This window comes from Peromyscus leucopus, chromosome 7 (genome assembly GCF_004664715.2).
Source record: "Peromyscus leucopus breed LL Stock chromosome 7, UCI_PerLeu_2.1, whole genome shotgun sequence".
Lineage (NCBI taxonomy): Eukaryota > Metazoa > Chordata > Mammalia > Rodentia > Cricetidae > Peromyscus > Peromyscus leucopus.
Window position 1 is genome coordinate 106,195,214 of NC_051069.1, and position 246,896 is coordinate 106,442,109.

A 246,896-nucleotide genomic window follows, 5' to 3' on the forward strand; every position below is an offset into this window, starting at 1 on the left:
ATTTAAAATGGATTAAAGGGTTAAATGCAAGAGACATCACCTTTAAAACGCTTGGAAGAAAACACAGAAGTAAATCTTTATAGCTTTGGTGTCTTCGTTATTTTTTTATTGTTGTGAAGAGATACTAGGACTAAGGCAACTTACAAAAGAAAGCATTTAATTGGGGGCTTGCTTACAGTTTCAGAGGGTGAGTCTGTGACCACCATGGCAGGAAACATGGCAGCCGGCAGGCTGATACGACACTGGAGCATTACGTCTGACGAGGAAGCATGAGGAAGAAAGAACAAACTTGGAATGGCTTAGGTTTCTGAAACCTCAAACTCCTCGCTCCAGTGACATACCACATACAGCAAGGCCACACCCCCTAATCCTTCCTAAACAGTCCTACAAATTAGAGACCAACTAATCAAACATATGAGCTATCAGGTCCATTCTCATTCAAACCACCCACTGATTTTAGTTGGTAGTGTTATATGTAACATTAAAAACATAAACAAATAAAAAGAATAAACAGAATGCTATCAAGGTTAATGACTTCTGTGGCTTTAAAGGACACCACCAATAAAGAGAAGATAGCTCATAAGATTAGAGAAGATATTTTCAAAATATGTATATAATAATCGAATAATAAGAAGACAAGTCAATCAAATGTGTACAACATTTGAATAGACATTTCTTTAAGGAAATACAGGAATGGGCAATAAGCACATGAAGAGATGGTTAATAACATTAGTCATCAGAGACATTAAAACCAAAATTACAATGAGATACCACTTTATGTTCAATAGGACAGCTAGAAAGAAAGACCTACCCAAAGGTTGACAAGAGTGTGGTGAGAGATGGAAAACTAGCTGGCTGTGAATTGTGAAGGTGTGCAACAACTGTTGAATAGTTTGAAAATCCCTCAACTTCATGAACAAAGTTACTTAGCAAGCAGTTCTACTCAAGAAAAATAAAGGCATTCATCTTCATAAGAATTTATACACAATGTTTCTAGCTCCATTATTCACAACAAAGTAGAAACAATCCAAACATCCATCAACAAATGAGAAAAGTGTGATATGCTAGTGCTTTCCTTTATTCATAACTTTGCTTTCTGAAGTTTCACAGTAACTAGTCTGAAACTACTACATGGAAAATTTTAGAAGTAACTTATAAATTGGTATAACTTTTATTACATAAGGTTGCTTTGATTTTTCTATCTTATTTATGTTCTTACTCATGTTCTTTTGTGGCAAATTTATAAATTAAACTTTATCATAGGTATGCAGGTATAGAAAAAAACATAGCTATCCTGAGTACTATACTATCTATAACTTGAGTCTTTCACTAGGGTCTCAGAATATATTGCCAATTAATAAGGGATGGGGGAGACTACTATATATCCATATAACAGAATACTCTCCAGCCACTAAAAATGATAAAGTACAAATACTATGTGAATGAATTTCAAACCATTATACTAAGTGAAAAGTGAAAAGCCAGACAAAACTGTTATAATGCTATATGCCACCTTTTATCTGAAATGTTCAGAGATGGAAAATCCAGAGACAAACAGTTGATGAGTGACTGCTGGGAAATGGCAAAAGCAGAAGATGGACAGACTATTAATGTCAATGGGGCTTTAGGGATGAAAATCAGTCTAAAATTACATAGCATTTTATTGATTACACAACTGTAAATATATGAAAAACCACTGCATTTACGCTTGTAAATATTAACTGATATGGCATATAAAGTATAAATTAACAAACATATAACTACAAAATTCACATCATGGAAAAGTTGAAAGGAGCTAGAATACAATATATTCGTAATTATTAATATTGCCCAATTTGGTGATATTAATGCCAGGACAAAAGTAGATGTGAATTCAAAAAGCATAATTTAAGGAGAAAGTTTATTACTCAATGTTGAAAGATAATCTCAATTTTAAAAATCTTAGCTTCAAAAAAACACAAAGTAAAACCATAAGTAGGAATTAAGTTGTTCTAAAAATAGAAAATAGGTGTGGTGACACATGTCCTTAGTCTCAGCACTGGCAAGCAGAGGCAGCTGGGTCTTTGCAACTTCCAGGCCAGCCAGAGCTACATAGAGGATCTCTTTCTCAACAACAACAAAACCAAAATTAAATAATTAATTAAAAACACATAAAAGTATATTTTGAGACTTCCTGAGACTTAGAGACCAGTCCCCAGCTCCCATCCTGCCCCGGACTTCCTATCTGGACAAGAGGTGAGTGCCTGGGCTCAGCCTAGATCGGATCCCTGGGCACCAGCCACTCCGGGGAAGACCTGCCCAACTTGGCCCCAGGTTCTGACCATTGGGCAGGATCCCTTCCACCCTCACCAGGAAGGCTCCCCTTCTCAAAGACCCCCAGCAGACACTGCAATCTCCACGCCCTGCCTCCACACCCACCTGCCCGAGACCCCAGCCACTTCCTGAAACTTAGAGACCAGCCCCCAACTGGACAAGAGCTCCCATCCTGCCCGGAGCTCCCATCTGGACAAGAGAGAGAGACTTCCTGAATCTGTCAGCTCTGTCTGGACCAAGTGCACTGATAAGACCAAGAACGAAACCACAAGGAGATGGGCAGACTTCAAGGCAAAAGTACATACAACAAAATGAAGAGCAATACAGCATCACCAGAACCTAGCCCTCCTCCAACATCTAGACCTGAACATCAAAAAATGGAAGAAGCAGAAGAAAAAAAGTCTTATGAATAACATCATGAAGAAGGTAGAGGCTTATATAGAAGGAATCACAAATGAAATTGAGGAAAAGACAAACAAAAAAATGGGAAGAACGCTATAAAAAAAACTAGAGGAAAGGACAAATAAAGCAGAAGAAAACAATAAAGCCCTGTAAGAAAACAATAAAGCCCTGATAGAAAATCATGAAAAAGCAATGAAACAGATGAAGGAAACAGTCCAAGACCTGAAAAGGGAAATAGAAAAAATGAAGAAGACACAAACAGAGGGAATGCTGGAAATAGAAAATCTGAGTAAACGACCGGGTACTTCAGATGCAAGTATAACCAACAGAATGCAAGAGATGGAAGAGAGGATCTATGGCGTTGAAGATATGGTAGAAGAAATAGATTCATCAGTCAAAGAAAACACTAAAGCCAACAAAGTCATGATCCAAAATGTCCAAGAAATTTGGGACACCATGAAAAGACCAAACCTACGAATAATAGGGATAGAGGAAGGAAAAGAATACCAACTCAAAGGCACAGAAAATATATTCAACAAGATCATAGAAGAAAACTTTCCCAACTTAAAGGAAATGCCTATGAAGAAACAAGAAGCCTATAGAACACCAAACAGACTAGACCCCCCAAAAAAGTCCCCTTGCCACATAATAATTAAACAACTAAATGTACAGAATAAAGAAAGAATATTAAGAGCAGCAAAGGAAAAAGGCCAAGTGACATAAAAACAAACTCATCAGAATAACACCTGATTTCTCAATGGAGACTTTGAAAGCCAGAACATAGACAAATGTAATGCAGACCATGGATGCCAGCCTAAACTAATATACCCAGCAAAACTTTCAATCATCATAGACGGAGTGAACAAGACATTCCAAGACAAAGCCAGATTTAAACAATACTTTTCCACAAACCCAGCCCTACAGAAAGCACTAGAAGGAAAAATTCAACCTAAGGAAGTCAGATACACCCTCGAAAGGACAGGCAATAGATAAAGCCACAGCAGTGAACCCCAAAGAAGAGAAGTACACACACACTACCACCAAAAATTAACAGGAATGAATAATCATTGGTCATTAATATCCCTTAATATCAATGGACTTAATTTACCTATAAAAAGACACAGGCTTACAGAATGGATATGAAAGCAGGACCCATGTTTTTGGTGCATACAAAAAACACACCTCAAATTCAAAGATAGACACTACCTAAGAATAAAAGGCTGGGAAAAGACTTTCCAATCAAATGGTCTTAAGAAACAAGCGGGGGTAGCTATCCTATTATCCAGCAAAATAGACTTCAAACTAAAATCAATCAAAAGAGATAAAAAAAAAAAGGGCAATACATACTCATCACAGGAAAGATCCACTAAGATGAAGTTTCAATTCTGAACATTTATGCCCCAAACACAAGGGCACCGACATATGTAAAAGAAACATTACTAAAGCTTGAACCACATATAAAACCCCACACATTAATAGTGGGAGACTTCAACACCCCACTTTCACCACAGATCTCCCAAATTGAAACTTAACAGAAAAATAAAGGACTTAACTGATGTTATGACTCAAATGGACTTAATCAATATCTACAGAACATTCCATCCTAACAAAAAAGAATATACCTTCTTCTCAGCACCCCATGGCATCTTCTCTAAAATTGACCACATACTTGGCCACAAAGCAAATCTCAACAGATACAAAACAATTGGAATAACATCCTGCGTTCTATCAGACTATCATGGTTTAAAGTTAGATTTCAACAACAACAAAAACTACAGAAAACCTACAATCTCATGGAAACTGAATAATGCTCAACTGAATCACCAATAGGTTAAGGAAGAAATAAAGAAATTAAAGACTTCCTAAAGATCAACAAAAATGAAGACACCACATACCCAAACTTATGGGACACTATGAAAGCAGTGCTAAGAGGGAAATTCATAGCACTAAATGTCCACATAAAGAAGATGGGGAAATCTCATACTAGTAACTTAACAGCACACCTGAAAGCTCTAGAACAAGAAGAAGCAAAGTCTCCCAGGAAGAATAGACGCTAGGAAATTATCAAAGTGAGAGCTGAAATCAATAAAATATAAACAAAGAGAACAATACAAAAATTAATGAAACAAAGAGTTGGTTCTTTGAGAAAATCAACAAGATAGACAAGCCCTTATCAAAACTAACCAAAAGACAGAGAGAGAGAGCATCCAAATTAACAAAATTAGAAATGAAAAGGGGGACATAACAGACATTGAGGAAATCCAGAGAATTATCAGGTCATACTTCAAAAACCTCTACTCCACAAAACTGGAAAATCTAAAAGAAATGGATAATTTTCTGGATAGGTACCACATACCTAAGTTAAATCAAGACCAGATAAACTATTTAAATATAATAAACTATTTAAATAGTCCAATAACCCCTAAGGAAATAGAAACAGTCATTACAAGTCTCCAAACCAAAACAAGCCAAGGACCAGATGGTTTCAGCACAGAATTCTACCAGATCTTCAAAGAAGAGTTAATACCAATACTCTTTAAATTGTTCCACACAATAGAAACAGAAGGAACATTACCAAACTCCTTCTATGAGGCTACAATTACCCTGATTCCTAAACCAAACAAGGATACAACAAAGAAGGAGAACTACAGACTAATCTCCCTCATGAACATTGATGTGATGCAAAAATACTCAATAAAATAGTGGCAAACAGACTCCAAGAACATATCAAAAAAAATTATCCACCATGATCAAGTAGGCTTCATCCCAGGAATGCAAGGGTGGTTCAACATACGAAAGTCCATCAATGTAATACACCATATAAACAAACACAAAGAAAAAAACCACATGATCATCTTACTAGATGCAGAAAAAGCATTTGACAAAATCCAACACTCCTTCATGATAAAGGTCTTGGAGTGATCAGGAATACAGGGAACATGCCTAAACATAATAAAGGCAATTTACAGCAAGCCAACAGCCAATATCAAATTAAATGGAGAGAATCTCAAAGCGATTCCACTAAAATCAGGAACGAGGCAAGGCTGTCCACTCTCCCCATACTTATTCAATATAGTACTTGAAATTCTAGCCAGAGCAATAAGACAACATAAGGAGATTAAGGGGATACATATTGGAAAGGAAGAAGCCAAGCTTTCACTATTTGCAGATGACATGATAGTATACTTGAATGATCCTAAAGATTCAACCAAGGAACTGATACAGCTTATAAACACCTTCAGCAACATAGCAGGATACAAGATCAACTCAAAAACATCAGTAGCCCTCCTATATACAATTGACAAAGAGGCTGAGAAGGAAATCAGAGATACATCACCCTTTATAATAGCCACAAATGATATAAAATACCTTGGGATTAATACTAACCAAGCAAGCGAAGGACCTATATGACAAGAACTTTAAGTCCCTGAAAAAAGAAATTGAAGAAGATGTCAGAAAATGGAAAGATCTCCCATGCTCATGGATAGGCAGGATTAACATAGTAAAAAATGGCAACCTTACCAAAAGCAATCTACAGATTCAATGCAATCCCCATCAAAATACCAACACAATTCTTCACAGACCTGGAAAGAATAATACTCAACTTCATATGGAAAAACAAAAAACCCAGGATAGCCAAAAGAATCCTGTACAATAAAACAACCTCTGGAGGCATCACGATCCCTGACTTCAAGCTCTACTATAGAGCTACAGTAATAAAAACAGTTTGGTACTGGTATAAAATCCGATATGTGGACCAATGGAATCGAATTGAAGACCCTGACATTAATCTGCACACCTATGAACACCTAATCTTTGACAAAGAAGCCAAAAGGATACAATGGAAAAAAGAAAGCATCTTCAACAAATGGTGCTGGCATAACTGGATATCAATGTATAGAAGGCTGCAAATAGATCCATACCTGTCACCATGCACAAAACTTAGTTCCAAGTGGATCAAAGACCTCAACATAAATCCAGCTACTCTGAACCTGCTAGAAGAGAAAGTAGGAAGCAGTCTTGAATGCATTGGCATAGGAGATCACTTCCTAAATATAAAACCAGTAGCACAGACACTGAGAGAAACAATCAATCAATGGGACCTCTTGAAACTGAGAAGCTTTTGTAGAGCAAAGGATACAGTTAACAATGCAAAGTGACAGCCTACAGAATGGGAAAAGGTCTTCACCAACCCCATATCTGACAGAGGACTGATATCCAGAATATATAAAGAACTCAAGAAATTAAACATCAAAATGCCCAACAGTCCAATTAAGAAATGGGCTATAGAACTAAACAGATAATTATCAACAGAGGAAACTCAAGTGGCTGAAAGACATTTAAGGAATTGCTCAACATACCTAATTATCAGGGAAATGCAAATCAACACAACTCTGAGATACCACCTTATGCCTGTCAGAATGGCTAAGATCAAAAACACTGAAGACACCTTATGTTGGAGAGGATGTGGAGCTAGGAGAACTCTCCTCCACTGCTGGTGGGAATGCAAGCTTGTACAACCACTTTGAAAATCAATATGGCACTTTCTTAGAAAATTGGGAATCAATCTCCCCCAAGATCCAGCTATACCACTCTTGGGCATATACACAAGGAATGCTCAATCATAACACAAGGGCACTTGCTCAGCTATGTTCATAGCAGCATTGTTTGTAATAGCCAGAACCTAGAAACAACCTAGATGCCCTTCAACTGAAGAATGGATAAATAAAATGTGGTACATATACACAATGGAATACTACTCAGCAGAGAAAAACAATGACATTATGAAGTTTACAGGCAAATGGATGGATCTAGAAAAAAATCATCCTGAGTGAGGTAACCCAGCCTCAGAAAGACAAGCATGGTATGTACTCACTCATAGGAGGATACTAGATGTAAAACAAAGATGACTAGACTGCTACTCACAACTCCAGGGAGGCTACCTAGAAAACAGGACCCTAAAAAAGACACAGGGATCGCCCAATGACAGAGAAATGGATGAGAGCTACATGAACAACATGGACGTGAGTGGGGGTAATGAAGGGCAAGGGTCAAGGGAAAGAGAGCTTAGGGGAGTGGGAGATCCCAGCTGGATCAGGAACAGAGGGAGAACAAGGAATAAAAGACCATGATGGATAAAGAGCACATGAGAATAGGAAGAAGCAGAGTGCTGGAGAGGTCCACAGAAATCCACAAAGATACCCCCACAATAGACTACTGGTAACGAGAATAGGAAGAAGCAGAGTGCTGGAGAGGCCCACAGAAATCCACAAAGATACCCCCACAATAGACTACTGGCAATGGTTGAGAGACGGCCCGAGCTGACCTACTCTGGTGATAGGATGGCCAAACACCCTAATTGTTGTGCTAGAAACCCCATCCAATGACTGAGGGAACTGGATGCAGAGATCCACAGCCAGGCCCCAGGTGGAACTCCAGGAGCCCAATTGGCAAGAAAGAGGAGGGTTTGTATGAGTAAGAATTGTTGAGACCAAGGTTGGATAGAGCACAGGGACAAATAGCCAAACAAATGGAGACACATGAACTATGACCCAATGGCTGAGGAGCCCCCAACTGGATCAGGCCCTCTGGATAAGTGAGACAGTTGATTGGCTTGATCTGTTTGGGATGCATCCAGGCAGTAGGACTGGGTCCTGTACTCAGTGCATGAGTTGGCTGTTTGAAACCTGGTGTTTATACAGGGACACTTGGCTCAGCCTGGGAGGAGAAGACTGGACATACCTGGACTGAATCTACCAGGTTGAACTCAATCCTCAGGGGAGTCTTTGCCTTGGAGGAGATGGGAATGGGGGATGGGCTGGGGAAAGGCGGGTGGGCGCGGGAGGGGAGGAACAAGGGAATCCGTGGCTGATATGTAAAATTAAATTAAATTAAATTATAAAATACAAAAAACACATAATGGGAAAAAATGACAAAGAAACTGAAGAAATCAAAACAAATAATTTTAATCAAGTTCAAACATGTTGAACCTGACATTGTAAGGAATATATACTGTTTGCAAATCAAAAACATCTACAAATTTGACTACAAACTAAGTCAAAAGGAAATGTGCAAAAAAAAAAAAATAGAAATCTAGATTTTACACATGTATTTCACTGAGTAAAATCAATATATGAAATCAAATCCTGCATGGCAACTAATAAAATATTCAACTGATAAGTAGAGGAGGGGCCATTCTCTCGTGAACCTTTCTATAACAAGCTGTCTGTCATCTATGTCATTGAATCATATAGTCTAATGATTTGCACACCAGGCTTTTCTTCTTATTAGATAATACAGACTTCCTGCCATGCCTTGCAAGCTTATAGATAAGAAATAAATTAGTAAATAAAGGTTAGAAGAAAAGTAGCATAAACATGAGCATCAGTACAAGAGATACCATTTTTTTAGCTGTTGGTATAGCTCAGTGGTAGCATATATGTTTAGTATGTGCAAGGCACTAGGTTAAATGCCCAGCAACTTTCCTAGTTCAACTTGGCCAGATGTGGTGGTGCATGCCTTTAATCCCTACACTAGAGAGGTATCGGGGTCTACACAATGAGTTCCAAGCCAGCCAGGGCTACACAGTGAGACTCTGTCTCCCCAAATAATAATAATAAGTTAAGTATTTTTGATCTGGCCACTTAATGTACTTCATGAAATTGACCTTAAACTGCTGTGCAGAACTTCAAAGTGGTTCTCTCTTGAAATGTTTGTTGGCGTCTTTGCTTCTTGGCTTTTCTCTTTGATCTGTCAGTATGAGCAGCGTCTTAGACCATATTGTCTATTCCATTCACTGTTTCACCAACTTTGATTTTACTGATTTTAAATCAACTATAAGAAATCAATTTTAAAATCATATTCTAATTGTTTGGCATCTAGAGGTACCATTTACATTGAGCATATAAAAGCATTAACCATAACAAGCGAAGATTTAATTAAAATAAGTCTGAAAGTACTATTAGGCAACTCAAATGAGTTAGTAATCACTCAAGGCAACTTGACAGAGGCACTGGGGAGTTCACAGGACAGTGCTAAAGGGCAAGGGGTCTCCTCACAGTAATATCCAAACATTCACTCCAATACTCTGCTACCTAAGTCATTGATCTGCATCTTCAAAGACACCATAGAAGTGTTATTTAATGTGACTACTATCAGCTTAAATTATCTATATTTGAGTATGAAATAAAGAGGTTACTGTAAGAGTAAATAAGACTACTGTAACAAAATGAAACTGCTCTATAGGCATCAATAGGAAGAAATCCCATTAACCAGCTACCACGGAGTAGGAAGTTTTGTGTTAGAGATAGTAAATTGCTTTCCCACTTTAGTAAGTGCTCCACAGCACTGTCTTACTTCCTCTTCTTGTTGCTCTAACTGAGTATCTGACAAAGCAATTTAAAGGAGGAAGGGCTTGTTTTCTCTCATGATTTGAGGGGTAGAGTCCTTCACAACATTCACAGCAGGCTGGTCATGATGGCAAGTGGCTCCATGTCAGCAAGATTATGGAGCTGGGACTCCTGATCTCCTCATATTTCCGGCAGAACAGAAAGCAGAAACTTAAAAGCCCTTCCTTCCCCCATTGAACCACTTCCTCCAGCAAAGCTGTACAACCTAAGGTTCCTCAATCTCTTGACATTGTGTCACCAGCTGGGGACCAAGTGTTCAAACATATGAGCCTAAGGGAGACATAACACATTCAGACTCTAAACTGAACTACTCAGTACTTGCCAAGCTGCCCCATGTCCCCAGTCTGCCTAGAATCTCAATCTCAGTGTGAGCACTGGCCCCTACTATTACTTCTGGTGAGCCTCTTGGCCACTCCGATATCTAGTTAACATCTGACAGAGTCATCCACTCAAATTTTACTTTGAAATGGTAACACTGCATGTGGGGGAAGATTAAATCAAATCACATGTCAGCAATTATTTACCAAATGAACTTTCCAGTTACTCAAATATTATTTAACACTAGGCAAGGCTCTGAATTTTATTGCCTTTGTTTATAGAATAGAACTGAAGGAACTTAGCATTGCAGTGTGGTGGGTCTGAGGGCAGCAGTATAGTTTCCCAAGGCTATTGCCACCAAAGTTGGTAAAGCAACATAAGTCTGGTAGTTTGGTCTGTAGGATACAAGTTCCTCTCCTCTGAGGACACTCATCATTACATTTAGATATTACCTAATCCCATATCATACAATCTCAAGAGCCTTTCTGTAATTACTCCAAATTAGGTCCCATTCTGTTGCTCTGGGTAGATGTATCTTTGGAGGCCTCTATTCAAGACACTAGAAATAAACACTGAAATATTTATGTATCCTATCTCTTCTATTTCTGTCTCCACTGTTGGACTGCTAGTCCTCTTGTACAGACTAGTGACATTCGGAGTAAAGGACACAATGACACTGAGATAGCAACACCTGAGAGCTTGTTACAAGTATAAATCTCATACCCGTTTAGGCCTATTAAATCAGAAACCTTGTTTAAATAAACCTTAAGGACTCCAAAAAAAAAAAAACCTCACCCACTAAAATGTAATAGTAAGTGCTAATGACTTTAAATAAGCTGAGGTATTAATTCTTTTCTTGCTGTATATAAAAAACAAGTAAATATATGCATACAAAGAATATGAGCTAAATACTAAAAAAGAAAAAAAAACCTGAATATATGTCCACAGATACACAATTAAATTTATTAACTGGTAGAATTGCCTTTAATTCTAAATTGAAGAAAATCCTTATGAATTGTGCTTACATTAACTTTATATACCCTAACTCAACACTGTTCATTTCCCTAAGCCATTTGACATCTAAATGAAAATTCATTTGTGGTGGTATTGTGTTCCCCAAAATATTGTGTACCTTAATAAACTTATCTGGGATCAGAGAACAGAAAAGCCACTAGTTAGGCAGTGATAGCACATGCCTTTAATCCTAGCATTCCAGAAGCAGAAGTCCATCTGGGATCTCTGTGAGTTCAAGGCCACATTGGAAACAGCCAGGCATGGTGATTCACACCTTTAATCCCAGGAAGCAAGCCTTTAATCCTAGGGAGTGATGGTAGAAAGCAGAAAGGTATATAAGGCATGAGGACCAGAAACTAGAAGCATTTGGCTGGTTCAGCATTTGGCTGGTTAAGCATTTGGCTGGTTAAGCATTTGACTGTTTAAGCTTTCAGGCTTTGAAGCAGCACAGTTCAGCTGGGATTCATTCTGGATGAGGACTCAGGCTTCCAGTCTGAGGAAACAGGATCAGCTGAGAAGTTGACAAGGTGAAATAGCTGTGGCTTGTTCTGTCTCTCTGACCTTCCAGTATTCATCCCAATAACTGGCCTTGGGTTTGATTTTATTAGTAAGAACCTTTAATATTCATGCTACATTTGTTAGCTGCCTTAAGTCTGAAGGTGTAAAGCATACATCTAATGTTTTGTTCTTATAAGAGGCATAAGTATGTATTATAACCTTCTCTTGAGAGTAACTGTCAGTCAGTAATCACTAAAGAGCTAGCTACCTTGACAGACCTCCCAAAGGTGCATCTGCAAGCTTGAATAATGTAGACAAACTCTTTTTCCAAAGATATCCTATAGAAGTTTTCAAAGCCAGCATGCCCATTTCCCTTTGGAAAAGATGCCAGGGAGGTCTGCATGGAAGAAGGATGAAAACCAGCTTCCTGAAGCAGGCCTAATGAGGGTCACAGCTGAACCTGAGTATTTGCAGGGCACAGCTAATACATTCCAGTCTACACAGACTACCCTCAGCATTTCCTTGAGAGGGAAGAGGACTGAAATCTCATTTTCTGTCCCTATTTTGGATGCTACACTCTTAAAGTATAGGATTCTATTGTTTCTTACATATACATTACTCAATTATCATATGCTAGCCAGGTTAATTTTCAGTAGAGTTTGGAATTCCCATGACCTCTGGAGAGCATCAGAACCCAGTGCTTGGCAGTGTGACACATCAATACCTTGCTGCCTCCTGCTCTCTGCAGCTGCAGTTAAGATCTGTAGGTTTCCTTGGTTGGGGGTCTTTCCAGAAGGAACACTAGAATGCATATCCAAGCAGTGAACAGAGGCACAGAAGGGAATCTTCTCTAAAAATAGAAGCTGGCTACCGGTCCCACCTTGAACAGAAGCCATGAAGGATTTTCTATTAGCACCTCCAACTGTGGCTAAGGATGAGACTGGCATAAAACTTTTATGATTCAGTGTTTCACTCAGAGATATTAAAGTCTGTATTTAAATTTTCTAAAAGGTCTGTTCAGGCACTGAACACTAAAATTCAGGATGACTTTTCATTCGAATTTCACTCACATCTATAAAACACTTAGGAATGCTAAGGGTTAATCCCAACAAGGCACCCGGGAGGAAAGAAAGCCATGGAAGCTGGATTTGTGGCACAGCTGCTCAGCTGACAATGGAGCCAAAGATCAGACTGTCTGACCTCTGGCTGGAGGTTCTGTGCAAATCCAAGTCAGCTGCAAATACTTCCTGTTTCTGTGCAGTTTTCTCTAAAACCACTGGCCATTTCAGCAAGGAATGCTGGGAGAGGGGGATGATGTTGGCAGAGGACACTTTCTAGTGAAACTTCCTGAAATCTACACATTAAACTGAATTGTTAAAACCTGATATATAGAAAACATTTAACAGTTATAGTAGAGTATTATATTTCATTATGAACAAAGAAATGAATGTTCAAAATATCATTATGTGTTTCACCATTTTTCCTACTATTAACCTGAACAGTAAGAATATTCAGTAATTCCTCAACCTGTGGAGAGATCCCTGTCAAGTATTCTAAGCCTAAACTCCACCTTAATATAGAAGAATTTTGTGGGGGAGAAAGGAATAGACAGAATCTCTCCAATTACACAATAAAAAGACACAGTCTTAATCATTTTATGAGGATCAAATACTTACACGAAACTCTCTGATAATCCAGATGGGATACTCTGCACATGGGTTTATGAGAGGGCATGATTCCCTGTGGTTTGGTGACTGTGTTCTCCAGTGTACACTGGTGCAGGGATTTCTGCTGTGTACATTATAGGAGAAAATTATTTTTGAAACATTTGAGGACCTTAAATATATAATTAAAAAGATAAATGGTACCTCAAAGTTATTAGACTTATACAGAAGCCAAATGTTTATAAACCAGAATATATTATAAACATGAATTCTGTAGTAAGTCAGTTCTATTAATTTTCACTGACATTGAACAGTAGTTGCTAAATTGAGCACAGAAAGATCATTTAATATCTAGGGACATAGCTACAATCTATGAAATATAAACTCATTACTCAAATTTCTGTTTTATGTTTTGCTAATAACCATTATTGATTTTGGTTTTGATGGGATGATGCTGAGGAAGGAGGTGGTAAATAGAAGTATCCCCAATAGACAAATTAAAAAATATTTTCTACCTATAGCTAGTTCAAGTCATGAATACAAAATTCACAAGTTTACAGGGTAAATTTTATTAATTTACTCAAATTTTAAGTGAAGCAATAAGTAAATCTTTAAGTGAGTATTATACAGAGAAGATCAAAAGTAAAAAGAAAGTTATTCTTATTATGAAGGTGATTTTCAAAAAGAAAACCTTTTTATTAGTAATAAGGACTAAAACAGTTTTTACAGACAGAACCTGGTGTAGTCCTAGTTGGGCTCAAACTCACCATGTAGCCAAGGATAACCTTGAACTTCTGACCCTCCTGCCCTGCCTCCCAAGGCTGGGATTACAGGTATGTCCACCTTGCCCAGTTTAGGCAGTGCTAGGAATTGAATCCAAGGCTTCATGCATGCTAGGCAAGAACTCTACCACCTGAGCTTCATCCTCAGTGCCAAGGCTGAAAACAGTTCTTAAGAGAGAAAATTACTGGTAGTTGAACATTTATTTCTTTTGTTCATAGGCCAGATACACAGAACTAAACCCTGGACTTTCTCAGCTGAAGTGCTGCACCACAACAAACTTTAGTTTACGGCAATGATTGAGGTGCATCTTCACCTCCACCTCCTATAGCAGCTTGCATATGTGCGACCTGGACCACAAATGGCAGCACAGCAGCCCAGGAGAGAAACGGCCCCTTACAGCCAGCTGCTGCCACAAACCCTTTTCACCTGTGCACTTGAAGAATGGCATGGCTCTTAGGCTCACTAACCGCCACCTGTCTCCAGAGAAGAAAAACAGGAAGTGTCACCATTCTGCTCTCCCACTGGTCAACTCCTCTCAGTTCCACTCACCCACTCTTATCATCCAAAGAGAATTAGAAGAAAGACAGAACCATGCACTGAAAGTCAAATGTAAGCAAAGGTTAAATATGTATAAAAGAATCCAAGAAGATATTTTTAAAATTTTAAAATGGCAAATATCATCATTGAAACCAGGTGTGGGTATTTTGAGGCAGAGAATTTTTGCCTGCCACACTGGGCCTAAACGGCTTTGGAATCTGAGAATAATTAGCATGTCGCCTAATCTTAATACTTTACTACTAATTATTATCCTATAGAATTCCTGTAGAGAAGCCATACATCTTGCAACACTTAACCAGGTTTGATTATTGAGGCACTAAAAGGGTCCTGTCCAATAAGCACTCCTCTAGAAAGCTGTTTAACACTGACTGCCAGTGCTGTGGACAAGGACTGAGATCAGTATGAGCCTATTAAAGCTTCACTGATGGCTTAGAGTGACAAAAACACAATTTTCTAATAATACATATTTGTTTTTATATGTGTTTAGAAAAAATAAGTGCACATCTGATGGGTGATGTTGTTCTGTATGCTGTGAATATGTGTTGCTCTGATTGCTTGATAAATAAAGCTGTTTGGCAAATGGTAAGGCAGAGTAAGGTTAGGTGAGACATTCTAACTAGAGAGAGAGAAAGGAGAAAGACAGAGAAGACGCTGTTAGTCACAACCAGAAGAAGCAAGATGTAAAGGTACCAGTAAGCCATGAGTCATGTGGCAAAGTATAGATTTATAAAAATGAATTAATTTAAGATGTAAGAGCCAGCTAGTGAAAATCCTGAGCCATTAGGCCATATAGTTCGTAATTAATATAAGCCTCTGTGTGTTTATTTGGGCCCAAGTGCCTGTGGAATTGTGGGGCTAGGGGAGCCAGGTAGGACCAGAGAAAACTTCCAGCTACATTTGGCATACCAAAGCAGGGCTCTCAAATTTCAGTAAGGCCTAAATGAGTTTAAAAAGGGCTTCTAAACACACAATAACAGAGCCAAATTCAGCTTTCTACTTCATGCCTCACATGGGCCGAGATATAGAGATGCCCGTATGGTGTGTGGATTTGAGCTTACAGTACGGCAGGTTTACAGCATATGCATGAGCTTGAGTGCTGTGCAGTGTACTGCGTGGTGGATTTAGCCTTTGCTAGTACAGATGAAAAAAAGAGTTTTGGGCTACACACTGCTTTAATGGAGGCATAGACCCACTGCTTCCAAGAGTTGATGGTACACATGGCCCAGAGATGGAAGTGAATTACCTCCACCATGTTGAAAAGCTAAAATGGGTGGAGTCAGCAGCCAAGGCTACTGCTTTTTGTCCTGGCCACGCAGTTTAGCAGTTTAAAGTCTCTCCTGGCCAGAGAAGGATTACAGATTGAGAATAAGACAGATTCAGATGGGATAAACCCTAAACAGTTTACAGTGTATGTAAAAATGTACGTAGGCTTGGAAGAGACAGGAAAAGGAATATAGACAGTTACATAAAGAAATAGAAAGTTTAAAAAAATGAAGTCTTTAAAGAGAAAGTAAAAGTAATATAAAAAATAAGCCACATAAAGATAGATATCACACAGAGAGTCTGGATTATGTTGTCTTTAGGATTTTTAACTGCAGAGAGACATTTGAATATAAAAGCTGCTGGGTTAAATCAATATATATTTTAAAGATATCTTGATTTCAAAATCTATGTCTAAGGATATGTTGCTTTAGGAAATGAGGTTCTGCTTTTGTTTCCACAAAAGATGAGAACCTATGAATTGCTTCCAGGCTAATATGATTTGATCAAGGAAGACCCCCTGAGAGGCTCAGATGATCCAACATCCAAACAGCTTCAAGGAAACTGCCTCAAAAAATACATCACTGACTATTCCAGTCAGAACTTGACCATAATTCTTAATTTTCTCAGGATCTCCATAAGAATACAGCCCCCTTTTCAGCAGGAAGTCACCTAGATAACTACGTCCACATTCCCAAAAAATAGATTATGGATGTTTGTCTTCGTTTAGGTTGTTGGTTACAAATTATTATTGGTCATAGTCAATATCTTTAAAAAAAATGGGGGGGATATGATATGGAAATATAGGATATAGATATGATAGGATTAAAGGGTAGATTATTGAACCTACTTTTAAAGAGCAACTTGTTTAAAATGTTTTACATTGGTATAGATTTTAGTTTATTGATACAAATTTAAAGTTAATTTTGTTATACTGTATGCATATTTCTACTCTTGTTTAAGGTATTATGTTTGTGCAGCTCATTTAAATTGTAATGGATAATTAAGAAATACAGATTAATAATTAGTTTTCTATAATAGTCAAATTTATAGTCATGTGAAATTTTCTAGGTATACATAGATATATTTCAATTAGGTAGATAATCTTCAAACACTTCAAAGACCTACAGAATATGTCATTTAAAATGTTTTAAAAACTTAGACTTTTCTCAACAATGAGACATGTCTGCTCCTGGCAGCACTGATTTACTTCAGACAGAAAGATGGGTGCTGAAGACATTCCATATGGAGTTTATCTTCCTCTTGGCAAAAATAGCCATTTGGGCAAGAAACTGTTCTTGCCTGAACTGCTTGACAAAATGTTGTATTGACTGGAACTGCAGGACCCAAAGGAAGGTGACCACTGAACTTTGCAAGGCAAAATGGTCCTTCCAGTTCCTGCTTCACAGACACTGTCAGACATTCTACAGAACATAGGAAGAAGCAATTTAGAGACTCTAGGCCTGTAGGCTGAAGAATGGATGACCCAACATTGCAGAAAAACCTTGGGTGACTGTCTAGGCAGCCAGTTGTCTCTGTCATTCTAGATTTTTGGAAGTTGCTTACAATGTATTTCCTGTTTACTTAGGTAATATTATATCCTTCTAGGGGCTTTGATGCAGTTGAAGACTAGATAGTTATAATTATGGTTTTCCTTTGTTATGATAAGAGATAAGGTAGATATGAAACCTTAGACTCACAAGTATAGGATAGATAGGATATCTTCTTTAATTTTGCCAAACACAAATAGACTAAATAGTATAACTATAACTCTTGCTTGATAACTGTTTTGTTATATGTAATTTTACTATGATGAAGTTAAAAACCTTCCTTTTGAATAGAAAGAAAAGGGGAAATGATATCATTTTGTATACTGTGAATATGTATTGCTATGATTGGTTGATAAATAAAGCTGTTTGGCCAATGGTGAGGAAGAATAAGGTTAGGTAAGACATTCTAACTAGAGAGAGAGAGAGGAGAAAGACAGAGAAGAGGAGATGCTGTTAGCCACAGCCAGAAGAAGCAACATGTAAATTGCTGGTAAGCCACATGCCATGTAGCAAAGTATAGATTTATAAAAATAGGTTAATTTAAGATGTAAGAGCCAGCTAGTGAAAATTCTGAGCCATTAGGCCATATAGTTCATATTAATATAAGCCTCTGTGTGTTTATTTGGGTCTCAGTGGCTGCAGACCAAGCAGGAACAGAAAAACTTTCAGCTACACACATCAAACACGCACACTTATGCTTTAAAATTCTCCTTGAGAAACCTTCCTGAGTAAAGGATCAGTCTCCATTTTGACTGGGATTATGACAGTGTCCATCTGAAAGGTTCCCCACAAATTCATGTCTTCGAGATTCAGCTCCTGCTTGTGGTACCATTTTGAAGGCAGTGAAGCTTTTAGGAAGTAGAGCCCAGCTGGAGTGGGACTTTGAGGGTAGAAACTGCTTGGGGTTCTATCTGCCCCCTCAGCTTCCTGTTAGTCACCAATGGACAAGCCTCCCTGGACAGAGCAGCTTACTCTGCATCTCTCCTGAAACAATGAACCAATAGTAAACCTTCTCTTCTTTAAGTTGTTCCTGATACAAATAACTAACACAGTAGTTAGGTAGATGCACGTTCATCTGTTTGTTTTATTGTTGTGGTTGGTTGTTTTCTTATTCTTTTGGCCCTTTGCTCTTTGGGGACGGACACACACACACACACACAGGCTTATTCTTTTTTATAAATGTCTGGCCTTAGCTTGGCTTATTTCTAGCCAGCTTTTCTTAAATTATCCTGTCTATCTTTGCCTCTGGGTTTTTCCCTTTTCTTACTTCTGTGATCTTACTTTCACTCTTTTTTTTTATATTTTGAAAGTCTCTGTATTTTGTGGTTGTTAATTTATTTTCAGGTTATTTATCAGAGAAATGAATTGCTCTCTTTCATGTTTATTCTTTTTTCCCCTTTTATTTTATTTTACAATACCATTCAGTTCTACATATCAGCCATGGATTCCCTTGTTTCCCCCCCTCCTACCCCCCTCTACTTCCCCCCAACCCACCTCTCATTCCCACCTCCTCCAGGGCAAAGCCTCCCCCGAGGACTGAGATCGACCTGGTAGACTCAGTCCAGGCAGGTCCAGTTACCTCCTCGCAGATTAAACCAAGCGTCCCTGCATAAGTCCCAGGTTTCAAACAGCCAACTCATGCAATGAGCACAGGACCTGGTACCACTGCCTAGATGCCTCCCAAACAGATCAAGCCAATCAACTGTCTCAAATTGGCATACTTTCACTCTTACTCCATGGCTGGCTGGGTGGCTGGCACCTTCTTTTCCCACTTCTATTTACTCTTTCTGCCTGCCAGCCCTGCCTATTTCTCTCTCCTGCATCACTATTGGCCATTCAGCTTTTTTTAGACCAATCAGATGTTTTAGACAGGCAAAGTAACACAACTTCATAAGAGTTAAACAAATGCAACATATAAGAATACAACATCTTTGCATCATTAAAGCAAATCTTCCACAGCATAAACAAATGTAACACATCTTAAAATAATATTCCACAACATTTCCCCCTTTTGTATAAATAAAAATGAAAGGTTTTAACTTTAACATAGTTTATGTTACATAACAGTATATAACATGTTTATATACAATAAAAACAATTATCAAGAATTAAATTTGCAATAATCAGTCCATTTATATTTAGCAAATTCAGAAAAAAAGACTCCACTATCTATCCCATCTTACTGAGTCCAAAGTTTTATATCTAATTTACTTTCTATCATAATCAAGGAAAACTGCAACTATAATAATCTAGTCTTCAACTCCATCCAAGACCCTAGAAGGATATAATATTACCTGAGTATAGTGGGTAGCTGTTCTCACCATGCTCTGAAGCACCTCCCCTAGTGAGGTAGCAGGTAACTGTTACACCTGCCTATGACCCTGAAGTGTCATGCCCCTGGGGTGTGACTGTGGGGCCCCTTAAGACCTGGGATGCATGTATACAGCTTTCTCTTCACTACCTTGTGGTTTTGGATGCTGGGACAGACTAGGGAAGATCTCACCAGAGAACAGCATTGGACAGTGCCTCACCCTTCCAGGGTCCTGTGACAAATTACTTTATTCTTTCTTGTGAGTTAACCCTCAAATAAATTCCTTTCCTCATTAAGCAGGCGCCATGGATTGCTAGAGATGGAATCACAATACCTGAGTAAACAGGAAGTGCTTTACAAGCAACTTTCAAAATTCTAGAAATGACAGAGACATATGGCTGCCTAGATAAATACCCAAAGCTCCTCTGCAATATTGGGGCATCCATCTTTAGCCTACACGCCTAGAGTATCTGCCAGACTTTTCAGAGAAGCAGGAAATTTTAAGGACTGTCTTATCTTGTACTAGCAAAGTTCATCTGTTGCTTTCCTCTGTGTCCTGTAAAATGTCTGGCAGACTCTTCTATGAAGCAGAAATCTTGAAGGACTGTTCTACCTTATTTTGGCAAAGTTCAGCAGTCACTTTCCTATTGATTCTGTATGTCCAATCTGCACAGCACACAGTCAAGCAGTCAAGGTAAAGGCAATTTCTTGCCCAAATGGCTAATCTTGCCATTTGGTGAAAGGAAATGCCTATGGAGTTTCTTCCATGCCCATCATTCTTTATGAAGTATATTGATGCTGCCAGGAGCAGATGTCTCTCATTGTCATGAAAAACATTATGTTATTAAACAGCTTAAAGCCATATTCTGTAGATCTTTGAAGCATTTGAAAATCATCTATTGAAAACCAATCATCCCCTGAGGCACCAGTGACTACTGGAGCCATAAGCCCACCCTGCACAGATTGGGAAAAAGTAAAGGCCCATCTCTGGACTGGGCAGACCAGGTCTCTAGCCCCTAGGCCCCAGGGGCACATTCTGTGCCCCTCCTCCCATCCACTGGAGCACCAGGGGCAAGGTAGCTGCCTCTTCCCCTGGCCCCTCTCCAAGACAACCATCCCCTGAGACACCAGTGACCACCAGAGCCCATAAGCCCAAACAGTACTGATTGGGAACAGCCAACCATCCCCTGGGGTACCAGTGACCACCAGAGCCATGAGTCCACACTGTACCAATTAAGAGCAGTGACCACCAGAGCCATAAGCCCATCATGCACCCATTGGGAATATCTGCTCCCTGAGACAGAGCCCACCAGTGCCAATTGGACTAAGATCTGCTCCCTGAGACACAGAGTCCATCAGCACCAATTGGACCAAGAGCCCTGATTAGACCAAGAGCTCCCATGGGACCAAGAGTATCAATCAGACAAAGAGAGGTTCCCTCAGACACAGACACTGCTTGCACTGAGTGGAGAATGAGATGGGTAGATGCCAGTGCAAAAATACAGTCAACAACATAAATACCAATATGGCACCATCAAAACTTTGTGGTTCTACATCAGCAAGACCTGAACATCCCAATGCAGAAGAAGCAGAAGAAAACAACCTTAAAAATGATAGAGGCCTTTAAAGAGGAAATGAAAAATTCCCTTAAAGAAATCAAGGAAAAGACAAACAAAAAACTGGAAGAAATCAATAAATCCCTTAAAGAAAGCAAAGAAAACCAAGAAAAAGCAATCAAACAGGTGAAGGAAACAGTTCAAGACTTGAAAACTAAAATAGAGGCAATAAAGACGGCACAAATTGAGAGAATGCTGGAAATGGAACTACAGAACTACAAATGCAAGCATAACCATGCAAGAAATGAAAGAAAGAATCTCTGGGTTTGAAGATACAGTCAAGGAAATAGATTCATCAGTCAAAGAAAACACTAAAACCAACAAAGTCATAACATAAAACATCTAGGAAATTTGGGACACAATGAAAAAAACAAACCTAAAAAAAATAGGGATAGAAGAAGGAGAAGAATACCAACTCAAAGGTACAGAAAATATGTTCAACAAAATAATATAAGAAAACTTTCCCAACCTAAAGAAGGAAATGCCTGTGAAGAAACAAGAAGCTTACAGAACACAAAATAGACTAGATCCAAAGTTCCCTCTCCACATAATAATCAAACCACTAAACATACAGAATAAGTAAAAATATTAAGAGTGGCAAAGGAAAAAAGCCAAGTAATATATAAAGGCAGACCCATCAGAATAACACCTGACTTCTCAATGGAGACTCTGAAATCCAGAAGGTCCTGGACAGGCATTATGCAGACACTAACAGACCATGGATGTCAACCCAGAATATTATACCCAGCAAAACTCTCAATCACCATAGATGGAGTAAACAAAATATTCCATGATAAAGCCAGATTTAAACAATACCTATACACAAATGCAGCTCTACAGAAAGCACTAGAAGGAAAAATCCACCCATGAAAACACAGGCAATATATAATCCCACACTAACAAATACCAAAGAAGGGAAACACACAATACTACCACCAAAAAATAACAGGAATTAACAATCACTGGTCATTAATATCCATTAATATCAATAGTCTCAATTTGCCTATAAAAAGACACAGGCTAACAGAATTGGTATGAAAACAAGATCCAACCTTCTGCTGCATACAAGAAACACACCTCATCTTCAAATACAGACACTACCTCAGAGTGAAAGGCTGGGAAAAGACTTTCCAGTCAAATGGACTTAAGAAGCAAGCTGGTGTAGCTATCCTAATATCTAATAAAATGATCTTCAAACTAAAATCAATCAAAAGAACTTGGGAAAAACATTACATATTTATGACAGGTAAAATTCACCAAGATGAAGTCTCAATTCTGAACATTTATGCCCCGAATACAAAGGCACCTACATTTGTATAAGAAACATTACTAAAGCTTAAATCCCACATCAAATCCCACACAATAGTAGTGGGAGATTTCAACATCTCACTCTCACCAATGGACAGGTCTGCCAGGCAGCAACTTAACAGAGAAATAAGGGAACTAACAGACATGACTCAAACAGACTTAATAGATATTTACAGACATTCCACCCTAACACAAAAGAATACACCTTCTTCTCAGCACCCCATGGAACCTTCTCCAAAACTGACCACAGGCTCAGTCACAAGGCAAATGTCAACAGATACAAAAAAAAATTGGAATAACCTGTATATTATCAGACCACCATGTCTTAAAGTTAGATTTCAACAACAACAAAAATTATAAAAAGTCTACAATCTCATAGAAATTGAATAATGTCTAACTGGGTCACCAATGGGTCAAGGAAGAAATAAAAAAAGAAATTAAAGATTTCCTAGAATTCAATGAAAATGAAAGTACAAAATACTCAAACTATGGAACACCATGAAAGTAGTGCTAAGAGGAAAATTCATAACACTAAATGCCCACATAAAGAAAATAGAGAGATCTCACACTAGTGACTTAATAGCACACCGGAAAGCTCTAGAACAAAAAGGAGCAAAATCACCCAGGAGGATAGATACCAGGAAATAATCGAATTGAGGGCTGAAATCAATAAAATAGAAACAAAGAGAACAATACAAAGAATCAATGAAACAAAGAGTTGATTCTTTGAAAAAATCAAGAAGATAGACAAGCCCTTATCCAAATTAACCAAAGAGCAGAGAGAGAGAGAGAGAGAGAGAGAGAGAGAGAGAGAGAGAGAATCCAAATCAACAAAATACGAAATGAAAAGGGAGATATAACAACAGACAATGAGGAAATTCAGAGAATCATCAGGACATACTTCAAAAACCTGTACTGCACAAAATTGGAAATTCTGAAAGAAATGGACAATTTTCTGTATAGGTACCCCATATCAAAGTTAAATCAAGACCAGATAAACTATATAAACAGACCAATAACCCCTAAGGAAGAAATAGTCATTAAAAGTTTCCCAACCAAAAAAAGCCGAGGACTAGATGGTTTCAGCATAGAATTCTACCAGATTCTCAAAGAAGAGCTAATTCCAATACTCTTTAAATTGTTCCACACAATAGAAACAGAAGGAACATCACCAAACTCTTTTTATGAGGCTACAGTTATCCTGATACTGAAGGCACAAAGATGCAACAAACAAAGAAAATTACAGACCAATCTCCCTCATGAACATTGATGCAAAAATATTCAACAAAATATTGGCAAACCGAATCCAAGAACACAACAAAAAAAATTATCCACCATGACCAAGTAAGCTTCATCCAGGGATGCAAGGATGGTTCAACATACAACAATCTGTCAATGTAATACACTATATAAACTGAAAGGAAAAAACGACATGATCATCTCATTAGATGCTGAAAAGCCTTTGACAAAATCCAACACCCCTTTATGATAAAGGTCTTAGAGAGACCAGGAATATGAGGAACATACCTAAACATAATAATGGAAAATTACAGCAAGCCGACAGCCAACATCAAATTAAATGGAGAGAAACTAAAAGTGATTCCACTAAAATAAGGAACAAGACAAGGCTGTCCATTCTCCCCATATTTATTCAATATAGTATTTGAAGTACTATATAGTACTTCTAGCTAGAGCAATAAGACAACATAAGGAGATCAAAGGGATATAAATTGGAAAGGAAGAAGTCAAACTTTCACTATTTGCAGATGACATGATAGTATACATAAGTGACCCCAAAAATTCTACCAGGGAACTCCTATAGCTGATAAACTCCTTCAGTAATGTGGTAGGATACATGATTAACTCAAAAAAATCAGTAGCCCTCCTATATACAAATGATAAATGGGCTGAGAAAGAAATTAGAGAAACATCACCCTTTATAATAGCCACAAATGATATAAAATACCTTGGGGTAACTATAACTAAGCAAGTGAAGGACCTGTATAATAAGAACTTTAAATCTCTGAAAAAAGAATTGAAGAAGATATCAGAAAATGGAAGATTTCCCATGTTCATGGATAGGTAGGATTAACAGTAAAAATGGCAATCTTACCAAAAAGCATTCTACAGATTCAATGCAATCCCCATCAAAAATACCAACATAATTCTTCACAGACTTGGAAAGAACAATACTCATCTTCATATAGATAAACAAAAAACCCAGGATAGTTAAAACAATCCTTTACAATAAAGCAACCTCTGGAGGCATCATGATCCCTGATCTCAACCTCTACTATAGAGATATAGTAATAAAAACAGCTTGGGACTGGCATAAAAACCAACATACAGACCAATGGAATCAAATTGAGGACCCTGACATTAATCTGCACACCTATGAACACCTAATTTTTGACAAAGAAGCCAAAACTGTACAATGGAAAAAAGAAAGCATCTTCAACAAATGGTGCTGGCATAACTGGATGTCAACATATAGAAGATTTCAAATAGATCCCTGTCACTATGCACAAAACTCAAGTCCAAGTGGATCAAAGACCTCAACATAAGTCTAGTTACACTGAACTTGATAGAAGAGAAAGTAGGAAGTAGTCTTGAATGCATTGGCACAGGAGACCACTTCCTAAATATAACATCAGTAGCACAGTTACTGAGAGCAACAACTAATAAATGGGACCTCCTAAAGCTGAGAAGCTTTTGTATAGCAAAGAACATGGTCAATAAGACAAAACGACAGCCTACAGAATGGGAAAAGATCTTCACCAACCCCACATCTGACAGAGGGCTGATCTCTAAAATATATAAGGAATTCAAGAAACTAGACATCAAAATACCAAACAATCCAATTAAAAAATGGGCTACAGAGCTAAACAGAGAATTCTCAACAGAAGAATCTCAAATGGCCGAAAGACATTTAAGGAACTGCTCAACATCCTTAGTCATTAGGGAAATACAAATCAAAATGACTCTTAGATACCATCTTACACCTGTTAGAACGGCTATGATCAAAACCCCTGATGACATCTTATGTCAGAGAGGATGTGGAACAAGGGGAACACTCCTCCACTGTTGGTGGGAATGCAAACTTGTACAGCCACTCTGGAAATCAGTATGGTGGTTTTTTCAGAAAATTGAGAATAAGTCTTCCTCAAGACCCAGCTATAACACTCTTGAGCATATACCCAAGTTATGGTCACTCATACCACAAGGACTATATTCAACTATGTTCATAGCAGCATTATTTGTAATAGCCAGAACCTGGAAACAACCTAGATGCCCCTAAATCAAAGAATGGATAAAGAAAAGGTGGCACATATACACAATGGAGTACTACTCAGCAGTAAAAAATGATATCATGAAATTTGCAGGATGGAACTAGAAAATATCATCCTGAGTGAGGTAACCCAGACTCAGAAGGACAAACACAATATATACTCACCCATAAGTAGATACTAGATGTAACACAAAGGATAACCAAACTATAACCCACAACTCCAGAGAAGCTATCTAACAAGGAGGACCCTAAGAAAGATGCATAGATTAACCAGCAAAAGAGAAATAGATGACATCTACTTTAGCAAACTGGGAGTGAGGGGGGGGGTAATGGAGGGCAAGGAATGGGGGATGAGAACATAGAGGAGCAGGAGGTTTGAGGTGGAATAGGAACAGAGTTGGAAAGCAAGGAAAGAGATACCATGACAAATGAAGATATCATGGAAATAGGGAGAAACAGGGTGCTAGGGAAGTTCCCAGGAATCCACAAAATGACCCTACCTTAGCCTACAAACAATAGTCAAGAGGATGCCTGAACTGGCCTACTCCAGTAATCAGATTAGTGAATACCCTAACTGTCATCATAGAGTCCTCCATCCAGTGACTGATGGAGGAAGATGCAGAGATCCATGGCCAGGTGCCAAGCCAAGCTCCAGGAGTTCAATCAATGAGAGAGAGGAGGGAATCTCTGAGCAAGGGACATCAAGATCATGATGGGAAAATATACAAAGATGGCCAGCCAAACTTGTGGAAACACATGAACTGTGGACCAATAGCTGAGGAGCCCCCACGGTACTGGACTAGGCCCTCTGGATAAGTGAGACAGTTTTTAGCTTGAACTGTTTGCGGGGCATCCATCCCTGGTGCATGAGAGGGCTTTTTGGAGCCTAGTACCTATGGTGGGACATTTTGCTCAGCTTTGGTGCCGGGAGGAGGGGCTTGGACCTGCCTCAACTGAATGTACCAGGCTCTGCTGACTCCCCATGGGAGACCTTTCATTGGAGGAGGTGGGATTGGGGGGGGTGGATTGTGGGGGAAGGCTGGGAGGAGGGAGGAGAGGGGAGTATGTGGTTGGTATGTAAAATGAATAGAAAATTTCTTAATAAAAAAAAAACTGGAAAAAAAGAAAATCATCTACCTATCTAAAATATACCTATTTTACCTTGAAAATATATGACTACAAGTTTGATTATTATAGATTAACTACTAACCTCATTACTTAACTATACATTGCATTTTTAAATGAGCTGCATAAGCACAATACCCCAAACAAGAGTAGAAACATATACAGTGTAACAAAATTAACTTTAAATTTGTATCAACATTCTAAAATCTACACCAATGCAAAATATCTGAGATTAATATTGCTGGGCAGTGGTGGCGCACACCTTTAATCCCAGCACGTGGGAAGCAGAGGCAGGTGGATCTCTGTGAATTCAAGGCCAGCATGGGCTACAGAGTGAGTTTTAGGAAAGGCACCAAAGCTACACAGAGAAACCCTGTCTCTAAAAACTATAAAAATAAAAATTGTCTTTTTATCCTATATTCTTATATTCCTCTAAATTATAGCAAACATCCATAATCCCCCAAATAACCAACAGCCACCCACACCATTTACTGGGAATGTGAATGTCATTTTCTCTAGACTGCTTCCTGTTGTCTGTGGGTGAAGCATCTTTAAGGGTCCCTGGGATAATTTGAGATAATGGCCAAGTCCTGGGAAGACCAGTCATAATATTTGTTGATAGATATCACCTTCAAGATTCAGAAGGTCTCCCCTTATCAAACCTAATTCATCTCATTCCTGAAGAAATTCACAGTCTCTCATCTCCTGTGGGAACAAAAGCAAAACCCCTTCTCCAAAGCATTTTTGATTTCCCTTTGACAAATGCATTTTTTTGAATTATTTTTTAAAGTTAAGATAGCTTTAAAGTATCGAGGTTGATTCAATTTTGCAGTCCTGTCTACAATCCCGTGTCTGTCTGCAACTGTCTCTTGCCCATCAGCAATCAAAAAATTCAAATCAACACAATACTATACAGGATTCAGACTCCCTGTGTATCTCCCACCTTATGTGGCTTTTTTCTTTTATATTACCCTTACTCTCTCTCTTTAAAGACATTATTTTTTAAACTATTTCTTTCTTTCTATGACTGTCCATACTCTTCTTCTTATGTTTAGAGGTTTTCTCCATCTGGATCTCGTTTACTGCCTATCTTCTAGCCTTTTTTGACTACCCAAGCAAACTTTAGACTGCGAAGCTACACCTTGTGTATAAATTACAACTCAATAAAAATTAGAAAATAAATTAAAGATCAATCAAAGGTTAAAAAAATTCCCGAGTGACCATTTTTTGTGGACTGAGTTCCTTCACTAGCCTCCAAAGAACAGATCAAACCAGCAGGTGTGGCATCACTTGTGAGAGGAGCCATATAGCATGCTAAAGAAGCCCCCTCTGCTTAACCACACAAGGAAGACAACTTTTGGAGTCTGGGGCTGACCAGACTGGGAGACTAGTGGGATCATTCTGTCACACACAGATGACATGCTGACTGGCTCAAGGAGCATTAATGAAACACAATTAGATCTTCAAACTCAATTTGTTGAAAAATTATCCTTTAATAACTAAAAGAAAATTATAGTAAGCAATAATACAGAATAAAATAGTGACAGAAAATTATAGTAAGCAATAATACAGAATAAAATTAGCAAAGCTTAGGAAACAATGATCTATGGAAAAGTGTACACTGTGCACCAAGTATAAAAATCAAGAAACTGAGCAAGGTTTAAAGGCTGACTGTGCCTGCACGGGCTCACTGTTTGGTGCTGTCATCTGGAGATCTCCCTCTGGCTGAGACTGGATGCCAGCAGTGAGTACTGGTCATGATACTTGTCGCCGGGGGGGGGGGGGGTATGATTCACAGAAAGCTAAGTAAATGCAGTGAGTTGTAGTGTACAGATTCCACATTAACAACTATGAGCTTAGCAAGTCCCATGCAGGGCCAGGGATATAGTCATCAAGTATTCCACGTTGTCTTACTAACCAGGCTGATGCAGAGTGTCTGATTTTTAGGGAGAACTTCTGTAATAGGTTTGGAGAATTTTCTTCATTAGGAAATGCATAGACTAAATTATTTCATTATGTGTGTATCACAAGAGAATAGTCATTGGCTTTTTTTCTCTAATTATTCAAGTTAAATTCTTGGTATTAAGCATTAGGAAAAATACCCACATGCCTAATACCTGTGTGTAAACAAAAACAAAAGAAAGAAAAAACATTGGTAGAGGGGATAAAGTGAAAAGGAAATTCTTTCCAACCAGTAAAACTTAGGTGGTTTCAAGTTAATTAGGAGCATAAGACTATTCGTTGGAAACTAGAGAAAGCTGAATGAGACAACTTAGTTTCTACATGAATGGGTTTGGTACAGTAAACACACTTTCTCCATAATTAGCACATACGATTTTTCTACAATACCAATCACCATCTCAATAGGATTCCTCTTACTAATTCTAGGCAAAATAATTTTAAGGTTCATCTGAAAAGTCAAAAGGCAAGAATAATAAAAGTTTTTGAAAAACTGGGGTAATAAAGGGTCACTATTAGTTCACATATCTAAGAAAAGACAGAGAGAATAAAGCAGTTTGGAACTTGCTTAATGAATATAAAGAATAGATATGGAAATAGATATTTTAACATATCAAATGCCTGTGTTAAAAGGAAGACAGGTCATGAAAGTGAAGAATGAAAAAACTGCTTACAATTCAATCAGAGCTTCGGGATAGCTGATTAGGAAGTTGCAGATAGCATTTTGTATCCTGTGTTCACACAACATGTGAAAATAAATTCGTGTTCCCTTAGCAGCTAGCATCTATGAAGCATTACCCTCACTCAAACCACTGGATGGTGAAGTAACACAGTCAGAGAAACTGCTCTGCAATACTCTTATTGTCATGTAAGAAGAAACCGGGAGATTAGAGAATTAAGCAGCAAATATGGCTCACTCGGCCAGCAAGTGATAAGACTTGGAATTTGTAACTCATAGTTGAACTCTAGATGCCACTGCTATCCTTCCCACCATGCTATCCCCAATGCATTTTAATAGTGTAGTAATCAAAGTTGAGAGCACACGTGTCCACATACAAAGGTTCACTATTTACACTTCTAGGAAGGAAAAGCATGTGATACAATAGAGCAAGATCTGAGAAAAAGTGAATACTTTATTGCTAATATACAGATAGTTCATGTAAATTTGTATAAAAATACTAAGAAGTCAAAAGCAACTAACTTTGGAGAAATGCAAATTAGAACAACAAAATATGACAAACTGGCAAAGCCATCTTTGTTGTGCTATTTGTTGGTGACAGCTGTGGCATTTGCTGGTGAGAAAGAACAACATGGCATTTCCCCAGGACTCTCTAATTGTCCTAAAGGAAGTGGCCTGGACATGAGGCAGCAGAGGAAGCTGTACTGCTGTGTGCCTCCTCATTGTGGCTAGAGCAACAGAAGAAAAACAAAGTCAAGCACAAACTGTGGTTTGTGCAAGTGAAGTGACAATATTTCAAAGCAGGTCACAAAAGCCTGGAGATTCCAAGACAAGAAAATTTCCTGAACTGCTAACTGTTTTGATGAACAATTGAAAAACTAATAACACACTGATAAACTATTGATATAAATAATATAAATCACAGGGAGAGGGGAAGTGGGTAAAGATACAGATAAAGTTTTCTGAAGAAATATGATGTCTAATAAATATATGAAAAATAAGTAACAATAATTAAAATGGAAATGATAGTGACAAAGATGAAATTGAGGATATCTAAAGGGAGCCAGAGCTTGAGAAAGAAGTACTCGGGGCCAGTGAGATGGGTCAGTGGGTAAAGATGCTTGCTGCCAAGCCTGACTAATGACCTGCATTTGATCCAGTTGATTATGTAGTTGAAAATGTTACAGTATATTGAGGAAAGCAAACCTTTCAATAACTTCACGAATAATGTCTAGTCTATGTTAGTTTCTCCTTCCATAATAACACTTCTAAGCACTTTGTCTGTTGATGTAATATAAGAAGTTTCAGTACTATTTTATTAGTACACTATGTACATTTGAAGTTTGACAATCCACAAGTCAGTCCAAGTGTTAGGCACTTCATGCACAATCTGTTCCGTGCAATTCAGTGTGTCTAATGTTCCAGGCTCTTCCCAATAAACTTCCTTGTATTCTTTAAAACTAATATACCCCAAAGTACCTACAAAAATTCCTAATATCTCCAATTTTGCTTGAACAACTATTTCTTTTTTGCTTGTCTGTGATTTATGCTTTTATAAAGGGGAGTTTTGGAGAAAAATAAAAGTTTTAAAAGCTGTCAACAGACAAAAATGGCATCTTTCCTGGGTCTGGTTGTAAAGAGCAGATTAATGGAAAAGGACTGGGGTGAGCCTCTGGATACCTGGGGATGGAACCCAGTGAGATCTTGAAGCTGTCACAGACACCTGTGAGCCTCAGCTTATAAGGTTTTCCACCTGAAAGGGCCTTAGAAAGAGGCCCGCCTACCTATTTCAACAGGCTTGAGAAACAGGAGGAGGAGGAAATGATGTATTCATCATATGTGCTGAGCAAGCACTAGCATCATGGCCATGCAGGGGCTGACAGCTGCTCAGAGGAAGCATGTCCCTGGTAGCATGGGAAATACTCCCTGCCAGTCCTGTAAGGGGAGTCTGCAACATGGAAATAACGAGAGGTCCACCCCAGAGCCCAGCTTGCAACCCTCATTAGGAAAAGTGGATGGAGGAGTCAGAGCACTGGGTAAAGCAGGAATTGACTCATTTGGCCTTTCGAGACAGACATTACATTTTTCTCCTGGTTTACTTTTATCATTTGTTTTTTTTATTAATAATGTTTTAATTTTATAAGATTTATTATTAAAACCTGCAAATAAGTAAAAACATCACACACTAAAATGAACCAGTCCCAAGGCATCTGAACAGAAGCTGTAGAGCCTCACACTAAATTTATATTTTCAATATCAAATAAGTTTTATGTACTTATCCATGTTTTCAAGACATTTTACTAGTTAGTTGGATGAGATAATGTGTTTCATTTTTTCACTCATATTTATAATAAGCAGCATTTTCCTAAGTCTAATGTTGCCCTTCTGGGGATAACGCTAAATGTAAATTATACACAGAAATAGTTAACGTCTTTATAACCTTTGATTCTATATGTGCATTAGAAGACACTGAAATAACTAATTCTGTCCACACATGCAGTGGCAAGGCTGCACTGCCTTACACACTCTGCCAACCCACAGTGCGCACACAGGACCTGCCCTGCATTCACAGCTTTGTCTTCTGGGACACCAAACTCCTTCCTGCACAGAAGTAGCAGACTTGCTTTACATGCAAAGACAAGATCCCTCTTATAGGCCCAAAAGCAAAAGGATAAAAATTTTAAAATGTAACAGGATGAGGTATTACACCCCTATAATTCCAGCACTAAAGAATAAGAAGCAGGAGTTCCAGGCCAGTGAGTCTGGGGCCAGCCTGAGCTACCTACCAAGACCCTGCCTAAAAACAAAAAGCAAACCATGAACAATGATGAAAAAAATCAAAATCTGATCTTTCATAGACAAGTGATCTCTAGACTCATGCAGAATAACCCTACCAGAGTCCACCTGGCCATCTCTGATCTGCCCTTCCCTGAGCTCAGCCATGAACCCAGGCAATCATGTCACAGACTCTTCTTTTTGATTTCTTATGTCACTGATGCATTATGTGTCCAAGTGTATGTTTAAGCACCCTCTCATTTTCTACTTCAGGGATGTCCTTTAATTGGACACTGTCATCTGAGATTGCCAATATCTTAATCATATTTTGCACAGTAAACAGAGTGCAACACTATTCCACACATAATATTCAAAATAATGTATTTTTTAAATGTACTTGGCTTTAAAGCTTCCATCAAAATATTCTATCTGGAACTTTATTTAGTTGCTCAATGTTTTTCTCTACTTAAGTTTAAGTCATATTAAGTTATAGACTTTAATTGTTTAAACTTTCTAGAAGAAAATTAATTTTCTCATGTGTCACAATAACACAATATATATTGTTATGAGTGTATATATGAAATATGATTTAAAAAAAGTATTTGCTCCTTTGTCCATTTGTGTTTCTATTGCCCTAATTCCATAAAATTAACGGAAATCGTCACAAATATTGTTTATGGACAGCCTAAGAAAGCAAATGCATACTCAACTAAACTTTAGAATAAAAAAATCAGATTACATATGATTTTTCTTTTTAGTAATTTATCTTTCTTTGAAAAACAGAATTTGAAGTTAACTTTGAAACATGGTCTTACCCTTTTCTTGGACACCACAGCAGCTTTAGCACCTGCTTTGGCTCTATCTGTAAGATAATACAATATGTCTACTTTAAAAAAGAACTCATCCTTCTGTTCAAATAGGTACACAAGTACAAAACTAGAGTTTTCTACTTTATCACACATTAGTAACAGGACTGTTTCAGTGGCCCTTTGAACTAAATACTAATAAATTTACCTCCTCAGAGTTGAGTACAGCTCAGTAATCCAAAAGCCATAAAATCAAGAAGGAACTCTTATCTGATGAATGCCCTTTAAATTTTATTAGCTAGCATCCAATCTGCCTAATTTCTGGTTTCTGATCAGTCTGTGCATTCTACAGTACATAGACTCTAGAATTAAGTCCATGGTATCTCTACTTGCATACCTGTTATATGCTGGATACTGGATAAGAATATCATATAAACTGTATATAACATTGGAAGGCATGCAGTCCATCTTCCTTGTACAACTGAGGAAATCAATACCCCAGCACACTGCCTGTGGTTGCATTGGCAGAGTAGACCCATTTGATTACAAGCCCCTATTCTGCCCAGGGTGTCTGTTGCCTTCATTTAGGATCACTGAGGTACCAGAACTGTATCAGCTAAGATTCCACAAGAAAGCAGACATTGGTACCATTCCTCCGACTACCACTGAAACCAGAATATTTAGTAGCCAACTAGCTCATGGAAAATATTCCAGGATGTTATTTTGGTATATACAATATACATGGAGTCCTAATATTAGGACTACAGAATGTCTGTGCATATGTTGGTAAAAACCTGACAGAGAATCATTCTTCTCTGAATATGTGGCCACTGGGAGGTTTCCTATGACCCATGGATGCCTACACTCATGCACTTATGGGCAGCACTAATTGGACATAGTGGGCTATTAAAGGAAACATGTTAAAGGAGGGAGATGTTGGGACATACAGGAGTAGTTGGAGGGGGAAATAGGGGATGTATGTGTTATGTATCATTGTACACATGTATGAAGTTATCAAAGAATATTAAGAACTGGCAGAAAACAAACACCCAGGGAAGTATGTTGTATTTATACGTACCACTGGCTTCCACATGTGAAATGCCCTCTTTCCTGTATCCCCTAATGCTTATGATAACCCTCCTACAACAAACACCATTTTCCTTCATTTAAGAACACACAGACTATTTATTCACCATTACAGGCAACGCCTCCAACTAGGAGAAATCTCCACCTTTTCCTGATATTTTGCATATGTCTAAACATTATGCAAAATTGGGCTAGTCATCAAAGTTAATAATGAAGTTTATATGCAGTGGCTGTTTAATACCATCCATGACCTTCATAAAATTGTGACTCTAAGCTTCTTTAAGTGTGGCAGCTGAAAGTGCCTTCTTCCAAAGGTGAAAGACAGGCCAGCTTCTGGTCAGGCACATAAGGAACGTAAAAGTTGCTACATCTCATTATGTTAAAGGCTAACTGAAAATTCATAATTAGATAAATGAAAGAAGAGAGGTTCTTGGGGCATACTTTTGATCCCAAATCTGGGAGAAACAGATCAATGTAGAGAATTAGGATTTACCTGAGCAGAAACATGTAGACAGAATGTTACATGACAATCAGTCTAGGGATAAGAAAATCTGAACCCTAATTGGCACAGCCCTAGAGACTAAATGTGGACAAAGCTGTGAAACAAAACCCATCATGGACAGGGTAGGAGACCTGGAACTCTTCTGTGAGTTCTTCCTCCTAGAGAGCCACCAAGTTCTCCACAGAGTAAGAAAACTCACCCAGATATCTGGCAGATGTTCTTAACAAGATCTGCCCACAAAAGAAGCTATCTTACTACTGTCCAATGCATTTGAATTTTTTCAGAGCCTTACTCATTGTGGGGGGAGTAAAATACACAACTGTAGCCCCCTGTAGTTATCCTCTACCATGTAATGAATGAATAAGAAACATAGGGAGGAGTCTTGTCAAGTTCACAGCCTAGAACTGAGACCTAATACTAGGACTACAGAATGCTCCCTCAACCCCCACACCTCAGCACTGTCCAGCTGACTAAAGGCCAAGCCTAAAGTTCCTGTTATACAGTATACCACACTCACCTTTCAATAAAAGATTATAGGACATGCTAAAGGTAAAAAAACTAACAACTTTGAAGGGAGATTGAGAAATGGATAGATAGATCAGACAGATAGAACCTATATGGTCAATGTGGTAGAGTTATCAGATGATTAATGTGAAATAATTATGTTTATCAAGCTAAGAAATCTAATGTTAAAAGCTAAAAAAGAAAAAGCAGATGGTGATACATAGAAACATGAAACCTCTAAGTCAAAAAGAAATGCTAAAGGATGGAAGTCACTGCAACAAGATGAAGAATGTCTTTGTTGCTTGATCAGTAAAGAGGATGCAGCCTAGGGAATGAAGCTCTAGGCTTGAGACTATATTAAGAGACACTAACCAAAGTGAAGAAAGACAAGAAATAAAAAAGGAAGGGAGGGGTGGGAGGAAGGTTAGGTGGGCTGGGCATGGTGCTGCATTCCTATAACCCCTGAATTTGGAGGCTAAGGCTGGAAGACTGCCATATAAATAAATAACCAATGGCCAAAAGACCTGAAAAACACTTCTGCAAAGAAAACACAAAGGAACAAATTATGGACATGACAGTATTGAGCACCAGTGAAAAACAGGGCCCTCAAAAACCTCCTGAGATGACACCCACTTTAGAGAATGTCAATTGTACCACAGTGCTGAGAGTATGCAGAGCAACAGGGATTCTCAGTCACTGCTAACACAACATTGAAAACAGCATGTTTTCAACACAGTATCAGCAACCATACTTATTATTATTTATTAAAGGGGGTTGAAGTTTCATGGCCACCAAAAATGACATTTACCAGTAATTACTGAGACTTGAAGCAATCCTGGTGTTTCTAGGTAGATGAATGATGGAAATTGTAGTATGCACACAAGTAGAATATTACTCCACACTAAAAGGAATGAGCTACAGACTCATGCAAAGACGAAACAAGCGTATGTTACTATAGGAAGGAAGCCAATGTGGAAGGGTGATTTACTTATGATTCCAATCATGAGACATTCTGGGAAAGGCAAAATTGTGGAGACAGTGATAGGAAAGATGGCTGAGTGTTGGCAGGGAGAAGAGATGAATAGCTAGAACACCAGGATCTTTACAGCCATGAAATTATCATGTGCAGTAAGACAATGATGGACACATGAGATTACACCTGTCAAAACACAGAGTATAAACCTGGAGTGAACCCTCAGGTACACTATGAACTCTGGAGGTAACTAGGATGTGTCAAGGTAAGTTCACTAATTACAACAAATCACATAGTGTGGGGTGTAACTGGGAGAGAGAATGAATTCCGAGTGGACAGAAGGTATATGGAAACTGTACTTACACCCAATTTTTGTGAACCCAAGGTGCTCTAAACACAGAAGTCTGTTTTGTAAAAACATGAGTAATTCTGGGGGGAAAGTTAGAAATAGGTAAATCCACTCCAAATGTAGAGCACAGGGCTAAGCAGGTAGCAAACTGGTAGTGTTTGTAGTTGCTAGGTAGTGCCTAGCAAATGCGAGTCTTTTGGTATTTGATTTACTCACACACACACACACAGAGAGAGAGAGAGAGAGAGAGAGAGAGAGAGAGAGAGAGAGAGAGAGAGAGAGAGAGAGAGAGAGAGAGACGGGGGAGAGAAAGAGGAGACAATCATCACGTTTTTAAGCTTCAGTAAAAGAATTACTAAGTTGGAGTGTTAGTTAAATAAAACAAACAACAAAGGGGGCAATTAAATCAGAACCTTAAATTCACTGTCGGAGTCCTTTATATATATCATCTAATGACCATGCACATTTTAGATAAAGAAGCTGCATCAAAAACTATAGAGTGCCAATTGTTACAGATCAAAAGAACATGGACTATTTAAAGTAATTAGTTCTAGGTTGGAGTATAAACTGTCAGAGGAAAGTCTCCCAAGTGGCCTCTAAGCTACTTCCCCATAGTGAAATACCTACATGTTGGCTAACCTCTGAAAACTGTTTCTGGATACAATAAGAAGCTAAATATTATACCAAACTCCACACTGGTGCTAAGGAAAATCAGAGATTGAATCAACTATTTTTGAGTTGAGGCTGCAGGTTTAGAAAAGCAATCCTGTGTTGGCAAAGACATAACCCTTAGATATCTGTCTCTACCTCCTGCACTGGCTACTTCAAGAACAAAAACGAGTCCTAAGGTCATGGCTCTCAAAAGTCAGGCTGAATTACATCAAATTCTGCATATAAAAGTCATGAGACTTTTAGCAAGAGAGTTCATTTTTGCTACAGAACCAACCAGAGAATTATTGTTCCGAGGCTCTTGGGACAGGGGAAATGTCAAAGAGCAGGAGACAAGTACCCAGCATACTGATGACCAAGACAGTCCATCCCACCAAGAGAGCACGGTAGTGCTAGTGGAAGAGATGCAATCCTCCTTCCGTTAAGTGACTATGTTATTTAAGGATGAAATATTTTGAAGCCTGTGTGGTTGAACAAGAAAACTGACTGCACAGGGGTAGAGCTGTACTTTGACAACACAGCGAGTTGGACCTGCGCTGCTGGCAAATGGCATTTTCAGTGTAAGAAATGAGTCATGTCTGCAGAAGTCAGTGTCTCTTCTGGTCTGATAGTGAACTGGATCACTTTAAAACCTAAACTTAGGTGGTTTAGCTTCCCACACAAATTTACTGAGCATATACACGAAGTTTTTCCAATGGAGAAAAAGCTTCATGGTTACTGTAGGGTTCAGTTGAAGGTCTGATCTTCCTACAAAGGACCCTGCTTTCAAACTTAAGGTAATAGACACAAGGCTGTGGAGAGTATAAAATTACTGCAATCACTGGACAAAAAATATTTTAAAACATATTTGAGTTTATTATAATTATTTTATGGGACAATCATAATCTTAAGTTAAGTGTGCCATGCCAACTGAGCCCTCACATGAGTGAGTTTAAAGGCTATGCATATAAACCATAACATCTATGATTCAAGAACATTTCCTGAAAATGACCCGATGTATAGTAAAAATACCTGATGTATTTAATATAATGTATAATGAACACTAGATTAAGCTTGAAAGCATTAGAATTATGCTTGTAATATAATTTTTAAAGTAGTTTGAGGAGGCTATTGCCACTGCCCTTGGTTGCTCATCAGAAGTTGATGGTAAGAACCTATGGTAGAAAATGCCACATACTTTGGTCACAGACTGGTATTAGCCTAGAAGCCTCCCTCCTTAAGGCCAGATCTTCCTAGGCTATGAGGTGCTAGGCTGTGAGATAAAAGGTACCAACAGTCTTGCCCAGTTGTGAACCTGTGGGCTCCTCTGGCAAGTTATACCCTTTGGCATAATTGCAGCATGAATGTCTTAGGGCATAACAAACAGCTATCTAATTGGATTTAAGGACTGATCAACAGAAGGAAACTTACACCTGGTACCGTAAACCTGGCCCAAAACTTGCAGCTTGAGAGGTCACAGATCCTAGGGAGAACCTACTACTGCCGTCTTGCTAAACTGATACAGAATCTAACTGCCTTCTAAACACTTCCACCCATAGGTAGTCCAGCTCAGTCCTCCATCATCAGAGAAGCTCCTTTTTGCAATAGACTTAGGTTAACAGAAAGAACACAAATGATGTAAAGAGTAACTACTGTGGACTCCTTATCCCTAAATGAGACATCTATGTCACTGCTCCTCCCCCAAAGTTCTGAGAACATAATGGCCAAGGGGGCAGAGGCAGAAAGATTTTAAGAGGGCTGTTACAAAATAGTGTCTTCTGGATGTGACAGGCAGCTGTACTCATAAACAGCTGTGAACCTGCACAAGGTCAACCTAGCATGAAGTGGGTTGATCACAAGGCCCTACTCCTAGTTGAGAAGCTACAGGTAGCTGACAGATACCAGGGGAGATAAAGTTAGTTTTTGTCAGGAACAGAGACCCTAGTATGTTGCTAATGCTACAATGGATAGCCCTAAATCTCTGTGCATGTGGGCAACACTGACTGACTGAGTAGGTATATATCTATATATCTATATATCTATATAGATATATATCATGAAGTTGGGAGAGGAATGGGAAGGAGAGACCTGGAAGGAGTTTGATCAGATGAGTCAGGATGGATTTTCATAAAAGTAATATGCAATTATGTATGAGGAGAAAATAATTTTAATTAAAAAATGCTTGTGAGCCTATGACATGGTTCAGCCAGTAAAGACACTTGCCTTTTGACCTGAGTTGGATTGATCCTTAGGAACCAACTGATAAATAAGTTAACTGATTCTCTAAAGTTGTTCTCTGACTTCCACAAGCACACCATGGTGTGTCCATAATAGATAATGAAAAATAGAATAAAAATGATTTTTAAATTGTGAGTATATAACTCACCCCTGCTTTTAACTTATTTTAAAATCAAGCATTTTGAAAACACTGTATTGTCAAAAACAAAACAAAAAATACAAAACCGAGCATACCCATGAAAAATTATCATACTAGGAATACATTTTAAATCTATGGTTCCTAATTTTTGAATTATATGTTTTGAAATAATGGCCTATGAAGTCTAAGAGTAAATAAAATACCAGGATGCACTAATTATAGTGCCTGTGTTTAAACAGAGCTTAGTCATGGAGAATAATTTTGGAGGACAAGATATCACTGTTAATTCATTTGAAAATTCTTTTACAATGAACAGAAACAACATTTGTATTTGAAGAAAAGACATGAATTTTTAAATGTGCAAACATGTTTTAGAATACATACATCTACGAGTTCTGACTGGATGGTAAGAAAGAAACTGCACATACCCCGTTTTGATAGGCAGCACACCTCTAGTCTTTGCTCAGGAGAACGCCTGTAGAGCTGGTACGCCTCCTCAAGGGCACTCCTATACCACCTCTTCCTATGTGTACATTCTGCCGTCTATATAAATGAATAAATCCAGACAATGAATAATGTTTATTTTTAAATATTAATTTTGTTTTAGAATCTACACTTTATTTAATTATTTGTTGGAACTAAGCCTAATTTGAGCACTGTATAATATTATCACTTTGGCATTAGTATCTGACTATTATTTCATTGTTTTAAAACTTAGCAGTGTTATGAGAATCTTGCAAGTTAATAACCACTTTATTAAGATCATATGATGCATCTCACATGCTCCCAGGATAGCAGGCAGTCAACATGAACACATCTGACTGAACTAACACTAACCTCACTTTATGTAACAGAATGACACCAGAGTGATAGAAAATGACAAAGCCATCTTTGCAGTGTAAAAACACAAATTCTGCCAGGCGGTGGTGGTGCACACCTTTAATCCCAGCACTCGGGAGGCAGAGCCAGGCGGATCTCTGTGAGTTCGAGGCCAGCCTGGGCTACCAAGTGAGTTCCAGGAAAGGCGCAAAGCTACGCAGAGAAACCCTGTCTCGAAAAAGAAAAAAAAAAAAAAAAACCAAACATGAATTCTGATTGCATTTGGGCATTGTGGCAGACTTCTACACACACACACACACACACACACACACACACACACACACACATTTCTTAAGCTTTCTGTACCCCAGCCTCTCCATCTATAATATGTGAATATGAGCAGCTAACACCTGAGTTTTCATGAGTATTAAGTGAGACAATAGATGATGGTTTTTTAGAATAATAAAAACTCATTGTGTGCTGTTCTAATAAGACATATCACATCTTCTAGATGTTTAAAAAAACTGAACAAAAGAATCTGAGTTAAAAATATCAATCATCTAATACAGCAATTTTTCCAAAGTTTCTTAATTGCTAGGAAGGTTTTCATGTCTTTCAATGTTACAATTGATAAAATGCATGACATAATTTTCTTTGTGAAAATGCCATCAAGGGGAATATAAATATTCATTCAACAAATACATATTTACCACCTGTGCATAAGGGTCTTAGGCTTGTCTTTGATAAAAGGCATAATGCAGTATCTGCACAGAAATTTCAACCTCTACAACATTGCCTCTCAACTCATAGAATGAAACTGTATACAAAGCCCTTTTCAAATGTCATATTATTTTTGTAGTCCCCAAACTAATATCAACTATCTGCTCCAACTATGCCCAGCATTGTCATTTAATGATTTTTTACATTCTGACATGTATCATAGTTACATGTGGCCATGACTGTCATAAAGGTCCATGAAGACAGTGTATATTTAACTTTGTATCTTACACAGTACCTCTGACCTGACACCTCACTGAGTATTGTGAGCATTCAGAAAATATTTCTCAACTGTGGTTCTGGGCAATCGCTGGTCCAGAATTAAAGCAGTAAAAGAATATAATCAAATAAAAATATACTTTCATACACACAATATGTGAATTTCATTCATTTTCTAAGTTATTTCTCAGTTTAAAAAGATGAAAATGTAGGCAATTCAATTTGCTAACTGTAATCTGCACTGTTTACATTTACGTATTTTGTGTGTGTGTGAGCCACAGCCCATGTGTGGAAGTTGAAGGATGACTTAAAGGACCTTGTAGCTAGAGTTTTCCTGCCTTGCCCACAGTCAGGACAAATCTTTGTTACCCACCAGTCCCACAGCCGCTCAGACCCAACCAAGTAAACACAGAGACTTATATTGCATATAAACTGTATGGCCGTGGCAGGCTTCTTGCTAACTGCTCTTATAGCTTAAATTAATCCATTTCCATAAATCTATACCTTGCCACGTGGCTGGTGGCTTACCAGCATCTTCACATGCTGCTGGTCATGGCGGCGGCTGCAGTGTCTCTCCTCCTCAGCCTTCTGCTTCCCAGAATTCTCCTGTCTCCTTGTCCCACCTACTTCCTGCCTGGCCACTGGCCATTCAGTGTTTTATTTATTGGCCAATCAGAGCAACAGATTTGATATACAGACCATCCCACAGCATTTCCCCTTTAGTCGGTAGAGCATGAGACTCTTAATCTCAGGGTCGTGGGTTCGAGCCCCACGTTGGGCGCCAGATATAGATGTAACCAACCGTCTTATTAAATAAGAAACACAGAAACAATGCAAAAGAGAAAGCGGAGAGGTCAGAGCTCAGAGCTAAAATCTCACCCTTCCGCCTGCGGTGTCCCAGCTTCCCGAAAGAGAGCTCTATCTCCTGTCTGTTCGTCTATTTAAAGTATTTTGTTCTGCCTTCTTATTGGTTATAAACCCAAACACGTGACTGCCTCGTCACTGTCTGAATGTACAGCCCCCTAGGTCTTAAAGGCATATGTCTCCAATGCTGGCTATATCCCTGAACACACAGATATCTATGGGATTAAAGGCATGTGCCACCACCGCCACACTCTTGCTATGGCTCTAATAGCTCTGACCCCGGGCAACTTTATTTATTAACATACAATCAAAATCACATTTCAGTACAATTAGATTACCACCACAGGACCTGGTTCTCTCTTCCCACCATGTGAGTTCGGAGGCTCAAACTTGGGTCGTCAAGCTTGGAGACAAGCATCTTTATCCACTCAAACATGCTGCTGGCCTTCATACTATAAATTCTAAATTAAGAATATCTGGGTGGGCACGGTAATACACAACTTTTACTCCAGCACTTAGGAGTCAGAGGCAAGTGGATTTCTGTGTGTTCAAAATCAGCCTGTTGTACATAGGGAGCTCTAGGCCAGCCACGACTATGTAGAGAGACCTTGTCTAGAATATATATGCTAGTTTTTAATAGTTAAGATCTCTCTGAAACACTGAAGTTATGATGTTAAGAAGCTGTACAGTGAAGAAAATCTCCACATAAAACTGAACAGATGCTCTATTATTTATAAGGAAATAGCTCAGGACTATTAGTGACAATGAGCTACAGAGAGCTAAGGGAACTGGAAAACTGTGACGTTGTCAGGGGTTCTTTAAGAGCTTACAGTAGATACAGGACACCTTGTGGCTCAACAAATGAACACTTTTGAAGGCACTCAATAGCTGTGCCTCAACTTTAAGAGGAATTTTGAATTCCAGAATTAGGCTCAACTGTACACTGTATATTTTAACAAAGAAGCAACAGGTTCAGCTCTAGTGGTTTTGAATGCACCACTCTTCTTATTCTGTGAACTCTTTCTCTAAGTCAACCATGATTAATGCTTCTGCTATTCTTCTGCAAGTACAGTATGCACTTACAAGCACTTGAAAAGTATAGGCATTTATTTTACATTTATATTTATATATACATATACATATGTGTGTGTACATACACACACACACACACACCCTTCATTTTTCCAATTCTCCCTGTGCAATTTATTAATTGATTCAACATAATATAGCCACCTAGAATCTACTAGTGAGTAAACAAAACTCACCAATGATCTGTTGTATAAGAAGGAAAACACCACCACATGGGAGGAGGGAGTAAGGGCAATCACCCACACCAAGTGAGAGAAAAAGGACTGTAGCTAGAGTTTTCCTGCCTGGCCACAGTCAGGACAAATCTCTGTCACCCGCCAGTCCAACGCCGCTCAGACCCAACCAAGTAAACACAGAGACTTATATTGCTTACAAACTGTATGGCTGCGGCAGGCTTCTTGCTAACTGTTCTTATAGCTTAAATTAATCCATTTCCATAAATCTATACCTTGCCATGTGGCTCATGGCTTACCGGCATCTTCACATGCTGCTTGTCATGGTGGCGGCTGGCAGTGTCTCCCTTTCCCTTACTGTTCCCTTAATTCTCCTCTCTGTTAGTCCCACCTATACTTCCTGCCTGGCCACTGGCCAATCAGTGTTTTATTTATTGACCAATCAGAGCAAAAGATTTGACATACAGACCATCCCACAGCAAAGGACAGTCAAAGGAATGTACTGAAATTTGACTCTTAAGCAAAGACTTGAAGGAGGTTGGGGAGTTAGCCTTTAGCTATTCAAAGAAACAAGGTTTCTGGAGGAGATATCTTCTAAGGTAGAATATGGGTATATTCAAGATGCATCAGAGAACCCAGCATGGCTCAGAGACTACCTAAAATTACTCAAGGCCAGGTTAGGGAGGCCGTGAAGCCAGTACAGGTGTCTGATTAGTATGTACGGTGAAACAGGTGCCAAGGCAGAGCTCTCATGGAGGTGTTCCTTTATTTGAATGCCCTCCCCCACATTTTTCCTTTTTGAGACTTGGTCTTACTACATACCTCAGGCTGGCCAGAACTTGCCATCTCTCTGTATCACTCTGAGCACTGGAATTACATGTACCACCATACCTGGCTTCATTTCATGCCCCCAAACAATCATTCTTACTACTTTGATGAGGTCATGTTATGCAGAGCTAAGTGTAGCTACAGGACAGCTACTTAGCCAGCTACTGCAACAGTCCAGGCAGGAAACTACAGTCATGTGGACCAGGGAAGCCACTTTTGACTATGTGAACTCTATGATTCCATTAGCTGTTAAACTAACTTAGTAACATTAGTAACAAACTGCTTTGACTATTCAAGCTTTTATCATTTATACCTTGTGTATTTTATAGGCTTAATGTCATCACTCTTGATTCCACTTTCCTATAAATACTATAATTCATTTGTGTTGCCTTTTGAATTGAGATTCTGTTAACATTAACTTAAATTGACATCTCCTGAGTTAAACCTTCCACACCAAAAAGTAGACTCTGTATTTCTATTTTCTTGGGCTTATTTTCTACCTTTTTAGTAGGGTCTTGAAGTTTTACTTAGTAGGCTTGATGCATTGCTGATTTACTCTAGGGTATTTTATAGGATTTGGTGTTAGTAAAAATGAGTATCACAATTCTTATTTTCAAACTGGTCATCTTGAATAGCAATCATATTAGCTGAGATGTAACTGCATTTTCCCATTTTTAATATTTTTCTATTATTTATAAAAGCTTTGTTTATAACAGATTTTCCATTTCGGTGCCACTGTTTTGTCAGGCATATAACCATATAATGTTAACATGATTTTGGAGCTGGAGAGATGGCTCAGTGGTTCGGAGTACTCTATGCTCTTTCAGAGGACCCAAGTTCAATTCCCAGCATTCATACACTTACAACTGTTTATAACTCCAGTTTCTATACACATAAAACACAAATTTAAAAAACATTATTTTGCTTTTTGCTTTTCTGTCTATGCAATTTTGCTTCCCTTTTGGCTAATTACATGAACAACTAGAATATAACAATATTAAATATTATTATGTAGGAATTTAACATACTTTAAAAAAATCCCAACTTCCTACACAAATGACTAGTTTCTCCTCTAGTCAAAACAATCAATCATATAAGTTCACAAGCTTTTGAGGACAGGAACTTAATTGAATCACTCTGTAGAGGACTTCATAAATAGGATGTTTGTAACCATCCTTGCAAACCACTCTCCTAGACACTGTTTATAATCATTCACTTGGAATCTTCCAGGCAAAGGCTTCCAGATTGTCAAAAGAGGCTCAGTTTCTCACTAAATTGATTCATTCCACATCTTTGCTTACTAGTTAAAGTTTATCAAGAATGAATAAACAACATTTTGAATGTATTGCAGTGGTAATATTGTGATTCATTTTAATTCAAAAGACTAATATCACTAGTGTGGTGGTATATACCTTTGATTGCAGCACTCAGGAGGCAGAGACAGGTAGAACTCATGAGTTGCACACCAGCTTGATCTACATAAGTTCTAGGCCAGCTATGGCTACACAAAGCAACTATGTCAAATAAAATGTCCTCCAATTACCATAGCACTCACAAAATTAATCAAAGCAGTGTCCACTTGAGTGTTCGAGAAAATTCAAAATTTCTTTTCAAGTCTGCTCTTGAACTTCACATACAAGAAGTACAGCTCAAGCTACCAGTGGCTCCCCTGGACCTCAGACCTCTCATCTCCCTAAATTTCCTGGTCCTCTGGTATTAAAATGAAATAGAAAAGAAGCTAAAGAAAATGGTTTTTGTTGGTCTGCTAATATGCAATGTTATAGTTGGTACTTTATAGGCTTGAAGAAATTTTATTTTTCATGGTGTTTTATTTTTGAATAAATTTATTTTTGTGATTAATTAAAATAATTACATCATCTACACCTACCCTTTCCTCCCACCATACCTTCTCAAGTACCCCCCTTGCTCTCTTTCAAATTCATGAACTTTCTATCTTTAATTGGGGTGTGTGTGTGTGTGTGTGTGTGTGTGTGTGTGTGTGTGTGTGTGTAAGTATAGAAATACAACCTGTTTAGCACATACAATGTTACTTGTAGTATATTTTCAGGGCAGATCATTTGGCACTCGATAACCAGTGGGTGTGCTCTTCCCTGGGGAACACTATTTTTCCCACTCTCAGTGTTCCTTAGTTGTCTGCAGTTCTTTGTCTAGGTTTGAGATCTTGTGAAATTTTCCCTTCTATGTAAGCATGTCTATTTGTGTAGTCCTTGTTCAGGTCATACTCTCTGGACTCTGTGTCCAAAGTGCATTATGTCTTTGGCAACAGTGACTTACCTTGAAGGAACTTACTTATTTTTTAATTAATTTTTTTCATAAAATATATTTTGATCATGTTTTTCACTCCCCAACTATTCCTGGAATCTACCCACCTAACTTTATGTTCTCTCCCTCTCTCTCAAACACACACACACACACACACACACACACACACACACACACACACACACACTCAGACCAAACAAGCAAAAGACCAATGAGACAATATAAAAAATAAAAACAAACATGATGTTTGTTTTGTGTTGGCCAACTAGTCATGGGGATGGGGCCTACCCTGGAGTATGGTTGATATACCCAATGTCACTTCATTAGAGAAAAACTAATTTCCCATTTGACCACAGATAACAACTACAAGTAGCTTTTTGGTTAGGAGTGGAGATCCATGTCCAATTCCCCATCTCAGTGCTGAGATTCATCTGGTTTGAACCTAGTCTTAAGCATGCTGACACAGTGTTTGTGAGTTCAGATTGCATCATTCTTGTGGAGTCTGGAAGACATTGTTTCCTTGGATCATGGCCTCTGGCATTCAGAATCTTTCTGAGGCCCTCCTCTTCCACATAGTTTCCTGAGCGCTGGGTAGGAGGCAGGAGGGTTTGAAGAAAACATCCCATTTAGGACTATGTGTTCCAGAGTCTTTCACTCCCTGCACATTGTCCAGTTGTCCATCTCTGTGTTAATTTCATCTCCTATGAGGAGCTTCTCTGATGAGTATTGAGTGAGAACACTCATCTTTGTGTACAGCAATATGTCATTAGGAGTCATTTTATTGCTATGCTCCTTTAATAAAATAATAGTATTAGGTTTTCCCCTAGGCCCATGGCCACTTCAGCAGTGTCAGGTATGGGCTCCATCTCATGGATTAGGCCTTAAGTCCTATTTGTTTAAAGTGGTTGGTTACTCCCATAACATTTGTGCCACTGTTACACTAGTAACATCTTGCAGGTAGGTTACTATTGTAGGTTTTAGGGTTTGTAGCCTGGTGAAATGGATGATTATCTTTCTTCTCCGGTAGTGTGCACAGCATCTTCTAACACCATAAATTAGCTAGTCAGTAGAGATGAAGCTTCTAGTTAGGCACAGTTTGACTTCAGTATTTAGTAATGCAAGTAAGTATTATTTGAAAGAATTTTTTGTTGCCAGTGTTTTGTGATGTCTTAGTTTTTGTTTGTTTAGTTTTTGTTTGTTTGTTGTTGCTTTGGTTTTTGTTTTGTTTTATAAGTCTATCTTGTGACTAGTATGTTTGGTAGCACCTCCCTTGACAGGGTAGTGGCTTCTGTTTAGTAGTTGCTATAAACACATATCTCCTGCTATTTTCCCACATCTTTCTACTTGGATGGCATGGGAACTCTTTGTCATACTTCTGCATCATCATCCCTAAGCACATTTAGAGTACTGACAATTCTCAAGAACTTCATCTCTCTTCAGATGTGATGACCAGAAACCCTCCCTCTATAGATTTCTCAGGGAACAATGACCAACAGTAAGTAGACTGTTACTTAGGCTCTTGGGTACATGCATTACATATTCAAACAAAAAACTCTTGTATTTTGCATGAGGTAAGAAAAAGCAACCACTCTTCTTTTTCCCTATATGAGGAAAAGAGAGTAGAGAAACTTCCACAGCATTCTGATGGCTTCTCTTATGAAACATCTGCACATGGAATGTCAATTTTTTAAAGACTTATGTAAACTGAGCTAAGTTTTGGCAACTCTCTTTGTTCTGCATGATATCTCTCTCTCTCTCTCTCTCTCTCTCTCTCTCTCTCTCTCTCTGGGGGTTAGATGTATACATGGTGTGTGTGCATGTATGCTATGGGATGGTCTTTCTGTATGCTGCGAATATGTGTTATTACCACTGGTTAATAAAGAAGATGCTATGGCCTATGGCAAGACAGGTTATAGCCTGGCAGGGAATCCAAGCAGAGATAAAGAGAGAAGAAAGATGGAGTCAGAGGAGATGCTGGGGGCTGACCTGGGAAGCAAGATGTAATGCAACACGTTAAGTCACAAGACACTTGGCAATACATAGATTAATAGAAATTGGTTAATTTAAGATGTAAGAGCTAGCTAGTAAGAATCCAGAGCCATAGGCCAAATAGTAATTAAAATAAGCCTGGGTGTGATTATTTGAGACTGAACAGCTGTGGGACCAGGCAGGACAGAAACCTCCACCTACACACATATGTGGCAACACACATGCATGTCTGCAAGTAAAGAAGCCAGATAAGGATAGGTGTCTTGCTCTGTCACTCTCCACCTTATTCCATAGAGACAAAGTCTCTCACTGAACCTGGAGCTTGCTTACTTTGGGCTAGGTGGACTGGCCAACAAGCTCAGCAATCTTTCTGTCTTGGACCCCTATAGTGCTGGGATTACAGGTCCCAATCAGGCTTGATTTGTTCATAGATGCTGAAATCCAAACTCAAGCTATCATTCTTGTGCAGCAAATGCACTTAGTCACAGAACATCTCTCTGGTCAGTGTGTGTGTGTGTGTGTGTGTGTGTGTGTGTGTGTGTGTGTGTGCGCGCGCGCGCACACACGCGCGGCCAGAAGGGGATATTAGATCCTGTGGTGATATTGTGTCCCCCAGTATATCATGCACCCTAATAAACTTATATGGGGTCAGAGAACAGAATAACCACTAGACAGACATAGAGGCCAGAAAATGGTGGCACACACACCTTTAATCCTATCACTTGGGAGGCAAAGACCCATCTGGATCTCTGTGAGTTCAAGGCCATACTGAAAACAGCTAGGCATGGTGACACACACCTTTAATCCCAGGAAGTGATGGCAGGAAGCAGAAAAATATATAAGGTGTGAGGATCAGGAACTAGAGGCTTTTAGGCTTTTAAACTTTTAGCAGCAGTTCAGCTGAGATCCATTCAGGTGTGGACTCAGAAACTTTCAGTCTGAAGATTTGAGGAAATAAGATCAGCTGAAGAGTTGGTGAAGTGAGGTGGGCTGTGGCTTGTACTCTCTCTCTCTGATCTTTCAGAATTTACCCCAATACCTGGCACTGGGATTTTTATTAAAATGAGACTGTTTAGTAATTCGTCTTACAATATCCCCTAGAACTGGAGTTACAGACAATTGTGAACCACTATGTGGGTGCTGGGAACTGAACCTGTGTCCTTTTAAGAGCATCAAGTGCTCTAAAACACTGAGCCATCTCTCCAGCCCTCAAAGAAATGGCTTCTAACATGGTGTTTACAAAGGAAATGTTCAATAACATGGAGGGTTAAGTCTAGACATGGACTCTAGAAAATCCCATACCTTTCATTACTTTTGTATTATCCAGGCAGCTGCACTGTCCCAGTCACTGTAATTCAGGGTAGAGGAGGGAAGTGGCACTGGTCACCTTGGGCACAGTGGGTTATGCCTTGTAATTTCAGCTTTTGGAGAATGTAAGACAATAAGACTGCTAGTTGAAGACCAGCACAGACACCTTAGGAAGACTCTATCTCAAAATAAAATTTCAAAACTTAACACAGTAGTTGAGTATTTGCCTAGCAATTATAAGGCCCTGGGTTCAATCTCTAGTATGACAGAAATGAATTAGTAGATATACAAGTAATAAAAAGAAGTGGTCATGGAAATAGAAGGGAAACAATTGAAAACTAAGATGATCTTACCAATACAAAGAAGATGGTTCTGAAAAGTTGAATGTGCATGACAATTTCCAAAGTCAAGAAAAGCTTGAGACTGAACAGACAGATGAACAGGGACAGGCAATACACTATGTCAGAGAAAATTCATAGCTGTGTCCAAAATTTAAAAGTTGATAAGCCACTGTCCCATGTAATCTTCTTTCAATCAGGTGCTATTGGCCAACTGAAGGCTTTTTATCACATTTCTCCATTTCCCAAGGCTTTAGGAAGAAGCTAAATGTCCCTTCTTGGTGACATTTAATACACTGAATGTGATTTTTTGTTTTTGCTGTTGCTTTATGCTGATATGAAGGGGAAAACTGAAGGAAGAGATGACATGTGTTTATCTGCCCAGCATGGTGGGTGGAGTGAATCCTTTAGTCTGGTACAAATTCAAGTTTCTGTTGCCTTGTATCTTAAAGATCTTTTGTTCACCAAAGAATTAATCAAGCTGTGATAACCTGGAACTCAAAGAAGACAAATCTCACATCTTAGGTTTTGGCTGCAACAGCAGTGTTATATTACCTTATGTTGTGACATGTTGCACCCAACCTTCGATGGGAAATTTGATCTCAGTCATTTTGAGGCCATGTTATACATGAATTGGAAAGACATGCATAGCCTTGCAAAGCCACAGCAGGTCATTATCTTCCCCCACCATGGCAATATGAATTCAGAGCCCAAATGCTTTTCTGCCACACCTGGACACAAGGATCTTTCCACTGGTCAGGTACCTTTGTGACAGGGGATCAGCTCCCTGAGTCACTGTGCTATTCTCCAAGGTTCTGCCACTTGCCTAGGGCACAGGCAAGACAGTCTTCCATCTTCCTTCAAGTAGAGAACTATGTCCTCTGTCACTGCCCCAGTCTGTCTGTTCCTTTCACGGACACTGGACTCTGGTAACAGTTCACCCTGCCCACCAGTGAGGAACTCAGTGAGGAAAATGGGAAAGCCCAAAATTTGACCCAAGGAACAGAAAATCATCTGTATAGGAAGACAAAAAAACCTAGTTACTTTTAGGAATGAAGAAGAAAAAAATAGAATCCAAACAAGAACTATTACTGACAAATCAATCAGTGGTGCCAGCAGCTGCAGGGAAGAATGCTGTGCTTCTGGGATTTGGACAGTCTCACAAATAAGGCAGGGCTGTGTAGCATGAATCTTAAAAGTTCTTATTAATAAAAACAAACCCAGGGCCTGGTATTGGGGTGAATACTGGAAGGGCAGAAAAGCAGAACAAGCCACAGCTTCCTCACATCGACAATTCCTCAGCTGATCCTGTTTCCTCAGACTGGAAGCCTCTGAGTCTTCATCCAAAATGGATCTCAGCTGACCTGCTACTCAAAAGCCTAAAAGCTTAACCAGGCTCCAGTTCCTCATCCTCACGCCTTATATACCTTTCTGCTTCCTGCCATCACTTCCTGGGATTAATTACCATGCCTAGCTGTTTCCAGTGTGGCTTTGAACTCACAGAGATCCAGACTCTGGAATGCTAGGATTAAAGGCGTGTGCTATCACTGCCTAACCTCTATGTTTAATATTATGGCTATTCTGTTCTCTGACCCCCAGATAAGTTTATTAGGGTGTACAATATTTTGGCAAACACAATATCACCACAGGGCTGAGTCTTCCTCCCCCTCCTTGGTCCCCTACAACTTTGTATTCCCTTTCTATGGCTGTCCCCTAATTCTTCTCTATTGCACTTATACACAAGTAACACATATCCTTCCCTTATTTGCTTACTGTGTCGTGTCTGCTAACTTAAGTCTCACAAGGGCACTGAATTTGGGTTTTATTCAATACCATATCTTTAGGAGTCTTAAGTATGAGAGCTCAGTAAATACTGAGTATTGTAAAGATATATTTTGTTAAAGGTGGCATTGGTAAACCCTGCCCAGACGACCCTGAATGTAAAATAAAAAGCACAAACAAAACAACAACAAAATCTGGTTATATTTTGTCACCTACAAAAGTTAAAAAACAATGAAGCAGGATGATAGCATTACTTCTAGATGACACAGAACCTCATTTTCATGTGCACTGAAGACCTACAAAGCACTTTACTGATCACTGATTTACCTCAGGGTCTATGATCTTAGGAGCACTTATTTTAAATTTATGTTATTTCATTTTATGTGTAGGAGTGTTTTGCCTGCATGTGTGTCTGCACACTGTGTGTTGTTTGTGCACCCAGAGGTCAGAGGTCAGAACTCCTGGAACTGGAGTGATGTATGGAGTACCATGTGGGTGCTGAAAACTGAACCCAGCTCCTCTGTAAGAGGAACAAGTGCTGTTATCCAGTGAGTCATCTCTTCAGTCCCATTTTTTTTCTTGTAAAAGGTATTATTTTCAAAAGCTAATGAAAATAGAGTGCATAATTTTAAAACTAAAAAAATGTAATCAATTGCTTTTAATACAATATTTTGTGGGATGGTAGACTCTCGTTACAATTCATTAGATACAGTGAGAACCTCTATAATTTAAAACTATCAATTCAAATCTTATTAATATCAATATCAAAAACAACTGTAAATATAAGCATCTGAGACTTAGAAAATGTATCCTTCAGACAATAAATAGTAAGTACAGTACTAAAAAATCTGAAAAACTAAAATCATATTAGAAACTGCTTTATTTATCCTCCTAAATTCACCCAAACAACTTTGTTAATTTGTTCACTCATTCATTCATTCATTGAAGTGTTGGGATGGAATCCCAGGTATTGTGAATGCTAGACAAGTGTTCTACTACTGAGCTATATCCTAAAACCTTTGTTTTTGTTTTGTCTTTTGAAATAAGGTTTCATCAAGTTCCTGGGCTGGCCTCAAACTCACTCTGCAGTTCACACTCAGTTTAAGCTGCCTATCCTCCAGTCCTAGTAGCCAAGATTACAGGTATACTAACTCATCTGGCCTCGAACATGATTTTATATTATTTCCTATGTATTATAGCTTTAGAAACATACAGATAAAATCCCTAGATTTCACAATCTAAAGAAATACAAGTGGCTTTTTAGAAGGCACCCCTAATAAATATTTGACAGCATTATCACTATTATAAGATGCTGCTTGGCCTGAAAATGAAAGGCAATGCCGCTCCTCACATCCTCAAAGCTGCAGCATAGCTCACTGATGCTAACCATGTGAGGTACTTCTCCACTCCACCACAACTTCCATCCTTCCCTTCTGGTGGACTGTCCAGTCACAATTAAAGCAACCAGCACAAAGTTAATCACGAGAAGGCCCTATTTTCCTTAATAGATTTCTACCACAATGCTGAGGCCTCTGGACAACAACAGTATTCTTGGTCTTCTGATGTAAACCAGAACGCAGTCATATCATCTCATCTCATGTGCTCAGAAGCCACACTGCCAGTCTCCTTAGCTTTCTAGTGATGCCTCCTTCTGTAACCTGCCATCTTTGATGGAAGGTTATTTCATATAATCAAGGCTTCATTGCTTAGAAAGTGCATTTAAGTTATTGGCTAGTTGAAACAATCGTTGCTTGTAAAATCTAATTTACCTGTGTCTTGGTCTAAACATAAACACAAATTTTACTAATTCTGAGTAGGATTTAAAAATCAAACCAATTTATGTTCTTCACTTACATACCACTGCTAAGTGTGAATCGGTTGATAAAAACACCAAGCTGCATTTACTGTGATATTCTATATGAGACTGGGAGATAATGAGGATGCAGTGAGCACTAGAGGATAAACGGAAACAGAATAAGAAAATCTGAGAATACAGTGCGTTTTCATTGTGTGCCTTGAAATACTGAAAATCACACCACCAGGAGATCTATTTCACTTCTTTCCTAAGTGCTTCCTATAACATTAGAGGCAGGGCGGAGGAGACAAGGCCTGCGATAGCACAAGAGTGGGTACAGGATCCCAGCTCCTGGCTGGGCGCTTCCTACAACAGTAGAAGTGGAGGTGGAGGAGTAGGAAGGTAATTTAAATAAAGTTAACCAAACAGAGAGATCAGAAAAACCCTTGGGTACTAGATAAGCTTTTCACTAATGTAGACTTCAACATACATTTTACACAGTGTTTTGGATACCTTCGAATTTGTCACATCAAGATGAAAGTGACAACTGCTATATGCTATGGTTCTCTGTTCTTAAGAAACCACATCTGACACTACAGGTTGGTCTATCATCTGGAGTGACATGCTCCAGAAAACAACTTTTATACCAATGCGTGACTGCCACTAATTTAACAGACTTGAAAGCAGATTGACGTGAGAGACAAAGAGGCCCCAGCTACACAGTAGGGAGAAAATCAGATTCCTTCCAAGGGACAACTATGTTCAGAAGGGGAAGGCAGTCTTTCTTTTCAGTTTGCCTAAGCTGTCTGGCTTCTGTAGCCCCAGAGCCTCACAAGCCTGTCCACTATTCCACAAAGTTAATACAAGAAACATAACACACACTCATCAATCCTGTCTGCCTGCCTCCATTACACAAAGAGAAAAGCTACTTAACATGGAGATTATCTACTATAAACTGGTTCTTGAGGTTCACTGAGACAGGGGAGAGCCAACCTGGTGAAACCACAGATATGTGCATGAGTCCCTGGGAAGCAGGTTCAAGATATAAATTTTGGGAGCTTTAAATGGAACATGGTATACAGAAAGTTTGGAGAACAACTATGAGGAACTATGACAAGCAAACTGTAGTGTCAGAACTCCAGCACTTATATTAATAATGACAACTTAATGCTAATATGATATGGAAATTAAATAAATACCAGCTTTTAAAATCAGTGGCAAGCAGCCGCATGTTGATGGAGAGGAATGGTGTGCCAAGGGGAAGAATCAGCCTCTCATAACCCTGATTACCTTGGAAAAGGCACACTTCAAGTCCTTAATCAAGTTGACGAAACTAAAAACAACAGACCGAAGGCCTTTTTGGATTTTTTAGTTGGCAGAGAATACTTCATTATGAGTTCCATATGCTTAGGAAGATTAGCAGATAACACAACCCAGACTTCAAGCAGGCTGACAGATTCTGAAGACCTGCAGTTGGTAGTCATCATGCCTGGGCTGAGGCCTGCCTGTGCTGCCGTGCAGCTTCAAGTAAGATCTAGCTAGAGCTTCGGTGACCTTAACAGAGTCAGGATCACAAGAGAAGACAGTTTTAGCCTCTGCAGTCCCCAAAAAAATGAGACAAGAACTCTTCACACTGGAGACAAGTTGACTGAGTGTGTATTTCATTTATAAAGAAGTTCTATTATTTAAAGAGCCTGTTACTATTTTTTAATTTACTAACCTATCTAAAGCTTATGTAGTTTCACCAAGCACCATCCTAAACACTTCACAAATGACTCATTTAATGAGTCACTCATAAGCATGTGAGGGATGTATTATTACACTTCAGAGATAAGGAGGCTGAGTTTACAACTTGCCATGTCTGCATAGCTATTAAGACAGAGCTAGAATTAGGATGCAGGCAACCCAGCTCCAAGGTCTGTATGCACTACAGTGATGGAAGCTCCCTGTGAGCAGCTTGTTGCCTTAAAGACAGTGTTGTGGTGTTTTATGAGGAGCTCCTAACATGTGTTATGCAAGATTAGTGGTGCTAGAAATTATAAGATAAATGATAAGTGTCATATGGTACCTTCCAAATGACGCTTTCATATTCCTAGAGAAAATGTTTTAGGACTATTAATCAGTAGTTAAAAACTTAACCATTGGGCTGCACATTAAATATAGATAAAATGATAAATTTTATGTTATGTATGTATTAATACAATTTTAAAGGTAATCTTAAGGCAAGCCAACAAGTCAACTTTAGTGTGTACAGTTTTAAGTATGTTATACACTCAGATTTCAAGTTGTAATATTTTTATTTTATGAAATTAAATTAAGCCCATAGCAAGAAAGCAATTATAAACATTGCTATATGAACTGATAATAAAGTAGTAATAATATATTAATGAATGAAGCAGAAAGAAAATCAACACTGGGCCAGTAGGTAATGTTTTTTAAAAATTAGATTTTTATGAGTGTTTTGCCAGCATTTATCTATGTACCCCCTGTGTATATACTGCCCATGGGGGTTAGACTCTGGAACTGGAGTTATAGATGGTTGTGAGCCACCATGTGGGTGCTGGGAATCAAGCCTGGATCCTTTGGAAGAACAAGTGCTCTTAACTTTCTGAACTATCTCTTCACCCGCTTCCAGGAGGTGATGTTAAAGGCTAGTACCCAGCTAGCCTGCAGCTCTCTCCTGATGCTGTAGAGGCTGACTGGTTGGCCTGTGAGACTAGTCTGTTACATACTGGGTAGAAATGGGTGACATGGAAAGGCTGAAATGAATCCTGAGAACAAGTGTGTGCTCATTTGTTCTGAGTCTTTAAAGAATCAGGACTGGCCTGACATGACTAAAGTAGCAGGATTAATGGATAGCAAGGTCGCGGTCTAAAACAACAGTAACATACATGGCCGCTGTTTCCTAACCTACAGCAGCTTGGCTTTTTATGAACAATGTATTTCTGGACAAACACAAGCAATAGTTATCACAGACAAGTACTCAGATGGTGTTTAATTAATAATATTCAAAAGAGCAGTGAAGACAGTGAAAAGGACAGTTAACCATGCAATGCATGGACATGTTCTCTGAGCTAAATAAAGAAGCGGTAGTTCTGGCAATTATTTTCAAAATTCATCCAAAGGACCTTATTTAGGATTTAAGGATCATAGGTTTTGTTGAATTCACAGATAGATTCCAGTCCTTTGCTAGACTATATCTCAAAAATAAAACCCAGAGGGGAATTAAAGAAAAGAAAATGAAAAGAATATTAATATATCCAACTGTAACTTAGGGTTACATGAGTTTGGGGCTTCACCACTCCCTAATTGTAGATGAACAGTCTTATTAAATAAAAAACACCGAGCCAAATACAGAGTTAAAAGCCCAAGAAGTCAGAGCAGTATCTGAGAGCTGAGACTTAAAACCGCCTTCTTACCCTTCCTGCCACTGCTGTCCTTTCCCTCAGCAAGAGACCTACTTCCTGTGTGTCTGTCTTTTTATTGACTTTCTGTTCTGCTTTCTCATTGGTTGTAAACCCAACTACATGACCTCCTCATCACTGCCTGTCTATACAGACCTCCAGGTCTTCTATGGTAGGTACTGAGATTAAAGGCATGTGTCTCCATGCTGGCTGTATCCTTGAACACACAGAGATCTGTCTGTCATGTGATCTGGATTAAAGGTGTGCACCACCACCGCCTGGCTTCTGCTATGGCTTGCTGTTAGCTCTGACCCCCAGGCAACTTTGTTTATTAACATACAAATAAAATCACATTTTAGTACAAATAAAGTATCACCACACCTAATGAAAGAATGTCTCAATCAGTTAGTTTCACAACTCTTCCCTACTCTAAGAAACCCCCTGGAAGACTCGCTGAAAGGCAGCTTCACTTTACCCATATGGGGTTATAATTCTGAGGGCAATTTAGTGAGCCTTATTATATTGGGAGGGGTGGCTATCTGTTTCATACTTTATAAACTTTCTAAACAAAGTTGCTCACATTGCTTGGATTTGAACTTTTAATGCAGTACAAGTTCACAGCTATCTAAATTCATAGGAGATAAAGAGAATTTACTCATTCAGCAGACTCAGCACATATAAATAGGAGTGAATCAGCAAAACTGAATATATAGAGAAAAGGAAAGTAGCTTCTCTCAATCACAAAGAATGTGAGTGACAGTAGTTCTTGTCCCCTTACAAAATCCATCAAACAAGTCCCAATGTCGTTGAGGCATTGCTGATGGTGGCACCCTTCATTCATCATGGAATCAGACTATGAAGGTTCTGATTTACCTCCTGGTTTCAACAGTTCCTAGCACTCCTGTCTACACTACAGTAGGAATGTGCTGCAGCTATGTCCTCAAAGAAAATCATTAGCTCTATTTCTCTCCATTTCTAATAAAGGGTATTCTCCACCTAATTGTTCCTTCTGTCTCTTTAGAACTTCCTCCATACATACAGGTTCTATGGAAAGACTGTGCAACTTAACTTCACATTTAACTTGACATTAAAGGAACAGATAACATTTACTGAGGGTCTACTAGAGGACCAAGTTCTATGCTAAATGCTTTACATACTATCTCAGTTTATCCCCACCACTACTTTGTGAGTCAGTCTTTATTGTCTACTCAATTGTCCCAACATGCACCGAAGAGATTAATGAAGCACAATTCTAACTCTGAAGGCATTCCAGAAGGGAGTAACTAATGGAGAAGATCCACTCTGAACATGAATAACATTACCCCATAGGCTAGGAACTCAGATGGGGGGAGACGTCGGGGGGGAGTAAAAAGCAAAAGCATTCTCTCTGTGTTTCTCGTCCTCTGTGAGACTAGTCTGTTACATACTTCTGCCATCATGATGTTCTGCCTCATTATGGGCCCAGAATCAACAGAGAGAAAACTGTGGTCTGAAACCATGAAGCAAACTATTTAAATCAGAATTTTTGTCACAGTGATGAGATGTCTAACCCAGGACAGTCCTATCATAAATCTCTATTTCACTGATGAGGACCTGGGATCGGTAAGGTTTGACTGTTGAGTCAAGTGCTTTGGGCTTGATGGTTAGTGGTTAGCTTCACTGTTTACTCTAGTCCTCCAAAGAAGAACACTGAGCAGCAAGGGAAGAAGAATGAGTTGGCCAAGTACTCCCATCATTCAACATGTACACTGAAATGAAAACGTGAACATTTTCCCCATTGTAGGGCAAATGTGACCAAATATTCAGCAATAAAGCCAACCACTGCTTGAACATGTGTGAATTGATGGGATGCACAAAGAGAAGAATGGGAGTTTGATTCAGACATATCTACACTGTCATTTAGCACTTGGCTGGCCCTGTAGACACAGTCTGAACCTCAGCTCTATAGATCAAGTATGTCAAGCAGTGAGGCTGTCTATGGTTGTTGAAAGACTGCATGTACAAAATGGATGTACCGCTGGGCAGTAGTGGCATACACCTTTAATCCCAGCACTCAGGAGGCAGAGCCAGGCGGATCTCTGTGAGTTTGAGGCCAGCCTGGTCTACAGAGTGAGATCCAGGACAGGCCCAAAACTACACAGAGAAACCCTGTCTTGAAAAACAAAAAAACAAAAAAAACAAAAAAAAGAAAAAGAAAAAGAAAATGGATGTACCATTCCTTCTGTAGACATAGTCTCCCCCCACCTCTCTCTCCCTCCTTCCCTCCTACTCTCCCCCACTCCTCTTTCTCTCTCCTTATTGGAATTATCATAGCACATGTTGCCATCAGAACACTTGTGGGAGAGCAGGTCACAGAACAAGCTATATTTAGTGCTCCAATCATTTTGGTAGTTTCATTTATACAATTCTTACTTGATAAATTACTATGGAGTAACAAGCTATGTTTATAGACAGGGAAATTAGAAGCAAACGATGAGTCATTCATCCAAATTCTGAAGAGAATACAGGAATGGCCTTTGGGAAGCAGTACTATTACTGGTGAATCTCTTATAGTAACCCTGGGAACTTGACACTATAAATACCTTTATCTTTTGTGCACTGAGCTGTCCGTTATGTGTTGATAGGGAGCTTTAGTTTAATGTAGTCAGGCAGGATCCTGGCCAAGGAGATGGCAAAGCAACACCACTAACATAACCAGTCACTACCACAAAAAAAGAGAGCTGTGAGCTCAGTTCCCATACCCAAGGGATCTACATACTCTTCTGGCTTCTGTGGATGCTCACACTCACACATACCACAAATAAAAGTAATAAAAATAATATTTTAAAATTTTCAGGGGCTGAAGAGATGTCTCAGGGGTTACAAGCACTTGCTATTCTTGCAAAGGAACCTGAGTTTTGTTCCCAGAACCTCTACTGGGTGGCTTACAACTTCCTGTAACTTCAACTTCAGGGGATCTTATGCCCTCTTCTGGCCTTTAAGATACTGGAATCATTTTCATCTACCCACACATAGGTGTGCACACACATACATAATTAAATAGAATTGGTTTAATGATTTCCCTTTCAGGTTGTTTATAGTTAGTGTATAGAAATGTAACTGACATTTGGAAGTTGAATTTGTGTCCAATACTTTGCTTAATCCACTCTTTCTTTCTTTCTTTCTTTTTTCTTTTTTTTTTTTTTTTTTTTTTTTTGGTTTTTTCAAGACAGGGTTTCTCTGTGTAGCTTTGTGCCTTTCCTGGAACTCACTTTGTAGACCAGGCTGACCTCGAACTCACAGAGATCCGCCTGCCTCTGCCTCCCAAGTGCTGGGATTAAAGGCATATGCCACCACTGCATGGCGTCATTGTTATTTCTAGTGTGTGTGTGTGTGTGTGTGTGTGTGTGTGTGTGTGTGTGTGTGTGTGTCTCATGGAAAAACTGTATTAATTTCATACTCTCTTTGAACAGAGATGATTTCCCTGTTCCTTTCCAGTTTGGATGTTCATTCTTTCTTTCCTGTGGAAGATCAGGTTAACTAGAATGGGTAAGAGAGGACACCAGCCTCCTGCTCCTGCCTTTGCAGGAACAGCCTTCAGTCTCATCAGGGAGCATGATGCTTACCACATTGTTTTCATAAATGACTTAACTATGTGGAGGCAGTCTCCTTCTACTCCTAATTGTTGAGTGTTTTTATCACAAAGGGTGTGGAATCTTGCCTAATAGTTTTCTGCATCAGTTAAAATTATGTTTCTTCTTCATCCTGTTAATATTGTACACTGCCCTGATGACTGTCATATGTGGATACATCATTGCATTCTGGGATAAATCCTCCTTGGATATAATGACTAATTCTGGCAAATGTTCCCTATAAACACAGATAAGACAAACCTCAGCAAGTGGTAAACAACATCACACAGGATGAGGATGCAGACTGCCAGGCCATCCACCCTTGCTATTATCTTTTTAGCTGTTTTCTTTGTGAGTAACATGGAAAGTATATTTAAACCCTGAATTGTGGGAGCTGGAGAAATGGCTCAGAGGCTAAGAACACTTGAGGCTTTTCCAGAGAACCTGGGTTCAGTTCCCAATACCCAGATGGCAGCTCACAACCATCCTTAACTCTAGTTCCAGGGTTTCCAGGACCCTCTTCTGGCCTCCGTGGGCACAAGGTACCCAGACTGTGCACTTACATACATGTGGACAAAACACTCATAAATATAAAATACAAATAATTTAAAAATTCTGAGTCCTGAACACCAAATTTGAATTTACAACAGCCTATCTTTGGCAATACACAAAAGCTTCACTCCTTTAAAGGTTCACCCCAACCCTTTCAATTCTTGAAGGTATTAAAATTACTTTTTTATTTTAATCTACAGTGTAAACAAATTATTCTTTAAGTCAATTATTCTCTTATGCACATAAAAATGTGAATAAAAATGTTTCATTTGGTTACTGAACTTGTCTGCTCCAGTATTTCCTTTTATGAACAGAAGGCATTACTCACTGGTAGAATACTTTGCCAGCAAGCTTGAGGCTGAGGGTTCAATCAACCCCATCATGTACATCTGCATATGCACAAACACACATGTACACACAGAGAAAGAGAGACAGAGAGAGAGAAAGCTACCAAGAGAGATTTTTGTGTTTGCTTCTTGATTTTCTATCTCCTTATTGATATTACCATATACCTATCTATATGACATTTCATAGACTCAATACCTTCCTTTAGTTCTGTAAGCATCTTCAAGGCAGTTGCTTTATAGCCTATCTCTTGTGTCTGTCATCAGGTCTTTCTTGGAGTACTTTTTGTTGATTATTTCTCTTTAAATGGGCCATAGTTCCCTATTTCTTTACAGTCTTAAGAATTTTCATTGAAAACTGGACATCAAGCTCCTGGGCAATGGAGGCAATGATGGAGACAAGCTCTGATTCTGGCTTTAGCTCCAGCTCTGGCACAGACTCCCAGTCTGGGTCTGGTAACCTAGAGATCCGACACGATTTTTAGACTCTCCAGTGGTGTCTTGTCTGTGACCTGGCAACTGTTTTGGAGTGCTTCAAATGAGGAAGAGAGTTCAGGTGCCTGGGGTCGGGTCTGTAAAGCCACCACCTCTTCCCAAGGATCCTGCTCCATGGCTGGCCTGTCCCATGCAGTTGAAATAAGTTGACAACCATTAGCCTGGTTTGCAACTGCAGGTGGCACCGGAAACTAACTGGTTCCTGGACATGCCCAGTAGAAGGAGAGATCCTAGTCAGCAGCAGCTAAGCCAGTCAGCTTTACCTTCTATACAGACTCGTTGGTGGTGGCTGTGGCGATGGAACAGGCTTGAGAAACAGCAATGATAGTTCTATTGGCCTTCCAGTCCCATCTATCACAGCCTTAACCACCCCAGGTCCTGTTTGTCATTGCCAAATTCCTGACTAACCAGTAGATTAGAGCCTGTTCTTTGAGTTTCTTTTCTTCATCTACCTGCTGATTGTTCTGTTCATTCAGTACATCACCATCTAGAAGACTGTGTGGTGGTATCCATTCAATCATCCTGCATCTTGTACTTCACTGAATTTTCATCTCATTGATTATCACCTGGCAGCATTCATCACAGCAATGATTGTCAGGAGACTCGTACCGGCCCTCATTTCAGAGAAAGGATCCCTACCTGAGAAAGACCAGTCATTTTTAAAGACAGCATCTATGATTCACAACACAGCTCTGATACTTGCCTGCTCGGTGCCACTTAGTCTGTGTGGATGGGTGCTTTGCTGGACCCTGGTTAATCTCTTCTGAAGCCATTCAGTCCTCAATCTCCTCTTCCTTGGCTATCCATTTGGTGTTTATGTTCCTCTCTGCTGTTTCCACCAAGATAGTAGAACCCATCTCCTTCTCACAGACTATGTGGTTCAGCATCAGGCAGTAGAAAAAGGTGCTTCCAGTGTGGGCAGTTTGGCCACATCCAAAGATTTCCTCTCCTTATTGCTGGAGTCTCTAAAAGAACAGTTTAATAATGCTATGCCTATTCCCCACCCACAGCTGTCCCCTATCTCCTGATACATTCTACCTTACAATGAGGTAGAATGTTTGAAAGCAGATTTCAACCACAGAATCAAGGAAGTTCTCTTCAACTCCCTCTTCAGTGCCTACTACGCTGCATTTCTCCTGCTGTGTTTTGTGAAGGGTACCCAGTATTACCACATGCACTGGTCATGTGAGCATCTTCATTATGGTGTGGATCAGTGCTTTTGTCATACTCACCATGCAACTGCTACCATCCAAGTACTGTGATTTGCTACATAAATCATCTGCTCACCTGGGCAAGTGGCAGAAGTTAGAACATGGGTTCTACAGCAATGCTCCACAGTATATTTGGTCAGAAAACATAATATGGCCTCAAGGGGTGTTGGTGAGGCACAGAAGATGTTTATATAGAGTCACAGGACCTTACAACGTGGCATTGTTTTCAGGTGTATCCCATGCCTGCTTTTATTTCCTATTTCATTGTCCATTAAGGCTGTTCAACCTACTTATCCTCATTGAGGGCAGTGTTGGCTTCTACCAACTCTGTTCCTTGCTGCAGTCAGAGAGTGGAATCACACACTCTCCATGACACTCGTCCTTTTCTGCAACTACTGTGTTTTATTTAAGCTCCTCCAGGACAGAATAGTCTTAGGCAAAGCATGATCCTACCCACCCCCAACAGTTATGAACTCAAAACAAATTAAGTTGCCTCTAAACATGAGGGAGAACTCAGATAAAAATATTTTCATACAATCTATTTTCTTCTTGTGATTTTTATAATATTTAAAATATTTTATATTTTGTATACTATTATGCATGGATATTGCTCTGGATAAATAAAATGCTGATTGGCCAGCAGCCAGGCAGGAAGTACAGGCAGGACAAGCAGAAAAGAGAACTGTGGAAACAGGAAGGCTGAAAGGAGACGCTGCCAGCCACCATGACAAGCAACATGTGAAGGTGCTGATGAGCCACAAGCCATGTGGCAAGGTATAGATGAATAGAAATGGGTTAATTTAAGATATAAGAACAGATAGCAAGAAACCTGAGCCACATGGCCATACAGTTTTTAAGCAATATAAGTCTCTGTGTATTTACTTGGTTGGGTCTGAGTGGGTGAGAGACTGGCGGGTGAAAGAGATTTGTCCTGACTGTGGGCCAGGCAGGACAAGAGAAAACTCCAGCTACACTATTATGTTTTGAAAGTTGGGAAGGGCAAGGGACATTAAATGCATCCATAAACAAAGTGATGTTATCTTTCATGTGTTAGTATATTTGAATATTATACATAAAAGGTCACCCCTTCAGGAAAAGATTGACTTGTTTAAAAAAAAAAAAAACTAGACATCTAAGAACAACGATGCAGTAACTCTAGGAACCAGATCTTCTCTTTTCGTCAGAAGTTGGCTTCTGTCTGTCTGGTTTCAGTTGTGGTAGCTGTAGACTTACAATAGCTATCAAGGGAGGATATATTAACAAGAGAGATGCTTGTGTCCCTCCCTCTGCTATCAGACTGTGGAAACAATGGAACCATGCTGGAGGAAGTGATAAAAGATTGAAGCCCTGGTGTCAGCCAGAGGATGGACCTACGTTCCAGAAAGCAAGTTCACATGCTCTGGGTTCTGACAACTTAAATTAACACATACATATTTCCTGGCTTTTATTTTGTCTTTTATAAAACTATAACACTTACGTAAGAGGAGAAGAGAAACTAGAAATCTCTCTCCCTAGTTTGGCCAGACTATAAATTCATTTCCTTCACTAATTTGTCTGCTAATTTCTTTTAGGAAGCAGTGAGTACATGAATCTAAGCACCGTTATAACAGGCTTTCTCCCAAAAATTAGCCTTCCAGGCTGGAGAGACAACTCAGCAGTTAAAAGCACTGGCTGCTCTTCCAGAAGACTCTGGTTCAATTTCCAGCACCCACATGGTAGCTCACAACTGTCTGTAACTTCAATTCCAGGGGATCTGACACCTTCACACAGACATACATGTAGGCAAGACACCAATGCACATAAAATAAAAATAAATTATTTTTTTAAAGTTAGCTTTCCATTTAACTGCAGGCCTTCTCAGCCCAAGTGTGCCATTCAGCATACACAGTCATTTTCTAACTTCCCTGTATGTACAGTTGCTGTCTAGAATCTCAGCATTCTTATCTTTAATGTCAGGCCCCTAAAAAGAGAGGGGAAAGGTAGGTTCTCAAGGTGAGGAACAAAGTGTCTTGATCTCTTACCACATTGGGAGCCACTTCAGCTAAGGAGAAAAGAGATTGCAAATGGAAGGGGAGCAACCTCAATTGCCATCATCTTTGTTGTATGCAACCTTGTGATCATAGACAACGCTGAAGAGTAAACGTCCCCAGTGCTGAGGAACAGGGCCTTTTTGGTCAGCTGACCTTGAGATGTAGTCAAAAGATTTCCTGTGCCCACAAATCTTTCTCACCCTTCTTACAGGACCCCACAGTGTAGCTAGAGTTTTCCTGCCTGGCCCATAGTCAGGACAAATCTCTGTCACCCGCCAGTCCCACAGCCGCTCAGACCCGACCAAGTAAACACAGAGACTTATATTGCTTACAAACTGTATGGCCGTGGCAGGCTTCTTGCTAACTGTTCTTATATCTTAAATTAATCCATTTCTATAAATCTATACCTTGCCATGTGGCTCGTGGCTTACCGGCATCTTCACATGCAGCTTGTCATGGTGCCAGCTGGCAATGTCTCTGACTCAGCCTTCTACTTCCCAGAATTCTTCTCCTCTTTGTCCCGCCTATACTTCCTCCTGCCTGACTACTGGCCAATCAGTGTTTTATTTACTAACCAATCAGAGCAACATATTTGCTATACAGAACATCCCACAGCACCACAGAGACACTGTCACCCCCTAAACAGCAGGAAGTAATTCTAAGAAAACTATGCCCCCTCTCTCAAAGTTTAATTTTTCTCAGGGTTATGGATGGATGGTTATAGAGTTGGGATGGAGCAATAAAATTTAGACTCAGTATTCTCCTTTAGAAAAAAAAGGGGGAGGAATAGATAGGTATAGGATATTAAGGTAGATTATTGTATGGACTAGTAAACTGACTTAGCAAACTATCAGTCTTGGATAATTTACACTGATATGGACTCTTATATATTTGATACAAATGTAAATTATTCCTATATTCCTATTTAAGATTAATTTGTATATTGATATAAATACAAAACTATATTTATTGTATTGTACACATATTCTTACTCCTGTTTGAAATATTTTATATATTGATACAAATGTAATATTAATCATACTATATGTATGTTCTATCTGTGTTTAGGATATTTTGCATATTGATACATATTAAGGATATTGTTGTCATTGCATATTGCATTATACATTTCTACCTTTGTTTAAGATATTTTGTGTATTGTCACAATTTTAAGGTCATTGCCCTTATACAGTACATCTGCTTACAGACTGTTTACCTTGTTAATGTAAAGCCTTGGTCCTTAGGTTATTTAGGTAGAGAAGACTTACAGAGCTATTGTCACTCATGCTTGTCATTTCTCTAGTTATGTTAGTTAAGTTGTCCAGATTTAAAGAAACATAGGTCACATGGACAGGTAATCTTCAAAACTTCATAGACCTAGAGAATATGACATTTAAATGTTTTGATAACTTAGAATTCTGTTGACATGAAATATGATTGCTCCTGGCAGCATGGATCTGATCCTGAGAGAATGTTGGGCTTCTAGACATTTCTGTTTGGAGTTTGTTTCCTTCTTGTTCTAAATTGGCCTGCTGGACAAATAACTGCCCTTGCCTTTACTGCTTACAGATGAACATTGTCCTTTCAGGACAAGCAGGACACAAGGAAAAGCAACTACTGAATTCTGCCAAGACAAGGTCAGATGGTCTTTCAAAATTTCTGCTTCTGAAAATTGTCTGTCAGATATTCTAGGCCTGTAGCCAAATTGGATGCCCCTACAATGCTGAGAAACTTTAAGTGACTATCCAGGCTGCCAGCTCTCTCTGTCTATTCTCGCAAGAATTTCAGAAATTGCTTGCTTGCATTTTCTGTTTTTCCAGGCATTATTTTCCTTCTCAAGTCTTTGATGGAGTTGAAGACTAGATAGTTACAGTTACAATCTTCTTGTATCTAAGATAGAACATATTAGTACTAGAGTTAGAATCTTCAAGATAGGACAACAATTAAAGTAATCTCAGTAATTTGACATTTACCTATGTTCTGGACATTTCGGGACATTTAGCATTTCTTTCTTGTTTGATGTTATTCCTGTTGGTGGTAGTTCCATTTTTGTTTATAATATTACCCTTTGTTTTTCCTGGAAAATACTTGATAATCATTTTTATTGTATATAGTTTGCATTAAGTTTAGAACCTTCTTTACTAGACAAAAAGGGGAAACATAGTAGTATTTGCTATTCCCATGACCTTGGGATACAGCCCGAAGGAGGTGGTGCTTCCTTCCTTTGTACATGACCTCTCAAAAGGAGACGGAGAATGGTCACATGCCCCTTCTCCCTGCTCCTGCCTGTAAAGTGGATTTGTTCCTGGTCAGATCAGAGGACTACTCCAGCTGTCTACTCTGTTCTGTATTCGTGAGTGTATTTCCTCAATTTACCTTAATAAATTTCCCTAATACTTCTTAAAACAGATTCCCGTGGATTTATTGCTTTATTGAGGGCTGTGTAAGTTTCTCCAGGAACTGTGTAACAGCTGCCTGATGCAGGGATAGGTAGCTGCTACTTCACTAAAACCACAAGCTAACTAAAATTAACTCTATATAGACCAAGCTTTTCTTGGAAGTCACAAATCTTTACTATATGCCAGAGATCAAACTAGTTATACTGGACAGATCTACCATTGTGGTTACTGTCTAGATAAAAACAGAACCTTAATGTCTCCCAGTCCATCATCTCAGAATCTTTTTCCCGAACCCTTAAGAGAAGGAAGTGTTCTTTAACATGGGAGGAATGGATTGTAGATGTCTGTACAGCTACTAATGAAGAATATATGAATACACTGGTAGAAATTATAAGTCTACAGTCTAAACTAGGGATGGTGACATTTTCCAGTACTTTAGAGATGATATGGACACCAATTTACAATTTTGTTGCCCAAATTTCTCAGGGATTTAATGTTTTATGGTTGTCCTGGAGCTCCAATATCTTGAGATGCTAACTCTACGTTGCCTTTAGCTCTTTTTGGAGTATACCTCAAAGTATCAATAAGTGTAATAATTATTGGTAAGGAAAGCCTTCCACTTGTATGTAGAGGCAGTGCAGCAACTGAGTATTTCTGTGAGCTCAGCAATTAAATTAAGTCAGCAGACCCGTAAACAAACATGAATGAACTGAAAGGGAGAATTATTTTTCATTATATAAAACAAAAAGTTTCATTTTCTGATAAATGCATATAAGACTGCCTTTCAAGACAAATTTATTTCTACCTCATGTTATATAGGTACTACAAAAAATATAGTCCATAGTTAATGGAGATTCTAAAATATTTAATTATCTGTTGAACCAAGCTATGAAATAAGATTTTGCCAGCTATAGACAGAACAATCTATGGCTAGAATCCTTCACCTGGTGTCAGAAAAAAATCTGATCAAACACCTTGTATAATTTAGATCCCTCTTCCCCACGCCCTAGAAGGAATTTTAAGAAAGCCTGTATTGTCTATCATCCATTATTTCAGAATCAAGGTAGCACAATGTAGAGTTAGCACTTCATTATCTAGGAGCTGTTGGACAGAGTGGATCACCACACATTAAATCCCGGGGAGACTGTGGCAATAGCATTGTAAGTTGGGGTCAGTATCATCTATGTCTCCAAAATACTAGAAAATGTCACTTATTCCTTGTTTGAAGTTAATCATTTTCAACCAATTTCTCATATGCATTGTTTTGGGACCTTTTTTCTACTTTGCTTATCAGCCTTTCCTAAGTCGATCTTGCATTATTTCCTAAGCAACTGAAACAATAAGGCCTTTGTCATCCCTCAGTTTCCCCTTTCTAGTGAGCATAAATCTTTAGATAACCTAGAGTGGGAATCTGGGCCCAGTAGAAGAGTTTGGCATATAACAGCTGAATTTGAGGAACTTGATTTTGGAAATGAAAGAGACCCACAAAGGCATCCTCATTCTATCTCAAAGGTTCAGGTGAAGAAGAAGGTGGGGATAGGAGAGCTAAGGGCAGAAGTGGAGCCTGAATGACAGTCAAGGAAAGAGCCGAGAGCCTGTGGGTATCCAGCAAGTCATCCACACAGATCGCCAGCTGGGGACTTGGAAAGGAAGAAGGGAAGCAGCCACCCTTCCCAGCCTCACTTCCTCATCCTCAGTCCTTGCATTGTCAATTTGCATTTGCAGTTCTGAATTCCTGATCTTTGTACAAGGATTTCTGCTGAAGCCTTTAATAGGTTAAAAACAAAAACATACAGCTCTTGATTCCAGAAGATTTGGCTATCTTCTCTATCAGACTTTTCCCTAGCCCAAAGAATTGATAGTAAATTAATCCTTACAAAAATTCAACACTGAAGATAGTGTGTATTCCGATAACTTACAATACACTTTGACTTTTGTGCTTACAATTAAATATAGCATTTTAGAAATGCCTTAGTCTTACTGCCACACTGTTAAACACTAGCATCTGCAGCTATTTTTATGGGTAGCTAGGTGTCCCCACACTTTACAAGGAAGGAGAGGACAAGGAAGACACAGTCCTCACTTTTGTCTACGGTTACCAGCAGATCTGTCTAGAAGTACACCCAAAAGCAGAGAGCCGAGAAGGGGCTTCATAGTGAGGTGGTTGGTTAACTAACATGAAGTAGGTCCATGTGGTGGTCTGTCATAATTACAGATTTACACTCAGTTTCTTTCTGCTTTCCAACTGAATTGTACAAAAATGCTACATATGCCAAAGATAAAGTAAAACTCATTTAAAACAATCTCAAATTACCACAGATTTAATTTTACTGAGATTGATTACATGATTTATCTACATATATATTGAGGTATAGACCTGAATATATCCTTCTCACTACTGAAAAAATCAAAAGTGAGTTAAAGTTATCCATATTTATGACTCCTGCTTTTTATCAGGTTTTTAATGATAGCATGGTTTGTAGATAAAACACTTCAGTGTTGGGCTTAAGCCCAGATAGCTTAGCTGGCTTGTGTGCACTATGTCTACTCCTTGGGAATGGGTACCTCTCATCCCTAGCCTGAGAATCCAATCTATAAATTAATTGTAGTATGCAAATTAAAGTTTAAAAAGAGTACAAAGACACCAAAGGAGTTAATGTAATGGAATAATCAGTTTGAAATATGAAAAGCTTATTGTACTCCATAATTAATTTCCTGTGACTGATGCAGAAACTTCGTCTCAGAAGAATTTAAAAAATGACAATCTAAAAAAATCATTTAAAAAGTGCATTCCTTAGTTGATTTTACTACATTGCCATTGGAAAAGCTTTAAACTCTCATGGCTATTTTGTATCCACAATTGCTTTGAAAAATATCATATTTCAATTTAAAAGCATACTATGCATTGTTTTGTTTTTATAAGTCCAAATGTAACTACATTTTAAAATCTGAGATAAAAAATTTACAAGAAGTAAGAGAAACTGCAAAAAGAATAAAGTTTTTATGTCACTGTACCTACCTTTAATGTGAGACTGTAATGTCCAACAAATGTTGCACTTATCCATGCTGTTGAGTGGGGGTCACCCAGAAATTCTATGTGATACTTTTCAACATTTCCATCCTGGTCATAGGTCACATATTTCCCTTTGAAAGGATCAGGACAAAGTATTCCTGGCCAACTTTCAAAAAAAAAGTTAAAATAAGTTTCATTCCTTTAAAAAAAAAAAAAAAGTAACTCATTGACACATGTGTCACAATCAAATATTGAACTTATTTCTTTGAATTTTAACAACTTCTACAACATAAATTTATTCCTACTTACACCTTTCAAGGATAATAAACAAGTAATAAATTGCATCTTTGTAGCAATAAAATGTTTTGATACAGTCACAGATAAGATGAAAAAGAATTCTAAAAGAAATGATACCCAGAATCCATATGAAACATTTGAACACAACTGACAGGCAAAAAAAGGGAGAAAAGATACATTAAATTTTCTGTAGAATTGAATTAATGCTAGACACAAAAAATGATGAGCTACCAAAATACTAACCACTGACACAGCGTCTGCCAAAGTGAGAGAAAGCTATGTGGATGGATGATAGACGATAGATAGATAGATAGATAGATAGATAGATAGATAGATAGATAGATAAGATAGATAGATTGATAGATAAGATAGATAGATGATAGATAGATAGATAAGATAGATAGATAGATAGATAGATAGATAGATAGATGATAGATAGATAGATAAGATAGATGATAAATAGATAGATAGATGATAGATAGAGAGATTAGATAGATAGATAGATGATAGATAGACAGATAGATAGACAGACAGATTAGATATTATAGACAGATGAGAGATACATAGATAACAGATAGGTGATAGGTAGATAAGTGACGAACAGATAGATGATATGCCAGATAGACATAGATGATAGCTTATAGGTAAATGATAAATTTTAGATAATAAATGACAGAGTTATAAAGCAATGATAGCCTAAAGATAAATGATAGGCAATAGATTATAAATAGATGATAGATACATAGCTATAGGCAAATAGATAACAGATAGATTAACAGGTGACAGGCAGAAAAACAGCTCACTGCTCCAACAGTGTTAACACTGTAGAGGAAGAAAAGGCAGAACTTTAGCTCCAGCATTCTAAACTGTTCCTCCCCTCGATCTGCTCAGTTGACAAGTCAATACTTTGCTAAAAAAAATTCAGAACTCTAAGTAAAATTTTATTTTAAAAGATCTTTAAAGATACGTTTAGGAGCTAGAGAGATGTCTCAGTAGTTACAAGCACTGGCTGTTCTTCTAGAGGATCTGGGTTCAATTCTCAGTACCCACATGGCAGCTCACAGCCATCTGTTGGAACTCCAGTTCCAGAGGTTCCAATGTCCTCTCTCATGGCTTCTGCAGGCACCAGGCACACAAGTGGTACAGAGACAAAATACCCACACATAAAGTAAAATTTAAATGTAATGTTTATTGGGACAGAAATCTCTACAGAGCTCATTTTTCCCTTTGGACACTCAGTTCCCATGTCTATAGCTTTCTATTTTTCTACTTTCTATCTAATTTTGATTTCTTTTAATCATTGCTTTTTAACTATAGGGTGTGTGTGTGTGTGTGTGTGTGTGTGTGTGTGTGTGTGTGTGTGTGTGTAGGTACAAAAGCACTATGTACTCTTAATTGCTAAGCCATCTCTCCAGCCCCTGATTTTTCTTCTCTGCATCAGCAGCCAGAAGTTCAAGGCCAGGACAACACTGCTAAGCAAAGGCTGAAAACAATACCCCATCTGGAGTCCAAATGGGAAATTAGACAGCAAGTCCTGAAAACTGCTGATGTGAGAAAACCCACACCTGCTCTACTCACTTTATTTATTCAATTCCATATCAAAAGGAAGCTGAAACAATCATCTTAAAATTTCCTGACTATGAATATAAATGAAAACAAAGTTAGGCAGGGAGTGGTGGCACAGGCCTCTAATCCCAGCACTCACAAGGCAGAGGCAGGCGGATCTCTGTGAGGTTGAGGCTAGCCTGGTCTATGTCTACTTCTAAGCTAGCCTGGCTACATAGTGAGATCCTATCTCAAACAAACAAGCAAATTTAGCACTGACTAAGAAAACTGAAATTTTCAAGTACTGCATTTTCTCAGTATTTAACAGGAAGTAGATGTGTATCTCAGAAAGGCTACTTTTTGCCTTCAGATAAAGCATGCTAATTATTGCTGTGTGTCCTATTTATCCTGTGTATTAAATTGACATTTTCTTACACATTTTATATATTACCTTATATGAACTGACTATCTTAGAAAACTACACCTCTGAAATTCAAATGATTATTTTGTATTCAAGTGGTAAAATGTAAATTGTTAGCTTGAAATGCTATGTTAAGAATCCAATCCATATTTTATCCATAGCAAAAATTTGTTTCCCCCTCTGGTCTCAAATGATCCTCCTGACTCATTCTCCAGAGTGCTAGGATTACAGTTGTACCAGCATGCCCTATTCTAATTAAGTTTTAAATATTTTACCAACATTCCAACATCTGCCCTGCCACTCTGGCATTAAACCAAGAAAGAAAGACAGAAAATAAAGTGAGGATCCCGTGATAAAGAATCATGGTAGAAATCTGACAAAGGTTTACAGCTCAAGATCTAGATTGTGCACATCTAGCACTGTAACACTGAAAATTGTCCACTTGTCCAGCTCTGGGCCGTCAGCAGCTCTGTAAAGTGGGAGAGTTACTAGCAGTCAAGTGAAGAAACTCATGTTCTCACTCTGCCTTCTACCAAGTGGCCAGCTTTCTGAAAGCATCTAGTTCTTGCTATGGTTCCTAACGTGTTATAAAGTTCAAATAAATGTGTGATTTATACATTTTTGTTTTGAGAAATTAGAAGTCTGTCATCATCATAAGGCTGAGCTGTGTCATGACAAATTTAGATGTTAAAAACCTATTTTCCAGTATCTCAGAAGGTGACTGTATTCAGAGAAAGGGCCTTTAAAGAAATAACCAAGAAAGCTGGACATGGTGCAGTATATATGTACTCCTTGCACTCAGGAGGTAAGGGGGAGGAGGATCAGAGTCCAAGGTGAGTTGAACAACATGGGAGCCTGTCTCAAAACAACAAGAAGTAACTCAGTTAAAACTGAGCTCATTAGGACAGGCTCTATAGACAGACAACCTGAATCATGAAAAGAGATCAGGACAGAGACATGCGGAGGGAAGAGCATGTGAGGACATGGCAAGAAAGCAGCATTCGTAAGTCAAGGAGAAAGAAACTGTCCATGGGATACCTCCATCTCAGGACTTGGAGCCTGTGGAAAGCACATCTGCATTGTGTAAGCCAGCTAATGTGTGCTGTTTTGTTATGGCAACCAGAGAAGCTAATATGACTACGTATATGTAGAATAACTGGTGCAGCTGAAAAGAAGAATGATTTAGAAATATCTCCCTGTATTTAGCAAGAGGCTCTGTGTGTGCCTTTTAGAGGTTCCTAAGTATGTGGTGTACCAGAATGTGGGAGAAAACTGACTATGAGACCAATAGACAAGTACTACTCTCCTGAGAACTGTTTGCTTTTATTTAAAAAATAAATAAATAAGCACTTCTAGATCCTGCATCAGTTTCTCTTTAACATTCTTGAATCAACTCATTTGAACAACAGATATTCTGGATGCTGGCAAGATGGAGTCTCCAGCCTTAAGAACTGCCTATAAAGCCATAGGTTAACACAATCTACCCAGTGAGTACTCCGCTGTAAGCACCTCTGCAGGTAGCAGCTGTCTTTGTACTTCAGGGTCTAGAGTATTGCTTAATTAAGGTCAGATTTTTGACTGTTCCTTATTGGGTTAATTTTATCTTTACATTTTACTATTATAATTATTAAATATATTGTTATCATCATTCTATACATTTGTGCCACTGAATAAATAATGCAAGTAGATTTCAGTTTCTTAATTTGAAATTAAAATTTGTGCTCAGCTTAGCTTATAAAGAGGAACATAAATGATGCACAGTCAAATGTATTCTACTCTCTGAAGAAGGAGAGATGCAGCTGTTTTTCAGGCATGTCGATGACAGTAATCACAAATTAAAGATAATTTAGGGACTGGATTAAAACATTTTTGTATAAATTTTAAGTTCTTTGCCTTAGTTACTAATTCCTAGTGAAATTTTCTGTTTTTCAGATATATTGATTGATAAAGCAAATTCATTTCTTGAGTTACAGTTATTAAAACTTCAAATTTCCCATTTGGAAATTGCTTTCAAAATGCATTTTTTACTGTGCTTTCAAAATGTTTGCTTTAGAGATGGAGAACTATAAATCCCTTTGTGATAATTTCAGTAAATGCTCATATTACATGTCCCCTAAAATATTGGATCTTATGTAGCCAATTAATGTTCATGTTAACTATAATATGGGAGGGAATAATACTATTTACAATGTTGTCATTTTGAATCCCAGAAAAGCCCTCATTTAAAAAAAAAAAAGGCACAGAGGTCACAAATTTGTAAAGGCAGTAAGTGCATATGAGTTTGTTAGGGCTGTTACAATGAAATATCACAGGCTTGATGGAAGAAGCAAGAGAAATTTACTTTCTGCAGCTTTTATAGGCTAGTAATCCAAGACTGAATATGAACAGTTTGTTTCTTCTGGTCTCTTTCCAAGGCTGGCAGATGCCCCCTTTCTACTGTATTTTCAGTCTTTCTGTTTTCCATGTGCATGCCCACACCCTGTCTTACAAGAATACCAGATAAATAGAATTAAGGCATTCCCTAATGGGTCTCATTTGTAATTAATCACTTCTTTAAGGGTCCTATATCCAAATATGGTCACATTTTGATGTTTCAGAATTTATGGCAGCATTCAACATATGAATGTTTAGGGTTCATAATTCATCACAAAATAGTGACAAAGCAAGAACCTAAATCTACATATTGACTTGAAGGTCTATTACACACATGTGCATATCAGAAGAGGCCTGTCATAGCCTCTCTTTTAAGGTTGATTCCTTATGGTCTTCACAGAGAACAAGACAATAAGTTAATATACTTGAGTTTTGTAATGTAAAAGTTTACAAAAATAATAAACGATTCTGAAAGGGTTGTATTGTGGTGATACACACTCAGAATCCTGTACAATTTCTTCATAAACACAGGTAGAGTAAATACAGCAGCAGCAGCAGCACTATACTTGCCATATAGCAGCCATGATGAAGCTTAGTGATTGGCTACTGTATATGCACCAAAACAGGATCAGTAACTACAACTCCCTAGGAGACCTAGCAAGATTGGTGTTTGTGAGAGAAAAGAAGGGTGGGTGGGAAAAGCACAGAGCTCATCAGACAAATTGGAGAATGAGAACTTCAAAATGGTAGCAAGCTTCATGGGCGAGTCCAGCAGGCTGAACTGATAGCAACAGGCTAAACTGCAGCAGGGCAACAAGCAAGTCTGAACACGCTGGAGCACTGAGGATCCCTGGGAACATGAAACCTAAGAGGGATCATTTCCAAGAACACCCTTAACTCTGATAAAACCAACAGACAATGGACTGCTGGGAGAAAAGTCACGTCAAAGATGACAGGATCGATAAGAAGAGCAGAGGAACTTGTTTTGTTGCCAGATTAGTCTTCCCCTATGGGACTCCTAGGAGCACAGAACTGGGCTAATAGAGAAAAGGGACACTGATAGTTCCGACAGAGGTGCCAGAACAGCTGTAAAGCATGGCGAAACAAACCAGCGCACACAACAGTAGGAGCCAGTCCTTGGTGTCCCCTCTGCTCTCCAGCAGCCAGGCAGAGGACACCCACTGCTTCGCTTGTCACATCCTGGAGGACAGTAGCCAGGCACCACTGGAGAAGAGATCCCTTGTCTGGGAGTAGTAGGTAGTCACTGAAAACAAGGAGCAGTCACAAGTTAGGGACCCTAGGGACACTCTGCCATGAGTCTGGTGGGAGATGTCCACAAGAAGTACCCTAAGAAACCGAGAGGTTTAGGCAGCAAGGAGCTGCAACTGTGGAGAGCAGTGTTTGGGGGCCTCTCCCTCTGTGGTGAGGCACAGACACCTCTGTTAGCTGGGACTGCTTGGCCTCCAGGCCTGAGGCTTGCTGCTAAGTGGGACTGAGAGCTCTGAGCCCAGGTCAGTCAGACCACACAGCAAATCACTTACTTCCCCAGCCTCCTCCATTCCCATGGATCACAGAAGAAACTAATACTAAGTTAGTATGGTAAAAATAGTACGAGACAAAATACCAAAAGATGAAAGCTTGCCACAGAGGAATGGTTTTGAGAGAATAAGATTGTAATCAAGATTTCAAGTTGCCCTAACAGAATTAAAGAAAATAGTGTGAATACAATGTACACATGTGAACTAGAAAAACATTTAAAATGAATGATTAAGGATTTGAAAAACTTAAAATGAAAACCTTTTAAAACTTCAAAAATGAATGATAAATTAGAAGGAATAAGAAACAACTGATACCTTCAGAAAAATAAAATATGTAGAAAAAAATATTTATATTTTTAAAGGGCTAAAAAGATGAAAAAAGTTCAAGAAAAAGAAATACCAAAGGCAGAAAGGATTACCTAAGTTACAGAATCATGAAGTAAAAACCCAAACCCATATGATGGGACAGTGTAACTGCCTTTAAGTTGAGAAAGTTTAACTGAATTCTAAGTCTTGTATACTCAAAACACATAGTATATATTTGAAAAATTTTGACCCATAATACAAAACTCTGAAATATAATAAATCTACATAAATTTAATGAAAAATATTTTTAGCATCTATGGAATAATTAATATCCTCAAATGTTTGACATTTAGAAAAGCACTTATAAACAACCCATTTCAATGAAAAATTGGCAACTATTTTAAGATTAATAGAATACAATGTTTATCACGGTTCTTGGAAGAGATTTTGTAGCTTTAAGATGAAAAAATAAGAGATGAATTCAATTACCTAACGCTCACTTAAGGAAGCAGAGGAATGAACACAACTCAGATGACAAAGATGGTATCAGACTGGCAGCTAAGAACCACTGGGACAGCTCAGCAGGCAAAGGCACTTGCCAACAAGCTTGATGACATGAGCTCCATCCCCAGGCCCCACATGGTGGAGGAAGAACTGACTCTGGAGATTACACCTGTCAAAACACAGAGTGTAAACCTGGAGTGAACCCTCAGGTACACTATGAACTCTGGAGGTAACTAGGATGTGTCAAGGTAAGTTCACTAATTACAACAAATCACATAGTGTGGGGTGTAACTGGGAGAGAGACTGAATTCTGAGTGGACAGAAGGTATGTGGAAATTGTACTTACACCCAATTTTTGTGAACCCAAGGCGCTCTAAACACGGAAGTCTATTTTGTAAAAACATGAGTAATTCTGGGGGGAAAGTTAGAAATAGGCAAATGCAAAGCACAAGGCTGATCATATAGCTCAGCAGTAATGTTAGCCTAACAAGTGTGAGTCTCTTGGAATTTGATTTACTGGGACACGGACACACACACACACACACACACACACACACACACACACTCACTCACTCACTCACTCATGCATACAGACCCACAAAGACACATGAAAATAAGTAACGTAATAAAGAATTAAAGAAATCAGTAGTTAAGTAGTGGTTAATTTATAAGTAATAGATACTAACTAAATCCCTTACCTTGGCCAATTCTGTAATTTTACCAACACCAGGCTTCCAAGAGGAAGCTGTGAATAGACGATCTTATACCCGCTTTCCAGGAACTGAGACTCTGCAGGAAAATCCTCCTCAGAAACCGAGCAGCTGTTGTAGCTGGAGTCAGTGTTCATGAAGCAGTACCAGGGTTCATTGTGCTCCACCCTGGCTGCAGCCTCAGCAGACAGCATCCTCCATTTCAAGCAGCCTTCATTCTCACACTGGACCCACACTCTGTTCACAAACTCACTACTCTCCAGGGCCGGGTCCATTGAGCTGCTACTGACCACTCAGTTAGCTTGTTGGGTTTTTGTTTTTGTTTTTTTGTTTTTTCCTCAGAAGTTAAACAAATCTAGAAAATAAAAAAAATACATATTCAAGAGTAAGAGATAAATTTTAAATCATGAGAAAAAGTTATTTTCTATTTCCTGCCTACTCCTGTGTGTTTGGCACGTGTTCTGCTGACCCACAACAATAACACAGCAGACATGTAAATTATGCTAACAACAAGTGCTCTGAAATTAAAAACTGGACAAATCCACCGTAAGATGAGCGTCTAGTTCAGCACTGTCTGTTACTGACACTCACTATACACAAGGTATTGCTTTCCTTTTTGAGACAATCCTATGCTGTAGCCCAGGCTGGCCTCAAACTCTCCACACTTTTGCCCAAGCTTCCTGGGTACTAGGATGAGCAAAATACACACAGAGATACCAGGTGTCAGGTCCCAACTGCCTTATGCACACAGCTCACATTATACCCATTCTGCCAAGGAAACTGAAGCTAAGAAAAGCATGTTTAAGCCCCAGGCACAGTACTCTGTAGAGCTGAGGTTTAAATGCAGACATCTGGGCTCTTAATTCTGTGGTCTTGTCCTTAGATGCACTGCTCTAGAGTACACAACACCACAGACAGCATCATGCATCGTCCTGTTCTTTTTCTAAAAATCAGGAAAACCAAATACAGCAAATGTTTTACCTCATGAAAACTGTAATGATTTAAAAGTTAGATGAGCAACCTGTTCCTTAGGAAGTTCTGCCCCTTATCTCACTAACAAAGCACCTTCTCAGAGCTTTATTATGAGGCGTTTACATGTATGAAAAGAGTTGTATGTTAAAGCTCCCCAAATTCAGCATCTGTAACAATACGGAGGGATATACTAATAATGTAACTACAGATGAAACTAAGTATTGACAATGTATTTCCCAATAGCCTAATTTTAAAAAACAGAAAGAGATATGGGAGCTGGCAAAATGGATCAGTAGACAAAGGGACCTGCTGCCAAGACTGGTGAACTGAATCTGATCCCAGAACTCACATGGGGGAAAAAGAAAACTTTTTCCTCTGATCACCACGTGCATGCCCCAAAATGCATGTGAACACATACACACACACACACACACACACACACACATGCACACACACTAAGTAACTAAATAAATAAGTGCAAAAATATTTTGGTATACAAGAGTGATTAATCAGTACAACAGGACTATCCAAATACTAGCATCATTCAAACAGGTCTTTTAATTCACAAGTTAATCATACACTTATCTTATTTACTCCTCATGTTCGTTACCTGAGCCCCTACAAATTGCATTTGAAATAGTCAATATATGCATTAGCCATTGATTACTATGTTTTAAAATTTTAACACTTTTTTATTAACTGCATTTTCATTTTTAAATTTCCTATGTTTTAAACTTTCCATTGTATACGGTATAATGTTTGTTACATAAGATCATTTTCATACAAGTAGATACTTTATGTTGAGCATGCTCCCTCAGTAACATTCTACCATGGCCTTCCTTTTTCACCTACACTCTCTCCTGTTAGTCCCATTATCTCCCAACAGTCTAGTTTCACTTTTATATTTATGTCATACATACATTTATAATTTCCCCTATCTACAGAAAACCTAGGAACCATGATTGTAGCAGGAATCTTAAAAGTTCCTATTAATAAAATCAAACCCGAGGCCAGTTATTGGGGTGAATGCTGGTAGATCAGAGAGACAGAACAAGCCACAGCTATCTCACCTCGCTGGTTCCTCAGCTGATCTTGTCTCCTCAGACTGGAGGCCTCTGAATCCTCATCCGGAATGGGTCTCAGCTGAATTGATGCTTAAAAGCCTGAATGCTTAACCAGCCAAATGCTTCTAGTTTCTGGTCCTCACGCCTTATATATCTTTCTGCTTTCTACCACCACTCTCTGGGATTAAAGGCTGGCTTTCTGGGATTAAAGGCGTGAGTCACCATGCTTGGCTGTTTCTAATGTGGCCTTGAACTCTCAGAGATCCAGAGAGATTTCTGCCTCTGGAATGCTAGGATTAAAGGCGTGTGCTATCACTGCCTAACTAGTGGCTTTTCTGTTCTCTGACCCCAGATAAGTTTATTAAGGTACACAATATTTTGGGGAACACATTACCACCACACATGATTCTCAAAAACTTTTTTTATGAGACTGCTTTAATTCACTTAATATGATTATCTCCAGTTACATACACTTTCCTAAAATGATCTAACTTCACACTTCTTTATGGGTAAAAAAATTCCATTGTACAAATACACCAGATTTTTCTTCTCTATTCCCCTGTTGTCTCTATGTTGCCGGAAATCTAGGTTGGCTCCATCTGAACTATTGTAACCCACTGCTGCAATAAATATTACTGTGCGAATATCTCTGTGATACGTTGTATTGGAGTTCTTTGGGGAAATATCCAGGAATGGTATAATTAGGTCACATGGAAGACAACCTTCTCTTTTAGAACCTCTATACCAATTTCCATAATGGCTGTATTAGTTTACACTCCCACAGGCAGTGGAGGGTCCACTTTGGTCCACATCCTCACCAGAATTTGTTGTTTTCTTAATTACTGATATTCTGGCTGGGTTAAGATAGAATCTCAGTGCAATTTTAATTTGCATTTCTGTGATAGAGAAAGAGATTGAACTTTTTACATGTGTTTATTGAACAAATTTGTATCTCATTATTTGAGCACTACCTGTTCACTTAGCCATTTACTGACTTGTTTGAAATCATAGATTTTTAGCTATTTGTACATTCTAGATATTAATCACATCACATGTACAGTTAGCACAGATCTTGCCCCATTCTCTGGGCTATTGGTAAACTCTGTTTATTGTTTCTATAGCTCTTGATTACATGAGGCCCCATTTGTCAGGAAGTTATTGCCACTGCCTATGTCTTGAAATAATTCATTTTTTTCTTCTAATGGTTTCAGAGTTTCAGATCTTATGTTAAGATATTTCATTCATTTGAAATTGATTTTTTGTACAATCATCTAGTTTTATCTTTCTATATGTGAATATTTACTTTTCCCACACCATTTGCTGAAGATGCTGTCCATTCTCTAATGTATATTTTTTGGTATCATTATCAAAAAAAAATCACGTGACTGCAGATGTGTGGATTTATATATGGGTCTTTTATTTCACTGATTGACAAATCTGTTTTTTGTGTCTGTACTGGAGTGCTTTGATTGAAATGGCTCTGTAATATACCTTGAAATTGGTTACAGTGACACCTCCTGCATCAATCTTTTTTGCTCAGGATTCCTTGTAGTATCTGGGGTCCTTTGTGCTTCTGTGTGAATTAGTATTTTATTTTCTACTGCTGTGAAGAATAGCATTAAGATTTGGATGAGGATTATGTGGATTGCTCTTGGTAAGGGCACTTCCACAATACTAATTCCTCCAATCCCGGAGCATGTGATGTCTTTTCCATCTAGTCTCTGCTTCAGTTACTTTCCTCAGCGTTCTAGGTTTTCATTGTGGAGGTTTTTCAATTCCTTCTTTGGGTTTATTCAAAGAAAATGATTTTTCTTGAGGTAAAAGTAAATGGAGTAATGGGATTGTTTCTCCAATTTCTTTCTCATAATGTTGGTTATTGTCATACAAACTCTATACTCCCATCCTCCCTTCTCTATTTCACAGTTTTTCCTCTTTTATTTAGCATCTGATGTCAATTCAGCATGCTATCTCTGTCCCACCCAAGCCTATCCCATAACTTGACTATTGTGAGTAGTATTATAACAGACACATGTATGCAGGAATCTCTATAGAAACTTGGCGGTATTCCTTTGGATGCACATCCAAAATTGTATAATTGAATCTAGTGATACCTGTATCTTTAATTTGTAGAGGAATCTGCATGCTGATTTAGATGCTGTATTAGTTTACAGTGCCACAAAGAGGGTACAGTATTCCTTTTCACTCACATCTTACCAGCATGTGTTGACTGCTATTCTTGGTAATAGCCATTCTGATTGGATAAAATGGACTCTCAGTAGATTTTAATTTGTATTTACCTGAGGCAAATAAAATTCTTGTTATTCTTTCCCTAGTTCTTGTAGCCTTATTCAGAAAGTCCTATACCTAGATCTTAAACTGGTCTCCCTATTCTCTCCTTTGGTTTCAAAGTTCCAGATCTTACATTTAAATCACTGGTCAATTTTGAATTGATTTTTATGCAAGTGAGACATGGCAATCTATTTCTCTCTTTTACCCATGGATTTCCAGTTTTCCCAGCACCAATACTGAGTCTGTTTCTTTTCCAACCTAAGTTTTCAGCCTCTTAATAGAAGATTAGATGTAGATGAAGGTAGTTGCATAGGCTTGTTTCTGGTTCCTCTGTTTTACTGAGCCATAGGTTTGGTTTTACTGCCAGTATTATACTGTTTCTATTACTATTTCACTATATTAAAATTTGGTATCAGTAGTGTGATGCCTCAATGGTAGCTTTAGCTCTTCAGGGTCTTTTGTTTTTCTGTATTAATTTGTTCCTAGTTTTGTGAAGAATGTCATTGGAGTTTTAAAGTAGGTTACATTGAATCTGTAGATCACTTTTAATACGGCCATTTTCTCAAGACTAACTCTGCTAATCTATGAACATGGGATGCCTTTTTCATCTTCTACTATCTTCTTCAATTTTTTCCCTCAGATATTGACTGCTTACTTTGTTATTTATTGTGATTACTGTTAATGGGGTTGTTTTCTTTTTTCAGAAAAACAAATTTACATAGGAAAGTTCTTGATTTTGTGTGTTGACTTTGTGTCCTGCTACTCTGATGAAATGTATATTGGATCTACAAGTTTTCTTGTAGTGCTCTAGGGTCTTTTATGCATGAGATCAGGTTGAATGCAAATATAATTTGACTTCTTTTTGTATCCCTCATTTCTTTTCCTTGTGTTATTGCTATGGCTAAGATTTCAAATACTATATTAAGTGAGAATGGATACTCTTGTCTTATTCCTGATCTTAAGGGAAGTTTTCAGTTTATCTGCATTCAGTATAATGCTGGTTATATATTTCTTGTAAATGACTTTTCTTATATTTAGGTATAATCCTTTTATTCCTATTAATCATTTTTTCAGGGCTTTTCTTTTTTATCAGGAAGAGACATTAAATTTTGTTACAAGGCTTTTTTGCTACATCTATTGAAATAAAACATATGGTTTCTATTCTACTAATGTGCTCTACTGTGCACATGCTAAAGTTACTTTGGCTTGTAAAGATTTTGAGGATTTTTGTTTTTATATCTATCAAGAATAATTAATTATCTGCAGTTTTCTATTGTGTGGTATCTTTCATCTTTGTTGAATAAATATAAAGGTATTCTTTCATTTACTATTTTATGAAACACACTAACGAGCACTGGTGTTACTTGTTTATAGGTATGAAAGCATTCAACAGTGACTCAATCCAGGCTTTGGCTAGTTTTTGTTGGAACAATGTTACTGCTTCATTGTTACGTTTGTATCTATTTAAATTTTTATATATTCTTGGTTCAATTTTGGCTCAAGTTACATGTGTCTAGAATTGTATTCATTTCTTCTAGATTTCCATTTTTTATGTATAAATTCTTAAACTATCTCCTGATTATCATCTTGGTTTCAGAGGTATACACTATAATATGCTCTTCTTATCTCTAATTGTATTGGTTTGAATGTTCTCTTTCTTTTGGCTAGCTTGGCTGAGTACTTGAATATCATGCTTGTCTTTCCAAAGAAGCAATTCTTTACTTCAGTGAATCTTTTTATTCTTTGTTTAATCATCACTTTATATCTGCTCTGATTTTTATTGTTTCTCAGCTCTTCAGAACTATGGATAATTTAATATCTCTCATTTTTCTCCATATAGATACTCATCTCTATACACTTTCCTCTTATAGCTATTTTCTTTAACCCAAATCTGTATGTTTCATTTTCATTTGATTCTAAGAATTTTTATTTTTCCTATGGTTTCTTTGTTGTTGTTTGTTTTGTTTTTTTGTTTTTTTGAGACAGGGTTTCTCTGTATAGCTTTGTGCCTTTCCTGGAACTCACTTTGGAGACCAGGTTGGCCTCGAACTCACAGAGATCTGCCTGCCTCTGCCTCCCGAGTGCTGGGATTAAAGGCATGTGCCACCACCGTCCGGCTCCTATGGTTTCTTAAGTGACTCACTATTTAAAGAAGTATTGCTTAGTTTGTAGATGTTTGTATATTTTCTGTAATTTCTCTTGGTTCTGCTAATTTGTTTTATCAAATTATGATCCAAAAAGATACAAGAAATTATTGTCAATATTTGTTGATATTTATTTAATAACTCTCTTTTCTTAATCTTATATTTACCACTGAATAACTCACTTTCATTGCCTCCTTAGAACACTGATTATGGGCTACTAGAAATCATGACTACCATACTGCAATTCCTAAAAACCCCAAATCAACCCTTTTACATTTGCAGTTTCTGATAATGTAATTTGACAAATGTAAAGTAATCAAAAGGGGATACCACATTTGTACAATAAATAAAACTTTAATTACATCATCACAACTTGAAACTTTTATAGGCACTGAATTTTCCACTTTGTTTTTAAATTAATCTTAATATTTGAGTTTATACGTATTGGAAGAGAAAATTATAGCTTGGCTCAAACTTGGCTTTATTAAAGTGATTCAGCTCTAATTAAATAACTAATACAGCAGAAAGGGCCTTACTACCCTTCTAGTTGCATCCAAACTGTCTTCTACCTTATGAACTTCGCCTTAATGCCAGACTTTTGTTTGTTCTCCTTATTTTGTTTGAGTTTATCGAATATATTAGTTGTTGCATTTTTGACTGTCATGTTCACAATAATGGGTCAGAACTGACTAAATACATACTGGAAGGAATACTCACCTGGTTCTAAAGAAAAGAAGTGAGTTTTCCTTTGTGACATAATAAAGTTTGTCATCTATGCTTTCTGAAGAAGTAACAGTTTCTAGATTGACTTGATATTTTTATGTCTTTCATGGCTTTAATTATTTAAATGGGCTTTTATTAACAACTGCATCTTCCAAATATGATCAAATGTTTAATTTTCCTAATTATTGATAAAGTCCTTCTTTATTTATATCCTTCACATAAACTAACTTCACATACTACATTATCTGCATAATCATGTTTCAAATGTAGAATCTTTTTGTGATTATATTTCTTTGTCTCATAGGTACTTTCTGAGGGCAGTATATCAAATCATTTCACTCCTATGAGCTTTATACAGCATAACATTAAACCAATGCAGCATACATAGTATGACTAACAAATTTAGTTAAAAGGCCTCTGGGTTTAGGGGGGGTTGTATGTTTGGGACTGGAATAAGTAATACTATAACAAATACCACTGCATATTTGTCAGTTCATGTGTTAGATCATGTATATGTCTACAACAGAAATGCTACATTAAAAGGTATGCCCATTTTTAAGGAGACAACTCTAAATGACCTCTGGAAAGCTATTCTAATTTTCAATTTCCAGTAACAGTTTATAAGTACCAATTTCCTCTTCTGTGTATCAACAATAGATATTAACAATGACTTTTTTCAAATCTAATTAACAGAGTTATCTTACTTTAGTTTTAATTTACACTTCCCTGACCACTAATTAGATTTTATTGACTACTTGTGTTTTCTTTTATTGGAAAACATTGCTCCTATTTTATACTCAGGTTTCATTGTTTTCTTTTTTTTTTTTTTTTTTTTTTTTTTTTTGGTTTTTTCGAGACAGGGTTTCTCTGTGTAGCTTTGCGCCTTTCCTGGAACTCACTTGGTAGCCCAGGCTGGCCTCGAACTCACAGAGATCCGCCTACCTCTGCCTCCCGAGTGCTGGGATTAAAGGCGTGCGCCACCACCACCCGGCTTCATTGTTTTCTTTACAGAGACTTGGTAGAGCTCATGATATATTATGGATATATGTTGGAAACATCTTTATATAGTTTGCCACATTTTTTTCCTTTTATTTTATTTTACAATACCATTCAGTTCTACATATCAGACATGGATTCCCTTGTTCTTCCCCCTAGTTTACCATATTTTTTAACTTTATATTTTTATCACAAGAAAGTTAAAATTTTATAGAATTTGAATTTATTCTGATTAAATACTGTTTACTTACCCCCCAAATTTTAAATAAAATCTTCCATATATTTCTCTCAATTGCTTTGTTTCACATTTAGGTATTTAATCCATCTGGAATATTTTGTGTGCTCACAAACATTGAAATAAAAGACTTTACTTTTACCTGAATAGCCAATTATCTCAACAGCATTCATTTAATTGTGCATTATTTTATCATTAATCAGAAATGGATTTTATTTTTATATATGTACATGAATCAATTTGTGTACAGCAATTTTTACTTCTTTGTGGTGGTATTCTAATTGTACTGAAATGTGATTTTGATTGTATGTTAATAAATAAAGTAGCTCGGGGGTCAGAGCTATTAGAGCCATTGATAGTGTGTAGCGGTGATGGCGCACGCCTTTAATCCCATAGATCTCTGTGTGTTCAGGGATACAGCCAGCATTGGAGACATATGCCTTTAAGACCTGGGGGGCTGTACATACAAACAGTGTATGAGGCAGTCACGTGTTTGGGTTTACAACCAATGAGAAGGCAGAATGACTATGAAACGACTTACACACAGGGAAATAGCTCTCTTTCAGGAAGCTAAGACCACCACAGGAGGAAGGGTGAGATTTTAGCTCTGAGCTCTGATCTCTTGGCTTTCTCTTTTACATTGGTTCTGTGTTTCTTATTTAATAAGACGGTTGGTTACATCTACACTTCTTCTCTTGTGCCAATAAAGTATTTTGGTTTGTTCCAACATCTAATACAACCATTCCACCTTGCTTAGTCTAACTTAAATCTCTTTGTATTTTAAATTTGATAAATTTTATCATGGCTGATATAATTCATAACAAAAACTACAATATGCCCTTTGTTTTCAAAACAATTCCTTCCTTCTTCAATAATGACTTCATTTTGAAGACAAGCTTTTATTCCATCCAGGACACATTAGTCTATTTTCTTTGGTTTTTACTATTTCTAGCTGGGTTATACAAGTCTCTTGAATTTTGCAAGTAGCATGCCTCCAAATATTGACAATGATGTGCATGTTTAATACTAAAATTGTATTTTGAAACTTTTACATTGGCTCCATGAAGAACTTATATAAATACTGGACATGTTTTTATCTTATTGTGATACAAGATTGTAGCATCAATTTGACCATCAAAACTAGAAGATATTAACTTATTTTTGCCAGTTGTAAGTTCCAAATGTTATCAGCCATCTTTAATAAGCCCTCACAACAAGTCGTAAACAAGGGAATTGAAGACTACAATGCTGTCTACTAGATGAGGGGCTGCTAACCCAGAAATCAAACATAAAGATGGATACAGAAAATTCTAGGTCTAAGGCAGGTACTAGGAGACATTATGGCTAACTGAACTGAAGGGAAAGCATTGGGGTACAATTCTAGGAGTAAGAATATCATGGTGATTCAAGGAATTTCTATGGCTATTTATTTCATGTGTATGAATGTTTTGTCTGTATATATGTTTGTGCACCATGTGTATATCTGATGCCTCTCATAGATCTTAAGGCACCAGATTCCCTGGAATTGGAGCTATGGATGGTTGTAAGTCATCATGTGTGTGCTAGGAACAGAACCTGTGTCCTCTGCAAGAGCATTTGGAGAGATAGCTCAGTGGTTGAGCACTAGTTGTTCTTGCAGAGGACCTGGGTTCAGTTCCCAGCACCCATGTTGTAGCTCACAACCATTTGTAACCCCAGGTCTCGAGGGTCTAAGACCCTTTTCCAGCCTCTGCAGGCACTTCATGAATGTGCTGCACTGACAGAGATGAGGCAGAACACCCGTGTGTGTGTGTGTGTGTGTGTGTGTGTGTGTGTGTGTGTGTAATAAAAATAAATTTTAGGTAAATTTTTTAAAGAAAAAAATGGGCTTGTATTAATATTCAACACCAATTAATACTTGAAGCCTATATCCTGAATGAGTTATGAGGTCCCCCACCAGACATGTTGGAAGTAACATAAGTAAGTGCTCAGACACCCCTTCTGTCACTTACCTTTGTCACACTGCATGTACTGGAGCTGTATTTGACCAGTGAGTTTAACAGGATTAGAGATCAAATTAGATTAAATCATTCCTCACAAAATGGAGTCACTTAAAAATATTTACAAACAGAAATACTGGACAAAACTAAACAATATGAATAATGCAAGCAGAGCAGTGGAGAGCATGAAAGGCAGCAGAAAGTCAGTAGTGTCAGTTGGCTGCCCTGGACCCTGCCCATCTTACAAGCAGCCCACTGCCAGAGCAGTGAGCACTCTACATCTGCAGCAGGACGTGACTGGAGAGCTTGTGAAAATCCTCTACGATGCCTATTACAAAACAGAAGGGGATTAAAAGATTACTTTTAACTGGTAGATAAAGTTTCTCGATTTTCTTAGGAACTTCAGGCCCACAGTGGATAATACCAAGAAGATAAATTAACACTAAGAAATGTCATTATTACTTGGTGGTAGTTTCAATTCCATCTAACTTAAACCTCTTAGTAATTTGGATTTGATACATTTTTATCCAGCCTAATAGAATTCATAATACAGATTATAAAATACTCCATTCTTCTCAAAATAGATTCTCATTGCTTCTGTTACCTTTTCTCACACATTTTGCTTGTTTTCAAACTTATTGCCACATCCAGAATACACAATGACAGAAAATAAGATAAAGTCATCAAAAGAATGCTAGACACTTTGAAGGGGTCCCTATAGTCATACCTAAATAATCCACATTTTAGAGGCCTTGACAAGGGCAAAGCTGTGCTAATCACATTTGCTTTCCTAAACCCATTTTTAAAGTTTCATTTCACAATTTAACATATTGAACCAGATAATTTAAAAAAAAAAACTTACAGTTTAAAAGATTGTAAACACTATTAAAGTTCAGCCTCAAGCTCAGGGTTCTGTTCAAGTTTATGATGGGTGTATTCTCACTATCAGTCTTATTTACAGTGTCTCTCACTGACTCTTCACTGCCTGGCCAGCAAGCCCCAGGAATTTCCCAAGCTGGGGACACGGGTGTGTAACTTCCATGTCCAGTTCCTTCTGTGGGTTCTGGGGAGTCCAGGGGGTCCTCATGCTTGTACAGCAGGCACTTTACCAATGGAGCCATCTTCCCAACCCAAAATGACTTTTACATATGAAGATGTTTTCCAAATTCCTTTACCATTGCTTTTCTCAGCCGTTCAGCTAAAATCAAGTGAAGAATTTCTTAACCAATTCACTTCATTTCTATTTTGCTTATTACATATACAAAGTGAGATGTAAGACTGCAAGTCAAAATTGGTTCAAAGAAACTTTTAAATAAGTCTAATATTTGTTAAGAATTAACAGTGTATTATAGTCCAACTCAGCAGTTTTTCTCTTGTTGTTAAGGACAGATAAAATAACGACACAAAATATGGCTAGTTTAGTGCTCTCTGCTATAGCCTAGCAGGTGCTAACAACTCCTCTATGAATGTGTGCAGACGGTGAAACATGATGTACTGGGAGGTGAGGCCCTTGGGAGCTTGCCATAAATAAGGTACAGCCCTCATGATGGAACTGGTGCCCTTACAAATAGAAACAACAGAGATCACAGTGTTTCTTTCCCACTGGCTGCCATCATACAAAAATAGTAAGAAATGTCAACCACCTCAAAATGAGGAAATGAGCCCTCCCCAGATATGGAGCCTGCTGTCACCTTACTCATAGACTGCCCACTCTCTAGACCTGTAAGAAACATTTGTTGTCTAAACCACACCATCTATTGTAATTTTCTATAGCAGGCCAAACTGACTAAGTGTCTTACATTCAATTTAGTGTTGCAAAAATACAGCTCTAGACAAAAATAATGTAAGTACAGAGAAATTAGAAAGCAAGCTAATCAGCTAGTAAGACAACTTCCACCGAGTATATACAAGCAGTGACAAGGACTCCTTTGGAATAGTAGAAACGACGTTGTCTGAAAGAGAGGCAATGGGGAACTTTCTAAAAGGATAATGGCAACAAACTGATAATCCACTGTCTCAGTTAGGTTTCTATTGCTGTGATGAACACCATGACCATCATAGGAGGAAGTCAGAACAGGAACTCAAGCAGGGCTGGAAACTGGAGGCAGGAGCTGATGCAGAGGCCATGGAGGCGAGCTGCTTACTGGCTTGCTCCCCATGGTTTGCTTGGCCTACCTTCTTACAGAATGCAGGACCAACAGCACCACCCACTATAGCCTGGGCCCTCCCTCATTGATCACTAAATGAGAAAATGCTTACAGCTGGATCTCACAGGGGCATTTTCTCAACTGAGATCCTTCCTCTCTGATGACTCTAGCTCATGTCAAGTTGACACACAAAACCAGCCAGTACAACTGACCCCTGTCAACTTGACACACAAACACATCACTATTAAGCCATTACCTTTCCTTTTTCATTCATTTCCAAGATCTCACATTTAAATCATAAATAATTTTAAAAGTCCCACAGCCTTTATATATTCAAACACATTGAAATTTCAGTCTCTTTAAAATAATACAATTTCTTTTAAAAATTCAAGTCCTTCATCTGTGGGCTCCTTTAAAAATCAAAATTAAATACCTTATTCTTGGGAAGAACCAGAGCACCATCACAATGTAAAACCAAACTCCAACAGTATAAATAACCCAATGCCCAATTATCTGAGATTCACTCACGATCTAGACTTCTCCAAAGGGCTTGGGTCTCTTCTCTGGCTCTGCCCTCTGCAGCACACACAGCTCATCTTCTAGGCTCCGGCTGGCTCCACTCCATGGCTGCTGCTGTTCTTAATGGTCTTCCCATGGTACTGGCATCTCTAAAGTGCTGGGGTTTTTTGCTGCAACTGGGCTGCACTTTCACCAATAGCCTCTTATAGGCTCTCTTCATGGTGCCAAGCCTCAACTTCTTTGCATGAACCCTTCAGTCCTGGTTCATCAACTGTCACTGAGGCTGCACCTTCACCAATGGCCTCCCCTGCCTCCCACAGAGCCAACCCTCAGCTGTTCTCCATGACCCCTTCATGCTTTCAAAACCAGTACCACCTGGGTACCAAGTCCTGCTGCCAACATGAGGTACAACCATGGTCATCTCTGAAACACGGCTTCTCTGTTCTCTCAGAAAACACTTCTCAGAAGATTTCACCTCAGAAATGCTGGTCTCTTCTTAATCACTGCTAATTTCTTAGCGCCAGTTAACCAGCATCAATTGTCCCAGTAACGTAAAGGTTTCACTTTAGTAGTTCTGGTATCTTGTTAATCAAAGCTGATTTTTCGACCCCAGCTAACCAGAACCATAGTCTTAAATCAAAATAGCAAATGGCCCTGATAGGGTCTCTAAACTTCCCTCTGAAATTCCACAAGCCAGACTTCCATCCTCTGCACTGCTCTCAACATTCTTATTTTCCAAGCTCCTACAGAACATGAGGTCTCAACATTCAATGGCTTTTCTAGCCCAAAGTTCCAAAGTCCTTCTACAATCTTCACAAAAACAGGGTCAGGTCTGTCACAACAATACCCCACTATGCTGGTACCAACTTGTCTTAGTTAGGGTTTCTATTGCTGCAATGAAACACCATGACCAAAAAACAAGTTGGGAAGGAAAGGGTTTATTTGGCTTACACTTCCAGATCATAGTCCATCATGGAGGAACTCAGAACAGGAGCTCAAGCAGGGCAGGATCCTGGAGGCAGGAGCTGATGCAGAGGCCACGGATGAGTGCTGCTTACTAACTTGCTTTCCATGGCTTGCTCAGCCTGCTTTCTCACAGAACCAAGGACCTGGTTTCAATAAGTTGTTCTTACAGCAACCCAGGGATGGCATCATTCACCATTGGTTGGTGGGCCTTCCCCCACTGATCACTAAATGAGAAAATGCCTTACAGCTAGATCTCATGGAGGCATTTCCTCAACTGTGGCTCCTTCCTCTGATGACTTTAGATTGTGTCAAGTTGACACACAAAACCAGCCAGTACATCCATCATGTGAATGTGGGCTTTGGAAGGTGAAAGACAGTCCCAAACAGCTGTGTTTTTCTCCCTATGTGATCTACTGCCCTCCCCTTTCTATCTTTACTCTGGTTTTTACATCATTCTGCTTTACATTATAGTAATGTGTGCACCACTGGACCACAGGCTCTTTAAGAGCACAGACATTACTTTTGTATATCCAGAAATAAATGCATTGATTTGATAGACATGCTGTTCTCTAATGAACTGACCTGTAAATACCTAAACAGTGGTTTATATCCTGGAATTTACTGATTTTTTTTTCTCCCACATTTCTGTGCAGCATCTGGAACTGGCTTTACCCAACAGATGGGTAAAGGATCAGAAAGCAATTTTTTATTTATAATAAGCATTACTAAACTGAATTTATTAAAGGGACCACCAAGACCTACAGAGTCACTAACAACTTAATCTAGTATATTATAGATATCTATAATCTTAAAATAAAATTCATGAGCCAAGTAAATCTATGTAGATTTTATATAAAAAAAATCTCCAAATATTTCTGCATTCCATGAGCATTATTTTAAATTGCAGCAGATTTTGAAAAAAAATCAGAAAATATGGTATTCTTGAGTTGAAATATTATATAGTCCCATTGTTGAATAGAATAAGCATGTTTTAAGATGGAGAATCGCCAAGGAAATTCAGTGAAGCATCAATTTTTATTACAATGTATATGTGTTTTGTGACTGATGTATCCCAGATGGTGAAATTACAACACAACCAAGGAGTTCTAAAAAGCATCAGAATTTAATGAGACAGTATGAATAAATACATACAGAGTAGGAATGAAGATAAATGACTGCTTATAATAGAAATAGTTTTTATTATTTGTGTGTGAATGAGGAAAATAATGATTGTTCTTCCAAACTGGAAAAAAAAAGAGAGAAGAAGAAGAAAGGTGTCATTGTACTGTCCCAGCACTGTGGTTAGAGGAAGTGTGCTGTTTTAGTTCAGCCTCTCACAGGTGATTCATCTTTACTGGATTGGATAAAAACAATAGTATCCATACTAATTCTTCAGAGTTGGGCTATGTCAGAATGTTCTGCCTTTAAGTAGAGGTCCCCTATGTAACTCAGGCTGTCATAGAATTCAAGATGTTCCTGACTCACCATCTTAATGCTGAGATTGCAGGCATGCCCGTTCCCAAAGCACACAGCTTTTTTGAATTTCTGTCATTTTCAATTTCTGGATAATATCTCACTTATAATCAAGACTATAATTCTTAACATACAATGCATCTTCAGTCATTCATTTTAAAAAATAAAATATGCCTATAGTGCTATTTAGAAATCATAAGCAACATTACAGGTTACCTATTTCTGCCCTGCCTACCTCCAACAAGAACTTAATATATGATGAATAAGATACATTTAATGTTATGCATTAGATTCCATAATACATTAGAAACAGCAGAAGATCAGGAGTTGGTCAAAAGCATAATGGCTGACACTGAAGAAAGTGTAAAACATCTAAAATATGCAAATTCATAATCATAGAAAGTGTCTACAGGTTTGCTAGGCCTTCAAGCACTACACAGTGCATACAGAAAAGGTCTAGAACAACCGAGAATGTGAGGCAGACTCAAGGTCTGCATCCCTTGTTTAGGAAACAGGGATAATTACTTTTGTGAAGTGAAGCAGAGACAGTTGATGTTGGGGTATGTGGTGGGATTAACCAAGTTCTTCAGAAAAGTCAACAGTTGCTGGAAAGCTTTAACACGCAGAAGTAACTGCCTTACTCTATTGAGGACTTCATAAACAAAGAATTCATAAACAGGCTGACAGTGATTCTTAAATACACAGATGGTCACCTGATAATAACAATCAAAAAGAACAAACAATGAAAGACAGGAAACACAATAGAAGGAAGAATTCATATCCCATAAAATACTGTTTTAATAGGGGGACACTATAGAATATTCATAATTATATAACCCCAATATGATAAGAACATAATGTTGTGAAAATTTTAAATCAGAACATTAAAACTGTAAATCAATTCCAGTGTTATTGAAAATGTAAAACAAACAAAAGTCTTATTAAGGAGGCTCAGTTTAGTTATGGGCCAGCAAAGAGAGGTAAGTAGGGAAAGGCACTTGCCACCAAGCCCTAGGCCTGCTCTAACCTCAGAGCCAACATGGTGGAAGGAGAGAACTTACTTCTGCACGTTGTCCTCTGACTGCCACACATATGCCCTTACACATGTGCACACACACATATACTCACATGCATACATGCACATACAAATAAATAGAATTTTAAATGTAATTTTTAAAATGCAGCTAAGAATTTTTCACAGGACATATCCCAAACTTAAGAAATGAACTTATAAGAGAAACATGTAAGCAATTGAAAAGCAAACAGAGAGCCAATAAAGTTGATCAATGTATTAGTCTACGATGGCTACCTTAACAATCTGTCAAAGAACAGGCTACTTAAATAAGAGACATTTCTTTTTTTTAGTGATGTAGAGTCTAAGACATGAGTTCTAATTGGCTGGTTTTCTGGTAAGGATTCTTTCAGCTAGGAGACCAAGACTTGCTAATTTCTTATGTGGCATTTCCTTCGTGTGCAAGAGGAACCAGAATGGAATCTCTAGTGTGTCATCTTATGAGACACTGATCCTGTAAGGACTTTTATATTCTATCTCAAAGGCTATGGAAGAATTCACTCACTTTACTAAGTAGAGTGTACACATGGTGGTGTATAACCTGTTTTTTTTTTTTTTAAGTAAAAGAACCATACAATACCAACCCCACATCTGACAGAGGACTGATATCCAAAATATATAAAGAACTCAAGAAATTAGACATCAAAATGCCCAACAGTCCAATTAAGAAATGGGCTATAGAACTAAACAGAGAATCCTCAACAGAGGAAACTCAAATGGCTGAAAGACATTTAAGGAATTGCTCAACATACCTAATCATCAGGGAAATGCAAATCAAAACAACCCTGAGATACCACCTTGCACCTGTCAGAATGGCTAAGATCAGAAACACTGAAGATAGCTTATGCTGGAGAGGATGTGGAGCTAGGGGAACACTCCTCCACTGCTGGTGGGAATGCAAGCTTGTACAACCACTTTGGAAATCAATATGGCGCTTTCTCAGAAAATTGGGAATCAATCTCCCCCAAGATCCAGCTATACCACTCTTGGGCATATACCCAAGGAATGCTCAATCATACCACAAGGGCACTTGCTCAGCTATGTTCATAGCAGCATTGTTTGTAATAGCCAGAACCTGGAAACAACCTAGATGCCCTTCAACTGAAGAATGGATAAATAAAATGTGGTACATATACACAGTGGAATACTACTCAGCAGAGAAAAACAATGACATCATGAGGTTTGCAGGCAAATGAATGGATCTAGAAAAAAATCATCCTGAGTGAGGTAACCCAGCCTCAGAAAGACAAACATGGTATGTACTCACTCATAGGAGGATACTAGATGTAAAACAAAGATGACTAGACTGCTACTCACAAGTCCAGGGAGGCTACCTAGAAAACAGGACCCTAAGAAAGACACAGGGATCGCCCAATGACAGAGAAATGGATGAAATCTACAAGAACAACCTGGACGTGAGTGGGGGTCATGAAAAATTAAGTTTAGATAAATAACTATAAAATTAGAGGTTACAAGTTGGGTGTGATGGCACATACCTGTAATCCCAGCACTTAGGAGCCTGAGGAAAAATGATTTTTTATGAATGTTTGAGGTCAGCATAGGCTACATTGTCCCTGTTGTTAGATAAGATTTCACCCTTCTGGGGTCTTTGATGGAGTTGAAGACTAGATAGTCATAGTTAAAGTTGTCTTTAGTAATGACAAAAGGTAAATTAGGTGTAAAATTTTAGAGTCACAAAGATAAATAATAGAGTATTTTCTCTAAATCTGTCAAATACAAATGGACTGGCTATTGTAACTGCAATTCTTACTTAATAACTTCTTTATTGTATATAATTTTAGTATGTTAAAGTTAAAACCTTCATTTTTAATTAGACAAAAAGGAGAAATGTGGAATATTGCTTTACACTGTGTGAATACATGTTGTTGTGATTGGTTTAATAAAGAAGCTGACTGGCCAATAGCTGGAGAGGATAGAGTCGGGAAGAGTCAAACAGAGAATGTTGGGAAGAAGGGGGAGTGAGAGGAGTCTCAAGCAGATGCAGAGCGAAGCAAGATGGGTATGCTGTACTAAGAAAAGGTCCCAAGCCACATGACAAAGCATAGGTAAAAAAATATATATGGATAATTTAAACATAAGAGTTAGCTAAGGCCGGGCAGTGGTGGTGCACGCCTTTAATCCCAGCACTTGGGAGGCAGAGGCAGGCGGATCTCTGTGAGTTCGAGGCCAGCTTGGGCTACCAAGTGAGTTCCAGGAAAGGCGCAAAGCTACACAGAGAAACCCTGTCTCAGGAAAAATAAATAAATAAATAAATAATAATAATAAAAAAAAGAGTTAGCTAGTAACAAGCTTGAGCTATTGATGGGGCATTTATAGTTAATATTAGGCCTCTGTGTGGTTATTTGGGAGCAGCTTGCAGGACAGAAACGTCTGCCTACACTACATAATAAATTTCAGAACAGCCTGGGCTACATTATGAAATCCTGTCTTTTAAAACTGAAAAAAAAAAAAAAGATTACAAAAAATGGCTGCTTATTGTTGTTATTATCCAATTTTAAAGCCTAATTTTTAAGGAACAAGCAACAAATCAAAATTTTAAGTAGTAGATAAAATACTTTCCCTCTTATTAGAAAAGTCTGAGTTGATGGGGTTTTTTTTAGAAAAGTAGAAACAATGGTTTTTTGCTTTGGCCTTATTTAGGAGAGGATTTTAGTGAGGAACTCTAACATTTAGGATTCATTAACCATACAACATCTGAATGCCCAAAAGCCTGACTAAAGGAAGTGCCACCAGACCTAATCATGAGGACATGTGTCTTTGCTTCTAACAGAATTTTCTTTAAATATAAAGTAAAAGGAGAAAACGGTCCTTGAAAACAAGCCAAAGGTCCACTTTATTCAGGGAAAACATCCACAAAGACCAACTGAATCCATAGCTAAACCCAAATCATATAGTTTATGGCAAAATCACCTATCATAAGACTTTAAGTCATTATTTACACACATGGAAAGCCATCTAGACATATACCCCAGGAAACACTGTCTACTTTCTTTTCTGAATACTGTAATATTTTAATAGTATATAGAGGTACTGCATGGCTAGTGCTGGGTTCTATGTACCCAAGACCCTTTTATACTTAAGTTCTGACTCTTCTTGAAACTGCATATTAATTAAACACTACAGAATATTAATATATGGGGAGGTGACACACAATACCACACTGTCAAATGACTTGCTTGTATATTTAAGAATTAACTCCCTCCTTTGTGTACTGGGAATAGCCGAGTCTGCCCTGACTAGTATTTTGGTGGTTAGAAGTTAGTGAGCAGAACTTCAGCAAACTTTACCTCAAAATTGCTAGTCGTTTCAGTGTAGGGTCTGTACGTTTGAATTAGTAAAGATTTGTTATTAGGAAAAGTCTTAGTTAGGGTTTCCTATTGCCGTGAATAGACACCATGACCACAGCAATTCTTAATTTTGGGTTTTTTTTTAAAAAAAGAACATTTAATTGGGGTGGCTTACTTACCACCAATTTCAGAGGTTCAGATAGACGTGGTGCTGGAGCTGAAAGTGCCACACCTTGCAGGCAACAAGAAGTTAACTGACTCACTGGGCAGTATCCTGAGTATAAGAAACCTCAAAGACCTCCCCCACAGTGGCACACTTCCTCCAACAAAGCCACACCTCTTAAAAGTGCCACTCCCTATGAGATTATAGGGATCAATTTCATTCAAATACCACAGAATAGAAAATAGGCAGTTTGAAAAATGCTTCTCATTATAGAGAATTACATATGGTCTGTCATTCTATGAATCCTGTTTCTGTTCCCTGAATTTTACTTACTGTCATTCATTAGAAAAGGATTTTAAGGGCTGGAGAGATGGCTCAGAGGTTAAAAGCACTGTATGTTCTTCCAGAGGTCCTGAGTTCAATTCCCAGCACCCACATGATGGCTCACAACCATCTATAATGAGATCCAGTGCCCTCTTCTGGCATGCAGGCAGAACACTGTATACATAATAAATAAATAAATCTTTAAAAAAAAGAAAAAGAAAAGAATTTTAAAAGATTTAAGAGCATTCTATAGCAGTAGCCAGTATTTCTTTAAAATATACCATGTCTTAAATGGTTTATGCACACACACACCCTTTTTTTTTTAAATTAAGCTAGACACTAACTTCATAGATTGTAAGAGGAAGGGGGATAAAAACATTGTGGAACTTCTCTTCATCAGAATAACAAGTCAAGATTGAACTATACCCCCCTATTCCCATCCACAACCATCAAATTCATATGCTGAATCACTAGTTCACCAGTAACCCAGAATATTACTGTAGTTGAAGACAGGGTTTTTGAAGAGCTATATTGTGGTCATCTGGGTGACCTAAATCCAACTGGTGTCATTACACAAGAGGAAATCAGAACACAGACATATACATAGAGAATGTGTGAAAGAACAGGGCAAAGATGGCCATTTAAGTCAAGAAAGGTCTCAAAGATATCCTAACCTTGTTGACAGCTTGATCTCAGACTTTTAGTTTGTTCAACTACTTTACATGTCAACTTGACTGGAACACTGGACTGGTCAGATAGGAGTGGTAGTGGTAGCAGTAATAGTAGATATGTATAAATTTTCCCAGAAGACATCAGCATTTCAGCTTGTGGATGGATAAAGCAGATGGGCTTCCCTAGAAAGGTGGGTATCACCTAATCTTGGCAGCATCAATAGAACAAAATGGCAAAGGAGGACTGAATTCACTCTCTTAGTTTTTGAATTAGGACATTCTCATTCTTTTCCTATCTCTCCTGATTTGGGGGCTTTCAGAACCTATAATGAAACCTGTAACATTGGCTAGTTGGCCTTCAAATTATATCACTTCTACATTGGCTTTCCTAGACTAAGCTAAAATTTGAACTATGATCCAGCTAGGTCATATCTAGGTATATAGCTGAAGAATCTCAGTCAGTATACAACAGAGACACCTGACCACCCATGCTCACTGCAGTACTATTCACAATAGCCAAATTACAGAATCAGCCTAAATGCCCACCAACAAATCAGTGGGTAAAGAAAATGAGCTATATATACACAGTGCAGTATTACTCTTCCATAAAAAAGAATGAAATTATGTCATTTGCAGTAAAATGTTTTGACTGGAGCTCTCTTACAGAGCAAAAATAATAAATATTTGGAAAGACAAATACTATGTTTTCTCTTATATGCAGAACCTACATTTTAGAAAAGAAAACATGAAGGTAGAAAAGAACTTATTTATGGATGATAAGGAACCCAGAAGGAGGGTAGATGGGGCCAAAACAAAGTGAAAGTGGGGTCAATGTGCTCAAAGTACACAGTTCATGCGTGTGAATATTATGTTGAAATTTATTATTTTGTACAAATAATTACAACAAAGATGCTGTGGGATGTTTTCTATGCTGTGAATGTGTTGCTCTTATTGGTTGATAAATAAAAAGCTGATTGGCTAGTAGCCAGGAAGTACAGGCAGGAAAAGCAGAGAGGAGAATTCTGGGAAGAGGAAGGCTGAGTCAGAAGACACCAGCCGGCCGTAATGGCAAACAGGTAAAGCCATGGAACACGTAGCAGCATTATAGATTAACAGAAATGGGTTGAGTTTAAGTATAAGAGCTAGTCAGTAGTTAGCCTGAGCTAATGGCCAAGCAGTTTTAATTAATATAAACCTCAGTGTGTTTACTTGGGTCTAAGTGGCTGTGGACTGGGTGGGACGCAGAAAAATATTCAGCTACACAAAGAAATTAATTTTTTTAACTATTTTGGTTTAATAAAAATAGAGAAAAATCAAGGAAGACATCTATATGCAAATGTACACACACATGCAAGTGCATGTACTCAGACATGCCTACACGTGAGCATGCATAAACACAGACACACATGCAAAAAAAAAAGTCTATGAGAAAAACTCATTTTAGTGCTTGGCACACTGAAGAATCAATAAATGTGAGACTTCTTTTTTAGACTCCTTTTAAATGTAGTTAAGGAAATTGAAATATGCAAGAACAAATGCAGAATGAGAACACTTTAATTATCTTGTCTTTCATGAGTTTTTTTCTCAAATGATGAACTTAAATATTTAGTTTGCATCTAATCTTTAAAGTGCATTTATCCTTAATCTCCTCTATGATGCAAATTTAACATTCACTGTTCATTCATTTACCTAATTAACAAATTTGTGCCTATAAGTCAACTTTATATTACGCTTAATGATTCAACAAAAGCTTATTAACAGCCTATTATCTGTGTGAGACTCTCATTTAAAGACTAGTTTATGCAGATACTGTTGGATAGCTTCTAGCATACTTCTAAGATACTTAAAAATAATTTTTCATCTTGTTCAACAGTGAAGATCACTGGTGGATTTCATTCTGTCTGAGAACCCAAAGAAGCAGGGAAATAAAATTTATTGACATGATTAAAGACTAGGTTTCTTGCAAAGCTACATTCTACTGCTTTAGAAATTTTCAAGGAGTAGCTGGAGCAAGTGCTCAGTGGTTAAGGGCATGTACTGCTTTTGCAGAGGACTGGAATTCAGTTCCCAGCATCCACACTGGGCAGCTCACAACCACCTATAACTCCAGCTCCACATGATCAGAATCCTTCTTCTGGCCTCTGTTGGCACCCAGACTCATATGCATATGCCCACATACATACACTTTCATACCATTAAAAAATAAATCTTTAAAAACTTTCCAAGGAAAAGTAAAAACTAATAAAACAAAGAAAATAATCATAGAATGTAGTTTATATATTGTGTACCCTAATAACCTTATCTGGGGGTCAGAGAACAGAACAGCCACTAGATTAGACAGAGGCCAGAAAATGGTGACACACACACCTTTAATTCTATCACTTGGGAGGAAGACATCCATCTGGATCTCTGTGAGTTCAAGGCCACACTAGGAAAAGAGCCAGGTGTGGTGGCACACACCTTTAATCCCAGCACTTGAGATCTCATGTCTTTGCTTGAGAAAGACACACGCCTTTAGTCCCAGGAAGTGATGGCAGGAAGTAGAAAGGTATGTAAGGCGTGAGGACCAGGAACTAGAGGCTTTTAAGCTTTTAGGTTTTTTAGAAGCAGTTCAGCTGAGATCCATTTGGTGAGGACTCAGAGGCTCCCAGTCTGAGGAGTTGGTAGGGTGAGGTTGGCTGTGGCTTGTTCTGTCTCTGATCTCTCAGCTATCACCCTAATATCTGGCTATGGGTTTTTTATTAATAAGACCATTTAGAAATTTATGTTACAATAGAAACTTTATAAAGCACACTAAATGCCAATTTAAATTTTAGTAACACATCTCTATACTATAGACGTACATAGGGCAGCTGCCATTGAGGGACTGTTTTGATCTCATGTAAATGAAAGCATGTAGTTTTTTGTCTTTCAGTACCTGGTTACTTTAAATAATTTAATGTTCTCATTTTCACCCATGTTTTTGCAAATGCAGGGTTTCCTTTTGTAAGACTAGACAATATGCCACTGTTTGGATTGCACCACATTTCCATCATCCAGTCCCGTTGGGCACATCTTAACTATCAGAACACCATGAAATTAACATACCTCTTCCAGATCCCATTTTCAGTCTTTTTGGGAAGAACATCCTGCAGCAGGATTACTGATCATGTGTTAGTTCTAGTGTTAATTTTTTGTTTTATGTTGTTTTGTTTTGAGCTAGGTGTTACAATGAAGGTGGGCTGGAGCTCACTGTGCAGCCCCAGACTGGCCTGGAAGCCTTGAGATACTTAACCTTTACTCCAGCTTGATTGGGATCAGAATCACACAGAAATAGATATCTGGCCAGGAAGTTTTCAGATTGGGTTAACTGAGGAGGGAAAACCAACCATGTTTGGTACCATCCCAAAAGTGAGAGTCCTTGGCTGCAAAAAAAATTTAGAAAGTGGGCTAAGCTCCAGATTTCATTTCACTGCTTCCTAACTGTGGATGAAGTGTAGCGGCTGCCTCAAGCTCCTGCCACTATGACACCCTCCAACTGTGAACTAAAATCTAAACTAAACTTTCTTCCGTTGCCTTTGTCAGACATTCTGTCACAGCAGTGCAGACTGTAACTGTGGCTCAAGGGAGTCAGAGGACACTTTCAGTTGGTAGCAGAACTTGGCGGTGCTGTCCCTGTGGTACTAGTTTAACAGGCATAAATGATGCAAGACTGAAGGGGACATTTCAGAGAGCCACTGGCCAGAGCATGAAGCTGTGAAGGTGAAGCCTAAATTACAATGGAGACCCAAGGTTGTATAATTGTCAGAAAGGTTGGCTTGTCCCTTGAGGAAAGCTGCCAGTACAAAGTAGAGATGGCCCAAGAGAGATGCCATATTGCTACAGGCAGCAGAGCTGGTTGGGATACTTAAGCTCTTTCAGAACACAGATGATTTCATCACTAGACTCAGATGTTGGACGTGGAACTGAAGGGTGTGGTGTCGTTGGGTTTTGACCTTACTTTGGTGTGACTTTTCTTTATTATACCCCTATCCCTTTTGAAATGGAACTATTTATTCTGCCATTGTATGTTAGATATGTGTTTTGTTTTCTGTTTGTTTTGTTTTAATGTAAAGGGGATAGATGCTATAGATAAATGATTTGGTCCCAGAAGATATTTTGTTCTTACACTTTTGAACAATGTTGGAACTGTTAAAGACTATGGAGACTTTGGGAGGTGAAATAAGTGTATTTTTGATTATGAGATGAAAATGAAACACTAGAGGACAGGATTGGAATGGTATGATTTCAAGTGACATGTTTATCAAGCTGCCAAGGGATGTGTTGGTTAATCTTTATTGTCAACTTAATGTAATTTTAAATCACCATGGAAACAATCCTCTGGACATATCTGTGAGGGGTTTCTAGATTGGGTTAAACAAGGAAGGAAGACCTATCCTAATGTGGGTAGCACCATTCAATGTGCTAGAACACCAGACTCTATAAAAATGGTGAAGGAAGCAAACACTAGCATTCCTCCCTCTCTGCTTCCTGACTATGGCCACAATGTGATCAGCCACCTGTCTCCATGCCTTCCCGACCAGGATGTACTGCACCCTTAAACTGTGAGCTCAAATATCTTCCTTCCTTAAATTACTTTTGTCAAGGATTATTTGCTACAGCAATGAGAAAAGTAACTTATACATCAAGTTTTCTTATGTACCAAGTTTTCTGCTTTTGGCAGTATTTTTTAAACTGTTTTACTATTTAATAATTTTATTAAAACCATGCCCTCCCTAAATGCTTATACATATGACATGTAGAGAGAATGCTTTTAAAACCATACTCATAGCATGACATTGAAGGTGGCATTAATATGAAGACTCAGCTATTACAACTTAGCAATTCTGACACCTTAATTCTGTTCAGCTGACACTTAAGAATCATATCTAATAAGGTCTACAAAGAATACAGTATTCAGAATATAGAATAAACCACAGAATATATGATCTAGGGAGTGGAATGATGAAATTTCAGTATACAATTTACATCTAGAAACTCATTTAAAATTTTATTTCTCTAAAAAATATGTTGTTACTGATTTGTATTAGAGTATTCTTCACAGATGCAGCACTTAAAAAAAAATAAAAATAAAAAGGCTGGCGCTAGAGAGAAGGCCCAGTGGTTAAGAGCACTGCCTGCTCTTTCCAAGGGCCTAGGTTCAATTCTCAGCACCTACAGGGAGGCTCACAACTTCTGCGACTTCTGATGCCAGTGATACAGTACTGTCTTCTGGCTTCCATGAGCACTGCATGAACACACACACACATATATACAGGTAAAGGACCATACACATTAAAAACAATAATGTTTTAAAAGTTTTTTCATTGCTCAAACAAGCTAATTAATCAAAATAAGACTTGTAATAATCCTAAAAGTAAATATTTGTTCCAAAGAGAACTAAGCCACAGTCATAAGTTACATCAGGGTCCATATTTTTTGTTTGTCCAAATCCAAAATCTACTCCAGTTAAAAGGGTACCTACCCAAAGTCAATGTTATATACCGAAAGACCTTCCTACAGAACACTGACAAAATTTAAGGTTTGAGTTGACAAAATAGTATTTAAGAATGTACCAAGAAAACATGAGCTTTCCTAGTTGGAAGTAAATGAACATTAACTTTCTATAACTATGACTTTCATATTTAACCAGAAATAATCTAGAGCCTGTGGGCTTTCTTCTGTCTGTGACTCCTCTAAGATTCTAATTAATTCATCTATGCCTAATAAAAAAAATCATACAATTCAATGTCTTCAAGAGAGGCAACTAGGTAATGCTTGCCCAGCACGCACAAGACCTTAGGTTCAATCTCTAGTACTGCGTAGTTTGCTAATGCGTATAAACCCAGCACCTGGGGGATGGAAGCAGGACAAGAAACTCAAGGGTTTGAGGCCAGCCTGGGCTACTTGAGACTCTGTCCCCCAAAAAAAAGGGGGGGGGAGAAGAGAAAGCAAGAGAGAGGGGGGGAGGGAGAGAGAGAGGGAAGGAAAGAAGGAAGGAAGGAGAGGGAGAGAGGGGGAGAGAGAGAGAGAGAGAGAGAGAGAGAGAGAGAGAGAGAGAGAGAGAGAGAGAGAGAGAAAGGATTTAGTCAGCTGTATACAGCGAGAATTATAGCTGCTCATTCTTCCCCAGGTGTTGGAAAGAGTGTGTTTGTAGCCATCCTGGGAGGCGTAAAACTCTGCCTCAAAAAAAGGAAGGGCTATCATCTAGAAATAACCGAGATGGGGGACAACTCTAAGGACGCCAGAACCAGCCAGAAGGTGTCCCCTCTTCTCCTACTACACTGAAGAGTATCCCGGAACCCCAACTGAGTCAGCGAGGGGCCGTGGGAACTACACAGCGACCTTGCTTCAAAGAATACCCAGGGAGATCACCACGCGACCCCAAACACTGGGCCTGCGCGGGTTGCAGGGACGCAGGCGCGCAGCAGCTCTCAGGCTAGCAGCCACCAAGCCGGGCGCTGCCAAGCGGAGCCGCACCGACCCACCTTACGGAACCCGAGTGGCCGCTGAGTGGAAAGGACGCGCTAGAGGGCGCCGCGAACGCGGGCCTCAGCCCACAGCGGCCGGTCTGCGACGCTAACTCAGCTCCACTCCGCCTCCCCGCGGCCGGCGGCGACGCCTCGTCCCTCTCCTGCCGCGGAGACCACTGGGACTCGTAGTGCGCCCCGCCCACCGCAGAGACTCATGGGACATGTAGTACGCCCCGCCCTTCCCCGCCAGAGCGCCGCTTAGCGGTGCCCTCTGAGCCCTCGGGTCCCACTTCCGGTTTCGTCGCGCTGCGCTGGCGATCAGCCTGTGTGCCTCAGCGGCACCTTTGTGGGCTGCGGGGCGTGCGTGGACCCTTCTCCAACCCTCTCGGCCTCGCCGCCCGGAGCAGGGCAGCGGGCGCCGGCCGCCCCGGTGCTGGCGCGAGTGCTGCTGGGTAACGGGCCTGCTCGGGAGGCCCCGGGCTGCTCCTGCTCGGCTTGACTGTGGCCTCCGGGGCTCCCGACTCCAGGCCCGCGGGAGCCGCGGCCGAAGACATGGGACTCCCTCGGTGCACCCGTGGCGGCCACCGTGACGGGGGAAGCGGTGGTGTCTTCGAGGAAACCGGAAGCCCGTGGTGACCCCTGGCGACCCGGTTTGTTTTCAGTCGGTTTCCAAACACTGGGGAAGCGAAACCCGGTGGCCTTGGGGGCGGCCCTACGTAGCCAGGGTTCAGGGTGAGTGGATTGATCGCTCGCTCGCGCTCGCCAGGAGGGTGCAGACAGCCGGGGCCCGCCTAGTGCCTGTCGCCTGGCCAGACACACGTCGTCTTCCGTCCCCGGCGTCCCTCTGCGGTACGGAGCGGCCCGCTGTAGCATCCCTCGTCCCTGCCATCCCCACCGCCCCGGTACATAGGCTCTTCCTTCGCCGTCACTGCCCCTGGATTGCTCGATTTCGGTCGGCGCTCTGACTGGGAATGCTTTCAGTTTTATTTCCTGCACTGAGGTGGCATTTATACGGAGAAGGGAAAGAGGGACGTGGGTAGTGTCGATGGCGTCTGGGCAGTGACCATCAGTCTAACTTGTCTTTCAGTCCCGTTTTTCGGCTGTGTGGGAAGGTAGGCTAACACTCTATAGTCCTCCTCACGAGGAACTCAGTACTCAAAAGTGAGATAAAATACCCATGGAAGCTACTAGAAATCAGAACATAAAATTGCTCAGAACAAAATAATGTAATGATCAAAAACATTGACGTATTGGGGTTGAAATGACCTCTACTCTTTAAATGCAGAAGGGAACTGAATTTTAATTGGATTGAACAAAATCTTAAAACAGTTTAATTTCTAGTTCTCCAAAAACGTTCTCGTTACCCAGTCCGCGGTGATTACTCCATCTTCTCAAGTTGGGAATAGTTGGGATTATTCTCTGGATGGCTACAAAATACTGAATGCCCTAAGGTTTGTAAATAGTCGTTCTCATGCAAATGCAAGAGTTTAATATCTAAGATCCAGCATGCTGTCATGGGAAACGGCAGTGGATTAGATCAAAAGCCTTGGGATGTAGGCATTGAATTTTCCATCTGTTCACTTAACACGAGTTAAAGGTTAAGCCTCTTACTCTTGGCTTCCCCCTTTTTTCTTTTGCTGAAGTTCAGTGCTCACTTTCCAGATACAGTTTCCAAGAGCTCTGCTGGCTCTGAAGTTGGCAACCAGTTTGCATGTTTAATTACTTCACCTGTAAATTGAGACGTGCTTACCCATCTGAGTGTTTTTACATTGATTTAAAGAATTCTTAAGAACTACCTATACCTAGTTCATTAAAAGATGAAGCACACATTGGGCATGGTGGTACATGCCTTAAATAATCCCAGCACTAGGGAAACAGGCAGGCTGATTTCTGAGTTCCATATCAGCCACTGCTACACAGTGAGAGCTCTTCAGGAAAAGATTAGGTGAAACCCAGTGTCTAGAATATAACTGCCTCTACCAGAAGTGCTTCATCAATGCTAACACAGACCATTGTCGTATTTGCTGAGTGAAATAATGGAATTAAAAAAATAATCTCTCAATGGGGCCAACATAACTTTAATGTCACTTACCTGAATTGAAGTTACGTTTCATTGTTAGAAAATAATTATTATTAATATTTAATGTAGGTGCTTAGTTGCATGAGATACATTATTTTAGAAGAATGTAAAGAAGGCTGTTCTTCGTACTATGCTATACTTGAATCTTAAGATTCCTCAGCCATAGCCAGGCGATGGTGGCGTACGCCTTTAATCCCAGCACTCAGGAGGCAGAGCCAGGTGGATCTCTTGAGTTCGAGGCCAGCCTGGACTACAGAGTGAGTTCCAGGAAAGGCACAAAGCTACACAGAGAATCCCTGTCTCGGAAAAAAAAAAAAAAATGATTCCTCAGCCATAAAAACTGATCTCTGGACTGAGATTCCTTAGCCATAAAAACTGATCTCTGGACTGAGATTCTTTAGCCATAAAAACTGATCTCAGTGAGTCAGGATCATAAAAATGAAAATGACATTTTTCATATTATGTATCTGATATTGCTTAAGCTTTTGGACACTTAATGAGTTACAGAGCATATGTTTGATGAGGTACATAGATTAAGTGTTGGCATCTTTTTAAAGGGGCACTTTTAAAGAATCCCTTTTAAAGAAGCAGAAGCCATTCCTACCTACCCCTAATTATTTAAAGTGAGAAAGGAGTAATATGTTATTTCCTGGTTCTTTGCCCACTGTTTAACTGACCTATATGCAGTGGGTTCTCAAATATCCTAACTTTTCAGAGATAGAAAGCCACTGGAAATTCTAAACAGTATTCACTTCAGAAGATAATACACAATAGGCCTTAATTCAAATCCCAGTTCAGTCACATGCTGCAGGTATGATTATAGACAAATTTACTCACCTCTTTAAGGCTCAGTCTCCTTGACTGTGGTATTGGCAGCTCTTTTCTTGCCAAGTTTAGTGTAGCTATATTTAGCTTATCAGCCAGTTGCTGGCAAAACTGTGAGTTTCTTTTTATCTGTTCAGGTTCCCATTCTGTAGCTGGATTAAAAAGTTGCCTTCACAATATAATGAGGTGGTCTCTTCATGATATATCCAACTCTGCCATGTATAGGTATGAAAATTGAGGTCCAGAGAGCTGAAGTGACTAGTGTGTAACCAGGGTGATAGATGATAGACGAGAATTTGAGTTTCTGAATCTTAGGCCATTGTTCCATAGTGTTCAACCTTGGCCAGATTCTTACTGGGAAAAATTACAATCACAACATTCAGAGTATTTATAAAGAATCTAGACTTGGCCTGACCACTAGGTCCATCTCCCACCATCTGCCCAGCTCTCAATGCAGGCAGGGAAGAGCTTCCCAATCCTCCCCAGGCCCAGACCGCTCAACCCAAACTCCCCCATTCAACCCTCTTGAGGGCATGGGCAGATCTGAGCTTGTCTCAACCTTGGTCAGAGAAGTTTCCTTTTGCAGTGGCCAGCAGTCACTGGAGAGATCCATACTGGTACAAGTGATGAGAATAAGAGACTGAGTGCTCAGCCCTGCTTGGGACATGAGCACCAACAAGGTGCAGAGAACAACAAGGTAGAGAGGGGGAAAGAATGGAAGAGCTGAAGGAAGGAGAGGAGGGCTGTGAAATGCTGCCTTTTAGATGCAATCATGATCTAGCAACTTTTATTACCTTACAAGACTTAATCCCAGTGCGGATGGGGGTGGGGGACATAATCTTTAGGCTTTACCCCATATTCAGGTGGAGAGTGACAGGAGGGAGAGACAGAATCAATTTTTACTAAGGATATGGCCAATGTTCCAGTGGATGGCCCACATGTATGCACATATGGACAACACACTTGCACTTGATTTGGATTATCAAAAAAAAAAAAGACATGTGTGAGCATGTTGAGGGGTATGGAGAGAATTAGAAGGGGAAATATGGGTAGATTGTATGTCATTGTATATGTGCATACGTGTGGGCCATCCACTGGAATGAAAATGCAAAAAGCTGAGGTCTTTAAAAGTATTTCTTGCCTTTGTGGAGCAATTTAGAGTGTTTGGTTTTAGCTGATTTTAGAAGATACTCAAATTCAATAAATTCTATCCATTTAGGGTAAGATTGTTATTTAAATAAGATAAATAGTGTGGGTACTGTTTTTACCTCCCCTAAAATTAGATTGCATAGCAGCACTTATATACATAGTTATTATATATAATGTCATATATATATATATGGTTCTTTTAGGTAAAATAGTAGTTTACAGTTTTTTTATTTAGCTAGGGATCCAGCTCAGGACTTGATACATGCTTGGCAAATGTTCTACTGTTAAACCATACGCCCAGTCTAATTTCACACCTTCATAGAACTTTATAGTAATGGATCTAAGTGCTTGATCTAGAATTATTTTTCATCCTTTACAGTATAAAAGTGGTTATTAATATCTCCTGAGCCTTAACAACTTACCCACTAAGTCACACTGCCCCTGAACCTTGGATTAGAACCTAGGTAGCTGTGCTTATAGCAATTGCCCTATGTTGCCTTTAAGATTTTTCCAGTATTCACATTGTAAATAGACCTTTTCTTCCTGCTCATCCACCAAGTGACCTCCCCTCTCTCTCATCCCCATAGCTGCCATGGACACACTAGTAGAAGATGACATCTGCATTCTGAATCATGAAAAAGCCCACAGAAGAGAGACAGTGACTCCACTTTCAGTGTACTCAGGAGAGGAATCCGTTGCTTCACATTTTGCCCTTGTCACCGCGTATGAAGACATCAAGAAGAGACTTAAAGATTCAGAGAAAGAAAACTCTCTCTTAAAGAAAAGAATAAGAGCTTTGGAAGAAAAGGTAGTTTTTGTTTTTGTTTTCCCTCGTTTGATTATGTTTGACATAAAAAAAAAATCCAAATATTTGATATTTTAACTATTTTCTAATCTGTCTTCCAAGACTAAGTAAGAGTTCCTAAATTCTTTACCATTAAACTATGTCACATCAGCTATACCCTGTGCTCAGTGATATTGTAGAATAGGATTTAACAACTTGAAGGTTTTCTGGTCCAACATTTTTTTTCCTTTTTTTCAGATTGACTACTGTCATTGCTATGTATTGAGGCCAGTTTTTTCCCTTGTTTCCTTGTTTTTGTTATGTTTCGGTGTGTGTTGCACATGCATGTGCACCTGTGTGTATTTGAAGGTCAGAAGTCAACCTCAGGTGGTGTTCCTCAGGAACTATTCACTTTCTGTTTGGAGACAGGCTCTCACACTAGGTCATAGGGGTTACTAACTATACTAGGCTGACTGACTACGAAGCCTCAGGGCCTCCTGGTCCCTGTCTCCCTGTTACTGGGGTATAAGTGCACATCACCACATCGGGGTCTGAACTTGAGGACTGAACTCAGGTCCTCATGCTTATGCAACAAGCAGTTCACCAAAAGAGCAGTTCACCAGCCCTGGTAGATGTGTGTAATTAGAATTTCAGGTCTGTACAGAAGAAGAACAAGTAGCCAAACAGGAAGTATAGGCAGGACTAACAGAGAGGAGAATTGAGAGAACAGGAAGGTGGAGGGAGACACTGCCAGCTGCCTCCATGACAAGCAGCATGTGAAGATGCCAGTAAGCCACGAGTCACGTGGCAAGGTATAGATTTATAGAAATGGATTAATTTAATATATAAGAACTAGATAGCTAGCAGCCTGAGCCATTATGCCAAACAGTTTAAATAATATAAGCATCTGTGTGTTTATTTTATAAGTGGGCTGTCAGACTTTCGGGGATTGGTGGGACTCAGAGAGAAAACTCTCCAGCTACATACTAGTCATGAAACTGTCAAACCGGGACCTTCTTTGAAATTGCTTCACTGTCTTTAGTAAGCTCTTCACTAGGACCGGGCCCTTTACTTCTGCATTCTCTTGGATTTCCTTAGAAAGGAGGAATAACACTTTAAGCTGACAATGGCATGTGCTTTTCCATGCTGAATGATACATTTCTGAATATTATATGAGATAGCTAAAATACAGTCTAAATCATCAGACTTAACTTGATTTTATATGTTGGAATTTTTCTTGGTTGCCCATTTATTTATGGCATTTTAAAGTTTTAATTAGTTTATATTTCATATTTCTTCAAATCAGATTTGTATTTGTATCTTACAAAAAAACGAGAGTTTCTACAAATGGTAAAAGAAATGAGTTAAGTAATTTCCCTGTATTTAAAAACTTGAGGATGGGTGTTGCTAGAATTTATTTATTTATTTTTTTTTTTTTTTTTTTTTTTTTTTTTTTTTTTGTAGCTCTGCTCAGAGATCCCTCTCTGCTCTGATGCTGATTGCTTAGAATTTATTTTTTTTTAGGAATTTTTTATTCATTTTACATACCAATCACAGATCCCCCTTCACTTCCCTCCTCCCAACCCTCCGGCCTTTCTTCAACCCATTCCCATTCAATAGAGGCAGGTTCAAGTCCTCCCCACCCCCTGCATCAAGGCTGTGCAAGGTAGAATTTTAATTTAATTTGTTGGGATGGTAAAACTAAGAAGTCATTTATTAGTATTATCATAATTTCTTCTCATTAATTTTAACTTAGTAATTAAGTATATTTGTCATATTGATATAAATTACTGAAGGTAACTTTACAACTAATAGTAATGCTTTTAAAATTCAATAGAATCATGGAATTTAGTATGTAGTTAACATACAAAATCTGTACATTGTGATCATCAATCCTATTAATTTCAATTGCTAGAATAATGCAGGGTTTAATGAAGTGGTATGTCTAGTCCTTAAGAAGTTGACTCTGATTTGATCCTTTTCTGATGATAGAAATTAGATACTGTAGACTTGGAAAATAGTGTGATGATTAAGTTTATTATTAAGTAAATAGTACAAAGCACAGATTACTGATGAGCAAAAAACATGTGTTGGTTTTTTGTTTGTTTTCTTTCTGTATTTGCCTTGTTGATGAAGAGTGTGTGTAGGTAAAGGTAGGCTTTCTCCTTGCATTGCAGTAATTAGAGTAGGAGGTAGAGCCACCAGAAGATGGTCTTGGTTGGTTCTGCAGAATACCCACTGAAGATTTCTCCCCCTAATTTCATACTATTAGCTTGTTGGAGCTCGAGTAGATGAAGAAACAAGTTCTGTGGGACGAGAACAAGTGAATAAGGCCTATCATGCATATCGAGAGGTTTGCATTGATAGAGACAATTTGAAGAACAAATTGGAGAAAATAGTAAGTTAATTTGAAAATAATACTTTATATTTTAATTATTTTGTCTTGCAAGAAGTTTAGAATTAAAGGGTTAAACAATTACATTTATTAATTAAACAAAATATACACGTTCATGGCATAAGAAAAATTCAATAATTATATTTTCCACTAATATACAAAAATAAATTCTTAGTATTTAATAATGTTAAGGACTTAAAACCTTCTGAGAACCACTAATTTACTTTGAAAACTGTTTTGACAAGGCTGATTTACTCATTGTGGGTGTTTGGTTTGGTGTGGTTTGGTTTGGTTTCTAATCCAGTGAGCAATGATGTCCTAAGAGAGAAACAAAAAAGTTAGTGAGAATCAGGGTTCATTTTCCCATCTTGCTTTTAAAAGTTAGAATGAGGTTTACTCACCATTGACCTAAAAAGTAAGCTATGAGACAAAGCTAGAAAGTTTATTGACTGTAATTTGGCATTTTCCCTACTTAACCAGAACAAAGACAACACTGAATCTTTGAAAGTATTGAATGAACAGCTACAGTCTAAAGAAGTAGAGCTTCTGCAGCTGAGAACAGAGGTGGAAACACAGCAGGGTATGCCACTTACTTGTTATGAATGTTCTCATAGAATTCATCCATCTGTGCATTTGTGTGCTGTACTCATAATCAGTTTCCTACATCTGTAGGATAAAGGCTTCAATTTTTCTGTTCTTTTTTCACACAGTCTTACTAACTTTTCTTTAGCTGAAAATTGTACTTTTCCCACAAAGGATGTGATGTTTTTATTCAGGGGTAGTATGTGATGGATAAAGTAGAAGAGGAAAGAGAGAAACCCCATCTTCCCCAAAGCTCTCACCCACTTGGCCTTCATACTGAACCTTTTGCCCTCAGTTAAACACATTGTTATGGAGTAGCTGCATTGTCTTTAAAATTTTTTCTCCCTGAAAATTGATGAAATGTATAGATGAGATACTGAAATGGAAATTTTGTCTGAAAGTTAGAGATAATAGTCGTGTTCCCATCAACAGTCTCATGAGACAACAAAAAGAACTGCCTGTTGAGAGGAGACCTTTTGGTAGAGAATTAATGTGCCATCTTTCCAGGTAAATGATGGGGGCTTTTTGGAGATGGAGAAATAACGGACTAAGTTGAAAATAATGTAGGATCCAGCTGTAATAAGTTTCCATTGTCAGGTGTTTATGAGTAAAATTGTTTTGACATGCATTCTAGACCTGTCCATCAAATTGCAAACTTTGATGGGGTACATGATGCTGAGCCTTAGTAACCTTACATGTTTTGTACTGGTTATTTATTGACATTTTACCAGGGTCACCTAGGAACTGTAGTTGGTATAAAAAGCAAAGATAACTATTTCATTGTCTATCCTTTTTCTAGTAATGAGGAACTTAAATCCACCTTCATCAAACTGGGAAGTGGAAAAGTTAAGCTATGACTTGAAGATCCATGGTTTGGAACAAGAGCTGGAACTAATGAGGAAAGAATGCAACGATCTCAAAATAGAGCTACAGAAAGCCAAACACACGGTACTTCAAAGTCATTCAGTTGAGAACTTCCTCTACTTTGGGCACCATATATAGGTTTTGTCACTAAGTACTAAATCATAGGTCTATAATTATAACCATAGAATGTTGTTCATTGCAACTAATATTTCATATACTCTATACATTCATTCTTACCTCAGAATATAGTTTTAAGACTTGATTTAAAATATATGTTGGATTATATATTAGTTACTTTTCTATTGTTTTGACAAGGCACCATTACAAAGGCAATTTATAAAAGAAAGCATTTAATTTGGGGGCTCAAGGTTCCAGGTTTAAAACCATGATCATCATGTCCAGAAACATAGCAGTAGGCAGCCAGGCAGGCAGGATGGTGCTGGAGCAATAGCTGAGAGTTTCCATTTGATTCACAAGCACAAGGCAGAGAGCTATCTGGGAATCCCATGGGCTTTTAAAACTCAAATCCCACCCCCACCTCACCCCAGGAGCACACCTCCAACAAGGCCACATTTCCCACTCCTTCCCAAACAGTAGTAACAACAGACTAAGCATTCAAATATAAGAGCCCCTGTGGGCCATTCTCATTCAAACCATCACAGGTTATTTTAATTTTTTCAAAACTTCCTTTCCTTAAGGTTCCTCTAATTTTGGATGTATCTGAAATTTTTAAAGAAAACTTAGTTTTAACTTTTCCGTTTTATTTAACCTAACAATTTGGTTAGTTTAGACATAAGAGACAATATTATAGAATTCTTGGGTATGGGGGGGACCCAAACTTCCACTAACAAAGGAAGCCTTACATAGCCTGTTTATTGTCAGAAGATTCAGAAAACATTTGAAAATTCAAGAACATCAAACTGGGAAGTGGAAAAAAATAAATGTTTACATTTTATACATAAGAGTTTTTCATGTATGCTATGTGATCATGGGAATTTGGCTTATCATTGTGTTTTTATTAAATATGGAAATTAGGAATGTCTTTTTAACTTTCAGGAAATTTATTTTCTGTGGGCGTTAAATATCTCTGTTTTCCTAAATGTTAAGTTAGGGATTGTATAAAGAGGTTAGCATAGCACCTGGACAGAGTATATTCAGTACATACATTAACACAAACAGAAACATATTTAGAGTAATTCAGGAAGACAGTGTCTGTTTGTGTGTGGTGGGGGGGTGGTCAAGTTGTGGTTCTTATTACTTACTCTGTTCCACTAGGTGGTGCTAGGGAATAAATATGCTTTTAGTTTATATCTATCATGCTAGCAGTTCATAGAAACAGGTTATTAAAAGTATAAGAAACTTTTAAAACCATGATGTTTTATGTCCTTTTAAATCTGATTAGAATCTTCTTGGATATAGAAATCTAAGAATGATCTGAAGAAAGAAGTTTCTGTTCACACGAATAACTTGTATCTACTTGGCTGTGTTCTTTAAATGCTAAGACATTATTTCATGTGACACATACTTTAGGAGACCTTCTAGGGTGTGGTCATACTAGTAGTGCTCTGCTTTTGACTGTTAAGCAGCAAACTTGGCTACTGTGTTTGTTGTTAGGAAGGTCAGCAGCATTTCAGAAGCAGCTCTGCTGGGGTTTTTCCAACCCCTTATCCTAGCCATCTACATTCAGAACAGTTGATTCTGAGAACTCAGACAGCCAAACTGGTACAAAAAGCAGTAGATCAAAATAAATACCAGTGTGGAGTCCTAGTGTTATGTGATGTATTAAAGGTTCCAGAAAGGCTATATTGCTGGGACATGAGGAACCTGAAGTGAATTCCCAGAGTGTGGTCTTAGAACAGTGCAGCCTGCTTACTTGCTATGAGGAGTTTTTGCATGTTAGGGACAATCCTTTTGAGGATTTTTATTTTTGCTGGTTTGGATTCAACTTTTCTGCCATGTTAGTAAATGTAAAACTACTTTCTTATCCTAACAAGATTTATTTTGTATTGTCAGCTTTAAAGAGAAGGTTTCTAGTAAGCATATGTGTTTTAAGTATACACTGAGGAGCCTATTTTTTTAATTAATGATACAAACTAAAGGGGTTCTGAGCATAGTTTTATTTCCTCTGGATACCAGTAAAGAACAACCCCAAGGATGCCTCCAATTCGAGTAGTCAGACCTCCCTGATTAATTGCTCATTCTGTCTCCCCTCCATAGACTGTCCACACTGCAGTTTGTCACAGGAAATTCAAGGGACCCAACTGTTTTCAATCCTAGACTGTGATGTATCAAATGTGGGATGTGTGGAAAGTCCTAACAGATTTTCATTGTTACACCAAAACATAGCATTTAGATGGTAGCCTTACTCTGTATCCCAGGTTGGCCCAGAACTCACTCTGTGGCCCAGGCTGTCCACAAACTTATGGTACTTCTCTCAGTCTCCCAAGTATTGGAATTATGAGAGTGAGCTACATGCCTGGTTTATAATTTATGTTATGTAAGTAATACTGAATAGTAAATTTTTTTATTTTTCAGCTTATACCAGCAGTTCCTGCTGATAAATTAATACCTCTGAGATTAATGCTTGTTATAGGCTCTTGATTGAAAATGCACTGTGAACAAGTATGACACAGAAGATCCTGAATATATTAGATTTATTTAAAAGTATCTTTTATAGGTGTGGGTTTTTTTTTTTTTTTTTTTGGTTGGTTCGTTTAGTTTTATTTCGTCATACCAACAGTATAAATAATTAAAACTGTAAAGGGTGTGGGGACTTTCAGAAGCTCTTGCCAAGGCCAGACCTTGAAAGGGAGTGTGGGAAGCATAGTCCTGAGCTGATGACACAGTGCCAAACCCCAAATAAAACTCTCTGTTATCAGTAGAGACAACTAGAAACCTCTGCTCCATTTACTGAAAATGGTTCTTTCTAATGTAACACAGTGTTTGTTAAAATCATACAGTGTATGTAACCTCTATTCAGTCTCTCCTCTTTGCCCACAGCAAGAAAAAGTACAACCAGTGGGTCCATATGCATTTCATGAAAAATAAAACTCAATAGCATTTATCAAGTGAGAATACTATTCAAGCATAGTTCATGGTTTTGTTTTACTTTTTTAAGATATAAATGCATTTCCTGAAATTGGAATCAATTGCTTGTACAGTTTTTGAAAATAGACTAGAATATTTGAGTACACAGGAAAGTTCTTGCCAGGTCAGTCATTTTATGAGGAAATGTATGCTGTCTTAAAATAGTAACTGGTTAAGAGCACTGCCTGTTCTTCCAAAGGCCCTGGGGTTCAATTCCCAGCACTACATGGTGGGTCACAACTGTCTGTAACTCCAGTTCCAGTGGACCCAATACCCTCACACAGGCATACATGCAGGCAAAACACCAATGCACATAAGATAAAAGTTAAATAAATTTGGAGCAGGAGATGGCTCGATGGTTAAAACAGTAACTTGTCTCAATTTTTTGCTGTTTTTTTGTACAGAAATAAGAAATACCAAAGAAACTCCCATTTTTCATAGAATTCATGCAGATATACCTTAAACAGTGATGTGATGGATATGTTACACTTCTGATATGTTCAAAAGTTATGTTTTATAGGATTCCAAACTCACGAGAACATGTTTTAAAGAAAATGAAAGCATGAACACTCCAATAACTGAAAGTGATTTAGACATTTTGGGGATAGGTGGCAGTATTTCATTAAAATTGAGCCTGAAATCTAGTCTTACACTTTAAACAATTATAAATATATTCTGTGTATGTTGAAACATCTGTGATGATGAAAAAACTGAGAAAATGGAACTAATTCCTTTGTTTTCTTTGTTAAATACATGACAGGGGCCATCTCAGGAAGAAATTCTGCAGGACAGAGATCTCACCAGACCGAGCTTGCCGAGAGAGGAGCATGTCCCACACCAGGGCCTTCTCCACAGGTCTCCCGTTGTGCTTTCTACCTTTAAGATGTGGTTTAACTTGAAGAGCAGCAAATACTCTGGAGCTGACTCTAATCTCTGGTTATAATATATTCATAAAAATGATTTCATAGTTACTTACCAGTAGGCTTGACCTGATCTGCTATGCTATACTTATCAAAAATATTTGAAAGACATTTGTTTTAGAGAAATTACAGTTGTCAAAGTACACATCTTTTAATTCTGTAACAAATACCATACTTTAATTTTAATTCCTTTAAGGCAGTGGTTCTCAACCTTCCTAATGCTGCGACCCTTTAATACAGTTCCTTGATTGTGGTGACCCCCAACCATGAAATTATTTTGCTGCTACTTCATAACTGTGATTTTGCTACTGTTATGAATCCTAATGTAAATATCAGATATGTCAGGACTCCAAGGTTGAAAACCGCTGCTTTAAGGGAATGTAGTAAATTTTTAACGGCTAAAGAAAATTATATGTCTGAAGTAGAATCAAAGATGAGTAGTTTTTTGTTTTTGTTTTGTTTTTTTTTTTCATGAGCAGTGTTCATTTCATTTACAAAAAGGTTGAGAAATAGTGTTGGTCAAGAGAACAGGAATTCACAGTCTTGTCTAAACAGGACATATAATGCTTTCTTAGGATGCAGACAAATGAGTTCCAGAATGCCAAAGATAGAGGAATGAAAGATCCCAGGACTACCTGCCCAGAGGTGGCTCCAACCCACAATGGATTGGACCCTCTCACACCAATCACTAATTAAGAAAATGCCTTTCAACCTGATCCTATGGAGGCATTGTTTTCAGTTGAGGCTCCCTCCTCTCCAATGACTCTAGCTTGTTGTTAAATTAACATAAAACTAGCCCACACAGCCATTTTGCCAGGATGGTATGAGAATGTGCTTAAGTGCCTAGCACATAATGAGTGCTTAGCCATCATTATTCTGTGTTGTTTTTCAGGACTCTCAAGTAGAGGGATTATCATTGTAGTACTCAAACTGCTATATAAGTTCTTTAGAGGCAATTATATACATGAAATATTTTTTTATGTCATTTAAAGCAAGTTAGCTTTACACTCCCATTTAAGAAAGTAGGGCAAAATGGTAGGCAATCCATGCGTAGCCTCAAAAACACTTAATAAAACACCCAGTACTCATCAGGACTGCCTGGAACCCTATTAAGAATTTGAGAGATAACTTGCCTTTTCATTTCTTATTTAATGGCTTCAACATTTATTCACACACATAATTACCAATCATTTTCACATACTTTAAAGACTGTAAGACTTTGAGTTGTTTTCAAAGAGGAAGAGTTGTAAATAGTAATAATCTTAGATATTGGGGTGGTGGTGTGGACATGTGCTACAGAGCCTGTGTGGTGGTCAGAGATAACTTAGTCCAGTTCTTAGCTTCACTCTTTCTTACCTTGGTTCCAGGAGGTAAACTCAGGTCACTTGTCAACCCATAATCTTAGGGTTTTAAAATGTATCTTTTTATGTGCATGTGTGTTGTGTGAGCCTGCATGAATTTATGGCGATTATGGGTGTGCAGGAGCGAGCCTATAGGAGGCAGAGGGAGGGCATTGGGTCCCTGGAACTGGAGTTACAGGTAGTTGGATGCTAGTAACTGAATCCTGGTCCTCTGCAAGAACAGTAAGCACTCTTGAACTACTGAGCCATTTCTTAGGTATTTCTCGTGCACAATCTTATATATCTTTTTAATCTGTAATTTTAGTGTAGGTGACACTAAAAGCAGAGGACACAAAGGTAATTTTGGTGCTCTAGTTTCACCTTGTCCAAATTTTTAAACAATCTTCATTAAATTAAAATTTTAAAATGTACTTTAGGTATTGATACTAATACCTTTATAATCATCTTTTACTTGACATGTACTTGGTGTTTGAGTACCCAAGTATCAATCATGAATATTTTCTTTTTTTAAGTCAGGTACAGATTCACCATATTATAATAATAATAAATTATTTCCAAACTATATAATTCATGATTGTGTGCCTGAATTAGCACATGTATAGTACTTAACTTGCTGCTTTATTATTTGAGTGACTCTTTGAGAAACATCCAATGCCCAGAATTGTACATGGAACCAGCAATTTTCTTCACATTGTAGACAGACTTCATTATGAAACAGTCATTGTAAAAAGCATCTCCAGTGGTTACTGGTTCTGAAGTAGAGCTGGTTAAATACACCAGAGGTTAACCAAAGATACTTAAAATACTAGATTTTTCAAAGCAGTATAGTTTGTTGTACTGTTTATAATACAAAGATAGCAGTCCAAGTAGGATAGAAATACTCCGTCAAAGAGGTAAAAATTTACCTCACATAATTTAACCTAATTGTTTTTAAATATCTATTGCTTCTGTAATTAGATACTAGATTCAGATTTCAAGGTTATTCCTCTTAAGTTTAAGTTGTGTATTCGATAGAAAAAAAAATTGAAGCATGAAGTAGCATGTTTGAATTTTATTTCCATACCATTTACATTCTTGAACCTGTAATAGTAGTGGTTCTAATATTATGAAGTCAGTTCTTATATTGACTAATTTGTATGTTACTGTGCAGTAAAGCAAGAGGATGTGCTGAAGATTTCAGTTCATTTAGTTGGCAATTAAGAAACTAAAGAAAATCATGAGCCTAAGAGGATTTAATGGAAAATAAAAGCTTTTAAAATTAGATCTAAAACAGTTTCAGATTCGGAGGTAAAATCCTTTTAATTATAAAACTATGGAAAGGCATTTTGAAGTTTTGTTTCCTATAATCTGCTTCTCTAGCTGCTGCTTAGTTATGAGGAAATCATGTGACTCCTCATGTCTTGTGCTGTCATGTCACATTGGTTTAGAACCAACAGTATGAGACAGCCCAGTCAGACATAAAGAATGTAATGCATGAAACCTCAATTTTGTCTTAATGTGGTCTTGGATATCTACTCATCACTTCATTTCACAGTGTCAAAACAATCCAAAGATAAAGACGAATTCAAAGACCATACATGAATGAATGCAATTTTATTCTTGATCACATTGACAAAGGAAGAACATATTCCTTACTAGTTACTAATTATATTAACAGTACTGCACATTATTGGCTAAAATAAATCCTTGGTTCTAAGAGACAGTAAGAAACTCACTGGTTAGAGTGTTTATCATAATCTGTTTGTTATAGTAGTTATTGCTTGAAATTGAGGCAGTGTTATCTCTAGGTGTTTTTCACTTACATTCCAATTAATTTTTTATTTTCATTTATATTCTCATAAAACAATATAAATATAAACCTGCTTATTTGTATTGTTATTCCCCTTTAGGCATAAAAAGGACCAGTGCAGTATAACTTGTTTTTAAAATTCCATTGCAGTGATAATATGCAGCATGCATACTGGGAACTGAAGAGGGAGATGTCTAACTTGCATCTGGTGACACAAGTGCAAGCAGAACTACTCAGAAAACTGAAAACCTCAGCTGCCGTCAAGAAAGGCAAGTACTGCTGGCTGGAAGTGCTGAGTCCAGCCAGACTGCCTGAAGAGCAGCTAGCTACTTTATCTTATCAAAACCTCATCCTGTGACTTCGATACGCAGTCTCTACTGCACACCCATTCCATGCTTTGGCTTCAGTCTCTAGCTGGTCAGCTTCACACATAAAAGTGTTGCTGGTATTTTTTCTTCAGTACTATATTCTTTTCCCCTTGTGGCTTTTATCAGTCAAGTGTTGCTTATATGTGTAAGGCCAAGGTGTTAGGTTTGCTCTAGTTGGCTTTTTACCACAACTATATATATTCAAAAAGAACTCCAGACCAAAGTTTCATTTCGGTACTATCAAGTATACCAAAGACCTAGCTTTTTATTTTCAAAACAACTCCGATTCATTTAGTTCTTGACATCTTTTTATAGGCTTTCCTTTCCATACAGGATGTCTGATTTGAAGGCAGACTCAACCAAAATTTTTCATTGCTTTCTTTTTATATCCCATGTTGGACTAAAGCTTTTGGGTATTATGTTAGCTAGTAGAAGGTCCTTTTGCCAGCGCTGTTTTTGTATCTTAGAAAACAATGAGTGTGTTTGCGCCTCACATTGCAAGATAGGTTTACATCTGAAACGTACAGTATGCATTTAATCTTAAATTTGACTTTTCAAAGGAATGTGATGTCACTTTGAAAAGTGACCAGCATCTACTTTAAAATTGTTATTTGCACCTCTGATTGTCCTAAAGAAGAACAAGAAAATTGTTTTATAAATATTCTCAGGAGTGTTTGTAAGGGAAAATATTTCACACTAGGGAAAAAAACCACACACATAATTTAAAGTTTCTTTTTCTTTCTACAGTGTTGGGTACTTAAGAATCAGGCAAATTAATGTGGTGTTAAGCAAACACAGCTCAATTTGTGGTTCACCTTGCCCTTGTTTTTCAGTAGTTAAGATTAATTATGAAGATCCATAGGTAGATAGCAGAAATAAGACTTCTCCTTAAACTGACTCAGCTATTATGGAGCAAGCTGTTAGTACAACTGCTCACACAAATAGTGTGTTCCAAAGCATAATAAAGAAGAGCTCTTTCCATCCTGTCTTCTATTGTTGGGGATACTCTGTATCATTTGACTCTTAAGAATTCAGAGTATATTTATAAAAATAAGTTACTTTTGGACCCTCTCCCATGGAGAAGTTTAAATAAGCAAAAGAATATATTTAAAATCTACTAATTTTTTAATGACTTTCTCAGTCTGCACTAACACCAATATGATCTAAAACCCTCACTAGCCACATTAAAGGCCAAGAGCTTTACTTGTCTTCGCCTTGTAAAGAGATGACACTTTTTACACCATGTAGACTCTTTATCAGCAGGAGGACACAGCAGGAAGGGATTCCTACATCCATTTTGCAGACGAAGCAGTTGAATGAATGACCTTAAGTCAGTGTCAGTAAGTATGTGATCTATCAGAATTCAAATGTTAAGTATCTCCAAATTAGTTTCCCAATGATCATACTAAATTAGAAATGTTCATTTTAGTGTCAGTTGTAAAATTGGTATGTGACATGTTTACAGTCACAAATGCTAGAAAACTGACACTCAGCCTATGCTTTCTTTTTAGCCTGCACCCCAGCAGGATGTGTTGAAGACCTTGGAAGAGACAGCACGAAATTGCACTTGACAAATTTCACTGCAACATACAAAAGACATCCCCCTTTGTCACCAAATGGCAAACCTACTTGTTATGCTCCGTCCTCCCCTTTAGCGGGAGATATAAAGGTTTTATCAGACAAAGCTGTTCTTCAGTCATGGACAGATAACGAAAGACTGATTCCTAATGATGGGATGGACTGTCAGGAGCACAACTCTTATGGCAGAAATTCTCTGGAAGATAATTCCTGGGTGTTCCCAAGTCCTCCTAAATCAAGCGAGACAGCATTTGGTGAAAATAAAAGCAAAACCTTCCCTTTAGCCAATCTGCCACCACTGCATTACTTGGATCAACATAATCAGAACTGCCTTTACAAAAGTTAATTGGATGGGACTCTTGATTTGAACAGGAGGAGGACAGTAACTTTCACTGGTTCTCCCAAGAGATTATTCAGACTGGAAGTGGACTTTGATTACAATCTTGCAGAGTTCGCCAGTTTGTACATTTGTACATTCTATACAACATTATGTAGTTGGATTTCTAGTATGAGAACCTCCAGCTGTACCTTTGGTAACAATTAAAGGATTTTGCTTCTTGGATTAAGAATGGAAATGGAAAATTTAGACATGGTTTTATAAAGTATGTCACCTGCCTAAATACCTATTCACTAAATAAAAAGCAGTCTTTAATACAAAATAAAAACCATGTCTGCTGGTTCAGATTGTATTGAGAAACAAATGGGTAATGTGAATAGGTTGTGCTTCTGTGACTTCCTGATGCATAAAGATTTGAAATATAATGGAATAAAAGTAGGTTATTACATCTCTATGCTATTGTGTTTTAAGATTTAAAATCATTTTTAAGTAAAAATGTATACAATTTTAAAATGCAATTTGAATTCTAAGACTTGAACTAACAACCACTGAAGCCAACTTTTCCCCAGTATATTCAAATCCAAAATAGTTAAAAATGATATGGTATGTGAATAAACTATATAATCTTACACATGTAGTTAAAAGTGGAAAGAGCATCTCACAGGGCAGTCTCTTCAGTGATTCAGCAGGACAGCTGTGTTTTACACAGAGCAGCTTGTATACTGTTGGACTATGACATCTGAAAAAGTGATTTTTAATTAACTGCATCTAGAACTAAATTTTGTGCTGTCTAATCATGAAATGTCTCCAAATTCATTTTAATTGGTAAGTCACTTGTAAATAAGTAAAGAATAACAAAGATGGCTTCATGTGGACATTTATCTAAATTCCTTCAGGGTTGAAGCATTAAGAGTATTAGTAATCATGTATTACTGTTTGATGTAAGACTTTATCCTTTTCTAAATGGTATTTCATATATCCTGAATTTAAAGGATCTCGGATCTCATGTGTATGAATATCATACATAGCCCAACAGTGTTCACTCTTCACCAGTTATTTTTGTATTGGTATTATCTCACTCACTTATTCATGCCTGTCCATGATTAATGGAATTGATGTCAGATGCTGGAATGTATTCTGACCAATGAATACAGCTGTACTCGAGGGAGTACAGGCTCCTGTCAAGTAATATAACAAGACCCAATATGCATAAAACAAATAGGAGACTCCAGGCTTTACTTGAAGGAACTAACTACCTGTGTAATAAGAAAGCAGATTTATTTCTCATGTGGCTGTGGAGGCTGTCCATCATCTCATGTCTAACGTAGCTTACTGGTTTGCCTTTTTTTAAACCAAGATTAGAAGTTTTCCTTTGTAAAGAGAGTCTTATAATGTTTTGAACAATGCCAAGAAATTGTTTTAATTAAAATTATTTTTGTTTTTAAAATGGAATTGGATGTGAAATACTGTCCTTGCCTATGTATATTTCCAAAATCTAGTATTTTTATTTCTCAAACATATTGCCTCTACCCAGTAGTAACAGTTATCAAAAAGGAATGCTAGAACAGTTTGATTGATGTTCTTAACAGTTAAAGTGTTAGTGACCTGTGTAAGACTCCATAGCTAGAAAAGATGAACCCCAAGACATTTTTACCTTGTCAGAAAATGTTTAAGTATACACTTAGTCAACCCTGTGGTTGAAGAGGTGGCATCTGTATTTTTGCCATTCATTAAAATTGACATTTTTGTTGGCCCTTTTCATATTAGCTAACACTCCAAAGAGCTTCCCTTAACATTTTCTGTAATAGCTGGATTTCTTTTGGTGAGGAGATCCAGTTAAGCACACCTATAACTCAATAATACAAAGAACAGCCACCTGTTCCTTCCTCTTGATCCTTTATTAGCCTGAGAAAACGCTTACATATCTAAAGATTCTTGTATTGACTTGAGGCCAAAATAAAACTGAATGCATATGTAGGTCAAGAATAAATCTGTCCTATGAGCATACAACAGTTGAAACTCAGTAAACCAGATACGTCTGCAGCAAGTCCAAGAGGTAATGGGAACACAGTTTGTCTGTCTAGTACCTATGGCTTGTGTGACGCACAACAAAACTTGTCACTACTTCACTTGCTTCTTACAGTAACTGCTCTATACCTCTGAGTCACTGAAAACAAGAAGTGTAGTCGTGTGCATTACAAAATCCACCAGTGCCACAGGCCTGCACAGGAGTAATGGTGCCTGCCTCTTCCCAGGCTGCAGTCTCTAGACTTACTGTGTTTTTGGCCTATGGCCACCTATTGTTGGTTGATCTGTGGTCTGAGAGAATGGATTCTTTGAGTTTCAAACAAAGTAAAATAGTTCTTTGGTGAGTACTGTGTGAAAATTAACATACATTCATAGCTCATTTCATTTGACTGAGAAAAACTTTTCATGGGATTGGAGCAAAAGCTAAATCTTACCTTCCTGTTTAAGAAAATAGCTGGGGGGGGGGGGGGGGGTTGGCCCAAATTAACACACTGGAGCAAAAACCACAATGTTTTTGCTCCAGTGTGAATCCCCAATGTTACAAAACAGAAGTTCACACTTAACATGACAACATCTTAAAATCAAAGATTATACAAAGTTGAAAAGATCAAGAAACAGTGCAGAAACTTTGCCATTAAAGGTTTCAGAAGATTAATTCACCCAACCTCAGCTATGTTTTCAAATAAGCCCATGTCAAGCCTGAAGCCCTGCCTACATGCCCCATATTTTGACGAAGCTGGGTAAGTTGTAAGTCACTGAAACGGATGTCCACAGTAGCATACTAAGTGCTGGAGTGAAGAAGAGCTCTGGCTCACAGCTGTGGTGCTCTGTATGAGGGTTGAAGGCTGCTGGTTCCTTTGCTTTAGTACTTTGATCCTGCACTAGCCATCAGCCTGCATAATCAGAAGGTAATGCACATATGGAATTCTAAGACCACTGGCACTGACTGCAGTTACAGTTGTGGAAGGACTTGGTTTAAAAACTTTTTCTTCAGGAAAACATTCCATTTAGTTTTCCTCCTATCCCATATTTAATAAACTAGAACTCAGAAATAAAGATTTTTTTATTTCATAAAAAATAAGTATTTTCATGATTAGGATGAGGAAACATTGTTTCGGTCCATCATTTTTGGCTTATATTACAAGTGGTTTCCATTAAGATGTGACTTCCTGGACTCAATATTGACCTACATGCTTGTAGGAAGCCTCTGCAGCCTCTTCTTAGTAGGAACTCCGGTTTTTCTGAATTCTTCCCTTTCCTTGAGATATTCCAGTTTGCATTCTTCATAGAAGGCTGGATCATTATAGCTACAAGGAGTAAATTAAAATATTTCAAAATAGATACAATATAAACCTTAATAAATTTCAGATATTCATGGGATTAAATCTTGAGAAGTTGACATTCAGTAATAGTCGGCAAGGCACAATAAACATTAATGAACTAGTAAGAAAAATAGAACTAAAGGTTTTTAAAATGCGTAATTAATAAAATGTATAGTAATATATAGTCTTAAGTTTAGTCTTATCACAGAATAGAACAAATGATGCTACATTCCAGGAGCCCATGGCTTAACAGGCAAAGGCTGAACTAACAAAATATAAAAAGTGCAAAGATGGACATGGAAACATGAGGAAGGGGAGGTGTCACGAAAACATGCTTGAGTTTTGCAAGGACACAGAAACACAACAAAAGGGCATGTTGAAAAGTGCATGAATGATATGCACAGGTCACAAGTGGACTGGTACTCCCATAGTGAATTATGCACACAGCAGAAAGAACCCAAGAAACAGAGTGCACAGGGACCTAATTATGATGGGCCACTTATGCCAATGTACAACAATCTATCCCAAAAGCAATAGGACAGGACTAACTGCAAACAGAAGACTCTTGAATGACTGGTGGTGTATGGCAGGTAGGTTGAAAGGGACAGAAAGGTTTTTAAAATTGGATCACTAATATTATTCAAGCAAGAAATGATGAGGGCTTCCACTAGCCCAAAGGAAGGGATGTATGGATACAACGGGGGGTAAAAAACTGATTTGGTAAATAACTAAAGTTAGTTAGGAGACAGAGGACTCTAGAATATAGAAAACTATAATTCAAGCCACATAACAGTCTGAACCAAAAAAAAAAAAAAAGGGAAAAAAAGTTCTATTTAGGACATGAGGGAAAGCAGAAAAATGAGATCTGTAGTTATTTAATCCATGGGTAAAAACTACACTTGGATTTAAAATTCTTAACAGAACCCAACTTTAAGGAAGAGCTTAAGGGAGACAAGATTGAGGAGCAGAGAAATGTGTGGTCTGTTGCAGGATATTTGTTTACACTATGTGAAGATATGTCACTGTGATTGGTTTAATAAAAAGCTGAATAGCCTACAGCTTGGCAGGAGAGGTTAGGCAGGACTTCTGGGCAGAGAGGAACTCGGGATAAATCTAGGTGCACGAGAAGACACCAGACAGATAGGAGAAGATGGACATACAGAATTGAAGGTAAAAAGAAAAAACGAAGATTAATAGAAACATGGTTAATTAAGTTATAAGACCTAGATGGGAACAAGTCTAAGTTAAAGGCCAAGCTTTTATAATTAATAAGTCTCCATGTTATTAATTGGGAACTGGCAGTCCCCAAGAGAAAGTCCGACAATGAAGTCCAACTACATTTGGCACTCCAACACATGGCACAACCACACAGAAGAAGTCAAGCCAGCACCACCAAAGTCACTACCTGACTGCCTTGGCCTCTCCGCGAGCACTCAACAATTGGCTGCCACTAGCAGAGACTCTGCTCAGCAATATCCCACAGCTGGGATGGTTAGGCAAAGCTTGGACACCTAGCCCTCAGTGCTATGGACCCAAAGGGGGCAGAGGCAGCTGCCAGCGCCATGTGCTAAACAGAGCTGCGAAAGGAGCCTGCAGATGCACACAAGGGTTTTACAACATGTTCCCAGAGCCATAGTCCATAGTCTCTCTGCATGCATCCACCCCTTCTTGTCTGGTCGGTCACTTTAAGGCTTGACTCACACAGTCTGAGAACACTGCAGTTACTCAGGTCCAGACCAAAAAAAACCAAAAAACAAAAAACCTCTGAGCAGGTAGGTACAGTATTAGGTGCTAAAAAAAAAAAATAAAATAAAATAAAATAAAAATGGGTATAGACAGTCATTTTAAAAATAGTTTAAAAATAATACTCTTTCAAAAAATAATATAAAAGGAATAAGCTATGTAAGGATGGGGAATACACAGGGCATCTGAATCCTGTATGGTGCTTTGTTGACTTTGAATTTTTTTAATGCTAATGAACAAAAAGTGGCAGCTACTAAGAGAGAATGGATTGTGGCGGGGAAAAAACTACTGAATTAAACCAGCCTATATATTTTAAGAATGTCTTAACTTCAGAGTGGAAGTCAGAAAATGTGTTGTGTTGGGGGAGAGGTTATGCTTTTTGTTTCCACAGGATTCCTTCAAAATTAATAAAGATCAGATTTGACCAGGGGAGACCTCCTAAAAAATCTTGGCTGCAGACATGAAGGAAGAAACCAGGAAGGACTACAGGAGAGGTAATGTATATGCTGATCCCTTGACATGGAAACAGCTCTGAGACTGGATGAGACATAATAAATCTTGTTGGTTACAGAGTCCTCATGACTTATTATTACATGCCATCCTTTCATATGGTATGGATAGAGATTCATATTACATTTTGGTTATACAGTCCAAACAGATTTATAAAGTTGACAGATGTCTTCCACCTGCTCAAACATAGAACAGAGAATCACCTTTAGATGATTTGTGCATACCACACATTCCATACCTATGTTAATGCAGATATGTACGTTACCTTTAAAAGTTAATGTGTTTTCAGAACAAAAAAACCAGACACCAATGAGGACAAGTTGCCCAGGTGATCTAGCCTCTCAGAATGCCTCTGTTACAGCTTCCAGTAAAATCTTCATCTAGAACAACTTTAAAGCTACTAGCTGAGATGGTCCAGCCTCCACAGACTTATCCAGCCAGGACTTCAGATAAGCCCTACACTTTCCCATCACACCAAGAGTAGATAACAGCTAGTTCTCCCAGAACTTGACCTTTATCCCAATTTTCTCAGGGTCTCCTAAAAGATGCTGTCACCCCCAGACAACAAGTAGTAGTAGTTTTAAGAACACAACACCCACATTCCCAAGAGGTGAGGTGGATAGTTTTTGGTTGTTCAGCGGATTATGGATGTTTATCATCATTTTGGAGGATTGGTTGCAAGTTGTCACTGGCCATGGTCAGGGAGGAAACTAAGAAAAGAAGATTAGATTTAAGAATCTCATTCTGAAAAGAAAAAGGCGGGGGGGATATAGGAATGATAGGAGAAAGGGTAGATTATTGACTCTACTTTTTTTTTTTTTTTTTTTTTTTTTGGTTTTTCGAGACAGGGTTTCTCTGTGTAGCTTTGCGCCTTTCCTGGAACTCACTTGGTAGCCCAGGCTGGCCTCGAACTCACAGAGATCCGCCTGCCTCTGCCTCCCGAGTACTGGGATTAAAGGCGTGCGCCACCACCGCCCGGCTTAGACTCTACTTTTAAACTTAAAAAAAAAGCAACCAGTATAGTCTCAAATACTTTAAATTGGTATGGATTTTTGTATTATCTATAAGTTGCCACGTGGCTGTGGTGTCAGCAATCTGCTGGCATCTTCTCTCTGTATCTCTACTTGGATTTCCTGCCTGGCTGTAAGCTTTCTTGACATAGGCCAAAACAGCTTTATTTACTAATCAATGGGAACAGCATATTTTCACAGTGTACAGAAAGACTTTGCACAGCAGTTTCAAGTATTTTTGTATATTGATACAAATTTAAGGTTATTTTTGTTATACTGTATATATATTTCTACTTCTGTCTAAGGTATTGTACCTATGCAGCTCATTTAACAACATAATGTAAAATTATAGTCCTTCAAAGTTATTTTTACTATTTAGGGTAATTAAGAAACACAGGCTAATAGTCATCTATAACAAGCAAACTTATAGTCATGTTAGATATATTTTCAAGGTCAATCAGAGATATTTTAGATATATAGATGGTCTTCAAACACCCACAGAATATGGCATTTAAGGTGTTTTAATAACATAAGGCTTTTCATGACATTGAGACAGATCTGCTCCTGGCAGCACCAATTTACTTCAAAAAAGGTTGGTGGGCATCGAAAAACCTCCATATGGAGTTTGCTTTCTTTGTGGCAAAGCTAGCCTTAGGGCAAGAAACTGCCCTTGCCTCAACTGCTGGCAGTATACTGTCCAAACTGGACACGCAGGACACAAAAGAAAACAACTGCCAAACTTTGCTAAGACAAAGTAGGCAGGACAGTCCTTCAAAATTCTTGCTTCACAGAAAAGTCTGTCAGATATCCTGGGCTTGTAGGCTGAAGATGGAGGCCCCAACATTACAGAGGAACTCGGGTGACTGTCCAGACAGCCAGCTGTCTCTGTCGTTTCTATAGTTTTGGAAGTTGTTTGCTCTGCACTTCCTGTTTACTCAGGTAATATTATATCCTTCTCGAGTCTCTGATGGGATTGAAGAGTTAAGACAGTTATACTGTTTTCCTTGTTACTAAATTCAAAAAAGAAACTTACAAAAGAGATGTAAAGTTTATAAGGTTGAGATACATAAAAGCTTAAATAAATTATTTAAGAAAATGTCTTAAGGTCTAAAAAGATATTTTTAGGTAGGCAATAGAAGTTATGATAGAATGTGGTTTAGGTATGAAACTTTGAACTCACCAAGACAGGATAGATAATAGAGTAATATCTCTGAATTTGCCAAACACAAATGGACTAGACATTGTGAATGTAATCATTACGTGATAATTGTTCTTATTGTATATAGTTTTACTGTATTAGAGATAAAAAAAAAAAAAACTTTCCTTTTTTTTTTCCCCCGTAGACAGGGCTTCTCTGTATACTTTTGGTGCCTGTCCTCAATCTCGCTCCGCAGACCAGGCTGGACTCGAACTCACAGAGATCGGCCCCTAGCTCTGCCTCACAAGTGCTGGGATTAAAGGTGTATGCCACCGCTGGCAGCAAAACCTTCTTTTTATTTAGACAAAAAGGAGGAAATGTTGCATGATATTTGTTTGCACTGTGTGAAGATGTGTCACTGTGGTTGGTTTAATAAAAAGCTGAATGGGCAGTAGATAGGCAGGAGAGGTCAGGCGGGACTTCTGGGCAGAGAGAGGAACTTGGGATGAATCTAGGCGCATGAGGAGACACCAGCGAGACAGGGAGGGAGTCAGACATAAAGAATGGAAAACAGGTTGACAGAGGCCAGCCCTGGCAGTGGCAAAGTTCCAGAGAGGAAGTAAGAAGTTGGTGAGGGAAGGATGAGCTAGGTATGATGGTTGAGAGAATCTTGTAGCCTGACTAACTAGCTGTCAGAGTGCTTCTTTATTTATACAGAATTCAGAAAACAGGGATAGAGTCATGTGTTTCAAAACATAGATCATAACATTTTTGTTTTCAGACATGTGTTTAACTTTTCCTCTTGCACATCTGGGTTCATAAGTTTAGTCATTTGATGAACCGTGACAGAACAGTTATCTTTTACAATCAAGTTTAGTCATCAGTGATAAAGAGTTATCTTTTACAATCACTTTTACTCATTAATCTCATAACCCAATTTTTAAGTATCCATATGACAGCCCATTCTCAGGCTGCCTACTTTTGTGTCTTTAAGGACGCTAGATAGAAAGAAAATCTCCAAGCCAGCCCAGGCAGTTTACAACGTCCTAAGTATTTTATTATTAACTCTTAATAGCCAGAGTGCCCAAGAAAAAATCTTCAGGTCAAAGCTGTTGCAGTTATTATTCAAATTCTGGCATAATACAATGTTTACATTTTATAACTTTACAGAATTCATTTATATGTTTAATCCTGGTATTCTTTTGTTCTTTGGTCATAAGACACCACAGTGGCTTTGCATGAGCTAACTTTTCTAACAAAGGGAGGTCCTGACACCTCATCCTTTTATCATTTTTCCACAACATTCTTTGACCATCAATATAAGTTTCTGTAAGGGGCTGAAGTAACTTCAGCTAATCTAACTTTGTTGCTGTGTATGCCACATAATGGCCTGAGTATATAGTAAAAAGAGACTTGTAATCTCTTCTGTGACCAACTCCTCTAGCTCATCGAATCTTGCTGACCTTTTTAAGTGTACTTTGCTTTTATTATCTTGTTCCTGAGTAACTATGGTGACAGATGTTTCAAGAATATATCATCGATTCAGAAAGAGACCTCTCGCTTTTGTATGTGTATCACAGCCTCCAAGAAGTAAGAAGACCTTCAAGTAGATAAGGATATCTTCCTAAAGTGGGAGAGGTAGTATGCTCAGGAACTTCTTGGGGAAGCTCAAAAGCAGTGCTCCTGGGAGAAGGCACAAATGACTCATAATAAATTTTCCATCAATCCAATATCCTCAAATTGTACAAATATAAAAGTCCCCAAGTATACAACATGTTGAGATCAAAAACAAAAATGGCCTGGAGGCCACTGTGCAGCTCAGGTTTGCTGGATCTTTGTCATACAGTTGTGGTGGCTTTATGGCTTTTGCTGTTTCCATCAGATATGGCTGCGCCAACAGGTAAAAAGTCACGTGGCAAAATGTAGATTAATAGAAGCAGGTTAATTAAGTTATAAAAGCTATTTGAGAACAAGCCTAAGCTAAAGGCCAAGTTTTTATAATTAATAATGTCTCCATGTCATTATTTAGGAGCTGGTGGTCCCCATGAGAAAATCCGACAAGAAAGACCAACTACAGTGGCTAACGAGACATCACTGCCAGTGAAACCAAAGAGCTTCCACTATCAAAAACTTGAGTAAAAGAGGAAGGACTGCTTATTGGGTTTGGCCATCAGGAGCACATTAGTCTTCAGTAGTTTTGGAAGAACCAGAAGTAGGTCACAGTATAGTGAAGAAGGAGGATGAGAGGCAGAAATAAAGGAGCACGAACCATTCCTGTTTCAACATGTCCCTAAAGGGGAGCAGCAGTCACCACAGTAATTAACAAAGAAGAGCACTTATTCTGAGACTTAATGTCAAAGAAAAATTTCATAACTTCGCACTTTTCCTCAGCTAATGTCAAATCCATCTTTGTTTCTTTGGTTGCTTTTCTCTCTTCTAAACCAACAGCAACAGTTTCTGTCCTCCCTCCCCATGACAAACTAGACCCTGAATTTCATATTTCTAGAGAGTGGGAAATGGAAAGATATTCATGCTGTCAAATAAGAGTAGATAAGAAAGTGTCCCTGTTTACTAAGTGCATACCGTACAGCAGGTCCCCGGTCAATGTTACATAGTGCATCATAACCACTCTCACCGTAAGGACAGCACCAAAGTCTCACTGACCCAGCTGAGCCGAGGCTATCCTCTCTATAGACTGTTCCTGCAACTCTGCTCTAGGACTGAGTTTCTACGGAAGATTTATGTCCAACTAAAAACATGTTTGTGGCAATATATTGTGTCCCCCAATATACTGTGCACCCTAATAAAGCTTCCCTGGGGATCAGAGTAAAAAGCCAGCCATTATATTTAACATAGAAGTCAGGCAATGGTAGCACATGCCTTTAATCCTAGCATTCGGGAGACAGAGATTCATCTGATCTCTGTTGAGTTCAAGGCCACAATGGGAAAAGATCTGGGCATGGTGGCACACGCCTTTAATCCCAACAGTAGATAACCATAGAGGTCTGGAGATCTATACAAACAGACAGGAAGTGACAGAGATGGACAGAAAGAAAAAGTGATGTAGCTGGGCAGAGAGGAAGTGAGATGGCAGGGACAGAGAAGATATAGGTATGAGTACACAGGAAGTGGCTCTGTCTTAGGCTGAAGATTTCTAGTGGTGAGAACATAGCTGGCTTCTTTTTGCTACTGTGATCTCAGTTTTCACCCCAATATCTGGCTCTGGGTTTTTTATTAATAAGACTGTTTAGCAATTCGTCTTACACGTTATTTTAATTAATGAATTAGAGATATGAAATTATGCATATTATGGGAGTAGAAACCACAGGCATTTGGGCAAATTCTTCATGAAACTTGCTTGTCCCTTCAGAACCTGCTTGGGTCAAATAATATATATATATATATATAAACCTTAAAAAGCCTCTAGTTCCTTGTCCTCGTGCCTTATACAACTTTCTGCTTCCTAGCATCACTTCTTGGGATTAAAGGTGTGAGATCTCAAGTGCTGGGATTAAAGGCGTGTGCCACCATGCCTGACTCTGTTTCTAGTGTGGCCTTGAACTCACAGGGATCCGAGATGGATCTCTGCCTCCAGAATGCTAGGATTAAGGGTGTATGCTACCACTGCCTGACCTCTATGTCTAATCTAGTGGCTGCTCTGTTCTCTGACCCCAGATAAGTAGGGTACACAATATATTGGGGGTACACAACATATCACTACAGAGAATGGCCCCCATAAGCCCATTTTAGAATGCTAGATCCCTCATTGGTAGAATTGTTTTGGGAAGGATTGGGTGTGGCCTTGGAGGAGGTGTGTTACTGGAGGTGGGCTTTGAGGCTTCAAAACCCCATGGCAGGCTCAGTCTGTTTCTCTCTGTCTCCAACTTTCAGATAAGATGTAAGCTCTCAGCTACTGCACCAACACCATGCCCGCCTGCCTGTGCTATGTATGCTCCCTGGCATGAAGGTCATGAACTTGCCTCTAAAACTATAAGCAAGCCCCCAATTAAATGATCATGGTGTCTCTTCACATCAATAAGACAGTGACTAAGACACCATTTGATTAAGGTTTTGTAGCCAAACCTCATTCTCCACTATTCATCAGTCGTCGGCACAGGCCACTTAAAGGGAGATGTAGTAGAAGCCACCACCCTGAATCATTCAAGTCTTTGAGGGTGACACTAATTTCTACCATTCCTACAGGGATGTGATACTGCCTGTGGTTCACTACTTTTCTTGATAGAGGCAACTCTAAAGGGTTTCCATTTGGCCTTTCCAACCATTAACAGTTCTCACTCCACAGTTATGGGACCAATGTGAGAATTCTGCCAACTTCTATCTATCCCAATTATGCATTCTAAAACTGGAAAATAATCACAAGCTGATTCTGGGAACCCATCGTACCTACTGTGAGTAGGACATTAGCCAAAACTCCATTAATTACCTGCCTTCTATAAGTCCGTCCTTTAAATAGAGGGCCACAGTGCTTCTTGGGGTCTCCCAGAATCACTGCCAATTCAGAACCTATATCCAATAGACTTTGGAAAGTCATATTAGTTCTTTTCCCCAATGAACACTTGTAGGGGTGGTTGTCTGTGCTTCACCCCTGAAGCACCGCCCCTAGTAGGCAGCAGGTAATTGCTAGGTACCTGCCCCCTTCCTGGGGCATGGCAAGACGGGGACCCCTTAAGACCTGAGATGTGTACATGCTTGCTTTCTTTTGGCTACCTCATGATCCTGGATGCTGGACCGCAGACCAAGTCAGAGTTCTCCTAAGAACTGCATTGGACTGCACCTCACCTCTCCTGGATCCGATAACTGACCCCTTTGCTTGCTGTAAATTTACCCAAAATAAACCTCTTTTGACTATCAGATAAACACGTGAAGTTGCCTCATTAATTTCCTCTATAAACAGTTATCTTTGTAAAGGCTTTAGGTCCATGTGGGAAAGGATGAGAGAAAGACTAACAGTAAAATTCTTAGGTATTTGAAAAAAATATAATGCATTCACTGTTGTACACAGGATGGTTATATCATGTTAAGCGTCATTATGGCCTGGTTTTTGTTTTGATTTAGAAACTAAAAATAATATAAGGAGAGGTGATTATGTGTCAAGTTAACAAAGGGAGGGCTTATGATGGCTAATCTTGTAATCAATTTGACTACATCTAAAATCAACTAAAATTCAAGCAGCTGGACAAACCTGTGGGGGGATTTTCTTGATTGTATCATTTGAGGTCAGAAGACCCACGCTGAGTCTGGGCCATACCTTCTGGTGGCAGCCTATATAAACAGACATGGTAGAAGGAAGAATTTGCCTTTTGCCTGCTTGCCCTCACTCTCCATGCTAAATAACTAAGTCCATCTATCCGGCTACTGAGGCTGTCATTCACTGGCAGTAGAACATACTTCTTCAGGATCCAACACAGGCCAAAGACCAGCTAAGACATCCAGCCTCTGTGGGTTTCAAGTGAGATCTGAGTTTGCTTTACCCAGTAGGTCTGCATAAGGGTATGGATTGACCACGTGCGTGGTTATCAGGTGTTTGGAAAAGTCTGCACTTGTCTGTGCTGGGGGAGGTCTTTTGCTCCACCCCTTGGCATTTCTCTAAATAGCTCTTTAGAAGAGACAAAAGGGGCTGGTGGATAAGGATCCAGGTCCTCCAGAGGCTATTCTGTGTTTCTATCTGTCTCTCTCCCTTCTATATTTCTATCTAAATATTTCTTACTTCTCCCTATTCAAGAGTACCCTGGGGAAAAAGTGAGGGTGGGTTCCCCACAAGCCTCAAAGACTGAACATCTACTGATGTTGGTCCTTCTGTCAGAGATAGCCACTGACAAACGAGCTGGACCACAACCTGTAAGCTATGCTAATAAATCCTCTTTTAATATAGAATCATTCTATCAGTTTTGTTCCTCTAGAGAACCCAGACTAGTATATATATATATGTAAAATAATCTAACAATTTTTCAAATTTGAGCCACCGAGAGTTTAAGACATTTACCTATTCATCATGCTTCTCTATCATGATCAAGCAGAAATCCCCCATTGTAACTTTACCAAACCCAGATCTCATAACTAAGATGTGGTCAGATTTTTGACTTGTATTATTTGTTTTAATAAAGCAGTGTTTCACTGCTGGATAAGCAACAGCATTTCTAACCCCTACCTCCTCTCCATTTTTCTGTTACCATGGCTACCCAAGTACTACTCGGGATGGTTTTACAGTAGTCAAAACAACTCCTGAGGGAAATATTCATTTTGTAATTCCTGTAATAAATGGATTTCATAACTGGCTTCCCACAAACATTTTTAAAAATTCTTCTTGGGCACCCCCACACACCAAGCACACACTTCCAGAATTTTGCAGTGTAGCCTGGACCAGCCTTGAACTAGCAGCAAACTTATGTCAGCCCTTTGACTACTGTGATTATAAGCATGCATATCATGTTCTACTCTCTGGCATCTTCACTGTACTTTCGGAGAAAAGTTAGAGATTCTAGGCTGAGAAAGTGTGAAGGATTTCTCTGATGAGGCAAGACAGAATGACATCAGACATGGTTCCTCCTCCAGGGCTGAGAGCAATGACACTCCGTGGAGCACAGGCATCATATGTCCAAGGACATCCCCACTCCTTCCATATTCCCAACATATCTGAAATGGGCACTGGGAGATGAGGCAATTGTTATAATCCTGTGTGACATGAGAAAGAATGGTCTCCTGGCCAAGGTTAAGACAATCACAACGAGAGCAAATCTTTAGTTTTCATTCCCATGAAAATTCTGGATTGACTGCAAGGCTTTGCAGGTGCTGGCCTGTTCTGTGTACTACCTTTGCCTATGAAAACTGGTTGAGAGTCAAGTGGTCCTTGGAAGTCTAGGAAAGGCAGCTGCAGTTTGTGGGGGAAACTTGGTTTTTATAGGCATCACCCACAGACTTAACAAAGGTGACCTGCTACTGCAGGGGTGGTTTGCAATACACCTCTCAAACACCTTTTCCTCCCACTGCAGGGCTCTGGTGCCTTTTATAAGGTCACACAGGAAGCACATACTGGCACTGGCAGTTACCAGGGTGAGGGAAATTTGAGGTTCATGGAAGAAATTCCAGCTGGCTCATGACCAGGTTCAGTGCTCAGGCACTAAGTGCTGAGCAGATGGTCTCCGATACACGAAGCATTGGTGTGCTTGTCACCAGAACTGCACACATTTGTAGTTTTCCCCAACACTGCTCACCAGCTTCCTGTACACAGACAGGAAGAGCCAGGTTCTATGACCAGCAGCTTAATCAAGCTACACTGGGATGCTCTCCAGCCTCTGCAGATGAGCCTATGTGGCCAGGAACCTCCCAGGCTGGGAATTTTGGCTGATCGCCTAGACCTGTTCCCATGTGGAAAGCACAAAACTGCAAAGTGTTTTGTTAAGGGCTGTTTATTCACTGGAAGCCTTTATTATTTGGTGGGCTGACCTTCAGTCATCTCAGGAGGGCTTCCTGTCGCTCTCAAGGACAATACACAGCAGTGAGGAATTTAGGTGTGTATGCAGTGTAGCCTTCTGAGCTATGACAGAAGGCAGGGCTGCATTTTGACAGAGGCACAGAGGTTTCCCTGTCTTAGGTTTCCTAAGGGTTCAAGCTGGAGTGTTTAACACAGATGGTTCTAGCACAAAGGACTCCAGTGGGAAAAGCATCAGAGGCCTCGGGGTTCAAGAGTCGCCTGTCTTCCCACGCCCAGAGTCCCTGTGGACAGGGTGGCTGGGAACCTCACACTTGGCTGGATGTGACTCAGCTAGGCAAAGGCATGCGCCCCTTGAGAAACTGAGGCACTTAGGGTAAGGGAGCTACTCACTTCCACCTGCCCGGAAAGTGTGGGGCTTGGGTGCTGTTAAGGCTGTGCAATGCCATCCTCCAGTGGTCTGCAGACCTCTAGGCACATCTCTCCATTCTCTCAGTAGAGCACATTTTGATCTTGCAGGAAAAAGGTCTGTTCAGCGGGTGCTTTTTGTGTGACGCTTTCCCACGCACTCCTATTTTTGGTAGGACTCAGTATTCTAGCCAGGGCAGACCCTACTTGAGTCATATCCATGTCGTCTCATGTGAAAGCCTCACTAACACTTGTCAGAACCCAGAGACAAGTGACAAGTCTCCCTCAGTACCTGTGGCTCCTCACAGCACTTCTCATTGGCCACTTACCCTAAACCCCTCCCTCCCAGGGGCCAGGCTTAGCTTCCCCTCCCCTAGTTTCTCTTCCCTGCAGAACTCAGCCATTTTGGTAGTGCTCTCTTGGCTGCTGGCTGACTGCTCCTAGATCTCTCTTGGTCTGTTTGCCCCCACCTCCGCCCCCCCCCACACACACACAACCCCCTCTTTCATGGCCCAGTTCAGTCTGGACCCTTCCAGATGCCTCTGGTTATGCTCCTTCCTATCTCAATAAACCTTGCCCACCATACCGGAAGCAGTCAGGCCCTGTTTTTTTCCTTCAACTTGCACTAGTCTCCCCCCGGACAGCCTGTGGGTCCTCCCGGCTGTGCTCATCTCTATTTCTTTTAAATGTGCCTGCTGCTTTAGTGTTGCCTTGGCTTACTGCATTTCTGTAAAACATTCGTGTTCCTACAAAAGCATGCGTTTAAGAGAAAGAGAAACTTATCTGAGGCACGCTAGGGAGCAGGACCAGAAGCCACTCCTCCACAGTGAAGGGCTTATGCCAGCGACCTCACAGCTGAGACTGCCTCAGAGAAAAGCATACAAACTGTTGGTGGCTTTCCTCATCTCTAACTGCAGAGGTGGGTGATGGGTCTGGATAATCTTGTCCCTCCCAACTGTGGGATTCTAAATTAAAATTTGTTCTTAAAAACAAGTAAGGGATTAAGAAAAGCATTACTTTTTAATTCATTCTCCTAAGAAATATTACACCACACTCATATTTATGTTTCAAGGGCTGCATTTGGAAAAATGGAGGGAACAACAGCTTGCCAAAATTAAAATCTCACAACTATCAATTAACTTACTAAAATATGTTGGGATATTTGTCAATAATGTATATAATAAACCCATATGGAGATGAAAACAAAAGGGGGCTGGAGAGATGTCTCAGCGGTTAAGAGCACTGGCTGCTCTTCCAGAGATCCTGAGTTTAATTCCCAGCAACCACATGGTGGCTCACAACCATCTATAGTGGGATCTGATGCTCTCTTCTGGCATAAAGTTGTACATGCAGATTATATATGTACATGCACTTATAAACATAAAATAAATAAATTTTAAATTTAAAAAATAGGAAAAAAAAAGCACCTGCATTCAATGAAATCTGCTCCTTCCTTCATCCCTTCCTTCCTTTCTTTTTCTTTCTTTTTTTTTTTTTTCTAGACAGGTTCTCACTATGTAGCTCTGGATGTCCTAGAATTCACTCTGTAGATTAGGCTGGCCTTGAACTCCCAGAGATCTCCTAATGCTGCCTCTTGAATGTTGAGAGTAAAGGCGTGTACCACCACCCTGAAATCTGCATACTCTCATTTAAAGAATTAAGGAACTGAGCTGAGACTGGTAGCTCCCAGGTATAATTCTAGCCCTCAGAAGGTAGAGGCAAAAGGATCAGGCTAAGCTCAAGGCAGCCTAGGCTACACAGTGAAGTCCAGGCTAGCTAGAGCTACACACTCAGACCCTATCTTAAAACCAATAGCAAAGAGTTGAGAACTGGTAGTGGAGTACTCGTCACTATGATATTAAAATGCTGTTTCAAAAGAACTGACTAGGGCTGATGAGATGGCTCAGCAAGTAAAATCCTATGACCTGAGTTCGATCCCCAGATCCCACAGTGGAAGGAGTGAAGGAATCAATTCCTGAGAGTTGTCCTCTGACCTCCACACACACTGTGAGGTGCACGCACATGCACATACATCATAAACACATAATATTTTTTAATTTGATAAGCTTCAGAAATCGAAATTTACTTTTATAGCTTTCATATCATTTGCTGCCAGCTTTCCTAGGAGTTGAAACAACAATTCAGCAAGGTGATCAACAGGCTGAAAAGTGCCTAGGGATTGTCTAGTTCAGCAGCTTTTCGTTAGAAGAACTAAAAAGCAGGCTATACTAATTCTATAAACCACCCTGTTGTAGAAAGAGGATTTGTTAAACTGTGTGGAAAATCATACATATAATTCTGACAAATGTAAATTCAAAGAAATTCCTTCCTAAATGTCTTTTTCTCTTTTAGAATAACCTGTAACATATTGAGGTCTTAACCAACAACATGAAGCACTTGGTGGAGGAGGCACAGAACACATCACAGGTAATGAACTAAGGAGCATTCTATGACCAACAAGCACTGAGGTGACTACTTACTAAGCAGTTAGACAGTCTTTCAATGCAGAATTTTCTTTCCGGCATTTTACTACCATAAGGATTCCAGAGTCCTTGCAACATCTGGTAAAATCTGAAATTAAAAAAAAAAAAAAAAAAAAAAAAAAAGACTTATTACATTAATTGACTTTAGAAGTTCTAACACAGTCTCTCACTTAGAATCCATTATCCAGACTGCACATATTCTGTGCTCAATAAAAAACATGCCCCCAGTAAAGGGCAGACTTCAAGGACTGCTCCCTTGAAGAAAAAGGATCCGAGAGGAGGACCTGTGAGAGACAGGCAGGGAAGCTGCCTGGAGACACAGACTACAGTGACCTCATAGGATTTCTAGTGGGAAAGAAGCACATCCAAGGGAATAAATAACGAGATAAGTAAAGACTTTTCCCAGGACCAGGTATCTGGTGTCCATCTATGTTTCCTCTAAGCACATGGCAGAGCTGAAGACTTCCCTCTGACACCCTAAAAGCCTCCACCTTCTGAAGAACACTGCAATGTGCCTTAACTTCTAGTAAAAGGGCTCTCATTCATTACCAAGACCTAAGATACCATAGAAATTACAAACAGGTTTCTGTTTCATTTTCATCCTGGGACCTCACCTTTTACATTGCACTTTTAGTCTCTGGGACCACACTCTACCCACAGCCAGGCCACTGGCCACTCTGCCTTGCAACTGCTTTGCCTCAGATGCGGCTGCACCCTCTTCTCCCCACAGGCCAATGCACTTTGCCCTGACTCTGCAGCAGTCCTGACCGCTCTGCTACTTTATGGCTACTGTGCTTCTAGCAGTTCCACGTTAAGCTGTGAAGTAACTATTTTGCTGTCAAGTATCCAGCCATGTACCCCATCAGGTGACATGACATGACATCAGCCTCACAAAGAAGCTATAGGGGTACAGTCTCAATGTTTATAGTTCTTGTAGTATGACTTATCAAGGTTTCCTCTTCCTTTGAGCCATGTGCTACTTTCCAATCACTAAGGAATACAAGTTACTTATAATTAGCTTAAAGTAAGCAGATAATTTCAGGAATCTTCATACAGCTACATACCTATAATATGTGACAAAATATTTTTAAATCACAGAACCAAAAACTGACTGAAATAAATTAAATATGTACAAAACTTACTGGAGTGGGGAGGACTTGGCCAAAACTAGAGCCTCACAGCAGACACACCTGTATCTACCACAGCAGCATGCTTAGACTCTGAAGAGAGCTGGCAGAATAGAAACAAGGACCAAAGACACAGAGATCAATGAACTTAAATAATGCATAGGATGTGAGCACATGAAGAGTGCTCTGTTATGTCCGTCACAGTCCACAGAGTGAGTGGTCTTGGGTCTCATCCCTCCCACCATCCCAACTCCATCTAACCGTTAAGTCTGAACGTTACCCATTCCTTCCATCACTCCACATTTCTGTTCTCTATACAGATGAGCTGGGCATGAGGGAGAGTCAAACCAAATGAATTTAGTTTGTTCCTTTGGCCAAGGATTTCCAACAACTCAAATCACAAAGCAGGCTTAAGGTTAGCCCATTATCAGTATATCATATCAGTATAGGCTGTTGCACGAATCCTAATTGGTCTTAATAAAAACGAGAGCCAGATTCAGGGTGAAAGCTGAAAGATCAGAGAAGCAGAGCAAGCCACATGCTTGTGGTAGATACAGGTGTGTCTGCTGTGGGGCTCTAGTTTTGGCCAAGCCACATGGCTGCCACTAAGATGTTGAGAAGCAAGCCCTTTACTTTTGATTTTGGAATGCCTATTGTGGTGATATATTGTTTACAATCTAAGAAATGAAGCTTGCCTAAAGAATGGAGGACAGAGCCAGCCACAGAGTTAGCCAAAGAGGGCAGGCAGTGGTCGCACACACCTTTAATCCTAGCACTTGGGAGGCAGAGACAGAGATCCATCTAGATTTCTGTGAGTTCAAGGCCACACTGGGCTACACAAGATTAATCCAGTCTAAAAGAGAAACAGAGCCAGGCAGTAGTGGCACACACCTTTAATTCCAGCACTAGGAAAGCTGAGACAGGAAGTGATAATGGCCAGGTAGAGAAAGGAATATAAGGCGGGAGGAGACACAAACTCACACTCTCAGGCTGAGGAGTTGGTGACTTTAAGAGTGGCTGGCTGCTCTGCTTCTCTGATCTTTCGGCTTTCACCCTGAATCTGGCTCTGGTTTTTATTAAGACCAGTTAGGATTCGTGCAACAGCCTATTTTTCATTCACATTTGTTGTTGAACTTGGAGCATTGTGTTAAGATACGATCACAAATAAAGACATAGGCAGTCCTCAAAGGGAATGTGTCCATACAGTTAATGCAGAATTGACCACTTTGACTAGAGGGTTCTTTTAAAAGAACTGCCATGTTCAACAGTGGTGATAAAAATAAGCTAGACATCCCTCCACTGTGCCCTGCTGTGACCTCATCACACCCGTGCCAAACTGGTTCACTTGGATAATGGCTGGGAAAATCATCATTGCCATCCTGAGTTCTGCCTGAAAACAAAACCACACTAGTTGGCAAATTCCCAGGCCTTTTTGGAAAACACAGTGGTTACTATCAAAAGTTTAATTCATAAATTGAATAAACCCAACATTATTTTAATCAGAAAAAAAATGTGTTACATTTGTTTATACTACAGAATATTACTTTAACTGTGTAAAGATGCATTACTTTCGTTTATGCTGCATTTGTTTAATTATGTAAAGATGTGTTGCATTTGTTTCACTTTGCCCGCCTAAGGCATCTGATTGGTCCAATAAAGAGCTGAACGGCCAATATCTAGGCAGAGAAAGGATTGACAGGGCTAGCAGGCAGAAAGAATAAACAGGAGGACAAATCTAGGCTCAAAAAAAGAAAGAGCAAGAGGAATGAGAGGAAGAGGAGGAGGAGAGAACAAGGGAGACACCCACCCGGAGCCAGAAGCCAGGCAGACACCAGCCAGGCAGACATAGAGAAGCAACGAAAGTAAGATATACAGAACTAAGAAAGGTAATGAACCCCGAGGCAAAAGGTACATAAACGGTTAGGTTATAAGAGCTTTCAAAAGACCTATGCTAGGCCTGAGCATTCAAAACTAATAAGAAGTCTCTGTATCATGATTTGGAAGCTGGGTCGTGGCCCAAAAGAAAAAGCCTGGTACACTCTACTGGCTTAGTTCATCACAGAACACTTGGATATTGCATTGTTTTAATGTCCATTTTTCCCCAAAAGAATGGAAGTGTCCTAAGTTGGAACCTGATGGAAACAGCATTTCTGGGTTCTGCTGACATAAGAGGTGCCCACAGTCATGTTCTCCTTGCCCACATCTCCTCTGGAGTAACTGTAACTGGCCTCAAGTCTCAAGATGTTTTGTAAGGGTTCTATCATGTGTTTAGCAACACGACTTTAAAAAGGATCTTTCTTCCCTCCTGCATTAGCATATATTCATGTAAGAATAATGTTGCTAATACTGCCAACTATACAACTTTCATTTCATTTCTCTCAAAGAAACTACCTAGTATCATATAACAAACTACTGATAAAAGTCTTTATGTATAATAAAAAATGCATCAAAAATGTCTAGGAATAGGTTTTGTCCCCCACAACTCTTCCACCGGAGAGGACCATCCATCCCATCTTCTCCCTGGCCCCTCTGCTGCTGAGCCCTACCCCCAGTCCCAGCTGACTTCCACCGAGGCACAGACCACACCAGCCAGAAAGGGTGAGTGACCCACCTGCCAGGGGAACTGCACCCCTCCCTGGATTCCATCCCTGGTTACCCTTCCCCAAGCTCACACCAGTCCAGCTATTCCCTGGCCCTGCAGCTGGGCCCTCCCAACAACCCAGGAAGACTTCCACCAAGCAGGCCCAGGACTCACAAGCCAGAATGTGGGTGACTCCCCTGCCAGTGTAACTTTACCCCTCCCTCAATTCCAGCCCCCATGACCTTTCTCCAGGCCAATGCAATTCCAGCTTGTCCCTGGCCCTGCTGCTGGGCCCTGCCCCTAACCCCAGCAGACTTCACCACTGAGGCACAGACCACACCATCCACAACCGGTGACTGACCCTCCTGTTCTGTGGCCTGCCCCCTTCCATCTCATCACCAGCGCCATTGCTGGGCCCTGCCCTTAACTCCAGAGGAATCCAGCTGCTCTGGCACAGCCCTCACCTGTTGACAAGTGGTGCTGGCCAGCTACACTGCTATCCCTCCTCCCCCACCCCACCAGGTTCTGCTTCCCCAAGGCTCAAACTGCAGACCAACCCATCCCACTTCATTATCCTCCTCAAGGTTAGCTCAGAGGCCCACGTACAGTCCACATCAGTCAAAAGAACAGCCCTAGCAGCTCTACCAGAGGCCAGGCTGGTCCTAGGTACCCTAAAAAATAACTCGGGCTTTACTGGAGGCCAGGCCAGATCTAGAGACTCAAGAACACTTCAGCTTTACAGGAGGCCAGATAGGATCAAGGGACCCAAGGCCCCCAAAACCCTAGCGGAGACACTCTACTGGGTGTCTTGAAGACTCACAAGTCACTAGAACCCTTGGCCATTTAGGCCAGAAGACCAGAGAGGAAACAGAAACCAAGGAACAAAACACCTATCCAACAAAGACAAACATAGGAATCAACACCTAGACCTGTAGTCACCCCAAATCCAGATGACTAAGAACACAGTAACAGAAAGAGCAGTATGTCATCACCAGAACCCAGCTATCCGACCACAGCAAGACCTTAACATTCCAACACAGCTGAAGCACAAGAAAACCACCTTAAAAATAATTTTATGAAGATGGCAGGGGTCCTTAAAAAGGATATGAAAAAAATCCCTTAAAGAAATTGAGGAAAAGACAACCAAAAAATTGGAGGAAATCAATAAATCTCTTAAAGAATGTCAAGAAAACCAAAAAAAAAAAACAGTGGACAGAAACAAAACTGTTCAAGACCTGAAAATGAAAATAGAAGCAATAAAGAAAACACAAAACTGAGGGAATTTTGGAAATGGAAAATCTGAATAAATGAACAGGAACTAAAGATCACCAACAGAATACAAGAGATGGAAGAGAGAACCTCGGGCATTGAAGATAGATGAAATAGATTAACTGGTCAAAGAAAAAGTTCAAGTTAAAGAATTCCTAAAACAAAATATTCAGGAAATCTAGGGCACCATGAAAAGACCAAACCTAAGAATAAGAGGGATAGAAAAAGAATCCCATCTCAAAGCCCCAGAAATATATTTAAGAAAATCATAGAAAAAAAATTTTCCCAAACTAAAGAAGAACTTACCTATAAAGGTAAAAGAAGCTTACAGAACACCAAATAGACAAGAAAAAAGTCCCGTTGCCACATAATAATCAAAACACTGAACATATGGAATAAAGAAAAAATATTAAAAACTGTAAAGGAAAAAGCCCAAGTAACATATAAAGGCAGAACTATCATAATTACACTGACTTCTCAATGAAGATTTTAAAAGCCCAGAAGAGCCAAGACAAATGTCTTACAGACTCTAAGAGACCATGGATGCTGGCCCAGACTACTATACCCAGCAAAACTTTCAATCAACATAGGTGAAGAGAAACAAGGTATTCCATGACAAAGTCAAATTTAACCAATATCTACCCACAAATCCAGCCCTACAGAAGGTACTTGTGGTGGTAATCTAATTGTACTGAATTATTATTTTGATTGTATGTTAATAAATAAAGTTGTCTGGGGGTCAGAGCTATTAGAGCCATAGCAAGAGTGTGGCGGTGGTGGCACACGCCTTTAATCCCATAGATATCTGTGTGTTCAGGGTCAGAGCTATTAGAGCCATAGCAAGAGTGTGGTGGTGGTGGTGGTGGTGGTGGTGGTGGTGGTGGTGGTGGTGGCACACGCCTTTAATCCCATAAGATCTCTGTGTGTTCAGGGATATAGCCAGAATTGGAGACATATGCCTTTAAGACCTAGGGGGCTGTACATTCAGACAGTGACGAGGCAGTCATGTGTTTGGGTTTACAACCAATGAGAAGGCAGAACAACATACTATAAAAAAACGAACCGACAGGAAGTAGGTCTCTTTTCGCGAAGCTGGGACAGCAGGAGGAAGGGTGAGATTTTAGCTCTGAGCTCTGACCTCTCGGCTTTCTCTTTTACATTGTTTCTGTGTTTCTTATTTAATAAGACGGTTGGATACATCAATATCTGGCGCCCAACGTGACAAGAATCCATTAAAAACTGCTTGGCTTGGCGGCAGGTCCGCTTTCCCGCAAGGGCGGCAGGCGGCCGTTGGCGGCGGCGGCACGTGGCGGCCGGCTGCGATCGGCTTCTTAGTCCGAGCAGCGGCTTCTTAGCTTGGGTCTAGTTCTGCATGACCTCAGGCTGGACTATCGGTGAGCTGCTTGCTTAAATCCTGCTTGCTTAAAGCCGGTGCTACAAACAACTCAGAGTTGCCCTGCCGAACAGGGCCCTGCCTGTAAAGCCAACACACGTGGTCGGAGCTTAAGGAAGCCAGACCCAAGCCTTGACTCGGCACAAGAGGGAACACGTGGCTGCATTTAAACTTTAGCCAGCTACGCTTTCTTGCTCTCTCTCTCTCTCTCTCTCACTCTCTCTCTCTCTCTCTCTCTCTCTCTTTGGATTTACACCTGGGACACTAGGTGGCTGCTTTGAAAATCCCCTCGGATTTCTACTGTTCTACGCAGATTTGGTAAGTCATAACATATCAGATATTTTAAAGGAAACTATCTAAAAGAGAATTTTTTCCACATTAAAAAACAAATGGGTTTTATGTGTACATTGGAAGAAAATTGGTTTTTGTTCGAAATTTTAGGCAGTCTGGCAATGGAACAACTATATAATATTAGTATTGGTGGAATTATGCACCTTATCACTATAATAATCCACATTTTAATATTTAAAAAGATAGTCAATTTAAGTGCCAGGATAACAGCTTTAGAAGAACTTGTTAGACCTGTAAAAATTCAGACAGAAGAAATTAACAGTGAAGTTGTTTCAAGTCGGGATCATAAGGTTGCAGAAAGAAAGCCTGTTTTCACACAGTCACCCTTAATTTATCCTGTAACCGTACAGCAGATGCCTGATCAAATGGCTACACAAAATAATTGGGCTCCAATTGAAATGTTGGATTTAAAAAGGTTTAAGGAGGCAATAGTATCTTATGGCATGCATTCCCCATATGTAAAGCAAATGTTAAACTCTTGGTCAACATATAATAGGATAGTACCACAGGACTGGCGGGACCTTGCACAAGGTGTTCTGGAACCCAGCCAGAGACTTCAATTTCTGACTTGGTTTAAGGAGGAGGCTAAAAACATAGAAAAACAATGGAGGGATAAAGGAATACAAGTTTGCCAGGATCAGCTTATGGGCGAAGGCCAATGTGCTTCAGCACAAACACAATGTTTATATGATGTCCAAACCCTAATTTTATGTCGAACGGCAGCCTTGAATGCATGGGACAAAGTTGAGGAACAAGGAAAAAAATCTGAGTCATTTACAAAGGTGAAGCAAGGCCCAAAAGAGTCTTTTACAGATTTTTTACAAAGACTGGCTTCAGCAGTAAAGAGAATGGTCTCGGATTCAGAAGCTAGTAAGGCAATAATTGAATCTTTGGCCTTTGAGAATGCGAATGCAGCATGCAAAAGAATAATCAGGCCATTAAGGGCAAGATCTGCACCTATGGAAGATTGGATTAGAGAAACAATTAATGTTGAAGCTGATGAGCATGATGATACATGGGTAGGAGAAGTAATTTCAAAAGGTTTGAGGAGTGTTAGATGTTTTGGATGTGGAAAGCAAGGACATTTGAAAAGGGACTGTAGACAGGTCATTCCCAGAAACAATGTTTCTTCAAGGAACAATGGCAACAGAAGGCCCCTTCCTTCTGGAGTATGCAGAAGGTGTGGTAAGGGAAAACACTGGACCAAGGAATGTAGATCAACAAAGGACAGACAGGGTAATCCTTTGCCTCAGTCTTCGGGAAACTCCCAGAGGGGCCTCGCGCAGGCCCCCAGTGCAAATCCAGTTCAAACCTTTCCTGCAGCCATAGAGGAAATGCCTGCTCTGGAGAGCGATTAAATAACCAAATGCCTATTGGAATAAATCATGCTGGTCAGGATGATGAAACAGAGAGAATAGAAAATTCAGGAGAAAACATAAAGAAAATTTTTTGGCAAACTTCTATTAATGAACAAAGACCAAAATTAACAATAAAAATAAATGGTGTTTTGTTGTCTGGTCTGGTAGACACAGGTGCGGACGTTACCATAATTGCACCAGAATTTTGGCATCCAACTTGACCTCTTCAGGAGGTAAACGTTCAACTGTTAGGAATTGGGACATTATCTGGAGTGAAACAGAGTGCAAGATGGCTGGAATGTATAGGTCCAGAAGGACAGAGAGGAAAATTAAAACCATATGTGGCTAACATAACTATGAACCTGTGGGGTCGAGACTTGTTGCAACAATGGAATACTCAGATTAACATCCCTCCAATCTCAGAAACAAATCATAAACTAGCACATGTTACTGAGAGAAATATTAGAAGATATTGTTCTAATGAGTGGTCACCAGCCATCCATATTATACAAGAACAGGGCACAATAACTGATGATCTTCCAAAGACACCAACAGCTCTACCTTTAAAATGGTTAACAGACAAGCCTGTATGGGTCCAGCAATGGCCTTTAACAACAGAGAAACTCCAGGCTTTAGAAGAGCTGGTAGAAGAACAGTTAAATGCTCAGCATATTGAAGAATCAACCAGCCCTTGGAATTCTCCTGTATTTGTTATTAAAAAGAAATCTGGTAAATGGAGAATGGTAACAGACCTTAGAACAATTAACAAAGTAATTCAGCCAATGGGCTCTCTACAATCTGGGATGCCTTTGCCTACTCTGTTACCAAAAGAATGGCCTCTCATAGTTATTGATTTAAAAGACTGTTTCTTTTCAATACCCTTACAAGAAAAAGACAAAGAAAGATTTGCTTTCACAGTGCCTACTTATAATAATTCTCAACCGGTTAAAAGATTTCAATGGAGGGTCCTCCCACAGGGAATGTTGAATAGCCCAACTCTGTGCCAATATTTTGTGCAACAGCCATTGGAAGTGATACGTAAAAAATTTCCTAAATCTATAATTTATCATTATATGGACAATATTTTACTAGCTGACTCAAATGCAGATACTTTAGAAATAATGTTTGAAGAAGTAAAGAAAATTTTGCCTTGCTGGGGATTACAAATTGCTCCTGAAAAGATACAAAGAGGAGATTCTATTAATTATTTAGGATATAAAATAGAGCTACAAAAAATTAGACCCCAAAAGGTGCAAATTCGGAGAGATAGACTACAGACTCTTAATGACTTTCAAAGATTATTTGGAGATATTTCTCATCTACGAACTATTGTTGGGGTAAAAAATGATGAACTGACTAATTTGTTCAGAACCTTAGAAGGTGACAAGGACTTAAATAGTCCAAGAGAATTATCACCTGAAGCTGAGAAAGAATTGGCCTTGGTAGAAAAGAAAGTGCATGAAGGACACGTGGATCGTATTGATCCAAAGCTGGATTGCATTTTGGTTATTTTACCTTCTAGGCGTTCTCCTACTGGAATATTAATGCAGAGGGAAGATATTATATTGGAATGGATATTTTTACCAAATAAACCAAATAAAAAATTAAAAACTTATGTGGAAAAAATCTCTGACTTGATTTACAAAGGAAAACTGAGACTTCGTCAATTAGCAGGCATAGACCCAGCAGAAATTGTCGTACCATTAACTAAGGAGGACATTGAAAAATTATGGACAGAAAGTGAACCTTGGCAAAGAGCTTGCAGTAATTTTTTGGGAGAAATTAACAGCAAATATCCCAAAAGCAATAGAATTGATCTTATAAAGAGAGCTGAATGGATCTTGCCTCAAATTGTACGGCAAAAACCCATATCTGGAGTTCGTACATTTTATACAGATGCCAACAACGAAGGAAAGGCAGGTTACAAATCAGAAAATTTAAGTAAAGTGGTTCAAAGTCCGTATAATTCAGTTCAAAAATCAGAATTGTATGCTATTCTGTTGGTATTAATGGATTTTCAGAACCTCTCAACATAGTAACTGACTCTCAGTATGCTGAAAGAGTGGTGTTACATATTGAGACTGCAGAATTTATCCCTGATGCTTCAGAATTAACTTCACTATTTATTCAATTACAAGATACAATCAGGAAAAGGAATCATCCTTTATATATAACTCACATTCGATCCCATACTGGTCTGCCAGGCCCTCTAGCACAAGGCAATGATGAGATTGATAAATTATTGATAGGAAATGTGCTGGAGGCCTCAGAATTTCATAAAAAACATCACGTCAATAGTAAAGGTTTAAAAAAGGATTTTTCCATAACCTGGCAACAAGCCAAAGAAATAGTAAAGAAATGTCCTACTTGTTCCTTCTACAATCAGACACCATTACCAGCAGGATGTAACCCAAAGGGTACTCAGAGAAATGAAATCTGGCAGATGGACTTGTTTCACTTTGCAGAATTTGGAAAACTGAAATATGTACACCACACCATTGATACTTTTTCAGGATTTCAATGGGCAACTGCTTTGAGTTCTGAAAAGGCTGATTCTGTAATCACTCATTTGCTGGAAGTTATGGCCATCATGGGTATACCTGCACAAATCAAAACTGACAATGCTCCATCATATGTCTCTGTTAAAATGAAACAGTTTTTTGCTTATTACAATATAAAGCATATTACAGGCATACCACATAATCCTACAGGTCAAGCAGTTATAGAAAGATCAAACAGAACTCTAAAGGATATGCTAAATAAACAGAAATGGGTAACAAAAACCCCCAGAAATAGACTGCATAATACTCTTCTAACTTTGAATTTTCTGAATGCCAATGAGAAAGGAACAACAGCTGCAGAGAGACATTGGATAATAGAAAAAACTACAGAATTAAATCAGCCTATATACTTTAAGGATGTGCTGACCTCAGAATGGAAACCAGGGTATGTATTACATTGGGGACGAGGTTTTGCTTTTGTTTCTACAGGAGAAGATAAGCTGTGGGTACCATCAAAATTGATAAAGGTTCGATTTGAACAAGAGAGACCTCTTAATTGAGGAGGTGATAGTTCATCAACCAGCATGAACATCCAATTTAAACTAACTTGTATCAATAAAACATGCCTTTTCATTTAATCAGATAATAACTTGCCAAAAAGGAACATCCCCAAAATTAGTCTTGGGGAAAGGTTTTTGTTTTTGTCTTTTAGGAGAATGAAGGTTAAGGAATCTGAAGAACACTGGACAAATGAGACAACTGAAGAAAAGTGACAAATCATCTATCCCAAGAAACAGAGTGAAACGGTGTATGGGTATATATTATCTAAAAAAATTTTTATGTCTTCCTAAATGTTTGTTTCTGCTTTTCTCTAAAGATTTAACACTATTGGTTTTCTAATAGTCCCAGTTCAATTAAAATTTAAAGCTGACTTTGGAGTTGGAGAATGGCTCTCTCCTTCTTTAAACTCAAGCATGTTGTTAAAAGGAAAATGCAAACTCCCTGTATCATGCCAGAATAAGAGCCATCTTCTGCTATGGTACAGGACAAAAGCAAAATTAATTAAGGGACTATTCTATTACTAATCTCAACTCTTTGATTTTATTCTGATTCTTTAAACTTTTCTCAAAGTATAAATTTTATATCAAAATTTACAAGATTAATATATATATACATTTTAAACTTTGTTAAGATATGAATGGTCACATAGAGTACTAACTAATTCTAGAAAAAAGGCTAGCTGCATATATATGTTTTTGTGTTCGAGTCTCTTATCAGTTTTCTGCAGGAAATCACGGCCAGGCCTAACATCAACTGAAGTCTCCAGAAAGAAGATGGGGCCCCACAACAACAACAATTCCACGTGGACAATAATAATATCATTAAGCTGACAAACATCATCCACAGATCAGCTTTGAACTACAAGGTGCTCAGAGCAATTTTGAGATGACTAGCTGAGATGATCCAGTCTCAAAGACTACTTGAATAAGGACTTGAGATAAACCCTGAACTTTGGCATTATACACAGACTGGATAATGAAGGATATAGTTACCTCTCCTAGAATTTGACAATTAACCTAAATTTTTCTTTCAGGATATAGAAAACTTCGCCCATACCCAGCAGGAAGCAATTTTAAGAATATGACACCCACATTCCCAAAGAGGTGGTGTGGGGCGGGTGGTTTTTTGGTCTTTTTAATGGGTTTTGGGTCTGGGATAATTTTCAGTATTTAGGGGGTTGGTTACAAGTTATTGTCAAGGGTTAGGAAAAAGGCTAAGCAAAGGAGATTAGATTTAAGGTTCTTGTTTAAAAAAAAAAGAAAAAGAAAAAAAAAGAAAGAAAGAAAGAAAAGAAAAAGACAATTACTAGTTTTAAATACTTTACATTGGATTGAATTGTTTTATATTGTATACAAATTTGAAACTGATATTGTTAGAAAATGCTATATGTATATTTCTAATTGTATTTATTCCATCCATTTAACAATGTAATGCAAATTTCTGATCCTTGAATGTTATTATTATCAACTATTAGGATATAAAGAAATGAAAGCTAGTAGTTAGACATTATCATAGAACTTGTAGTCATATTAGATATGTTTTAAAAATTGAGCAGAGATGTTTTAGACAGGTCATCTTCAAACCCTTCAGAGATCTACAGAATATGGCATTTAAAATGTTTTAATAACTTAGAAAATTTTTCTTTTTTGAGACATGTTGGCTCCTGGCAGTACCAATCTACTTTAGAGAAAATATGGGCATTGAAGAAACTGCATATGGAGTCAACTTTCATTCTGGCAAAAGTTAGCCACTGGACAACAAAGTATCCTCGAATCAACAGGACAAAATGGACAGACAGATCACGAAACAAGGGACTACTGATTCTTGCCAAAACAAGTGTGGTTATGGCTTTATCAAAAGGCATCTTCTGAGGCCAGGACAATATGGCCCCATCCCTGAAGTGGCCTTCGCATCCGGAAAAGGTACAGTGCCCTTTTCTTCGAAGGCAGCTTAACAGGCAGAGGGCCGATGGATTCTGTTGTACAATGGAACAGCAGCTGAAAGCTCATGCCTCTCAAAAGTAGACTGGCATTTAATAGAGGGATGTGGAGAAGAAGGGGATGCTGAGATGAAGCCATATATACACAGCCAAGAAGAATGGACAGCTGAATTAAAAAAGTGTCAACAATTTCCAGAATTTAAAATCCTGAATCATGACAGGACACTAGTGGAATTCAGGTGTTTCTGGTACGTGGACTGCTCTCACCCAATGTGAGGTTGAACTGTTGACCTTGTGTACATCCTACTTCACAAATGAGTCTGTCAGATACACTAAGCCTATAGGCTGAAGATGATGCCCCAACACTGCGGAGAAACCTCAGGTGACTGCCCAGGCAGCTGGCTGTTTCTGTCAACTCACAAAATTTTTTGGAAGTTGCTTGCATGCACTTCCTGTTTTTATTTTTGTTAGCTAATATTATTCCCTTCTTGGGTCTCTGAGGGAGTTGAAGATTAGTTAGTTATAGTTGAAGATTAGTTAGTTATGGTTGAAGATTAGTTAGTTATAGTTGAAAATTAATTAGGATAGAAAGTGCATTAGATACATCTTGGATTTACCAAAATAGGATAGATAATGGAATTGTTTTCTCTGATTTGTCAAATACCTATTTAGGTATTTATTACTTGTATATATATTGTATATAGTTATTGTACTTTTGTATATAGTTTTTCTTTTGTTAGTTATAACCTTTTGCTTTTTTTCTTTTTATTAAAATAGAAAAGGGGAAATGTGGTGGTAATCTAATTGTACTGAATTATTATTTTGATTGTATGTTAATAAATAAAGTTGTCTGGGGGTCAGAGCTATTAGAGCCATAGCAAGAGTGTGGCGGTGGTGGCACACGCCTTTAATCCCATAGATATCTGTGTGTTCAGGGTCAGAGCTATTAGAGCCATAGCAAGAGTGTGGTGGTGGTGGCACACGCCTTTAATCCCATAAGATCTCTGTGTGTTCAGGGATATAGCCAGAATTGGAGACATATGCCTTTAAGACCTAGGGGGCTGTACATTCAGACAGTGACGAGGCAGTCATGTGTTTGGGTTTACAACCAATGAGAAGGCAGAACAACATACTATAAAAAAACGAACCGACAGGAAGTAGGTCTCTTTTCGCGAAGCTGGGACAGCAGGAGGAAGGGTGAGATTTTAGCTCTGAGCTCTGACCTCTCGGCTTTCTCTTTTACATTGTTTCTGTGTTTCTTATTTAATAAGACAGTTGGATACATCAATAGGTACTAAAAGAAAAACTCCAAAACCAAGGAAGTTAGCTATACCCACAAAAACATAGGCAATAGATAATCTCACACCAGCAAAACCCAAAAAAAGGAAACACACATACACACACACACACACAAAAAAAAAAAAACCACAACAGATAACAAGAATTAACAATCACCAATCAGTAATTTCTCTCAATATCAATAGACTCAATTCACCAATAAAAAGACACAGGCTGCCATGTGGAGGTGGTGCACACCTTTATTCCCAGCACTCGAGAGGCAAAGCCAGGTGGATCTCGGTGAGTTCCAGGCCAACTTGGTCTACAAAGCAAGATCCAGGACAGAGAAACCCTGTCTCAGAAAAAAAAAAAAAAAAAAAGACACAGGCTAACAGAATGGATACAAAAACAGGATCCATCCTTCTGCTGCATACAAGAAACACACCTCAACATCAAAGACAGACATTATGTCAGAGTAAAGGGCTGGAAAAAGATTTTCCAATCAAACAGACCTAAGAAGCAAGCTGGTGTAGCTATCCTAATATCTAACAAAATAGACTTCAAACCAAAATTAATCAAAAAAGATGGAGGACATTTCATAATCATCAAATGACAAATTCACAAAGATGATGCCTCAATTCTAAACATCTATGCCCCAAATACAAGGGCACCCACGTTTGTAAAAGAAACATTACTAAAGCTTAAGTTACATATTGAACACCATACATTAATAGTGGGAGACGTCAACACCCCACTCTAACCGATGGACAAGTTGTCCAGACAGAAACTAAACAGAGAAGTAGCGGAACTAACAGATGTTATGACTCAAGTGGATCTAACAGATAGCTACAGAACATTTCATCCAAAACAAAAAACAATATACCTGCTTCTCAGTACCTCATGGAATCTTCTCCAAAACTGATCATATACTTAGTCAAAAAGCAAGTCTTAACAGACAGATACAAAAAAAATTGAAATAAACCCCTGTATCTTATCAGATCATCATGGATTAGAGTTGAAATTCAACAACAACACAAGCTACAGAAAGTCTGCAAACTCATGGAAACCAAACAACTCTCAACTGAATTACCAATGGGTCAAGAAAGAAATTTAAAAAAAATTAAAGACTTCATAGAATTAAATGAAAATGAATGCACAACATACCCAAACTTACGGGACACAAGAAAGCAGTGCTAAGAGGGAAATTCATAGCAATAAATGCCTTCATAAAGAATTTGAAGAAATCTCATACTAATGATTTAACAGCACACCTGAAAGCTCTGGAAGAAAAAGAAGCAAACTCACCCAGTAGGTGACAGGAAATAATCAAACTGAGGGCTGAAATCAATAAAACAAAAGCAGAGTATACAAAGAATCAATGAAACAAAGAGTTGGTTCTTTGAGAAAAATCAACAAAATACACAGACTTTTATCCAAACTAATTAAAAGGCAGAGAGAGAATATCCAAACTAACAAAATCAGAAACAAAAAGGGAGACATAGCAACAGACACCGGTGAAATCCAGACAATCATTAGTTATACTTCAAAAACCTGTACTCCACAAAATTGGAAAATCTAAAAGAAATAGACAAATTTCTTGAAAGATACCACATACCAAAATTAAACCAAGATCAGATAAACAATTTAAACAGACCAATGTTGTGGAATAATCTTTTTGTACACTGTGGATATGTGTCACTTGGATTGGTTTAATAAAAAGCTGAACGGCTAATAGCTAGGCAGGATTTTCAAGGCAGAGAGGATGCTGGGAAGAAGGGCAGAGTCCCAACCAGATGCAGAAGAAGCAGGACATGTAGAAGATGTGGTAAAAGCCATGAGCCTCATGGCAGCACATAAATTAAGAAAAATTGGTTAAGTTACAAGAGCTAGTTAGAAACAAGACTAAGCTATAGGCCAAGCTTTCATAATTAATAAGAAGTCTCCATGTGGTTATTTGGGAGCTGGCAGGTAGGACAGAAAAATCTTCCTACAGGCCTATAACCCCTAAGGAAATAGAAACAGTCATTAAAAGTTTCCCAACCAAGAAAAGCCCAGATGGTTTCGGTGCAGAATTCTACCAGACTTTGAAAGAAAAGCTAATACCAGTATTCCTCAAATAATTCCACAAAATAGAAACAGAAGGGACATTGCCAAATTCTTTTCACGAGGCCACAGTCACCTGATACTCAAACCACACAAAGACTCAACAAAGAATAAGAATTCTAGACCAATTTCCCTCATGAACATTGATGCAAAATTCTCAATAAAATGCTGGCAAACTGAATCCAAGAACACATCAAAAAGATCATCCACCATGGGCTTCATCCCAGAGATGCAGGGATAGTTCAACATATGAAAATCTGTCAGTGAAATCAACCATATAAACAAACTGAAAGGAAAAAAAATGATCATCTCATTAGATGCCGAAAGCCTTTGACAAAATCAAACACCCCTTCATGATAAACGTCTTGTAGAGATGAGGGATACAAGGAACATAACCTAAATATAATAAAAGCAATATACAGCAAGCTGACAGCCAATATCAAACTAAATGGAGAGAAACTCAAAGCAATTCCACTAAAATCAGGAATAAGACAAGGCTGTCCACTCTCTTCACATCTATTCAATATAGTACTTGAAATTCTAGCTAGAGTAATAAGACAACAGAAGGAGATCAAGGGGATATACTTGGAAAAGAAGTCAAAGTATAGCTATTTGCAGATGACATGATAGTATACATAAGCAAACCCAAAAAGTCTACCAGGGAACTCCTACAGCTAGTAAATGTAGCATGAATCCTAATTAGTCTTAATAAAAACCCAGAGCCAGATATCAGGGTAAATACTGAAAGAACAGAGAGACAAAGGAACAAGCCACAGCCAACTCCTACCTCACAACTCCAACTCCTCAGCTGAAAGAGACTGAGCTCCAGAAAGACAAACATGGTATGTACTCAGTCATAAGTGGATATTAGCCGTAAAGGACCATGCTACAACCCACAGACCCAGAGAGGCTAGGTAACAAGGAGGGCCAAAAGGGGGACACATTGATCTCCCTGAGAAAGGAAAAACAGAAGAGATCTCCGGGGTGGAATAGGAGCAAGAGGGACTGGATTGTGGGGTAGATGGGAGAGGAGAGTACTGAAAGAAATGACTGGAAGCGGGGGGTGGGGTGGGGTGGGAGGGTTAGTTAGAAACCTGATGCAAGGGAAACCCCCACAAATCTACAAGGATGACTCCAGCTAAGACTCCTAGAAATGGTGCATAAGTAGCCTAAACTGGCCATCTCCTGTGATCACACAGATGACTACCCCAATTGTCATCAGAGAACCTTCATCTAATAACTGATGGAAGAGATGCAGAGACCCACCGCCAAACATCAGTCCAAGCTCAGGGAACCTTGCTGAAGAGAGGGAGAAAGGATTGTAGGAGCCAAAGAGGTCAAGGACATCACAAGAAAACCCACAAAATCAATTTACCTTGCTCACAGGAACTCAGAGTCTAAACCAACAACCAAGGATCCTGCATGGGACCAACCTAGGCCCTCTACATATTTATGACAGTTCTGTAACTTGGACTACTTGTGGGACTCCTAACAATGGGAGCAGGGACTGTCCCTAACTCTTTGGCTGGCTCTTGAGAACCTACTCCTAGTACTGGATTGCCTTGCCCGTCTTAATACAAGGGGAAGTGCTTAGTCTTATTCCAATATGCCATGTTTTGTTGATAATCATGGAAGGCCTTTTGTTCTTTCTGAACAGAGAGAAGGAGTAGATTGAGGCAGGAAGTGGGGAGCAGAGAGGAGATGGGAGGAGAGGATGGAAGCAGGAAGTGGGGAGCAGAGAGGAGATGGGAGGAGAGGATGGAAAGAGAGGAAGGAGAAGAAACTGTGGTCAAGATGTAAAATAAATAAATAAATAAATAAATAAATAAATAAATAAAGTCTAGGAAGAACCAGAAGCTTCAGTCTAAGATAGTGGACCAAATAATAATTCATGCTGTAATTATTTGTAGGTACAGTTTCCAGTTACTGTGATATGAACAAACTTTGAGTGTCCAATAAGCCATATACTGGGGGAATCTAAAAACATCAAACACTTGCTGGGGAGTGGTGGCGTACACCTTTAATCCCAGCACTCAGGAGGCAGAGGCAGGTGGATCTCTGTGAGTTTGAGGCCATCCTGGTCTACAAAGTGAGTTCTAGGACAGCCAGGGCAACACAGAAAAACTGTCTCAAAAAAAAAAAAAAAAAAAAAAAAACTGTAGCTCGAGTTTTCCTGCCTTGCCCACAGTCAGGACAAATCTCTGTCACCCGCCAGTCCCACAGCCGCTCAGACCCAACCAAGTCTGACCCAACACAGAGACTTATATTGCTTACAAACTGTATGGCCATGGCAGGCTTCTTGCTAACTGTTCTTATAGCTTAAATTAATCCATTTCCATAAATCTATACCTTGCCACGTGGCTCATGGCTTACTGGCATCTTCACATGCTGCTTGTCATAGAGGCGGCTGGCAGTGACTCCCTCCGCCTTCCTGTTCTCTCCATTCTCCTATCTGTTAGTCCCACCTATACTTCCTGCCTGGCCACTGGCCAATCAGTGTTTTATTTATTGACCAATCAGAGCATTTGACATACAGACCATCCCACAGCAAAAAAAGAAAAAGAAAAAAAAAAAATCAGACACTTGCTCTTGATCTTCTACATTCTTTTCTTCACTTAATGAGTTTCATGGAACATAGTATTTTACAAATTTAGCTATCCAGAACTAAGGTGCTTATTGAGATAAAAGTTTTTAAAGATACATTTTTTAAAAAATATTTTATTGGTGGCTGGAAAGATGGCTCAGCAGTTAGGAGTACTTGGTACTCTTGCAAAGAACCTGGCCTTAGGTCCCAGCACCCACATGGTAGAAGATCACAACCACCTGTAACTCCATTGCAAAGGAATCCAATACCCTGTTCTGACCTCTGGAAGCACTAGGCAGACACATGGAACATATACATGTACACAAGCAAAATATTCATATACACAAAAATTTTTTTAATTCAAGTCTGACTAGAACCACTACTTATATTTCCATTATTTAAAAAAAATTATTTTACAATCACTTTTTAAGTTTTTTTTTAAGATTTATTTTAAAGTATGTGTATATCTGTGGTTGAAGTATGTCCACATGAGTGCAGGTGCCCATGGAGGCCAGAAGAGAGCAGCAGATTCCTTGGAGCTGGAGTTAAAGGAGGTTGTGAGTCACTGCATGTGGGTGCTTTTTGTCCTTTTGACATTGTTGTTCACTATCACCTCTTCAATTTCATGTTGTGTATAGAATTTGTCCAAAAACAAAGTTAAAAATAAATAAATATATAGCACGAAACTTAAAGAGTTTTGTGGAAATTACAAACTTGGAGGGGATAGACTTGTCTGTTTGCTAGAATATAAATGTAATGAGATTAAAATGTAATTCCCAGAAGAAGCAGTCAGTGTGTGCTGCTGGCACACAGACCATAGGGGTCTATGGGAGAACACAAGCCAAAGATGTACTACTGGTATTAAATAGGGGCTTCAGATAACCTTTAATTCATTTCTCCAAAGAAGAAACTTACATGGCCTTTTTTTTAAAATTCTTCTATTTTCCATGTAATTTCACTATTATTTTCCTACAAGCACTTAAAGTTATTGATAATAACAACAATGGCAATTACAACGTGGATTGCTCACTGTGTGCTAGGCACTGTATTAAATCTTTATGTATATAAAACCTCTACGAAACAGGCACCATATTACCTTAAGTTGCCAGTTGGGGAAACTGAGCTTTAAATAGGTAACATCCTAATTTTAAGACCGTACAGTGTGACACAAACTGAAGTAGAAACAGTCTTTTCAAATTCAAGAAAAGTGTCTGTAATGACTGGATCCCACTACTCACTCCTTTCCATGAGAACAAGGGTTGGGAGGCTCACTACCCTATAGGGACATTCAGACCAATAGAACAGACTAGCAGGCCTCTGTTCTCAAGACCGAGAGTGGAGAGGCAGTAACTCGGCATGCTCTGTCACTGTCACAAGGGGCAGTGAGTCAGGGCTGCCTGCTGGGGTCTTACTGAATGGCAACTTAGTAGCCACCAAAAATAAAATAGCATCAGATACCTCAGCTCCCGAGTCTAAACTAAGTTCTGCAGAATTCTTATATTTTTAAATATTTTAAGTGAGGACTTTACACATTAGAAAGTGGCTTCTCCAAACTGAATATAATGAGCTAATTTTTTTCATTATATTTATTGTTCCTGTGACCTGATGAGTTTACTTATAACTCCTGATATGAGCACAGGGGAAGGATTATTTATAGGGATAGTGGAAGATCTTTTTGTTGTCTTCTTGAAGAGACAAATGACAATAAATTCACGAATGCAGTGATAAAGCCTCTTTCCTTCATAAGCTTCTCACAACCACACAAAATGATCAAGTCTGCATTGTAGGCTTGAAGTGTGCTATGTGCATACTGCTGGAAACACTGACACATTTGTGTCTTTCCACAAGGTCAGAACCATTATTTTAAAGAATAATGACGAACTCACAAGCTACATTATCAGTATATTGACTGCATTTGCCAAGTGGTCCCAATTTCCCTTGATAGCTGGCTGAGGAGAGATTAATTTCAATCTTAATTACTAATGTTAACTCTCAGATCACACACCACGTAGTAATTATGTCTCTGTCTCTCTGTCTCTCTCTCTGTCTCTCTCTCTGTCTCTGTGTGTGTGTGTGTGTGTGTGTGTGTGTGTGTGTGTGTGTGTGTATGTATAGGGTTATAAAAGGGTTAAAGAGGGAACAAAGTTCAAGGAGATGGAGGTGGACACAGACACAAGCACTCTAAACCACTGCAGGTACTCAGATTAACCTAATCAGTGCAAAGCTAGTTCAGGGCAAGCCCAGGAGTGAGTGAAGCTGCAGAGCTGAGGGAGACAGGACCTGGAGACCTAACAGTTAGGTGCAGAGCCAGGTCTGGACACAGGAACAGACAATCACAGGGCAACTTAAGTAGGGGACCTAGTTGAGCTGACACATAGGGATCTCAGGTGACAGATAGGCTCCCATCTCCATCTCAGTGTTCTGTGTGGAATACAAGTGAGGGTGTCACCTTTCCACAGTCTCGGGGCTCAGGAAGTCCTTGGCCTGGTATGTTTTTAGTATGTCTGTGTAACCACATGATCCCAATCTCCTTTGTTTCACTTACATGTGTGTTTTTGTTTTTTTTTTTTGTTTTGTTTTTTGTTTTTTTTTCAGGATTAAGTTATTACCAATCTTTACATGTGGGGCTGGGACCTGCAGATACAATGACATGCACAGGCATCCTTTCTCCGTGTTTGCACTCAAAATAGAGCCAAATGCTGCTTTGTGAAATGAAGTCATCAGAGCAAGACACAGCCTGAAAGCCAATGTTCCACACAATTTGGAGTAACTTAGTGTACCAGGGCAGCCTGATCTCAACAAAGTGCTGCCAGAATTTGAAAGGAAGGTATGAGAAAGTCAGGTGACCAGCAAAGCAACTGACTATCCTGCCTTTTTTGTAAAAAGCACCACAGGTAGGAGATTCTCAAATGGCAGCATCCATGAGCATCACTAATGATGAGAAAGGGAGAACTGAGAAAGTAGCCAGGCAAGAGAACCAAAAAGTCAAGGAGTCTGTTTCTTCCATGTTCCTTACATATCTCATTACTGGGCTGCCACACAGTCTACTCACAAGGCAGCATGGTCAGTAGCCTGTAATGAGCTGGTGTGACAAATACACAACTAGCTGCTTTTACATAGTTCGGTGTCTGTAAAAACAGTGAGAGCCTCAATGCTAACCACAGAACAGTCTCTTTCACCTCACAGTAAGATAACTTTAATGTATCTTTCTTAAAGTAAGTTAATTTTTGACTAACCATAAAGAGAATATTACCCAGGTATTCATTAAAGGAATAACATACTGATAGCCATAGTCTATCTTCTTGAATAAAGATGTGTCTTATACCACTTGCCAAAATGAAAGTACTACACCACAAGATAGCACCCAGCATTACAAGCAGCACACTGGGCTCCAGTACCTCCTGCCTTTGTCCCGCCCCAAGAGCTGGATTGCAGCACAGGTAGGCTGGCACTAGCAGTGCTCAGGACATAGAAGATGTTGGTAGTGCGTTAGAATATGCTGCAGATGTCACTGCTCAGAACAGAAGCACAAGGAGGCTGTGGAAGAAGGTGGGGCCACAGCTCAGTGATCTCCCAGCAGGGACCCCGACAGTCTGGGAACAAGAGCTGAAGAGACTGTACCTTTGTGGTTTTGGTTCTCTCTAAGCATGGAACAAAGTGTTAATTTAAAAAAGAAGAAAAGTTGCTCTAAGCTGCGAGAGGGGGAAAGGGAACCAGGGGTAAGGAAGTGGCATGAGGAAAGCAGGCACCTCTCCATTATCTCCTATAGCAACACCTGGCGGGAACCCCCCTGAGAGCAAGAACTCCCTCCCCATTCATCACCCTCCAGGGCTGTCTCCTTAAATACTAATTGTTCTCAACTATAAATTTAGAAATTCCTTTTTGTGAAATATATGTCTACGTGGTTTCATCAAGCGAAAAGCATTATTTCAGGGTAAAAAGACACTCTTAAAAGTCACCCTGTAGGCTTTCTTCTAATTTAACACAGTCACACCAACTGCCAATGAAAGAAATCTGACAATAATACGTGCTACTTTGGTGGTAAATAAATCCAAATTCTCAGTTTTGAAGGAAAAAAAAATGGGAGAAGGGGCTAAAAGACACAGTGCCCTAAATTTAATTAGTCATTAATAAGTGTTCTATCCCTAGTTAACAAGGCAAATCGATCCTTTTAGTTCTGGATGCAGTTTATTTAAGGATTTTACAATGTTACTACTTAAGATCAGGTCCTATGGAGGTGTTATCTCACCATTTATATTTTCACAACACTTATGATATTGCTATCACACTCTTAAAATAAATGAAAAGCCCATGCCACATTTCAGACCAACAGAATGATACTGATTCTATTTTTATTTCAGGAAATAAACATTAAAATAATTCTCTACTGCTCACTTCTTTCAATGTTAAACAGTTAAAAAAAACTATATAGGGTTTTTTTTCCCTCCTCTTTTTGTTACAAGCATACTTCAGTATTTAATCACTTGGCTTTAAAATTCAGCTCTAGATAATATATTACAAAAATTGTGACAACAAAAGCATTTTGTGACAAAATTATTATGCTTTTAATTTTCTATTAAATTATGATTTATTAACATTCTGCACTTTAAAGATTAGTCTGTGTATAGAATGAATTTAGTGGTGCATTTAATGAGACAAGAAGATAGAAGGATGAACATGAAAAGATTATTCTATATTGTAGTGCATGAGCTGTTTGACAATTCTAGCGCAGTCCAACAGAAAGCTTCTCTCTAGATTGATCACGGCTCAGTTAACAGCACTGAATATCTAATACCTCCAACTCAATTAATTCTCACCTGATTAACATCAGACTGATATTCAAACTAAATCATCTCTCCAGTCAAGTAGAAATCAATATTTCTGATTTTACTTTTAAATTACAATAGAAAATAAAATGCATGCATCTTCAATATGCCAAGAGTAGCTTTCCTAGTCTACCATGGCATGGGTAACACAGTTGATTAAAGTATTATTCTAATTTGAGCACCACTATGTAGCAGGATCTGATTAATCTGAACCCAGAGATGGGGTAAGGTAATTAAATATATCTTATACAGGGCAAATAGAAAATTGACATAAAATAAACTTGACTTCTTTAAAACAAACCTCACTGTTTATCAGCTCAAGTAGTTAAGAATATAGTTTTATTAGAGATTGATTACTCTCAGACAAAAAGGCATGTCAGGCATATTTCTAACAGGCCAAGAAACAGCGACTCTTCATCAGATCTATTCCTTCTACAACTATCCTCTCCAAAAGGCAGGCACATACCTGAAACCAAGCCAGTTATTTCTAAGTGGCCTTTCCAGAAAGAGGAAAACATAGTAACCCAACCTTGCTGAGTAGGGAAATCACTAAATCTCAAAATAAGAAACCCCTTATGCAAATTTGCAATGTTACTATAAAAGAGAATATGGAATTGACTTCACTCTTCTTCATTTCCTTTAATTTAACACAGAGAAAAACTGTAAAGCCAAATTATTTGCTGTGTTTATTGCCCAGAAACGACTGTTTTGCTTATTAGCAAACTCAAAAATTCAGAAAATTAGAAAAACTTAAAAGTTCTTAGAATGAAAATTACCAGTAAATGTAGTTTACTAGAGTTGAGAGTTTTGAGTAGTGTAAATCAAAATTGTGCTGTACATACAATGCAGATATATAATAGAACCACATGTTATAATGTAATAATGTTATATGCATTTTATATATAAAATCTTATTTATAATGTAAAAATGTACATTTTTAATTTTAAATTTCATAAACTTGCATTTGTAGACAAGAGAATTCAAAGAGCCACAGCACAACAAGCTTTACCTTTTTATTCTGCCAAATAGTCTATCAAACAACATGAATACAAAGGATTAAATAATTATTTAAAATACTGCTAATGTACTTACAATGTTAGATTTCAGACTAATTATGTGCTACTCATGTGCAAGCATGGAGTATTATGCTAAGATCTAAAATGTCAAAAGTCAGTGCCAAGGAGAGCCTTGAACACTTAGAAGACACTATAGAAAAACATTCCACATTTATTCTTTATATTCTTAAGAACTTTATTAAAAAACTAAAAAGGAATCATAAGATATAATTCATCTCAGGTAGAAAAAGTAGCTGCCACAAAGTCTTCTTTGTTAAACTCCACTAAGAGTATTTTTAATTTTAAACTAGAATGTCAACAGGGTTGATTGAAATAAATAGAAATAAATTAATGCTAAATAATTACTAAGGAAGTTTTGTTTATGGAAATGAATAATTCAGTGTTTCACAAACTAAATTCAAGCAGCAGCTGCTTTGCTGACATTAAGCTAAAAAGAGCTTCCTTAAAATGTACAAGTTTGAACACCAAAGGATCATCATATTTTCCATGTCAAAGAGAGTATATTATTCCTAGGTCTTCTGGGTTTGGTGTAAAATATTCCACAGTTCCAATACTAACCAGCCAATCATGTAAGGAGTCTCAGCATCACCATTTTCATGGGAAGACTCTGTCACATTCTACTTAACTGAATATATGCATAGTTTCTGGCCTGTTACATCTTATAACAGCTGGGAAGAGAGAATAATTCAGGTTTCTAACAATCTGTTCCTGGCCTACTTGGTCCTGGGTTTTATTGTAATTCCAAAATGAGCCCTGACTGCCTTTCAGCCCAATGCAGTCTCAGTCTGTATCCTGTTCATCCAAAAAGAGCAAGGAAGGGAGCACCAAGTTAGCAGAGTGCAGAGACATGGTCCTGTCTGCTCTCATTATGTAACACCCGAGTCCTACCTATGAGCAGCCACTAGGTAGGAAATGTGGAAATGTTTAAAAGGTTACAACTAGCACCCAAGATCAATCTGATGTCATAATAAAACACCAATAGTCACAAAAGGAAACTAGGTCCTATGCTTATGTAATTTTTGTTTTAAGTTTATCTGTTGTACATGGCAATTAAAGCTTGCAACTCTTTAGTGGATCATAAAAATATGGTAGACAGAAAACAGTAGCCTCTTCTCTGGCTTTAACTAACACATCAAAAAGTGCATATTAACATGCCATTTTAACATATATGTTACATATATACAAATATGCATACCATTTGAATCATGTTGAACACAGGCATCTCTTCTACCATGTGTCATATCTTCATGATGAAACATTCTTCTCTTTTCCTCCCCATTTGGTTTATGAGATATTCTGACAATATCACCCATGTTGGCCTGAACCTTGCTGTGGGGCCACAAGCCAACATGCCACTAGTCTAGTGCATGCTACTTCTAATGCTCTTCAAATTCTCCATGTTTAGCTCATTCTTCTGTTAGGTATGTACTGAGCTGTATGTGTGAAACTAATCAGAACTCTATCCTTAGAAGCTTATCCTCAAAGGCAGACAAGAAGAGAAACATTGCGGACCGTTGCAGTGTCTCAAGAGGGGACAATGAGAGATGGGTTAAAGAGAAGAGCAACAGGATACCGTTTCAGTAGGACTGTCCAGGCAGTACCCTCCAAGGGAACTGCCAGAGGAAAAACCTAAAGCAGCAAGGAAACCAACAAGGTAATTTCACAGCCAGTAATACCAACATGTCTAATTCTGCACGTGACAATCCAAAACAAAACCAAAAACCATTTACAAAGAAAATGGGCAACGAGAAAGATAACAGTAGATGAGACTATTAAATTCCTAAGCATGGCACCGCCATTCCAAAGGCAAAGCTGTCAATGCGAGTATGCCTCAGTCACTCATGTACAAGTCAGGGATTGTGTTCAAGAGCTAAAGGAAGGTCAAGATTAAGACACAAGACTTACACTTTAAAATACCACATGGGTAGCTCTCAGATCACATACACACAGGCAGCATTGGACGGAACAAGCAGAGGTTTTTTATTTATGTATTTAGGAGTGTACACACACACACACACACACACACACACACACACATACACACAAGCAACAAACAAAAAGAGGCTATGAATTTCAGAGAGTATAAATGGGATAGATGGAAGGTGTTGGAGGGAGAAAAGAAAAGGAGAAATGATGTGATTATCTTATAATTTCAAAAAATAAAAAATTATAAAAATAAAAGGTTTTTAATAAAAGCAATCTGTTGGGAAATATTATTCACTAAGTATATTTCTGGAGTAGCATAATGTAGAAATTGCATCTTATTTTGCTTTCTTTTTCTAAACAAAAAGCAACAGAAACTAAGCATCAATACAACTTCTCCAAGGTAACAAAAAAATTAAGCAGCAAGCCCAATCTCTAACAGGCTTTGTAGTGAGGAACCTAAGTCCTGGTTTACGGGCTGGAATGACTGATCTAGTAATTACATGCTGTTCTGAGAACCTCTATTTTACCCAAATGAGTGAACATACATATAAGTCCTAAAGAGAAGTCGAGGACCGGAAACACAACTCAATGACAGAATACTTGTCCAGCAAGCATGAGGTTGTAGATGATACTTCCCAGCACTGCACAGTAGAGGTGGGCAGTATGATAGATGCACGATGGGCAACAGAATGGACAGAAAATTCAGATTCAAAGACTTAGCGCTATAGAGATTTATTACATTTCTAAAAGTAACTGAAATACTCTTAACAAATCTGGGGTTTCTGGTGTGGCTGATTGTGTTGGTATTGTGTTCCCTGAAATATTGTGTACCCTAATAAACTTATCTGGGGTCAGAGACAGAACAGCCACAATATGAAACATAGAGGATAGGCAATGGTAGCACACGCCTTTAATCCCAGCATTCCAGAGGCAGAAATCCATCTGTTCAAGGATACAGCCAAGCATGGTGACTCACACCTTTAATCCCAGAAAGCGAGCCTTTAATCCCAGGGAATGATGGTAGAAGGCAGAAAGATATATAAGGTGTGAGGACCAGAAACTAGAAGCATTTGACCTGGTTAAGCATTCAGGCTTTTGAGCAGCAGTTCGGCTGAGACCCATTCTGGATGAGGACTCAGAGGCCTCCAGTTTGGGGAAACAAGATCAGCTGAGGATCCAGCGAGGTGAGGTAGCTGTGGCTTGTTCTGGTTCTCAGATCTTCAGTTCACCCCAATACCTGGCTCAGGTTTGATTTTATTAATAAGAACTTTTAAGATTCCTGCTACAGCTGATTTATGCTGGCTTTAACTGGTGTATATCATTTCCATTAATCTCTTAACTTGCAATTAAGAATTTTCTTTGTGCTTGCAAAATAAAAGCAGATTAATTCCTAATTGCCAGTACTCAATATCTACATATAATTCCTTTTGTTACACTTTTAACTTGTTTTTGTTAAATAACTCCTTCAGAAAATATCATATCTCTTGAAGTACCACATACCCTGTAAAGTCATAGCCACTTAGGACTTTTTAGCCAAGCACCACACTTACTTTCAGGAAACAGGTATCTGCATTTTGGCTATGTCTCCTTTTACACATTCTTTTCAGTCTTCAATGTACTGGGTATAAAAATGAGCATGAGAAACATTCCCAACACATTCCCACTAGATTTAAATGATTCCAACTACAAATAGTACTAGGCTGAGAACTATCATTGTTTTTTAAAAAAAAAATTCTACATTTGTCTAGAAGTGTTACCTTTCATTATATACAAAATAAGAAATCTGGTTCACACTCTAAGTATTCAAACCATTTTAAAAACTAAATATTTTTTCTTATAGAGTATATTAGAAGGAATGTTTTCTATACTTATATCTTAAGAATAAAAAAAAATACACATACAATAAAAAGTCTAATTCAACTTTTAGCCCAGTATAGCATAAGCCCAAGTGCTATGCATAAAGAATAAAATTCAGGTTTATAATGGAAATGTCAACTGATGGGCACCACTATACTTAGCCAGGAGCATCAGATGGGAACATTTCATAGACAGACTGCATAGAAAACAAATGTTATTGGAGCTATAAATAAGGGCCTCTGAAAGTAAAACGTAGGTATGATATAAATCCATCTGATAATTCCCTATAAGTCACTTTCCACAGACTTATAAAGCTATGGTTTCACAGGCTTTTAAAAAGGAAAAGTTTTCTATGCTGTTGTATGTGTAGTGGTTTCACTCTATATTCTTTTTTTTTTTTTTTTTTTTTTTTTTTTTTTGGTTTTTTTGAAACAGGGTTTCTCTGTGTAGCTTTGTGCCTTTCCTGGAACTCACTTTGGAGACCAGGCTGGCCTCGAACTCACAGAGATCCGCCTGCCTCTGCCTCCCGAGTGCTGGGATTAAAGGTGTGCGCCACCACCGCCCGGCCTCACTCTATATTCTTAACTACGATGCAATCTTCAAATTTTCTAGCAAATCTAGCTTATCAGGTTTTCAACCTTTAGGGTTTTGGTAGCCACATGGAGCTCCTGAATAACCAATGATAAAGCTTTTGGGTTAATTCCTTGTTCATAAAGCTATACACAGACAGTTTTCATACATAACCTAGTATCTAAAATTCTTGAGGTCTCAATAGGACACCCCACAGCCCCCTCACCACAGAGGCACTATGGCCACTGCTCCAAGCTCTTCCTTTTATTTGTAAACCCTATTAAAACATTCTCCAAATCCACCTAATAGCTGAAGTGATGGATAAAAATGTATTCGTCCTACACTGTGAACAGGAATTTATTCTACATAACAGAAAGAACAAGCTACCCTGAATTTTGATACATAGCACTCACTATTCTATAAGCAAATAAAGCAACTGTATAGAAATGCATACACAGCAAGGGAGGAAGAGCATCTCTCTTTTGAGTCTACAGCCACAAAGACTCTCACGCTCCAATGCCACCCACCTCACTGTAGACAGCATTTGACTAGAGATTTGCCCCACCCACATATGACCCTAACATCCACTGTTTCAATGCACACACACTGGGTTGTGACAGAGAGGTTGTGACGTGACTACCAAGGTCAAATTTAATCCTACAACTAAATTCAAAGCTGTATTAAAAAGAAAATCAACATAGTTTTAGAAGGATTGAACGGCCTCTCAAGTTAAAGGAGTACTTTTATTTATTTATTTATTTATTTATTTATTTATTTATTTATTTATTTTTGTTTGTTTACTTGCTTACTTGTTTATTTACTTACTTGGTTTTTAAAGACAGAGTTTCCCTGTGTAGCCCTGGCTATCCTGAAACTCACTCTGTAGACCAGGCTGGCCTCAAACTCAGAGATTCTCTTGTCTCTGCCTCCCAAGTGTTAAGATTAGAGGCATGTGCCACCATCTCCCAACTAAAAAGGGGTACTTTTAAAAATCATATTTTGGCCAGTTAGATGGCTCAAGCGGTAAAGGTGCCTGTCACCCAGTCCAATGACTCAAGTATGGCGCTTGGGACCCACTATAAGTTGTTCTCTGACCCCCATACACTCACCACCCTCCCCTCCCCTATATATAATAAATAAAAGCACTTTTAAAAGATATATTTTGAACCTAGAAGCTAAGACTCCAAGTCATACTTCTCTGAAGGCTGTCTACCTCCTCAGAGAGCTACACAACCACCCACAAACTTAACATGCCCGAGTTCACTGCTCTGGCTTCTCCTCACAGCTCCTCTTTTTAAAACCCATGTCAGTCTAACGTTCCTTGTGACACTTTACATCACACTGTCCTCTCCCCAAACAGGCCTTCTACTTGCAGCTCTGTCAAAGGAAAAAGCATCTCTTCACTACCAGCTCTTCCATCCACCCTGAGCCCAAATATACAATGAACATGATTTCAATCTCATGGCTCTGAGCTAGGCAAAAGACAACGGACCTACATAAAATTAAAACATATAAAAGTGAAACTGCTGTGCTTCCCCTCCCACCAAGTTACTGTTTATATTCGAGTCCTGGAGGAGACCACTACATGCATAATTACATATAGATAAGACCAAGGAAAGGACCAACTTAAGACTTAAAATAATCCTGAAAGTAATCAAAAGCTGGTGGAAATGTCAAGTGCAACTTCAAGCATAATGCAACTTCCTGCACGGAAGACTTTTAAAACCTAAAATTTTAGAAATTGAGTGTCAGGTGATAAGCCCAACAAGAGCCTATGTCTGAAGAAACCTAATACAACAGAAACAGAAACTTCAACATCACTGCCGAATCCCAGAAGGGTGCATACACAGTCCATCTGAGTTTGCTTCTGGAAACTCATCCTTAGATGGATCTTGCCAGTAAGCATAGAGTCCTAGAGAAGGTGGCCAGGGTTTGAAAGGCCAACAGACCCCAATGGATAGTATGAGCTAAGCAGGTCTTACAATCCTCACAAGGTATGTATGGGAAAATACAGCATTTGGCCAAAAACGGAATGCAACTCACTTGTGGCTTTAAATGTAAGAGTTCAGGCTTGAGCCTACACATAGTGGTGAATGCCCCTGAGCAACATACCCAAGAAAGCTTAACTTTCAACAGGGTTTTTGATGAAACTGGAAGAGGAAGATAATCTTCCAGATGGAGAAAGATAGTCCGTGTGCTAACAGAACAGGTCAGGCGAAAGACGATGAAGATAATTCTGAGTAAAAACTGCGGGATACTACAGGCATAAACCTTTCCTCAATGTTCAATAAAACAAGCAGAGCTAAAGGGCAAAAACTGGCTGGCTGCCACTGTACTAAAAGAAGAGTCACATATCACAAATCTCATAGGTTCTGGGATGAGTCAGTGAGCACAGAACGCAGCCCCGACCCCACCTCCTTGGACATGCTGCCTGCACAGATGCATTAATCTCCTCAGAAGGCCAGTGACAGCACTCCTCATCTCAACAGAATGCTGCAGGCAAGCATAGAGAAGTCTCGAAAAAGAGTAAAGGGAAACAAACAAAAGAAACCCATTCAATACAACAGCTTCTACACACCTTCAGAAGACTTCAGCAGGGCTCAGCAAAACCACCCAGGGTATGTCATTTTTCAGGGATCCACACTTACTAGAGAGGATAAGCCAAATGTAACCTCATGAGGAGAGAAAAATCCTTCCTAAAAGCTATTAAACAAAACATCAGCGTTGTCCTCTGCCCCTGATCCCTCTAGGCTTCCGAGTCCACAGAGCACCAGAGCCCTCACAGGAGCCACAGGGGAGGACAGACATCAGAAAAGGTGGCAGAATGTTAAAGAGCTTTTGCTCACAGCGCTTCAGGAGCAGCAGGACAACTCTGCAGAGATGCCTCAGGAAACGAAACAGCATCGCTCGGATGTCACACTATGTAAGGACGGATTAAAAGCAGAAATTCAGGAAAACTATACTTCAGGAATAGTTGTCAAAAAGAGAGGAAAAGAGATAAAGGGACTGAAAGCCACAATAAATCCTGATCAGTGCTAACACAGCAGAAATGAAAAGGGGATAGCATAGACACAGGTAAAATTCAAATGGAAGGTTTTATAAAATGAGTCCAAGAATTTCAGTAAACAGGAAAGAGTTTGTAATCATGATTAACGGAAACAGAAAAAAAAAAAAACGTGCGGTGGGCAACTGCAAAGGCAGGCAGTCTCTAGGCAGCTTCCCGGGGTCCCAGCTCCTGTGCAAATGCCTCCCGCAGGCAGAGGAGAGAGGGAGGTCCAACCTCACAGCAGCCTGTGGATCTTGGTATGTGCTCTCTCTTCTGCTACATGGAAAAAGACTTAATGACAAGGGACTGAGGAAATAAATACTGCCAACAACCAAGGAGTGAGCAGATCCTTCCCAGTCCGGCAGGCTTCCGAAGACAGTGCAGACCTGAAGACTGTTGACTGGAGCAGCATTGGAGACGGCAGGGAGTCCTAACCACAGATCTGTTAATGAATGGACGCTGCTGCAAGCCAGCAGCTTCTCAGGGAACTAGAGGTGGAACAAAAATGTCTCAAGTGTGAGTGTGAAGCCTTGTCTCCACCTTCCAAAGATGATCACCACCTTTAAGGAAGAAAACTCTAAAGCAGAAGAAAAGACACTTCAAATTACAACTAATGTTAAGTATAATTAAAAACTAGAATTTTTCAGCACAAAGAACTGGTACCTACAAAGCCAAGGGTCATGCATGTGACAAAAAGCACTGGTGCAAGTCACCACACTCAAAGATACCGAAAGGATCCTCTTTATGTCTAAGTTTAGTGACGGCCTCAGACTTCCCAGAGCAGCATTCCAGGTCATAAAACATTGACGTGATGTGCACAAAGCTCCGAGGTGGAGAAAGCGTAACTGGATAATACTTATCCACAGTGACACAGAAACATATGGCAACAAGCACTTCTTCCCAAATTTAGGAAAGCAAGCACTCTCCAATCTTTTTTTAGAATAAAACTGTTCTTTTTATTTTGAGCTCAGTTCAAAATCTCAGAAAAGTGTGTTTTGTTTGTTTTTTTTTTTTAGTTCAAAGAGGCTTTTAAGATATTGACAATGAAATTCAAGCAAGATGGATCAAAAAATAGTGAATTGAGGAAGGGGTAAGCAGAACATTTATGATTTCAAAAAAAAATGTAAATATTGGCCAGACTACAGTTAAAACAGACATAACCACTCAAGCTTACTAAAGGCTTTCATAATATTTTTATGATTGAGGCAGGTAACATACCTTAAAGACAAAAGTGTTAACTTGCTATAGATTATATCTGTTTAAAAAAAACAAAACAAAACAAAACAAAAAAAAACAAAAACAGAAAAACAGGGGGTGGGGGTCTTCAAGCCAGCTCAAAGAATTAAACAATTAAAACAATTAAAAAGAAAATAAGAGTGATAAACATTCTTAAACCTCCTCACTCAAGCAGTTCCTATCACGTGTGTCAGTTTCAAACTCTAAGAACTCTTCATTACTTAAGGTTGTTAGTGAGCACACTTAAAACCTGAAAACCATAAAACTGGAATAACACAACAAGAAGAAAATAGAAGCAAACAAGCCTCCTTGTTTTGTGGTGCTGGGGACTGAACTCAGGCTTGGCATATGCTTAGCAATGTACCACTGAGCTCCACCCTGAGCCAAGAGAAACAAAAGTTACTTTAAAAGCTTCAACACTCACTCTAGCAAGCAGTAAGAAAGAGCCTTATAGATTTATCATGGAAAAATATTAATTGCAATTTTTTGAACACAAACCCACTTTTTCTGGCAGACAGTTAAAGTTTTATTTTTCCTCTTAGCCACAATTAAAATGTTTACATTCCTTGTTTCAACATTCTAACATATTCTCGGGATGTGGCGCCTGCAGTTCAAGATTTTTAAATACTAATTATAAAAATTAAAATTATTTTCAATCAGATCCTTGAAAAGACCTACAACTTTCCAATTAAACTCTTACTATCTAATAATGTTCAACTTGCAGGAACGGAAGAGAAGGGCCAGGGAGTGCAGACAGCACAAACACTGACAGTCTTAACAGGACTGGCCTCTTTCTACCACAAGATGGAGATAGTGTAATAAATAGTCTATCGTTTATATACTGCAAAACTACAGACTATTTATTCAAATACTTGATATCACAGCTCATAATCAGAAACAATAAAAACCCACTATGCAACTTTGTAGCATCCTTCTAGGGAACAAAATTTTAAATACATACAAATTAACACACATAAAAATCTTCTCCAAATATGTCAGTAACTACACAAATTTTCATATCCAATATAGACACATGCTTAAATACTCAAACATTAACATATCTGTACACATAACCTCCACTTGCACCACTTACAAAGCCAAAGTTTAGTTAATATTTTCAATAATGTAAAAACAAACTGCTTCCCTTCCTACACTCTGCAACTGGAGACACTGCACTGTGAGTCAGCCAGACCTCCAGCAATCCGACCCTGAGTAACCAACCATTCAGACAGTGCTGACAGGCAGCAGTAAACGAAAGAAGTAAGCTCACACACTGAGACAACGATGCCCATGAAAGTGGCTGAAACCAAAGGACACGTTTCCTGATGACACCAACCCCACCCTCACCCCCGCTCATATTACAAACCCAATTCCCTCGTCTGTTATGGGGAATGGACAGTACTAAAAATATTAAACAATGGGTTGGTCACCAAATAATTCTTGAAAATTCATGACTTTAAAAACAAAGGCAATCAACTAAACTATTGCACAGGGTTAGGTGTGCTTTCACTTGTGATGCTGTAAACTAGTTTTTAGTGTTAAATAATCACACTCTATAGCTAATGACAGTGTTCCTCTGGGCAGACCTCTCTCCTCGGAGCTCAATAAACCTATTTTTAAAATAGAAAAGAAAAAATAAAAATGGCTGTGTTAAAACTGAACCCTAGAGGGCAATGAAGCTCCACTTTTTACTTCATAACATACTTCACTTTCAGTTTCTCACCAGCTTACAGATACCATGGCCTGTTTCTTTACATCCTGGACTTTGTGCTTTAGAACAAAAAAGAAATGGAAAGAAAAACAAATGGGTTATCTATCCACTAATGCAAATACCAAGGAAGATAGTCTTTAACAATGATAATGATGAGAGAGGGATATGGTACAGAAGCCTAATCCTGAACAACATCACAAATGAATATTTGAATAGTAACACTCAGTAGGAATCAGGTGGCAGATCGGAAAGATATATTTAACAAGTCTATTTAATATAAATGCTTTGCATAACTTTACATTCATTAAATAACATGTTAAAATTTAAAGGAAAAAAAGGTGAAGAATCCAATTCCAATAGCAATTAACTAACTCTACATGAGCTACCCAAATATAACTCAGTATAGAGTTCTTTCTCCAAAGTTAAAGAACTAAAAAGTTTGCTGGCTACTCACCAAGGAGGTAGCAATACTGACACTCAAAGTACTGACAGGAGGAGGAAGCTGTTTATCATTATGAAAGCACAGTATAGCATAAAACATGCCACTAGTTAACCACAGAGGTCAGGCAGTGGTGGAACACACCTTTAATTCCAGCACTTGGGAGGAGGAAGCAGAAAGATTAGGAGTTCAAGGCCACTCTGGGCTACATGAGATTGAACCAATGTAAAAGAGAAACAGAGCAGTGGTGGTTCATACCTTTAATTCCAACACGCAGGAAGCTCACGCCTTTAATCCCAGCACTAGGGAGGTAGAGGCAGGAATATAAGGCAGGTGGAGACAGGATCTCTGGCCTGTTCAGTCTGAAGATTCCTGGAGGTCAGAAGTCTCTAGTGGCAGCTGCTCTGCCTCTTTCAGCTTTAACTCTTGATATCTGACTCCAGGTTTTTATTAAGACTAAATAAATTCGAGCTCCATGTATAAGCCTAAAATACACATACCAATAGATCAGCACAACAGAATGACATAGGAACTTATCTGCACAGGTCCTAAGAACTTGTGAGAAGGTCGTACTTTGTTGTTTTCTGTATTTCTTCTGTGCTGGGATTGAAGGCAGATCCTTAACCATCTAGGTAACTATCACTGAGCTATAGCCCTCACCCCAGTCTTCAAAGACAGGACCTCCCCAGATAAACTAGCCTTGAACTCAGTCTCCTTCTGCCTCAGCCTCACAAATCCTGCACCACAACTCCTGGGAAGCCATACGCATTAAGGCCCAAATGAAAACTTTAAATCACCAACTCTTCATTTTATGAGTGTGTTTCTATAATAAGTACTAGAACAAATTATCACCTAAACCATGAACAGTTTTGAGCTGGGCTGGGCTGGGCTGGGGTGGGGTGGGGTGGGGTGAGATGATCACATATTGTTCTCTCCCTTCAGAGAAGCTCAGCAGTACCTCCTTATCTCCAAGGACAGAACCATCTTGTAAAAAAAAAAAAAAAACCTACAAAATGTACAGGCTAGTTCAACACTCTTCCTCTATGTCACAATACTTTCCTCCACCAGATTTAAAAATTGTGTACTTATATCCATGTATATCGTGCATACACAAGAAACTAAAATGATTAGAAATCAACCTCTGTTTATTTGATTTGTGCAGGTATACCCATGATGGCCATAACTTCTAGCAAATGAATGATTACAGAATCAGCTTTTTCAGAACAAAAAGCAGTTGCCCACTGAAATCCTGAATAAGTATCAATGGTATAATTTTCTGATTTGTAACCTGCCTTTCCTTGTTTGTGGCATCTGTATAAATTGAATGAACTCCAGATATGGGTGTTTCCCGTACAATTCAAGGCAAAATCCAATCAACTCTCTTTATAAGTTCTATTTTATCGCTTTTGGGATATTTGCTGTTAATCTCTCCCCAAAAAATTACTGCAAGCTCTTTGCCAAGGTTTACTTTCTGCCCATAATTTTCAATGTCCTCCTTAGTTAAAGGTACAACAGTTTCTGCTGGGTCTATTCCTGCTAATTGATGGAGTCTCAATTTTCTGTTCAAAATCAAGTCAGAGATTTTTTTCCACATAAGTTTTTAATTTTTTACTCTGTTTATTTGGAAGAAATATCCATTCCAATATAATATCTTCCCTCTGCATTAAAATTCCTGTAGGAAAATGCCTAGAGGGTAAAATAACCAAAATGCAATCCAGCTTTGGATCAACATGATCCACGTGTCCTTCACGTACTTTCTTTTCTACCAAGGCCAATTCTTTCTCAGCATCAGGTGATAATTCTCTTGGACTATTTAAGTCCTTGTACCTTATAAGGTTTTGAACAAATTACTCAATTCATCATTTTTTACCCCAACAATAGTTCATAGATGAGAAACATCTCCAAATAATCTTTGAAAGTCATTACGAGTCCATAATCGATCTCTCCTAATTTACACCTTTTGGGGTCTAATTTTTTGTAGACCTATTTTATATCCTAAATAAATAATAGAAGAATCTCCTCTTTGTACCTTTTCAGGAGCAATTTATAATCCCCAACAAGGCAAATAATTTTTTTTACTTCTTCAAACATTCTTTCTAAAGTATCTGCATTTGAGTCAGCTAGTAAAATATCCATATAATGATAAATTAAAGATTTAGGAAATTTTTTTATGTATCACTTCCAATGGCTGTTGTACAAAATATTGGCACAGGGTTGGGCTATTCAATGTTCCCTGTGGGAGGACCCTCCATTGATATTTCTTAACCGCTTGAGAATTATTATAAGTAGGCACTGTGAAGGCAAATCTTTCTCTTTTTCTTGTAAGGGTATTGAGAAGAAACAGTCTTTTAAATCAATAACTATAAGAGGCCATCCTGTAGGAAACAAAGTAGGCAAAGGAATTCCGGATTGTAGAGATCCCATTGTCTAAATTACTTTGTTAATTGCTCTAAGGTCTGTTACCATTCTCCATTTACCAGATTTCCTTTTAATAACAAATACAGAAGAATTCCAAGGGCTTGTTGATTCTTCAATATGCTGAGCATTTAATTGCTCTTGTACCAGCTCTTCTAAAGCCTGGAGTTTCTCTCTTGTTAAAGGCCACTGATGAACCCATACAGGCTTGTCTGTTAACCATTTTAAAGGTAGAGCTGTTGGTGTCTTTGTAAGATCATCAGTTGTTGTGCCCTGTTCTTGTACAATCTGGATGGCTGGTGACCACTCATTATAATAATACCTTCTAATATTTCTCTCAGAAACATGTGTTAGTTTATGATTTGTTTCTGAGGTTGGAGGGATGTTAATCTGAGTATTCCGTTGTTGTAACAGATCTTGTCCCCATAAATTTATAGCTATCTTAGCCACATATGGTTTTAATTTTCCTCTCTGTCCTTCTGGACCTATACATTCAAGCCATCTTGCACTCTTGTTTCACTTGAGATACTATTCCAATCCCTAACAGCTGAACATATATCTCCTGAAGAGGCCAAGTTGAATGTCAAAATTCTGGTGCAATTATGGTTAACGTCAGCACCTTTGTCTACTAGACCAGACAACAAAACATCATTTATTCTTATTGTTAATTTTTGTCTTTGTTCATTTATAGAAGTTTGCCAAAAAATTTTCTTTATGGTTTCTCCTGAATTTTCTATTCTCTCTGCCTCAGCTGTTCTATCACTCCGAGCAGCCTGGTTTATTACAACAGGCATTTGGTTATTTAATTGCTCTGAGTAGGAGTTTCTTCTATGATGGCAGGAAAGGTCTGAACTGGATTTGCTGTGGGGGCCTGCCTGAGGCCCCTCTGGGAGTCTCCCGAGGACAAAGGCAAAGAATTACCTTGTCTGTCCCTTGTTGATCGACATTCGTTGGTCCAATGTTTTCCCTTACCACACCTTCTGCATACTCCAGAAGGAAGGGGCATTCTGTTACCATTGTTCCTTGAGGAAACAATTCTAGGAATGCCCTGTTTACAGTCCCTTTTCAAATGACCTTGCTTTCCACATCCAAAACATCTGACATTCCTCAAACCTCTTGAAATTGCTTCTCCTACCCACGTACCATCATTGCCATGAGACTCAACATTAATCATGTCTCTGATCCAATCCTCCAAGGGTGCAGATCTTGCCTTAATGTCCTGATTATCGTCTTGCATGCTGCATTCACTTTCTCAAAAGCCGAAGATTCGATTATTATCTGGCTAGCTTCTGAATTTGGGACCATTCTATTTACTGCTGAAGACAGCCTTTGTAAGAAATCCATGAAGGATTCTTTCGGGCCCTGTATAACTTTTGTGAATGACTCAATTCTCTTTTCTGCTTCCTCAATTCTGTCCCATGCATTCATGGCTGCCATTCGACATAGAATTAGGGTTTGACTATCATATAAACATTGTCTTTGTATTTCAGCATATTGGCCTTCTCCAAGAAGCTGATCCTGGGAAATTTCCACACCTCTAGCCCTCCATTGACTCTCTATGGTCTTAGCCTCATCTCAGTACCACATGTGCCACTGCAGCTGTACTCTGAGTTCCAGGACAGTGGCTACAAGTTCTTTCCAGTCTTGAGGGATAATCCTATTACAAGTTGACCAGGATTTAACATTTGCTTTACAAATAGGGAATGAATGCCATAAGAGACTATTGCCTCCTTAAACCTTCTTAAATATAACATTTCAACTAGAGTCTAATTAGTTTGGACATGCACTTGATTAGGTAGCTGCTGTACGGCTACAAGATAAATTAAGTTTGATTGTTTGAAAACAGGCTTTCTTTCTGTAACCTTATAATCCAGTCCTGAAATAATTTCACCCTTAAATTCTTCAGTCTGAATCTGAATTTCTCTCTATAACTCATTTTAACAAGTTTTGCTAAAGCTTTTCTCCTGGCACTTAAACTGACTATCTTTTTAAATTGTAAAATAATAATAATAATAATAATATGCATAATTGTTGTTACATACATCCCATCAACATTAATTCTCTCATGTAATTGTTCCTTTTTTCAGACTGCCTAATGCTCTATCAAACAAAGACCAATTTCCTTCCATTGTACAGTTATTGCCCATTTTTTTTTTAATGTGGAAAATTTTCTCTCTTTTAAGTAGTTTCTCCCTTTAAAATATCTGATGTCTTAATTGACTTACCAAGTCTTCATAGAACAGTAGATCTCTGAGGGAATTTCAAAACAGCTACATAGCTTGGTTGTGGGGGACAGGGAGGGAGGGAGGGGGCAGGGAAAGAGAGAGAGGCAGAGAGAAAGCACCCTACTATCTACCAAGAGAAGAGAAAAAAAGCTAAGTGCCACGTGCTCCAGCTTGAGCCGATTTGGGCCTGAGTTCTGGCACCAACCACATGAGTTGACGATCTGGCTGCAAGCAGCTCCAGCGTGGGTAACCACTTGTAGCTACAGTCAAGTGCAGCTCTGACTGCGTGCAGCCGAACTGGTAGCTCCGGGCCCATAAACTCTGGCCGAGCCGGGGCCCATAACCACCAATGGCTTTTAATGAATTCTTGCCACATGGGTGCCAAATGTAGATGAAATTCTAAACAGTCTTATTAAATAAGAAACGCAGAGCCAAATACAGAGTTAACAGCCCAAGAGGTCAGAGCAGTAGCGAACAGACTTTAGCTTACCACTTGCTGCTGTCCATCCTTCCCCAGAGAGAGACCTTCCTTCTCCTGTGTGACCGTCTTTTTACTGCCTTTCTGTTCTACCTTCTCATTGGCTCTAAACCCAACCACATGATTTCCTCATCTATGTCTATACAGACCTCCAGGTCTCTATGGTTGGTACTGGGATTAAAGGTTTGGGTCACCACACTTGGCTGTGTCCTTGACCACACAGAGACTCTGCCTGCCATGCAATCAGATTAAGGGCGTGTGCCACCACTGCTGGACTTCTGCTAAATGGCTCGCTTTTAGCTCTGATCCCCAGGCAACTTTATTTATTAACATACAAATAAAATCACATTTCAGTACAAATAAAATATCACCATAGATAAAACCTGGTAAATCAAAGAAAAAACTGATAAAACAGGTGAGACTTGGCTGAAGAACGTGAAGTTTATGTGCTATGGGGCTAATAAAAGAGTAGACATACAATTTCTAAGATAAAAGGTTCATGGTTGTAAAAGTATCTATCTTTGGCCAGCTCACTTACTAAAGATCTTAAAGGCTGGCCTAGATGATCTGTAACTCAACCTCCATGATGAAATAAGGGACAGTCTAACTCTAAAAATCTAGCAACTCTACATACAAGAAAACTAACAGAACAGTCACAACCGAAAGCCGTCCTGTGTGTAGACAGCAGCAGCAGTGAAACTGGGCAACCTGAAGACCAGGACGCCATGCAGCCTGCTATGCCATGCAGCCTGCTTCTCCGGGCCACTTACGGAGAAATCAATAAAACGGTTCCTTTCAACCACTGCTTTGTTGTTCCTCATTCACATCACCTTGGCATCTTCCTCTTGGTGTGGAAAGATGTGTGTATATACACTGAAGGTTTTTGTTGCTGTAGCTGCTTTGAATTTCCACATAAGTCTATGTACAGTGAAGGATGAGGCCGCTGATCTAACCTGCATGTGTAAGATCACGAAGACAGAGTAAGTCCTATTGTATGAACATGACGAGTTGTAGCTCACCAACTAAATTTATGTCATCAGGAAAGATGTGGGAAGGAAATATAGCATGGAAAATATTACATGATGTCCTCAATTTGAGCTACTGATTGAAGAGATCTGAAAATCATGGGCATTAATGAAATGAATTGTAACTCAATCACGTGTAGTGGGCCATAGTCCAGTTCCTTACGGCCATATTACAAAGAAAGGAATGGGTCATATTTTTACAACCTCATCAAAAGTATGATTGTGATCAGACAATAATTTCCAAAAATTTTAGTCTTATACACTAAACACAAAGTATGCCTGTGGGTGATGTGCCAAATAATGAATAAGGCACAACTACCTTCAATTCAAGTTTGTGTCATATACTGACACAATTCAGTCTGTAGTGACTGTCTAAGTTCTCTGAAAGGCTTTGGATTCCCAATGTAGCACTAACTTTTCTAAGCCAGCTTGTTCAGTCCACATGAGTGATTTAAAAGGAAATAAATAAATAGCCAAGGCACAGCTATGCCCACATGAGTTTGTACTGAATTGGAATAAAGCTCTTCCTGCTGATCCACTGCACTTTTCCAAAGCACTAGGTTCAAATCGTGTTCTTTGTATTAACCTAGTTTTATCTGAAGCTAACCGATTGCCTACCTTTTGCATAAAGTACACTGGAAAAAAAAAAAAACAATGAAGACTCTGTATGTCACTTTAATTCTAGACAAGGTTTGGGTCTTAGGCAATATCACACTAGAGACATGTGAGGAAGGGGCTGAACCAGGGAAATTCTCTGTAATAAACACATGAAGTTCACAATGTCAAGAGAAAGTTGACCCTCTGTGTGGTAAGCTAGAAATTCTGTAGGAAGATAGGGTCTACTTTAATCAAGTCACACCAGATTTTCTTGGCCTTTGCTAGTACAAATAGTTGAAGTGATGAAAGGCATCTATAAGAGGGGTTCAGCGTTAATTTGTTGCTTTTTTAGTACAACTGTCATTAAAACTGAAGTTCAAAGGTTATGGTAAAGCATCAAAGGGATGAAAAAGTTCAACCTACAAAGACTATTTATTCACTTTACAGACGGATGCTAAAATGCACATTAAAACTAATGTTAGTCAGGAAGGGTAGCATGGCAGTATAAATTTTTAGATTACATCATAGAAATCAACTGTCCATAACTTAAAAGAACAGTGTAATCCCTCTTTTATCCATGGGAGATGAGCTCCAAGACACTCGTGGATGCCTCCAACTATGGCTAGAATGAAAACCTGTGAGATGTTGTGTCTTCCTCTGCGGCGTCCTGAGGGTTGCTATGCTGTACCAGGGTTAGCGTGCCTTCCAAAGTGAGGCTTGCCGCCTTCTCTGCAGCAGCACTCTTGCACTTTGGGGCCACTATCAAGGGGCACTTGAGCGCAGCACTGCATTGCTAAGCTGGTCCGCACACTTGAGGAGACTCCTGAGCACCTCATGGGTGGGTAGCTTACACAGCATGCCTACACCAGCCAAAGCGACAATTCACATCCATTCAACACTCGGAACTGTAGCAGTGCTAGTAACGTAAACTCACAAAGTGGTAACAGGACAAAGGACTACTGAGGTATGCTAATGTTATTTAGAAATTCTTAAGCCAAGAAGGCTTCTTAGAATTCAGAGACTTCAGACACTTCATTTAAAAATCCAACAAATCTGACAGAGCATCTCTTTGGAAAAGATGAAGAGCAACGCACACCAAAACAGCTATAAAAATCGAAGGCCACACCAGTCAGTGCCACCTTGCAGCTGATGACACCCTAACACAGCAGCCCAACAATTTCCACCCAAGACAAGAATGAACCACAGCCCTGGCAAACAAACATCACTGCTGGCCACAACTAAGCAACAAAATCTAGCTTTAAAGAATGCACACAGCCAAAATGTAAAGAAATGTTCAATATTCTGCTGTAAAATCAATCTTCTTTCAGCTTATTCGTAAAGTCAATCTTGGTGGTTAAGTGCCTGTAATCCAAGCACTTGGGAAGCTGAGTCAGGAGGATTCTGGTTCAAGGCTTCCCTAGGCTACATAGCAAGACCATGTCGTTAAAACCAACTCTATTTGTATTAAAAAAAAAAAAAAAAAAAAAAAAAAAGTTGGGTGTAGAAGTAACCGTCTACATCTACAGTTGGGCTGTAGTGGCACATACCTGTAGTCCCAGCACTCAGGAGTCAGAGGCAGGTAGATCTCTGAGTTCGAGGCCAGCCTGCTCAACAGAGTTAAGTTCCAGGGCAGCCAGATCTACAAAGAAACCCTGTCTCAAAAAAGAAAGAAAAAAATCAACTTCAAGTTTTTGCAGTCTTCTGAAGTCAGTCTTTGGCCTTCGTTTGTACGTTTTCCCACAATTCACTGCTGCTCTAAGCACATTTCTGCTGACACCTGGAGAAAGCATGTCCACGCCTGCCTCTGCAGTGCCAGAATCTGCAGTCTGAAATGTTATTTTCCAACTTCCCCACACTTACCCAAACCACTGGAAATACTTAAGGTCCAGGCAATACTTCTACTCAGACCCTGCTTAAGTCAGATCTGCTCTGGCTTTTTTTAATTCCCCATAAACTAATATCTAAGTATTCTATTATAAGTTGTTTCATGTAGTGTAGTTCTAGTTAGGTATGTGGCTTCTATTTAATCGACCTGACCATAACATATTCAAAAGCCAATTTCACTTTTTACTTTTATGGCATTTCTCACTATATTGGACAGGTTCTAGACATTCAAGAAATGTATTTTTTAGTGCTATGAAACATAGTTCAGGGGGACTGAAGAGATGACTCACTCAGTACAGTGCCTTCTGCATAAGCAGGAGGAGCAAGCTAATCCTCAGCACCTTGTAAAAAGCTCGATACAGCTGTGCACTGGGAAAGTGGAGAGAAGTGGGTCCAGACGGCCGACCATATCAGTGAACTCCAGGTTCAGTGAGAGAATCTATCAAAAGATGAGGGGAATAACTAACTGAGGGGTACCTGACACTGCCTGACCTACACACACACACACACACACACACACACACACACACACACACACACACCCTCATGTTTTTCAAATTCTATGAATTAAATTTAATTCCGTGAATTAAAAGCAACATTTTATATGTATATATATGTATATATATTTGCTTTTCAAGACCAGGTTTCTCTGTGTAACAGCCTTGGCTGTCCTAGAACTCACTTTGGAGACCAGGCTGGTCTCAAAGTCACAGAGATCCGTCTGCCTTTGCCTCCCAAATGCTGAAATTAAAGGCATGAGCCACCACCACCTGGCCATATTTTTTAATTAAGAAATTTAAAAATTTACTGGTCAATTCAGTCTTTATTACCTGTTTCCAGTAAAGGACTGATAAATGTAAAAACACTGCTAGAAAATTTAGAAAACTTACAAATCACCAGTGTTACCAGCACTTAGAAATAACTACTAAAGTTTCCTCATGACATTATTTTTCATAGCACTTATCACAATTGTAAGTATTTATTTGACGACCATCTCTTGCCACACCATGTGCTATTATCTCCTGCACACTCCAGAAGAATAAAGGACTAAATCTCTTCAACCATATTTATGTGGACATTTATATTGTGCACATAGCTGTGTGTATGACATATGTTCATTACTAGTTATTTTAGCAAACCCTTCCTGCATCCTTAAAAATTTTAGAAATTTGATCAACCTATGGTTAGGAACTTTTCAGTGAAGAGTCTGTATGTCTCTGGCTTCAAGAGTCATGTGACCACCACTGCGGGTGTGATGCAGGAAGAATACATGAGCAGCAGAGCAGATATCACCATCAATGCAGTCATGTGCCAGTTCCTGAATGAAAACCTACTGCTACTACTGGCCTCCCCATAAACCAGTGACACTTAGTATGCACTTACTGTATGCAAAACTCCTACCTATAAAGCACACAACAGGTAGAAGCCTGACAGCTATGCTTTTAGCAGTAATCTCATACATGGGGCTATGTTAGATATCTTTATGAATATTTATGACACGTTATCAACAAAGATAAAATTCTATTAGAAAAACTACTAGGCTGGGGAATGAGCACATTTGTGAAATTTTATTCTTTTCATAACACTGTACTGACAGTGTATCAGTTCTTTACAGTGTAAACACATTTCTCAAAACCTTGCCAACACTATTCATTACGTTTTCCTACCCACAAAACTCTTACCATGTGTGAATAGTTAAACACTTTTCATCTTTTAACTAGTCAGTGCTGATGTGAACACTATCTAGTTAATGAAATGAACAGATCTTAAGTATATACACTACTTGTTGAGACAAAAGACTGTTCAATACCAATCAGCAACAAGACAACATTGAGATCACTACAGGAAAATCCCTCAGTGTTCCTTTCCAATCAGTACCTGCCCTACTCCCATCGATTAATTCTGCCATACGAACACTGCCTGTCCTGGACCACACTGTTTATAATGGATGTGCATTTCACTCAGCAAGACATCTCTGAAAGCCATCTCTGCCGCTGTGGGGAGCAGCAGTTCTCTACTAGGCAATGGCCTACTGCACAGGAGCACTACAATCAGCCAACTCTTTCTTCCCCTGAAAGAAACCTAGGCTCCTTGTGATCTGTAGCTGTTAGGAATACCTAGGATACACTACTGCCTTGGCTTTCGGATCTGTGACCGTCCCCCCTCCTGGTCCTGGGTGGAGGTGAGTAAAGTGAGGGGTCAATGATCTTAGCTACAGCCCGTGGAGCAAGTATGACCCGGGATCACATGGAGCTTGGCCTTACCCTAAGTGCTACAAGTTCTAAGGTTCGCTTCATTTCTTTAATCTCATTTGCGGTCTCTTTTTTAGATTAAATATTTCTAATGAGCTTTAGGGTCATGTTTCCTGTAATTTCCATTCTGAGGTTTTCACATGAGATATTTTTCGGTTTTAGCATGCCCATTTTTTACTGTTTTAAATTTTCTGATTAAGATTTCCTACTTTATTTGTTGCAAGAACGTTCTGTTTTATATTCTTCATTACAACTGCTGCTTTAAGACTCTCGTCTGCTAATTTCACTTGAAGTTACCTGCCTTAACTAAGTGCACTTGAGAATGTGCCCTGCTTCCTGGGGTCTGGGTGTACTGAATTCTTTTGATTGTATTGTAACTGCTGTGGACAGTATGACATAGAAAGATTTTGAGCTGTTTAGTTTCTGTAAAGATTTTTTTGTCTCATTTAAGCAGACAGCTTAATCTACTCTACACACACACACACACACACACACACACACACACACACACACTTTTCAGGGTCTGCAGTTACATCAACCCCTGTCCTTGCCTCTTCAAACTTTCTTAGCAAGATTAACGAGTCTTTTTTCTCTTTTATCCATTCGGTGCTTTTCCAGTTTCAGTGACCCCAGCAAGTTCACTATGGAGTCGCCTGTCTCTCTTGTTTGACTCCCCTCTCCTTTCTGTTTTTGCTAATGATGAACGGGGAGAAGGAAAGGGGAAGGCTGACTTCTGATGAAGTCTATTTCATGGCCGCAATGGTGATTATACTGGCACAGACACTGTCCTAACTCATCGAGAGATACACTTATGACTTGTGCATACGTGATACAATTAAAGAAAGTAACAGGTTTCCATTTTCAACACAAGAAAAGAAGTAACATTGTGTTTGGGGACCAGGATCCCAGTACATACATAGCTCAGGCTGGACCTGAAATTTCAAGACAGCCCACAAGGGCCGTACACTCACACTCCTTTTCTCTCAACACCCTGAGTACTGAGGCTACAGGCACACAGCTCCACACAGCAGGAGCCACTCAGCTGTGGGACTTAGATTTAAATTTATTCTATAAGTTTATTCACAAATACCCCATCCCAAAAAAAACAAACCCACAAAAATAAACTAGAAGGAGATTACTGGGCTACAACTGTAATCTGTAATTTCCCATTTTAAAGGCAGATTGTACAAATGATACAACCCACTTCCACACACTGACTCTAAGAGCAACACAACCAATCGGACAGTGAGACACTTCTATTCACTTCAGGCACTATGGTTTAAGGACTCCATACAAAAGGAGAATTTCCAGTGGTTCTCTTTATACTAGTCAATTCATTCTAGAGTTCTGTGGAAACCAAATGGCCTCTGTAACATTTTGAACAGACAAGATTTCTATTATACTACACTTCAGTCAAAATACAAAATTTACAAGTGCCAGGCTTGGGCTCCCTAGAAAGAATGCAATCACTGCAGGAGGATCATCAGGTAGCTTAAGCAAAGTGTGATCTTTAACAGATTTTAAATACAAGGGCACAGTACTGTTTAAAGACTATAACTAATTTTGGATTAATTTCTCCTAAGATGAAAGGATTTAAGTCTATTACAAGAAAATAATTAAAAGTTGATGTTTAGGAATATGAGGATAATAAAAACTTGCTAATGAAATGTGGCATAAAAGCCATGTCATATTTTATAATGATGTTTATTCATTTTAACAAGACTGTTAAGTCTTAAGGCATGCATTTCTTTGCTACTGAGTTCAAATGCAGACTTTCCACAATGAAATATATCTTCAAGGATTAGCTGCACACATCAGTCATTTTAAAATATTACGTTCCCAGCTGGGAGGCAGCACAGTCAGCAAAGAGCTTGCTGTGCAAGCATCAAGACGGGAGTTTGGATTCCTAACACCGCATTAAAAGGCCAGGTATGAGGCCACATGGCATTAATCCTAGCACTGGGGAGACAAAACAGGAGGGTCACTGGCGCTTGGGACCAACTAGTCTTACCCAATTGGTGAGTTCCAGATGCAGTAAGAAACCATATATCAGAAAACAGGGCTGAAGCCACCTCCATTTCTGGCCTCCATGCACATAACCCTTCACATAGACATGGATATACCACGTAAACACAGAAATAAAGAAAGTAAACAAAGAATTAAGTTCAGCTGCTTAGACAAAGTCCCTTGTTAGTATTCTCATTTAAATATTAAAAGCATTAAAAGGCTTCATTTACTTCTGAAATCACAATATTCAAGGATATTTATGTCTAATTACACAGGGCAATCACAATAAGCCATAAGTCTGACAGTAAAATCCTGAGTTTACAAATGCAACAACTAGATCAATGAACAATGACCACCATATCTCCTTTCAGCATAAAAATTAATTCACTTGTATAAAATTAAGCCTCATAAGGAAAAATATTGCTAATTAATTTTTATTATGTCCATTTACAGACAAGAGGTAGCAGAGCACACCTGATACTGTAGCTGTCCCTGAAGAAGCTCACTGTCAAGGCTGGCTCTTAGCTGGCATCTAAGAACGTGGCGTTGGAGAATGTTTTCATCACTATGCAACTGATCAGAGTGGTTACTGAGCTTGAGTTGTTTGTGCAAACAATATGGTTTATGCTGAACAACTGCTTTCCTTCTAGGCATCTGAAATCACGGTACCTGTCAGGCAGAAGTTGCCCACAGACCCAACTCCCAGTAAAACTTCGTATCTCTGGATCAAGTCTCTAATAAACTTCCCCAATAGATGACACCTGGCCTCTACTGTCACCAATCCCACACTGGCAAAGCTCATACCATGGTAAGTGACTCTACTGGGAGAAGATTCTTGGAAATAATTTTCATGATCCTGACTACATGCTGAGTCCTTACAGCAAATCACTGAATCCAGGAGTGGCTGGAGGAACCCTAACATAGTCCAGTGTGTAAGGGCAGGAGCATCAGCTGGGCTCTACATCTATCTGTAACACTTAAACGACATTCTCAATACACCCAAGCCAGTCTGAAGCTGTGTTACGTCGCCACTTCAGTGTCAGTTAAGATCGGCATACTGATGCAAATGGCAAAGACATGGTGTGATTCAAACGTCAAGTGAAAGAAAAGGAGTGGGTGACTTCAGGCAGTCCAGTGGGGCAGACGCGTTTAATCACATGCAGTCTTGTGTCAATGCTCCTTTGCAAATTTCCTAAAGAACATCTCCCATGATCCTATATTGATGTAACTAACCGTCTTATTAAATAAGAAACACAGAAACAATGTAAAAGAGAAAGCCGAGAGGACAGAGCTCAGAGCTAAAATCTCACCCTTCCGCCTGCGGTGTCCCAGCTTCCCGAAAGAGACCTATTTCCTGTCTGTTCATCTATTTATAGTATTTTGTTCTGCCTTCTCATTGGTTGTAAACCCAAACACGTGACTGCCTCGTCACTGTCTGAATGTACAGCCCCCCAGGTCTTAAAGGCATATGTCTTCAATGCTGGCTATATCCCTGAACACACAGATATCTATGGGATTAAAGGCGTGTGCCACCACCGCCACACTCTTGCTATGGCTCTAATAGCTCTGACCCCCGGACAACTTTATTTATTAACATACAATCAAAATCACATTTCAGTACAATTAGATTACCACCACAATCCTACTTGGATTTTTTTTTTTTTTTTTTGTCTACTCATACATCATTAGAGTTTGGCAAAAACCAATGTATTTCATCATGTGGATGACAGAACAAGACAGTAGCCTCTCCGCTACTTAATGTCAGCTCTGTAATGTCCAAGGACACCAACAAGTCAGACTTCTTGTTGCCTTACATTTAGTCCTTTATCCAGCACCTCCACTTTCTGGCCAAAAGATCAAGAGGACTACACCACAAACACAGGTTAAAATAAGGTAAACGGAGATCCCAGGCTAGGCTAAGGAGCATTCTTGGCCACTCCTGATAACAAAACACTTTTTATTTTGATGATAAAAAGGAAAGTCTTACTTTTTTTTAAAAACAAACATCATGATACAACATAGCAAATTTATATCAAAAATCAACTGTGCACTGGAAAAAGCCAAGAATTATAACGAGGAATTTAAACCATCTCTTTAATACAAAGTTAGCAATTCCTAGAACCATGAATCAAAGTATTGAGGCCCTCAACACAGCTGTAGGAAGGGCTTCTGCTTGGGGCTGGGGAGGAGGGGCAGGAGAGGATCCTAGAAATTCAGCCCCTCTGGAGTTTCCCATCAGTGCCATCCTCTGTGTGCTCAATGAGGTGAAGTCAGCTTGCAGACTTTAGTAATTTGTTCTAGCGGCTTCACTCATGAACACAAACCCTACTGGCAGAAAAGGACTGATATAAAGCTGAGATTTCTTTTGACATAAAAATTTTACAAACTTGTCAAAGTTTACCCAAGTAAGATCAGAATTCTCTATGTATCTAACCTCTATATATACTCCCCTTACATAATCAAATCAAAGTTCCACATCTGACAGAGGATTGATCTCCACAATATGTAAAGAACTCAAGAAACTAGACATCAAAGTACTGAACAGTCCAATTAAAAAATGGGCTAAACAGCTAAACAGAGAATTCACAAAACAAGAATCACAAATGGATGAAAGACATTTAAAGAAATGATGAACATCTTTAATCATCAGAGAAATGCAAATCAAAACAACTCTGAGATACCACCTTACACCTGTCAGAATGGCTACAATCAAAAACACCAATGACAGTCAATGTTGGAGAGGATGTGGAACAAAGGGAACACTCCTCCACTGTTGGTGGGAATGTAAACTTGTACAACCACTGTGGAAATCAGTATGGCGGTTTCTCAGAAAATTAGGAAACAAACTACCTCAAGACCCAGCCATCCCACTCTTGAGCATATACCCAAGGAATGCTGATTCATACCATAAAGATGCATATTCAGTAATGTTCATAGCAGCACTATTTGTAATAGCCAGAAACTGGAAACAACCTAGATGCCCGTCAACGGAAGAATGAATGAAAAAAATGTGGTACATATACACAATGGAGTACTACTCAGCAGAGAAAGGCAATGAAAGCATGAAATTTGCAGGCAAATGGATGGAACTAGAAAAAAATCATTCTGAGTGAGGTAACCCAAACCCAGAAAGACAGTCATGGTTTGTACTCACTCATAAGTGGATTCTAGATATAAAATAAAGAACAATCAGACCACAACCCATAGAACCATGGAGGATATATATATAGCATGGAGGTCCCTAGGATGACTGTGGCTTATAATAAATTTCAGTTTTACTCAATTATTGAAAAAAAATAGCCAAATGAATGGAAACACATGAACTATGAACCAAAGGCTGAGGGGCCCCCAGCTGGATCAGGCCCTCTGAATAGGTGAGACAGTTGATTGGCTTGATCTGTTTGGGAGGCAACTAGGCAGTGGTACTGGGTCCAGTGTTCATTGCATGAGTTGGTTGTTTGAAACCTGGAGCTTATGCAGGGACCCCTGGCTCAGTATGGGAGGAGGGGACTGGACCTGCCTGGACTGAGTCTACCAGGTTGATCGTAGTCCTCGGGGGAAGCTTTGCCCTGGAGGAGGTGGGAATGGGGCGTCGGCTGGGGGGAAAGGGAGGGGGTGGGAGGGGGGAGAACAGGGGACCCCGTGGCTGATATGTAGATCTGAATGGTATTGTAAAATAAAATAAAAGGAAAAAAAATTTAAAAAAAAAAAGTTCCAAAAGATGGTAAATAGTACATTTCTAGTCAAAAAAGAAACACATGCTTGTGTTTCTTATTTTATATATGTATAAAATGCATGTGCGTGCACACGCATACATACACACACACACACACACACACACACACACACACACACACACACACACGGCAGACAAGGTTCACTCTATAGCATAGGTTAATCTCAAAGACTGGACACTCCAGCCTGCATATCCCAAGTACTGGGATTACAGGTATTTACAGCCAGGCATGGCAACACACACATTAAATCTCAGCATTTAGGAGATGTACAGAATCACATAATTGTATATTAAAGTTAAATTTTATTACTTGGAAATGAAATGGTGAAAGATTTTAAACATTACCTATTGCTTAAAGGCAGTTTCATTATTCTAACCTCAGATGAAATGTGCAACTTAGACTGAATGGGGTTAGGTAAAACCCAATAGTGCATGGATAACAAAGATGCTGTAGAAGCTGGTGAAAAATCGTAATGGGGAGAGCACAAGGAAGAACACAGCAACCTGGCTGAAACTGATATTCATTAGGGTACTCTTCACATCAATAGCGACCATTTGGACTCTGTGGTCTTTATCAGTGCCCCAGCTGGTAATGGTGGAAGGTTAATGCCTTACCCCATTCTGTTCAATTTTCTACCCTAATTAGCCCTCCAAATCTATAGCTGTGAGTACCAAGTGTCTGTGCTCAAAAGAAACTAATTAATGCTAACAAATTAGATCAAGTCCAAAGATCCAACAGCCAAACTCTTAGTTAAATGCTCCTGTTAATAGGAAGTGTAGCTGTCAATAACCGCCGCTGGTGACTATACCAAGGCACCCTCATCCACTGAAAGTGATTTCATCTCTCTCCATCCCTAGAAAAGCTTCCATCTAGCTCCTTCACAAACCTAAGCTGCTGGCAGTCTGACCCAGTTCTTACAACCAGCAGGGTTGAAAGGACATAGAAAAAAAGTAAACAGAAAAGCTTTCCTACACAGCAATGTTCAGACATTCAGCGGAAAGTCAGATCACTTATTAAAGTTTCTATATCTTTATCTAGAAATCATACAATCAGCATACATAATGCTCCTAAGTGAAATCCTATAAATGTATTAAATACTACTTAATAAAGCAGAATACAAACAGTACATAAATGGCAGTGTCCTGGCTCTGAACTATGACTGACTTACTGTTCTACTTGAGCACAGCCCCAACTGCGGGACTGACACTAGCACACACTCCTGTCACGGGGCAAATGAAGACTCGGATATTGTGTGTCAATAAATAAGATTACGTTCTAAGCACTATTTAGAAACAGTCTTTAAAAAAAAGTCAATATCCAAATATTCATAAATCAATTATCGCATACTTTCTAGTAATGGAAAATGACTAAAATAATCTAAATGAGTCTCAAATTCTGAGATGCTATACTACATGTTTTTATATTTATTTATTCATTTATGTGCATTTGTATGCTTTGTGTGGGTGTATGTGTCAAGGTGCGCTTTGGGGGTCAGAGGACAACTTGTGGGACCTGGAGTGGAATTCGGGTCTTCAGGCTTGGTGGCAAATGTCTTTACCACTAAGCCATCTCATCAACCACCAAGATGCTTTTACTAGTCAAAATACTGTAAATTTTTAAAACCAAAATCTTAACATGATGAATAACTTAATTCTTAAGAAAACTTGAAACTGCATTATTTATTTTCTGCCATTATAATATAGTCATTGTAAAGCACAAATATTTTATACTCTACTCTTTCATCTCAGAAACCAAAAGAGCATCACTTTCTAAAAGCACACTGCTGAAACCAGAATCACACAGTAATCCTGCATTTTCATCCGAATCTTACAAGCTAACCAGTAACTAAGTTAGCTTGCTTTCTCATACTCAAGGTATCATGGTAACGGGTTCCAAAACAGAAAAGATGCACTTGTTTTTACTACTCCAGATTGGAGATTCTAGTGACAATTTTCCCTACTAGTGGAAAGTTCTACCCAGATAACTTTATTTTACTTACAAGATTCCCCCTGCCTCCCCTGAATAAGACGACTGTGTTTTGAAACGTCCCATGAGGCGAGTGGAAAACCGCCTCTTGAGGTTATTAGTGTGACACCTGCCAATGCCAGATGTGCCCTGAACCCTGCAGGTGCCAATGGGCTAATTTCTCCTGACACCTGGGGTAGAGGAGTTGAAGGAAGGTACCCTGATTAAACAATCAATCTCCAATGAAAGCAAGAGTAATATCACAGAATGACTTTTAAATTACTAACTGATAGAGAATTTCAAATATAATATTCATATAAGTCCTACAATGCAAACAACACAATGATACCATAGGAAGCATTCCTATTTTATTGGCTCCACTGTATTCCAGAAGTCAGCTCAAGGGCTGAAGGAGAAAGCGAAAAGGCAGGTTACCTTTACTGACAGTCACAAAACTGGAGCTGACACAGCTGAAACTGGCAGTCATCGGTGGTGCAATTCGCTCACTAGAAATTACGGTTGTGCTTGGACAAAGGAGACCATGGGGAAAGGGAGCCAGGGTGGGGAGCGGGAAAACAGCCAGTCTCAGCACAAAATAGTAAATAAATAAATAAATAAATAAATAAATAAATAAGACTTCGTTTATTTTTATTTTATATGAGTGTTTTGTCTATACATACATCTGTGCATGGAGTGTGCTTCTGGTGTCCAATGAAACAAAAGAGGATATCAGATGGAACTGGAGTTACAGACAGATGACTGTGAGCAGCCATGTGGGTGCTAGGACACCCTGGATCCTCTCTCTCTACAGGAACAGCCAGTGCTCTTAACCACTGAGCCATCTCCCCAGGCCCATTAGCAAAATTTTATTGCCTTTGTTTTTTTGATTGCCATTCCAAGAGGTCTATAATTTTTAAAGACATATCTTCAGTAAAGTTCCCACCTACTTTCCTAACAGCCCAGCAACTACAGACCTATGATGGCCCCAGTTTTTAGTTATCACTATCACTTTATTTGTGTTTTTACAAGAATGTTACTTATCAATCAACAATATTTCTAAAATTACGATACACAGGAATGGTACTGTGAGATATATTTTCAAAGACATGCATGTGTGAGTACCCCTACATGACTTAAATAACTAACTTCCACTTTAAAACATAGGACAAAGCAGAGCACACACAAAGCAAGTTCAAGCAAGACTGGCCACTAAGGAAACCATCGCTGTGTGAGCCTGTGTGTGCTACATGAGAACAGGCTCCAGAGGCACCTGAGGCCCAAATCACACTTGATTCTCTTCTTTCCTTCTCTCTTCAGAACACTCACATCAAGCTTTCCTCTGTAAACATACTCTGGGAAGGACGATTTTTGCTCCTATCAGAGGAATGCTTTTAAATTGTAAATGAACTGCACACTGACTGCAAGTCTGGGAGCGGAATGCTAGTATCTCGTGGAAGTGTGAGGAGCAGCTCATACATATTAATCCAGACTGCTTGACTGGGAGGCAAAGGATTAAATTCACATCCTATTATTACAAATGAGTTTGATCTTTATATGAATAGATGAATCTTACCTTCAACTTGTTCAGAACACCTCTCTCTGGCCTTTTCTCTCATTATTTTTGGGATCAGAACATCTTTTTCCACATGTCTGAGATGCTGCTCTGGAAAAGAGATTTTATGGTGTCTCAAGTCAATAACCAGACAGGAAAAAAAATACTAACATTCTAGTTTATTTGCCTAAGTAAATGTGTTTTAAATGGCTCTTTTACTAATGGATAAAGTTGTGACTACTTTAATCACCATAAATCATTCTAAATATTTTTATATAAAAGAAAATGGAAGAGTCACAAGCAACATCTTTCTAAAAATATCTCTGTAAATTTTACTAAGTACTTCTCTGACATGGCACAAATCTAAAGTCTGATTCTCATTTTCTTATTAATGTAATTCGCAAATGTTTTGATTTTCAGATACTGAGATGCAGAGATAGATGAAAAGACACAAAATTAAAAGACATGAGAAGTGCACCTCACCTCTGGTACAAGTGGCCTAAGAGATAAGTAACTGGCACAGAAAACCCAACCCTGCAGAGGCCTAGGAAATTACATGAGATTTCTGAGCCCTTTAAACACACTGTCCACCATGGGCTGAAACTGCAAACCAAGCTTCCTAACAACCCGTGCTTCCTAAATTCTGAGAGCCCTGGAAAGCTAAGGAGTGGTTTCCTAATAAAACCACAAGGGACCCAGAAGACAAAAGGCAGGTGAGATCTGATAAAAGGAGATGGCCACATGTCCATGTGCCCAGGAAAACTGACGCCAACGTGGGTCATGCAGAAGCTACCTAAGGACCAAAGCAGAAATCATAGTCACTAGCCCTCTGCTGCCATCAGACCACAGAGTGAAAGAAAGGTATTTAACCCCCAAAACCCAGGAATTCTCTAAGAAGATCTGGAGCCTCTAAACTCTGATAGTGTGTCAATAGCTTTTAGGTATGGGCAGCTATGAACTAAATACATATTTATAGAAAATAGTCTCTCTTGTAGCATGAATCTTGAAAGGTCTTATCAATAAAAACAAACCCGGAGCCAGGTATTGGGGTGAATGTTGAAAGATAGAGAAACAGAACCAGCCACAGCTAACCTCACCTCACCAACTTCTCAGCTGATCCTGTTTCCTCAAACTGGAAGCCTCTGAGTCCTAATTCGGAATGAATCTCAGCTGAATTACTGTTAAAAGCCTAAAAGCTTAACCAGCTTAGTTCCTGGTCCTCACACCTTATATACTTTTCTGCTTCCTGTCATCACTTCCTAAGATTAAAGGTGTGTGTCACCATGCCTGGCTGTTTCCAGTGTGGCTTTGAACTCACAGAGATCCAGATGGATCTCTGCCTCCCAAGTGATAGGATTAAAGGCGCGTGTGCCACCATTTTCTGGCCTCTATGACTCTCTAGCGGCTGTTCTGTTCTCTGACCCCAGATAAGTTTATTAAGGTGCACAATATTTTGGGGAACCAATATCATATCTCTCCCTCTCTCTCTCTCTCTCTCTCTCTCTCTCTCTCTCTCTCATCACACACACACACACACACACACACACACACACACACACACACACACACCAAGCAACCAACACCAAGAACAAAGCATCCAAGAATCACCTTAGTCTGAAGAACAAAGTGACACTGAATAACCAACCACAATTTATAAAATAGTAATCGACTCCTAAGAGAGTTAAAAGCAAAAGAGAGGGGATGTTAAAAACATAAAATAAAAAGAGAGAAACAAATAAATATACATGAGTCCTCAGACAGAAGTAGGGCATGACTATCTAAACCCACTTGGGTAAAATGCCTAACCCTGCAAAATGAAAGGCACATTGCCCACACAAGGGAATGACATGGGCATCATGTCTAGCAGAATGTGGAGCAACAAGATGACAGACAGAGTCTCCAAGTCTCTGAGAGGTGCTTTCCTTATACCTACAAACACAAGAGTCAAACCCCCAATTAAGAGTGAGGTTAAAGACTTTCAGAAATGCAGGAACTAAAATGTTTATTCTGAGTGATCTCCTTATTACTACTGCATGACTTAGAACTACACTTGTGCTCAAGGATTACAGGTCAGCCGGTTGCTATGCGAGGACTCAATGACAGTTATTGATTTCAATAGCTGCAAAAAGCTGTGACTGGAGGATTTGTTTACAATGAATTCTTTCTTCATCTCTGCATCTGACATCTGGGCTGGAATGGCACAGGCAGGGCTTGCTGAGCTAGGATGTCACTACATGTCTCTCTGTTTGGTGTGAATTCTTAAAAGTTTAGCAGGTGGGTTAGGAGACACCAAACTAAGAAGGAATGTCTAGAGGTGGAACAATCTGGAGACAGCCAGGTGAGCCCCATGTGGCCTTTTATGATCTTGCCCCCCAAACCACACAACATCATTATATGATTCCAAGTTTTAGGGATATCCCTATTTAGGTGGGAAGGAATGGAACTCCATCGTTTGCATCAAGACCACATTAGAAATGAGCATGAGAATGGGAGATAAGATAACCTTTGTAAAATAAAATCACAAAAGAAACAAAATATACTGATTTTTAAAAAAAAACATACTAAATGGTAAAAAATAATAATAAGGCATACCACATAAAGGCATATTTAAAGATTCATTTATTTATTACTTTTGTGTATGTTTGCCTGGCATATGTATATGTATGTGCACCACATGCAAGCTTGGTGCACTTGGGGTCAGAGCGGATGTCAGAACTGGAGTTATAGATGGCTGTGAAAACCAAACCAAACCAAGCAACAAGTGCTCTCAACTACTGAGCCATATTTCAAGGCCCAAACAAACCACCTTTAAGTTTACATTGTAAAACTGTAAAATAGTTTAACATTATCGAATAATTTGATATAACATTTATAGACAACTCCACTTAACAGGACATTTATCAAAATTAAACTGTAACTTGATGAAACAAATCACTGAACATCTGAAAGAATTCAAAGCACACAAAGCTTGTCCTCTGGAAAACAACATAATTAAGTAAAAAATCAGTGATAGAAAGATCTTTGGATATCTCTAAACATGTTTAAAAACAGTAACATGTTTTTAGGTAATACATTGGGTCTAAAATGATATCCAAAGGGAAATTATAAAATATTTCAAAATTAATGACAGTGAAAAATATATCAAAAGTCTGATACTATAGCTAAAACAGTACTTGCAAGGAAATGTGTGGTACTGAGAGCCTATGTAGAAATAGGTTTCAAATCAATGTAAGCACCTACCTTGAAATGCCAGAAAACTGGCAAATAAAACATGAAACAAGCAAGGGAATGATATAATATAAAAAGCAAAACAAAAATAATTAAAAACAAAATCAATGAAACAAAGCTGGTTAAGATAATTAAAACTGATAAACCCTAAGACTGATAGGGGGTTCACAAATTCCAAACATGAAAAATACAAATTTTTAAACAGAAAGTGAAGGTCACTCAAATTTGGAACAGTAAATTTGACAATTAAAATAAAAGACAAATTTCTTGAAACCAAAAAAAAAAAAATTAAAAATCCAGATTGGAAAGGAAAAAGTACAATTACAGCTATCAGAGGTAAATCTACAGAAAATCAGAAACGATCTACAAGAAAGCTATGGATTTAGTAAAAGAATTAGCAAGACTGACAGACACAAAGCAATGTGCAAAATTCAAATAGAGATGGGACAGAAAAGGAGACCAGGGGATGACTCATGAAAAGTTAAACAAAAGGAAACTTACTACAATAGTACAATGGAGAAAGACTAAGTGTAGGACATTTCTTGAATTTTTAAAAATGCTTTTCAACAGAAGTAAAACTACTAGCACTCTCCATTCATGAGGAGGTATTCTGAAATACAAATAGATCGTAACAAGCAATTTTGGTGGTGATTAAGATATCTACATTCCAGCTGGAGAGCTGGCTTAGTGGTGAAAAGCACTGGCTGTTTTTCCAGAGGACTGGATTCTGTTCCCAGCACCCACATGGCAGCTCACAATCTTCTCTAACTCCAGTTCCGGGGGATCTCATGTCCTCTTCTGGCCTCTGCAGGCACCAGGCACACATACAGCACACAGACATATGTACAGGCTAAATACCCAAACACATAAAAAAAATATATAAATAATAATAAAATAATGTAATTTTTAAAAAAGATATCTACATTCCAGCTGCACATGGTGGCAAATACTTGCAATCCCATTATTTGGAAGATTCTAAGCCAGTGTGGGCTACAAATGATACTGTCTCAAAAATCAGAGGGACATGGGGGCGTGGCTTATACAGTAATGTGCTTACTGTGTAAGCACAAGAACTTCTCCCTAGAGTCCACATAGTTTGCCAGGCACGGTGACGTGTACTTGTAATCCCAGGACTGAGAAGGTAAGGGCTCACTCACCACCCAGCGTAACCAAAGTAGTGAACTCCAGGACAATGAGACAAATCTAGCCTCAAAGGAGATGAACAGCATTCCTGAGGAAGACAATCAAGCATGTCTTTCAGCCTCTGTGCACCTGCACACAAATGCACACACATACACAAACACTAACACACACACACACAAGTTTTTAGAAAAAAAATCTACCTACAGATACCTACATTCCACTTGACTGTTAAAATGTGGATGGCATTTTATCCACTTTAATAAATTATACACGCATATTGTAATCTATAGTGCAACCACTAAAAAAGTAAGATTTAAACTTAAAAGTATTATAAATAAAAAAAACACTCAAAGTTGAAAGCACAGCAGAATTCAACAATATTACATACACTCACTTTTATGAAAGTAACAAGAGCATATCCAGTTCTGTGAGATAAAAGTAAATCAGTCATTATGGATGGCGGAACCTACTGCAGTAAAGTTCACAGTAAAACGTGCAATCTCGAACCAATAACCTTAATGCTAATTTGTAAAATCATGAAGAGGGAAAAGAGGGCTAGGGTTGGGGTGAGGAGACTAAGAAAATAACAAAGAACAAAACACAGTGGAAAGAGTGACAGGAAGCCAAATTAGAAAAACAAGTGGGAAGTTTATTCTTTTATGATCAACAGAACTGGTCAGGGGAGCTTCCTTGAACAAGTTAGACCAAATATACATATTTGGGGGAGGGGTTTCGAGACAAGGGTTTTCTCTGTGTAGCTTTGCGCCTTTCCTGGAACTTTGGAGACCAGGCTGGCCTCTGCCTCCCGAGTGCTGGGATTAAAGGTGTGCACCACCACCATCCGGCTAGACCAAATATTTAAAGAACAAATAACATCAATTTTATAGTCTCTTCCTAACACATTTCACAACAGCATTATGCTAACACCCAAAGCCAAGGCAGTATTTACAACACACACACACACACACACACATCACAGAGCATGTCTCATTAACACAGATGTAAATATTCTCTAGAAAATGCCAGCAAATTATGTGCAGTAATATATAAAAAGAAAACCAAACAAATTAGTGGGGTTTATCCCTGCATCACAATATTTAACTAAATGAAAAGTAAGTATCTAAGCACCAAACAAAACAAACAGAAAAGAAAAATGAAATAAGTCCTATATCTAGGACATACTTCAAAGAAGAACACTGAACATGTTCCTTATAAAAACTAGAGCATGAAATACAAATGCATAGAGCTGCCTAGGGACGTAGCTCACAAGGAGAGTATTTAACAAGATCCTGGGTTAGGTTCCCAGCACTTCAAACTAGAGGAAAGTGAAGAGGTCTGTGGTGATATTGTGTTCCCCAAAATATTGTGCACCCTAATAAACTTATCTGGAGTTAGAGAATAGAAAAGCCACAGATATAGAGGCCAGTAAATGGTGACACACACGCCTTTAATTCTAGCATTCCAGGGGCAGAGATCCATCTGGATCTCTGTGAGTTCAAAGCCACACTGGAAACAGCCAGGCATGGCGACATGAGCCTTTAATCCCAGGAAGCAATGGCAGGAAGCAGATAGGTATTTAAGGCGTGAGGACTAGGAACTAGAGCCTGTTAGGCTTTTAGGCTTTTGAGTAACAGTTCAGCTGAGATCCATTTGGATGAGAACTCAGAGGTTTCCAGTCTGAGGAAACAGGATCAGCTGAGGAATTGGCAAGGTGAGGAAGCTGTGGCTTATTCTGCTTCTCTGATCTTCCAGCAGTCACCCCAATACCTGGCTCCGGGTTTAATTTTATTAATAAGATCTTTTAAGATTTGTGCTACAGAGTCTACACTGTGTTAATACTACTATACCAACTCCAATTTTGTGGGGTTTTTTTTGTTGTTGTTTTTGGTTTTTTTTTTTTTTTGTTTTTTTTTTTTTTTTTGGTTTTTAGAGACAGGGTTTCTCTGCGTAGCTTTGTGCCTTCCTGGAGCTCACTTGGTAGCCCAGGCTGGCCTCGAACTCACAGAGATCTGCCTGGTTCTGCCTCCCGAGTACTGGGATTAAAGGCATGTGTCACCACCACCCGGCCAGTTTTGGGTTTTAATATCATCTTACAATTAAAAGTTACCCCTACAAAAGTCTGTCACAAGAATATATGAGAATCTATGTAGTATTTTTTGGTAACTTCATGTGAATCTAAAATTTCAAAATAAAGAACCAAAGATTAAAAACTTCTAGAAGCAATCACAGAAAAGCATCAGGACCCAGAATCACACAGCACTCTTATATATAATATCAAACCTGTAAGCCAATTAAGGAAAAGAAAAAAAATCAATGCATTAGACTTCATCAAACTTTTAAAGTTCTGCTTTGTGAAAGCACTCATTAAGAGGATAAAAGATATCCAAGGTGTGAGCCTTGGGGCCACAGGTCCATTTGGGGTCTAGGATCCCTGTGGTGGTATTGTGTATTCTAATAAATTTATCTGGGGTCAGAGAACAGACAGCCACTAGATACAAAGGCTAGAAAATGGTGGCACTCACACCTTTAATCCTAGCATTCCAGAGATAGAAATCCCTCTGGATCTCTGTGAGTTCAAGGCCACATTGGAAATAGCCAAGCATGGTGACACGCCTTTAATCCCAGAAAGCCAGCCTTTAATCCCAGGGAGTGGTGGTAGAAAACAGGAAGATATATAAGGAGTGAGGACCAGAAACTAGCGGCATTTGGCTGGTTAAGATTTTGGCTGGTTAAGCATTCAAGCTTTGGAGCAGCAATTCAGCTGAAAGCCATTGGGATGAGGACTCAGAAGCCTCCAGTCTGAGGAGACAAGACAGCTGAGGATCCGGTGAGGTGAGATAGCTGTGGCTTGTCCTGTCTCTCTGATCTACCAGCATGGACCCCAATAACTCGGCTCGGGTTTGATTTTATTGATAAGAACTTTTAAAATTCCTGCTACATCTGGCGCCCAACGTTCGTGTTACGAATTCATGAAAAAAGCTGTTTGCCTGTGGCCTTGTGAGCCCCAGCGCAGGCCAAGCTACACTCAGCCGGTTGTGGTGGCGCACGCCGGTAGGATTTGCTGAAGGAGGCAGAGGCAGGAGGATCCCGAGTTTGAGGCCGGCCTAGGAGGTTTGGGAGAAGCTTTGGCCCAGACTGAGCCCCAAACAGTGGTGGGACCATGGAAGCAGTGGCTACTGCTCCACGTTGCCAGCTCCTTCTCATCATGTTGGTGACTGCGGTGATGCTGCTACCTGGGACGAAGGGTTTACTGCTGCTGGTTCAGAGAAGAATTGCCAGGACCATGATGTTACAAGAAAGCATCGGCAAAGGTCAGTTTGGAAAAGTTTGGCAAGACAAATGGTGGGGAGAAACTGCTGTGGAGATTTTTCTGTTCTAGGGTAGAATGTTCATGGTTCCTAGAGACAGACATTTATCAGACTGTGATTGCTCCAAACCACAGAGGAGGCAAAAAAAAAAAAAAAAAAAAAAAAAAAAAAAAAAAAAAAAAAGCCGCAGGAAACCATGACTATGTCTAACAGTGACTTTGAAATCTTCAAAAAGATGACAAGATCCTACAATGATGATTCCACATGGACTATGATAAAGCCATTAAGCCGATTAACACCATGGAAAAATCGACTTTGGACTACAAACTGGTCAGGACAATTTCGAGAGGACTAGCTGAGATGATACAGCCTGACAGACTACTCGAACAAGGACTTGAAACAAGCCCTGAACTTTCCTTTTATGCAGAGAATGGACAAATGATACAGGACTTGATGATTAACCCAAAAATTTTCTTTTCAAGATTCCCTAAAGATATCTTCACCCCTAGAAAGCAAAAAGAAAAAGAGAATAGATATGAGATAGATCATTGAATCTACTCTGAGAAAAAAAGATAAAAGAGAATATAGATATGAGATAGATCATCGAATCTACTCTGAGAAAAAAGATAAAGAAATAATAGGATAAATAGGTAGATCATTGAATCTACACTGAAGAAAAAAGGGGAAGATATAAAAATAACAAAGGTAGACTACTGAATCTATTATGAAAAGAAAAAAGAAAATATGGATATGATAAGATAAAAAGGGAGATTTTGGAATCTACTTATAAAATGGAACTACTTGTTTTAAATAAGATAAGTAATGAAAATTTTTTGGTCTGAGTTTTTCAGATGTTACTGGACTAGACATCACTAATGTAATTTTTGGCTGTATATATTGTATATACTTATTGGATAGTTTTTTCTTGTATTAGTTATAAGCTTTTTTTAATTTTAGACAAAAAGAGAGGAGATGTGGTGGTATTGTGTATTCTAATAAATTTATCTGGGGTCAGAGAACAGACAGCCACTAGATACAAAGGCTAGAAAATGGTGGCACTCACACCTTTAATCCTAGCATTCCAGAGATAGAAATCCCTCTGGATCTCTGTGAGTTCAAGGCCACATTGGAAATAGCCAAGCATGGTGACACGCTTTAATCCCAGAAAGCCAGCCTTTAATCCAGGGAGTGGTGGTAGAAAACAGGAAGATATATAAGGAGTGAGGACCAGAAACTAGCGGCATTTGGCTGGTTAAGATTTTGGCTGGTTAAGCATTCAAGCTTTGGAGCAGCAATTCAGCTGAAAGCCATTGGATGAGGACTCAGAAGCCTCCAGTCTGAGGAGACAAGACCAGCTGAGGATCCGGTGAGGTGAGATAGCTGTGGCTTGTCCTGTCTCTCTGATCTACCAGCATGGACCCCAATAACTCGGCTCGGGTTTGATTTTATTGATAAGAACTTTTAAAATTCCTGCTACAGATCCTATGACCTGGAGCAGTGTAAGCAGAAAGGTTGTCTGTCCAGAGTCCTGCCAGCAGCCCTTATGCCCTGGGAAACAGTCACAGTGACCAGTAAAGAAGGTCAATGGAGCCGTGGACTGGAGTGTGGCTCAGAGCGCACTTGTCCAGTATGTGCAAGACCATGGGTTCCTTCCCCAGCACTGTCAAAAATAAATGGAGGTGGAGGGTAGGATAAAAGACAAGCTATAGATAGAAACATGTTTACAAGTCATAGTTGACAAAGAACTTTTACTGAAAATTCTTTAAGCTCAGTAGCAAGAAACAAACTATTCAAGGGCTCACAAGATGCCTCAGTGGGCAATGATACTTGCTGTACACGCCTGGCACCCTGAGTTCCATCCCTAGAGCCTAAGGAAAAGGGAAAAAAGAGCTGGCCACATAAAGTTGTCTTCTTCTCTTCCATTCATTCACACTCATACACATACCATGCATGTGCACACACACACTTTGATAATATTTTTGGGTAGGCGGTGTTTCGAAACAGGGATTTTTCTCTGTGTAGCCCTAGCTATCCTGGAATCACTCTGTAGACCATGCTGGCCTTGAACTCAGAGATCCACCTGCCTCTGCCTTCTGAGTGCTGGGATTAGAGGCGTGTGCTACCACCACCCAGCTCACTATGATAATAATTTTAATTATCAAAAAAAGTCCAATTATAAATGGACAAAAGACTTGAACAGACATTATACCAAAGATGATACACAGATGGAAAATAAGCGTATGAAGATGCTCAATGTATTCATTTAGAGAAAGACAAATTAAAGGGACAAGGAGATAGCAATGAAAGTCCATTAAGCTGGACACAATTTAAATGCCAAGGAGCTGACAAAGATACAGAGCAAATACATTCCCTTCTATGGTGCTGGTAGGGAAGCTAAGCATACACTTACCATACAACTAAGCAGTCTTGGGAATTTACTCCAGAAAAGTACAAACTCACATTCTTGCGAACATCTGCACATAAACTTCACTGTAGCTATATTTATAATTAATGCATAACACAAAGCTACCCAACAAGAGAGTGGACACACAACAGCTCTTCAGACCACAGAATATTATGCAGTGATAAAGCAACGTGACATACAACAACTCAAAGGTTGCACATGACAAAGCTAGACTGATAGAAAGCACATCACTCCAAGGCACCATGGGAACACTCTGGACTTCCCAGAGCACTCGGCTGCTGTGTGATATGTGATCACATTCTAACGCTCCCAAGACTGCTGATAGAATTTACTTTGAATCAGAGGGTGGAGCTAGCTACTAGCTGACCAAAATTAACCATAGAGGTTTTGGAGAACTGAGGAAAGAGAGAAACAGGAAGAAGTAGGGCGGGGCTTAGAAAGGGTCTAGGCCTTTTTGCATCTAGGAACGAAAGGGGGGGAGGGAGAAAGAGGGAGAGAGAGAGGTGTGTGTCACTGGCCACTTCTCCACAGCTTCTCTAATCATTCATGTTCTTACCCCAATATCTGACTCCCTACACTCTCCGCAGCCCTGCTGTGCAGCAACAGCCAGCCTCACACTTCACTGTTGTCATCAGCAGATCTGGTGAGACACTTGGGAATTCTTAAAGGAGGGAATTATTTTTGAGAAAAAAAAAGGGGGGGTTCGGCACATTAAGAATGGGGAACAATATCAAGACGCAGGGAGTTAGGTCTCTGTATAGTTTCACAATGGATGATTTGAAAAGAGAACAATTAAATGAACTTTGCTAGGATTGACATAATGTCAAATATAATCATTATCAGTTTGGTAATTCATGTTTTACCTTTAAAAAAGTTGTTTGATATTGGTGGCAAATACGACAAATTGACTGGTAAGATACAATCCTAAGACAGACCTACTAATGAAACTAAGAAAAATATTCACACAGAGGAGTTTAGAGCAGAACTTACCCCAACAATGCATTATAAAACTAAAGAGGAGCAGCCCTAGGTTATTAGAAAAGCAGCCTTAATTTATCCAATTACCATTTCTAAGAATTTTAAGAAAAATCAAAAGGTTGGATTTTTTTTAAGGTTAGATATTTTAATTGTGGTAAACAAGGGCATTTGAAAAGAGACTGTAAGGAAAGCATTCCTAGGAACAATGCTTTTTCTTGAGCTAATCCAAACAGAAGGCTCTAACCTTCTGGAATATGCAAAAGCTGGGGCAAAGGCCGATATTGGACTAAGGAATACAGATCAACATGGGAGAGGCAAGGTAACCCTTTGCCATCAGGAAATGCCTTAGGGGGCCTCTCGCAAGCCCCTTTGTCAGGTTTGGTTCAATCATTCCCTGTCAGCATTGGTGAAACTCCTCCACAGAGCAATTAAAAGATATAATGCCTGTTGTGAAAAACCATATTGCTCTTGTTGACAGAACAACTTCATTTGATAAATGAAATTTTCAGGAGAAACCATTAAGCAAGTATTTTGACAAACTTCTATAAATGATTAAAGGCCAAGTTAAAAATACAAATAAATGGCATTGAAATTGAGGGTTTGGTAGACACAGGGCCAGATTTAACAATAATTTCACCAAAATCATCCAAATTGGCCTCTTCAAGTGGTAAATGTCCAACTTCTAGGGATTGGAACTTTCAAAGTGCAAGATGGGTCAAGTGTAAAGGGCAGGAGGGACAAAAAAGAAAATTAAAGCCATATGTGGCTAACACAGCAATGAATTTATTAGGATGTGATTTGTTACAGCAATGGAATACTCAGATTAACATTCCTTCAATCTCAGAAACAAACCATAAACTAACATATATTATAAAGAATGTTCACTGATCATTCAGGTTGTACATAAGCAGGGCAGAACAGCTGCTGATCTATCAAAGATACCAACAGCCTTACCTTTAAATTGATTAACTGACAAAACTGTCTGGGTAGAACAATGGCCTTTGACATCAAAAAAGTTACAGGCATTAGAATACGTAGTACAGGAGCAGCTAAATGCTCATTATACTGAAGAATTAACCAGTCCTTAGAATTCTCCTATATTTGTCATTAAAAAAGAAATCTGAAAAATGGAGAATGCTAACAGATATAAGAGCTATTAATAAGGTGATTCAGCCAATGGGCTCTTTACAGCCTGGAATTCTCTTGCCTTCTCCATTACCTGAAGGATGGTCTATTATAGTGATTAATTTGAAAGATTGTTTTGTTAATTTGTTTGTTTGTTTTTGTTTTTGCTTTTCGAGGCAGTGTTTCTCTGTGTAGTTTTGGTGCCTGTCCTGGATCTCACTCTGTAGACCAGGCTGGCCTCGAACTCACAGAGATCCACCTGGTTCTGCCTCCCGAGTGCTGGGATTAAAGGCGTGTGCCACCGCCACTTGCCCAAAAGATTACTTTTTTACTATACCTTTGCAAGAACAGTATAGAGAAAAAATTGCCTTCACAGTGCCTACTTTAATAATTCCCAGTCTGTTAAAAGATATCAGTGGTAAATTCTTCTAGAAAGGATGTTAAATAGCCCTACCTTGTGTCGATATAACAGCCACTGGAAATATTTCATAAGCAGTTTCCTTAATCTATAATTTACCATTATACAGATGATATCTTATTAGCTGATTCAGATGCAGACACCTTAGAGAAAATGTTTGAAAAAGTAAAGAAAATTTTGCCTTGCTGGGATTACAAATTGCTCCTGAAAAAAATATAAAGAGTAAATTCTATTAATTACCCAGGATATAAGACAGGTTTACAAAAAAAACTCAACCACAGAATATACAAATGCAGAGATCAATTATGAACTTTCAATGATTTTCAAAAATTCCTAGGAGACATTAACTGGCTGTGGATTGACAACTCAAAAACTAAGTAATTTCTTTCAAACTTTACAAGGTGATAAGGACTTAAATAGTCCAAGAAAATTATCAACTGAGGCTGAGAGAAAATTAACTTAGGTAGAAAAGTAATTACGGGATGCACATTATGGATCATGTGGAGTCAGAGCTTGATTGTATTCTGGTTATTTTACCTTCTGCACATGCTCCTACAGGAATTCTTATGCAGAAAGAAGATAATATCTTAGAATGGATATTTTTATCACACAAACAGGGTAAAAAAAATTAAAGACCTCTGTAAAAAAGGCTTCTGAATTGATTCTAAATGAAAAATTAAGACTTTGTCAATTAACAGGAATAGACCTAGTAGAAATTGTGGTACCTTTTACTATTTCCTCATTATGGACATAAAATGAACATTGGCAAAGAGCTTGCAATAATTTTTTGGAAGATATTAGCAACAAACATCCTCAAAGCAAGATACTTCCGTTTATAAAGAAAACTAACTGGACACTTCCTCACATTGTACAGGGAACACCAATTTCTGGAGCCCCTACATTCTATACCGATGCAAACAAATTAGGAAAGGCAGGTTATAAGTCAGGATATTTAAGTAAAGTGGCTCAAAGCCCTTATGCTTATTTTCAAAAGTCAGAATTATATGCTATTCTAGAGTCCAGCTTTAATTTTTAGTTGAACAGGGACTACAAAAAGACTATTTGCCTTATATGTCTGTAGAGAACAACATAAACAAACATTTGAGAAAATTTATGCAATTTTATCTTGTTGGAGATGTGATATAAAAATAGGCCAATTTACTCTTTTTCTTAGGACATTTTCTCTGGATAATTCATCCTTTTTCTTCAGATGTCTCATTTGTCCAGGAAGAAGCAAAGTGCTAGAGAGGTACACAGAAATCCACAAAGATACCTCCACAATAGACTACTGGCAATGGTCGAGAGAAAGCCTGAACTGACCTACTCTGGTGATAGGATGGCCAAACACCCTAATTGTCGTGCTAGAAACCTCATCAAATGACTGAGGGAACCGGTTGCAGAGATCCATGGCCAGGCCCCAGATGGAACTCCAGGAGCCCAATTGGCGAGAAAGAGGAGGGTTTGTATGAGCGCGAATTGTTGAGACCAAGGTTGGAAAAAGCACAGGGACAAATAACCAAACGAATGGAAACACATGAACTATGAACCAATAGCTGAGGAGCCCCCAACTGGATCAGGCCCTCTGGATAAGTGAGACAGTTGATTAGCTTGATCTGTTTGGGAGGCATCCAGGCAGTGGGACTGGGACCTGTCCTCAGTGAATGTGCTGGCTGTTTGAAACCTGGGCTTATACAGGGACACTTGGCTCAGCCTGGGAGGAGGGGACTGGACCTGCCTGGACTGAATCTACCAAGTTGAACTCAATCCTCAGGGGAGTCTTTGCCATGGAGGAGATGGGAATGGGGGGTGGACTGGGGGGAAGGGGAGGGATGGGACGGGACAAGGGAATCTGTGGCTGATATGTAAAATTAAATTAAATTATAAAGTAAAATTTTAAAAAATTAAAGCTGATTTTGAAGTTGGAGCATGCCTCTCTCTTCTCTAAACCCAAGCATATTTGTTAAGGGAAAATCCAAAATCTTTGTCTCATGTCACAAGAGCCACCTGATATGGGACAGAAGAAAAACTAAAATTAAGGGACTATTTATTCTATTGCTGCTAATCTCATAATCCTTTGGATTTACTATGACTCATTAAAGCTTTTCTTTTTTTATATAGTATTTTTTTTTTCCATTTTTCAAGACAGGATTTCTCTGTGTAGCTTTGTGCCTTTCCTGGATCTCGCTCTGTAGACCAGGCTGGTCTCGAACTCACAAACATCCACCTGCCTCTGCCTCCCAAGTGCTGGGATTAAAGGCATGTGCCACCACTGCCCGGCAAAGCTTTTCTTAAGGTATAAATATTATCTCAAAATATAAGATTATATATGTATATTTAAACTTTCTGTCATGATATTAATGATCATATAGAATAAGACTAAGAAAAAGGCTTCACCTAGCTTCCCGTACATAATTTCGGGCTTGAGTCTCTTATCAAATACTAGGAATTAAGTTTGTGTACTCCAGATGTACTTAAGAAATTATGGTCCTTTAACCTAAGATCTGCTGCATATGTCATTTAAAATATTTAAGTTTTTGCAGTGACCCATGCATGACTATTCCTAACAATGACCACTGAAGTCTCCAAAGGGATGGTGGGGCCTCATGACTCCATCTGGATTGTGGTAATACCACTAAGCTGACAAATACCACCCAAAGATCAGCTTTGGACTATAAACTGCTCAGAACAATTTCAAGGCCCCCTAGCTGAGATGGTCCAGCTTCATAAACTACTCAAGCCAGGATTTCAGATAAAGCCTACATTTTCCCATTACACAGAGACTGGCAACAAACTAAATGATACAGCTAACTCTCCCAGGACTTGACCATTATCTCAATTCTCTCAGGGTGCCTTAGAGATGCTGTCAACACCCAGACAACAGGAAGTAATCTAAAGAACATGATGCCCGCATTCTCAAGAGGCAGGGTGGGTGGGTTTTGTCATTCAATGGGTTATGGATATTTGTCATCATTTAGGAGGGTTGGTTACAAGCTGTTATTGGTAACGGTCAGGAAAAAAAGCTGAGCAAAGGAGATTAGATTCGGGGATCTCGTTCTGCAAAGAAAAAGAAGGAATACAGAAATAACAGAATAAATGAGATTACTGAATCGACTTTTAAGCTAAAAAGCAACTACTACACTGATATGGATTTTTGTATATTGATAACAAATTTAAGGTTATTTTGTTATACTGTATAGCTGTGGAATATTCCTTTACTCTGTGTGAGTATATTTTGCTGTGATTGGTTTAATAAAGAAGCTGAATGGCCAACAGCTGAATAAAATAAAGTTAGGCAGGAGAGCCAGACTAGGAGAATGCTGGGATGAAGAAGGTCAGAGTCTGGAGTTGCCAGCCGGATCAAAGGGAACAGAAGCTGAATGTGCCATGCTAATTAAAGGGACTACCATGTGGCAGAGCATAAATAAGGAATATGGGTAAATTTAAAATGTAAGAGCTAGTTAGTAATAAGCCTGAGCTATCGGCCGAGCATTTGTAATTAATATAAGCCTCAGTGTGTCTATTTGGGAACTGGCAGGTGTGACAAACTTCCACCTACACTGAATATATGGTTCTACTCATATTTAAGGTATTTTTGAATACTGATACAAATTTAAGGTCATTTTTGTTAGAGCATACTGTACATGTTTCTACTCGTTTAAGGTATTGTACCTATGCAGTTCATTAAACAATGCAATTTAAATTTCAAGTCCTTGAAAGTTATTATTACAAATGATTTAGGATAATAAAGAAATGCAGGTTAATAGTCACCTATAACAATTAAACTTGTAGTCATGTTAGGTATGTTTTCAAGGTCAAACAGATACATTTTAGATGGACAGGTAGTCTTCAAACACTTCAGAAATCTACAGAATAAGGCATTTAAGATGTTTTAATAACATAAAGCTTTTCATGGCAATGATATATGTCTGCTCCTGGCAGCAACAATCTACTTCAGAGAAGATGATGAGCAAACTCCTCCATATGGAGTTTGCTTTCTTTGTGGCAAAAGTCAGCCACTGGACAAAAAACTGCCCTTGCTTTGACTGCTGACAGTATGCTGTCCAAATTGTGCAAGCAGGACACAAAAGAAAGCGACTACTGAACTTTGCCAAGATAAGGTAGGACAGTCCTTCAAAATTCCTGCTTCACAGAAAAGGCTGTCAAATGCTCTAGGCCTGTAGGCCAAAGATGGATGGCCCAATGTTACAGAAGAACCTTGGGTGACTATCCAGGCAGCCAGCTATTTCTGTCATTTCTATAGTTTTGGAAGCTCTGTACTTCCTGTTTACTCAAATCATATTTTATTCTTCTTGGGTCTCTGATGTAGATTTAAGTCTAGATAGTTATAGTTTTACAATTTTCCTTGTTAACAAATTCAGAAAAGAAATTCACAAAAGAGGTGTAAAATATATAAGGTTGAGACATAAAAGCTTAAATTGTTTATCTGAAAAAATGTTTTGAGGTCTAAAATAAATAAATATATAGCTTTGGGTTGGTAATACAAATTAGTATAGAAAGTGAATTAGATATAAAACTTTAGACTTACCAAGATAGGATAGATAATGGTGTATTTTTTCTCAATTTGCCAAATGCAAATGGACTGGACATTGTGAACATAATTCTTACCTGATAATTGTTCTTACTGTACATAGTTTTTCTGTGACAGAGTTAAAACTTTCCCTTTTTATTTAGAGAAAAAGAGAGAAATTGTGAAATTCTGATCACATTCTGACACTCCCAAGAATTTTTGCCAATAAAATTTGCTTTGAATCAGAGGATAGAGTTAGCTACTAGCTGACCAAAATTAACCAGAGGTCTTGGAGGACTCAAGACAGACAAAGAGACAGGAAGTAGTAGGGCAGGACTTAGAGAGGGTCTAGGCCTTTTTGGATTGAGGAATGAGAGAGAGGTCACTGGTTGCTTCTCCACAGCTTCTCTGATCATTCATGTTCTTACCCTGATATCTGACTCCCAAGTTTTTATTGATAAAGAATATTTAGATAAATGCTTCACTCTGTTGTTGACTGTGGTCATGCTTACTTTAACTTTACACATTGAAAAATGTCATACAACTATAGAGAGAAAAAGAAGTCAAAACAGGTAGCTTGACTAAGAATCAATAGCATGGTGACACGTCAATCACTGGCTTTTCCACAATGAACCACATTATCACATTCCAGCCTTTTTTATTATTTTTTCCCTGAAGGGAGCTTTCTTTCTTACTGTGCCCTATGAGATACTGATACCACAGAGACAATGTATATTTTTATGTGTCATGTATGACAAGGCTTTATATAGTAGAAAGTGAGATTTTGGTCTCCCCTCCAGTACCAAGCTTGGTCTTTTATGGCAATGGCACCTGCTGATATGGCATGGACTGTGGTTACATAGCTATCATTAAGGAAAACCGAGGGAAAGGTATATGGAAACTGTACCAACTTATGGTTTCATATGAATATTATTAAATTACTACAAAGTAAAGTTATGATTTAAAATGTTAAGCAATTTTTGAGATCAGAGAGACTAGTACAACCAAGGAAACACAAGTGACCCTATAAACTACCCTTTACCCATGCTCCTTTCAGCATCTTCTCAAAACTCACTGGGTCAAAACAAAAATAAACAACAGTAACAACAAAAACAACACAGTAGAGGACCTGATCAGGAAGAGGAACAGGGTCAGCCAGAGGAGTAGGAAGGGGACAAAAAGTATGAGGGATGTGAATGTGATACAATCAAAATATGTTTATATACGTGTAAAGATGTCATAATGAAACAGTATTAAGCACAACTAATATATGCTAACAAAAACATTAAAAAAAGAAAGCCAAATGCAACCTATGGTGATTCATAACTACCAGAATGGCTAAATTTAAAATACTGACAACACTAAATGATGCAGAGAATGGAAGAACTTTCATCTGTTGCTGGTGAGAGTGTGAAACCATACACTCAACCTATGTTCCAATTCTTTTTTCTTTTTTTTCTTGTTGTTGTTTTTGTTTTTTGTTTTTTTAAGACAGTGCTTCTATGTGTAGCCCTGGCTGTCCTGGCACTCACTCTACAGACCAGGCTGGCTTCAAACTCAGAGAGATCCGCCTACTTTTGGCTCTCAAGTTCTGGAATTAAAGGTGTGTGCCACCTCTATCCAGCCTGTGTTCCATTTCTATGAATTCATTTGGGACAGAAATGAAGCAACATGTCGAAAAACAATGTGTACATCATCACATTAGTCACTGACTTGGCAATAAAAACCTATCTCCTGTCACTAACATTACCATGGATAATGCTGACAACACTCACCAGAGATAAATCTCAAAAAACCTGAGCCAAACAAAAACCAGGCACAATTTATTAACTCACATTAGTAAAAATTAGAACCATGCCTGTCTACTGGGATTGAGAGGGTCATTTGTGGTAGATAGTCTGGGATATATCTTTAAAATACAAGACTTTTACATTTCATTAGCAACAGTTTAAAAAAACAAAATTTGTACTCAGTGTAGATTTTAACATCTAACTATTGGAAGTCAGACAATTAAGCAAAGTTTCATGTCTGTGTCTGTGTGTCTGTTACACAGACGCAAAGAATTTTAAGTACGGATTCAATTTTCTAAGGTCTTCTTAACTATTGTGTCAGCTGAAGCTTAAGTTTCAAGGACACCATCAATCTCATCCAAAATTTCCTGGTAAATATGCAAAGCCCACCTCCCTTTTCTCTTAACCACACCTACAACTATACCCAAATTTCCACTACCTATGTCAATCAAGACAAATACTTTTTTTTAAGTAGCAGAGTATAAATATTTTTAGCTTTGTAGGCTACCTACCATCTCTGTTCTGTTTGTGTGTTTGTATTTTCTAACAATGAGAAAAATGTCACTAACCATTCCTACCTTGCAGCACTTCCCAGATACGGCTCATGAGCCAGATTCTTAAACGCTATGCTATACTATTTATTTATTTATTTATTTATTTATTTATTTATTTATTTATTTATTTATTTATGTGATCTTTTTCCCCCTGTTTTCCCAGAAACTGTCATAAGATTAGGGTAAAAGCAAACAGTGATCTTTGAGAAGAAATCTAGAAATACAGATGGACATTAAAGGACAGATTCAAAGGACCCTATCAGAGCAGTGAAGCCTGAAGGAACTAAAGAAAAATGAAGATTCAAGGAAAGATCCTTGTTCTCTAACTCCAGGTGAAATGATGTGACCACACACAGAGACGGAATAAAAAACAGGAAGGAGAATAATGCTGTTTTGGACATACTGGATTTAAAGTGCTTGTAAAATAACTTGTGGGGTGGAAAGCCAGTGACATGGACACATGAAACTAGGGCTATCTCTACACACCCTTGTCTCCATATAGACAGTGAAAGTCATAACTAGGCATCAATAATTAACACTGTAACTGCTGAACAGTGCCAGTGATTATGAAGTGATGATCTACTTTATAAAATCAATTTTAAAGTTTCACCTCTTCCTACATAGTCTTACTGAATAACTGATTTAGTATGTACCCTGGTGAATCCATTCTTTTCTCTCTAAATCCTGCAATGGTTTTAGGCAACTAAGGAACTATTTTTCTGGATCAATTCCTTGACAACAGACATAACTGTATATACTGAACCATTTTCTCATGAATAAGCTGTAGCAGAAATCCATCTTTGTTATGAATTCTGGCTTGCAAAAATTCTTTCTCATCGTTCTTCTAAAAATTCCCAGGATAAAGAATTAGTCTAGAGTTGCATGAATATCATTTCAAGTTTCCAAACTCTGAATGTTAAATCAGAAAACGCTAGTGAGCCACACTTGCTCTCTCCACAAGTACAGCTCTCATCCTCATCAAAGCAGCTTCTTCTTGCAGCAGATGGAGACCGCTACAGAGAACTGCAACAGGGCAAGATGCAGAGGATACACGACCGTGGGCTGTCCAACCCCACCCGATACATCTAAACAAAACCCCTACACAGAAGTCCAGGGAGCATGAAGGAAGAGGGGGTAGAAGGATTGTAAGAGCCTCTGTAAGAGCCTGTCCTCTGGCCAGGACACCTGCTACAAGACAGTTTCTTCTGGACAGGACAGAAATGTTGCTCCCATGAACTCTCAGCAACATGACTGACTGCACAAGACATGCAAACATGAAGGGAAATTTCACGAAGCTATACTCCTAGATAAGAGCTACAGGCAAGTCGATGGCTGCCAAAAGGAGAATCCATTTTGCCAAGGATGAGTCCCCGATTGGTTACACAGCTGTCAGTGGTGAACCCTAAACACATGTACTTACTAGGCAGTACTCCTGGATTCAGTAGGGTTTTTATGGGTGGTGGAGTGTTTGGGTGTGTGTAACAATAATAATCATAGAAGAAGGAGTTGTAAATTCTAGAGTGATGTGGGGGACTCTAGAAAGGAGATGAAGGGGGTAGCAATGATGTAAATACTGTCTACTCATGAATGAAATTCTAAAAAATTAATTTTAAGTTAAAAAAAATTTTAAAATAGTTTTAAATGAATATTCTGCTGAAGATTTTTTCACTTGATAGTTTACAAACCATCATATGAATTATTAATTATCATTTTGTATGTTGTACAAACTATCATCAATACTACAAATACAAAAATTAGAAATTTATCTCCTGGTGTAAATATTGTGTGCCAATCTTGTATAAAAGCCTACAAAAACTATCAAATGTATAGTTTGCTACAATATAGCCACATAAATGTATACTAAGACAAGAACCAGGATAACAGCACTGGAAAACACTTCCAAAGCCCTAACTCCTTAGCATTCTATCATCTCCTGGAAGTCAGTTTTCACCTTTTCCACCAGCTGCAGTTGTTAGCTCGGGTTTTGTTTGGAGGTGCATGTGTTCCTGCAATATGGCAATGCTAGATTATAAGGCTACTGACAACAGCACTTGCTATGAACCCACAAATCAATGAAGTAAATCAAAATACTGCAGAATCTTTCTAGGAAAAAATGTGGCCCAGAATGGGCCACGTCTGTCTTTTCAGTGATGAAAATATTCTGATTTAACTTAGTTTTTTAGAAGAAATTGAATTTGGGTCCTCTGCAATAGCTGCAAGTACTCTTAACTGCGGAGCCATCTCTCCAGCCCCTAACTTAGTATTTAGAGTAATGCTACCTTTAAAAATAATATTAATTAATTAACCTTTCAAGTTACTCTTATTTGCACCTGGAGACATTTCCATGCCACTGTTTAATCTAGAGGGAAACCAGCAAAATGCCTATAAGTGTTTAATGAGACAACACTTTTTTATTTTTATTTTTGTTTTTGGTTTTTCAAGACAGGGTTTCTCTGTGTAGTTTTGGTGCCTTTCCTGGATTTTGCTCTGTAGACCAGGATGGCCTCAAACTCATAGAGATCTGCCTGCCTCTGCCTCCCGAGTGCTGGGATTAAAGGTGTGCGCTACCACCGCCCGGTTGAGACAACACTTTCTATCTTTTGGTCCCTCCTATACTAGCTTCTAAGAAACTCAGACAAGAGCCCCAGCAGGTGAGCTCAGTATCTCATAGTAAGAGCACAGCTCTCAATTAGTACCTCCTCACCAAGTGCAGACCAGTTCCCTACATCCATAAAAACATGGATGTTTGAGATCTTGCCAGACTGCTCAAATTCTTGGGGTAAAAAAAGTGCAAAGTGAGGAAATACGTTGGGGAAAAACAAACTGGGAGAATCAAGACAGTTACACACCAGTGGTCCTTACGCCATCTTCCTTTCAAGCCACACTTGGTCTGCCTTGAGACAGCCCTTAGTATTCATCACACTTTGCAGATGATAAAGTAGAGGCTCACGTGGGTGAAACCCGTGAAGTGGCAGTATCAAGATCATGTGAGCCAGTACCCAGTCTTCCATGACACCATCACACACATGGAGCGGGTGCCTACTTAAGGAAGTCTGACATTTTGGGGAAAGGCAAAACTGCAAAATTCACAGTTCTAGGTTTGATTTTTTTTCTTTCTTTCTAAATCAGAAAGTAAAATAGAATTCTGTTTTTCTATGAAAGAAGCATTTCAAAAAAGTAAAAGAATAACAAGAGAAGTCAATTAACTGAAAAACAGAAAATAGAAAACATTCAAAGAGATAAAATATTAAAAGGTATGCTACCTGTGGGGCGTTTACTCACCAACCCCACAGCTCCCCAGAGTTTTCTTGAGTGCGAGCAGCAGGAAATATTAGATAGAAGGATTTATTGCGGAGAATATCGCGGAGATAAACAGATAGAGAATAAAGGATAGCCTCGAGAGGGCCCTGATGGTCTCTGCCCCAGGGTTTTTATAGAGACGCCAAGGGGGTGGAGCAAAAGACCTCCTCCCCCAGCACAGCCAAGTGCAGACCATCTCAGATATCTGCACTCAGGCCCGTGGTCCTAATCATCATCTATGCAGACATGCTGGGTAAAGCCACGAGGAACCCGAAAACGGGCTCCCACAGTTACCAACAAATTTGTTTAAAGCTCGAACATCTACAAAATACGGAAATTACATCAACGAGATAGCTGTGTTTATTTCTGCTTAGCTTCTGGGTCAAATACTCCCACAACACACTTCATCTAAACATCTTTGTCCTGGGAGCTTTCATACCACTTGCCTACTCACCTATCTGTGCCGTGCCCCAGAAGCACCTATTTTTCGGACCTCGGGCTCTGCAGACTACCAGGGGTGGAACTGTCCTTTCCAGCATTGCTTTACCAACAATGAGGCTGGAAAGGACAATGTACATAAAACATATACTGGGCAGGAAACTGACTTCTGTAATGAAACATACCTAATTTAGAAAGGAGCTGCAATCCTCACCAAAATCAAGAATCCTTAAAGGAATTCACAAGTTTCGTTTACTTCAACAAAACTTTAAAACTGTCTTTTCATACAAACATAATTTCCCATTTGTTCCAAGTAAAAAGGACACCAAGCTGAGGGAACAGAAGTAAATATTTGATAAAGGAGTAAAAACTTGTCTGTGGCCTGCTTAACAATCCTCTGCCCAAATAACTTACTTTTTCTCACAAACACGTCTGGAAAAAGCAGACTATCTATCCTCAACTCTGAGAGCTTCTCAAGGTCCTGCCCATGTCTCTACTGTTTCCTTTTTAAACTTGGTAATTTTCATAAATCCCTGTCAAGGACGTGTGTCGCACTCTGCAGTGGAGTGAGGGATAACGGAGAGCTGATGTGCTTACTTCACAAAGCCAGCCTCTGTTCAAATCACATCTTCTTGGTGTGGCTTCAGATCCAGATTCAAGCATAACTGGGCTTGTGAAGAAACTTCTTCACTTTGGTTTCTTTTGGTGGAAGGAGACACACACAGCATTCCCAGATAATCACCTACTACCTATGTCAGATTTACCTTTGGTTAAACTGGCTAAGAACCAAAACTTGCCAAAATGATGGTATTAAAATTAACATATTATAAGACCCCTGTAACAAACTTTAAAATGTTTCAAAATATCCTGAAAAATGGTAAAAGTACCAGAAAGAAATGATCAAAGCTGGCATGATTCCCTCTAAGGTAATCCCTCAAGATCATTTTTTAAAATATGGAAATCTATAAATTTTTGAATTATCCTTGCACATGGGACCATGCCAATCTCTCTGTGTACTTCCAATTGGTGTGTCTATCAATCACCAAGGGCCTGTCTTTACGGTGTCAGTGCTAATAACTGGGCTTCGGTGCTTGTCTCCATCTCCCTGCACTCTGCTCCCATTCTTACCTATCTGTTGGGAATTTCCAAGTCCCAGCAACATGTCAATTTCAACTTAACTTTGAACCTTCATTGTATCACCATCCTAAGTTATAGTAGCATTATCCAGCAATGCACTGGTAAAATCAAATGCCAGCTCTATCTTCTGCCTTTACTTTCTCTTATTTGTCACTATCAGGGTTAAATCATTTAAATCTAATTCAGCACTTATGCATCTCAAGGTCCTTCTTGACCACAACGTCCAAAAGGCAATCTTGCGTCCTCTAGCTAATGTGATTGCCGAACATACCACATTATACTGTGCCATCTTTCTCTCCAGGTAAGTGAGTGGCTGCCATGGACTGAATCCTGTTCTTTACTCTCCTGAGTGTGACTGTATCTGGAGACAGTGCTTTTAAACAATGACTAAGATTAAATATGACCATCAGGTAGGACTGGCTTTCTTAAAGATACAAAGCCCTCTCTTCCACCATATGAAGATATAAAGCAACTATCTGCAAAGCAGAAGATCCTTACTAATATAGAAACCAACTGGCATCTTGGATCGCCCAGCCTTCCAGAAAGATAAAACAATATTATGTCTACTGCTCAGAGCAAACTATCTACCTAGTCTGTGAGTCACGCTGTCTATGATATTTTGCTAAGCTAGGGTGAGCCAACTAAAGATTTTGTTACTCTAAGTTCTTATCCTGGCTGTACCAAAAAACACCGAGAAGGCTTCTCAAAGCTCTGGTGTTGGTTCTATCATTTATTTCAGAAGGGCAGAAGTATTAGAAGCTCTCCAGATTATCCTAATGTACAGCTATTACCAATGACTGCATGAGTTATGTTTATTGAAGCTAGAGACTCTCTGGTTGTTCTTTTTTAACTACCCTTGAACTCACAACCAGCACAACATATAGAAAATATACAAGGAAAACACCTAACAAATAATATGTAAGAAAACTTCATAATTCAATACTCATGAATATTTATTCTGTTAATAAATACTTACTAGGCACCACAAGAGACTGTATACAGAATGAGAAATACAGATAAACTTCCTTATTCTGCAATACAAACATTAGAAAGTCTATGTTCTCAATTAACTGTGCTTAATTTGATCTGTAAAAACTCCCAGTAACAGTTCATTATTAGCCAAAAAAAAAAAAACCCACACACCACAATACCACTTCTTCACAAACTTTCCCAACAATCTTACTCTTTTAATGTAATGATCTAATACAGCCCTTTAGGCTAGGAATTTAATTTGCATATTAATGTTCTTGTTTGGTTCACTTATATATTGAGTACTGGCAAGTATTTCTCATCTTTGACATTTATAAACATATATGTCCACAAATATGCCATTAAATAAGGGTACTAGTTTAGTTTAATGAATAACATGGGTTTTTTCTGAACTTTCTGTGCTGAGCCAAGAAGCCCTTACAATTAATGATGAATATTCAGGATCATAAACATTTAAGGCTTGAAGGCACCTTAGTAAATACCTGGTGTACTTTCTTCTCTTCACTCTCACCCTGGAACCTAAGATGCCACCTACAGCTGGTGACACACCTGAAACAAGAAGTCAGTCTCCCATCTTCCAAACCTGGTGAGGAGTCAGTCCATGACCCAGCACAACACGGGTGCCTTCGCGATGGACCATCTCCTACTGCCTGGGCCTATCCCGTCATTAAAACAACTGCTGTTTACCACACAGCTAAATCTTTTGCTCTCTAAATCAAGCTTGCCCTTATCTCCAATTATTTTGAACAAATCACGTCTTTAGACTTAATATTATTTCTCAAAAAGAAAAAAAAAAGCTGGACTTAAAATGAGAAACACCATACACAGTCTACATTATTTTTTAATATGATTTTTTTGGAGGATGGGTTTCTATTATTTTTTTAAAGACTGAAGAGGAAGGACAATTGGGCAAGCTTCTTATGAAACTTTTAAAGAAATGAACAATGAAGAATGAACAAGAGAACAAAGACAGATTTGAGGATGAAGACAACTGAAAATGAGTAATATATAGTATGCAGCATGGCCAATTCTCGGTACATCTTAGGCCAATGTTACTCGGTTTCTTACTACAACCCTGAAATACATTACAAAGTACAGTACATTTGTGTAAATACCCCTTCATATCTGAGCATTACTATCCAAACTAAGATTCCTGAGCGCTTCAGATAAATTAGTTCTACGGTGGAGCTGCTACATCTCCCATAGCAGGAAACGTGAGTGCATTCATCCGCCATCTTCATAGGACTGCCCATGAGCAGGAAACGCGCTAAGTTCTCCTCCTACTGCCTTCCTCCTAACTCCTGTGGTAACACGCAACCGAACACTGGTACCGACATCCAGGGACAGCTCCCTGGCTCCACCCCAGGACAAACTGCAGGTTTGGTGCATTCCCTTACACTTCCCTTTCTAAGGGAACCACATCAATAAAGCACCGTATGTAAAGCATCCAAGAGGAAACCACACGCTGTGACCTTCTTTTCTATTATTCCCAAGTAAAAAAACCAGGACTACTCAAAGAAATAATAAATTCTATCAATGTGGCGAAGTCAGTACAGATAAACCATGGATATCTTGTGTAAAGAAAACAGGAAATGTTCAAAGAACAACATGACTGTATCATCAGGATACAGAGCTAGCATGAAAGGACTCTCTTTTTTTTTTTTTTTTTTTTTTTTTTCTTTTTTTTTTTTGGTTTTCCGAGACAGGGGAAAGGACTCTCAACAGTCAAATCTGAACACAAAATATGTATATACAAATAATTTATAAGCCATTGAAAATAGGATGAGTCCTTACCAGTAACACTCATAATAAGTTCAGAAGTAAACTCATAGGAAACTAAGGAGTATCTCTTATCTAGTAAATGCAGAAAAATACAAAAGTTAGAAAACCCTTTTACCACTATATTTTATAACATTTTATACATGGGAAACAATGAATAAAGTAAGAACCAACTGATGCTAAGTCAAAGGGGAATTTCTAAGGAGCAGACATTCACACGGCCCTAAGTGACATTCCCACAGACTAATATATTATGTATTAATGGCAAGAGGGAGGAAAAAATAGTAAAGAAAGAGAAAGCTTTCAATGGGTAATCAAAATCAACACCACGTGAAAGACAGTCACATGTCACGTGACTCTACATGGCCTAAGAAAGACACGTTCACTTACACAGTATCAGCTAAATATGAATAAACGTGATCTAATCAAATTTAACTAATCTTAACTAAAACCTTACAGTACCTTCCCACTTTTCTCGGGATAGAATCCAGAGTTCTTGGGGTTTCCAGGACATTCCAGTATTCACAAGGGAAAGCCCTCAACTGGCATGACACAGGCTTCTATCTCAAGTCTTCCTTGTGTGTTTTGTTTATTCCAGTGGTTTTAAATTTCTCACAGCAACCCATTAGAACACCATCAGGTTAATCTATTGAGACCAAAACAATGCATTTTCCAGGGCAAATATACTTCTAGATTAGGAATATGCAAAATGCACAAGTTAACTAGTTACTTTTTTCATTCTGGAACACCATGGTCATTCAAGGGACCTATGGCTGGGAATGGTACACACTTGTAATACAGCTTCTGGAAGGCTAAGGAAGGAGATCACCACAAATCTGAAACCAGCATGGGTTATACAATAAGGTCAAGCCAGCCTGGGCACAAAGTAAGAACCTGTCTTGAAAAAAAACAGGGTGAGTCTGGGGAGGTAGCATAAGGGCCTGGGTTTGACAACCAGCTCCACATGAAATGGTGTGGTGGCCTGTTTTTCCAGCACTGGAGAAGTGGAAGAGTCAGGAGGAGCAAAAGTTTAGGCTACATAGTTAATTTAAGGCTTAGCTAGAATACATAGGACCCTGTCATCAAGGGGGGGGAGCAATAATAAAATGGAAATGTTCCAGTCAATGAATAACTCTTCACATAATTAATCACATGATGTTGGGGAAGGGGAGAGAAGATTCTTCAAATATGTAAATATCTAACTTAACAACTGAAAAAAATAAGAACCGAGCAAACCAAGCACTTCCAGAGCTGCCACTCCACCCTTCTCCCAAGACACACTCTAAGAACCCCCCATGGAATGTCATCAGTTCCTCACCTCACTCTCCACGCCTTAGCATCATCCCAGCTTCCTCAACTTACCAGATTCCTGGAAGAAACACCAATGCAAGGACAGGCACTGAAGGACACAGATGGACACAGACAGACACACACCCACACCCACTGTCCCATCCTGCAAAAGTAAGAGTGAAAGAGGAATCTGCACTGAGGTGGGAAGAGAATCCTCAGCCTTGCTAAAAAGGAAGTAAGAGAAAAAGAAGGAGGGCAGGACCACTCCTAGGTGACAAGAAAGCAAAAAAACCAAACTTAGGAAACCCAAGTGCCTATGGCTGTCATCCAGAAACATAATATCAGAAAATTTTCCTGAAATACCAGAATAGGCAAAGGTGTAAGTAAGTGGTTTCTTTATACTTTCCGTTACTGGTATTTTATACCTTGTCAGGGTCAGATGGCCAACTTCTAAAACTCTGTAAAGTAGAAATTGAAATAAGTTTTGAAATGATAGCCCCAAAGGGAACCTGATACAAATTAAAAGTTCTCATCTATGGCCATAACCTATAAAACTCTACTCTGGTGATGGGATGGCCAAACACCCTAATAGTTGTGCCAGAAACCCCATCCAAGGACTGAGGAATCTGGATGCAGAGATCCACCACTAGACCCCGGGTGGAGCACTGGGAGTCTAATTAGAGAGAAAAAGGAGGGTTTATATGAGCGAGAATTGTTGAAACCAAGGTTCGATAAAGCACAGTGACAAATAGCCAAACGAATAGAAACACATGAACTATGAACCAAAGGCTGAGGGGCCCCCAACTGGATCAGGCCCTCTGAATAGGTGAGACAGTTGATTGGCTTGATCTGTTTGGGAGGCATCTAGGCAGTGGTACCAGGTCCAGTGCTCATTGCATGAGTTGGCTGTTTGAAACCTGGGACTTATGCAGGGACGCTTGGCTCAATCTGGGAGGAGGGGACTGGACCTGCCTGGACTGAGTCTACCAGGTCGATCTCAGTCCTTGAGGGAGGCTTTGCCCTGGAGGAGGTGGGAATAGGGGGTGGGCTGGGGGGAAGGAGAGGGGGGCAGAGAGGGGGAGAACAAGGGAATCTGTGGTTGATATGTAGAACTGAATGGTATTGTAAAATAAAAGGAAAAAAAAAGAAAAAAAAACACTTGATTGAAGCAAAATAAAGTATTACCACACACACAAAAAAAAACTGTCTATGTATCTAGTCTCTCAAATGTTTTTTCAATTAATTTTTACATCTTACTGGTTCCTTTACTAATTTTGAGTTGAGGGAAATCTTTAACATATATCCATTTTTTTGCATGAGTCATAATTTTACCTTTTTGAAAATTATATTTATAAAACATGAATTTTAACTAGGTGATCATGGATTATATGTTTTTAAAAAATCTTTTAAAGTTTCAATCACTAAATTTGACTAGATTTTTCCAAAAATATACAATGTTTATAGAAAGCATTATGAGTTTGTAAAGAATTGTAACTTGAAATAAGATGTACTTAAATCTGAGTGTAGGAGAATGAGCTGTTCAACAAACTCTTGTAATATTAAGGTCAAAGGTCCCATTTATGACTGAAGGGTGGAAGGAGAATTTCCTGTAAGAACAAGAACTAGAGTGGGGGAAAAAAATCTGAGTAATGAGTCAGTAAAACTGAGAGCATGCAGAACAAATATTTTCTGTTTACACGATGGAACTGCCTAAGAAATATTGAAATGTCAGAGCACCTGAGTGCAGTGCAGAACAGAATCAAAAACTGAGTCTCACTCATAACCACTTTACTTGGTATTCTGTCCTTTCTCTACGCTTTTCCACAAATTACAGTAGAAAATAATGAGTGTAACTGTGTGCTATCAACTCTATGAAATGGAAAGGTTTAAATGAAAAGACACACAAGAATACGGATGCAGTCTACATCTCACTGCTGGATTCAAAATTTGAGGGGAAAAAAAAAACTTAGAATAGAATGTTTTATCACCGTAGAATTCAAGGCCTAAAGCTGCCAGGTGCTCACCTCAGACCTACTTTCCCAACCTTTTCCTGATGGCTCTCTTCTGCTCTCTGCCACTCCATCCAGTTCAATGTTTCTTCAAGCATTTGCCACTTTGAACAGCCACCACAGTCCCTCCCAGTTCTTTTTTCATGGTAGCTTCTTCTCATCCTTGACATTTTAAAGCAAATGCACTATGGTGATAATTGATTTGTGCTGAAATGTGGTGATATTTTACTTGTTCATTAATAAATAAAGCTTGCCTGGAGATGAGGGAAAAGGCCAGCCATTTTAAGTAAACAAAGAAGTCAGGCAGCACATGTCCTTAATCCTTAGCAGGCAGGATCTCTGTGTGTTCAAGGCCACACTAGGGAACAAAGCTAAGAGTGGTGACACACGCCTTTAATCCAGTACCAACCATAAAGTCCTGGTGGTCTGTACAGAGAGACAGTTGACAGAGCTGTGTAGGAAGAGGAAGTAAGGTAGCTGGGCTAAGAGCCGATGAGAAGGCAGAAAAGCAAGGCATATAAGCCTGGGTAGACAGGAAGGTGTCCTCAGAGGAAGCTGGAGAGTTGGTGAGGTGAAGTTAGCTGGTGGCTTCCATATTTCCCTGATCTCTCTATGGCTTTAACCCAAATTTCTGGCTGCGTGTTTTTTATTTAATAAGACCATTTAGAAATTCATTTACAATGCACTTTTCCATAAAGCTCCTAACTTAGCAAAAGTAGCTCTCTCCTCGAAATTTACTTTCTTCATAATGTTTACCACAGTCTTAAAGGATATATTGGGTGGGGTCCTTGTTTGTCCTATATGTTACTGTTTCCTAGGTTACAGAGCAATACATGATGTATCCTGGGCCCCAAGAAGTTTCTTTAATCAAAGCGTACTAAAATAGAGGCTTGGTTGGTAGCCTAAGTTGGAAAGTAAATCACTTAGTTTCTAGCAAAACTTGGCTCTACCAGGCACTAGCTATATAGCCTTGAGCACACGACGAGTTCTGAATTGGTTAAGAGTATCTGGAAGAAATTGGTGACAACAAGTAGGAAGTTTTTTTCAATTTGTTTCTTTTTTGTTGTTGTTTGGTTTTCTGAGACAGGCTTTTTCTGTGTATAGCCCTGGCCATCCTGGAATTTACTTTGTAAACCAGCTGGCCTTGAACTCAAGAGTCCACCTACCTCTGCCTCCCAAGTGCAGGGATTAAAGGCCTGTGCCTCCACCACTCAGCTACAAACCTCTATCTCAAAAAAGTATTTACATTATGATTCGTAACAGTAGCAAAATCAGTTATGAAGTAACAATGAAAATAATTTTATGGTTGGGGGTCACCACAACATGAGGAACTGTACTACAGGGTCGCAGCATTAAGAAGGTTGGGAACCCTACGTTAACCTGAGTCTCCTGTTCTCATCTGCATTAGATTATTTCCAAGGTCATGAAATACCAGAATTATATGGACTTTACCTGAACTTTCCTTACCCATCCCTCAAATCAAGGTAGTCACTCTAAAACTAAATAGGACACACTGTGTTTTACCACATACATCACTGCTCATGTTGTGTCTACTGCTAACTGCTTCAGAGTTCAGTCCAATTACTTAGCCTCAAACTGATATGATCGTGTGGTATTCCACAATTGTTTTATGCTTCAAATTATAGAGCTCCTTGATTTTACCACTATCTGCAGACTTGTGATACACGTACAGACTGTGGTCTATTACATGGAAAATAAGCAGGGTGATGTGGTAGATTAACAGAGGTTTGCTTTAGACAGCGATGAGTTCTATGAGAAACTGTCATTTGAATTCAACTCTGATGGACATGAAGAAGCCAGTACTTAACGAGCTAAGGGGAGTGTGTAACAGAAACTTAACCTCGCTGAGCCTGTTTCCTACTCTGCGAAAATAGAGGCAAAAGAACCAACCATGCAAATACTATTGGACAATTGAATACAGCTACCTTGATAATAAAGTGTCAAGTTATCTGTGTGCTACACCTAGTTTTCAGTCTATCTGAGGGTCACACGTGACCTTTCATTTACAGGACCTCCAAAGGTCCTCTAACTTACCAATGCCTTGAGGTTTTCTATCCACAAAATAAACAGACTAACCCATTACTGTCCTCTCTCTACTCCTTCCCCATTCCATAAATGACCTAAAGTGCAGTGAGTGCGCTTCTGTGAGACTTCCTGAGCACCTGAACTCTACTGCAGACCCAAGTGGAACCATGCAAGTTAAAATGGCATGGAAGATGTTTGCAGAGCCTCTCCCTCCAAGGAAATGACTCCAGCCAGTCGGTCGTGGAACCTTTATGACACTGGGCTACAAGGCTGAACTTGGGAGGAGGAGGCATAAAATTACCGGAAACAAAATACCAAACTGCACCAGCATGAAACTTGACATTTTTCTGGGGCAACAGTGTCTGCACCCCATACTGTTTAAAATGAATCTATGCCCCAACGGAGGACCAAAAAAAAAAAAAAGACGGTGTGGAGATAATGGAAGTTGACGCAACGAACCCAACGCCCCTCACTGGGCAACAAGAGCCCCAGCGAGCTGCAGAAGGGTGGCCTGTCACCGAGGGAGGACACCCAGCAGCCGGGCTGAGCGAGGTGCATCCGCAGAGCACCCGGCCCCAGGCGCCGCCGGGCCGAGCCCCGCGCCCAGGCCCTCACAACCACGCCGCCCCAGTACCTGCGGGGTCCAGCGCCATCTCGGAGGGCGGAGAAGAAGCGGGCCACTCGCGGGCTCCGGAGCCGAGAGGGGGAGGAGCCTGAGCCAGGCTGCGCGCGCAGCCGCCCGCCCGGCCGCCGCTTCCCGCAGGAGGCCAGCCGGGGCGCGACCCTGCCGTGAGAGCAGGCCACGCCGCTTTGCCCGGCCCACTTCCGTTGAGCTTTGCGCCTGCGCCTGACTGCCGTCCCAGGGACTCCTGCTCTAGAGTGGGCGGGTTTCCCAGGGAATGGCCCCGGGAGGGGCGTGGCTACGCATGCTCCCCCTCCAAGGGGCGGCCTTGGTGGTGCACCGCTTGACTTTAACAAGTAATAGATGGGATTTGGACTTGGGCCTCTTACCTCCAATGTTCTTAATGGCCCCGGTCATTGAGTCGTAATTCCCTCTGTCCATGTCAGGTTGCAGCCTCAGTCTTGAGTGCTAGAGGAAAAGTCATAAAAATCTCCACCGGCTGGTACTGGGAGAAAAGTCCCTGCCCGAGTTCTGCTCAGAAGAACTCTGTGAACACTCCCAGCGGGTAGAGTCCAGTGTGAGTGGTGTTATGGATCTTGACTCTCCTGAAAAGCTGTCATTTGTTGCTGTCGTAAGGGAAAGGAACAGTTCCCCAAGGCCTCCTCAACAGAAGTCACTTAGGCCTGTTTCCGCTCACTGGCCGACCTTCAGTGCTGACTCTTCATCCGATCTCCACTTAATGAGCTCGCTCAAGCCTCCCAAGGATGAGGAAGGCCAGGGACAGATGTTTGGAAAAGCACGGAGCAGCTGCCTCTTCCCTGCAAGGGATTTGGGGCTTTCAAAATGATCCCTCCCACCTACCTGCAGTCCCTCCTTCCCTGCTGCTGCATCCGCCTGGTCAGTTGGCAGAGAAGATGCCACAGTTGAACAGGCTAGGAAAGTGGGTCTCTGCTCAGCAGGGCTTCCGTTTAAGGCCTGTTTGGACATAACGGGCCTCATTACAGCTGTAGGCTGCGGTGCCAAGGTGGAGAATTAAACCTTCACTCAGCCAGGCAGGAAATCAGTTCCTTTGCTTGTATGGTTTATGAATGTGCTTAGAAATACACATGAAATCCGCTACGGGTCCTCCTTTATTTTTCTGGGAGTGCAGGATTTAGAAAGACTGAAACAAGGTTTTGTTGTGGCCACTGTTGTTGGTGGAGACCGTCCCTCATGTGGTCCAAGCTGATCACGCTGGATGCATAGCAGAGGGCCTGAATCTTTTAGAGAGGACAGAGCAGATTATAAAAACACAACTCAGGCACCCACAGTCAAGTAATCAAACCCAGTATGCAAAGACATAACTCTAAAGGGGGTAGGTTTGGTCCGATTCAGTCAGGCAGAATTCTATGTACCTTCACTTGAAAAATAAGTTCCAGTGATTTTCAGGACTTCATTTTCATGTTCAAGGTTTTTTGTTGTTGTTGTTTTGTTTTTTTGTGGGTTTTTTTTTTCTTTTGGTTTTTCGAGACAGGGTTTCTCTGTGTAGCTTTGGTGCCTGTCCTGGATCTCTGTAGACCATGCTGGCCTTGAACTCACAGAGATCTGCCTGGCTCTGCCTCATGAGTGCTGGCTCTGCCTCACGAGTGCTGGGAATAAAGGCGTGCTCCACCGCCGCCTGGCTCAAGGTCATTTTTAGGAATACACAAAATAGAACAAATCTGAGAGACTTTGAGGGACCACTTGTATAGTTTTTGCCATGACTATGGCTTGAAAAGTTATTGTTGTTTTCTACTTAATTGTTTTCACCTCTCAGAACATCTAAACAATTGCTGTTTGCTTTAGCCTTATCCTAGACAATAATATTTTGGAAAATCTTGATTTTTCTGTGTTCCCTAAACTTGACTACTAAACATTTCATACCACGAAAAGCATAGCAATACACCTCAAATGGCTGACATGTAAATGCTTTCCCATTCTTATAGTAAATGGAATGCTTTGGGGGAAAACAGTCTTTACCATACAAATCACTCTTAAGAGTTAAGTCCTAGTAAATGAGTTGGTAATTCAAAACAGAAGAAAGGTTCTAAGTTAACACATGATGACAGATGATTTCTTGGACAGTACAATAAGAGTACAAAGAGTAAACATCATCCTGGACATTTGAAACTGCATCTTATACAACTACGATCCCTAAGGCTGAAACAATGTCTGGCACCTAATAGTTCCACAGTAGCCTCTCAGAAGGGCTGGAGTACCATGGTATTTGAGAAAGCCATGAAAGGGCAGTTAAAACTATGTTTGGCTTAAAAGGTAGTGGCCCAGGTAACAAAGGAGGCGAGTCATCCTTGTACAAAAGCTGAAGCAAAAGCATCAGAGATTCAAGCAATTCTTGAAGGACATGTAGGACACGGAAGAGGTCGATGGCTGTGCTGGTAGGATATTGTCAACTTGACACATACCTGGTGTGGTGATGTTTTGTGGATGTTCTAACAAATAAAGCTGGTCTGAAGACCAGAGGACAGAGGCAACCACTAGTTAACCATAATGGCCAGGTAGTGGTGGCACACACCTTTAATCCTAGCACTCGGAAGGCAGAGGCAGACAGATCTCTGTGAGTTCAAGTCCACCCTGGGCTACACAAGATTAATCCAATCTAAAAGAGAAACAGAGCTAGGCAGTGATGGCACACACCTTTAATCTCAGTATTTGGTAGTCACATGCCTTTAATTCCAGCACTAGGAAGGTTGAGACAAGAAGTGATATGGCTGGGCAGAAAAGGGAATATTGGGCGGAGGATACTGAAGGCTGAGGAGTTGGCAATGTGAGAAGTGGCTCTGGCTTGTTTCCTCTGATCTTTTAGCATTTATCCAGATATCTGGCTCTGGGTGTTTATTATAAAACCAATATTCGTGCTACACCTAGAGATATCTGAGAAGAGAGACTATTAATAACTGGGAGTGGGCTTTTGTTTGACTGTGGTATCTGTGAGAAGTCATATCATCCTGTATAGAATAATTCTAATTAAACTATTTTGAAATATACATTAGAAACTTATAAAATAGGTTTCCACATGAGTCGACAATTTCTGCCCCCTTAACTTACATGTAGTAATTTGTCTGTTCATTCTCCTGGTAAAATGGGTAAGGGTCTCTGTTTAACCTAAAAATGTACAACTTAACAGATATAGCCAGTAAGAGAGATTGTGGAACTACACAGGGCTACCTGAACAGAACTCAACTCATTCTTCCTCAGTAATTTTTTTGTATCATTCATTCATATATATATGGCCTGCATAGCTGGAGCACGAAATCTGGTGAGGGACGCCGAGGTTAAACAGCACTCTAGACACCCAGTTTCAGTTCGTCAGGGAAGCAGCTCTCTTTATTCGTACCAACATGGGCTTATATACCCCTCCAACAGCAGGAGTCAAGGAATGGCTACTCTGTATCCAAAGGCAAGCCGGACACTGCTTTCCAAATAGGAAAAACCACAGGGGAAATGATCCCCAGCACCCTCTGAACTGGGACAGGAAAAAAAGGGCATTTAAAATTAAGGCAGCAAATTTACTGTTGCTGACATATATACACATATATTATATATAATAAAACTCAAATATTTGTACAGGTGAATGAGTTGCTATGTGTGGAGGTGTCATTGTGTATTAATGGTCTAGAAGATTCCATGATTTAACTTCCTAGTAAAATTCCAAGCCCAGAAGTGCCTATGTTACTAACTTCTGTGATAATTGATTATATTTGCCAATTCTGAATCTTATCCCAACTTAATCATACAAGATAGCCTTTGGGATTGGCTTCTTTTGCCCAACTTCACAGCTGTGAGATTTATCTAACTTCCAATGTGGCATTAGGTGAATAACTTGTCCTCAGTTTTCTCATCTGTAAACACAAGCCTGCATGAATCATCTGAGCCTGAGAGATGACTCATTAGAAATCCTGACAGTGGCACCTGGGACTCATTATCCATTCATAATTTAGAGCAGTTATTACTGTGAAATTTATCTTTTATGAGTTGGAGAGGTGGTTTAGAGGTTAAGAGCACTGGCTGCCCTTCCAGAGGTTCTGAGTTCTATTCCCAGCAACCACATGATTCACAGCTATCTATAGTGGGATTTGATGCCCTCTTCTGGCACAAAGTTGTATATGCAGATAGAGCACTCATGTACATAAAATAAATAAATCTTTTAAAAAATTTGTCTTTTATGTCTTCTATTTTTTCCCATTTGGAAAACTATTCTTCTGAGCTACTGTTATACTGTGTATACTCTTTTAAAATTTAATTACTCAGTATTAGCCTGCCATCAGGACTAAAATCTAGGCACTAATATTGCTTCACTCAGTATTCTGTGACACATTTGAACAGAGGAGATTTAGCAGTGTGCCCTATCACATCAAGTGAGAGAAAAAAAAAAGGTGTGACAAAATCTCTTCTTGCTGCTGCAGACAGCTAGATTTGTGTTTTGTTTGTTGTGTGCATTGTTTTCTGTGTGGCCTCATTTGAGACAGACCACAATTTTTCTCTTAGGTCAAAGACTGCAGTTCACTTTTAAGAAGTAAGAAAAGGAAACAACTGGTGTGGTGGAGCACGCCTTTAAACCCAGAACCCAGGAGGCAGAGGCAGGCGGGTCTTGAGTCCCAGGCCAGCCTGGACTACAGAGTGAGTTCAGCCCGGGCAACATGGTCAGACCCTATCTCAAAAGAAATAATGATGGGTGGAGATAGAGCTCAGTGGCTAAGAGCATGAACTGTTCTTGCAGAGGACTCTAATTCATTCCCAACACCCAACTCAAGCAGCTCACAATGACCTGTAACTCCAGCACCAGGGGATCCAACGCCCTTGTCTGGCCTCCCTGCCAATTGCTAACATGGACATATACCCACAAACACATACACATAATTTAAAATACAAAAATAAGTATCTTTAAAGGTAATAATGGGCTATGAATGTGGATCAATGGTAGAGGACTTGCATGGTATTCACAAGGCTCTAGGTTCAATCTCCAGCACCTAAATAATAATAATAATAATAATAATAATAATAATAATAATAATAAAGTGTGGATAATACTGTAACATGAGTTTACTAAACTTCTCTTCAGTCTTGTGCACATGCAATGGTCCTTTAAAAAATTCTGACAGGTGCTAAGAACCTTGACAAAGAATGTAATCCATTTTATTTTCTTCTAAGTCTGAACTAGCAGTGCAGTGACATCGTATTTCAGTGACCAACGGTACTAAAACCATCTCAGGGGACTTTTGCTCCTTTAGAGGAAATGAAGTCCATGACCCATGCTGAATATCCTGTCACTGTTACTGTGGAAGAGGGCAAGTGACTTCATTCACTTGCTTCTCTCCCAAATCAGAGCTTCTCCATGCCAAGTACTGCCCGCATCCTGGGAAAGTAATAGTAAATAAGGTGGTAAAGCCCTTACCCTTAGGGAATCCAGTGGTCTCAAATACTCATAGACACAAATATGCAAATAAAAAGTTACAACATATGATAGAAGATGGTGTGGGAGCTTAAAAAGGAAAGAAATTAACTTTAGAAGGTTTTGTAAAGATATTTATATTTAAAGTAGATCTTAAGAAATGATTGGGCATTGAACAAGAAAAAGATGGATGCCTAGTTTGTAAACATCACTGTATGAAGTAGATGTGGTATGATGGTCATGACCCATTCATTAATGGGGGTGGGGGGACCTGGCTAACTACTGATCCTACCAATGTATCTCATAAATTCAATAGCTTATGACTATCTCTGATCTGTGACTTTTCATCAAAACTGTGACAGATATTGCATACAGGGGCCAAGTCTTATGGTCTTGTGTTTCTTATGGTCCACTTAGTGGGCAAGGTTAGCTACTGTTAAATTCATTCTTAAAGCTGCTTTATTTTAATTTTGTATGAAAGGTTTAAAATGATGTGATATCTAATCACCCTAACATGTTGTAGAATATTATTTTAAGGTGGGATACTTTTGTTTATGCTGCATTTGTTTAACTCTGTGAAGCTGTGTTACTGTGCCTGTCTAAAACACCTGATGGTCTAATGAAGAACTGAACAGCCAATAGCAAGGCAGGAGAAAGGATGGGTGAGGCTGGCAGGCAGAAAGAACATATAGAAGGAGAAATCTGGGAGGAGAGGAGATCTAGGAGCCAGAGAAGGAGGAGGACTCCAGGGCCAGTCCCCAGCTATGCAGCAAGCCCCAGAGTAAGAGTAGAATTTACAGAAGTAAAAGAACAGGAAAAGGCCAGAAGCATAAGGTAGACGGGCTAACTTAAGAAAAGTTGGCTAGTGGGTTGGAGATTTAGCTCAGTGGTACAGTGTTTGGTCCTCAGCTCCGGGGTGGGGAGGGGGAGCTGGCTAGAAACAAGCCAAGCTAAGGCCAGGTATTCATAAGAAAAAGCCTCTATGTATGTATATGGGAGCTTGTTGGCAAGCCCCCCCCCCAAAAAAAAGAACAAAAACAACAAACAACACTAACATCTTACAGAGCTCTTTTTGTTTTGTTAAGTTCTGACTGGAAAGCCTAGCAGACAGTAGTTTTGGTTAATGTCTCATTCATTAGCCTATATAACTCATGAGTCTGTGTAGCTGACTTGCGTGTCCACCTTTCTGTATGTGATAGTTAATCTTTGGGAAGAGGGAACTTCAACTGAAGGATTTCCTCCATCTATTGGCCTGTGGGTATGTCTTGGTGGTATTTTCTTCATTCATATTAACGTAGGAGGGCCCAGCCCACTGTGGGCAATACCAGGTAGGCCAGGGCAGTATAAGACAGGTGGTGTGAACCTGGGAGCAAGCCAATAGGCAGCATTCTTCCATAGTTTCTGTGTCAAGCACTTGTCTTTAGTCCCTGTATTGCCTTCCTTCCATGATGAACTGTAATCTCAAAAATCAAATAAACCCTTTCTTCCTCCATTTGCTTTTGGTCATGGTGTTTATCACAGCAACAGAACTCAACTGCCCAAGTTCTTGCCTGACACCCTTCCAGGCTTCTCTGATCTACAATTAAGGTTCAGACTGTGTTCTCTGGCCTTCTGTTCATTCATCTCCCTAACTTCTACATCCTATCAGGACAGGACAAGAACTTTGTCTGATCTGATTTGGCTCACTGGTTCATGAATTTTGAAATTACCTATGCTCCATAGAACTATGGCTTATTCAGCTGTTAGAACTGTGCTCTGGGCCCCTGGTAGAGATTTCTCTTTTTCTTGGGACTCACCAGCAAACATTTTTCTATTGGCTTCAATTTATTCTCCCACAATTCTTCAGTTCTTCTTTTGACTTGTAGGGGACAAAGAGCATGGCATCCTGTTTTGTATTTCTGCTTTAAAATATTTAATATACACTCTGAAATCATAAATGGGGAAAAGCTAGTGGAAAATAAATAAATAAATAAATAAATAAATAAATATAAATAAAATTTCAAACACAACTCATCTGTAAAATATTGCTAATGACAGTCTCTTCAACTTACCATTAAGAGGGCAATATAAACTGAATTTTCAGAGAGGATGAATAAAACAACTCTTCCTTAATTAGCCTAAAAATATTCCAATTATAGAAATGATTAGCCCTGAAAGATTATATACTCTGCTTACTTTCAGGATAAAATATACCATGTATTTGCATATTACTTTTACTTTGAAGGCTGAGTTTAAGTATAAATGATAGTCTATAGCCCACACAAGCTAAATAGGTTTAGATCAACAAAGAAAACCTGTCAAGTTCTGATATAACAGACACAAGTGATAATAGCTATGCCAGCATGTCGAGTTTCAAATTAAAAGTTTTAATTGTGCTTGGGCCAAGCAAATTGACTTTGAGAGAAAGTCCTTACACCTGGAAATGATAGTATTTCACATGAACATAAGACATTCAGTGTGGTGTCTACTAAATCAGATTTCTCACACTTGTCATTTTGGATATTCACTAACAATCCAGAAGCTGACACATGTCCTGATGAGCATTATTCCTTAGAGTTGTTGTTTTGTTTTTAATTTTGACTCTGATCTCTTTGTTCCAAAGTTAGACATCTTTCAGTGTTACAAGTATAGAGATCCTGCTTTCCACCACTGGGTACCAAACCACTTTTTGTTGGTTTGTTTGTTTAAATTTATTTATTTATTTATTATGTATACAGTGTTCTCTTTGCATGTATGCCTGCATTCCAGAATGGCTGTGAGCCACCTTATGGTTGCTTGGAATTGAACTCAGGACCTCTGGAAGAGCAGCCAATGTTCTTAACCTCTGAGCCATCTCTCCAGCCCACCAAACCATTTTTGAGAGGCTATTTTTTTTAAATGGGGAGGCCTAATTTGCTATTTTAAATTTGTTTTCAATTTTAGAGCAGGAAATAATTATGGAAATCCTAATCAGTGCATGGCTAGCATTTGGTGGTCAATACATGTTAGATATTCTGTAACTCTTGCTTGTGAGCTTTGAATCTCTGTAAGTACCTTGAGCTTCCATGGGTTGAATCTTAAGAAATAGGAATGCTCATAAACAAACCCTTCATCAGAGAAATAATTTTCCCCGTAGAGTGTTTCAAAGAACACTAAATGTGGGAAATGTTCCATCACACACTATCTGTGCTCTAGAAAGTCTTTGGAGGGGAGCTGACAAAGTTCACAACCCCAAAGACAAGCATTTTCCACTGGGGGAAAAAAAGGATCAGATTCACTAGATAATGTTTACTGTCAAGACCACAGACAAGAAAGAAATCAAACTTACACTTCCGGGAGGTCCTTTCTTCCACCAAATTTTTAACCTTTATGTAGCACCTGACCTTATTGTTCACTCTCCTGTCTTTTTTTTTTAAACCCTACCCCACCTCTGCTTTGGACTAAACTGAAACAATATTCACTTATTTCTCCTATTAATTCATTATTTTCTGTTTGACTAGTACTTTCCCAGTTTTAAATTCTTGACCTGAGAATTTAGGTGTTCACTAAGCTCTTTTTCTTACAGATCCATTTTCAGGAACACAGCTGCTACATTTTATGAGTTCTGATTTCTCTCATGTTTCAAGTCTGCATTTCCAGCCTCATTTTGATACTGGTGCTCTTAGGTAGCTTATTGGATAGTCTCAGGCCCAAAAGACACAGCCCTCTCTCATAATCAACATCCCATATAGCCAAGGATGGAACAGCAGAGCTCTAATTACCAGTCAGGTGAATGAGACCAGAGTCCTATCTCTGGCCTTAGAGTCATGACATCCTGAACTGCCCAGAATGTCATCAAGAGATAACGCTCTCCACTTGGTTCTGGAGCCCTATGTAGGCAGACTTTTCTTTCCTATCCGCCAGTTTCCAAATAACCAACACTCAATATTAATTAGAAATACTCGGCCGATAGCTCAAGCTTATTACAAACTAGCTCTTACAACTTAAATTAACCCATATTTCTTATCTAAGTTCTACCATGTGGCTCATGGCTTGTTACCTCATCTTGTACACATCCTGCTTTCTCTGTATCTGGCTGACGACTCCTCAGACTCTGGCCTCCTTCATCCTAACATCCTTAGTTTGGTTGTCCTGCCTATACTACCTGCCTGGCTACCAGCTAGTCAGCTTTTTATTAAACCAATCTGAGTGACAGATCTTTACAGTATACAAAAGGATTATTCCATAGCAGCCCTAACTCTTAGAAGCTTTCCATCTGGCAGCAGGCTTTCTGATAAAGGACAAGGACATACTGTTGTCTCCTCTTGTAAGAACTGACCCGAATGGCCATGTCAATCACTAGAGTAGGACCTTATCCCTTGGGAAAAGCTGTTTGTTCTAGAGACTTTAAAAGTCTTATAAAGCCTGCTTCAGATGTAGATCAGCACAATGATGTCTTTAGCCATTGTCCATTTTTACCCCTGCTCTTCATCAAACAGTCCTTTTGGCCTTTGTCCATTCTCTGGTCTTGAGAGTGTGGTTTCCAACAGTACCATTTGCCCATTCTTACACATACAAAGTATGTGTATGCTAATGGTATCTATGATCATTTTCCACTCTCATCCCTTCAGAGTGTGTTCCCTTTATTCACATGCTCTGTGGGTCTCATTTAAATTGTTTTTAATGGAGATCATGAGGCTCAAGGAGCTGCAGACAATCCAGACCAAGATCTCTCTAACAATACCTTAAACTCAACACACTGGGTAAAGACTTTCATTCTGCTCAGTATTTGAAGGAGTGAACTGTTTTAAATATAAATCATCTTTGAACCTAAGTCTTGCACTTCACTCCCCAAATCCAAATCATAATGTATAATTTTTCATACTGTAGATTCCTCTTCCCTGGGCTCAACACTTTATTACAGACTCCATTCTTTCACACTCATAAAACTTTCAGTAATCTAAAAACTTTACTGTCTTTTTTTTCTAACACCAACCAAACATTTTGCCAGAAAAATAACTAAAGGACAAAGAATGGACAGTGATTTATTATCATTTATTGCTTTGATAAAATAATCCAAACTTCAAAGTTGAGTGCAAGTCAAAGTATAATATTAAGTATCACTTGATAAGGTTTGTTTTTTGTTTTTGATTTAAAACAAGGTCTTATCTAGCCCAGGCTGTCCTCCAACTCTCTATAGCCAGAAAGTAACCTTGACCTTGTGGTCCTTCTGCCTTCACCTGCTGAGTGGTATGCTTACAGGCATCATCACCATGGCCAGTTTATATGGTGCTGGGAATTGAACCCAAGGCTTCATGCATGCTAAACAGGCACTGCACAACTGCATCCCCTGCTCCACACGGTGACTCTGCATGTTAGACAGGCACTGCACAACTACATCCCTGCTCCACATGGTGACTCTGCTAAAGGACTTTTCATGTTTCCAGACGTTTAATGATGTTATAAAAAACATCATCTTTAACAAAATATCTGATGTCCAATTGTTTGTTTTTTCATAGAATTTAAGGAATTATTTCATGAAGATGTCAAATGAAAGACAATTTAACATGGTTTTTTAGTACTATAACCTTGTAAATTTTAGTGAATTACTTGGGGAAGTATAAAGAGGTGATTGTCAATAATATAATAAAATTTCTTCTTGATGTAATGTTATTTAGAGAATCAAAGCTTCTCAAAACTTACAAGATTCAATATTGAAACATAATCTGTTCTCAATATTTATTCTAGAAATTAGTAATGTTTATCCACATACACCTAAAAAACTGGCACTGTGAAAGGATGTGATCTGCACTGAGATAGATGTTGCCCGTTAGTAAGAAGGAAGCTCTCATAAGAAATTGCTTAAGCCGGGTGGTGGTGGTGGTGGTGGCGGCGGCGGCGGCGGCGGCGGCGGCGGCGGCGGCGGCGGCGCGGCGGCGGCGGCGGCGGCGGCGGCGGCGGCGGCGCACACCTTTAATCCCAGCCCTCAGAAGGCAGAGGCAGGCGGATCTCTGTGAGTTTGAGGCCAGCCTGGTCTACAGAGTGAGTTCCAGGAAAGGCACAAAACTACACAGAGAAACCCTGTCTTGAAAAACCAAAAAAAGAAAAAGAAAAAAAAAAAAAAAAAGAAAAGAAAGAAAAAAAAGGAAAAGAAAAAAATGCTTATATTTGTTTGATAAGTATTTTTGAATATTTGAATGTATAATCTGTGTTGTTTTCTTTGACTATATGGTAAAGGTATGTAGAGCAATAAATGGACCTGCATGATATCATTTCATACCTAGTTCATATGGTTACAGGAATGACTATAAGTCCCAGCTTCTGTTTGTGCTGTGGTATGATAGGGCAATGGGAAAGAGATACTATACATCTGAAGATAAGACCTGTGGAAAAAGTGAACTAGGACAGACTCCAGGACAAAGGGATAAGTGAACTCACCACTAGAGAAAACTTGCTCGTGTTTGTTCCTTTGTTTTTTAGACAGGTTTTCTCTGTGTGGTCCTGGCTGGTATGGAACTATCTATAGACTATGCTGGCTTCAAACTCAGAGAGATCCACCTGCCTCTGCCTGCTAAATGCTGAAATAAAGGTGAGTGCCACCAGACTGAGCATGTTCATAAGTTTTTTGTTTTTTAAGAAGATAACAATATCAAATCTTACAATTTATATCAATTGGGATTCCTTCAAAGCAAGGCACATCTAAATGAATATTCTATAGGATTTTTTCTGTAACAATGTTTATATTTTTATTTGCAATTACTTGAACATACAGCAGATAATTTGGTGCCAACTTAAAAATGTGTACAAAAATAAATATTTATTTTTCAAAGTATATATCTGTATTTCACAAACTGAAAAATTGCCATACCTTAATACACTATGACAACAAACCTAGAAACCATTTAATACACTACCTGTGGAATGCTGGTCTAAAGCCTCAGTGGCTGTATCTGCTCTCCTCCAATGCTATCATCAGTTTTTCCAGTAATAATTTATTTAAGAGAAAAACACAGTTAATTTTTTTATTACAAAATCATGAAGATAGTGTCCTATCTTCCAATAATCTACAGAGAACTTGCCATGATAGACTTGTGTATTCAGTTTCTATTCAGATCAGTTTATATTTAAAATGGGACTAATGGAGTTCAGAGGAAAAGCTAACTGACTATTGATTCAGTTGTGATTCTCTTTTCTTGGCTTCTCTTTGCCTGTGGTCTTAGCTGTACCCCTCTCTTCCTTTTTAACCTCTTGAGTGTAAAATGCATAATTAGAGAGGAATCTGAAATCATCTTAATTCTTTTTGGAGGAGTTGTGTAATTAAAAAGTTGAGAATCTGCTCCAATGTTTGAGGAGCTTGGATTATCCTGAACAATCCACCCTTAAAAATTAAATAGAATGTTATATTCATAAATAGCTCTGCCTTGCAGTCATTTCTGTAATTCTATCTTACATTCATATTGTCGTTTGATTAGTTAATCATCCATTTTCAAAGGTGTGAATGTGTTTTCACACTTCTGCTAAGACAGTGTTAACTATGAAACTATAGATAGCAATAGAGATTAATTATCCATTGCACAAGTCCCACACCTGTGCTTACCAGACAGAGGAAGAGGGTGCACATCTTAGCACAGGTGTGACTTCAAAAACTGGGGGAGAGGCTTGGTCGAATGAGTTCAAGGACTGCTTCCAGTTGACATGCCTTTAAACGTTAACTGCTTTACACTTTTAATTCTATTTCATAAAACAATCGAGTAGATTGGTGCAAGTCTCTGGCTGTGAGTGAATGGAAGGAGGCATTCTACAAATGTGCCAGTCTCTCATGGAATTAGAAAACAGAACAGATACTACATTGGATTTTAACAATTGCTCTAGCTTCAGTAGAGCAAAGCCAGAAATTGTGAACTCATCCTCTGAAATATTAATTAAATACAGTAAGCATTCTAGGAGTTGGGTAACTCAAAATAACAACAACAATAGTTAGAGAGCTTGTAATCATTATAGTTATAATAAGCTCTCTCCAATTGGCTTTTGATTTCCCCAATGATGAACTCTGTTAATTTAGAATCTGGTTCACTGAGTCTCAGGGGATCTGACTTTTTTTTGTCTCAATGAATTAGCCTTGACGTGTAGAGTAGCATGCCAGAAGAGAGTTGCTGAGAGCAGAGCATGGTAATGCATGCCTGCTATCCCAGCACGAGGAAGATGGCAGAAGGATCAGGAGTTCAAGGCCAGCTTTGGCTACGTAGCCAGTTTGAGGCCAGCCTGGAATACATGAGCTTCTGTCTCAAAGGAAGAAAGGGCAGGATGGATAAAGACAAAGAGGACTTTAACCACAGTCGTTCATATAAGCTCAGGTACTCATCCGTCATGAAAGTAAGAATTCCTAGGCCAGCATTAGCTTTGCTCCTGCACTAACACAGTGGGATTGACACCAGAATAAACTAAAATGTCCTCCTCTTACTCAAACAATGTCTTTCCATATCAGCGATTTCTTCTCATGGCAGCTATTCGGGTACAAGCATTCTCCCAGTGTGACTTTACATGAACTCAAGCAAGTTTTTAGAACTCTGAGGAGATCTTTCCTGTCTTTGATTATAAATACACAGCCCCAAATTGCTGCTTCTTCCTTGGTTTGGGGTTGACACTAGGCAAGCAGATGCTAAGTGACCAAGTTTTGCAGAAGCAGGAAAATGTGATAAGAACCAAATAGTGGTTGACTACATGAGGCCATATCTAAAAACAAAGAGTCAAAGGGTTGGAAAAAAGAGCCTAACATTCTAACATTACTAACTACTCTGTAGTGGTGGCCTCCTATGTGGCATCATTGCAAATGGGCTGGTCAGCATATTTAATTGCTCTTCCCTAATTTAAGTTTGTAACACCATGCATAGGACGGCCACCATTTATTAGTATGATCCTGTAGGTCAAAATGTCCACACATTAGGATATGTTAGCTCTCAGGCATATTGTGAGTTAATCAGACACCTCCTGAGAATGCTCAGGCCAGCAGTACCACTGACATGTCCACAGTCTCAAAAAAAAAAAAACAGCAATGTATAAGGAAAGTTGGCTTAAAATAAGAGTGTAAATTGAAATATGACCAAGACCAGAGGCTTCTTTCTGTAAAAGAAATTTCAGAAAAGTAACCTCACCTTCACTACCCTCTGGAGAAAGGAAGTACCTCACCTCATGGACTTACTCCAACCTAACTGCTTGTCCAGCAAGACCCCTGCAAAGGAAGAAGCACCAAAGGGTAGAAGAGACATGGGTGTGGGGTCTGGGATGTCTTCCCTGAAACAGGCTTTTAATGCTTTGATTAGCCCCAGAAATGGATTGTGCATCATTAAGCCCATTACACACACTTTAGAGTGTGCCCAGTAGAACAATGCCTACAGGCCCTCTAATACAGGACAAAATATATTTTTAAGTTACCCTAAATCATAGTTGGTTCCAAAAAAAATGCCCCCCTGAAGTGTTGAAAAAAATGACCTTTTTCCTATTTCCATGATTCTGGCAATGGAACTCAAGATCTTAAGAAAAGTAGGCAAGTTTTCTTCCACTGAATGGCACTTGTAGGCCCAAAGCATATCACAAGCTGGCTGGCAACGCAAAAATCCTCTTGCCTCATCCTCTTATTGGTTGCTGGCATGTATCACTATAGCTGGCCCTATTCTTTATAGCAGTGTAAGCCAG

The 246,896-nt window shown here is 39.1% G+C and overlaps 3 protein-coding genes and 1 pseudogene across 8 annotated transcripts in view; 2 read left to right on the forward strand and 2 right to left on the reverse strand.

Moving 5' to 3' along the window:
* Zcwpw2 (zinc finger CW-type and PWWP domain containing 2) overlaps nucleotides 1–79,444 on the reverse strand; it is a 99,167-nt gene extending 19,723 nt beyond the window's left edge. The window contains exons 1-4 of one of the 2 annotated variants that reach the window (XM_028858067.2): nucleotides 79,082–79,444; nucleotides 71,406–71,565; nucleotides 40,505–40,619; nucleotides 33,647–33,693 (exon numbers count right to left, since the gene is read on the reverse strand). In XM_028858067.2, coding sequence (XP_028713900.1) covers nucleotides 33,647–33,693; nucleotides 40,505–40,619; nucleotides 71,406–71,565; nucleotides 79,082–79,368 — 609 coding nt within the window. In that variant the 5' untranslated portion in view covers nucleotides 79,369–79,444. The remainder of the gene's footprint in view (nucleotides 1–33,646; nucleotides 33,694–40,504; nucleotides 40,620–71,405; nucleotides 71,566–79,081) is intronic. The other variant, XM_028858068.2, reaches the window with a different exon arrangement.
* Nucleotides 62,829–64,445, forward strand: LOC114683741 (annotated as a pseudogene).
* Nucleotides 79,445–106,901: 27,457 nt separating the features above from the next.
* Nucleotides 106,902–126,200, forward strand: Azi2 (5-azacytidine induced 2). 4 transcript variants are annotated; one of them, XM_028858064.2, is made up of 8 exons: nucleotides 106,902–107,279; nucleotides 111,271–111,491; nucleotides 113,740–113,865; nucleotides 114,343–114,442; nucleotides 115,244–115,392; nucleotides 119,156–119,250; nucleotides 122,616–122,734; nucleotides 124,345–126,200. In XM_028858064.2, the coding sequence occupies exons 2-8, from the start codon at nucleotides 111,276–111,278 to the stop codon at nucleotides 124,755–124,757; spliced, it is 1,218 nt and encodes a 405-aa protein (XP_028713897.1). In that variant the 5' UTR covers nucleotides 106,902–107,279; nucleotides 111,271–111,275; the 3' UTR covers nucleotides 124,758–126,200. The 4 variants fall into 4 exon arrangements, with proteins under 4 accessions (XP_028713897.1, XP_028713896.1, XP_028713898.1 ...); XM_028858063.2 differs by having other exon boundaries at nucleotides 106,903–107,361; XM_028858065.2 differs by lacking the exon at nucleotides 106,902–107,279 and adding an exon at nucleotides 107,376–107,478.
* A 1,621-nt stretch (nucleotides 126,201–127,821) lies between these two features.
* On the reverse strand, nucleotides 127,822–231,974 carry Cmc1 (C-X9-C motif containing 1). Of its 2 annotated transcripts, XM_028858069.2 has the most exons (4): nucleotides 231,830–231,974; nucleotides 198,731–198,820; nucleotides 142,838–142,928; nucleotides 127,822–128,083 (listed from the first exon to the last, which is right to left on the reverse strand). In XM_028858069.2, exons 1-4 carry the CDS (start codon nucleotides 231,846–231,848, stop codon nucleotides 127,963–127,965), a joined length of 321 nt encoding a protein of 106 aa, XP_028713902.1. In that variant the 5' UTR covers nucleotides 231,849–231,974; the 3' UTR covers nucleotides 127,822–127,962. The 2 variants fall into 2 exon arrangements, with proteins under 2 accessions (XP_028713902.1, XP_037063910.1); XM_037208015.1 differs by lacking the exon at nucleotides 142,838–142,928.
* Nucleotides 231,975–246,896: the final 14,922 nt, after the last annotated feature.

Excerpts from the sequence above, each read along its gene's own strand:
- Azi2 (XM_028858064.2), top strand. The coding sequence starts at position 111,276 with ATGGACACACTAGTAGAAGATGACATCTGCATTCTGAATCATGAAAAA. Across the intron at positions 111,492-113,739 it reads TAAGAGCTTTGGAAGAAAAG|CTTGTTGGAGCTCGAGTAGA; the intron begins GTAGTTTTTGTT and ends TCATACTATTAG. Across the intron at positions 119,251-122,615 it reads CACCAGGGCCTTCTCCACAG|TGATAATATGCAGCATGCAT; the intron begins GTCTCCCGTTGT and ends ATTCCATTGCAG.
- Cmc1 (XM_028858069.2), bottom strand. Across the intron at positions 142,929-198,730 it reads GTGTTCTGAACAAGTTGAAG|ATTTTACCAGATGTTGCAAG; the intron begins GTAAGATTCATC and ends TTTTAATTTCAG. Across the intron at positions 128,084-142,837 it reads AAAGACTGTCTAACTGCTTA|CTATAATGATCCAGCCTTCT; the intron begins GTAAGTAGTCAC and ends TACTCCTTGTAG.